The 288,358-nt window shown below is 40.2% G+C and overlaps 7 protein-coding genes and 1 long non-coding RNA gene across 13 annotated transcripts in view; 5 read left to right on the top strand and 3 right to left on the bottom strand.

Annotated features, from left to right (window-relative positions):
• The window catches only part of MLF1 (myeloid leukemia factor 1), a 919,514-nt gene extending 888,864 nt beyond the window's left edge, over positions 1-30,650 (top strand). The window contains exons 3-8 of one of the 2 annotated variants that reach the window (XM_050779889.1): positions 17,417-17,561; positions 21,895-21,978; positions 23,145-23,273; positions 25,077-25,236; positions 27,741-27,873; positions 30,350-30,650. In XM_050779889.1, the coding sequence (XP_050635846.1) occupies positions 17,417-17,561; positions 21,895-21,978; positions 23,145-23,273; positions 25,077-25,236; positions 27,741-27,873; positions 30,350-30,455 (757 nt within the window). In that variant the 3' untranslated portion in view covers positions 30,456-30,650. Of the gene's footprint in view, positions 1-17,416; positions 17,562-18,351; positions 18,409-21,894; positions 21,979-23,144; positions 23,274-25,076; positions 25,237-27,740; positions 27,874-30,349 lie in introns of those variants that run through there. The other variant, XM_050779890.1, reaches the window with a different exon arrangement.
• A 27,633-nt stretch (positions 30,651-58,283) lies between these two features.
• GFM1 (G elongation factor mitochondrial 1) lies at positions 58,284-103,421 on the top strand. Its single transcript, XM_050779848.1, has 18 exons — positions 58,284-58,575; positions 59,496-59,648; positions 60,355-60,487; positions 60,934-61,138; positions 63,213-63,329; positions 65,928-66,082; positions 67,136-67,289; positions 68,359-68,443; positions 72,409-72,546; positions 74,355-74,456; positions 76,133-76,189; positions 78,819-78,956; positions 79,803-79,885; positions 92,591-92,753; positions 95,432-95,576; positions 101,036-101,196; positions 101,996-102,049; positions 102,186-103,421. Exons 1-18 carry the CDS (start codon positions 58,495-58,497, stop codon positions 102,315-102,317), a joined length of 2,256 nt encoding a protein of 751 aa, XP_050635805.1. The 5' UTR covers positions 58,284-58,494; the 3' UTR covers positions 102,318-103,421.
• Positions 79,913-86,178, bottom strand: LXN (latexin). Its single transcript, XM_050779891.1, has 6 exons — positions 85,838-86,178; positions 84,447-84,509; positions 82,947-83,124; positions 82,507-82,643; positions 80,513-80,575; positions 79,913-80,245 (listed from the first exon to the last, which is right to left on the bottom strand). The coding sequence occupies exons 1-6, from the start codon at positions 85,964-85,966 to the stop codon at positions 80,147-80,149; spliced, it is 669 nt and encodes a 222-aa protein (XP_050635848.1). The 5' UTR covers positions 85,967-86,178; the 3' UTR covers positions 79,913-80,146.
• A 5,061-nt stretch (positions 103,422-108,482) lies between the features above and the next one.
• RARRES1 (retinoic acid receptor responder 1) lies at positions 108,483-145,234 on the bottom strand. 2 transcript variants are annotated; one of them, XM_050779888.1, is made up of 7 exons: positions 144,686-144,998; positions 125,999-126,061; positions 122,955-123,138; positions 116,962-117,098; positions 114,258-114,280; positions 109,277-109,339; positions 108,483-109,195 (listed from the first exon to the last, which is right to left on the bottom strand). In XM_050779888.1, exons 1-7 carry the CDS (start codon positions 144,959-144,961, stop codon positions 109,189-109,191), a joined length of 753 nt encoding a protein of 250 aa, XP_050635845.1. In that variant the 5' UTR covers positions 144,962-144,998; the 3' UTR covers positions 108,483-109,188. The 2 variants fall into 2 exon arrangements, with proteins under 2 accessions (XP_050635845.1, XP_050635844.1); XM_050779887.1 differs by lacking the exon at positions 114,258-114,280 and having other exon boundaries at positions 144,686-145,234.
• LOC126948297 (zinc finger protein 283-like) lies at positions 144,755-155,905 on the top strand. The gene is made up of 5 exons (XM_050779898.1): positions 144,755-144,876; positions 145,419-146,597; positions 152,998-153,070; positions 154,587-155,043; positions 155,350-155,905. The coding sequence occupies exons 4-5, from the start codon at positions 154,925-154,927 to the stop codon at positions 155,450-155,452; spliced, it is 222 nt and encodes a 73-aa protein (XP_050635855.1). The 5' UTR covers positions 144,755-144,876; positions 145,419-146,597; positions 152,998-153,070; positions 154,587-154,924; the 3' UTR covers positions 155,453-155,905.
• Positions 155,906-179,420: 23,515 nt separating this feature from the next.
• LOC126948299 (uncharacterized) lies at positions 179,421-194,014 on the top strand. Of its 3 annotated transcripts, none has more exons than XR_007723388.1 (3): positions 179,421-179,531; positions 181,196-181,399; positions 192,508-194,014. It is a non-coding gene; the product is annotated as an uncharacterized LOC126948299 (long non-coding RNA). The 3 variants fall into 3 exon arrangements; XR_007723390.1 differs by lacking the exon at positions 192,508-194,014 and adding an exon at positions 190,623-190,921; XR_007723389.1 differs by lacking the exon at positions 192,508-194,014 and adding an exon at positions 182,914-184,295.
• Positions 194,015-212,675: 18,661 nt separating this feature from the next.
• On the top strand, positions 212,676-238,783 carry MFSD1 (major facilitator superfamily domain containing 1). Of its 2 annotated transcripts, none has more exons than XM_050779871.1 (16): positions 212,676-213,727; positions 215,721-215,773; positions 216,803-216,915; positions 218,451-218,493; positions 218,807-218,874; positions 220,562-220,670; positions 225,659-225,761; positions 228,847-228,945; positions 229,421-229,532; positions 230,780-230,836; positions 231,167-231,323; positions 232,609-232,706; positions 233,292-233,404; positions 235,195-235,242; positions 236,448-236,505; positions 238,050-238,783. In XM_050779871.1, the coding sequence occupies exons 1-16, from the start codon at positions 213,418-213,420 to the stop codon at positions 238,051-238,053; spliced, it is 1,545 nt and encodes a 514-aa protein (XP_050635828.1). In that variant the 5' UTR covers positions 212,676-213,417; the 3' UTR covers positions 238,054-238,783. The 2 variants fall into 2 exon arrangements, with proteins under 2 accessions (XP_050635828.1, XP_050635829.1); XM_050779872.1 differs by having other exon boundaries at positions 213,641-214,023.
• An 11,553-nt stretch (positions 238,784-250,336) lies between these two features.
• LOC126948938 (P2Y purinoceptor 3-like) lies at positions 250,337-251,456 on the bottom strand. Its single transcript, XM_050781375.1, is given in 4 exon segments — positions 250,337-250,402; positions 250,404-250,473; positions 250,475-250,779; positions 250,782-251,456. Coding segments are annotated over 4 exon segments (1,116 nt in total).
• Positions 251,457-288,358: the final 36,902 nt, after the last annotated feature.

A 288,358-nucleotide genomic window follows, 5' to 3' on the forward strand; every position in this document is an offset into this window, starting at 1 on the left:
TGGAAGTAGTTGGATTTATTAAAGGACATTGCTTTGTCCTATCCACTGGTGGAGTTCAAAGTGAATGTATTCTGTGTACAAGATGTGGATTAACTTTTTTATTGATGGAAAACATTCTCATTGTAGGAAATAAAACCACCTTGTTAAGCTTTTGGAAACAGTATTCAAGGTTACTACTTAAATACTTAAATATTTGTTTCAGACATACAGTCTGAGGTAGAGTCTTCGCGAAATTGTCACAACTTGACTAGTTAATATTCTGCCACGTATACCTCTCATTCTAAACATATTGTTAATAAAAGTAGCTTGAGAATACTCAGCTAAAATTTAAGTTACTGATTTTTCAAGGTCCCACTTTATTCTAAGACCCTGAATACCTACTGTGAAATTACCTACTGTAATTGTTCTTAGGAATATTTTAATATATAAATTTCTTATAAATGAACTTTGCAAATTATAAGATCATATTTGAAAGAATGACACTGTAAGCCTTGAGCTGAAAGGATTACTAAGGTATACTATTCATTTGGGGCATTCTTTGGTTCATGAGGTAAACACCACTGAATTAGGAGCCAGGGAACACAACATGATTAGGACATGGTTGCTTGGTCAAAAATGCTGTACAGTAGCATGTACCCACAAGATAATGCCTACTTGTGCCAATTAATATTGTAAATATCCACGTAAAAGGAGCGAAATATTTATAAAATATCAGGGGAGCATAATCATTTCCACAATTCTTTTGATATCAAAGGCTTCTGCCACACCAACACAACACTTTGAACTTCAAGACAATGGAAAAATAGAATTGCTTAATAGAAATGTAATTCATTCTTTAAGTATTTCTTCAGTTTCTACTATAGGCCCAACCCTGTGGGTTCTCGTTTAAATTTTTAGATGTCTTGGCCCCTACCCTCAAGAGACTTCTTTAAATGTTACATGCATTATTTCTAGTATCAAAACTTGGATCTTCTGGTCTATTTTCCTTATAGACCTCATTGAAACTAGGGAACATTTCTTTACGATCAAGAGAACCATAACCATCTGCTGGCTAAAGCTTTTGCCACTACCATGTATAATGGAAGGGAGGAATTTCCCTTAATGAATGAACCTGCCATGTCAGTTATCTGAGAACCTTATGTCATAGGTAATGCTTTTTACTTAGAAGCACAAGTATCTTTATTCTTACATAGATGAAAGAGAAGTGTAACTTAGGCAGAATAAGTGTGTGTGTGTCTGTGTGTGTGAGAGAGAGAGAGAGAGAAAGAGAAAGAGTTTTAAAAACATTATTCTAAAGGGAGACATTACCAGCCCTTAAACACACGTACGTACGTACATACACTACGTTGAAATCATTCCCAAGTGACCTGGAATCAATCTAAGAGTTAAGACATAAACACTTTTGAAGGGGAAGTAGGCAACAATTTATTTTTCCTAGCTCGTGATATATGCTACAGGTAAATAATGTAGAATAGAAAAAGTATGTTTGAGACCAAAGTTTATTCAGTTTGGCTGTGGTTTGTGTCAGCAATTCTAAAAGAGGTAGTAATAGTCATTATCATAGTAAGTAAAAGTACATTTTTCTTGACCTAAATGAAAATACATCCTCATGGAAAATCTGAAAAGTATAGAAAGTTTGGTAGCAGAAATAATACAACCCATTATTTTGATGTATTTTGTTTCAGATGTCCACATGTGGATTTTTATTTTCCAAAATTAGGACCACACTTTATGGTTAATTATTCAGTGCTTTTCTGCAACATATACCATGAACGTTTTCCTAGTCTTCAGATATTCACTAAAGCGTGACTTTAGAGTCTGCAAAATATTGCATCCTATGAACATACAAAGCATATTTCTCACATAAATATTTAACAACATTTTCAAATTATTACCTTAGACTCTTTCGTGTACATGAAATGACTAGCTTGTATAGTATGGGCTTTTTAAAACCTATTTCCAATTTATTTTCCTAGAAGAATGAAATGTTTATTTTCAAAAGAGAACATTATGAATGGGCTAAAATTTTTCATTTGAGAAGAAAAGCCTAGGTTAATTTTAAAAATGTTAAAACAACTCTGTGCTACCATAGAAGTTTTTTTAGCTTTGATCAAAGTGAATTCAAACTTGGACAAAAGAAACATTAAAGCCATATCTCCAAGCATCTGCTGTTCTGGGTAGACATGAATTAAACTCACTAGAAGTCTCAGCCAGATTTATTCCTGAATGGTTCAGACAGGTGCAAACACCAAACTATAGGCTCACTTTTGTTTAATGCATCTTCCAACAGGCAGTCATTTGTTCATGTCACTCAAATAAAATTTTTAGCATTTGCTGAACATATGCATATTCAAGTAAACATTTAAATATTCCCCTACCTCTATAAGAAAGAAAGAAAAACCTGGGCAAATTTTAAATGAGCCATATTTAGTTGATTAATTTTTAGCCCAATTATAATGCAATGAGAAAAATTGATTTACTAAATTTTGTTTCTGTAGAAAAGTAATAGCTGTTTAGCACTTCCTTATTCAAAGAACAAATTTAGTATTTCTTGAAATACTTTTCTTCATTGTAGTCAAATCACATCCACATATCTAAAGAAAAAGTTGACTTAAGTAAGTGTATATTAATGGAAACAAGCATTTTAGTCTGCATACTTTAACCATACTCTAAGCTGTAAATGTCCAGTGAGTTTGGAGCTCTAAGCAAAAGGACCTCCTTTTGAAATGCCTATTTTAAAACATCAGATCGTATGAAATCCTTTAACCTCATGCAGTTATATTTATTATGAAATATTTCAAACATACTGTAAAGGTGTAACAAATACTTTAGAATAATCTGTTTTTTTGAGGTAGGAGTTAGAAAATGTTGCATAGGTAACTCATTTATGCATCTTAGAACTACTTGAAACTCTGTATCTTCAAATAGAAAGTAGAGTGGGGAAGAGGGAGGGAGAGCATTAGGAAAAATGGCTAATGCATACTAGACTTAATACCTAGATGATGGGTTGATAGGTGTAGCAAACCACCGTGGCACATGTTCACCTATGTAACAAACCTGCACATCCTGCATATGTACCCTGGAACTTAAAAAAAAAAAAAAAAAGGAAAAAGAAAAGATTTTGTGAGGTGGAAAAAAAAAGTAAAGTGATACATACACCAAATTTTGAATTCTTAATTTTAAAGTAACTTTTGTTCTTCATGATTTGATTTTGGAAAACACATAACAACTCCCTTTCTGCCTTCTAGTGTGTTAAAACATGAGCTGCTCAGTGTGTACTATTGATCTGTACACACCGAGATTATAAATCAAAATTAATTTTTAAATTGTCACAACTTCTTCATAGTGCTCATTGCATATAATTCTGCTAGAATAGTGATTCTCAAACTTTTAACAAGTAGGAAATCTAGGAATGATAGTCTTAAATTTCCTTTGCCCCTCAAGACAAAAATTCATATTAAAAATCCTACAAGAGTCTGGTATGTGGCTGGGCACAGTTGCTCACATCTGTAATCCCAGCACTTTGGGAGGCTGAAATGGGCAGATTGCTTGAGCCCAGGAGTTCAAGACCAACGTGAGCAACATGTCAAAATCCTGTCTCTACAAAAAAAAAAAAAAAAAAATTTCCAGGAATGGCTGTGCATGCCTGTAGTCCCAGCTAAGGAGGCTGAAGTGGGAGGATCGATTGAGCTTGGGAGGTCAAGGCTGCAGTGAGCCATGAACATGCCACTGCACTCCAGCTGACAGAATGAAACTCTGTCTCAAAATAATAATAATAATAATATTCAATGTAAGAAGCTTAAGGTTACCACTTCATGCTAGTAACAAATTAAAAACTGAACAACCTGAGAAAACAACAACTTTTCTTATATCTAGCAGAGAAATGAAGTCACTGGGCAAATCTCTGCCCCCATAATTGAAGATAGGCAGATCCAGAGAATCACAACTTAACTGATGCAGAAACCTCCTCAGGAACCAGTGTGAGGGTAGTAGGAAAACCTGACCTGTAGTTGACAAATTACTGGAGACTCAGAGTGGACAAGTGTCAGAGTTAAAAACTCCATGGTCCCTCATAATTTTGTGGGTTTTACCTGCAGGAGCTCTACCACGTTCTCACAGTGAATATTGGAGAATATCTTCTCATGCTTCCAGCAGAACAGAGGGGGATGGAAAGTAACCATTAAATATGCCAGAGCGTTCTGTTTTTCTTAGCAAGGCCTGCAGTCAAGAGAAACTTTTTTACCAAAGCCCAGTCTACCTGAGGGAAGGGAAATACCCAACTCCAGCTCCTCCAGCCATCTGATCACACTGGAGGAGGACTAAGGCATACTGCTGAGGTTTACCACCCAAGGTCAGGCTAAGCAAAAGACTGTGAGTTAATCTTATGCCTACAGAACACTTTGCCTCCCCCAGCACCTTATCACTACATTACTAAAGGTCTATTTACTGCAGTTCCCTTTACCCAGTAACTATGTACTACTTCCAACAAAAAATTACGAGGCATACTAAAAGGCAAAAAAAAACAGTTTGAAGAAACTGAACAAGTATCCAAACCATATTTCTAGCAAGGAATATTGGAATTATCAGACCAGGAATGTTTTTAAACTATGATTAATATGCTAAGGGCTTTAATGGGAAAAGCAGACAACATGCCAGAACAGATATAAGCAGAGAAATGGAAATTGTAAAAATAAAATAAAATGCTAGAGACTAAAAACATTGTAACAGAAGTGCAGTGTGTGGTGACTCTCGGCTGTAATCCCAACACTTTGGGAGGCCAAGGCAGATGGATCACCTGAGGTCAGGAGTTCAAGACCAGCCTGATCAACATGGCAAAATCCTGTCTCTACTAAAAATACAAAAATTAGCCAGGTGTGGTGGCGCATGCCTGTAATCCCAGCTACTCGGGAGGCTGAAGCAGGAGAATCGCTTGAACCCAGGAGGCAGAGGTTGCAGTGAGCCGAGATCGTGCCATTGCACTCCAGCCTGGGCAACAGAGGGAAACTCTGTGTCCAAAAAAAAAGGGTAAAAGAAATGAAGGATTCCTTTTATGGGCTTATCAGTGGACTATGAACAGCTTAGGAGAGAATCTCTGAGCTTGGGCATATGACAGTAGAAACTTCCAAAACTGAAAATCAGAGAGAAAAAAAGACTGAAAAAAACCCCCACAGTATCCAAGAACTGTAAGGCAACCACGAAAGGTGTAACAGGTGTAATGGGAGTACCAGAGTACAAAGGAACAGGAGCAATATCTGAAGAAATGAAGACTAAGAATTAGCGCCAAATTAATATCATACACCAAACCACAGATCTCAGAAGTTTAGAGAACACCAAGCAGAATAAATGCAAAACAAACAAAAAACAACTAAGCCTAGGCATGTCATATTTAAACTGTAGAAAATCAAAATTAAAGAAGAAATCTTGAAAGAAGCTGGGGGGGAGGCGGTGGAAAAACCTGTAGAAGAGCAAAGAAAATAATTATGTCTGACTTCTCTTCAGAAACCATGCAAGCAAGAGGAGAATGGCATGAAATATATAAAGTGTTGAGAGGGGAAAAAAAAAAACTCACTAACCTAGAATTCTGTACCCTGCCAAATTATCCTTTAAAAGTCAAGAAGAAATAGACTTTCTCAGACAAACAAAAATTTGGTGAATTTGTTGACAGTAGACCTACCTTGCAAGAAATGTTAAAAGAAGTTCTTCAGAGAGAAGGAAAATCATACGAGTCAGAAACTCTGATGTACATAAAGAAAGCAAGAGCATCAGAGAATAAGTTAAGGTAAAATGAACACATTTATTTTTCTTATTCCTAATGGATCTAATAGAGAACAGTTTGTTCAAATAATAATAGGCACACACACATTTAATGGATGGAATGCCAATCTACGTCTTATAGTCTTCTTCCCTTTCCCCCAACTGTATCTCCCTTCCGGCCTTAAGTCTGCTCAGTAATTTCCAGCAGCAAAATGTTCTTTTCTCCTTTGTGTTGCTAGTTTAAAGCAGTAGTTGAAAATGACTGTATATGACAGGGGAAGAACTAATTTGCAGTCACTCCACTCTTCCCCTCACTTCCCTTTTGGATGATAGATTATTGCCCCCCGGTGCTATTTTGCTGCAGGGAATCTGAGAAATGAAGGAATCAACAGAAAGGATAATGTGAGGACACATGGAGATGGTCACCATCTGCAGGTCAAGGAGAGAAGAGGCCTCAAGAGAAACCAACTCTGCTGACACTTTGATCTCAGACTTCCAGCCTCCAGAACTGTGAGACAATAAATGTTGTTTAAAAAAAAATAAAGGGAAAGAAACAAAGGGAAAAACAAGAAAATTAGCTAGAGAAGCTAATTTGATAGAAAAAAGATGTAAGTCTATTCGCCCTTATAATATAAGAGTTTGGGAAGCATGTAAAAGCAGGAAAGCTACTTAAAAAAAAAAAAAGGGCAATGCAAGGTCTGAGAGACAGAGATGGAAAATGGAAGTCTCAGATACTGAAGCAAACTGTAGGACCAAGTACACATACAGCTACTCCCCCCAGTTCATATCTATGGAAGTAGCTTTACTTTTATTCATTTCCTAACATTCATTAATTTATTTTATTCTAAATATATTATTTCAGACATTTTATAAAAACTGACACCATGAAAGACAGAAGCTATGCTAACCAAACAGAAGAACCAACACTTAAGGAATCAAAGTTAATGAAAAAAAGAAGATTATAGAAAACAGTGTAATTAAAATCTTGAGGAGACTTTTCATTTCTACTGTGACCAACAGAGCTCCAACTGGACCAGCTGTCTTGCAGTTAACTTTATAAGCCCAGGATGAAATACAAAAACAACTTACTGGAGAAGACACTAGAGAATGACCAAAAAGCAGATACTTGCTGGAGAGGTCTCAACAGTTGAACAAAAGGAAAGTTACAAGTCTAGCCTAAAGGCAGGCCCCGTCTCTTACATGTAGAGTGACTAGAACTGTTTGAAGACCTTTAAAGTCTTTTTGACCTAACAACCAAAGACAGAGTTCAGTATAACCACAGTCACTGGAAAGGGAGGGAGAGGAGTCCCCAAAAGGAGAAAGCCAGAGAAGATTAAGCACCAAATACTGTGAATAAATTCTGTACAAATTTCTGTCTAAGGCTTAACCACATACGCATAAGACAGACTCAGAGCAGTTCAGCTAATAAGGATAAATGAACTAAATGGAGATTTGAGCTACCACACGAGAGACAGAATTTGACCTTTAAGGACAACCAGATTAATTACCTACTTTAAAAAAAACAACACTCTGGGCCGGGCGCGGTGGCTCAAGCCTGTAATCCCAGCACTTCGGGAGGCCGAGACGGGCGGATCACGAGGTCAGGAGATTGAGACCAACCTGGCTAACACGGTGAAACCCTGTCTCTACTAAAAAATACAAAAAATTAGCCGGGCGTGGTGGCGGGCGCCTGTAGTCCCAGTCACTTAGGAGGCTGAGGCAGGAGAATGGCATAAACCCGGGAGGCAGAGGTTGCAGAGAGCTGAGATCCGGCCATTGCACTCCAGCCCGGGCGACAGAGCAAGACTCCGTCTCAAAAAAAAAAAAAAAAAAAAAAAACAAACAAAACCACTCTGGAGGAATATATCAAAATCCAGACCCTATACAACATAATATCCACAATGTATGGGTACAACCCAAAATTACTTAAGAGGAAAATGTCACCCATTCTCCAGATTAAAAAATAAGACACTTATCCTAAAAAGACCCATATGTTAGAATTAAAAGACAAGAATTTTAAAGCAGTTGTTATAATTTTGCCCAGTGAAGTAAAGGAAAATATGCTTGCAAGGAATGAAAGGATATGGAATCTCCATAGAGAAAGAGAAAGTGTGTGTGTGTGTGTGTGTGTGTGTGTGTGTTTATGTATACTTTTTTAGGTATATACCCCCCCACCCATAGAAAGTCTAACAGGAATGTCCAGTCTTTTGGCTTCTCTGGACCACATTGGAAGAACTGTCTTGGGCCACACAGAAAATACACTTAATACTAATGATAGCTAATGAGCTGAAAAACAAAATCTCATAAAGTTTTAAGAAAGTTTATGAATTTGGCTTGGGCCGTATTCAAAGCTGTCCTGGGCTGCATGTGACCCACAGGCCACAGATTAGACAAGCTTGGTCTAGAATAATACAATATTTGAAAGAGAAAATTCACTGGATAGGCTTAACAGCAAAATGGAGATGACAGGTGAGTCATTAAAATTGAAGACAGATAAATGAAAGTTAATCTGAAAACCAGAAAAAAATTGGGGGAAAACTCTTTAGAAATCTATATGAAAATAATTGAAATGTCTAATGTTTGGTGTAATTGGAGAAGAGGGAGAGAAATGGCATAAAATTAGTTGAAAAATAATAATGGAAATTACCCAGTATGGTAAAAGATAAAACTCTGAAGAATTAAGAAGGTGTAAGTAAACCTAAGCTGAATAAATATGAAGAAAACCATGCTTAAGTTCATCATAGTCAAACCTCTGAAAGCAAATGATAAAAAGAACAATCTTGGAAACAGTCAGATAATATGATACATTGACTGGATACAAGACGAAAACATTTGAATTACCTTTGACTTATCACCAAAAGCAAGAGGCCAGTAGATAAAGCAATAACATCTGCAGAAAGAAAAACAAACAAACAAAAAAAACTGTCAACCTGGGTTTATCTCGTGAAAATTTCCTTTAAGAATTATGAATGAAATAAAATATTTTCAGGTAAAAGAAAACAGAGAATTTATTGCAATCATATCTACAGAACAAGAAATGTTAAAGTTGTTCTTCAGTGAAGGGAAATTAGATAGCAATTTGGACATTAAAGAAGGAAAGAACAACCTTGAAAATGTTAAATATGTGAATATATATGAAATATCTTGCCCGGTGTGGTGGCTCACACCTGTAATCCCAGCTCTTTGGGAGGCCAAGATGGATGAATTGCTTGAGCCCAAGAGTTCAAGACCAGCCTAAGCAACATAGTGGTACCCATCTCTACAAAAAATACAAAAATTAGCCAGGCACCGTCATGTACATCTGTAGTTTCAGCTACTCAGGAGGCTGAGGTGGGAGGATCACTCGAGCCTGGGTGTTTAAGGTTGCAGTGAGTCGAGATCATGCCACTGCTCTCCATCCTGGGCGACAGAGCAAGACTCTGCCTCAAAAAAAAGAAAAAAAGAAAAAAGAAAAGATCTTGCTGTAGCTCAGATGTTTGACCCTCAAAATGTCATGTTGGAATCTGATCCCTAATGTTGGTAGTGGGAGCAAATGAGAGGTGTTTGGGACATGGGAGGGTGGATCCTTCATTAATAGATTAATACCTTCCCTGGGGGCTAGGGTGAGGTAATAAGTGAGTTCTCACTTAATTGCTTCCCCAGAGAGCTGGTTGTTAAAAAGAGCCTTTTACCTCTCCAACCCTCTCTTGCTTCCACTCTTACCATGTGATCTCTGCACATACTGGCTCCCCTTCACCTTCCTCCATAAGTGGAAGCATCCTGAAGCTCTCATCAGAAGATGATGCTGGCTCCATGCTTCTTCTCAGTCTTCAGAACCAGGACCCAAATAAACCTCTTTTCTTTGTAAATTACGCAGCCTCAGGTATTCCTCTATAACAACACAAAAATTAACTAAGACATATCTTCAGAGTTGGGAGACGATATTATCTTTAGAGATGTCAGAGGGTAGTGCAGCCATTTAACGAAGAACCAGAGATACAGAAAATTAAATTTGTTTAGCAAATGAGTTAAGCAGAATGTTCACAAGCAACGAGTAAATTAATAAGCTTGGAAATTGAGCCAAGGTATTTCTTCCAACATTCAACACAGAATCACAGAGGATGAGAAAAATATGCTTTAAGAAAAGTTTGACAAGGAAGGCAAACAGATAGAAACAAGGTAATAGTAAATACCCAAGGAAGTAATTTAAGAACAATTTCTAGAATTAATGAAAGACTGAACTGTTTTGGAACTCAGATTGAAAAAAGCAATTTAAGCCAGGCGTGGTGGCTCATGCCTGTAATCCCAACACTTTGGGATGCTGAGGTGGGTGGATTGCCTAAGGTCAAGAGTTAGAGACCAGCCAGGCCAACATAGTAAAACCCATCTCTACTAAAAATACAAAAAAAATTTGTATGGCATGGTGGCAGATGCCTGTAATCCCAGCTACTAGGGAGGCTGAGGCAGGAGAATTGCTTAAACCTGGGAGGCGGAGTTTGCAGTGAGCCAAGATTGTGCCATTGTACTCCAGCCTGAGCAGCAAGAGTGAAACTTCGTCTCAAAAAAAAAAAAAAAAAAAAAAGAAAGAAAGAAAAAAGGGCAATTTGGTGGTTGTTGGGATAATTTTTTTTAATCTACACTTGGCGCATGAAAATGCAATTTTGATACATTTAAATATATATAAACAAAATAACCATAAAGCATCCAGAGAGTAGATGTCTTAGAAAGAATGAGAACCAGATTGTCATCAGACTTCTGTTTAGCTACACTAGATGTAGGAGGATGATGGAGCAATATTATCAAAATACTGAGAGAAAATAATGGAGATTTATATACCCAAGCAAGCCATTGTTTAAGTTTGAGTATGAAATGAATTTAGACGTAAGATACTAATTTGTGTACAAATTACTAGATGTTAGAATCCAGGAAGGAAATAATAAGATACAAGAAGCAGTGGTAATTCAGAAGTAAACCATCCTCAACTTTTCTTGATGGAAAGAGACTGAACTCTAGAGCGCTATCTCTTCCCCTATTCTTTCAATGGAATTGTTTTTTCACCATTTTTCCATTCCTTGGAGCTAGCACAGGACAGATTAAAAACCCCAAATAGCTCATACCTGAAGTTTTGAACCTGAATGACTTGGAGTATAATGGTTGTGCCTTTAATAGAAATAGAGACATGAAAAGGAAAAGCTGACTAAGGAAAAAATGTGGAAATATAATAAGGTTTCGAGTTACTAGAATGTAAAAAGGCAAATATTTAATCATAGCTTTATCATTATTTGTAATTTATATTCTGAGTACTTTGGAAAGTATGTCAACTTCTTGGCCAATAGGACATTGAAAATTAGCTTTAGACCTCCAAAGTTCAGGGCTTTATCCCCACTACCTGGAACTGTGCCTTTTATATATGTGTTCATTAAGTATTTGTTAAATAAAGGAGACAGTTTGCATTAAAACAAGAAGAAATTGAATGCAGATTCCTGACAATATTGTTGAATAGATTGAATGCTTGCTAAAATGGAGATTAATGGGCCATGCTTAGTGTATACTGAATCAAAATTCCAGGTGTATGTCTCAGAAATCTGTAATTTTAATAAGTACCTCTAGTGATTTTTTAAGCATGTTCAAGTTGAAGTAGTCCTTAGAGGACAGGGAAGAGAAGAGAAGAGATAACGGATTAAAACTGGAGAAAGCATGTCTTTAGGGGGCAGTACTTTCAACATTTTAATGTCATTCATTTTTAAAAGATGTTTGCCCATGTACTTGGGGTTCAAGAAGGGACAGACACTGATGGGAGCTTAAGTAACCAGCTCCAGGGCTCAGTCCTCACTGGCTACCCCAAGATGAGAGTATCAACATTTTGAGACACCAGACACCTATCTGTAACACTCAGAAGCTCTGTAAAGGGCAGGAAGGAAAAGGAACGATTAAGAAGTTTATCAGTCAGAGTTCAAAGTTAGAGATACATCAAAGTTAGAGATACATGCTGCTGAAATTCAAGGAGGAAGAGGAATGACCTTTGGGTTTCAGTAGTTGGAAGGTCAAGGGAATCCTTGCAGTTTTAATGCACAGGTGAAGGGAAGGAAAAAGGCATCATCACGTCATTCTGACTCATGCCTCTTTCTTCCAGATTTAAAGGATCTTTAATTAAAGGAGCCCTCTTGGATAATCAAGGCTAATCAAAGTTACCAGAACAACAATCTTAATTACATCTGTAATGTTAATTCCCCCTTACCATGTAATGTAACATATTCACAGGTTCTGGGGGTTAGGACATAGACATCTTTAGGGGAACCATTCTGCTTACCACAGATATGTTCCTTAAAAATAACAGTATTTAAAGCAATTTCTAGAAAAACCATCCAGCTCTTACTGCCCAGTCTACATAGTTTCAGAAGTTGGAAGTGCTGTTAAAATACAGCTTTTTATTAACCTGGCACTATTATGTTGAATGGTATGTCTATGAATGATGATTAAGAGTGATAGCGTGAAGAATACAAGCTTGAATTAGGACAAGTCAAAAAAAGATATTGAAAGCATCAGCACTTGAAGAAGTATCCACCCCAGTGGCAGCATTCTCTCTATACTAATGGGCTGATTTGTAACTATTATTTCCTGTTGTAATTCAAGGAAATGTTTGAGTTTTTTTCTGAGACTATTGAAAGATTACAAAATTAAATAAATAATCAGAATTTATGACATCTATGCCAAGGAGAACTGTTTTAATCTAGTGAAGAAAGGCTTCTCATATACATTCCCTCCCTCTTCCCAAAACTTTCCTGTTACGCAAGCTATTATCTTTTTCCCTTTAGCACTGAAAAATCTTCAAATAGTCATCTGTATGTGTCTTTTACTTCCTTGTAGCTCATTCACTTATTTCTTTACAAATTTTAAAATAATTATGTTGATTATTCTAATGTACCTTCTGAATTTCCTGTCTGAAAGTTTGTTATCTTAATATCATCTGATATCAGTATTTGTTTATGGCATGTTGCAAAATATACTGATATTGTTGAACTTAATTTTAATTAAGAATATTATAAACTTGATTATATGTGTCTCTGGTAAGCTAATGAACCCACAAATTTATGTGTGGTAAACAGCTACTAAGATAGCTTCCAGTGATCCCCACTCCCTGGTATTCATGCCTTTGTGTAATCTCCCCTTGAACATGGGCTAGGACTTACTAATTTGTTTCTAATAAACAGAATACAGAAGAAGAGATAAGATGTCACTCCCAAAATTACATTTTTAAAAGAGCATGGCTTGGCCAGGCACGGTGGCTCATGCCTGTAATCCCAACACTTTGGGAGGTCGAGGCGGGCAGATCACGAGGTCAGAAGATCGAGACCATCCTGGCTAACACAGTGAAACCCCGTCTCTACTAAAAATACAAAAAAATTAGCCAGGCGTGGCGGCGTGTGCCTGTAGTCCCAGATGCTGGGGACGCTGAGTCAGGAGAATGGCGTGAATCTGGGAGGCAGAGCTTGCAGTGAGCTGAGATCGCGCCACTGCACTCCGGCCTGGGTGACAGAGCAAGACTCTGTCTCTAAATAAATAAATAAATAAAGCGCATGACTTCTGTCTTAGGTGTTCTCTCACACATGGTGGCTTACGCTGGAGAAAGCAGTTACTATAATGTAAAGCAGCACTGTGGAGAGGCCCACCTGAATGAGCTTAGAAGCACATTTTTGACACTAGCCAACAGCCATGTGAAGGAACTTGGAAGTAGATTCTCCACCAGTCAAGACTTGAGATGACTAAAGCCTCAACTGATAACTTCATTGCAGCCTACAGAGAGGCCCTGAGTCAGAACTACCCACTTAAACTGCTCCTGATTCCTAATCAATAGAAATTGTGATATAACAAATGTTATTTTAAGCTAAGTTACAACAGCAATAGATAACTAATACAAGGATAACACATTTAAAACTGCCCTCATTCTAAGTCATCAGTTTTGATGGTTTCATCTAAAGACAGGAAAATGAACTACAAATCTACAAAAAGTTTATACATCTGTTTCTGCATCATAAGAAACAGATATTTATAGATATTTGCAAAATTTTGAGACCACATTCAGGATGGCCTCAATTAAGACATAAGCTTCTATGGCATAAACCTCATTTGAAGGTGTAGTTTCTCAGACATACAGGTGGTCTTACTCTGCAGCAGCTGAAACTGAAGCACAAGAAGCCCTTGGAACTATTGTCAGGACATGTAAGTCCCATGTACTAAAATACTTGGGCCAGAGAAAACCAAGTATAGTTTAAATAGGAGTTTCCCCTCCCCTGAAATCAAAAGCCACTAAGGAAGAACTTCAAGACTGCAGGTATTGGTTGCAGTGGAGATTTTTCTCTGTAGAAAGCACCAAGGTGAGCCTTTAATTAAGAATAGTTAGTAATTTTGCCAAGAAATGGTAGGGGGGACCCTCTGATATATAGGATGGTTCAAATTCCATAAACATTATTTATTTATTTATTTTTAATGTTTTTTGTTTTTTGAGATGGAGTCTCACCCTATTGCCCAGGCTGGAGTGCAGTGGTGCGATCTTGGCTCATCACAACCTCTGCCTCCTGGGTTCAAGTGATTTTCCTGCCTCAGCCTCCCAAGTAGCTAGGATTACAGGCACCTGCCACCACACCTAGCTAATTTTTGTACTTTTAGTAGAGACGGGGTTTCACCATGTTGGCCAGGCTGGTCTCAAACTCTTGACCTCGTGATCCGTCCATCTCGGCCTCCCAAAGTGCTGAGATTATAGGCGTGAGTCACCGCACCCAGCCCTCCATAAACATTTATAACGTATACTGTGTGTCAAGCACAGAGGTTGGTAATATGAATGAAGATACAGTTCCTAGTCTAGAAGAACTTATACTCTAAAAGAGGAGTGAGACTTTTGTATATTTTAAAATTAAAATTTAAGAACTTGCATTAGTTTCCTATTGCTGCTATAACAAATTACCACATCTTTAGAGACTTAAAACAACAAATTGTCTTATGGTGAAGATCAGAAGTCCAAAATGGGTTTCCCTGGGCTAAAATCAAAGTGTTGGCAGGGCTACATTCCTTCTGGAGTTTCTAGGGGTGAATCTGTTTCCTTGTCTTTTCTAGCGTCTAGAGACTGCTGTGTTCCTTGGCTTTTGGCCTCTTCCTCCATTTTAAAAGCCAGCAGTGTAACATCTTCTGATTATGACACTACTATCTCCTTCTCATAAGGATCCTTGTGATTACCTTGGGTCCATTGGGATAATCCAGGATAATCTTCCCGTCTCAAAATCCTTAATCACATTAGCAAAATGTGGTAAAAACTGAAGGCCTAACAAAGATTCATGGTTGTTTGGCTGAATACATTCATGTTAAGAGAATGAAAAAGGCAAGTCCAAGACTGGGAAAAATTTAAAACCTGTATCTGATAAAAGTCTGTGTCCAGAATATATAAAGAAGTCTTATAACGTGATTTTTAAAAATGGGGAAAGTATTTGAAAAGACAGTTCTATCAAAGAACATATATGAATGACAAATAATACAAAATAAAACCACAATGAGATGTTATGACACTACGACTCAAATGGCTACAGTTAAACATCTGACTATCCCACATTTCAGCAAGAATGCAGTGCAACTGTAACTCTCAGTTCACAGTTTTTATAAAATTTACATACTCTTCTAATACAGGCCAGCAGTCCTTGCTCTTAGGTGTTTACTTAAGACAAATTAAATATACACAAAGACTAGTACATAAATATTCATAGTAGCTTTATTCATAGTAGCCAAAAACTAAAGACAGTTTTGTGATTATGATATTGATATATGTATGAACTTAGCAATAAAACTGAATGAACTGAAATAGGGAACAACATGGATGAATTACAGAAGCATTATGCTAAGGGAAAGAAGCTAGACACAAAAGATGACATACTATGTGATTCCATTTTATGAATTCTGGAAAAGACCAAACTATAATGACAGAAAGCCTATTCGTGGTAACTGGGGCTCGGAGCAGGTAATTATCTGCAAAGAGACGAGGGAACTTTTTGGAATGATGGAAATGTTCTACATCTTAATTATGGTGGAGGTTATGACTGCACTTTTTAAAATTCATCAAACTGTACAACTAAAATTGGTAAATTTCATTGAATGTAATGAAACAAGGCTGAATGAAAACATCTGTCTATACACACAAGCACAAATCCAGTTAAGCAGTTTGCTAATCTTAAACTCACACTTGGAACAATTATACTTTTTTTAACCTCCAAGGTAATGTATGAGTAAATCTGAGGTCTTTTGGAATAGGTTTATGTATATAAATACTATGAAATTCAGAGGAAAAGCTCTTTCTACTTGGACTTACGAGCAGAAGACAGAATTTTTAAGCTTCGTCTGAGCTGGAGCTACAAGGAAAATTCCTTTTTTTTTTTTTTTTTTTTGAGACAGAGTCTGGCTCTGTCACCCAGGCTGGAGTGCAGTGGTGTGATCTTGGCTCACTGCAACTTTTGCCTCCCAGGTTCGAGCGATTCTCCTGCCTCAGCCTCCCGAGTAGCTGGGATTATGGGTGTATGCTACCACGCCCAGCTAATTTTTGTGTTTTTAGTAGAGACGGGGTTTTACCATGTTGGCCAGGCTGGTCTTGAACTCCTGACCTCAAGCAGTCCACTTGCCTCAGCCTCCCAAAGTGCTGAGATTACAAGCATGAGGCACCATGCCTGGCCAAGAAAATTTTTTAAAAAACTTTCTAGCTGCTTTATGATGACATCAGAGGATTGAAATTAGAAGGGGGAAGGGTGACCTAAGAAGAATGTAACTGAAGTGGAGAATCTAAAAGGAGGCCAGACTATTGGAGAGGGGATTCCATTGGACTGCAGGAAAGCATAAGATTGCCTTGGTAAAGTGAGCTTCAATCATGGTGTACCTTAAGTTCTAGAATAAGGAATAAGGAATTGATGAGTGGGTCAGTAACTGTCCAACTGGAACAAAGTTGGAAAACCATTGTGATAAAGTAAAAAAAAAAAAAAAAAATAGGTTCTTGAATGAGACTTGTGACAAAAGGGTAAACATCAGATTATAGAGTGTTGATATTTATTTTTATGCAGTATGGGATAAAGGTGTAGTTTTTATTATGCTTTAAATGAATTATATTGGATAAAAACAGGTTTTCATTAATTTTATTTATAACTACAGATGTTTCTCAACTTATGAGAAGATTACATTCCAATGAACCCATCGCAAATTGAAAATATTATACATCAAAATGCATTTAATACACTTAACCTACCGAGTATCATCAGAACATATACATTAGTTTACAGTTGGGCAACATCATCTAACATAAAGCCTACTTTATTATAAAGTGTTGAATATCTCATGTAATTTATTGAGTACTATACTGAAAGTGAAAACCAGCATGGCTGTATGGATCCTTGAAGTGCTGTTTCTACTGAATGTGTAGTGCTTTCATACCACAGTAAAGTCAAAAAACCTTAACTTGAACCATTGTAAGTAGGGAACCATCTAATAGTGGATCTTTATGAGATAATTCTATTTTTGTATAAAATAGAATTCTCTTCTACTCTTCTTGTATCTAACAAACATGTTAGCCCAAAATAATTCTTTGTAGTATTTAACTGCCTGCTTACTATTTAAATTCCAACACTGAATCTTTCATGATTATGTATATTTTCAACAGTGAGTCCATTCTTGCACACCGAGAAAATATGCCACAGATGATGAGAAGTTTATCTGAACCCTTTGGAAGAGACTTGCTCAGTATCCCTGATGGTAGAGGGAGAGCTCGTAATCATAGAGGACATAATGATGAAGATTCTTTGACTGTAAGTTCTTTTTTTTAAGACAGTTAGTGAGAAGACCCTGTAGGAATTTGAAGAAAATTATTACAGAAGTATATATGTATAATGATAGGATATGACTAATATTCTTGTTGTAGAAATCACTATTATATTAAAGGGGGGAACTTTGGAAAGGTGAATTCTTGAACAGTGACTTGTCAGCTATATAGAATTCCACTGTGCTAACCAAAACTTTTAGGTCCATAGGGTTATATATTAGAAGCAAAACTTAAACCATTATTTTTTATATTTATGTGTATGTTTCTCACCTTATAATTTCCTCCAATATCTGAAATGAGAACAGGCAAGGAAATATCCTTTCTCTCCCATACTCATTGTTTTAATACTTGAAAATCGTATCAAAAGCTACAAAGGATTGTCTTTATTGGACCAGGAAACACTAATCTTCTATAATCTTACCTCTGGACCTTCAAAGCTTAGATTAACCTTTAATTGTTTCTCGAAAGCCTTACAACTGAAATATATTTTCATATGTCTTGCCTTAGAGCAAAGCTAGAGGTTACAAACATACTCAACTAAAATTTTTTAAAAAACAGGATATTTATATATCATAACCATATTCTTTTTTCCCTTTTTTTTTTCTGTTGCTTTTTCAGCCTCAGGAATAATAGTTCTAAGATAACAAGCCTTCAGGGGTTTCTATAAAGATGAATCTCAGCAATTGAAATGTAGATATTTGAAACTCAGTAAACATTTAATTGGTAAATTGAGAAACTTCTGTATAGTAAATGTCATAATCAAAATGAATTGGATATTATTTTTCCAGGCAATGAGTTGTTCTCTTGTACCTTTTGGCAGTTTTGGTGGTATGGTTCGTATCCTAAGACACAAATCATTTTAGCAATATTTTCTGACAAATATTTATTTTTCATTAACTCAAGCAGACTAAATTGGCCTGCAGCCTCACTTTCATAATGGCTTTTTAATATTTGTACTGAAAACCTCTGTTTCAAGTATCAAACTTACCTTAAAAAGTTTAAGCACATGTTTCCTGAAGTAAGTCATTTCAACATATATAAAATTCATCTTCAAAAATAAGAAGTAGATTTTATTGGATGAATATTTGCTTGATTTACAAAAGGGATCCTCATAGTTGTGTTTGAAAGTTGAGGACTTCCACATGCTTATGATTACTTTCCAAAAGATTTTTTAAAAAGTACTAAACTGTAGATAGATAAGCACAACATTTGGAAAAACACAGATTGACTGCTTTCTCTAGGATTTTGTTGCCACCTTGCCCGTGCAGCTTTTTCTTGTCTGTATTTAAGAATGGCTGCTGTGCAACCAGCATTTCTATCACCTGTTTCTTAGGGTTTTTGTGCTGTGTCTGTGATGCTAGCTTCCAACACACTAAAAGCATTCTGGGGAGTAGCAGAAAATAACATGAATTTGGAACATTTGTATCTACAGTCTCATGAAACGAGTTTTTTTTTTTTTAATTATTATTTTGTGCTACAATTGAATCATTTGTTTCCTTGAAGTTTGACATAAAGGTATAACATTCGTCCCTCCTGACCAGTGTACTTAGTAAGACAAATGACAAAAAAAGCAGTTATAACACAGAGTTATGAATAAAATGATCAGGAAGTTCAGCATGCTATGGGAGCACAGATGGAAAAAAGCACCTTTTGAGGTAGGGTGGGTCAGTCCAAGCAGACTTCCTGAACTTTAAGGATTAGTAAAAGTTAGCCTGAAAAGGAGGGAGGGGAAAGGAATACTGTTCAACAGAGAGGAAACAGCATTTGCAAAGACCTGGAGGCTAGGGAGCTAAAACATGTTTAGTGTCACTTAACCCTAGAGTATGAGTTGAACAGTAGATATTGATGAGGAAGAAGAGGTATCCAGAGACTTCTTTGGGCCATAGTAAGTAGAGTAAACAGTATCTTAAGAGCAGAGGAAGCAGTGATGACTTATGTCAAAGGGGTAATAGAGTTCAGATTCTTGAAAGATTAGAAGAGACCGTAGTGGAGGCAGGGAAGCCAGAAGGCTGTTGAAGCATTCTTGGTAAAGTATTAGTGATGGCTTACTTCTACTAGGTAATGTCTGTGGTGATAAAAATGAATTACTTCATTTGAGACAGTTAAAAGGGTAAATTGATAGAATTTGGTGATTGATAGGGTTGAAGGAGCAGTAGAGAGGGAGAAGGGGAGTATCACACCCATTTTTCTGGCATGAAGAATAAGGTAGATGGGAATGCCACTGAGATAAGGCATTGATTCAGTACAGATATAGGAGTGGGGTGGTCAAAACGATCATTTTAGTTTTGGGTGTTTGGCATTTGAGCCATCTGTGGGTTTTCCAGGTAGATTTATCTGGTAAACTGTTGGATATATGGATTTGAGCTGAGCTAGAGATAATTTGTTCATTCATTCATTCCACAAATATTTATTAAACCCTCTTAAGTGCCAGGAATTATTATATATGTATTGGGGATATTGTAGTGAATAAAATAGACAAAATTGCCCTGCCCTCAGAGAGATTACTTACATAAAGTGGGAAGACAGACAGTAGTAAACAACAAAATAATTTCAGATAGTCACAGTACCCTGAAGGAGATGAAACAGGGTAATGATATAGAGATGGGGGAAAGTGAAGTAAGGATTAGACAGGTGACCAGCAGTGGCCTTTCTCAGGTGGTGATACTTGAATCATGAGAAGGAACTAACTAGGCTAAAAGTCAGGAAGAAACATTTAAGGCAGAAAGAGGAGAACGTGTACAAAATTTTTGAAGGCCTTAAGGGCCCACTGAAGTCTCAACTCCATTTTGTACCCAAACTTTTTGTCACTCCAGTGTGTTGGGTCACCCCAGAGCAAGTGCAGATACATCTTTTGATGGTTGATTTGAACGTGAATTGAGAAGAGGACAGAAATACCCAAATGCCTAATCTTTTCCTCTCTCTCTTTTTTTCCTTCTTTGGGTTAACCCTTCCATATCTCATGATAATAAGAATGGATTCTCAATCTAGTGTTAAAGCAAATATTCAGAATATTTCCTGGATTGCGTTTGCCTCTCTGAAATGCAGAATTAATTCTACTTCGGTCCTTTTTGTACCCAAATATATATTAGTGTTTCCTAAATGTGCCTTTGTTGTTCCCTACTATATTAAGTGCAGGTTCTAAGGAGGAATTTGGTTTTCCCACCTATTTTACATTATTAATATCTGTAAAAATCCAATAGCAATAAAAGACAGAGACACAAACAGAACTTAGAGGATTCAGAGCTCTGCTTGCTTGAACAGAGAAGTTCATTAAACCAAGCAACTCATTCTGTTTTATAACAGGTGATTTACTGGGTAATACATTGGAATGTGTGCTTGACTTTTATTTTCTGGTGAGTCTTCCAGTGATAAAACCTAAAATCAATGGTAGATTTTAAGACCTAAAATCAGTGGTAGATTTTCCTAGAGCAAAGTTTCTCAACCTCAGCACTATTGTCATTTTGGGCTGGGTAATTCTTTGTTCTGGGAGACTGTCCTATCCGTTGTAGGTTGTTAAGCAGCATCCCTGACCTCCACCCACTAGATGCTAGTTATAGGCTCTCCTCATCTGTGACAGCCAAAAATGAGTATAGTTATTGCCAAATGTCCCCTGAGAATCAAAATCAATCTTGGTTGAGAAACTACTGTTTACAGGAATTCTTAACTGTTTTTCTGAAGACACATACCTCGTGCTTCAAGGGTATAGCCTACTGACCCTTCAGTAGGCAGCAAATTGAAGGCCTATTAGTAAAGTGAATTGGCTTCTGTCACCTGGATCCTACTATGATGAGAGGAAGGCTGGCTACTTACTTGAGGGGCAACTTCTATCAGCCATGTGGTACTGCTGGAGGTGACACTGGCATCTTATACCCAAGTTTTATTTATTTGTATGGTGGAGTATTGAGAGATAAAAAGGAGAATTATGAAAATGATCATATGCTGAAGAATATATCACTTAGTATTTAACATATACCAAATTGTGTTTTGAAAAAGTGAGTAATGAGTGATTAGATGTGTAGTGTATGTGTATTTATGCATGCACATGTATGTGTATATATATACACGTGTGTATATGTTTATAATGTTACAATTCCCTAATTATTTGTATGCTGTCTTTTTGGGATTTTGTGTATGCTTCAATTTTCTCCTTAACTAATCACTGTTATTATATCCTCTTTAAGTTATCTTTGTCTGGTTGATTACTGCATGAGATTTCACTAAATAAATTGGAAAAAAATGTTTTAGCTGTTTTGGAAGATGTATTTGCATCTTTTGTGTTGTTACTTATAGTTAATAACATACTTTCTGATATTCTGTAGCATACAGATGTCAGCCCTTTTCAGACAGTGGACCAAATGGTGTCAAATATGAGAAACTATATGCAGAAATTAGAAAGAAACTTTGTAAGTACTGAAAACAAAGCATTGAGAACATTGTGTATACTTTGGTATATTCTATTTCATAGTGGCTTTCAAACACTTTTTTAACCATAGTGGTTAAAAAAGATATCTTACATGATTAACCCAGTAAGCAATATTTGTATACTTTATAAATATATTTGAAGCACAAGTTTCATGAAAAAATGACTATACTATTTACAGTATATACGGTTATTTTCTAGTCTATTTCATGTTTTAAAAATTCTGGTTACAACACACTAAATTGAGTTCATAACCTCCAAGTTTGAAAAATAATAAATTGAGTTCATAACCTCCAAGTTTGAAAAATAATGTTAACTTTCAAAATTTTTTTAAAAATTGGAAAAAAATTGACCTCAAAAACATTGATTCTATTGAAAGTCACTATTGTAAATGAACATTTTATTTGAATTTGCATAATTTTATTAATAACCTGTCTACTTAAAAGGATTTGTAACATCTAAAGAGTTTTAGGGTTTTATAAACAACTCTGAAAACAGAAATTTTAGGAATGATGTTTAGGTATAGATCCCTAATAGTCCAAATACTTATAAACTAGTACTATAACAGTACTCTCTATATTAACATCAAAACCAGTCACTTGATTTGATCTGAAGAAGACCCATAACATTCTAGTCATCCAGTTTGAATTCTATGGATCATTTCAGAATGCCCAAATAATCTAGGGCATTATTGGTTTTAGTAATGTAGCAATCTGGTACCTACAGGAGGAAACTTGATATATAACTAACTGATTGGCTTGACGTTGGCAAGATTACGCACAAGGGTCAACCACTGACTATAGAAGTATCACAGGTTTGGGGGCATAGCATCTTCATTGAAATCTAAGCCACAAGCACCCAAAGACTTAAGGATCTCTGAATTAGTCACTTACTAGTCTTTGTAATGAGAGTGGGATGATGGTACCTAAAATGGACGACCATCAGGACCCTCTAGGGGTACCTTTTTTTTGGGTGGAGGTAATTTTTCAAGTCACTTCTCACTTGAGAACCTGGGTGTGCCCTTTGACTATACCATATTGGTAGTTTAGTATCCTTAGTAGAACTTACAGCTAGTGTTACTTATTTGAACTCTCTGGCAATAATTATTTATATTTGACTCGACCGAATTTACAATTTGTTTACCTTTAGGGTCAACTTTCACTGGATCCAAATGGACATTCATTTTGTTCTTCCTCAGTTATGACTTATTCCAAAATAGGAGATGAACCACCAAAGGTTTTTCAGGCCTCAACTCAAACCCGTAGAGCTCCAGGAGGAGTAAGTTTTCTATAAGCATTCCTAGAGCTTTATAAAGTTAGGGGATGATAGACTGTCTAGATCAAATTATAACTATTAAAATTTAATCTGGTACATGATGGCGGGGGGACAGGAGGGCGGTGTGGGGGTCGGGTGTAAGGTAGTCCTCACTGTGGAAACCATTAAAACTCAACTGTATTTACTCAGTTTGTGGCGATTTTTCGTGCCCCCACCCCCGTGAGGGTGCCTTTTTTCATGTAAATATCTATGGATGTTTATTACCTTTACATGTTGACAAGGTAAACAAAAACACGAAAAGCCTTTGTTTCGTGAAATAATGTCTATTTTTAAGTTTACATTTGAAGTGAATTAATTTTTTAACTCATGAAATATTTGAAATGTACAGAGAGGATATAGAGAATAACATAATAAGTGCCCATATTCGTGCCACCCAGTTTAATCATATCATAACATTTTTCTCTATTTGCCTCAAATTATCTCTTGCTTTGTTTTCTTTTTAAGCAAAAATGTACAGAGGCAGTTAAAGCTTCTAATACATTCCTCTGAGGTCTGTTTCCCCTTTCTCCCCTTCTCAGAGATTACCATTTTCCTGTATCTGGAGTTTATCATTTTCATGCATGTTTTTACAATTTTATTACTTATCTTTCTATCTTAAAAAAATGGATTATTTTCCAGATTTCCCAACATTACATAAAGGGTATCATATTGCATGTGTCCTCTGCAACTTGTCTTTGCTGAGTAATATACTTCTGAGATTTATTCAACTTGATACATGTGGCCCTGGTTTCTTTAACTTGTATATAGTATCCAAAATACGAATATATTATGATTAATACGCTTCTGAGATTTATTCTAGTTGATACATGTGGCCCTGTTTTCTTTAACTTCTACGTAGTATCCAAAATATGAATGTACCATTATTTTTAAATCATTTTCTGTCGATAGATATGTAGGTGAGTCTAATCTTTCACTAATTCATCTTTATACACGGCTCCTTATACAAAGAGTCTAGGAGTGGTATTGCTGAGTTGTAGGGTATGTGTACTTTCCTCTTTACCTAGCATTTCCAAGCTACTATCCCAGTGATTGAAATTGTTGGCTTCCACAAACTGTGGCTTGTGAGTTTCCATTTGACTACTTCCTTGTTAGTACTTACAGTAAAAATTTAGGTTTACCCATCTAATGAGTGTGAAGTAGTACATTTTTTAGTTCTTACATATGAAGATGAACCTTTTAATGATGCTCTTGCCATAGTTCTGCTAATTAATCTCAGACATTTTAATTTTAACTTTCTAAAAGTGACAATCTTAAATGTAAACAATATAATTGTAGATGTCCCCCAGTAAATCATGTTAGTAGCTATCATAAATATTCTAGTAACACTTCCATAGAGTTGATAGGCGGGAATGATGAGATTCAAGCCAATCAACATGAAAAATAATTAGTTGCCCTTACTTGTAGGAATGCTACGATAAACTTCCTTCTATTACATTGTCTAAAACAGTCTTGAAGGCATTAAACTATAATTGCTACTTTTGTTTTAATATTTGATTATAATTTGGAAACAGGTTAAATTGTATGGGTTCTGTTTGTTCTAGACATTTTCATTTTAAGGAGTTCAGGAAATATCAGAGACTTATCACCACAGTTTTACCACAAGTTAATAGTGGAACTGAGTACACATTATTTTTAGAGTGGTAGATCTATGGCCATACCTCAGTAGGTAAGCTGGCCCTGAGAATTTTAGAGTTATATACATTCTATATATATTTAAATAATAACAAAATTTCTTTATTTTTACAGATAAAGGAAACCAGGAAAGCAATGAGAGATTCTGACAGTGGACTAGAAAAAATGGCTATTGGTCATCATATCCATGACCGAGCTCATGTCATTAAAAAGTCAAAGAACAGGAAGACTGGAGATGAAGAGGTCAACCAGGAGTTCATCAATATGAATGAAAGTAAGTTATCACAAAAAAATAATATTCTTTCTCATAAAGTTAAAATAACAGTTAAAGTTGACTAATATTTTTTGTAGAAACATGTTATAAGAGGTAGTTTTTGAATAATATGTGTAGAGAATACCTTGTCAAAGAAATAGGATTGTGGTTTCATCCTTTCATAGGAGAGCTCTTTTTTGTAGTGATTTTTGGCAATATGGGATATTACTTATTTTTATTTTATCCTTGGAAAGTGGAATCTTTTGAATTGTTATTTAGTAATATTATCAGTAGGCAAAATGCTTCTTTAAATATTTTTTCTGATTATCAAGAACGTACATTTGAAAAGTGTAAAGACAAAAATCATCCATAATCCAAAATCAAAATACTAGTAATATTTTAATGTATTCCTTCCTAATCATTTTATATATATAAACATGCTTTTTCCTCAAATTATTATTTTACTTTTATATAGTTTATATTGTGCTTATTTTAATTTACCATTATAATTGTAAAGTCACTTATGATGCATTTTTCAAAAACATTTTAAGTGGTTACCTAAAATTTTTATAGTAAATAAGCCATAATTTTTACTTAAATCATTCTGTACTGTTCAGTACTTAGGCTTTTGTATAGATAAGATTTTAATTTCTGTTGTATGTTGAATTACATGTATGTCTCTCTCTCTCAAGTAAATCTTCCTTTTCTAGGTTTTATATTTATTCTTCAGTGCATTTATGTCCTTCTAGTGTCCTTTCTCCCTGTAGTTTTTAATAATATTATAATTTATTAACAAATTTAATCATTAAATTTATTTTTATTAATTTTTAAATCAGTATTAAGCTTTTATATTTAATTAATTGTATTAATTCAATAATGAAATTATATTAAAATTTAGTTGGATTCATCTCCTAGTTTCAGAAACTAGTTTGAATAATGTTTTTCCATAATAAAGTGTTTAAATTTTAAATTGTTGTATTAAAAAAGAAATTCTGGCCAGGCATGGTGGCTCACGCCTGTAGTCCCGGCACTTTGGGAAGCCAAGGCGGGCAGATCACAAGGTTAGGAGTTCAAGACCAGCCTGACCAGCATGGTGAAACCCCGTCTCTACTAAAAATACAAAAATTAGCCGGGCGTGGTGGCTCACGTGCCTGTAATCCCAGCTACTCATGGGGTTGAGACAGGAGAATCGCTTGAACCAGGAGGTGGAGGTTGCAGTGAGCCGAGATCGAGTCATTACACTCCAGTCTGGGTGACAGAGTGAGACTCTATCTCAAAAAAAATAAATAAAAGTAAAAATAAAAATGCAAAACTCAGCCGGGCATGGTGGCCCACACCTGTAATCTCAGCTACTGGGAAGGCTGAGGCGGGAGAATCTCTTGAACCTGGGAGGCAGAGGTTGCAGTGAGCCAAGATCACACCATTGCACTCCTGCCTGGGCAGCAGAGCAAGACTCCGTTTTGGGTTGGGGGGAAGAAGAAATTCTGTTAACATTGGGATTTGATAAAATTATTCCTTTTTGTTTTTTTTTTTTTTTTTTTGAGATGGAGTCTCGCTCTGTTGTCCAGGCTGGAGTGTAGTGGTGCAGTGGTGCGATCTCAGCCCACTACAAGCTCTGCCTCCCGGGTTCATGCCATTCTCCTGCCTCAGCCTCCCGAGTAGCTGGGACTACAGGCAGCCGCCACCATGCCCGGCTAATTTTTTGTATTTTTAGTAGAGACGAGGTTTCGCCATGTTAGCCAGGATGGTCTCGATCTCCTCTTGTGATCCGCACGCCTCGACCTCCCAAAGTGCTGGGATTACAGGCGTGAGCCATCACGCCCGGCCGGGGTTTGATAAAATTATTCTTATGCAATAAGATAGAAGCCATGATATTGTGACCTGTGTTTAATTGTAACCTCTGTAATTTTATCACATTTATATATATACTGAGTATTTCACAATAATCAACATTTTAATGAAAAATTTAGTGAAGGAACATAATATTTTAAAGCAGTCTTAAAGAAGAAGTACTATCATTCTCTATTGTTGCTACTATGGAAGTTAGATTACTTACTTCATAACAACATGAATTGACATTCTAGCTGAGTAACCTGTCTTAGGAAATTGACAACAGAAACTTGTGAGGTCAAGTTACATAGAAAGATGGTTAGGTGAATAGAAGTGCTAGTCACAGAAGTATACAGTATACAGGAAGAACATATTCATTGTGAGATGACCCAGGAAGAAAAACTGTTAGTTATTATAATTGGGTCAGCTGTTCCATTGGGTAAAATAATATGATATCCAGGCAGGTGAAAAAATAGATCATCAATAACTAGGTCATCAGTAGGAATAGGAGAGCAACAGACAGGAAAAGAAATACTACTCTCATCAAAGACCCTTATATTTGAAGCAGCTTCCTGCCTCTATATTGAGGTTACACTAATGAAAACACCAGACTAGACTGAAATATGTGGGAGCAAGGCAATTACTGACAGTTGATACCTTAATACTTATTCCCATTATTTTTCTATTTAACATAGATGATGCTCATGCTTTTGATGAGGAATGGCAAAGTGAGGTTTTGAAGTACAAACCAGGACGACACAATCTAGAAAACACTAGAATGAGAAGTGTTGGTCATGAGAATCCTGGCTCCCAAGAACTTAAAAGAAGGTAAAAGTTGTTTCTAAAATAGTTTGGTTTTTAAAGAAGAATTTGAAGTAAAGTTACATAATTTTATTTCTGTTATCAGAAAGTTTTGATGATCATCCAAGTTGTATCCACAGTATCTTTTGTGAAAGATGTTATAATTTTTTCTTTTTTTTTTTTTTTGAGACGGAGTCTTGCTCTGTCACCCAGGCTGGAGTGCAGTGGCCGGATCTCAGCTCACTGCAAGCTCCGCCTCCCGGGTTTACGCCATTCTCCTGCCTCAGCCTCCCGAGTAGCTGGGACTACAGGCGCCCGCCACCTCGCCCGGCTAGTTTTTTTGTATTTTTTAGTAGAGACGGGGTTTCACCGTGTTAGCCGGGATGGTCTCTCGATCTCCTGACCTCGTGATCCGCCCGTCTCGGCCTCCCAAAGTGCTGGGATTACAGGCTTGAGCCACCGCGCCCGGCCAAGATGTTATAATTTTATACTAAAACTGAGTATTCCGCACAAATTTAAATTTATATCTAAAAATCAATAATAGTTTAGGATTGTATGGTTAGTAATTCACTAGTAAATTATGCCTCAGAAGACAGAGACCAAAATCCTCTTCAGGAAAACTGATTTGCTACGGAGTAGTTATTCTTGTAAAACAGATTCTAATATGGTTATAGAGTCATACATTTCACACTGGTAAAGATACCTAGAGATATGTTAAGGGGAGAGGGGCTGTATTTGGAAGACTTAACAACTTCCTTAACAAATCACAATTTATCATGTAATCGTAAATGAAATTTCAGACACGGGTACAATATGTAACAGTACATGCAATACCATATTTGATGTGTTTTAGGTGTTTTGGAAGAATTTTGCAAGAACATTAGCTTATTTTACAATTCCCTTTTAGTATAGCTGAGAAAAATAAATTTGCTGAAACCACATATTAAGGATTATAGAGATTTCTGGCTGGGCATGGTGACTCATGCCTGTAATCCCAGCACTTCGGGAGGCCGAGGCAGGTGGATCACTTGAGGTCAGGAGTTTGACACCAGCCTGGCCAACATGGTGAAACCCCGTCTCTACTAAAAATACGAATTAGCTAGGTATGGTAGCATACACCTATAATCCCAGCTACTTGGGAGGCTAAGGCAAGAGAATCGCTTGAACCCAGGAGGCGGAGGTTGTGGTGAGCCAAAATCACACCGGTGCACTACAGCCTGAGTGACAGACTGAGACTCTGTCTCAAAAATGAATAAATAAATATTATAGAGATTTTAAAATACATTTTGTACATACCCTGGAGCTACCGTTTAATGTGGTTCTCTGCTGGGGGGGGGGAAAGTGAATAATAATATCTATTTCCTATGAAGTTACACTAAAGAGAAAGGCCTCACCAGACCTTAAATAGAAATCTGTTCTAAGCTATAAGAGAGTGGAGAATTGCTGCAGAAGATAGAAGGCTTCACAGAACTAGCGGTGGACAAGTGAGTATCAAGTAAATCAGAAGCCTTATGGAGAATTTCATATGCTAGGATCTTTTCTTCTAAAACACTTGTTTAGGAATTTAGAGCCCTGGTATTTTCTATTGAATTGCTTGAAAACTTGCTCCTATATTAATTACAGATATTTTTCTCATTTGAAAAATGTACTGATTAAAAACCTAGCAGTGCCAAGTTTGAATAGGAAATCCAGGTCCCACTTAGAGAAGGCATACTCTTTATGGATGACCTATAAATTTCTGGCCCTAACAGTGGCATTTTCTCTTAACCAGCACTGTCCAATGGCATTTCCTGAAACGACTTCAGTAATGACAAAAATGCTATATATCTATTCTGTCCTGTGTAGTAATTACTAGCCACATGTGGCTGTTGATTCACATTTGAACCATTGCTGGTAAAACTGAAGTATTGAATTATTTTAGTTTAATTCAAATATAAATGTGGTTAGTGGCTACCATACCGTTAACATTAAACAGTGTTTAAACTATAAACAGTTAAATCTATCTCAGGAAAACAGCTGTTGCTGTTTTAAATTCACTGAAATAGTCTGCCTTGTTTTTCCCATTTGTTTGTTTGTTTTTGTTTTTTTGGAGGGGGAGACAGTCTGGCTCTGTCACCAGGCTGGAGTGCAGTGGCGCAATCTCGACTCACTGCAACCTCCACCTCCCAGGGTCAGGCAGTCCTCCTGCTTCAGCCTCCTGAGTAGCTGGGACTATAGGTGCACATCACCACGCCCAGCTAATTTTTTGTACAGATGGGGTTTCACCATGTTCGCCAGAATGGTCTCGATCTCTTGACCTCGTGATCTGCCCACCTCGACCTCACAAAGTGGTGGGATTACAGGCGTAAGCCACCACACCTGGCCAGCCTTGTTTTTCAAAGCTATTAAGGAACTTTTAAGATAAAAGTTTTCTTATGTTACAGTGGTTTTTAACATGTTTATTGATTTATAAACCATTGGCCATTTTATAAATCATATTAATATTCACATGTATATTTCTCAGGGAGAAACCTCAACAAAGTCCAGCCATTGAACGTGGAAGAAGATCAAATGTTTTGGGGGATAAACTCCACATCAAAGGCTCATCTGTGAAAAGCAACAAAAAATAAATAGCCATGCATTTGATTTGCTTAGTTTTGGTTGTTTTAACAGTTAGTAATGGTGCTGGGTAATAAGCATAAGACCAATCTCTTGCTGTTAAATCAGTTCTGTCCTTGGCAACTTTCTTCTGATACCTGAATGTTCATGAAGGTCCTAGCTTTATATTGTCCCTCTTTTAGGAATAAAATTTTGATTTTCAACAATGTGAGTAAATTGTGAAACAGTCTATTTAATATAAAACTCTTTAAAACATACTGATTTTTTAAAGCTTATATGCTGATTTCGCTTCCCCAGTTGTTTTTGTGTTGGCTAGGTATTCTTTTATATTATTTATCAAGATTGATTGCAGAGCAGTTCTGTCACTTATAATTAGTTATAAGACATTATAATGTTAAAAATTTCTCAGTTTTTACTAACACTGTACTCGGGTGATATTAATAAAGGTTTAAATAATTTATCTCTAATTTTATAATGTGTTGTACAGCCAGCTAGATTAAAACTTTAAAAATAATAAAGCAAAACTACACTGGTACTCTTTTATGAGAAAATAGTTATTATTTTGATAAAGGACAAGAATAATCAAATGGTTCATTTTCGGAGAAAAATATTTTAAATTGCTAATGTACATGATTGTTTTGGTTATAATTTCTTTATAGAATGTATCTTTTCTATATTACATTCTTAATATTCATCAGATATCATATTGACCATTCTCTTTAACTTCTTAATGTGGCATATTTCTGCTCTCCTTTCCCACAGACAGCTTCATCTATCTCCAAGACTAACATTCTAAAGCTGGAGAGTCCTTGGAGAAAACTCTGCTCAGCTTTTTTGGGACATTTAGAAAAATACATTTAGTATTCTCCAAACCAGAATGATACATTGTCTCAGAATTTGTTAGACAGCTGATGGGTGTTTTTGAGCAACATCTTAATAATTCAGTTGTTTCTGTTTTAATTGTACCATTAAAAATCAGCTTTAGCATTTTTATTCTAGAATTTAAACATTAATCTGTTTTTATAAAAGTTAGGTTTAAAGTTTATAAGAATATAAAATCTTAACTCACATCTGTTGTTTGATATTTCTTTTTTTTTTTTTTTTTTTTTTTTTTGAGACGGAGTCTCGCTCTGTCACCCAGGCTGGAGTGCAGTGGCCGGATCTCAGCTCACTGCAAGCTCCGCCTCCCGGGTTTACGCCATTCTCCTGCCTCAGCCTCCCGAGTAGCTGGGACTGCAGGCGCCCGCCACCTCGCCCGGCTAGGCTAGTTTTTTGTATTTTTTAGTAGAGACGGGGTTTCACCGGGTTAGCCAGGATGGTCTCGATCTCCTGATCTTGTGATCCGCCCGTCTCGGCCTCCCAAAGTGCTGGGATTACAGGCTTGAGCCACCGCGCCCGGCTGTTGTTTGATATTTCTATCAAGGAAAAAAGCCCCCAAAATTTGCTATCACTCTATAATCCTAAATATTTTTCTTTTCAGTTTCATAAGTAAAATTATGACTATGCTCATACTTCTCTAATTTCTTATATAATATTTTTGTTAATTTTAGTAGTTTATGTTTTATGCCTTTAGTCATTAAAATGCAAATGTGTTCATTCATTGTTAAAATTGAGCATGTATTAGTTAAAAATTTCCTTTTAGGCATACTTTAGTATACTACTAACATACCATAACACATTGGGAAATTGTCATACAGCACAAATTTTAAATAACATCTTTATATAAATTAACCTAATAGAGCAAAGTCTTAATAAAGTACATACTTTATTTTCGTTTTACCTAAATCATTACACTGATGATAAGTTGAATCATTGTAGTCAAATCTAAAAACACCCTTTAATAAATAATTGTGTTTAACAGTATAATTCCTGTACATCAGATTACAGTTAAGAGATTGTGGTGAGGCAAAATTTGAGACGGTAGTACTGAGAAAAGTTCTGTTTCTTTCTTAAAAGTCAACTCTGTCTTTGTACCATAAAAAAAATAACTATCACTATCTATATCCCAGAGTGATATTTGTTTGCAACAACTTCTTACGATGGGTGTTTAATACTGTTAGTCTGTAAACTTAAACTATTTAAAACTATATACATGCCGGGCACAGTGGCTCATGCCTATAATCCCAGCACTTTGGGAGGCCGAGGCAGGTGGATTGCCTGAGGTCAGTTCAAGATCAGCCTGACCAACATGGCGAAACCCTGTCTGTACTAAATACACAAAAATTAGGCAGGCGTGGTGGTGGGCACCTGTAATCCCAGCTACTCAGGAGGCTGAGGCAGGAGAATTGCTGGAACCTGGGAGGGGGAGGTTGCAGTGAGCTGAGGTCGCACCACTGCACTCCAGCCTGGGCAACAGAGCAGGACTCCATCTCAAAAAAAAAAAAAAAAAAAATCTATACACATACAAGGTAGGATGGTTTATTTTTAAGATTAATATTTTATTTCCACTCCTTTTATGAGCCAATGATTTACATGAGTTTACGAGGTTTTTTAATAAAATAAATAAAAATTAGAAGCTTGTTTTTCGTCTGTGTATTCATTATTGTTAATTTCATGAGAATGCCATTTGTTTTATTCTTGGAAGTCTTCTACAGGAAGAACTATGTTTTTTTTTTCACTGTGCTCTGTTACAGAGTGTTTTAAAGTGATTTACCTTGTGCCTACTTAAAAGAGTCTGCAGGCTGGGTGCAGTGGCTCAGGCCTGTAATCCCAGCACTGTAATCCCAGGAGGCCGAGTCAGGCAGATTGTCTGAGGTCAAGAGTTCAAGACCAGCCTGGCCAACATGGTGAAACCCCATCTCTACCAAAAATACAAAAATTAGTTGGGTGTGTTGGTGGGCACCTGTAATCCCAGCTACTCAGGAGGCTGAGGCATGAGAATCTCTTGAACCCGAGAGGCAGAGATTGCAGTGAGCCGAGATCACGCCATTGCACTCCACCCCGGATGAAAAGAGCGAAACTCCCATCTCAAAAAAAAAAGAGTCTGAAAAGTTAATGTGTTTAGATCTATGAAATTACTTTCCATGTAATTTGCTAATTGTAAAAAAAAATAATCCAGACTTATAAAACATGAATGGCTAATCTTTTGGGAAATGTTAATCCTAGTATTAAAATAAGGAGCAATAGATATAAATTGGAAGAAGATCATCAGAATTAAAATTTTCTAAGGTCCTTGTAGTCTTAAGGTTCAAGGTAAAAATAAATGATTAACTGATGACTGTGTTAAGAATGCTTGTCAAAATAGGGTAGCCACTGAAAGAATAGACTAGCGATAGAGTGTATGCCTTTGAAGGAGATAAAATGAATTCAATCTCAAGGCAAGAAAGGAGGAAAAGGTAAATACAAAACAAAAAATTGATGAGAAATAAATGTAAATATATAATTTGTGGCAAAACATTAAAAAGCAAAAATTGTCAGTTCAAATTTTTAAAAAATCTAGCACCATACTGTTTCCAAAGTCGTATTCAAAAGACATTAAAAGGTTGACAGATGGAAAAGATACAATGGCAAATATTAGCCATAAGAAAATTGGTATGTCTATATTATAATGAAACATTTAAGGCAAAAAGTGACTACTAGATAATAAAGGGGGACCCTGCTAAATAATAAAAGATTTGACCGATCAGGAAGATACACCAATTCTAAGCCTATGTATACCTAATAACATAGCATTAAAATATATGAAGCGATATTTGAGAGAAGTGACTTCTGGTTCTAAACAAATGGAGCATACATATTTTTTCGTATTCTTCCCATTAAGTACAGCTAAAAACTCTGGTAATAATTCTTAAACATTAGAGCAGAGAGAAAAATACTAGCTAGGGACTTTGGTACTTGAAGAATGATACGGTGTGAAAGGAGTGGAAATAATCTGAAAAAAAAGTTACGTTGTGTATATAGTCTTAAAATAGTTTATAGACTATCATATATACAAATATGATTGTGGGATATAGACATTAATAATCCTCTTTCTATGGTGCATAGAGTTAATTTTTAAGAAAAAAACAACTTTTCATAATACTCCAGCCTCAAATTTTGCCTCACCAGAATCTGTGTGTTTTCAAGAACTGGAACTTTCTCAGGTTGTTTTCATTCTTTAAAATGATCGACTTTACTATTTGATTACATTTGTTATGGAAAATGTAAAGTTGCAGAAGAATGCTAAAATAGAAAATACCCGTTATCGCATTATCCCCCAAACAACGAAAGATTTGTGTATTCATTTCTAGTCCTTTTATGTGGATATATAGAACTTTAAAAACAAAATACTGTAAAATTATATCCTGATTTTTCACATTTTGGAGTAACCATTTCTTGAGGACAGTAAGTATTCTTTGAAAACATGATCTTCAGTTTCATTGTTTACATCAGAGTCTAATTATAGCTGTACCATACTTTATCTCCAAATATTTGTTATTTCAGATTGTTTTAAATTTTTGCGATTGTAAATTTTTATGACTATAATTTTTATACATAACTATTGCTAATAATTCAAGATAATTATGGGAAAAGAGTTACCAATTCAAAGAGTATAGCTATTTTTAAATTTTTGATACATTTTAGTAAATTACAGAAAGATTGTACTTATTTATAGTCATACCAATGAATGTCCCAGAAATGTCCATTTTTTTCATATCCCTTGCCCAAAGAGAATAGTAGATGTTACTTCTCAAACTTTTATTATTACAAATTTTAATAGAGGTAAAATATTATCTCCTTATCTTAATTTTGGACTTTTTCTCTGATAATTAATGAAGTATGATCTTTTTCCATATGTTTACAGCTGATTTGCTTTGCTTTTCTGTACATTTTAAGCAGTGCAGATCTTGTAGGAGCTTCCAACATAAGCAATTTCTTGTCATATCATTAGTTCTTCCTAAATGAGCAAGACATGAAACTGTGTGTGTTTATCACATTATTTCAAGTTAAGTATCCCAATGTGACTGAAATTATAATATTTTCTCCTGGGCAGCCATGTTATTTTAGTCTTGTAATCTAACAAAATTAGCTCTTATTCTTCACATAATAAAGAGGTTTTGAATATTCCATGAACCCTATATGTGATATGATAGTGAAGAGTAAATTTAAGATCTTACTTGCATTTTCTATCAGGGTCTTCAAAACTCTATTAACTGCATATTCATGCTCCTTATAGCAATCCCTAGCTGTAGCCATGGTGATGTTGGTATAGTAAATTCCAGCTTATCACTTTTAGAATTCCACCTCTGGAATTGTAGTCATATAATATCCACCCCTTCAGTATAGAACAAGAATATTTCTGCTCAGGAGCTAAAACAGAGGCCTGCATTTGTGTCCATTGTCCCCTTTGAGTGACATCACAGTCCTAGCTTCTTGGCAGTTGTAGAGAACCTCTTTAGTTTGGGGGCAGCTTTGTTTAGTCATTGGAATATGTCATAGGAATGGCTCCTGTCATAGAAGATCTGAGAACTTATGATTGTCCTGTCAATGAACTGATCAATAATGATATCACCAGGCTGAAATTTCTTCTTTTACATATGTATAGAAATCTCCTCCTTCAAAGCCCAGATGTTTGCTTGGATGGTAACCAGGAGACTACACCTGGCTGGCCAACTACAGGGGATTTTAGTTGACAAAGGGGTTGACCGGCTGTGGTCTGATCCATCTCTGCATTTTCTCTGAGAATGGTCTTTCCATGGGCCACTCCCAGTCAATGACTAAGTCCTGCAGGGATATAGGTCTGTTCCTGAGAGTCGTCAGACTTTGATATCTGACTTTGGCTCAAGAACTCCCCAGTGGCCTTGCCAAAACTTCTGGAGAGTGAAAGGCAGTATAGGATGCTTTCACCAACTCTTCTTTCCCTCTCTCTTTCACTCAGGATCAAACTTGTATGACTGGTGGCCCTCTCAACCTTACCTAGCTACCTCCATTTTCTCTCTCAGGTGTTTCTCCTAATAAAATCTTTGGTCGTTTAATCCTTTCTTGGCATCTGCTTCTCAGAGAAACCAGACTAATGCAAGTTAGTAGTTGACTTTGAAAAACAAAATGGTTTTCTGCCTCCCATACTTTGCAAGAAGAACGTAATCAACATTTTATATTTTCTCTAAAATTAAGGCACTGAATGGCTTGCCATATGGATGGCCACATATTTTTCAGTTCTTTCTCTAAAGTTTCTGGATCGTCCAGGCCCATTCTACCAATTATTTTAATCCAGGGTCATGGTAGTAACATCTAAGTTACATACAAGAGACAGTAGCTGGGACTAGAGGTGCCACCATGCCTGTTTTTACTATGCACATGGAAGCTGACACTGGGAGAAGGCTGTGGTCAGAGCACAGGGAAAAATGTGCAAAAAAGTAGACAGCAGTTGAAAATGCAGTGTGGAGGTGAGAAAGGCAAAGTCTAAAGGAGCAAACTTCTTGTGCCCTGGAATAGTTGGATTGTTTGGTTGCATTCAAGTTCATTTTTAAATTTTGACAGTGTGATGTTTTGATACATGTATACATTGTGTAATGATCAAGACAGGATAATTAGTATACTTATTACCTCAGATACTTATCAATTCTTTGTGGTGAGAACATTCAAAATCCTCTCTTCTAGTTATTTTGAAATATACAATCCGTTATTGTTAACTATAATCACCATACTGTGCAATAAATAGAACTTCTAACTGTAATTTTGTACATTAACCAACCTCTCCCCATTTTCCCATCTTCCCTACTGTCCCTAGCTTCTGGTAACCCCACTATTCTACTCTTTTTTTTATATTTGAGATGGAGTCTTATGCAGTGGCACAATCCTGGCTCACTGCAACCTCTGCCTCCAGGGTTCAAGTGATTCTCCTGCCTCAGCCTCTCAAGTAGCTGGGATTACAGGCACCCACCACCATGCCCAGCTAATTTTTATATTTTTGGTAGACACGGGGTTTCACCATGTTGGCCAGGCTGGTCTCGAACTCCTGACCTCAGGTGATCTGCCCACTTCAACCCCCAAAGTGCTGGGATTACAAGCGTGAGCTACTGTGCCTGGCCTGTAATTTTTTTCTATGAACTCATTTATTTTTTTCCCTTGGACTTTTATCTGTGGGAATCCTTTTTTTTTAAAATTTTTTGTCACCCAGGCTGGAGTGCAACGATTCAACCTCTGCTCACTGCAACCTCTACCTCCTGGATTTAAGTGATTCTCCTGCCTCAGCCTCCTAGTAGCTGGGACTAGAGGTGCCACCATGCCTGCATTTTTTTTTTTTTTTTTTTTTGCATTTTTTGTAAAGACAAGGTTTTGCCATGTTGCCCAGACTGGTCTTGAACTCCTGGGCTCAACTGTTCCACCTGCCTCAGCCTCCCAAAGTGCTAGGATTACAGGCGTGAGCCACCGCGCCCAGCCAATAATTCTTTAGTCCTGTGTTGAAGGTTGTTTTTTTTTTCTCTCTCTCTCTCTCAAAAAGGATTTCTATGTTGTTCTTCTAGCTGCAGTTGCTTGGGGATAGCAGTTGGTCAAAATGGATAATCTTAAATTCAATTATCTGCATCCTCTCCAGCATTTGTTACTGTTTGTCTTTTTAATAATAGTCCTCTTAACAGGAGTGAGATGATACTTTATTGTGGTTTTGATTTGCATTTCCCTCATGATGGGTGATGTTGAACATTTTTTTTTTCAAATATTTTTTGGCCATTTGCATGTTTTTTTTGAGAAATGTTTGCTCATATTATTTGTCCATTTAAAAATCAGATTGTTTGGGTTTTTTGCTGTTAAAATGTTTGGTGCCTTATGTATTCTGGATGTTAATCCCTTGTCAGATAAGCAGTTTGCAAACATCTTCTCCTATCCCATACATTTTCTTTTCACTCTCTGTTTCATTTGTTGTGCAGAAAATTTTTAGTTAGATATAATCCCATTTGTTTACTTTTGTTTTTGTTGTTTGTGCTTTTAATGTTTTATTCATAAAATCTTTTCCCATACCAATGTCCTGAAATGTTTCCCCTATTTTTTTTCTATTAATAATAGTTTTATCATTTAGGGTCTTACATTTAAGTCTTTCATCTGTTTTGAGTTGATTTTTAAGGTGAGAGGTAGGGGTCTAGTTTCATGCTTCTGCATATGGATATCTGGTTTTCACAGTACCATTTATTGAAAAGACTGTTCTTTTCCCAATGACTCTTCTTGGCAGCTTTGTCAAAAATCAGCTGGCTGTGGGTATGTGGATTAATTTCTGGATTCTCTATTCTGTTTCACTAGTCTATATTTCTATTTTTATGCCAGTGTCATGCTGTTTTTGTTACTATATCTTGTAGCAAAATTTGAGATCTGGTAGTTTGGCACCTCCAGTTTTATTCTTTTTTCCTCAGAATTGCTTTGGCTGTTCAGGGTCTTTTCTAGTTCATAATGAATTTTAGAATTTTTTTTTCTATTTCTGTTAAGAATGTCATTGGTATTTTAATAAGAATTGCATTGAATCTGTAGGTTACTTTGGGTAGTATTGTCATTTGAACAATATTAATAATTCCAATCCATAAGCATGGGATGTTTTTTCATTTGTTTGTACCCTCTAATTTTTTTCATCATTGTTTTACAGTTTTTCTTATAGAGGTCTATTATTCCCTTGGTTAAATTTATTCCTAGGCATTTTATCTTATTTTTATAGCTAAATGGGGTTGCCTTCTTAATTTATTTTCAGCTTGCTCACTGTTTGTGAATAGAAATGCTACTGATTTTTATATATTAACTTTGTATCCTACAAGTTTACCAAATTCCTTTATTAGTTTTAAGAGTTTTTTTGGTAGAGTCTTTAGGTTTTTCTGTATATATAAGATTATGTCATCTGCAAACAGGGACAATTTAATGCCCTCCTTTCCAATTTGCATGCCATTTATTTCTTCCTCTTGCCTAATTGCTCCAGCTGGGACATCCAGTACTATGTTGAGTGAAAGTGGTAAGGCTGGGAATCCTTGTTTTTGTTTCAGTTCTTGGAGGAAAAGCTTTGAGGTTTTCCTCATTCGGTAAGATGCTAGCTATGGGTTTGTTGTATATAGCTATTATTACATTAAAGTTATTTCCTTCTATACCCAATTTATTAAAAGTTTTTATCATGCAGGGATGTTGAAGTTTTCATCAAAAGCTTTTTCTGCATCTATTTAGATGATCAAATGGTTTTTGTCCTTCATTCTGTTGAAGTGATATATGGCATTTATTAATTTGCAAATGTTGAATCATTCTTGCCTCCCAGTTCAAAGTGATTCTTCTTCCTCAGCCTCCCAAGTAACTGGGATTACAGGCATGCACCACCATGCCTGGCTAATTTTGTATTTTTAGCGGAGACAGGGTTTCTCCATGTTGGTCAAGCTGGTATCGAACTCCCAACCTCAGGTGATCCATCCGTCTCAGCCTCCCAAAGTGCTGGAATTATAGGCGTGAGCCACTGCACCTGGCCCTACTTTTTTTCTTAAAAGGAAGAACTGAGCTGTGGCTTAGGGTTTTCTTGTTGTTGTTGTTTTGAGATGGAGTTTCATTCTTGTTGCCCAGGCTGGAGTGCAATGGCGCAATCTCAGCTCACCGCAACCTCTGCCTCCTGGGTTCAAGCAATTCTCCTGCCTCAGCCTCCTGAGTAGCTGGGATTACAGGTATGCACCATCATGCCCGGCTAATTTTGTATTTTTAGTACAGACGGGGTTTCTCCATGTTTGTCAGGCTGGTCTTGAACTCCTGACCTCAGGTGATTCACCTGCTTTGGCCTCCCAAAGTGCTGGGATTACAGGTGTGAACCACCGTGCCTGGCCCTGGATTACAGTTTTTGTATGGTGGATCAATGTATGCTGCTTATGGGCAGGACTCCGCAGTGTGTCACCACTGAGTTGTTTCTACCCCTTATATGTCTCAGTTTCTCTCTCCCGAGGTGAGGGCTCAAAATGTTGGGTGATCAGTCCTTACATGCTTTTCCTGGACAAGTCTTTTTTTGTCTCTGTCACCCAGGCTGGAGTGCAATGGCATGATCTCAGCTCACTGCAACCTCTGCCTCCCAGGTTCAAGTGATTCCTCTGCCTTATCCTTCCAAATAGCTGGGACTACAGGTGCATGCCACAATGCCTGACTAATTTTTGGATTTGTTGTTGTTGTTGTTGTTGTTTTTAGTATACAAGGAGTTTCACCATATTGGCCAAGCTGATCTCAAACTCCTGACCTCGTGATCCACCCACCTCAGCCTCCCAAATTGCTGGGATTACAGGTGTGAGCCGTTGCACCTGGCTGCCTTTTTTAAAATTAATTTTTGTTGTGGATTTCCCTATAGGGCCACTGCATGTTGTGAGGGGCTGCCGCGGACCCTGGTGGACTGAACAAAGGAGGACAAATGCAGGAATAAAGACAAAGACAAAAGTGTATATTTGGAAGAAAGGGTCAGGGGGTTCCTTGCTTCTAGTGAATAGGGCCCTGAGCTTCTAGAGCCCTTCATATTTATTGAGTAAAGCAGATAGGGAGAAGGGGGTGGTTGTCAGTCAGCTGCTTTACTTAGGGCAGGCCTGCATGACTGCATTCTTTGAACGGTAGGCTCCAGATATCCCAGTAGATAACCTCAAGGAGCGTGGTGCCAGGGAGTGATTGCCCTCAGCATACCTTCTGGCGGCAGGTGCAGATGTGAGTTTGCCCACATCCTGCATTCATGATAAACAGTTTGCTGTTTGATCATATAGCCTCCAGTAGAATGCTGAGCTGGTCACGACCCTCAGGCTTTCAGCTCCCAACAAGGGGCCAACCCCCTAGACACTCCCAGGAGGCCCCCAGTCACCCAGGGGTGCCTTTTGGCTGGGAGAAGCAAAATGCCCTTTCTCTTCTGAGCTGAGAAAACTCAGTGTCTCATTTACCTATGAATTGAACAATAGTTCAGTTACTCATGCAAATGTACACCTACAAGCCAAATCAAGATTAATTTTCAGAGAAAAAGCAATAGAGAAGACCCTTTAGAATGCATCTCTGAACTAGAATTAGGATTGTTAAACAACAACTTCCTAGGAGGAAACAAAAAACAGCCAAGACCACTTCCTGTAAACTGTGCACAGCCACCCCAACATTGTAGTTCTCATCTGCCATTACACATGCCAAGGTCAAATCCTCTCACAGTACAAGGTCATCTCTGGTACACCCAAAGCCAAAGAGGTCAGGTCATTCAATACAGGAAAAAAGAGCTTTGGACCCAAGAAGAGTCTGCCCATGACTCTTGAAACTCCACAAAGAAAACAGAACACACCAAAAAGGGTTAGTGGTGGCTTTGTTCTGAATTCTTTAAAGGGGTTCAAGTTATTAGAAGCCTTCTCTAGATTTTTTTCGGTACTGCAGATGGCAAAGGGGGAAGGAGGTATAGGGTGGAAGAAAAGTAAATGAAAGAAGATTTGGTTTTTAGGACAGGAAGCAAACATGGAAATCAAGTGCATCGTATTTTTTGTTTTGTTTTGTTGTGTGTTTTTCTTCCCTCTATTGCAGCTGCAAGGAATTCTAGCCAAATTAGAGAGGCTTTGTTATCCATAATTTGGAATTCTCACTCGGATTTAACCAAGTCAGGTAGAGTTGGACAAATCTGATGGGAGAAAGACCAGAATAAACCACAACCAAAAACCCAACAATATGATCACTAAGCACTCTAATGGTAAAGGGAAATTAAGACCAAGTGCTTTTTAAATTTAGCCAGGACAAAACCCCAATTCAGCTATTTACCTAGGGATGGGTCTCAGGCTGAAGACTGCTTTACCATCCTACAAGCAGGAAAAAACTCAAATTTGTCTTTCTTGTTAGGAGCAAGCTCAAACTCCAGTAAAGGAGTTACCTGCCTTCCATCATCATGGAAGCAGAAAATCTTTCTTTCCTTGATGGAAGCAAGTAAAACTCCAAAAATGGGAGCTGCACAGCAAAATAAACTTTAGATCTTCACCAAATTTTGGGAGATTAGGGATTCTCTGGAGGGGGTGCTCCCAGACCTCAGCAAATTGTCATATTGGTTTCAGCCATAAAATTAGCTCATGCTGGTACCAAGCACTGATAAAAGATTTGTCAGAGATCTGTTGGATATAAAATGCTTGGTGCAGTGAAGTAAAAACAGCACCCAGGCAAAAGTTTAATGCTCTCAGCAAGGCAATTTACTTTTGCAAAAGGGTGCCACTCACGTCAATCAAGATCACAAGTGCACAGAGAACAAAGGAGACCAGAGGGTTTTTATCCTTAATGCAGTCCCTATCTCTGTGTCACTCCCCCATGGGCTGGAGTTGTACTGCACAATCTGAGCTGACCCAATTGGCTACTTGTACATATTTTCCTAAATAGAGAAGGGAAGGGGGACGTGAGGTACAGAGGTGGAGCATGTGAGACGTGCAGTTTCAGGGGAACAGTGGGTACAGGTAACCAAAAGAACAGATGTTAGTTATTGATTAGAACTGATGGGAAGTGGGTAGGCTGTTTACGGTAACAAACAAGGGGCAAGGAAGAACGAGAAAGTTGAGTTTGAGAACAAAGGATAAGGAAGTTAACAGGCTAATTCCTTTGAAGAGAAACTCAAAGATTTATCGTATCTTACAATTCCTCCCTTTTAATTTTCTTATGATTCTTTCTCTTCAAACTTTTATAACATGTCTTGGATTTGCTGTTTGATTTGATCTTCTAAAAGGAAAAGCTTACTTGAATAAGGTGGAGGAGAACTAAGGGAGGCTTTAGTAAGTGCTGCTTGTACAATTCTTTGTATTAGCCCATGGATGCATGGTATGACACAACACCTGACGGGAATGAGTACACCTATTACAACTGCAAGGGAAATAAGAATTGGGACCACGATTCCTTTCTGTTTACCGAACTACTTTCCTAGCCATCCTGAAATAGGGTCATTGACTCCAGAATTTTTAGCTAATTCATTGGATAAAACAGTAAGTCCCTGCAAGTCCTTTGTCATGCTCCCATCGGGGGCAGTGTTGTTTGGGATGAATTTACAACGTTGGGTTTTAATCATAACACAAACTCTACTTTTTTTGGCTAATAACATATCTAGAGCTATTCTGTTTTCCTAAGCCATTTGGCTAGTAGGCCTTAATTGGTCAGCTATTCCTTTGATAGCATCCCTGGTGTAATTAATAAACTGCTGCTGATTATAATAGATGTAATCTCTCCAAGCTATATTTTTATTAATAGTTATTCATGGAAACATGGATTCAAATCCTGCAGCTATTTGGTCTCAGGCTTTGAACCTGTTGGGCACTCTCCGGGGGATTCCAATGGCATCTATGTAAACTTGAGAGTCAAAAGACCCATAAGGGACTTCTCTTATTTTTTGGTGTTGTGGTTTTTCTTTTTCTGGTTGATGAAATGCCAGGGTGAAAGGGATAGCCAACTGGACAAGAGCACAAGTGCTGCTCCAGTTACTTGGCAGGGTATTCAGTAAGGGTGCACCGCAACACCACCATACATACGCTTGAAGATGACTAAGGGGAGACTGATGGGTAAGCTCTTGGAAGGGCTTAAGCTCACTGCATCCTATTAAGCTTCTAAGGAACGCCAAATTTTCCCCATTGTGAGAGACATGAGGTGAAATTGATGTTGGGAACCGGAAGCTGGATGGCCCTCAGGGACTGACCTGCAGGGTGTTGGACTTCAGGATATAGCAGAAAGAGAGAGCTTGGCATGATTTGTTGCCCCAGGCTGTATTATCCTGGAAAAGAGCTACTATACAGCCTATGCCTGGTTGATTGAATGACCATCCTAGTGGAAATGGGACAATCTGTGCCTCTGGGCTGCCATGCGCGGAAGCATAACAACTGCTTTTGTTTAACGTGTGGTGGGAATATTGAATCCATTTCAACCAGGCATTTAAATCTTGATATCCTGTTTCAATGTTAGGATTTGTCTTAAATCTTTTACTTCTAAAATATATACTTTAACGTTGTTAGGTAGGGTAGAAGGTTCAGATGGAGAAGAAGAAGGGGGGGGGGTCAATAAAGCAAATTTTAAAGAAGCCTATATAGTCATATCCATTGACTTCTGCTCCTAAGCCATACAAGCGTTCTAAAGGGGGCACAGGGTTGGTGGAGGTAGGGGCATTAATAGAGATAGTTACTGGGTTACAATGGTCAAATTGACGATTAGAGGGGGTAGTTCCTTTCGTAAGGCAGAGGTAAGATTTTAGGTCAGTAGAGCCTTATGGGGAGGTCCCGCTGTGTGCTCTGGTAGTTAGGATGACATCTGCCCATTGAGAACTTATCTCCTAACTTGGGGTACCTTGGTACCCCCGCCACGAGCAAAGTGGGGGGGGTGGTCAGTGGCTTCTCTGAAGGGGCAGAGGTATTTTTCTTAAGTAGAGACATATCTTTGCCAGTATTCATCCGTTTGACAAGGCATGACAAGGCAAGCATCGAAAGTAATGATTTGGAATGAGTCTGACCTAGTTACATTCATAACAAGGACAGCAATATAATGAGGAAAAAAGAAAGGGTAATAGAATAGATAAAAGAGAGTTAAACTTTTCTTAACCTTAGTTTGAGGAGGTTTTTCTCTTGGATAATGACCAATGACTTCGGAGATGGCAGTGCTTTCTTGACTCGGGTATGATAGGTCCATTTTTCTTCCTATTTGGACTATGGTTTCAGTGTGTTAGAAGCACTAGGCTGGCTCCTCAGGCTGGTGTCAATGTCCTGGAAACTCTAGGGGCAGCCTGTACTGGAAAATCATGAGTTCTGAAGGAAGAGAAAGTGGAAGATAAACCAAGTACGTAGGAATGTTGGATTGCTTTGAGAGGTAGTTTGGATTCTTACTAGGGTAATAGGAAGTCAGAAGATATTTGATTTTTGGCAACCAAGTCTCCAGACTTGTTTGGCTAAGGGTATAAATTCCTATACAGGTATAAACTTTGACTATACTATACATGGCTTGGGGTCTTTAATGAGTCCTCTAATGTAGGTGGGATAGGACTTTCTTTATAAAAGGTTTGAATAACATTTCTCTGAGTTCCCAGGAGAAACGGCAGCTGGTCCAGCTTATCTGATTTGCTAGGTTATTTTCTTGACTTTTGAAAGACAGGCTTTTTGGTGCCTGGGTACATGGACAATAGCTATTTTTTCTTTTCTGGTAACTGAAGGCTGTTCAACACTTGGGTGATTAACTCCTCATGAACAAGGCTTTGACTTTTACTATTAATTCAGTCTGAATTTTTCTAAATGTATGAGCCACCATAAAGGCATATTTAGAATTAGTATAGATGGTTCTCTCCTGATCTTGCAGATACTCTAAAGCTTAACTAAGTGCAGACAGCTTATAAATGTGGATAGAGGCCGGGCGCGGTGGCTCAAGCCTGTAATCCCAGCACTTTGGGAGGCCGAGACGGGCGGATCACGAGGTCAGGAAATCGAGACCATCCTGGCTAACCCGGTGAAACCCCGTCTCTACTAAAAAATACAAAAAACTAGCCGGGCAAGGTGGCAGGCGCCTGTAGTCCCAGCTACTCGGGAGGCTGAGGCAGGAGAATGGCGTAAACCCGGGAGGCGGAGCTTGCAGTGAGCAGAGATGGCGCCACCGCACTCCAGCCTGGGCGACAGAGCGAGACTCCCTCTCAAAAAAAAAAAAAAAAAAAAAAAGTGGATAGACTACTTATTAAACACTTTGATTTTATCTCTCTAGGAACTTTTATTAATCACTGAACACTTGTTGTGTTCTTTTTCCCTTAATCACTTTTGAAGGGGGTTTATTTTAAGTTTGGCCAGATGTTTGTGTGGTAATCTATTAAATCTAAACATGTGTGCTTTCTTTTTAGATTTGGATATATCATTAAGAAACTTGCTAGGTTAAGTGAATTGTCAGTAATTAATGTTAAACCATCCTTTTTAACAGAATAGCCTCATACTTATACACATGTAATTCTTTTCTGGTGGCGCATTTTAATATAAAATATAAAACCTTAATATATAATATAAAACTTTAAAGAATCAGAGTTCTTTTCAGGTGGATATTTTCACTTTTAACACTGGCCTGACCATAATAAATGCTAGTGGATATATCAGCTGAAAGATTATCTACTACCTCCTCAGGAGACTTAGCTGCAGAGATGCCTGGCTGCTAGGAGCTGCGGCTGAGGCCTGGTATTACTTGGCCCTGCCAAAAGCAAGGCAGATGTCCCATAATGTAGTCTGCTCAGGGCATAGGCTGGGGCCTGGCCTGTGTGTCTTGCAGAGCTGCCATCAATATGGTGCCGGGACCTTGGACCACCCAGCAGGCAGGAGCATGGGCTTTGCCCTCGCTGGGGTGTACTATGGGCTGGATGATGCCAACAACATGTTGTGGCAGATCCTTGATGTTGCCAACCCGGCAAAAGCCACCTGGCGAATTAGGAGCTTGGAATTCTTTTGGGGAGGGGGACTTAGGCTAGGCCTAAGGGGAAGGGTTGGGTGTATTAGGTGGGGGACTATGGGTGTTAGGTGGAGGATGGCCTAGGGGATACCGTGTGCTGTTCTTTTTGCCAGGATCCCCTGAGCCTCTTCCCTCACTGGTTCTAAAGTAGGGGCAGGTGCATAAGGGAAAAGGGAGGACAGGTCTTTGCTTCCAACAAAGAGCATAGACCAGTTCTTCTTGAGAAACAGGGCTTTTATTATTTGCATGTTGAATTAAAAGTTGACATAGTATATCATCAGTTGACCCAAACTTTGGCCAGAAGATTGAGGGATGGAGGATAGGTCTTTGAGTCCAAATAGAACAGCAATATTTTATCATTTATTGCTTTTTCTTACGTTTAGTTCTTTCATTATCTTCCCAACCTTTTAGCATGAGACCTAGAGGGCTATCAGGTGGTATATCTTTGAGACCTAGGGGACTATCAAGGGGGATATCTTTGTTGCTAACTTCATCTTTTTTGCTTGTAATATTTCCCATACTGGGTCCTGGCTAGGCTCAATCCCTCTTATTAGGAATCTCTTGCCTAGCGGGGTCTTGCTGTGGCTCATCCTCTCATATTAGGGATCTCTTGCCTATTAGGGGAGTTCCTTGTGGCTCAACCCCTCATATTAGCAGTGCCTTGCCTATCCTTCAGTGGAAGCTTTGCTAAGGCTTAATTCGCCTATCTCCGCCTGCTGGAGGTCCCTTGCACCCTTGTTTTGCTTCGTCGGCTCTGGTCACTTCCCTCACGGGAATGTTTCAGTTCCCTCTTAGCATTGATGGCGGGTCAGTATAAATCCCTGATGGGACCCCCAAAGGGTCGCCCTAAGCCATATAAGGTGACCACGGAACCGCAGATTGGACTCACTCACTGCGCACAGCAGTAGTGCTTGTTACCATTCAAGCACTTTCAACCTCCGGAATGCCCCGACCACCCCCTCCGACCACCAAAGAAGTACTTTGTCGCCCCTGCGACGTTTCCTACCTTGGTCTGTGCACAGAGTTTACCTGTTCGCCGCAGTATTGGCAAGCCTCTCCTCCCCACGTTGCTGAGAGTCTGGGTTTATTCGTCACAACGGGTGGGTCTCGATCTCCCGTCCCTGAGGCCACCGCAATGGGGCAGTGGGACACGTCTCGCCTTGGTAAGGAAGTTCACAGGCTAAACACTTTGAAGAGAACTCAGAAAGATTTATTTTATCTTACAGATCAGCGGTACCTCCACTCAGATTCCCTTCATGGTTACCAAAATGTGAACCCTGAAAATCTGAGACAGGTCTCAGTTAATTTACAAGGTTTGTTTTGCCAAAGTTGAGGGCACATGCCTGTGACACAGCCTCAGGAGGTCCTAATAATATGTGCCCAAGGTGGTCAGAGCACGGCTTGGTTTTATACAGTCGGAGACATAAGACATCAGTCAACATATGTAAGGTGAACATTGGTTCTGTCTGGAAAGGTGGGACAACTCAAAGCAAAAGCAGGACAGCTCAAAGTGGGGAGGGGGCTTCTAGGTCATAGGTAGGCAAGAGACAAATGGTTGTATTCTTTTGAGTTTCTCATTAGCCTCTCCAAATGAGGCAATCAGATATGCATTTATCTCAGTGAGCAGAGGAGTGACTTTGAGTAGAAGGGGAGGTAGGCTTTGCCCTAAGCAGTTCCCAGCTTGACTCTTCCCATTAGCTAAGTGATTTTGGGTCCTCAAGATTTGTTTTTCTTTGACGAAAATATGTACTCATAAAAATTTAGCTAGACATTTCATAGATTTCTGTCTTCTATTTTTCTCTTTGGAGAAAGTAAAAGTGGATTACTTTGATTAAAAGTGGTGATTAATAACAATAAAAATATACTTGGTATAATCATGGAACAAATGAATATATATATATATACACACACACAAAATAATGAATATAAATCGTTACTAAGGAAACAATTAAAGTGGTAATTTCAATATAGTAGATATACAATCTTATTTAAGATTAGTCTTCTGTATACTAAATTAAATATAAAATTAAAAATTAAAAACCTTTATTTTATATTTACATAATTATGTGTTTTAAAATAATACTTATAAAGGTATATAAAGACTAAATTTTTAGAAGTCTAAATAAAAAAGTTTATTTAAAGTATTTGATGTAGTTTGCTGTGTCCCCACCCAAATCTCGTCTTGAATTGTAGCTCCTGTAATTCCCATATGTTGTCAGAGGGACTTGGTGGGAGGTAATTGAATCATGGGGGTGGGTCTTTCCCACGCTGTTCTCACAATAGTCAATAAATCTCACCAGATCTGATGGTTTTATAAAGAGGAGTTCCCCTGCACAAACTCTCTTTTTGCTGGCCGCCATGTAAGATATCCCTTTGCTCTTCCTTCATCTTCCACCATGATTGTGAGGCTTCCCCAACCATGTGGAACTGTGAGTCAATTAAAACTCTCTCCTTTCTAAATTACCCAGTCTCAAGTATGTCTTTATCAGCAGCATGAAAACAAACTAATACAGTATTTTTTAAATGTTAATGGATTCACTCATTAAAGTGGCTTAGAAATCCTTTATTGCAAATTACTACATGGATGATATACAAAAAATAAGTTTGAAATTCATCATTGAAACTTTCATTTTCCTTTTCTTGTCCCTTGTACTGATTTCAATTTACTTGATCTTATTTATTCATTCATTTAACAAATATTTATTAGACATCTCAAACATGTATGGAGACACAGTAATGAACAAACAAAACTGTTGTCTTTATGAAACTTACATTCTCACATGGAGACTCAGACAATACACAGATATGTATGCAAAATGTCTGAATTTATCTAAGAAGAACTCTGAAGAAAAATGAATCAGAGTGAGAAGACAGAAAGGGAGGGACGGAGGCCGGGTGTGGTGGCTCACGCCTGTAATCCCAGCAGTTTGGGTGGCTGAGGCGGGTGCATCACGAGGTCAGGAGTTCAAGACCAGCCTGGCCAACATGGTGAAATCCCGTCTCTACTAAAAATACAAAAATTAGCTGGGCATGGTGGCAGGCACCTGTAATCCCAGCTACTCGGGAGGCTGAGGCAGGAGAACTGCTTGAACCTGGGATGCAGAGGTTGCAGTGAGCTGAGATCATGCCATTGCACTCCAGCCTGGGTGACAGGACTAGACTCCATCTCAAAAAAAAAAAAAAAAAAAAAAAAAAAAAAGAGGGAAAGAACCATGCTGCTCTCTGGGGAAGAGCAAAGGCTCTAGCCACATGAGGATCAGCAAGGAGGGTGTATTAGTCAGGGTTCTCTAGAGGGACAGGACTAATAGGATAGATGTAGGTATGCAAGGAAGTTTATTAAGGAGTACTGACTCACACAATCACAAGGTGAAGTCCCACAATAGGCCATCTGCAAGCTGAGGAGCAAGGAAGCCGGTCCGAGTCCCAAAACCTCAAAAGTAGGGAAGCCAACAGTACAGCCTTCAGTCTGTGGTCAAAGGCCCAAGAGCCCTGGCAAACCACTGGTGTAGGTTTGTGAAAGGAAATTAAATTTTGGGACCCCAAACTCATTTAGCCAAAGAGAAAAGTCAAGCTGGGAACTGGGTCACACAAACCTGCCTCCTGCTTTTGGTTCCCAAATAAGGTGGCTACAAGATGAAAAGCTGCATGCCTCCCCCATATTTTTCCCACAGGGAAATTCCTGGTGAGCTGTTAAAATTTCTCCATGCAATGCAAGTTGATAGCTTATCTTTACAGGTGCAGTCAACCTGGCCTGCCAGACACAAATGTGTATGTGATTGTTCCCCTACCCCATTTTGGCTGTGTTATCTTAGGTAAAATGCAGATTCCCCACATTTTTCCTCTCCCCCTTTTGTTTATGTGAAAACTGTATGCTTCTCAATATCCTGCCCTTTCCCCTTTAAATTTGAAACCCTCAAAATCATCTTTGAAGAAAGGCATAGACTGTCTCTCGGGCATGTTGTTAACTTTGGCAAATAAATCTCCTAAAATGACTGATACTTGTCATTTTCCTCGATTGATAGTTTCGAAGAAAAGACTCGAACTCTGTAAAATATTTGGAGAGATTTATTGAGCCAAATATGAGTGACTGTGACCCATGACACAGGAGGTCTTGAGAACATGTTCCCAAGGTGGTTGGGGCGCAGCTTGGTTTTATACATTTAAGAGAGGCACAAGACATCAATCAAATACACTTAAGAAAGACATTGGTGTGGCCCAGAAAGGCGGGACAACTCAAAGCGGGGGTAGGGGTGGGGTGCTTCCAGGCTGTAGGTGAATTTAAACATTTTCTAGTTGACAATTGGTTGAATTTGTCTGAAGACCTGAGATTGATAGAAAGGGAATGTTCGGGTTAAGATAAAGATTGTGGAGACCAAAGTTCTTTTGAAGTCTTTAGTGGCTGCACTTAGAGAAAATAGATGACAAATGTTTCTTATTCAGATCTTAGTTAATCTCTTTAGGCTTGGGAGGGTCTGGAAGAAAAAGATCTAGCTATTTAACAGAGATTCTTTACAGATGCAAATTTTCCCCCACAAAGAACAGCTTTGCAGGGCTATTTCAAAATGCAGCAAATAAACATGTTGTGGGGTAAAATATTTTTATTTTCTTCCTTGTCTCATAATGTCATGCCAGGATCAGGTTGGAAAATAAGTCATAATATACAGGGTTAAATAAAACCCACCTGATGAGAATTTATGGTTTGTAGGGCATAGGGCATTACGCCCCAGACCCCTTAGATAGGAATTTGGGCAAGATAAAAAAAAAATCAGAGTTTAGTCCTCAACAGGTTCAAGAGTCCAAAACCTGAAGAACTTGGAATCCTATGCTTGAAGGCAGGAAGCATCCAGGATGGGAGAAAAAGATGGAGGCCAGAAGACTTAGCCAGTCTAGTCCTCCTACATTCTTCTGCCTGCTTTTATTCTAGCCACCATGGCAACTGATTAGATGGTGCCCACCCAGATTGACGGTGGGTCTGCCTTTCCAAGTCCACTGACTCAAATGTTAATCTCCTTTGGTAATACCCTCACAGACACACCCAGGAACAATACTTTGCATCCTTCAATACAATCAAGTTGACACTCAATACTAACCATTCCAGAGGCCAATGTGGCTTGAGCAAAAGGGGCAGGGAAGTAGGAATTCCGTGAGATAACTGTTTTAATTAATTTAGGGGAGCTTTAATTAATTTAGGGGAGTTAAATAAGTTTAACACGAGACCAAATTAAGTAAGAAAGTGGCAGGTTTTAATTGCAAATATGCAGCAACTCTCAGGCGAGGTTCTCCGGTCCTCAGGTATGGGGCCGGGGAAGTCGCGCCGGCCTCTGCCCGCGGTGGACTTTTATACATTGGTACTGGAAGGGGGAGGGCAGTGGGCGAGATAAGGGCTGATAGGGGCGTCTCCGTAGGCCTGGCCGGGTAAGTTTCGATCTCTTCGGATTGACGTCAACTGGTGCATGCTGGGTTGTCCTGCACTTTCCCGGGCACGGGAAAGTTGGTGATGAAGAACCCAGAAGCAATCGGGACTGTGCCATCTTGTTCACCTTCCTCCATTTTGGTCCCTTCTCCCTCACCCAAACAATAACAGCAACAATGAATTCAGTGGATGGAGTGTCTTTAGCAAAGGACCTGGTCTGACTTAAAAGTATCCCTTTAGTTACTGTGTTGTGAATTTGAGGCAGAATAAATAAGCTTAGGAGGCCATGCTAAGAAGTTGTACAGGATACCAGCCCGCTTCCCAATGGTTACAAGTTCCTGACACCCAGTACAGCCGGGAAAGAGAACAAAAGCCTTTATTCATATTGTAGCTTCCCCAATTTCCAGCCAATTAGCATCAAAACCCAAGAAGCTATTAGCTACAAATTCCTGCCTTGAGTGAGGGGCAGGGGGAGGGCGACTGGGTGGCTAGAAATTTTTCAGGTTCTGCATGTGTAGCTAGGCTCAAGGTTTAGCTTTTAATAGTTTTTTCCTTATTTTGATAGTAAAAAACACACCACCAGGAAGAGATTTTGTATGCTAATGATACATGCAATACCTGTTACAGCAGTGGTCACCAACCTTTCTGGCACAAAGGACTGGTTTCATGGAAGACAATTTTTCTACTGGCAGAGAGTTGGGGGATGGTTTCAAGATGATTCAAGTACATTTATTGTGTACTTTATTTCTACAATTTTATCATTTTCATTATATATTAAATTGTAATATATAATGAAATAAGTATACAACTCACCATAATGTAGAATCAGTGGGAGCCCTGAGCTTGTCTTCCTGCAATTAGACAGTCCCATCTAGGGGTGATAGGAGACAGTGACACTCAAAGTGTGTTGCTTATGTCCAGTCTACTCCATAACTCATTTTGGTTGCTGTCACTGCAGAAAACCCTACTTCACAAAGATAGGGTGTTGGAAATGAAAGCAGGCTTTTCCATGCTTTTTAGGCAATCTCAGGATATTCTGCCTTGACTTTAATCCAGAATGTATGGAGATTTTGAAGTTGTCTCAAACATACTTTTAAGGCCACCATTATTTGTGATCTCAAACTAAGGGAGGAGATCACCCCTCATATTGTCTTATGCCAAAGTTCTGCCTCCAAAGAAAGAAGAAGTAAAAACTAAAAGACAGAAATGAAATCCACAAGCAGACAGCCTGGCACCACACCCTGGGCCTGGTAGTTAAAGATCGACCCCTGACCTAATTGGTTATTTCCATTAAAAAGGCACTGTGAAGATCCCTGTCCTGTTCGGTTCCTTTCTAATTACCTGTGTATGCACCCCCAGTCACGTACCCCCTGCTTGCTCAATTGAGCATGGCCCTCTCACGTGGGCCCCTTTAGAGTTGTGAGCCCTTAAAAGGGACAGGAATTGCTCACTCTGGGAGCTTGGCTGTTGAGACAGGAGTCTTGCCGATGCTCCCGGATGAATAAACCCCTTCCTTCTTTAACTCAGTGTCTGAGGGGTTTTGTCTATGGCTCTTCCTGCTACAAAACTATTGATCCTCTTCTAGCACAGACAATGTTGATTTACAAATAATTTATTCACAAATGGGTCATGGATCAATTCCTTCCCAGTTCAGGGATCTTTTGTGGTTGGGAAGTAATGCTCAAACTCTTCTGAAAGCTAAGATAGGTGATCATGCACCAGCTGGGAGAGAGAAAGCCCTGGCTTAGTCTCTTTCAAAATCTCTGTTAATGTCTGAACATGTTAAAAATCCCAGTGTTAACTCATCACCCCATAATTCCATTTTGGTTTTGAATGCAGCCACTTTATCTGCCAACTTGAACACAGTTGTCCTTCTCCCCTGAAGTGACAGATTGAGTTCATTGAGCAGGTTAAATATGTCATATGACTAAGCAAGTTCTGTGACCCATTCTGTGTCACTGAAATGTGCTGCCAGTGGTGACTGTTTTTCTAAAAGAAATCTGTGGAATGACTCTCATAACTCAAAAACTCTGGCCAGTGATCCACCTTTAAAAATCCATCTCATTTCTTGTGCATAAGAAGGTGGGTGTGCTCTGTGTGCATCTCCTCACAGAGCTGTGTGAACAGACGTGAGTTAAGGGCATGTACTTTAATGTGGTTGATAATTTTAATCACATCCTGCAAAACGTTAAGTTCAGGTGATACTTTTCGGCTAGCTAGCATTTCTCTATGGACGACTCAGTGTGTAGACTCACATTCAGAAGCAACCTCTTTGACCCTAGTAGTGAAACAAGAAAGCTGTCCAGTCATGGCAGCTGCTCTGTCTGTGCAATACTGACACAAAATAACCAATTCAGTTTTGCTATGTAATCATTCAAAGACTTGATTAGTTATGCCGCTGTGGTGTTTGTAGGCAACAAACGTGCACATAACATATCCTCCTGCACATCCTCCTGAAAAATCATACAAAAACAAGCATTGTTGCTTTGTTGTGAACCTCGGTAAATTCGTCAACCTGGATTTTCTACCAGAGTGATCCTTTCTTTCTTTCTCTCTTTCTCTTTCTTTCTTTCTTTCTTTCTTTCTTTCTTTCTTTCTTTCTTTCTTTCTTTCTTTCTTTCTTTCTTTCTCTCTTTCTCTCTCTCTGTCTCTCTCTCTTTCTTTCTTTCTTTCTTTCTTTCTTTCTTTCTTTCTTTCTTTCTTTCTTTCTTTCTTTCTTTCTTTCTTTCTTTCTTTCTTTCTTTCTTTCTTTCTTTCTTTTCTTTTTTCTTTCTTTCTTTCTTTGAAATGGAATCTCACTCTGTCACCCAGGCTGGAGTGCAGGGGCATGATCTCGGCTCACTGCAACCTCTGCCTCCCGGGTTCAAGAGATTCTCCTGCCTCAGCCTCCTGAGTAGCTGGGATTACAGGCACACACCACCATGCCTGGCAAATTTTTGTATTTTTAGTAGAGATGGGGTTTTACCATTTTGGTCAGGCTGGTCTTGGAACTCCTGACCTTGTGATGCGCCTGCCTTGGCCTCTCAAAGTGCTGGGATTATAGGCATGAGCCACTGCGCCCAGCTCCATTAATCCTTTCTAACAATTGTGCCTTGATATCCTCTGCTATTTCATCATTTCCTCTAATTATGGTGCTAGCCCAAAGAGGCACACGTACCACCTTTTGAACTGCAGCATCTCCTAAAAGTTCACGACAAATGTCCTTAGCAGCAGGCAGGTTCAATTCTTCTCCAATAGTAAAGGGCTTCTTAGCTTTAGCAATGCTGTTAGCCACCAAGAATGATGCTGTCAGTGCAGGTACATTTGATGGAAGTGGTGGCCTTCAATAATTGCTTCTTTCTTCGTGTTCATATTTTTTCTTTTGAAAAACTCCAAAGGCTTCTCTTTTAATGTAGGGTGCTTGGTCTCCATGTGGTGAAGCAGTTTTGAAGGTTTTCATGGGTTTGTTGGATAGTCTCTTGCCACATATTTACAAAGCAGGCTTGGAGAATGTGAATCACCTGTTGCAATGAACCTGCAACTTAAGTAGGGCTCTAGGTATTTTCTTTTAAATGCAATTTTCCTTTTATTGTCAGTCTTACAGCTTTCTATTGTCTCATCATTGGGTCTGTCCCCATTTTCAAAGAAGTTCTCCAGTGACATTTGTTTTTTACTCATTTGGCTAGGGTTGGCTTGTGGGCTTACCAAAACTGTGACTGAGACAAGTGCTCAGTGTGGGAAGGAAGCGTGGACAGATTTGGTAAATAAAATAATAGGCGGGTCACGCATGATTTTAAAGTCTGCCATCAGATGCAGCTGTAAAATTAAAGTACATCAACTCACTTGCCACTATAAAGCTTGCCACCAGTGCAGCTTTTGTCACTTGCCACTCACTGATATGGTTTTGATATGAATCTGCAAGCAATTGATTTATTATGGTCTTTGTGCAGTCAAACCTCTTTGCTAATGTTAATCTGTATTTGCAGCTGTTCCCCAACACTAGCAGCCCCACCTTAGCTCCACCTCAGGTCATCAGGTATTAGATTCTCATAAGGAGTGTGTAACCTAGATCCCTTGAATGTGTAGTTCACAATAGGGTTCACACTCCCATGAGAATCTAATGCCACTGCTGATCTGACAGGAAGCAGAGCTCAGGTGGTAAAACAAGTGATAAAGAGAGGGTGTAAATACAGATGAAGCTTCACTTGCTTGCCCACTGTTACCTCCTACCGTGTGGCCTGGTTCCTAACAGGCCATGGACTGGTACTGGTCCCTGTTCCAGAGGTTGGGTACCCCTGTGTTAGAACATGTAGATCCTGAGTACATGTGCCAACCACAGGTCCAGCTTTGCATACTTGAACTTACCAATATTTTATTAATATGGATGTGCATCTCCCATGTTACCAGTGAAGGGTCTTGACTATGAGTCATACAGGTTCTTGGTGTTTGAACAAAGAATTGAACAAAACACACAAGCAAAGCAATGAAAGAATGGAGCAATGAAGGCACAGATGTGTTGAAACAAAAGTACACTCCACAGCTCAAGAGCATCTGTTATTCCGGAACTTAAATACCCACTAGAGGGTTTCCATTGGTTACTTGGTTACATCCTGTGTAAATGAAGGAGTGGCCCACAACCAGCCTGGTTGGTTGCAGGAGATGATCAATCAGAGGCTGAAGTGAAGTTACAAAGTTACACATGAGGACTTCGCCTGCAACCAGTCTGAGTGTTTGCCATAGGGGACCAGTCAGAGGTACTTTCCATTTTTTTATCTGCAATGCAATGCATTTGGGAGTAGCCTCTGATCCTTTTGTTACTTGGGCATGGAGAGGTGGGGTTTTCCTTTTGATTCAGCTCTAGGAAGTCAGCAGGGCCTTCGGTTCCCTGCCTCCAGACCCTGTTCTCCTGCCTCACCCATAAAGGGAATTCCCTAAAGATACTAAAGGCTGTCTATCTCTCTGTCTCTGAGCAGCCCACTCTGCCTCTTAGAGTGTACTTTTGGTAAACCAAATAAATTTTTTCGCCTACTCTTACTTTGTACTTGCTTTCAAATTCTTGTGGCGAAGTCAAGCACCTGAACCGGCCCACCGACAACAGCAAGGATAGAAGCAGTGCGATCGGTTACGAGGCTATTACCATAGTTCCTTCCAGAAATGGCAGTACTGAGAGGTGCGGAGAAGTAAGTTCTGGATTTTTTTTTTTTTTTTTTTTTTAATACAGAGTCTAGCTCTGTCGCCCAGGTTGGAGTGCAGTGGCACGATCTCGGTTCACTGCAAGCTCCGCCTCCCGAGTTCATGACATTCTCCTGCCTCAGCCTCCCAAGTAGCTGGGACTACAGGGGCCCGCCACCACGCCAGGCTAATTTTTTTTGTATTTTTAGTAAAGACGGGGTTTCACCGTGTTAGCCAGATGGTCTCTATCTCCTGACCTCGTCATCCGCCCACCTCAGTCTCCCAAAGTTCTGGGATTACAGGCGTGAGCCACCGCGCCCGGCCAAGTTCTGGATATTTTTCTGAAAGTAGAGCTTACAGGATATGCTGACTGATTAGACCAGAGATGTCACAGCGTGGTGTCAAAGTAACTAACATTTTTGGCTAGAGTCACTAAAGCTTACATTTATGAGTTGGAGAATACTGTAGAAGGTTTGGGGAAGAAGATCCGAAGCTCAATTTTGGACCTGTTAAGTTCAACATGCCTCTAACACACCCAAGCAGAATAGTCAAGGATGCAGTCTTCCATATGGACTAGATATTAATATCTGACATCGAACAATAACAAATAACATTTTGAAATGTTTGTAGTTGTAATTGATAGTTCATTCACTATATTTTTTCCACTTTCTTTTTCAGGCCATGTCATATATATACACATATATATATATTTGTAATAGATAATTTTGCCTTTTACTTACTTAAATTCTGTTATATACACTTCTCCACATTGCTTTACAGGCCTAACAACTATGTTTAAAGGCTGTATTTTAATACAGAGGTAATATTTGAAAAAGAAGATGAAGACCAAAGAAGGACTCCCTTCCCCCACCCATACACCTGTGTCGTCTTACTGGGAGCAAACGCAAAGCGATTGCACTTTCTCTTCCAAGTCGGTAGAAGGCGCGCGAGCAGCGTAGGCGCTGCTCCTCCTGCAGTCCAGTTGCTTCTCTTTCATTTCCTCACTCTCTTTTTCCTTGCGTCCTTTGCCCCGGAAGTGCTCTTACAACATTGGCCGCCGGCGTGACTTTGACCGCTTCCCGGTGCCTTACCGGCAGCTGAACCGACCCGGAGCCACGGGAGTTGTCGCGTGCTCTGTGCTTGCGATGAGACTGCTGGGAGCCGCAGCTGTCACGGCTCTGGGGCGCGGAAGGGCCCCCGCCTCCCTAGGATGGCAGAGGAAGCAGGTACTGGAGCACAGAGAGACTGAATCGGGACGATTCCCGAGACCTTGTGGTCTCTTCTGGGCCATGGAAGGCAGTGACACCCCTGAGTCCTCCTGACTGGCAGCTCCGAATACTGGCGGTCGCGCGTCAGTGCTGAAAAGCCCCTCCGTGCCTGCACATTAGCTCGTTAACTTATTTGTTTTGCTCTCTGGTATCCCTGGGGTTTAATCAGCTAAAAGTACCTGTCACTCAAATACTTTCATATTGTATCCACCTTTTCTGAGGTTGTTTTTTGTTTGTTTGTTTTGTTTTGTTTTTTTTTTTTTTTTGCCTCTCTTTTCCCATAAATAGTTGTACATAGTGGAAGTGCAGTCCTATAGGGAAAGGTTTATATTGTATCTTAATTCCATCTAATAGGGATCCCCATCCCCTGCCCCTAGAGTAAAGTTAAAACAAACTTCATGAATTGTTTTTGTTTCGAGGGAATTGTAAATCTTTTGGAGCCATTAGCACCACTGCATAGAGCATATAAGTTCTCAAACATATTTGTCATCTGTGAACTACAATAAAGGAGAAAGGGAAAACAATTAAGTTAAATTTAAGCTAAAATTTGTATTTTCTATTAAAGGTTTTTGGAGCTGTCTTTGTGATTTTTTCTGCCCCAGTGTGTATTTTCAAGTCTGTAGTAAAAATTATCTCCCATTTTAATTAAATTTGATTTATTCGTTAATTAATTTAAAAGAATACGCCTTTTCTGTCGTTTGTAGTCTCTCCTCTGATTACAAGAGTTCCAGGCTTAAACGTTTCCCCTGGTGCCTTTCTCAAGCTATCTCATATCCAGTGAGATTTCTTGGAGGAATAATGTCCACCATACTCCTTTAATTCTCTGTTGTTCTCTCTTATAAAAGGTGCGTAGAATTGAGCTCTCGTATTTTTTTCAGGTGAATTGGAATGCCTGCCGATGGTCTTCATCAGGGGTGATTCCTAATGAAAAAATACGAAATATTGGAATCTCAGCTCACATTGATTCTGGGAAAACAACATTAACAGAACGAGTCCTTTACTACACTGGCAGAATTGCACAGATGCATGAGGTATATATTCATGGTTGATTCCGGATGAATTAGAACCTGATTTTAATTGTTTTGTTGCCATTATTTAATAAAGCTTATAAACCTGAAAGATTAAAACAGTGGTAACAGCGGACCTTTTTTTTTTTTTTTTTTTTTTTTTTTTTGAGACGGAGTTTCGCTCTGTCGCCCAGGCTGGAGTGCAGTGGCCGGATCTCAGCTCACTGCAAGCTCCGCCTCCCGGGTTCACGCCATTCTCCTGCCTCAGCCTCCCGAGTAGCTGGGACTACAGGCGCCCACCACCTCGCCCGGCTAGTTTTTTTTTTTTTTTGTATTTTTTTAGTAGAGACGGGGTTTCACCGTGTTAGCCAGGATGGTCTCGATCTCCCGACCTCGTGATCCGCCCGTCTCGGCCTCCCAAAGTGCTGGGATTACAGGCTTGAGCCACCCCGCCCGGCCAACAGTGGACCTTTGACAGGCCTATCTGAAAGTTGCTTAAGTATCTGTGTTCTGGTGTTCTTTTAAGTTTTTATAGACAGGGTCTCACTTTGTTGCTCAGGCTGGTCTCAAACTCCTGGGCTCAAATTATCCTCCTGCCTCAGTCTCCCACAGTACTGGGATTATAGGCATGAGCCCCTGCACCTGGCAACTGTTTCCATTTCAGTTAAGTTTTCTTTCCTTCTTGGAATGCAGGAACAGAGAAAGTCTGAATTGCTGTGCTTGTGTTTAGGTGAAAGGTAAAGATGGAGTTGGTGCTGTCATGGATTCCATGGAACTAGAGAGACAAAGAGGAATCACTATTCAGTCAGCGGCCACTTACACCATGTGGAAAGATGTCAATATTAACATTATAGATACTCCTGGTAAGTTGGATTCTTGGTTTTATTGCAGCTTCTTTTGGCAAAAGCACATTTGGTTCTTTCTGTTACTATGACCCAATTAATTTTTGAGTGTCAAATACTCAAAAGTATAACACTGAATTCCTATTAAAGAAGCCTAACTTGGTACCTAGAGCACTTCATCCTTACGTAGTTTTCTTGAATATTTTGTGCAAGTAATTGTGAGTAGGCAGATTCTTGCCTTCTACATATTCTAGCTGATTCTAAAGGTGCCTGTGCCCTAGTATCTTCTTGAAGTGGTCTTGCCGGGCCCTCCACTTAAGGGTTGGTGAATAGTATTGGTGAGCTCAGGAATCTACATTCTAATTAGAAGACTTTTGTGACGAGCAGAGATACAAAAACTTTTAATAGTGCATGTGTTAAAAATTCAGATTGCTCTTTAAGACCCTCTCATACTTCATCTTATTCAGGGCATGTGGACTTCACAATAGAAGTTGAAAGGGCCCTGAGAGTGTTGGATGGTGCAGTCCTTGTTCTCTGTGCTGTTGGAGGGGTACAGTGCCAGACCATGACTGTCAGTCGTCAGATGAAACGCTACAACGTTCCATTTCTAACTTTTATTAACAAATTGGACCGACTGGGCTCCAACCCAGCCAGGGCCCTGCAGCAAATGAGGTAATGAGCCTTAGAATGGACAAAGAGGATGTGATGCTCTAGACAGCAAACCTTATATCCAGAAGGATGATTAATTCACTGTCATTAAACTTTATTCTTAAATTTAGCTTTTTAAATGTATTTATGTGAGTTAGTAAGTGGAACACTGATTTTAGTAAATTGACTTGTGGTATGTTCTCATCAGCTACCTTCTCTGTAAAATGGGGACAATATTACTTAAATTCTAGAGAATTTGAAGATGGATTCAGAAAACAGTCTGTTTATACTGTTTTGCTATTATTAGAGAAGTTATAATCTAGATTGTAAAAATGCCTTGTGTTTTATTTAGACGAAAGATCATCTTTGGTTTTACTTTTTCCTTGAAGCATTTTAATTAATGCCCTTAAATAGCTTGCCATAGAGATGAGATTTTCTTGTTTTCAGATGGAAACATATTTTCTAGGACAACAGTAACACTTCCTTTCTGTACCAGATAGAACCAGTAGTATTTATAGCATTTTAAATTTTACACAATACTGTATATTTCACAAAGCCTTTAAAAAGGTCAGAATTTCACTTTTCACCTTTTGTAGATGTGCAAGTGTAGCTGTAGAGTTCATACTTATGTTTCACATGGCACAGTTGATGGATATATAGGTGTAAAGTTTATGGTAGTGGACAGGCTGAGAATGGTGTGTCTGATGACAAAAAATCTGATGAAAGTGATATATTTGATATGAAAGTGAACATTTTCTTTGTTGGGTATTTATAACTTTTGGTAAAATGTTTTTACTTTTTGTCCTTATTTTACTTGTGCTTGGCAATAGATGGACTTTTTTCACCGAATCTTCTGAATTCCAAGGAAACACTGTTTTAGCATTTATTTGATTGCTTCGGTTTATTCTTTTCTCCACTCCCATTTATTTGTTTTCCATTTTGTAACTTCTATAAAGCAGATAAAAATCTGGAACTTCTAGATCTGACCTTCATGTCTTACCTTTTCTATCATACTTATTCTTTCTGTCTCCTTCTCATTTTGCATTGCGCTTATGAGAGAATTCTTGAGGTTGATCTTCCAGCTCACTAATTTGATATTCATTTGTGTCTCTTCAGTTATTTAGCTTGCCTTAAAACTTTTTTTCCGGCAATTATGTACTTAATTTTCGTAAACTTTCTCTTTTATTGCAACATTTTTATCAGTAGAGGTAATCGTTTCTCAAATCTTTACATTTTATTTTCTTTGCTCTAGTAACTCTCTTCTTGGAGATAAGTTTTATTAAGTTCACATTCTCTTTCAAGCTTTTGGTTTCCTTCAAATATTTGGTGATTCTTAGATCTTTAACCATAGTTATAGATGGGAGTTTAGAGTCTAGACTAAACAGTGGTAGCTAGAGCATATTCTTTTCCAATGAGAATTTTTGCCAGTGAATGCAGTTTCTATTCAGTTTTGAGCCTGGGCCGGGCGCGGTGGCTCACGCCTGTAATCCCAGCACTTTGGGAGGCCGAGGCGGGTGGATCACAAGGTCAGGAGTTCAAGACCAGCCTGGCCAACATAGTGAAACCCTGTCTCTACTAAAAATACAAAAAATTAGCCGGGCATGGTGGCAGGCGCCTGTAATCCCAGCTACTCGGGAGGCTGAGGCAGGAGAATCGCTTGAACCCGGCAGGCAGAGGTTGCAGTGAACGAAAATTGTGCTATTACACTTCAGCCTTGGCAACAGAGGGAGACTCTCTAAAAAAAAATAAAAATAAATAAATAAATAAAAGGTGGGCTCAGCTATCCTACTGTTTAATTTCCCGGCTAGCCCCCCATTATCTATTCTTCCCCCTTTTGCTTTTGATCCAGTGTATCTGGGGATCTGATGGTAAAACAGTTATTCTGGAGTTCTTTTTGTTGCCTGAATGGGGTTGTGGCTTCCTGAGCTCCTTGAGTTACATTGTCAGTCTGTTCCCAACAGATTTATATTTTCTGTTCTGACCTGATGGTAACACCCTTCTCAGTTCTCCAGTGTCTGCCATTGATTTTTTAAAATACTCATTTCAAAGGGACTAGGGGAAAAGAAAAAAGGTAAACAAGTGTACTTTTATTTTTCAGGTCTAAACTAAATCATAATGCAGCGTTTATGCAGATACCCATTGGTTTGGAGGGTAATTTTAAAGGTATTATAGATCTTATTGAGGAACGAGCCATCTATTTTGATGGAGACTTTGGGTAAGTGCTAAAAATACATTATTAAAATTTTAAATTTTAAAAAGCATTAAAAAGAAGGAAAGGATAAGTTCATCAAACCCAGAGTAACTATCTTTTTGAAATGTGGCTGGAAGAATACTCTGAGATGGTTTTGTTTTAACGCCTTTAATCCTTGTTGCTCCCCATTTTATTTAGTATTTATTCTGAGAGAGACTGTGTTACTTTTTGAGTAATAAACTCATATCACATTATGGCACGCGTGGTGTGGTGGAAGGAGGCCTTCAGTTTGGGTTAGTAAATTTGGGTTAGTAAATGTATTATATCTTTTTGCACTTGTTCATTTATTCATTCATTCTGTGGACTTTTATAGAGCAGCTGCCAGGTCTGGGGTATTGGGATAAAAATTAGGAAGAAAATAGGGATCATAAGTATTTGCTCCTCCTGCTTTATAATTACATGGACAAAAAAGATTGATAAGTTAAAACAGTTAAAATTGTACAAATGTAGTTTGGGAAATGCAAGAAATAAATTGGTAACTTTTTGATGTGGTATTTGGTTCATCAGCTTTTGAGCGACCTTTACCTACAAAGTACTGCAATTGCCTGGTGGTTACCAAACCTCAGCATTCATAACAGTCTCCTGGAGACTTTGTTAAAAGACATAGTCCTGGCTCTGCCTCCAGAGATGCTGATCAGTCCATTGGGGTAGGGCCCGTAGTTTGCATTTCTGGAAGGTTTCCAGTTGATGCTGCTCTTACAGGTCTGCAGACCATACTTTGAGTGACATTGATCTAGACAATGTGAGGAGTCATAAATGATCCTTTGTTCTGAGGAGTGACCTCTGCAGCCTGGTAGTTTCTCCACAGGCACTTCCTGAGGGATTTCCTTCCTCTGCTATGGAATTGGGATTGCAGGTCTGGCAGGTGGGTGAATGGCATTGTGATCAGTGAACTGTAGAATTTATCTTCATCAGCCATCTTGTAAGCAGGAAAAGGATGGAGTCTGTCCAGGGGATAAGGTGTTTCTCTCACTTTTTATGTGACAACTGAGTAACGACAGCAAAGTTTACCTTCTACTCCTTATGATATAAGGCCCAGAAAGGCAGAATTTTTCATTTTATTTTTTCCTACTTTATTCACTGCTATGTCCCAGCCCCTGCAACTGCCTGGTACATAATAGGGACTCAAAAATATTTGTAAATGAATGAATAAATCCACTTTCCCAGAATTACCAAGGCACATATTTCTGTTGTCAGAAGTAGAGACTCTTAACCTTTGTTGTACATCAGAACCACAGATGCAGCTTCTTAATGTACATGTACCCTTCTCCAGCCCTAGTTTACTGTATGTATATTTGGAAAGGAATCCACAGATGATTCTGACACGTGAACGGCTAAGAAGCAGGGAGCTTGCCAGGAAGGTTGAAACTAAGATCTGAGGCTGTGGGGAGTCTTAGAATATTAAGAGTTACTTTTTGTTTCCTTGGAAATGGCTTCTTTTGTCTTTATTAAAGTTAGGAATGTATTTTCTGAAACGCTTAATTTTTTATATTAATTTCCATTTTAAAAGAAATACCTTGAAAAGTTTTCAGACTGCTTTTAAATATCATATCAAGTATATCCATTTTAGCTTTGAACATTTGATTTGTAATTTTACCTGTTCAGCCTCTGGAGGAATGGAGAGCTGATGTCACAGATTGAAGAGTCTGCCATATTTAGTCACCCTTTTTTTTAAACTACAAATTGGGATATTCTTTGTTAAAAAGTGTATGATCAGGTCTGTTATTAATGGAAAGGAATAGAGTAAAGTCTTCCTAGTGCTGCTCGCTAGAGATTGTTATGTTGTGATTAATAAGAATGTGATTAATAAGAATATGATTAATAGAATTTTCAAGAACTCAGATGGGCCCCAGACAGGTTGGCTTTGAATCTTACCTCTTCTGTTTACTAGTAGGACAGCGTTGGGCAAATTACTTTGCCTATGTAAGTTAGTTGATCTGAAAATGCAGATAATAAAAGCTACTTCATATGTGAAGATCAAATAAATAGCTTGTCAGATATTTAGTTTAGTGCTTACTGCATTATAAGTATTCAGTAAATGGATACTGTTATTACTTTGCATGCTTGCCAGTTTTAAAATAATTAGAATACAGTAAAAACTACACTGAAGAGTTTAAACTTTGATTTAGTTGATACTTTGTCAAGTCATTGTTTTGAACTTGTGTTTTACTGTATATTGAGTAAGGATAAAACCAGGTTGCATTACATTGGGAAGATTTTGTGTTATATATTTTATCATTATCTTCTGTAAAACTTGATATGCAGAAAAGTAGAATGTGATGTCTATTATAAAACCAGAGATTTTTTTTCTTATGATAGTGGACTGTTTTAGCTCTTCAGTTACTGGTAGTGCAACCTTGTCTTTAAACTTGCCTGTTACAGTATATTTATCTATTATTCTGTGTGCATTTTAAAGGTATGCATTAGTCTTGTTTGCCATTTGAATGCAAATGTATCAAAGCTCTGTCTTACCTAAAAAAATGTTTTAATCATATCTTTTTCATTAGTCCTTCATATATCAAGTTGGATATCCTTAAAGCACCAAAATACTTGTTTTCTTAGTCAGATTGTTCGATATGGTGAGATTCCAGCTGAATTAAGGGCGGCGGCCACTGACCACCGGCAGGAGCTAATTGAATGTGTTGCCAATTCAGATGAACAGCTTGGTGAGATGTTTCTGGAAGAAAAAATCCCCTCGATTTCTGATTTAAAGGCAAGTGCTTTCAAAATAAGTCTTATATTAACAACAAAAAGAAGTTGTTTGATTTTTGTAGGGAGGGGACATGATGCTTTTATGTATGGGCTTTATTAATGAAATCTCAGTACATTTATTTAACATAATTGGCTTCCTCAAAAAATACTTGACATGGTATATTACTTTTTTTAAGTGAGTTATATAATATCTTCAAATGAGAAAAGTTATTGAGGACCCTTAAATTATTGGGGACTTGATTTTAGTTTCTGTTAGAGCCAGCACTCCAAAGAGTGTCAGGTCATTTTATTCATTTGTTGGTTGAGGCCACAGCACTATTGTTGGCTTCTTCCAGCTGCTAGAGCTAAAGCTCCACTACGTATTCTCTAAGGCCTGCTCAGCCAGCAGACACATTGATGGTGTTTCACTAAGGGTTGGGGCAGGACCTGGAGGCTGCTACTGTCATGACCTGTAATTTATGAGAGATTTGTACTGTTTGGTTTCCTGTATGTATGCTCTTTACAAAGAGAAAAAGATAAATGTTCCTTAATCGAGCATATGTTCATATGGTTTAAATATTTAAAAGGTATACAAAGGTAAACAGTAAACACCCTTTTATTTTATTTCCGTCTTCCCAGTTCTCTTCCCCGTCCCTGAAACAGGTTACCAGTTAATAGTTTCTGGTATATCTTTCCATAGGCTTTTGGTTTTGCATATATATTACTTTTTCCTCCATTTTACACAATTGTAGCATACTCTTTGCAGTGTTCTATTAGTGTGTTTATTTTCTATGTGTATATGTATTTTTTTTTAGCAAATTGAAAATTAGTAACAATTAGTGATTCCAAGAGTGTCGAAAGCAGTTGTATAGTAAATCACTTCCCCACCCTGAAGGAGAAAGTGATTTTTTTCTTTGTATTTTGACCTTAAGTTCATTGGGGACCTGATTTTAGTCTCTATTAGAGTCAGCACTCCAAAGAGTGGAGTATCAGTTCATTTTATTATTTTGTAATTGACTTGAAGCACAACATATAATTTTAACATTAACTACCATTAAATTGTTTTCTTTTGTAGATAGCAATTCGAAGAGCTACTCTGAAAAGATCATTTACTCCTGTGTTTTTGGGAAGCGCCCTGAAGAACAAAGGAGTTCAGCCTCTTTTAGATGCTGTTTTAGAATACCTCCCAAATCCATCTGAAGTCCAGAACTATGCTATTCTCAATCAGGAGGAGTAAGTCTTGAAAACTGAATCTTAGTTTATGCAGAAATACTTTCATATTTGTGCACTGTGAAGGAATTTAAGGATGGTTCTTCTAGTTATGTCTGTGATTTTTTTTCATAATTTACAAACATTAATCATGGTTTTTATTTGGGTAACAGTTTTGACATAGAAAAATATTATATCAGTTCCCATATCATATTCTGTTTTGAGTTAAAAGTATGATTTGTTTTACTATCTCTCAAGGTTTACATCATTAGAAAATTTTTTCATTTGGGACTAGATGTTTTCAGACATACCTGTTAAAAAAAAAAAACTTTAAGAAACAAACTTCTGCCGGGCGCAGTGGCTCACGCCTGTAATCCCAGCACTTTGGGAGGCCGAGGCGGGCGGATCACCTGAGGTCAGGAGTTCGAGACCAGCCTGACCAACATGTAGAAATCCCATCTCTACTAAAAAGACAAAAATTAGCTGGGCGTGGTGGTGTGCGCCTGTAATCCCAGCTGAGGCTGAGGCAGGAGAACCGCTGGAACCCGGAGGGCGGAGGCTGCAGGGAGCCGAGATTGCGCCACTGCACTCCAGCCTGCCTAGGTGACAGAGCAAGACTGTGTCTCAGAAAAAAAAAAAAAAAAAAAAAACCTAAAAAAAAAAAACTCATTGATTATTTTCTTTTCTTTCCCTATGAGACCATTTCTGTGTTTTTTAGTCTACTCTTGTCCTATCACTGTGTAGTAACTAAGCTAAGCTCTGAAGACCTTTTTTTTTTTTTTTTGAGACAAAGTCTTACTCAGTTGTCTAGGCTGGAGTGCAGTGGTGTAGTAATACCTCACCACAACCTCAAACTCCTGAGCTCAAGTGATCCTCTCACTTTGGTCTCCCAAAGTGTGGGGATTACAGGCATAAGCCACTATGCCCAGCTGAGAACTTATTTCTATTGATCTCTTTCAGTGAAATTTTACTTATGTATGACACCAGTAATATCCCACACACGTGCTTTTTCTCAGATAATACTTCCTGATGAAATAAAGTGATAGAAATATCAATATTACATCTCATAGATTTATATTTCTTTTATTTTAAGTGACTCAAAAGAGAAAACCAAAATCCTAATGAACTCCAGTAGAGACAATTCCCACCCGTTTGTAGGCCTGGCTTTTAAACTGGAGGTAAGTTGCTTTTTAATGTATTTAACTGTTATCTGTAGAATGTTTTTACTTCTAGGCTTTATTCCTATTACAGAATGACTCTGACCTTTATGAAAGATGCGTAAAGTAGGAAAAGTAGAAGGAGCAGATAGAGAATTTCCAAAGCTCTGACATGATAGTTCTTTTGTTATTAGGTGCATTTCTTTCTAGTCTCTTCTCTTTGCCTGAAGAGCGTACATTTTTACTGAACTCATACTACCTGTATAGTTTTGTCTTGCTCTTTTTATTTAATGTCACAATAGATAATGGTCCATGTTTCTATAAATAGTTTAAACATTTTAAGTAGTAGCGTAACAGTGCATCAAGTAGATGCACCAAAATTTGCTTAAAATTTCCTAATTGTTAGACGTTCATATTGTTTCCAGGTTTCTGCTATTATAAATAACATTGGATCCATTTCTAGAAATATGTCCTAAGGAACTAATGAAGGGTAGCAAATTAATGTTAGCTTCAGCTCACCTTATAAAACCAAAATCTCATAAACAATTGAAAATGCCCAGGCAGTCGCGGTGGTTCACACCTGTAATCCCAGCACTTTGGGAGGCCGAGGCGGGCAGATCACAAGGTCAGGAGTGGGAGGCTGAGGCGGGCGGATCACAAGGTCAGGAGTTTGAGACCAGTCTGGTCAACATGGTGAAACCCCGTCTCTACTAAAAATACAAAAATTAGCCAGGTATGGTGGCGGGCACCTGTAATCCCAGCTACTCAGGAGGCTGAGGCAGGAGAATTGCTTGAACCCGGGAGGCATAGGTTGCAGTGAGCCGAGATCGCACCACTGCACTCCAGCCTGGGCGGCAGAGCAAGACTCCATCTCGAAAAAAAATAAATAAATAAAAATAAAATGCCCAGTAATTACAATTTGATAAATAAACTGAGGTACATTCTTATAGTGCAACATTATTCAGACTTTAAAAGTTATGTTGAAATGCTTATTTTTTGACATGAAAAGATGTTTGTGATTTAAAAAGAAACAAACTTACTTATTTTAGAATATTTTAAAGAAAAGTTATGAAGATAGTCCACAGAATTCCTGTATATCCTGCACCCAGTTTCCTCTATTGTTAATGTACACTGTCCCAACTAATGGACCAATATTGGTATATTATTATTAACTAAAATCCATACTTCACTTGAATTTCTTTAGTTTTTGTCTAGGTCCTTTTTCCATCTCACTAGACAGAAGGACTACAGAAGGTCCATCCAGAGGACCATGTTATATTTGATTGTCGTGTCTCCTCATGCTCTCCTAGGCTGTAACAGTTTCTTAGACTTTCTTGTTTCTCACGAGATTGACATTTTTGAGAATTATTGGTCAGCTCTTTTGTAGAGTGTCGCTCAATTTGGGTTTATTATTTGATGTTTTTCACATGATTAGATTGGAGTCATGTTTTTAGGAGGACTACCATCGAGGTAAAGTGTTATTCTTGTTGCATCATATCCAAGGTACAGACTTGCGGCATGATTTATCATTGTTAATGCTAACCTCAATCACCACACCTGGCTGAGATAGTGTTTGACAGGTTTCTCCGCTATAAAGTTACTGTACTTTTTTTATTCCCCTTTTCATAGTGTACTTTTTAAAAGGAAGTCACTTGACTCAGCCAACACTTAAGGGGTGGGGAATTATGTTCCACCCCCTTGAGGGGGCAGTATCTACATAAGTTATTTGGAATTCTTCTGAATGGGAGATTGGTCTTTCTTCCGTGCTCATTTGTTTATTTGGACAATCGCTTATTTAATATCAGTATGGACTCATGTATACGTATTTTGAACTTTGAGTTATAATCATGACTATGACTTTGAGTATGTGATTTGTCGGTCAGAGTGAGTGGGTTTGGCGATTGGGAACTCTCAGTTGACTCCTGTGTTCCTTTAACATCTTCCAGTGTTTTGCCTTTTTGAGAATACTTCCTTACTTGCCAGCACTACAAGACGCTCCAGGCTTATCTTGTATATTCCGTGTCCTAGCCCTAGAGTCAGCCATTCTACAAGGAGCACTGGTTCCTTTTTAAGTAAAATGGCATTAGAAACCAAGATTTGGGGACTGGATGGGCTTTTTGTGGAAATGCTGTTGCTTCTGTTAGTAATATTTTAAGTGGGGAAAAGTGGTAGATAAGTTGGAAGTGTTAAGAGTGGTTATTTCTGGGATGGGATTATATTTTGGGGGCTTTTTCCTACTTTAAAAATATTTTACAGTATATTTATTACCTCCAAAATTAGGGGAAAATTTTTTTAATTAAAAAGTAGAAACATTACAGTAAAATTTTTTACACGTAAAGCTTTTAAAAATACATCTATAAGAATATTTTCTTAGGATTCCCAGAATAGTGATTATTGAGTTAAAGGCATAGAATGTTTTCATATTTAATGGTTTATATTGCCAGATTGCGTTCGTACTCTCCAAATTAATGTATTGGATTATTTCAACGAATATCATCATTGAGTATTATTTAAAAATCATTACTGATTTAACAAATGAAAAATTTTATTGTAATCTTTCATCTTGATGAAATACATTTTGATTTTTAAAAGCAATCAGTGCTTTAAAGTTCATATACTCAAATATGTCAGTCTTTTTCGTTTAGTCATTCTTTAATTTTTAACCTTAGAAACCTTTTATTTGTATATATTTTGTTAATATTTAGTTTTGTTCCTTCTACTTTTTTTACGTTTTTTTTTCTTTCCCCATTATTAATTCAACTGGTATTTGGTTTGGTGGGTAGGATCTAAATGTATTTCCTCTGCCTCCAAATAGAGTATCATTTGTCCAGTTAGTACTTTATGCACAATCCTTTTTTCCTTTTCCATTGATTTGTCATGTTTCCTTACCATCTATTGACAAATATATTTTATACTTTAGATTTTTATACTATACTGTATGGGGTGGTTAGTTTAATTTGTGCTGTTTCTGAACTTTGTGAGTTTCAAGCATTTTAATATGTTTTTATATATGTCAGGGTTAGTTTTATGTCATTACCATAGATTTTGAAAAATTTCTGTTTTTACCTATTTATTCCTCTGAATGAATTTAAAATCACTAATCACATATTTAAAATTTCCTGTTGGGATTTCTATTGCTATTTTGTTAAGCGTACAATTAACATGGTAAGAACTGGGAACTTTTAAATATATGTTAATTGGTCACTGCTAGTATATTCAATCACTTCACAGAACTCTTTTTTTTTTGGAGACAGAGTCTCACCTACTCTGTCACCCAGGTTGGAGTGCAATGGTGCGTTCTTGGCTCACTGCAACCTCCGCCTCCCGGGTTTAAGCAATTTTCCTGCCTCAGCTTCCCGAGTAGCTGGGATTATAGGTGCGACACCACCCCCGGCTGATTTTTATGTTTTTAGTAGAGATGGGGTTTTGCCATGTTGGCCCGGTTGGTCTTGAACTCCTGACCTCAGGTGATCTACCTGCTTCTGCCTCCCAAAGTGCTGGGATTACAGGCCTGAGCGACCAGCCCAGCCACAGAACTCTTACTTGCATAATTTTCCACATGATTATCAGAGATTGTATTTTAGATGTATAGCACACACCTACTGTTTCTAATGGTATCTTTGTTGTTTTTCCAATTATACCTTGTTTTGTCTGATATCTTATTGTATTAAACTTACGAAATAATGTTAGAAGGCAAAAGATACTTCTGTATTATGTAAAAAATTTAAAAATTTTGTTCTAATACTAATAGCTTATTTCAAAGGAAACAGAAATAACTTAGATTGTGATACCAAAAAGATTGATGAATAACAGCCATTTATCTGTGTTCAAAGCTAGTATTAGTTTATGACAATAAACTGAAGTATGTAAGATAGTTTACTAAAATTGGTAGAGAATACTCGGAGGGACTTATGAAGCTTTCCTCAGTACTTTGATTATTATGTTTCTTTTTATTCTTCTTGCCCCTACCCGATCTTGACTTCTAGGTAGGTCGATTTGGACAATTAACTTACGTTCGCATTTACCAGGGAGAGCTAAAGAAGGGTGACACCATCTATAACACAAGGACAAGAAAGAAAGTACGATTGCAACGGCTGACTCGCATGCATGCCGACATGATGGAGGCAAGTACAGGGTCATCGTGAGATTAGAAATTCCTCTAATATGGGTGAAATAGACCTTTCTTGGTATCCTGAGCCCCACTAGAAAATTAATTCTGGTTAAATGTATGTTCCTAGTTTCTTCCTTTTTACTTAAATGTGTTGCAGCTCTGATCTAGCACTTTGCTATAGGCTAAATTAGCAGATGTTAACAACTCAGTTTTTTTAAATACCACTAGTTGTGAATTAGTTATATTTTCTCAAGAGCCTGGGTTAAGGAAAAGAGATAGTTTCCTAACTATCTTTTATCAGAATAAAAGATTCAGTACTTTCCTCAAGAACTATCATTACAAAGAATGTAATAGGCATTTAAGACTGTGGAACTGTGATTCTTAAAGATAAGAGAATCATAAATTTACACACTTTTCCACATTGTTTTATTTACTTTCTGAAATACAGCAGGCACAAAAGCCCTGTTTAACCCCGGAGCTTTTATTCCTATTGTAGAACCCACTACAGGACCATATTGGGGCCAGAATCCACCTGAAGATTTAAAGCTTCAGGGGCTGATCTGGGAGATAAACTTTGACTTACGCCTTGAATTCTTGAGTTGGCTTGGAGTCTGCTATAGCCTTCTGTAGTCCTTATGGTTAGTTCTTGGAAGGAATACTGAGTGCATGAGTTTGTCCCCTACTCCCACCCTCTCCCAATCCAGCTATATATTCCTGGAGAAATGTATCAGTCTAAGCAAAATCTTATGAATTTTTTGGTAGCTATAACTTTTGTTTCTTCTAGAGGAGGAATTGTCAGTCTCAAAACCCAACAGCATTGCTGTTTTGTGAGATAGGCAGCAGGGGGCAGGCTAAATGATTGTCATAGCTGTTTCATGGACCAGGAGCTGGAAGATTTGTGTAGCTGTGTCACCATTAAAGAAAGACATGTTTACTCACAGCCACAGTTGTTGTGAATGAACTGTAAATGTAAAAGGACAAAAACTAGGAAGCTTGGAGGCAACAATGCTTTGTTCTTAGATTTCCTGTGTTTTCTTGACTGCTTGCATCTGTGAGAAATTAAAATTATTTTTAGTACAGTGGGCTCCATTCTCCTTTGTTTTCAAAACTTCCTTTACAGGTTTCCTGGTATATCTCTGTCATACACAATCTCATTGTCTAACTGCGGCAACATATATAGTACATGCCTTTTTTTTTTTTTTTTTTTTTTTGAGATGGAGTTTTGCTCTTGTCTCCCACGCTGGAGTGCAGTGGCGCGATCTTGGCTCACTGCAACCTCAGCCTCCCAGTTTTAAGTGTTTCTCCTACCTCAGCCTCCCGAGTAGCTGGGATTACAGGCACCCGCCACCATGCCTGGCTAATTTTTTGTATTTTTAGTAGAGACAAGGTTTCACCATGTTGGGCAGGCTGGTCTCAAACTCCTCATCTCAGGTGATTCACTCGCCTCGACCTCCCAAAGTGCTGGTATTACAGACGTGAGCCACCATGCCCCGCCAGTACATGCCTTTTAATTCCATAGAAATAACTTTAGAACTTTGAGGCACTGTGTTGTTGGTACTGCAGATCCTTCAAGTAATGAGTTTTCTGTTTAAAATCTTGTCTGTTGACATATGGTTTAAATGAAGGCCTTTTAAAAATACATCTTAGCATGGTTGATTGTTGTTGTATTGGTTCTAGCTAATTCACTATAGAATTCAAGCTGAGAGATTCTGCCATGCTTATTTATATACAATGTGTGTACTGTACAGTTACTTTTTAGTTACCACGTCTTTATTTGTATTACTTATATCAAATATCATTTTGTTTTATTTGTTTTTTTAGGATGTTGAGGAAGTATATGCTGGAGACATCTGTGCATTGTTTGGCATTGACTGTGCTAGTGGAGACACGTTCACAAACAAAGCCAACAGTGACCTTTCCATGGTAAGCCATTTAATTTCAAAGCTACTTATCACTAGAATTTTAAAAGTCTGTTTTTTCATGTAGTGCATTTAATACTTCAGAAAAACAACCACAGAAGTTTTCGTTGAGTACCACAGTCATCAAGTTAGTGGTGGCTCTTTGAATGTTGGTTATAGCTCTTTGAATGTCAATTAGACAACTGCTGTGTAAGCTAATTCACTTGGTTTTTTCATAGTAAAAAGTAGGAAGAGTTTTGACTATAGTAAAAAGGAAAACTTGGAGGATCCACAATCCTCCCAAGTTTAGCAAGAAGGAAAAATCTCCACCAGATGGTACCTGGACAGTGTGGCTCTGATTCCTCCACCCTGAGACCTGCATCCACACTCGGGGTGCATTTCTAATTGTTACCACTAGCGTCAAGCTAGTTTCAGTGGAGTGCTACTTCCTTACTAACTCAGTAGCAGGAAAGTGTACTGTTCCCTCAATCCCTTGTGAGACCAGACTGTAACATTTAGACTAGACTTGGGATAACAGAACATAACCAGGCTCAGAAGGCAATATGCAACTACACAGTCTGATTTATAGAAACAGCCTGCCGTTTGGAACTCAGAAGTCCCTTTTTATCATTGAGGGATTCTGAGGGAGGAGCATGCACAGGTAGTTCCTGCCTTTGAATTCCCTTCACTCACTCACCTTTTTTGCTTCTGTAGTAGAGCAAATTCTGTTACATTATGGCCATTTGTTCATAAGAGTGATCTCTTTCATGAATTCAGTAAAGAAAGAGTATGATGAGTACATAGGTAATTTGCAGTGGGTCATTTACCTAAGTACTGACCCAACTCTAACAGATTAGCACTGTAATACTTCCTGCTATCTAATGATGAATTCATGATTTTATAGTTTAGTTTTTTTGTCTATAATATTCTCTAATGTGTGTAGTATTACCTGTTGATTTAGGACACTACAAAAAAGCATAAATCTATACAATTTTTGTTTGAGATCCAGATAAAAGGAATGTTTTCTAAGTATTATTGATAAGACCTTCTCTAAGTACTTCTCATTAGCAACATGAAGTGATTGGTGGTTGTGGGAAGTGCTTACTAAGGCTTTGAAACAAATAGGCCTTGGTTAGAGTCTCACCTTTGCCCTATACTACCTCCTGGCCCTTAGCCAATTTGTTTTACCTTATTTCCAAGGCTTTAGTGACTTTATTTGTAAAATTGGGATAATGCCTGCTTCTCAGAGTTGTAGTTGATTAAATGAGGTATCATGGGTATGAAGAATGTGGTGCCCTTTCTCTGTTTGCCTTATCAGTAATTGTAGTATATTTTGATTAAATAAAGTAACTTAGAAGATTGCAACAGCCACCAAGCAATAAGAATTTCACATCTCAGTATTTGGATTAGTTGTAGTGATTATGGTAAATAAATACATTCATTTAAACAGGTAAATAAATACATTCATTAATTTTATTTTGGGAAGGGGGAACTTATATAAGTAGATAGCTTTATTTATTTATTAATATGTTGTATTAATATATGTATTTAATGCAAAACACATCAAGATATATATTGTCTAGCCTAAAGACAATGGCTAGTATTTATCCTTTGTTCTGTTGTGAAGTGGCACATTAATCTATCCCTGACCCATGTGGGTCTGTTTTTGAATTCTTCTGTTTTCTTTTAAAAATATTTTAGGAGTCAATTCATGTTCCTGATCCTGTCATTTCAATAGCAATGAAGCCTTCTAACAAGGTAGGAGTTTGATTTAAAGCTCAGTATATCACAATTAAAACTTGAGCTCTTTTTCATCTCTCTCTACCATGCACTCGATATCTTGTAATAACCAGCAGTCTTATGGTCTCTGTTTCCTCTGTTGGTATTGAGATCTTCTTTTTAAATTTACCAGTCTGTTCCTAATGATAACTTCTCAGTATATTTGAAGAAATGGATGGTGTTAAAATATTCACATTACTGTACTTTATAACTCTTTAGTATATTGTTGGCTTCAGAGTGGTAAGTGTAACTTCCCGGATTCAAATCATAAATAACTGAAAATGGGGAGTCAGGGGCATTTCTCGTAAGTTGTAGTAAAACCCCACTATAAAGTACTTTAGAATGTTGAACTGATTAATCGACTCGTAGGTTATAATATAGCTCTAGGTTTTGTGGTATTTCTGAGGTAAGTGTCTGAGTATTGCATGGAAAGCCTGAAAATAAGACTTTTTTTCACTTTGAAATATAATTTTTAAGATAATTTTATGCTTTATAGTTTTATAATTGGGTTGATGTAATTTAACTTTTAATAAATCCAAAATTGCCTGGTTAGGTTTTGCATTTTCATTCTTTGCCATAGGAATTAGTCTGATCTTAAACCATAATTTTTTAGTTCTTAAGTTGCCTTGGCATTCATAACAATCATGTTAATGTGGTATATTGAAATTCACTTATTCATACATTGAGTGAACATTTTGTGATTTGTTATACAGAACTTATTACAAAACATACTCTGATGAATTGTCATGTGTGATATATCACTAACAGCTACTACTACATCTATTTTGAGGAATCTTGAGGTTTACCAGACCTTTCCTCAATATAGAAAAGAGAAAATTGAGGTGGCAAGACATATTAAATTACTGCATTTTCTCAGGAACTTGAGGAAAGGTGAACCTTACATCTTAACCTCAGTAGGATACCGTAGTTTATTCCAAGTATGTTGTTAAAATTGCTTGCTTTTCTCTTTGGAAGTATGCAAGGTTAGAACTTATGTATTATGCTTTTTCATTCCTAAATTCAGAGTTTATTTAAGACACTTAACTGTTGATAATTTACAATAATGGAGGGAAATCAATGCTTCAATATCCAGAAGGTTTTTTGGTGTTTTGGGGTTGTGTATGCATTAAAAAGTTTAAAGATGTTTGCTTGCTGGAATAAGTTAATTTAAATCAAATAATGAAGTCTCCATGAGTCTCAATAGTAGGGGCAGGCATGATGTTTCTAAGTTGAGAGTATCTGGCTTGTGCAGGAAAAAGGCAAAAGACCTAGAAAGACTAAACTGGGATTCAGTCCCAGCTTTGCCATGCAATAGCTGTGTGGCCTTGAACAAGTCACTTAAACTCTCTGTACCTCATTTCCTCACCTATAAAATGTGGATAATTCTGCCTTGCAGCATTGTGGTTGGGATTTGAGAAAACGTATGCAAAACACATACCACAGCTCCGGGTGTGTGGTAAATGATAGCTGTTAATATTGGTGGTACTGGGCATATAAGTTTTCTATTGCTGACATAGGAAGTTACCACATGTGGCTTAAAACAACACAAATATATTATTTTATAGTTCTGTGGATCATAGACTGATAACTGTTCTCAAAGGGCTAAATTAATCAAGATATTGGCAATGCTGTTTTCCTTTCTGAAGGCTCTATGGGATCATTTCTCTCCTTACTCAGGTTATTGGCAGTATTCAATTCCTTGTGGTTGTAGGATGGGGGTCCCCATTTCTTTGATGATTGTTACCTGAGGGCTGTTCCTAGCTTCTAGAGGCTACCCACCTTCCTTGGCTTGTGGCCCGCTTCCTCCATCTTTAGTGCCGGCAACAGCTGGTTAAGTCCCTTTCATGCTTCAGATATCTCCTGCCACTTCTTCCTTCATGGAATCCCTCTGATCCACCCTTCTGGCTTCCTCCATGTTTTAAAGGCACACATGATTTTGTTGTACCCACCTAGATAATTGATAACAATCTCCCCATCTCCAGGTCTGTAACCTTAATTACATTTGCAAAGTCCCCTTTACTATGTAAGGCAGCATATTGACAGATTTGGGAGGATTAGGGTATCTTTGGAGGGCCATCACTTTGCTTACCACATGGGATTACATGTCATCTAACGAGAAAAAAGGTGCATCATACCACATCCAAGCAGACTGTTTTGAAAGGGACAAGTCTCATTGTGGTATTTGCCTATTTGTTGGTCTGAACTATCCTGCTTGGATCTACAATAGTGTCTTGGTAAACATGCTGATTCCTTTGATTATGTATAGGATTTCTAAAATGTAACACAGATTCCAATTTCTGCTTTATGGGCAATTTTCACAAAACGACAGTTTGTCAGTGTAAGAGGAAAGGGCATAGAGTGAAGTCTTGGACTCTTGTTTTCTATCTTGGTATGGAAAGAAAATTCTTTTCAGTGAGCTATTCCCTGCTCTCTTGGCTGTGCGGTATCCAAGCTCACATTGTTTTTAAAAATGGAGTAGAACTAGATGTGTATCATTTTTATTTCTTAACTGCTGATGTATTTTATTTCATTCAGTAAAGTTTTCTCTAAAATCCCATTGCTTATCATGCGCAGTAAAACATATAGTGATTTTCTTCTTCTTTTGAAGAACGATCTGGAAAAGTTTTCAAAAGGTATTGGCAGGTTTACAAGAGAAGATCCCACATTTAAAGTACACTTTGACACTGAGAACAAAGAGACAATTGTATCTGGAATGGGAGAATTACACCTGGAAATCTATGCTCAGGTAATGAATAATAAGGAAGTTAAGTTAAAATCAATTTATTACTATCTGTTTTGTTAAAAGTCAATAATTCTCAATCTGATGTCTCTAACTAACTGGTTTTTCATCTAATGTCTCAATCTAATGTCTCTAACTTCACTCTGGTTTGTATGCAGATGTGGTCTACTGCTTCCGCTACTATGTGTTACAAAATAATTATTTTTGATCTCTAAACCTTTTTATTTGTAAAATGTTCTAGACCCCTAGAATCAAGGCTCAGGGGATTTGCAACAAGAATATCTGTCCATCTCCAGGTCATGGTTAACTGGGTCAGGTAAATCCTGGTTCAAGCCTTAGGGAGACAACCTGCGGTTGTACCAACTCTTCAGGCCATTTCTTCTCAAGTCAATAATTGAAGATCATTATAATATAGATAAAAGGAAGGTGGGGCCTATACCTTCCCAGGAAAGGTCTTGTATATATGGATATATAAGTAAAAAACAAGGTATGTGATTAGAAATTTTGATGAGATCATATCTTTGAAGTTGAGATAGAAAATCCTGACAACAGATTTATATATTATTCAAATGAATATATAATAATATGGAACAATGGTGACGTTTTAGTGGGTAGATTAATTGGAGGTAAATATAAATTAACCAATGTAACTTAGAATTCATTTATATAAAATCTGTAAAAGCAGTTTGTATTAAGTATCACATACCTAATCCTTATAAAATACTAAAATGATTTAAGATTTGTTTATCTATTATATTTAAATGAATGCTACTAAGATATATAAGATGCTCAGGAGTTTTTCTTTCAGTTTATTTTTTTAAATTTGAATAATATTTTCCCCACTCTTTTTAGAGGATGGAAAGAGAATATGGCTGTCCTTGTATCACAGGAAAGCCAAAAGTTGCCTTTCGAGAGACCATTACTGCCCCTGTCCCGTAAGTATGCAACGTAATTAAACATTATGAGGCTGAAATTGAAGCTTTTTATTTTGGATATACATACCACTATTACTGTCTTAAAGACATTTTTATATAGGGATACTTTGTATTATGAATCTATAAAGTTCTATACCATAATCAAGACATTTATATAAAGTGACACTTTGGGATTATTTGACCTCATAAGCTAGATGCCAGTGAAATTGGCATATACATCATTAATAGACATGTTTACACTTCCAGTGTTAGGGTTTTTGTTTATTCCAGTTGTACTTCCTTTGGCAGACGGCTGTTATGTTTTACTTTAGTGCCATATTGTGGATGCCAGAGAACTTGCATTTGCCAGGGAATAATCTCCTGCAAGTGAAGAAAATTAATGCCATGATAAAATTCAGAAAACATTTAGGAAAATGTAGTTGGGTTTATATTTTGTTAGAGATAAAACAGTCTTCGCAAAGAATAGTACTTTTGTTAAATTGCTACAGCTATAATATACTGAAATATGGTGCCTATCTGGATTTACATGAATTCTGATTTAGAGTCAAAATTAATAAAGCATACTTTGGCAATACAGGGAGTCTCAGTTTTCAGAATGGCATCAAATAAAGGTAAATTATACTTTACCTGAGATCCTATATCATGAAGTAGAATGGTGTAGTCTAATTCAATAAAGTCATCATTTCTTTGCTGTGACAAAAAATAAAAACCTGTTGTTTAAAACTTAATATCATTGGCAAAAAATTACATTTAATTTTGAAAATCATCTTTGATTAGTAGATGAATATAATATTTATATTTAGGTAAAAATAAAAATTGAATGTCAGAATTTCAGTTTAATGTGACAGAAAATCTATTCTCTTACACTAAATAAAGTGTTCTTTCAAGATTCATTTTAAAATCATGATTTTATATTTGTTCCCCAAAAAATGTTTACCTGTTTTTAGTTTCCAAGTTGTGGTAGCTACTTAAGAGAATTACCAAGTGTAGCTTGTTATTTAAGAACCCTTCGTGTTTCCATTGTACAGAAAAGCATAATTTATGGGATAAACTGTAGCAATGGGTGTTTACATTGAAATAATACAATTTTACAATAGAAATTTTCTTTTTGAAAACTGAAAAATAAGGCCAGGCACAGTGACTCACACCTGTAATCCCGCACTTCGGGGGCGCCGAGGTAGGCAACTTGCCTGAGCCTAGGAGTTTAAGAACAGTCTGGGAAACACAGTGAAACCACGTCTCTATGAGAAGAAACAAAAAATTAGCCAGGCATGGCTGTGTGCGCCTGTACTCCCAGCCACTTGGGAGGCTGAGGCGGAAGGACCGCCTGAACCTGGGAAGTTGAGACTGCAGCGAGCCATGATCACACTAGTACACTCCAGCCTGGGCAACAGAGTGAAACCCTGTCTCAAAAACAGGCAAACAAACAAACAAACAAATGAAACCAGAACACCTGAGAATAATAAAATGTAGTGAGTATAGTTATGTGATTGTGTAATTAAGCTTTTTTCTGTACTGTACAGTAGAGGGAAAAAAAAGTTTCAGTATGGCATGACTATAGTAAGTTGAACACAAAACTTAGATTGCTAAGGGAAATAGTCTGTATTAAGCTGAGCATAAAAGCTAAATGTCGGATTATAACTCAAGACTTTCCTCTTCTGAAAGCACAGCTTTGCTTGTGACTGCCATAAAAAGTGGCCCTGAGGATCTTTATAGAGCAGATTAAAGGTGAGGAGAGTCATTACAATTGTCCCTTAGTATCCATGGAGCACTGGTTCCAGGATTCCCCTCAGATACCAAAATCCACTGATGCTTAAGTCTCTGACATAAAACAGTGTAGTATTTCCATATAACCTATGCATACCCTTTCATATACTTTAAATCATCTCTAGATTACTTATAATACCGAATACAATCTAAATGTTATGTAAATAGTTGTTATATTAGGGAATCATGACAAGCAAAAAACCTGTGCATGTTCAGTACAGATGCTACCATCCATTTTTTACCCCAAATATTTTTGATTCTCAGTTGTTTGTATCCATGGATGCAGAACCCATGGACAGAGAGACCTGACTGTATATTGTATACCTGGGATTCTATCTTGCTGCTACTAATAAAACTCTCTAAACCTTTTTGTTCTAGAAGAGGGTTTGAGTAAAGTATCATAGTTAAATCTGACTTGACTAACCTGAAAGATTAAAAGCTACAATTACCATGATGCTTTTGCAAAGTGCAGTCTAGATACTGTGTGTTAATAGAAAGTGTTTCATTGAAATCCTTGGCTTTGCCTTGCTATTGTTATGCTTCCTAGTCAGTATGTTCCCAGAGAATGCAACTAACCAAGCACAGTTATTAGGCAAGTTTGAGGCACAGGAGGCCTGTGGTTTGCATCTCTCAGCCAAATCAAACAACTTTTTAGACCAGTTACTGTTGCTTTGGACTCTTGCTACAATTCTTCACCTTCTCTAATCTTGATTGTAACTGACCTCCCCTTTGAAATCCCAGGTTTGCTATTAAATACAAAATGACTATAGGGATACTGTTTATCGAATTATGAATTACAATACTTTTGATAAATATTAACCCCATTAATAGTGTATTTTATAGAAACTACTTACCACTTGCTTGACAGTTTGAATTTTTACCATTTTATACCATGTGTCTTCGGTAGAATTTTGCCATATTATATAACCACAGGCAACCCAGGCTAAATGTAGAAGGAGCGTCATTTCTGGAGATACATTTCCAAAATTGTCTGGTAGGAGAAACATTTATATGATAATTATATATGTAGTATTAACCTTTTAAAACAAAATGTAAATTCTAAATCATGTCTTAGTTTCCTTCAAATGTGTGCAGAAAATAATTTAATTAAGCTATGGATCTATGAAATTTCTGAGGCCTCTTTTTTGTTGGATTAGATTGGAGATGAGTATTTTTGCAAAAGCCTGCATGTTTCTAACATACTTAGCAACTAACAATTTTAAGCATAGATAATTGAGATTGATTTTAAAGTTGAAACAAACAAATGATTTTCATGCCATATTTATGTATATACCTGGAATATTTTGTGCTTCTAGTGGTTCCTTCATCGACTTGAGTCTTTGATAAAATGTGTTGTCTTCTTCATCTGGATTCTTTCCAGTTTCTCCTTCAAATGTGAAGTTGACTTCTGGTGCAGTTTCTTGTCCCATTAAAGGGTAAAGTACTTCAGCTGTGCAGTTCACCTTAACTTGCTGTTTGAAATTTAGCAAAAGATCCTTATATACAGGAGGCTATTCATTATTAATTATCATCTTTGAGATATGATTTAAAGCATAGGCCCCTAATGGTGTTGTTTTAGACTAGACTTCAGAGTGCATGTTTTCAGAGGTATCTAACTGGGCCTGGCCTATTAATATTCTATACTTATCATGTGAGTACCCTAAAATAGGTAACTTACCTTATAAATGATCTTGTAAAGTCTAGTCTTAAAACTGAATATATCTCAGTATTAATGGGGTGTCCACTTGCAAGGCCAGATTTTAGTCTGACTTTATATACCAACTCAAGACTCTGGTTACTTTTAAAGTTTTTCCATTACTCTTACTCCTTGCTCCTGAAATAACATAATTTTTTTCAAATGCAGATGCAGCAGTCTGTGTCTGGATATAAAATTAGAAGATTATAGCATTGGGTTATGCTTTGTAAAGATGGCTGTCTAGCAGCTCAGATGCCTTTTAATGAATCTCCTTATGAATTATGCTCAACAGAAAGGCAAGCTTTTTAAAATTTCAAGATGGCTGTGGTACAGATTGCCATTGCTTTCTTTGAAGTTTGTCTCATTACTAATTTGACAGTTGTGTATAATCTTTAAAATTTCCCTTCCTTATTACTGGAGGATCTTTATATGAATGGTGGTATCAGCTGGCATTCTATTGCTTGTGAATATCTAAGAACACATTATTTCTCTAAAAACCCAATGAAAAACAGAATGAGAAAAGCAGACGTAAGAAAGTGATTGATTGGGGAGTAAATTACTTCACTCATTTATATTAGGCATAAGTGCTGATTGCCCTAAGAGTAAGGAAATTCATTTGAACTGAAGTATATAGTCTTTTTCTGTGTAGGTTGGTAGAAATAATTCACATACCTAGGAATACCCAACGATAGTAAAGAACTGATCCTTGTAAACTTTGCCCATATGGTAATTTTTAGAGGCAGGGATTTCACAACAACTTTTTAAAAAGAGGTAAAACTAATCAGTGTTATGGATTTGATCAGCAAAAATGATCTGGAATATTTAGAATTAAATTTGATTTAATAAGAACATTTTGGCTGGGCATGGTAGCTCATGCCTGTAATCCTGGCACTTTGGGAAGCAGAGGCAGGAGGATCACAAAAATTAGCCAAGTGTGGTGGCATGCACCTGTGGTCCCAGCTACTGGGGGTGGCTGAGGTAGGAGGATGGCCTGAGCCCACGAAGTTGAGGCTGCAGTGAGCCATGTTCCACCACTGCACTTCAGCCTGGGTGATAGAGACCCTGTCTCAAAGAAAAAAGAAAAAAAAATTGACGTACTTTTTGTATAATTTCTTCAACAGCAAATTTAAGGCGATACTTATGTCCTCTTCCTGGAATATCCTAAAATTAAACAAATGTAATGGAGACAAGAAAATATTATAACAACATTATACTTGCATTGTTAGAAGCATCCATCTCATTTGGTTGGAGGGGCTGGCTGAAGGGGAATGGTGAAAGCCTTAGATCTTGAAAAAGGCATGTCACCATGAATGTAACATCTAATCTAGCAAGTCCCCTGTCAGGTTTATTTTGGATGAAAACAAAAGGGTAGGATAAAAGCATACAAATTGGGCACAGCTCACTTTCAATCATCAAAAGACTTTAACCTCTGGATCTGTGATCTTAAAGTCTCTACATAAATTTTGAAACAGTGTTTAATTCTAAAGATGACAAATAGTGTCATCTTTGAAAAGATTTTTCATAAAGCTCAGTGTACCCTCCAAATAATGTTCAATGAACGTGAATTTCATTTTGAGGCAGATTACTGCAAAGCAATTGGAGACTTAATACAATTAAGTATTGTTTTTACTTGTATATTAGTGGAACTGCAAAATGATTAACAAATTTTATAAGACTAAGAAATGAGTTTCACTTTTAAATCAAAATACTGGTTGAAAATTTATACCTAATTATGTTATCTGGTCCAGTTTCAAAATAAGATCTACGGTCTGTCAGCTCTTAAAGACTGTTAGCAGTTAAAATTCTGTCAGATAAATAAGGGATAATCTGAAATCCAGTGGATTTTAGTAAAATGAAAACAAACGTCGTTAGTGATTGCTGAGGCCTTAAACATTTAACTCAAGCCTTTAGCAGAGGGCGCACATCTTTTAAGGCAGTCATGTGGTAGTGGTGTTTGGGTGGCTAAAGGCCAGCGTCAGCCCACAGTGCTTTTATTCTTTGACTTTGTCGGTTTCTCTTGCTATTTGTTTCCTCCTTCATTTTGGTCAAAGGGTCTAATAAGGATTTGTCTTAAAATGTAGGCAATAGAGAGTCATTTGGAAGATGGGAGCTTTTGTTGGTCCAGATCAGAGTAGCAGATGAGAAACGTGGCAGCCTTAAGAGTCTTTCGAATGGTTCCTACAGGTTACACTTAAGGAAAGTGCTGCCCCATTACTTAGAGCGTTTTCCCATTTTCCTGTAACTGTGCGTGTAAAAACTTTGTCTCTGCCTTAAGATGAAAACAGTCCCGGGCTGTCTGCAGAGACTGTAGTATAGACATTCCCCCAGAAACCTTAATATCTCAAGACCAGATACCAGCAGTGTGTCCTAAAACAGAAGGTGGGTAGGGGGTGGCGTGGAGTATCTGCACACAAAGGCTGAGACCTCGGGTCAGTGGAGGGAGCGCAATCCTGAAGCCCCCGCTGCGCGCCACCCCCTGCTAAACTCACCTCCATGCTGGCTTGTTTGACCTTCTGCACCTCAAACACCCTGTGGGGGGTCCCCTGCTGGTAGTTGATGTAGTTCTGTGCCACCAAGGCTGCCCTGGAGGCTGGGTAGTTGGTCGGCGGGATTTCCATTCTGTTAGAGCAGTGACTTCAGGGCTTGGGCTGCTGAGGCTTAACGGGACCAGTAGAAGAGCGCCACCCGTCCTGCTTGCTGCTGGGTCCGGTTGCCGAGGCGAAAAAGTCGCAAGCTCCTTCAGTCTGTCTTCTTTCTCAGCAACTTCCGACTCCGGAAGCTGCTGCTTGGGCTCAGGCTCTCTCCGTCCCAGCTCCCTGGGCTGGCTGCTTCTGAGGCCCCGCCCCGCTACTGCCAGCAGCGGCCTTCCTTACTCCGCCTGCCGGTTCCTACTGGAAGAGAGGCCAGCATGCTGTCAGGCACCAGCAGTTGGAGGTGTGGGGAGGGAGTCAGTGGGCTAGGTTCTCTGGGATTGCGTCTTTCCTTTCATTAACCTTTATAGAAGTGCAGGGTGGGGCTTTTTGGCCTTCGCTTATGTAGGACGTCTCTGAAGCCTCCAGTTTCCTGTCCATGGAAAAAAAGTCTGGTTGCTTCGCTTGCATACTGGAATGCAACTTCCGTATACATCGCACGCAGTGTCCCTGACAGGGCAAGGTGCACAGGCACTCCAGGTAGTGATTCGATTCCTTCATTTCCCTTCCCCTTGTGAGAGTCCAGGAAGAGGCTTTCTCGTCCTTAGCTCTTTGTGGGTTTTGGACCAGTTCTGCCCAAATCAAAGTATGAGAATCTGCAAACTATAATATTAAATTGGGGGATTATGTAATTTGGATCAGGAGAAAAAAAATGCGCCTGTACCCCTCTCCTTTACTAATCTTAAAATGATGAAGTTTTAATGTAATACCATGCTTCCAATTTGAGTCATTTTGAATATTTTACTTCAAGGATTAAAATAAACTTAAAAACTAAACTTATACAAATTACTCTCTCTGGTATGTGGTCTCCCTCATTGAAATGGGTCTATAAACCTGACTTTGTAGAAGTACAGGTTTATCCTTGGTGGTCTTAGGCTAATTGGGCTAGGATAACTTGGAGATTCTACCAAGGTTTGGCCAAGGTCTTCGCTGCCTGGATTGGGACCTTTTTTTTTTGAGTCAGAGTTTCGCTCTGGTTGCCCAGGCTGGAGTGCAATGGTGCGATCTCAGCTCACTGCAACCTTTGCTCCTGGGTTCAAGCAGTTCTTCTGCCTCAGCCTCCCAAGTAGCTGAAGATTACAGTCATGTGGCACCATGCCCAGCTCATTTTGTATTTTTAGTAGAGACAGGGTTTCTCCATGTTGGTCAGGCTGGTCTCGAACTCCCGACCTCAGGTGATCCACCCGCCTCAGTCTCCCAAAGTGCTGAGATTACAGGCGTGAGCCACCACACCCGGCCTTTTTTTTCCCTTGTGTATTAGCTGTTTTAACAGCTGTTTTTTTGTTTTGTTTTGTTTTTGTGAGACGGAGTTTCACTCTTGTTGCCTAGGCTGGAATGCAATGGTGCAATCTCAGCTCCCTGCAACCTCCGCCTCCTGAGTTCAAGCGATTCTCCTGTCTCAGCCTCCAGAGTAGCTGGGATTACAGGTGCCCACCACAATGCCTGGCTAGTTTTTTGTATTTTTAGCAGAGACAGGGTTTCACCATGTTGGCTAGGCTGGTCTCGAACTCCTGACCTCAGGTGATCCACCTGCCTTGGCCTCCCAAAGGGCTGGGATTATAGGCATGAGCCTCCGCGCCTGGCCAGGACCTTTAACTTGGTAGTAACACACACACCCGAGACTCTTGAGGTCTCTTTTTTTCCAATTATGTAGATTCCGCAGTAAATCTGGATTCTGGACTTGGGCCCCAGTTTCATGTTTATTATTGTCTCCTGGGATTTGGGGGTTCTGATTGACTTTGCCTTTAAATACCATCTGTCTGCTTGCCTATCATCTTATATCAAATGTCTCTCTCTCTGTCAAAGCTTAATCCAGAGCAAGGCTCTAACTCTGTTCAATTTTATGAAGGCTGAGAGAGGTGAGAAAGTTGCAGAAGAAAAGTGTGAAGCTAGCGGATGCTGGTTCATGAGGTTTAAGGAAAGAAGCCATCTCTGTAATGTAAAAGTGAAAGGTGAAGCAGCAAGTGCTGATGTGGAAGCTGCGGTAGTGATCAGTGATCTCCTAGGATCGTTGATGATGTTGGCTACACGAAACAACAGATTTTCTTTTTTTCTTTTCTTTTTTTTTTTTTTTAGATGGAGTTTCACTGTTGCCCAGGATGGATTGCAGTGGCATGATCTCAGCTCACTGTAGTGAGCCTCTGCCTCCTGGGTTCAAGCCGTTCTCCTGCCTTAGCCTCCCGAGTAGCTGGGATTACAGGCATCCGCCACCATGCCTGACTAAGTTTTGTATTTTTAGTAGAGACAGAATTTCACATATTGGTCAGGCTGGTCTCAAATTCCTGACCTCGTGATCCACCTACCTCAGCCTCCCAAAGTGCTGGAATTACAGGCATGAGCCACACGCCCAGTCAAACAACAGTAATTTTCAATGTAGATGAAACATCCTTCTTTTGGAAGAAGATACCATCTTTGACTTTCATAGCTGTAGGGAAGTTGGTGCCTGGCTTCAAATCTTCAAAGGACAGGCTGTGACTCTCTTCTTAGGGGCTAATGCAGCTGGTGACTAAGTTTGAAGATAGTGCCCCTTTCCAATTGTCAAAATCCTAGGGCCCATAATAATTATGCTAAATCTACTCTGCCTATATTCTACAAATGGAATAACAAAGCCTGGGTGACAGCACATCTGTTTACAGCATGGCTTACTGAATGTTTAAAATCCATTGCTTAGAAAAAAAACGATTCTTTCAAAAGATTACTGCTCATTGACAATTCACCTGTCACACAAGAGCTCTGATGGAGATGTACAAAGAGATTAATATTGTTTCCGTGCCCGCTAATACAACATTCATTCTGCAACCCCTGGATCAAAGAGTAATTTTGACTTTCAAGTCTTACTATTTAAGAAATACATTTTGTAAGGTGATCGCTGCCATAGGTTGATTCCTCTGATGGATCTGGACAAAGTAAATTGAAAACCTGGAAAGGGTTCACCATTCTAGGTGACATTAAGAACATTTGTGAGTCCTGGGAGGAGGTCAAAATAACATTACCAGGAGTTTGGAATAAGTTGATTCCAACCTTCATGGATGACTTTGAGAGGTTTAAGACTTCAGTGGGTGAAGTAACAGTGAATGTATTGGAAATAGCAGGAGAACTAGAATTAGAAGTGGAGCCTGAAGATGTGACTGAAGTCCTACAATTTCATGTTCAAACTTGAGCAGATGAGGAGTTCCTTCTTCTATGGATGAGCAAAGAAAGTAGTTTCTTGAGATGGGATCTACTCCTGTTGAAGACACTGCGAACATTGTTAAAATTATAACAAGAGGTAAACCTGGTTGATAAAGCAGTGGCAAGGTTTGAGATGATTGACTCCAGTTTTGAAAGAAACTCTGCTATGGATATAATCCTTTCAAACAGCATCACATGCTACAGAGAAGTCTTGTGAAAGGGAAAGTCAATCAGTGGGGCCAACTTCATTGTTGTCTTGTCTTAAGAAATTGTCATGTGACTGGGTGAAGTGGTTCACACCTTTAATTCCAGCTACTTGGGAGGCTGAGGCAGGAAGATCACTTGAGGCCAGGACTTTGAGACCAGCCCTGGGCAACTAGGGCAATAGAGAGACTCATCTCTAAAAAACATTTTAAAAGAAATTGCCACAGCCACCTCAACCTTCAGCAGCCACCACCTTGATCAGTTAGTAGCCATCAGCATCAAGCTAAGACCCTCTAGGCTCCTAGACCTTCAGTGTCTACTCCTAATTCTGATGCTGAAGTTTCAGATGATTGTTAACATTTTTTAGCAATAAAGTATTTTTTAATTAAGATATGTGTGGTGGGATTTTTGTTTAGACATAATGCTATTGCATACTTAATAGACTACAGTATCGTGTAAACATACAGCTTTTGTAATCACTAGGAACACAATTTGTGTGACTTGCTTTATTGTGATATTAGCTTCATTGCAGTGGTCTGTTACTGAACCCACAATGCCTCCAAGATATGCCTGTATGTTGTGATGCTTTGAAAAAGAAAGTGAACAAAAATGTATTTGTAATGTACTGTCTTCCTCATAAACTGTTTTAATTTATAAATACAGTGTTTCTTTGGACTATGTAGCTTTTAAAAAAATTAATAGCAATATAGCATTTCTCATCTTTTCTAGTTATATTAGCCAGCAACTATAAAGTAACTAAAGGATGAAATGGTTAGTTCTTCTCTTAAGGCCTTTTCTAAGAAGTTGGAGGAATTTTTTTCTCCTATTTTTTTTTCCTTTTGATGAGTCATGTATCTGTAAGCCAGCCTCTTAGGTTGTCGTTGTGTGTGTGAGGTTTTTGAATAGGTCCTCTGCTGATAGTGTCCAGGAAAGTGGCTGAGTACATTCTGATAACTCAGAGCTTTTTGCTGATAATGAAATTTTAGATTTCACGCTAGTTAATATCTCGTGTGTTGCCACCAGTAGTGAGAAATACAATATGTGAGCTTCCTCAAGTCACCATTTTGAAGCCTTATGAATGCAGTCACCATCTCTGTATATCAAAGCTAGTAACACTGGTTGTGAGATAATAGGCATTTAAAAGTATACATACCAATTTAGGCTCTCTTAAAAACATAATTACTAGAAATGCCCATTGCTTGCAACTTTGTTATGACTCTGAAGTCAAAACAAATCTGCAAATTTGAGGTAAACAACAAAGCCAACACAATTCTTACATATATATATATTTTTTGTTGTTGAAAACAATGTGGCCCTGACGTAATTTTTTTTTTTTTTTTTTTTTTTTTTTTTGATTAAAAAAATAGATTGAGTGGGTACAGGTGTAGTTTTGTTACATGGATATATTGGGTAGTGGTGAAGTCTGGGGCTTTTGGTGTAACCATCTGCCAGATAATATTCATTGTACCCAATCGGTAATTTCTCTTCCCTCAATCCCCCCCCACCCAACAATTCTAATCAACATTCATTTTAATGTGACAGATGATGTTTTGCCAAAATGAAATTGTCTTTCATAATGTGACATTTCTTTCACCTTCAGCATTTCTGTTTAGCTGCCTGTCACGCAGTCTTAGTTCTTCTACCGTTACTTTTTCTAAACTACTGCAAAATCTGTCTTCTTGTAGCACCGTCTGTTAGCTTTTGAAGTGAATAAACTAACCCCAGCGTTTGTAAGTTAGTTTATATCTTTTTTGTATTAGCCTTCTAGAAGAATGTTTAAGATCCTTGGTTTTAGAGCAAATCCTGACTCTGCCACTTAATGCTCTGTCACATTGGGCAAGTTACTTAGTCTCTCTGTCCCTCAGGTTTCTCATCTGTAAAATGGTGATAAAAATAATACCTACTTCATGGGTTTGTGGTAAAGAACAAGTAAGACAATCCATATAAGGTACTTAACATAAGCCTGGCACAGAAGTATTCTGTTGTTTGACACTCTCTTGATTATAAATTCAGATATGGTTCCTGAAACTGTGTGGAGTTACTTGTTTGTGATTTGGTCCTTTAGAGCAGTGCTGCCCAGTAGAACTTGGGGCAGTGATGGAAATCTTTTAATTTAAATGTAAACAGCCATGGTTAGTTATTACCATATAGACATCACAGATCTAGAGTACGCTTGTATAGATGTTATATTGTTGACAAATTGAAAACATGATTTAAAATGTCTCATAGAAACCGTTGTGTATACTTGAGAATATGAGAGCGTTCCACAGTTTTGGAAATTTGCCTGTTGTAAGCTGGCATCTCCTAACAGCTTAGAACAGGCAAATATTGATATTTCCTTTTTCCAAACCACTCTCAGATTTGTATGCAGGAATGCACACTCATTAATGTCCATTTTCTTACCTGCTAATAATTTTGAAAGCAGCTGGCCTCTTCCATCTTGTAGTCTTGAGGAAGATTTCAATTTAAAGGAAGAAATGCCTTGCAAACAGTAGACACTCATGAAATGATTTTTCCAGTGAAACAGTAGCCTGTGTTTACATATCTTTAGTATGTATGTAAAGTGCTTATTCTGTCATATTAATGTTGCCATTAGTGGTTTGAAGTAAACACTGACCTGTGTTTAAGTATCTTTTTGTGTCTTTTGAATGACTGACTTATGTTAGTCTCTATCATTTTGCCACCGATCATTTTCAGGTATTAATTATTTCACTTGGAAATCCCTTTTCTTGTATTGCCTGAGTCTATGATGCCCAAGGAATAACATCAAATAGGAACTATCTGAATAAATTAACTTAGCCATCAAAGGTCCTATTTTCAAGTCTTTGGTTACAGAGATTTAAAGAAAGAACACTGTGTTCCAGGGAAATGGGCAAGGTCTTCGGAATGTAGGTTATTAGAACAAGAACCGTAGACTGACCTTTTTCTTTTAATTACTCGACTTTTACTTTTTTATTTGTGAAATTCATCTGTGTATTACCTTGGGTAGTATATCCCACCCTCACTTTAAGTAAAAACAGAAAAGAGAGGGTTCTTTTTAAAATCTACAGTAAACTTTTATAAAAAGACCATGATAATAAATAAATAATCAAATGTGTTCTTTTAAATTAATAGGGGTTACTTATTTTGTAATTACATAATGCTCCTTTTTTTTTTTTTCTCCTAAATCACTTTCAGGTTTGAGTTTACACATAAAAAACAATCAGGTGGTGCAGGCCAGTATGGAAAAGTAATAGGTGTCCTGGAGCCTCTGGACCCAGAGGACTACACTAAATTGGAGTTTTCAGATGAAACATTCGGATCAAATATTCCAAAGCAGTTTGTGCCTGCTGTAGAAAAGGTAAATTTTTTAAAAAGCGTTTTTGCATTTTTACTTACTAAAAACAGTTTATCAGGTATTAAATCATACTTTATCTTCCATCATGTTGTCTATCACGGTTTGTTTTAGTTACATTCCTGTTTCTCTGATTGTTAGGCTTTCCATCTGATTTAGAATGTCTAGTTCATTAAGGAGAAGAGCTATAAATCCATGCTGTGACAATGATGGGAAATTATTATGTTTCTGAATCATAGTTGTATTTTTCTTAATAAATTGAAACTACTGTATTGTAATCAGCAATTAAAATTTGTAGTAGTTCTTAGTGATTTGTAAGAGTTTTATGTGTACTATTGTAGCTGAATGATCATTCTTTAGATTCCCAACACCTGGGTGCTACTGTCTCATTTCTGCTACTGATTAATATGCTTTGGTAAATCAGTATTGAGAACAGTTTCTTCATTTGTAAACTGAGAGAAAATACTTAAACCTGCACCCCTCACAAAATTGAGGATCAGATAAGACTATGTGACATTTCCTTGGAGAAATGCTTTGCACGTGTGAGGGGTGTTTTGTTCACTTTCCAGGTCATTTGCTTTATGACTGTTGTAGGCTGGGCACGATGGTTCACGCCTGTAATCCTAACATTTTGGGATGCTGAGGTGGGCAGAACACTTGAGCCCAGGAGTTTGAGACCAGCCTGGGCAACATGCTGAAACTCCATCTCTACAGAAAAATGAAAATAGAAAAAAAAATTAGCCTGGTGTAGTGGCACACACCTGTAGTCCCAGCTGCTCTGGAGGCTGAGGTGGGAGGGGAGAATTGCTTGAGCCCAGAAGATAGAGACTGTGGTGAACTGTGCACCACTGTACTCCAGCCTGGGTGACAGTAAGACCCTGTCTCCAAAACGGAAAAAAGAAAAAAGAAAAAAAAAAAATGTTGTAAACCCTTAATTAATTCACATAGACTGTGTTTTGTTTTTTTTTTTGAGACCGAGTCTCGCTCTGTCACCGAGGCTGGAGTACAGTGACGCAATGTCGGCTCACTGCAAGCTCCACCTCCCGGGTTCACGCCATTCTCCTGCCTCAGCCTCCCTAGTAGCTGGGACTACAGGCACGTGCCACTACGCCCGGCTAATCTTTTGTATTTTTTTAGTAGAGACGGGGTTTCACCGTGTTAGCCAAGATGGTCTCGATCTCCTGACCTCATGATCCGCCTGCATTGGCCTCCCAAAGTGCTAGGATTATAGGCGTGAGCCGGTGTGCCTGGCCAGTTTTTGTTTTTAACCTTTTGACTTAGAAGATCTTATTAACAGGTTATAGTTTTGATTTCAGTGGTGGAGCATTTTTTTTTGTGATTAATGTATTCTATTTCAAGACAATATTTTGTCATTCACACACTTTAAATTCTTACATCTACTAAGATGAATGTAGATGAAGGAGAACTTAGATATTTTACAGCAAATATAACTTACAGTTTTGAAATGTCAAGAAATATTTTGTGCTATCTGTGCAGCCATGTTATTGTGTTGCCGAGAAAAACTAACTTAAGTGGTAGGAGCTCTACAAGTATTTGTTAAGTGACTGAATTAATAAAAATTGCAAGCTCATCAAATGGTACTCTTTAAATATGTGTAGTTTATTGTATATCAGTTATACTTCAACGAAGCTATTTTTAAAAAAATAATTAGATTTGAAAAAATGGTGAATTACTCTTTAATTCTAGTTCTTACTGACATTTTGTAACACCAGAGCTATAATGTAGTGATCTACCAATGAGGCAAAGCAGTTAGAGGTATGCAGTATGGGGCTCAAGACACAGCTAGTGAATAAACACCAATTTTGGTGGGGGTTTTCTTTTAGGGAGTTTCTTAGTTTTGCCTTTCCACTGTTTCCTCATTGTTAAATTAAGATCATGCTGTCTCTATGATGTGTTATGAATAATTGAGTTGAGTAATTCCTGCAGATGAGGTTATGAGAAAGTGACTGTTAGCACTCTAAGCCTTGCTTTCAAACCAGCTTATGCCCTTAACTAATATGCTTTTCCAAGGAATTGTTCATCTAAATGCCACAGTAATAAAACTTAAATAGTAAAGTTATACTGTTTACAATAGCAAAGACATGGAATCAGCCTAAATGCTCATCAATGATAGACTGGATAAAGAAAATGTGGTACATACACACCAATACTATGCAGCCATAAAAAAGAACAATATCATGTCCTTTGCAGGGAGGGGCATGGATGGAGCTAGAGGCCATTATCTTTAGCAAACTAACTCAGGAGTAAAAAACCAAATACCACATGTTCTTGCTTATAAAAGAGCTAAATGATGAGAACACATGGATACATAGAGGGGAACAACACACACTGGGGCCTATTAGAGGGTGAAGGGTGAGAAGGAGAGGATCAGGAAAAAATAACTAATGGGTACCAGGCTTAATACCTGAAAGATGAAAAAATCTATACAACAAACCTCATTGCTCAAGTTTACTTATGTAACAAACCTATACATGTACCCCTGAACTTAAAAGTTAAAAAACAATAGTAAAGTTGTTAAACATTTTTAAAAAATTCTCCTTTGAGGGGTGAAATACAGCACACATAAAAACGTACACTTCTGAACACAAATATTTTGGGGTTCTTGATAATGTATCTGCAAGTAAAATCCATTCTCTCCAGAAGTTGTGTTCATTCATTAACAGGGGTTTTTAGATGCCTGCGAGAAGGGCCCTCTTTCTGGTCACAAGCTCTCTGGGCTCCGGTTTGTCCTGCAAGATGGAGCACACCACATGGTTGATTCTAATGAAATCTCTTTCATCCGAGCAGGAGAAGGTGCTCTTAAACAAGGTATGCTGTGCCCGGGTACCTTAGTGTATCTGTTTTCCTGATAGATCATCATAGCCTCAGAAGGCAACACTATTTTTAGTCTTCTTCACCCAGAGCCCTAGGCACCACAGGGAATATTGTAGGTAGTGGGCAAATCTTTATGGAATTGAGATCAAGGTAGATTATTACATTCTCTTTCTCGCAAAACTAAAAGACTACCGTATTCTCCTACATTCTCTGGGGTTTTCTTTCAGGTATTTGAATTCATAGATAATTTATAAGTTCTGTTTTTAATAGAGAAGACTGAAATGTTCAGAATTCTAAGAAATTTTTAAAAGATGTCTTAACTACAGTCTTGTTATTTCTAGTGACTTATTCAAATGTCAAGAAATCCATAAATTTGTAAGTAATTTCTTCATTATGACATTGTATGCTTTTAGGCATTTTGAGAATGGCAAAGTATTTTGAAAGAATTTGGTAAACCTCATTCACAATGCAGATTTCTTGCAAAACTGCTAAAATTGTCAACATTTCTCACAGAATAATATTTGTATTTAAATGCTGATGAACTAGAACCTATGCAGTTGCAAACATATCTGATTCTTTGCTTTTAAGAGAAAAAAAGCTAGTGACAACATAGCAGTTTCACATCAGGATTATTCAAGAAAGGAACTTCAAAGCCATTTCCTGAAGCCAGAAAATTCCATTCTCTTTGTCATCTTTTCCATGTCCTTTATGTGAAAATACATTAGTAATGTCCACAAGTGTCTTCACACAGTAGAATTATAATTCACAAAATATTTCCAGAATACCTTTATCAAAGAGGATTAAAGTGGACAGTAGAAACTTTAATCATAGTATTTCCTAAACATTCTGTAGATCAGGATTTATTGATTCTGTATGAATTTGAACTTTGTGGTATTTTTGGTCACACTTTGCATCTGTGATCAGGTGTGGGGGGCAGTGGTTGGGGAGAGTTGCTGATTCCTCATTTATGTTTCAGTTTCTCAGCTGTGAAAGAGAGGTTTCCTTTATATCAGCTCTCTATTAAAAATGCAGTTGAAATTTATGATGTAGAAATCTTGTCACAGTCTGAAGGTTGTGTAAATAGGAAACAGGTAAATAAAATGACAAAGAAAATGAGACTTTATTAGGTATGACTCACATTAAAATACTTGTGTTTTTACCTCTGTATGTTTACCACTTTAGTATGCCTTAAACTGACAAATTAGTTATAATCACTTTATATACTTTTTAAAAGTACAGTTAAAACAAATTAGAAAGTACTGATTGTTCTATGGTGGTTCTTTACTGGAAATTGGTAGCTTTCCTGGAAATAGAGGTTACATAAAGCCAGATAATTGATATGGTTATCAATCAACAAGGAGCCTCATCCTTTTTAACTGCTCCTACATTTAAATATAAGTAAATACAGATGCATGTGGCCATATATATACATATATAAATAAAGTGGCCATATACGTTTTCCTACAGGATATATATGTTATATATTATATATGTATATATATTTGTAGATGTGTTTATATACAATACATGTATAAATTATATATGCATATATACTATATATAAAGTGTATAATATGTAACAAAGTATAAAATATATGTAAACTATATAAAGTATATATAAATATATAATATGTATAATATACTGTGGGAAAAAGATATATAAAAAATACAAATAACATATATAAATATATCCTGTGGAAAAAAATGTATATGGCCACTTTAAAAAATATAAAATATGTATATATATAATATTACTTTCAGGACTTGGATGCAATGCACCATCCAAAAATGGCAGGGTGAGTTAAGTTTGGAGCTTTGTTTGTCTCATGGTCTAGGGTTAGAGGAAGGCATGTGTAAGGGTAAGATTCATTTGGAGCTAATATATTAATATATGTATATATATTTCCTGTGGAAAAAATGTATATGAATATTAACTAAACAGTTGAATATGTACCATTTAGTTTTTTGTTATTTAGGTATAGTATATATATTATTAAGTATGATTAATTGCCTATTAGATGTACAGGGGGAAAACATTAGATTATAATTGAATTGAGGTTTTTTTTTTTTTGAGACAGAGTCTCACTCTGTTACCCAGGCTGGAGCTGGAGTGCAGTGGTATGATCTTGGCTCACTGCAACCTCCACCTCACAGTTTCAAGCAATTCTTATGCCTCAGCCTCCCAAGTAGCTGAGATTATAGGCATGCACCACCACGCCCAGCTAATTTTTGTATTTTTAGTAGAGACAGGGTTTCGCCATGTTGGCCAGGGTGGTCTTGAACTCCTGACCTCAAGTAATCTGCCCACCTTGGCCTTCCAAATTTCTGGGATTACTTTTCTATTTTTGAGACAGGGTCTTGCTCTGTCACCCAGGCTGGAGTGCAGTATCACAATCTTGACTTACTGCAACCTCGAACTCCTGGCCTCAAGTGATTCTCCATCTCAGCCTCCTGAGTAGCTGGGAGTACAAGGGCATGCCACCATGCCTGGCTAATTTTTTTTAATTATTATTTTATGTAGAGATGGGGTATTACTTTGTTTCCCAGGCTGGTCTCATAAACTCCTGGGCTCAAGTGATCCTCCTGCCTCAGCTTCCCAAAGTGTTGGGATTATAGTGTGAGCCACCATGGCTGGCTGAGTAGTTTTATTTTTTACAAGATATACTGTGCAAACAAGCAGGATGCTAGCATGAGAAATAAGTTACCTTACTGTTTCTTCATCTGATTTTTATTTCTCCATGATTGAAAGACAAAAATCTTGAAAACATCACACTGTATCCTCCAAATATGTACAATTATTCTTATTATTATTGTATTATTATCTGTCACCCAGACTGGAGTGCAGTTGTGTGATCTCAGCTCACTGCAACCTCCACCTCCTGGGTTCAAGTGATTCTCCTGCCTCAGCCTCCCAAATAGCTGAGATTACAGGTGCGTGCCACCACACCCAGCTAATTTTTGTAGTTTTAGTAGACAGGGTCTCACCCTGTTGGCCAGGCTGGTCTTGAACTCCTGACCTCAAATGATCCACCTGTCAGTTATAAGCCACTACTGCGCTTGGCCTATACAATTATTATTTGTCAATTAAAAATTAAAACTTTTTTTAAAAACATTAGATTTGAAGTAAAAATAAAAATTAGCTTTTTCTGCCCTGATAAAAAAAGACAAAAATATAAAAGTCAGGTGAAAGGAAGTTCTTGCCACACTCAGTAAGAAAATCAACTTTTTTTTTTTACATACACCTCTGTTGAATGCCGTATTAGAGTTTTACAGTGAAAATGTTGGTAAATGAGTTTAATATAAGAATAGCTTATAAGATATTATAGTTATTATAATAGTATACTATTATTATATGTTTTATCTTATCAAAATTGGAAGAACTGTAGTTCACATTCTCCTGTATTCTTGATTTAAAAAATGAACACTAGAATTCATTTGAACCTAATTTTAAATATTGTTCATGAGACTGATCAGTGATGTAATCTAAAACTGAAAGGTGAAATTGACTTGACTACAGACCTGCTGGAGGAAAAATTTCTTTTAGGACTTGGATGCAATGTGGCTATTGAAAAATGGCAGGCGAATTGGCTTTGGAATCTTATCTCATGGTATAGGATTAGAGGAAGACATGTGTAAAGATAAGATTCATTTGGAACTAAATCGGGGAGTAGATTTAGAGAGTTAAAAGGAAGGGAGCAGGGTAAGGGGATGTGAAATAGAACCAGAAAGGCTGTCCTCAATAATTGAGTGATGGACACCATATACTTGCCTCTTTCCTTTCCTTTACCCTTTCACAATCTAGATGTTTTACATTACTTATCCTGTTGAGAACATTAGATAATGTGTAACTAAATCTAGATACGTCTGCTCACATCTCTCCTTCTGGGTGCTTTTTTTCATATTAATTACATTGCTTTAGAGCCAAGGAAGCCCTGCTGTTGTAAAGAAGTTATGCAAGGAATAGAACTGTTTCTACACTCTAAAATTGTTAGTCTGATTTAGATGTCCATGTAGGTCTCTGCAGGACTTAGCCAGTGAAGCATAGGAGTCTGCAGTACCTCTTTGAGTTCAGTTATTTCTCTTTCAGAACAAAATTCACTCATTAGAACTAATTATTCGAGGGTAGGTGTGAGCTAGGATATGATTTAAATTTAAAAATATTTCTAATTACATTCCTGTTGTCATAAGTATTGCAGTTAAGCTATAACTGTCTCTAGAAGAAGCACTAAGTGAATATATAAGAAAAATTTTTAGTTTTGGTTTATTATAATCAAATTGATGCTTCTGGAAAACCTGTGATTATATTTAAACAAAATACTACCCTTGTCATCATTTCTGTGAAAGCCTTTATTTGGAGATAATTTAACAAACCTGAGACTGAAGTATTTGTCACTATCACAACTTCCAAATTAAGTATAAATGTTTGAAGTTTTATTATATTCTCTCCATATTGTTACATTTAAACATTAGCACTTTAACAGAAAGAAGTGTTTTGGTTATGTATTAAATGGGATAAAAATAAATACAAACGCACTGAGTTTTAGTGTTTAAATGGCCCAATCTAGTCCAGAATCCTTATTTTGTAGATGAAAAAATTTGAGACCTGGACAAACTGTGTTTTTCCAAAAGGCATATAACTTCTTTGAGGTAGAGCAAAAACTAGAAACTTGGTCTTCCCATTCTCAATCAGGTGTTGAAATTGTTCAGACTAGAAAAGGAAAGACATCATAGACGTGGCTTGATTCTTGCTTCTGAGTATAGGAAGGGTACCCTCCACGTCCCCTCCTGCCCTGTGACAAAAGTTATTTTCTTATAATTAAAAATAACTGTCTGCCAGGGACTACAAGAAAGAATGGGTTTATCTAGCCTGACCATGGCAAAAGCCTGTCTCTACTAAAAATACAAAAAATTAGTGGTAGCAGACGCCTATAATCCCGGCTACTCAGAGGCTGAGGCAGGAGAATTGCTTGAACCTGGGAGACAGAGGTTGCAGTGAGCCGAGATTGCCTCATTGCACTCTAGCTTGGGTGACAAAGCAAGACTCAAAAAAAAAAAAAAAAAAGAGAAAGGGTTTACCTTGGTCAAATTTGTAACAGTCATTATCTTTACCCCTGACGATTTTCAGAGAGAATACCTAACTGAGCTGGATCATTTAGATGGTAAAGGACTTGATCAGATGTTGTTTTAAGACCGTTTTGTATTATTCTCTGCTATTTAATGAGTTTTAAGGATAATAATATGATAATGGAAATACCAATATTAAAATTTAATGTTGGAATTTCCATTTAGAAGAGTGACTGTTATTACTACAGGAAAAATGAGTCTAGGTCAAATATTTTAAGCTTGCCATTTGTGTTTGTACCTTTGGGAAAGTAGCATCTTTCTCCCTTTTTTATATCTGGACAGTTGTAGTTTGTATGAAGACTAATGAACTTTTTTTTTTTTTTAACCCAGCCTTGGCAAATGCAACATTATGTATTCTTGAACCTATTATGGCTGTGGAAATTGTAGGTCCAAATGAATTTCAGGGACAAGTAATTGCAGGAATTAACCGACGCCATGGGGTAATCACTGGGCAAGACGGAGTTGAGGACTATTTTACACTGTATGCAGATGTAAGTACTCTTGGTCATTGACAGTCCTGCTTTTATTAACCATAGAAGGAAATCCAGATTAACTTTTGTTTTTGCAAATGGACACATTTCCTTGCTGAATTTGTGGCTTTATACATGTGGCATTTTCTGTAATCTGCTATTAGAGCAACTCTTAAGTGCAGAAGTTAAATATAAGATTTATTTTATCTTGACCTTTTGTAAATGTGTCATTTTCTTAGATGTATATTATCTCTCTTTCTTGGATAAGCACAGACAGACAAATTAAAAAGAAAAGGAAAAATAAGATGTATATTATCTCTCTCATTTTAGCTTTATTTGCATAGTTATCTTTAATTTATCCCTTTTAATTCCCTTGCCTATACCTTTCTTGACTTAAATCTCAAGGGAGAAAGTGTTTATTACATTTCATAAGGCCTCCTGGAAAACACTACTTTCAGTATATCATTAAGGTGTCCAAAGGAAAGTTATATTCACATTTTCTCAGAAGAAACAGTTCTGAGTGCTTAAGCTGGGGCTACAGAGTGGAGTGGGGATGAGGAGGGAAGGCTGTCAATGGTGTTCACTCCATGAAATGGAAAGATTTGGTTTCTGGTCGCGACTGTCAAATGAAATAATTTTCAAATAGGATTTCCACTTGGAATAAAACAAAAATGTTTCTCTTTGGCTTTTAATTATTTTAAACTAAGAGTAGTGAGCAGAAATCTTAATCTAAAGGAATTAAATGGCTAAAGTGCATCTGTATTTTTCTCAAATATTTTCCAATAAGCAATGCTAAAATATCTACTGTGTTTGTTTTCAGGTCCCTCTAAATGATATGTTTGGTTATTCCACTGAACTTCGGTCATGCACAGAGGTAGGCAAGTTTAAACTTTACTGTAGCACCCTTCAGAAGACCACCCTACACAATGATCATATTATAAAATCTTGACCTTGCATGACTTTACTTGATAGTTTAAAAAAAAAAATTCTCTTTTTTAAAAAATCCTTAGGGAAAGGGAGAATACACAATGGAGTACTGCAGGTATCAGCCATGTTTACCATCCACACAAGAAGACATCATTAATAAGTATTTGGAAGCTACAGGTCAACTTCCTGTTAAAAAAGGAAAAGCCAAGAACTAACTTTGCTTACTGTGAGTTGACTGACTTTAACTGAATTTGTGTGGTCTTGATACTTTGATGGATTCCAATGGAATAAATTCAGGCTGCTGAAACAAGAAATTCTGAGCCCAGGAAGCGGGCTCTTCTTTCTTCAAAAGAAGCCCTTCTTATTCATATTCAGGAGCTTCTGTTATATTCAAAGGTAATTCTATGTCTATCTCAATTCTATTGATTGGTCTTATAGTTTATTGAAAATCCTCAAATAAAATATAATTATTACTGAAATATGTTTAATATTTATTTAAGGGGAGAAGAGACTAATTTCAGTTATACTTTTAAGCTTAGAATGTATGTTCATTTCCTTTTCAAATTTTGTATCATAGGAGTTTACAACACAGAGAAAAGCTGAAAAAATGCAAAGAACCACCACATACTTTCCATCTACCCTCTTTTGTTAACAGGTTGTTTATCATATAATGATTTGTTTTGTCATATTTGCTTTCACTATTATCTGTTTAAGTCTCATACCTCTGTATTTTTAGTTTGCTGAAGACTTGAAAGTGAATCGCATACACCATGACACTTCTTGGAGTGTCATTAATGGGCAGGCTTTTCTGTTGACGAGTGGGTTCCATATGATCTTCATAGAGAGAGTTTTTCAGATTCTTCATTGGGATATTAAAATATTAGCCAAATTTCTCTCTGTTTTATATATGTCTGATTATTTCAGTTTGTGGTTTCTGCAAATTTGTAACTGCCTCTGTTTTAGGAGTGTAAGTATTACTTCCTTGTGGTCTATTGTGAAGTGAAAAGTAGACCCTTGCATATACTATTCTTGTTTGTGCTCATCTTAATGTTTTTGTACACTTAAATCAAATGTAAGTTGGTTTCATCAACGTAATGAATGCTAGTTAAATTTGAAATCATTGGAATTTATCATATATTGTATTCACTGAGATTGAGAAGGAACGAATGTTAATCTTTTGTTTCCAGAAAAAGCTAGGCTTTCCCAAGCAGTTCTATTACCCGGTTCAGAATTGCTTCATCCAAAAATCATCTGATGGTGTAGATGGATCCTAGTCCTTTCCATTACCTGATGATAGAAATAAAATAATTGATTTTAAATTCCTTTGCTTTTCTTGACTTACAGACGTGGCTTTATACTTGCAGGTTTCTAGGGAAAAAAGATTTTTAAAAAGTATTGAGCACATGTTTTCAAGGCATTTACTAAATACTTTTTTTTTTTTTAGATTTTTATTTTTTTGTGCGGGGTCTCGCTCTGTCCCCTAGGCTGGAATGCAGAGGGACTATCTCTGCTCACTGCAACCTCTGCTTCCTGGGTTCAAGCAATTATCCCATCTCAGATGCCCAAGTAGCTGAAACTACAGGTGTGTGCCACCACTCCCTGCTAATTTTTGCATTTTTTGAAGAGATGGGATTTTGCCATATTGCCCAGGCTGGTCTCAAACTCCTGGGCTCAAGCTCTCTGCCTGCCCCAGCCTCGGAAAGTGCTGGGATTATGGGTGTGAACCACCGTGGCTGGCTGCTAAATACTTTAAATGCATTGTACCATTTCATTCGCACAACCCTAGGAGTAAGTACTATTATTATGTCCATTTGGTAATAGAGGAAGCACAGATAAGGTAAATAGCTTTAATGAGACCACAAAACCTAAGTTTTTAAATTGATACTTTAATTACAATTATTCACTAAGTGCATTTCCCCCATGAATGTCTGTTGCTACAGTAGCATCAGGTCTGAAAAAATGTGGTTGCTTTGGCATTTCATCAGCATCTTGTGCCATTCACAGTAACTTTGAATATTGTTCCTAATGAGGAAATACATTCTGTGTACCTTCATGGAATTTAGCGTGATTCCTATGGCTATTGAGAATAGTCACAACTACTGGAACTAAACTGGATAAATTTGAATAATAAGTAAAAATTTTACTCATTTTTAATTTGTAAAACATCCTGGTTATAATGTTACAGTGTTAGGAAAGGTCTTAGATATTTAATCCAATACCAGCATTTCATAGGTAATGACTCAGGCCTAGCTGGTGGGAGTAATTAGAATAGGTTCATAAACGGACAGATCAGGACCAGAACCCACATCTCTTTCTAACTCATTAGTTATAGTTGGCAAAGATCACATACCAACCAAAGTCTGTAGCATAGAAAAAAATTAATGAGAATATTTGTAAGTGAGGATTGTTTATATTACTATCAAGAAGGATAATTGTTGGCTAATTCGAATATTACATACTTGTGTTGGAGAATAGTAGCAGCATTAGGTAGTATTGTACTGAATCCCAACCCTCACTGCACTTGAAAAATCACTGGGGGAGCCTTCAAAGTAAATACCAAGGCCTACACCCAGTAATTTAAAGTATTTGACTGGATCAAGATAAAACGTTTTTTGGGTGATTCTAATATGCAGACAAAGTTAAAGACCACTGAAATATTGCCTACACTGCACTTAAGCCCAAGACATGAAATGAAAAATTTGTGACATTCAGAAGTGTCATATTGCATTCTTTTGTGTGATATTAGAGTTTGATTTTTTTGTTTAATAATTGTTTCTTTTTTTTAAGAGATGGGGTCTTCTAAGACAAAAACCGTCTGACTCAGCAATACCATTACTATATACCTAAAGGAATGTAAAATCATTCTGTTATAAAGACACATGCATGCACACATTCATTGCAGAACTATTCACAATAGCAAGACATGGAATCAACCTAAATGCCCATCAGTGATAGACTAGATAAAGAAAATGTGGTACATACACATTGTGGAATACTATGCAGCCGTAAAAAAGAACGAGATCAAGTCCTTTGCAGGGACATAGATGGAGCTGGAAGCCATTATCCTCATCAAACTAACATAGGGAAAGAAAACCAAATACTGCGTGTTCTCACTTATAAGTGGGAGCTAAATAATGAGAACACATGAACACACAGAGGGGAGCAACACACTGGGGCCAATTGGAGGGTGGAGGGTGGATGGAGGGAGAGGATCAGGAAAAACAACTAATGGGTACTAGGCTTAATACCTCGGTGATGAAATAATCTGTACATCAAACCCCCACGACACAAGTTTACCTAGGTAACAGGCCTGCACATGAACCCCTGAACTTAAAGAGATGGGGTCTCGCTGTGTTGCCCAGGCTGCTCACAAATTCATGGGCTCAAGCAATCATCTGGCCTCAGCCTCTGGAGTAGCTGGGACAACAGGCACACACCACCATGCCTTGCTTGATAACTTTACCTAAAAGAAAAAAGCGTTCCTGTTTTTTGTTATTTCTTTCCTCTATTCACTCTTAGATTGTGTGGTTATAAAATCACTAAAATTTAATCAACTCCAAAGTTTAGGATTTTTCATATTTTAATGTTTTTGAAATCTGTGTGAGTCTCAAAATTGACAGTCAACCCAGTAGGAGTAAGTCGTGACATGTTGGAATGTATATTCCTTTGTACGTGATAGCTATTTGCATTGCTAAAACTGTAAATTATTGAACTGGAGCTCTAATTGCCACTGAAAGTATCTTCAAATAACATTGTAGTGCATAATTGAAATAAGTTAATTGTATTCAAGGAAAATTTATTGTAAGCATTCATTCATTTATCCATTCCAGTAGGTCTTAGGCAGCATGTTAGGTGACTATAGTACTTTGAAAACTAGGAAAGATCACAGAACAGGTCAAAATTTTCAAATTTGAGAGAAATTGATGTAATAAACTATGATGTCATGAATGACTAACATTCAGGTGCAAATAGATAAGCTTCCAACTGACTTTCAAAAGAACTTGTTTAACTTCTAAAAATTCATAATTCAGGTAAGAAGAAAATAAAACTATGAATAAAATAAAATGGAATGTAGACAAAAATCCCTGGTATTATTTTATGTGTCTTAAAATTCTGAAAGTTCTAAAGGGATAGGAAAATGAATGTGATGCTGTATGTAATTGTAATTAGCTAAGAGTGATTCAGAATAATTAGACTCTTAATGAAAAGAGGACGTAGGGAATTTAGTTTTTCATTTTATGCCAAGTGATTTTTCTGTTGTTTATTAGCTAGTGAAACCAATATTGGTAAAATTAAGTTAACAATTTTAGAGTTTGTGCTAAAAAAGATGTTCTGAGGCCAGACGTGGTGGCTCACGCCTGTAATCCCAGCACTTTGGGAGGCCGAGGTGGGTGGATCACTTGAGGTCAGGAGTTCGAGACCACCCTGGCCAATACGGTGAAACCCCGTCTCTACTATAAATACAAAAACCATCCGGGCAGGGTGGCACGCGCCTGTAGCCTCAGCTGCTCAGGAGGCTGAGGCAGGAGGGTCGCTTGAACCCGGAAGGCGGAGGCTGTAGTGAGCTGAGATGGTACCACTGCACTCCAGCACTACTCCAGCCTGGGCAACAGAGTGAGACTCTGTCTCAAAAAAAAAAAAAAAGAAAAAAAAGAAAAGAAAAGATGTTCTGATGATGATAGTGGTAACTTTTTAGTTGGTTTAACTTTTGGGGGTTTTGTAAATTAATAAATTAGGTAATTTGTGTTTGTATATTTGTATGTGTAGAATTCCCCTTCATAATCTATTGTATGGTAATAAATCTGCTAAAGGGTTACCTTAGAATCATTACCTGGTTGGATTATGGACACCTTTGTGAGCCTAATCTCACTAATGAAAAATGCCTTTTGTGGCTCATGCCTGTAATCCCAACACTTTGGGAGGCTGAGGTGGGAGGATCCCTTGAGCCTAGGAGTTTGAGACCAGCCTGGGCAACATAGGGAGATAAATAACCAACTGGTGTGGAACATCCGGGAATAGATAACCATTTCTTTCCAAAGTCAAGATAGCTACCCAATGAAGATCAAACAAACAAACAAAAAGAAAAACAAAAAGACAAAAGAAAAATGCATTTATGGGGATGAGGACTTTGAGAAAGCTCCAACTCTAGAAAGCTGAAACAACAAGTTTCTAGTCCTTAATGTGACACTAAAAGATTGATTAAATATCACAGGACATTGAATGTACTATTATAATGCTCTTGGGACTTTTTTTGAAGATCATTTGGGGAACTTCAGTTACAGAAATTTATCACTTGATTTTGGCATAATTTAATCACTGGATTATTTTTGATAAATTTAGAAAAAGTATCTCTTCATTATCACATAGGTGGGAGAGCTGATGTGTCCTTTAAATGATTGTTTGCAGTGCTTCCAAATAATTACAACTCTTTATTTTTTATATATATATATGTATTTTTTAAAATTAAGACTGTATTTCACTATGCTGCCCAGGCTGATCTTGAACTCCTAGGCTTAAGTGATCCTCCTGCCTTTGGCCTCCCAAAATGCTGGGATTACAGGAATGAGCCACCACACCCAGCCACAAATCTTTAAATCATTAAACTTTTTTAAAGAGATGGGGTCTCACTGTGTTGTCCAGGCTAGTCATGAACTCCTGGGCTCAAGTGATCCTCCTACCTCAGCCTCCCAAAGTGCTGAGATTATAGATGTGAGCCATCACGCCCAGCCCGTTTTTTTTTAATTAAAAAAAAATTTTTTTAAATTATAAATCAGCTGGATTTTGGGAAGATAAATGCAAAGCATAGGGTTTTAAGTAGAAAAATATATAAACTAGATCAGCTTATTTTATTTTGTATGAGTTCATGCCTTCTTTAGTATAAACTTTTCTGATTGTCTAAAAGTGCACACTTAAAAGTAATATTTTGGTATATTTTAAGGCTCCTATTTCCTAATCAATTACTGGCTACAGAACCTGGTTTACACACCGACATAAACATTCCATTAAGTGATACTAGTTTTCAGAGGCAAATGATGACAACATTTCCTGGATCAATTCCTCCTGCCTTAAGGAGATACTCTACTGGATTTGATTAGTACATACTGTGTACTATGTATATACTGTGTTTGCTTTTATAAATTACTTAGGCCAACACTCGGTCCAGGTTGTCCTTGTAAATGAAAATGTAAATATTTAATATACTTTCAGTTACATCAGTGTTCGTTTTGATGCATGTTTGCAGACAGCTTTATCTGGTGAGACAGATGTTCTATTATTTGTAAAATTTAAGTTAAGCAATGTTACCATTTCATTTAATTCCAGTTTAAGCACAAGTTTTTCCTTTGTATACAAATCTCCATGAGAACATTTAACACATTTCATTATTTAGAAATGTAAACATTTATGTAAAAGTAGGTGGCAAGTTAAAAAGGAATACTTGCCTGAAATCATAAAATATAATCAAGTTCCTTTTAAACAGTTAATTTTTTTTCTATAATTTACTTTCATCGAAAGTATATTATCTTTGTTTACATGCTAGAAGCAATTTAGCAACATAAAATATATTAGCTATAGTATGTTCAAAAGAATGAGAAATGTAAATTCAGAGATGAGACCATAATTTTTTGCAGTTTAAAAAAAATGCTGATCCCGTTGCAACATACACTAATTATCCAGGTTTTACATTTTTGGGCTGAAACCCTGAGGAGCCTGCTGGTGACTGTTTAGCACAGAGCAGAGTTCAGTGTGCGTGCGCTTCCAGAGTTAAAAGCTAAAGCAGACTGAGAAACAAACAAAAAACCAACATCTTTGAATTTTTGAGTTTTTACTTGTAATCATAGGCTTTCCCAAATTGTTCGAAGATCTATACCTTAGCTATTTTACCAGAAAAATGATTTATGCTAGTATCGTCACTTTTTAAGAAGTTGGAAAATATCATTTTTTCTTTTTAGAAATTACTAAGCTCTGTTGGTACAGCTGATCCTTCTTCAGTTCCAGAGGCTTCTTCTGGTGTCTGTAGCTCTTGACAGTGGTACTTCACTTTAAGTGGTTTGCCAGGGTACCAGACCAAGTGAATATGACAGGGAATTATTTCCTAGGAAATAAGAGTTATAAAATACTATAATCTGCAAAAACTTATGGTAAAAACAATTCTACATACAATTTTATGTTTTACCTGTGTTGATAATTCATGAAGTAGAACAGTATAATCAAAATCAATTGTATCATCATTAGTTTTCTAGAGGGAGAAAAAAGAGTTAGTGTAATAAATATGATGGTATTTAGTGTAATAACTATACAATACATTCTTGTTTTGAATGGGTGCCTTGTGTCTCCTACTGCCTTTTAGATTTCAGCCTCAGGGTTTTTGGTAGTATTTTGCTTCAAGATATGGAAGTCATGGATCCTCATTTTTGTCTTGTCACTGAGTTATATGAAAGTCTGGTTGAATGTCTATCACTTTTTTGATGGAGACTGAAGTCTGTGGGAATAGGGAGATTTTTTTTTAACAACCTTAATGATCTTGATACTGTATATGCACCTCAAGATGATATATTAGCCCTGATATGACAGGCAATAAGACAAGGGGAGGGGCAACCAGTAATTCTAGAAGGCCTACCATGGGCCGGGTTCTGTGCTAGGCACCTTCCACATGTTCTCATCTAATTCTCCTTTACGATCTATGTATTATAAGCCTGGTTTTACAGGAGAGGTAATATGAGGTTACAGCTAGGAAGTGACAAATGGGAATTCCAACCAGATCTACTGACTCCAACATCCACATTCTTCATATATACCAACATGAAGCTATACCACAGTATTTCTAAAACCAGCGCATTGGATATTTTTCAGTAGGCAGGCAGTTGTCTTCACCTCTTTTATTCACATAGTTTCTATACATTTTACTAGTCTCTAAACCAACTCTGTATTTTTTTTTGACATTTCCTCCCCGCCTCCTTTTTTTTTTTTTTTTGCAAGAGTGCTTATCTGTTCACTAGTAAAAATGGAAGAAAGAATATTTTTTAAAAATACCTTAATTTGGATTATAATTTTAGTCTTTTCCTACTATAACTGAGTACTCCATTTTTCTAAGAGAAAGAATGAGTTACTTAAAAAACAATTTTTTTCTTTTCTCTTTCCACCTATTCCCCCTGTTCTCTACTTCCTGCTTAGCTCTTTAGAAATGGAATCATAACCTTTACCTTCCCTTTTACCAGACACTCCCTGCATGGCAAGCTTATGTATGTGCTCACTTCAAAGCTCGAGAGCTGGAACTCTCTCCCACCAGGAGAAGGCCTCATGAGACAACAGTCAATTTACAATCTCAGGCCCACGAGGGAACTCGTCCAAGTATCTTGAGATAATGGCCATTTTACAATCTAGCTCTGCCCACAATGGCACCAGCTCTACCACCCGGTAGATACGGCACCCAAGAGAGTCACACAGACCCTGCAACTGCTCACTCCCTCCCCTGCATGCCATTTATGTCAGCTCCCCCTCTAAAAGCCCTTGTTTTTTGTCCCAAAAGGGAAACAATACCTTAAAGGCAGGAGCCTATACTTCTTCCCCTAAGCTAGCTTTGGAATAAAGTCACCGTCTTTATACCAGACCTCACTCTTGTGAATTGGATTCTGCAAGCAGCAAGTGACTACACTTGCATTTTGGTTACATTACCAGGTTTGTATTAAGACTACTAAAGAATACAAAAAAGCAAATCCCCACCCCCCCCAAAAAAAAGTTTTGTCTCCCCTTTGCCTACATTGATGGAGATTTTTACAAGCCATGAAATTTCCAGTAGGTGAGGAAGTCTGGAGGGAAGATACAGGAGAGGGCCTGGATACATCAGAAATCAACTGCATTTTCTATGGTTTTCTTGGCAGTACTCAGTAGGTTTCCCTCCTGTCTCACAGTGTACCCACAAATGTTCAAAGCAAACATCTGAGGCACAAGCTGCAAAGTCAGAGAATTCATGAGAGAAAATTCAGTGTTTCTTTCATAAGGGAACAGTTACTGGAGGTTCCAGTGATCAGTCTGGCATTGTCGCTTTGAAGGTGTGTTTAGCCTTGTTAGACCTTCATTTGGTGGCTGTCTTGACCTTGGAAGGAAATGGTTATCTATCCCAAGATGTCCCACACCAGCTGAATATTTATCTCAGACTTTTGTGCTGTCTGCACTATTTTTTAAGTCTTGACTGTTTACCATGTATTTTTATGATTTAAAAATTGGTTTTAGGCTGGACATGGGGGCTCATGCCTGTAATTCCAGCACTTTGGGAGGCCAAAATGGGAGGATCACTTGAGCACAGGAGTTTGAGACCAGCCTGGGCAATATAGTGAGACCTCATCTCTATTAACATAATAATAATAATAATAAATATAAAAATTGGTTTTACTTATACACTTAAAATGTTTTATTGAGAACAATGCCTTATTCTGCTTTTGAAAATGGCATTTCGGAAGGAAATCATGGCAGTCTCCAGTGAGGCAAAAAAGAGGCAGAGCTTAAAACAAATGTTAGGATTCCAGCCCCATTTGACAGACTATTTTGGTAAAAGCACAAGAAGAGTGTTACCCATTTTTAAATACAAAAATGTGAGTCGTGATAATGCTGGTAAAACCCTATATCATTTGACTGAGAACTTCCTCAATAAAGTTATTGAAACATCCCCTTACATTTTTGTTTTTATAGATTCCTTCTCCTTTAGGAGGAACCACCTTTAAACCAAACCAAAAGCACAGCTTCTTAAAAAACTGCATAAGAGGACATTGTACATCCCAGCCTGGCAAAGGATGCCAAGATCAGACTGCCCTCCCCATGTCAAGCTCTGCCAAGAAGTCGTTATTTTTAATATTATTCAGAAATTATCTTTTTGGCTTCAATTCAGATCATCACAAGTGCCAAATCTTGTGGCCCAAATGGATGATGATTTGTTGTTACATTTCCTGGTAACTCAGCACTTAATCTTGTTGCAGACAGACTGGAAGTGTTTTGTTTGTTCCCTTTTACTTGGTCATGACCCAGCCCACCCCCTGCCCCTCCACCCTGCTTCCCCCAAAAGGGAGCAAAGGATCTCTAATAGAACCAGGGTGGTTTTAGTAGGAAAAATTAGGCTTAAGTTAGTAATAGAAGTTATCAAAAGTAGATTTCAGCATAATAGATAGGTAGATAGGATGGTTTCTATATGTAGCTTTGGCTAATGGAGACTTCTATGTAACGTGAAGATGAGCTGACTGATAGTGATGTGCTGCAGGTTAGACAGTTTGGGATGCTTACAAATCTGGTACTGATTGATAAGAGTTAGAGCAATACTCAGCTTGACTTTTCTCAATTCATGTTAAAGGCTAAAGGTATGGGCTTATCCATTTTTTCCCTAGCCAGCAAATATCCCTTGTTCTTGGCACAGTCCTCATAGTATTGGGAATGACATCTATTCTTCAGTTCTAAGGAAAGTGTTGTGCCAGTAAGATGGGTCTTACTTTATATTTGTATTTCAGTCCTTTTTTTTTTTTTTTTTGCACACTTCCCTCAGGCCTTATTCATGTGGGGCTGTGAGTTTATAAGCTTGTACTTCTTTACACATTGATTAAAAGGTGAAATTAGCCCTGAGTATCGAGATAGTAATTCCCACCCAGAAAGTTTTTGGAAAAATTATCATCTTTATACTTTTTTTGAGCTACCTTGGGCCAAGAGCACCTCCAGTCACTTCCTGCCTCCGTGCCATACTGGCTTTCTCAGCCCTAGTGTCCTGTTACTAGTCTCTCAGAATGGTATTTAGACCTTCTGCTCATAGTGTCTTTTAAAAAATCATTGCTTGTTGCTTGTGTTGCTTCTTTTGGTGAAGGGTCACAGGAGACTTTAGTGGCCACTCATTGGCAGAATTTGAAAATCTTTGTGCATATGTACATACTTTTCTTTAAGAGAACTCTAAGCTGAAATGCATATCAACCTTGAAACCAAATATCCTAATTGCTCCAGGGATTTAAATTTGTGTTAGTTTCACTTCAATCCTTTGTGAGTCCTCATTTAATAGGCCCTAAGAGAGAAATGATTTGCCTTGGGTGACCCAGCAAGTCAGCTGCATATTCAACTATTATTTATCTAACACCCAGACATCACAGGGGGGAAAAAAGAAAATCTAAAACTCTAACTCAATGAGCATTCTCCCTCTGCATTTCTGTTTTTGTTTGTTTTGTTTTGTTTTTGAGACAGAATCTTGCTCTGTCACCCAGGCTGGAGTGTACTGGCACAATCTCAGCTCACTGCAATCCCTGCCTCCCGGGTTCAAGCAATTCTCTTGCCTCAGCCTCCCAAGTAGCTGGGACTACAGGCGCCCACCACCACACCTGGCTAATTTTTTGTATTTTTAGTAGAGACAGGGTTTCACCGTGTTAGCCAGGGTGGTCTCCATCTCCTGACCTCATGATCTGCCTGCCTCGGCCTCCCACAGTGCTGGGATTACAGGCGTGAGCCACTGCACCCAGCCTGCATTTCTGCTTTTTAACTGTCTAGTTACACATATGTCCTCACTTTCCTACTTGCAATTTGGTTAAGCCTTATTAGTGGACAGATGATGGACATGAAAGACTGGTTAGAATGGGAGAGAAATACACCTGCTATTTTTTGTACCCTAGTATGTCCTAGTGGTAAAAATGTGTCATATGCAACTGCAAAAGAAAGGGAAACATGTTCGTTATCTCAATGTGTTGCTCTATTCCTATTGTTTTCCTCTCACGTTTACTACAATTAGTTCTGTATTATCTTGACACTATTTTCTATGTTTAAAACAACCTCTTCCCCCTAACTTTAAAATCAGGTACAGTAAAAGCCTCTTGTTGAGGGTGTGGTTATCTTGGTAGATAAGAGTGTGTCAGAAATAGATAGAAACTTATGTAGCAAAAGATAGAAACTTATCTAGCAAAAGAACTGGTACCATATCTTGACTTGTTATGTGGCAACAATCAATTAGATGGTAATTTCTATTTAAAAGCGTTCTATATGGGAAAAGACATGTTCATTTTGATAAGTAAAGACAAAATCTAGGTTTCTAGTTGATGTGTGTTGTACATGTGGTCTTTGGAAAGCAAACCAAACTTTATTATTGGCATTAAAAATGATGACTTAATGCTGAGTAAATCCTGTACTCAGAAGATACTCACTGATGATCCATCCATGGGTGAACCTATGAACAAAACAAATTTTTAAAATTGGTGCTTATGATTAGTTCAGCTTGCCTCTCTGATACTCCCAACACCTTCGCTCTTGTCCTGCTCTCAGCTGATTACTTTGCCTCCTTTTTCACTGAGAAGACAGAAGCAGTTAGAATAGAGCTTCCACAAGATCCCACTTTGATATCTGCCCTCCTAGACTGGGCCACTGTTTCCTGCTTTCCCTCTAGGTGAACTCTCCGTGTTTCTAATATCATCTGGATTAATCACATCCTCTCTTGCCTACTCAAAGATAGTAACTCTAACTTTTCCCTCTCTTTCATGCAATTCCTACTTTGCCTCTCTCTGCCGGACTTCTCCTCATCAACATATAAACATGCTGTTACGTCTCCCAACCAAAAAAAATACAAAGAAAAAACCCTTTCAGCCCTATGCCCACCCATTGTCCAGCTATAGTCCTCTTCCTTCCTTTTACTCTCCTTTATTATAGCTAAATTTCTTGAAAGGATGGAATGTCCACTTCCTCTCCTCTCCTCCCATCCTTTCCTGAACCTACCCCAATCAGGCTTTTGTCCCCACTGTGCCAGTGAGAGGGCTTTTGATAAGCTCTCCATTTGTTGACTTCCAGTTGCTCAGTGAAATGGGCAGTTCTCAGTCCTCATCTTACTTGAGTCTCCAGCAGCATTTAATACTACCAGCCAGTCTTCATCCTTGAAATACTTTTTTTCCCCATACCTCCAACTGCTTAAGTCAGAAGTGTTCCATGATCCAATCCTTTACATAACTTACCTTCTTTGTCTACACTCATTACCTGTGATCTCATCCAGTCTTGTGGCTTTAAATACTATATGGTGACAACTACAGCTGAGACCTCTCCTGTGACCTTTAGACTCTTCTGTCCAGATGATTATACAGATTCTCTGGTTATAGAATTTAGAATGCCCCAAATCAAGATAATTCTCCCTCAATTCTGTTCCTGCTATAAGCTTCCTCAATCGGTAAATGAAAACTCTGTCCTCCCAGTCAATTATGCCAAAATCCTAAAAATCATCCTTAATTCCTCTCATTTCTGATATCCATATCCAACCCATGAGCAAATACTGTCAATCTGCCAGAATCCAAACATCTCTCTAGCCCCATTGCTACCACCCTGGTCCAAGCCAGCGCCAGGCCTTGCCTAGAATATTGCAATACTTTTTTCTTTTTTTTTTGAGACAGAGTCTTGCTCTATAGCCCAGGCGGGAGTGCAATGGTGCGATCTCGGCTCACTGCAACCTCCGCCTCCCTGGTTTAAGTGATTATCCTGCCTCAGCCTCCTGAGTAGCTGGGATTACAGGCACCCGCCACCAAGCCCGGCTCATTTTTCTATTTTGAGTAGAGATGGGGTTTCACCGTGTTGGCCAGGCTGGTCTTGAACTCCTGACCTCAAATAATCCGCCCGCCTTGGCCTCCCAAAGTGTTGGGATTCCAGGTGTGAGCCACTGCACCTGTCCGAATATTGCAACACTTCACTGGTTTTTCTGTTCCTTTATCTCCCTGTTGTCTGTTCTTAACATAGCAGCCATAATGATCCTATTGTAAGTCAGATCATGTCACTCCTCTGGTAAAAACCCTCTAATGGGTAAAAGAGTGAAAGACAAGACTCTTTGAATGGTCTGCAAAGTCTTCCATGAACTGATGCTGTCCACTTGCCCCCCTCCATTTGATCTGTCTCTTGGCATGCTCCCCTCATCACTCAGTTCCAGCCACACCAGCCTCACTGCTATTTCTCCTGCTCTCAGCTAATGACTTTGCCTCCTGTTTCACTGAGAAGACAAAGCAGTTAGAATACAACTTCCACAAACTCCCACCCTGATATCCGTCTGTCCTTTTACCAGTATCTGCACCGCTGTTTCCCTCCAGGTGAACCCTCTGTGTTCCTGAGATCATCTGGATTGATCATATCCTTTCCTGCTTACTCAAAGACGTGAATCTTGCAGCCTCAGCTCCTTCCGTCTGACATTCTCTTTCCTTACGGGAGCAGGGCTCAGCTCACCCTCACTTCCCTTTGGCCTCTACTCCAAAGTCACCTCTGCTCAAATTAGCCTTACTTCAGACTAAGTAGTAATTCTGTCAATACCCTGCATTCCCTGTTCCCCACCTCATTTTTTGGGTTTTCTTAGAGACAGCATCTCACTCTGTTGCCCAGGATGGAGTACAGTAGCGCAATCATAGCTTATTGCAACCTCCAACTCCTGGATCAAGCAATTCTCCCAACTCTGTGTCCCGAGTAGCTGGGACTACAGGCATGTGCCACTACATCTGGCTAATTTTTATTTTCTTTGCAGAGATGAGGCCTTGCTGTGCTGCCCAGGCTGGTCTCAAACTCCTGACCTCAAATGATCCTTCCACCTTGGCTACTTAATTTTTTTTTCATAGCATTTACCATCCTATGATACATATTTATTTATTAGTTCACTGTCTCTTCTCTCACTAGAATTAATCTCAATGAGGGCAGCAACGTTGTGTCTTTGTTTGCAACTGTATCCCCAGCCCCTGAAACAATACTTGGCCCATTGCATGAACTCAAATATTTATTGAAATAAATGTGATTAAAACTCCTGATATGAAATTAGAAGTTCACATGAATTCAGTCTAAGGAGACTGCATTGATTGTAACTCTTGCGGCATAAGTTAATTTTCAGGTTTTTCTTACCCACTGCCTCACACTAGTGAGCTGTGCCAAGTAGTAGTGTGAAACCTGTGTTGTCATCTCCCACATCACGTAAGAGCTTCCAAGGAAAGCCAAATCCCAGATGGGTCTCAGATAGGGGTCAATATGTCCATGATTATCTGAAAGAGACAAAAAAGCACATTTGTATTAATGCATTTTTAAGACAAAATCTCAGAAATTACAGAAATGAAATAGGGTTTAAACTTAGTCATAGCAGTCATCTCTCTCACAGCAAGACCTTGAGCCAGATATGTGATTTGTTTGTATCTGTTTCTATGTTAGTATGTAGATTTATATTCTTCAACTTGCCAAACTGAGTAAATCTATTATAAATCAATGGCCATTTGCTGTACTGTATACATGCAAAAATAAGAGCTACGAAGCCTACATTCTATCAAGCCTATGTCCACAAAGTATCTTGGACCTATCATGTCTTCTCCAAACCCACTGCTACCACCCTTCAGGCCTGGGCTGCTTCTCCCTGAGACCACGGCCACAGTCTGCTACCAAATCTCTCAGATTTCAGTCTTCTCCTTCCAACTGTCTCGCACCTAGCAGCTAAAGTGACTTTTGCATACTCATTACTGAATACTCAAAGATGACATTCAATTTAACTTAAGTCTTGTTAGTTAAGAAGCTTTTTTTTTTAAGAGATAGGGTCTTGCTCTGTTACGCAGGCTAGAATGCAGTGCCACAATTATACTTCACAGTAGCCTTGAATTCCTGGGCTCAAGCGATCCTCCTGCCATGGCCTCCCAAAGTGTTGAGATTACAGGTGAGGGCCACTGTGCTGGCCAAGAAGCATTTTTAGTTAGGTTGAAAAATCTATCACTGATATTCACTGATACAAACCTTACCTTCTGATTTAGGTCTACAGTGAATGTGATGGTGGTCTTTGCTTCCTAGTCTACCAAAATATCTTTGTGCTTCTCTGGTCATTCGCTTTAAAGCTAATCAATGTGTTGGCAGCAACTCTGTCACTCTTGTTTAACACGTGAAGAAATCAGGTGGATTTTTTCTGTGGCATTGTTTTCGGACCTAAAATCTTTCAAATTTGGCAAACATCTTTATTAAAACTTACACAATATTAGACACCGTGAGAGGTTAGGGATACAGTGACTAATAAATTACTGTTTGTGACTTTTAGGAGCTCAAATTTTATGAGATGACTATTCATGAACCATCGTTTTACGCAGTTTTGCAGGGATACTATATTAAGGCCTAATAATAGCACAATACATGAGGAATACTAACAAGCTTATTAGGAAACTAATCCTTCTGGGTAAAGTAATCCTTAGCATAAATTCTCTTCTGTATTGGTAGAACTTGGCTGGTTTGTACTCGGAGGTAATTCAAACAGCATTCATTGATTTCTTGGGATCTGTGAAGGATACCAAGATGGGTCCCCACCCTCCACATGTTGACATGGTGGGGTTATAGTTGATACATTCCTTAAGAGAGGGAGGATCAGAAAGCTGAGGGACAGCAGGGAAGGGACAGGTTTCTTTGGGCTGGAGAGGGTTGGGGGAAACTTCACAGAGATGAGATTTTGGCTGGGCCTTGAATTGCTGTCATGTGTGTGGGGTCTGAGTGAGAAAGCAAGCATGTGAAGGTAGGAAGGCACCAGGCAGGGGCAGCCTAAGTGGCTGGTCTTGATAGAATATACAGTATACTGGCAGGAGATTTTGAAAGGCCTTGTTTGCAGAGATGCCAGAGTGGGTATGAACTGCAGTTGAGTAGTAAGTGTGGAAGATGACTTTGACTGCCGGGTGCGGTGGTTTCAGGGAGAAGCCCAGGCATGAAGGATGGTGACAGTGGATTTGGAGATGACAAGATTAGTCCAAAATACTTTGTGAATGCAGGCTTGATAGGAAATGGCAAGTTATTAAATGTTAGGAGATTAGTTGATAATGACCAAAATTTCTGGATAACTCTAGGAGAATAGTAATACCATTAAATAAATGTAGGACAGAAAGTGGGAACATTTTGGGTGAAAACAAGTTGAGTTTGTTATTAGGTGTATTAAATACAGTGTCAAGAAAGTCATGAAGGTGGATGATGTAAAGTGCTACAGATAGGCCGGGCATGGTGGCTCACGCCTGTAATCCCAGCACTTTGGGAGGCTGAGGTGGGTGGATCACCTGAGGTCAGGAGTTGGAGACCAGCCTTGTGAACAACAACATGGTGAAGCCCCAACTCTATTAAAAATATAAAAATTAGCTGGGCATGGTGGCACACACCTGTAATCTCAGATACTTGGGAGGCTGAAGCAGGAGAATTGCTTGAACCCAGGAGACAGGGGTTGCAGTGAACCAAGATTGCGCCACCACACACTGGACAGAGGGAGACTCTGTCTAAAAAAAAAAAAAAAAAAGTTCTACAGATAAATCAAGAAGGATAAGAAGCAAGATCTGGTGGTTAGGCTTTTTGGTGATCTGGGTGGTCCCTTTATGTACATAGGGTAGAAGCCAAATAGGAAGAGTTTGAGGATGTGGCAATGTGTATAGAATCTACTTTTGACAAGTGGACAGAATAAAGAAAAAGAGGGGGTGATGGGTCAATGAAGAAACTGGTCAACAGAACTCTGATCTTGACGATCTTTATAGGACAAGAGAAGGAACTGGTTGATGAAGGTTCTAAAGGTGGGAAGGATACTGATGGGGCAAAATTATGAAAGAACCAGATAAACTAGAACCAAGGGTATAAATAAAAGGAGTCTTAGAATTAAAGAGAGGGTTGGGGAAGATGTAGCAACTTTGTGAGGTGGGAAGAAATGACAGAATCAAATGTCTCAATCTCAGTAAAGCAGGAGGCAAGACTATCTCTTGAAAGTGCATGAGGCTGGGGTATGGGCCTTGACAAAATGGAAAAGCTTCAACACAGCTGTCTTGTGGAGTGCAGTAAGATGTTAGAAATAAATAGCAGCATTGAGGGCTCAGCACTTGGAGAAATCTTTTAGGAGAAAATACCTGTTGAGAATAAAGCAAAAGGTATTTGTTGCCCTTCATTGTCATCATATCACCCTTACGTGACATGTAAGTTTTTTGGTTCCATAATGCTTTCCTGTTAATATCGAAGTGCCTTCATACTTGGAACTAAGGACTTTTCAGTACTCTTCACTGGCTTTTCTGTGTAATTTATTTAACCTGGTAATGTCATTTTTGCCTGTCACCATACGATAAGTAATCAGTAGGGAGCTGTGACTATTTTTACAGATGTTATTGTAGAAAGTGTGTTTTGGACTTCTACTTCCTGACAAGAATATCAGCATTTCACGAATGAATTTGTTTTTCCTCACTGCTATGAGGAGCTGAACCATTAGAACTTCAGAACATTATGTAATACAAGACTCTGAATTCAACATCTTGGATATAAACTCTTTTGCTTATTTTGCTGTTAAGAGGTTTCCCATCATTCCTGTCTTCATTGACTGAAAACTTCCTTGATCCAACTCATCATCACATGTTCTATCTTATGGTGCTGCTGTGAGTTCAGATTTGTGAAATCAAAACCCATGACCCTAGAAGATAAATCAATTATACTAAATACTGTTAATAGTGAGAACATTTGAAAGGATAAGTGCTGGCAACACTGCTGTAGAATCACTTTGACAGACACAACTTCAGCTGGTTATTCCTAGGTCTTCAGTCTTGCACTCTGTATGTAGTATACTTGGATTCATCACTAGGAAGTTTGCAAATTCATTAGAAGTGAAACTTTTACTCATAAAAAGCAGACAACTCAAGGGGGGAAAAATGTGGAGCAAGGATATTCCAAAATGGATTAGATCTTCTCACTTACACTTATCCATTGTACTACAACAGTCCAATGCCTTGGATTGATTAAATACTGAATAGGAATCTGCTGAGATTTTTTTTTTTTTTTTTTTTTTTTTTTTTTTAATTTGAGACAGAGTCTCACTCTGTTGCCCAGGCTGGAGTGCAGTGGTGCAATCTCAGCTCACTGCAACCTCCGCCTCCTGGGTTCAAGCGAGTCTTCTGCCTCAGCCTCCCAAGTAGCTGGGACTACAGGTGCCCGCCACCATGCCCGGCTAATTTTTTGTGTTTTTAGTAGAGACAGGGTTTCACCGTGTTAGCCAGGATAGTCTCAATCTCCTGACCTCGTGATCCACCTGCCTCAGCCTCCCAAAGTGCTGGGATTACAGGCGTGAGCCACCACGCCCGGCCCCCCTGAGATTTGAACTTGGGAAAATTTACCTTATCTAAAACCAAACCTTTTTGGTTTTAAGTAATTTTACATACACAGACAAGCTATAGATAGCACCATTAAATGTCTCTGCCAAATTTACTATGACAGCAAAACTTACAAGTTTTTTGATGAAAAGTTGCCCCCTATTAAAAAGTTTTTTGAAGTTTCACAGTAGCTACATTAAGTTAGATTATTATAGAATGGCCCCTATGGATATACAGGACTTATTAACTAAACATAATTCAGTTAACCTGCGCTGTTAAAGAGTGTCTAAAATCTCATGATCCTGTGGCAAATATTCAAAGAAAAGATCCAATACAATTTCTAAAATTTGTGTATGAAGGAGTATAGATAAGCCCTATTTTCCCAACTAAAGGAAAACAATCCCTAAATAAGTATAGATTTATAAGTATCAGTCATCAGCTCATTTATTTCAAGCAATACTAAATATAAACAAATTCTGCTACAACGTGAGATTTTAATTGCTCCCCTTGATTCCTAAGCACAGGATTTGATCCGAGTTGTCAGATAACTATCATGTGAGAATCATTCAGAGTTCAGAATTTTAGAAATGCAAGAAGCAGTATTCCACTTGGAAGTTTTTAAGGACATTTCATCTCAGTAAATCGATGGGGAACAGAGACATTCAGGAATGGAGACTGCAGAGCCTCCAGTATTGACATGGGTTTGCCACAGAATCTGGGCAAATGAGTGAACTGTGGGAGAGGGTGGGGTGATGAATGCTGCTGCGGTCAGACATCAAGCTTAATACCCAAGAGCAAGGCCAGAGATGACTTCTGTGGTTTTGAAAATTGGATTTGCCAGTAAAAGTGCTGAGTCTCAACTGCTGCCCACACATTCTGGTGAGGGCAGGAACAAATGAGCTCTGCTTCAGTTCAGCTGAGTCACTTCAGAGGGCAGGGCTCCTTTGTTAGAGACAGCACCACTGCCCGTTAACTACTGACCTGAAATGAGATAAACGTGACTCCCCTGCAGCATCCCAGAGAGCGCTCACCCGGCCCTAGGGCACAAGGCTGTGATGAGCAGAGTGGAGGCTCTGGAGGCTGTCGTCTAAAGTTTCCAAAGCCACTGCCAAGAACAGAGATGTCATCTCAGCTCCTGGACTCAACCCAGAGAACAGCACCCCTATATGCATATCCTATTTCAAAATCCTGTACCTCTTACCTGGGGGTTCAGTTCTTACTGTACCCCTCATTCTGGGATGGAAAATGAGGAGGTTTTTTTTTTTTTTTTTGGAGGTGGAGTTTTGCTCTTGTTGCCCAGGCTGGAGTGCAGTGGCACAGTCTCAGCTCCCTGCAACCTCCACCTCCTGGGTTCAAGGGATTCTCCTGCCTCAGCCTCCTGAGTTGCTGGGATTACAGCTGTGGGCCACCACGCCTGGCTAATTTTTGTATTTTTAGTAGAGTCGGGGTTTCACCATGTTGGTCAAGCTGGCCTCGAACTCCTGACCTCGTGATCTGCCTGCCTTGGCCTCCCAGAGTGCTGGGATTACAGGTGTGAGCCACCATGCCTGACTCGAAAATGAGGAGATTAAAGGGATACATACTGTTGGTGGAGTTACTGCATTGGACTAGAGATGAAGAACAGAAAGATGATACCTCTGAGTTTTGTTTAAATTATGAGGGATACCACAATCTTCAGTTGAATGAAAGTGCCACTTTAGGGATAAAAACTTAAATGATCTATTAAAGATTTAGTTATTACATACATTCCTGAATATAGAAATTCCAAATGCCAATTCATACCAGGTATGCTGACTATCTCCAAGGGGTTTTTCAGTTGCTTCATTTGCTTGTAAAGCAGGTAATCCTCCTGTTGTCTTTTCTTTTTCTCGATGAGCCGTGTACAAGTTACATTGATGGCTGGTCTGGGTTTCTGATTCTTGAAAACCACTCGAGCAGAACATTTCCCCAAACGTCCCTCACCTTCCTGAAGTAAAGACTTTGGAATTAAACAGGATACTTTCTTATCACCTCCCACTCACCCCAATACACACAAGCACACACAAGATTGAGAAGAGTTCATTGTACAAAGTGGGCAGGCTCTGGCATCAATAGATGGTAGTGAGTTTTACTTTATAGAAAGTGGTTTTTGTACTCACAGCTGAATACAACAGTCCTTCTCTTTGCTATCATTTAAACTCTTGTCTTCTGATTGTGACTTTATCAAATGATGCGGGGCATATTTCCAAAGAAATATCATCGACATCCATTGAGCGCTGCTTGGCTGAAACCTCTAGGGTAGTGGCCACTTTACTGTCTAATGTGGACCAACATAATGCTTAGGTGGACCTCAAAGTTACTAACGATCTAGATGAAGCTGTCTCCTATTTACAAAAATAACAACAACGTCTTCGTGCTGCCTTATGAATTAGGTCCTCTTATTCCACTTTGGAAGATTAAGATACTGAAGTTTCAGAAGGAACCTACTCCATGTCTCACAGCTAATAAGCCAGGGCTTTACCTCACCTCTGTCTAACACTGAAACCCAGGCTCTCTGTACTAACTTCATCTCTCAATGCCAAGATCTAATCCAGAAGAAATGGGGGCACCGATCATCCACATGGGATTCATTCAACTACCTGAGTAATGTTTATTTGCACTCATGTTTTTTTTTTTTTTTTTTTTTTTTTTTTGAGATGGAGTCCCACCTGGGTGGGAGTGCAATGGCGCGATCTCGGCTTACTGCAACCTCTGCCTCCTGGGTTCACGTGATTCTGCCTCAGCCTCCTGAGTAGCTGGGATTACAGGTGCCCACCACCATGCCCGGCTAATCGTTTGTATTTTTAATAGAGACGGGGTTTCACTATGTTGGCCAGACTGGTCTCGAACTCCTGTCCTTGTGATCCTCCCCGCTTGGCCTCCCAAAGTGCTGGGATTACAGGCATGAGCCACTGCCCCCAGCCTTGCATTCATGTTTAAATGTAGATGTTCTGGATATTCTGGGCTCTCCCTCACTTATTTTACAATCCAGAAACATCTGGAGCTTCAACTAGACATCAGATGTATGACTCATTTCTCGCATAGTGGTTCTTCCCCCTTTTAAGGAATTCCCCAGTTTCCTCAATCAGATAATAAAAGCCAGGGAACCTATTCCCTGAAAAATGCACATATCAACACTGTGCCTAGAATTTGAGGAAGTTCATGGGCCACTAGTCTTGGCCCTCCTCAAATCCAACTCTCGTTGGCTGGTTGTGTAGTTGAGGCAATAATCTTCTTTTTACTTTTGTGATTGTTTAAACTGGGTGAAGTCCCAGTGAAAACAACCACCAAAAAGAAAAAGAAAAAAGTCCATGAGGAAACAAATTGTAATGAAAATGCTATCTGCACTTGAGCCCAGAAGTCAAGGTTGCCGTGAGCCATGATCGTGCCACTTCACTCCAGAGCAAGACCCTGTCTCAAAAAGAATAAATAAAAATTAAAAATTAAAAAATTGGATCTGCTTAATAAGCGTATTTCTAAAACTACTTCAAAAAACTGAGAAACACTTTCCAGTGGGCAACTTTTCCTCCTGCGAGTGCTGGTTTTGAGTGAGAGGGAATTTCAGCACTGCTTTAAGATGTTAATTATTGGTGCAACATAGGAAAACAGTGAAGGAAGCATTCAGGAAGGGGCAGAAGGAGGCTAGTACATGGCCTCCTCTGTTGTCGAAGCCATTTCCAGAGAAGAGAAAAGGAACCAGGTACTGCCCCCTTTCATTTTCCTTTCCATTTCCCTCTCAAAACATCTCCATGGAATCAAAGCCGTTGCCGGAGGATAAAAGAGCTGCCCTTCACCCCCTGAAATGAAACGTTTCAATTAGCTGGCTGTGCTCTTAATGCATCTACAGGATCAAATCCAGGGAAGCATATTGTTGGTGAAAATAATCTAGTAATTGTATTCTCTCTAGCGTTAACACTTTCAGTTTGCAACACTAACAATCAAAGACATCTTTCGTATGCTTTAAGGAAATTTTAATTCGTAGGTTAATAAAGTCAGAACATACTGCTGTCATGTTGGAACTTGGGTACTGGTGAGCATTCTTCCAGAAGCATGGGGTTGGGGAGTCATGCCTTCACTCCCGAAACTCTGCCACCCTGGAACACTTTAATCCTGGATGCTGCCTGCTCCAGGCTGCTTCTCAGCACAAGACAAAGAGCCATTTGGGCTGGTCTCCTCTCCGCCCATGCTCTGATTGCCGCCTTTCAGCTTGACCCAGCACAAGGAAACTCATCTGGCTCTAATTTATGAGTTTTCTCTTTACTGTCTTCTGAAAACAGGGAAAAGGAAACTTGGCAAAGCATGGTCTGCTTGGCCAAAGCTGTAGTGAGGCTAATAACGGCTGGAGCACATGCTGGTGTTTTACAGAGTGCCTCTGTGTATGTTAGCTCAGGGGGTTGGTCTCACGCTATGCTGGCAAGAAATGTCACCATCTGACAGGAAGAGAATAAGTTGGCATTTGAGAGTGAGTCATTCTCAGGACTCTGAGGAGCTAGGAGGGATACCAGAGGGAGCATGAAATTCTCTTCCAGGGGTCCCAAGGAAGAGGAAGGTGATGGCTTATATGGATTGTTTTAAATGCAACCCTGCGTAAGACCATGAAGTTGAAGTAGTTAAACATTGAGCTCTTGCCTAGTTCTGTTCTTTAGTTCTTGATGACAAATAGCAACCAAATCAGGAAGAAACAGAACCAAATCAGGAAGAAACAAAACCAAACCTCCTGATCACTATATATTAAGATTCTCACTGTTTTACAAAGCCATATTTATAGCAGTTGCTAATAGGATACTTTGCCAGTTGTGGCAGCTTACCTCTGGTTTGTAGCGCTCTGTGCTGAAGACCACGTCAACTTTACATCCCTCTTTTGGATTAATCTGGAACACAGAAGCTGAATCTTAGTCTAGTAGAAGCTCCCTTAAACATCTTCATATCCAGGAATCACACTCTTAGGATAACATGGCACGCAAATGGTAGCTGTAGCATTTATACCTGAATAAAATTGGTGATTGCTTGGAAGAAAGATCTCAAATTTTATTCTGATTGTGCCACTCTGCTTGCTTGTTTGATGCCTTTTCACAAAGAGGGAGGTTGAGAAAGGGAAACGGTTGCGTTCCGACTGGAGTGGCTTTGTGAGAAATGAACAGGTGTGTGCAGGGAGCTGGAGGGAATTCCTTCATCCCCAACTCCTCAGTGCCTGCTCCACGCCCCGTCCTGGTGCCACATGAGCGAGCAGGACGGACGAGGACTTGCTCTTCTGCCACCCACAGCCCAATGGGGGATGCTGGCAACAAACACATAACAAATAATTTAGATGCTTTCAGGGGCTGATGAGTGAAGAAAGAGAGCAGTGGTGTAGGAAGGTGCTTGGCATGAGGTGATCTCAAAGAGGAGACCGGCAGGACAGGAAGGAAGCAGCCACGCCAGATCTAGGTGGCGGATGCCCGGTACAGGCAGAGGGGACCCACAAGCGCAGGCGTGAGGTGGAACTTCAGTCTGCGACAGGATGAATCACCAACACTGAAGAAGTCTTCCAATGCTATACTCTTTCTTCCCTTTGCAGTTTTTACAGGCAAGCATAGTTTTAAACTTCTGAAATGTTAATGTGTAGCCTTTTAAAACTGTTGAATTGATTCCAATGCATATTTTGGAATATGCATATCTATGTCATTATGGCAATTTAAACTGTTTAGAAGAAGTTTATATTATTTGCCATCTTTTTTTTAAGAGAGCAAAATGATAAATCAGTAAAAGAAATATTTCCTAGAGAGGAAAGGGAACTTGCTGTTGTATAGAGCTGAAGTTACTTCAATAGCATTGATTAAGGTTAGACTCTGGAAACACTAGTTTCCTTTGAATCTTAGCATAGCAATGCAATAACCAAACAACATTATTTTATTTTAAATAGACCGGATAGCATCCATTCCTATTATAGATTCTTAAAAAATGCTGGGAAACTGGAGAAGGGAAGGAAAGGATTCCTTGGCAATTATTTATGTAGGGAATATTTAAACTTGTACATGTATAGATGTTGCTGGGGAAGGGAGGGAATTCCTGAGAGCACTGCACACAGAGCAGTTTGCTGAGGGCTTCTTGTCAGTCTTCAAATGAGTTCGGTTGTAAGCTGAAGCACTGATTTTGGTTTACACAATGCACACACACGAGTCTGTCTATTCACTCATTTCACTGTTCACCAACTACTATGCCAGGCCTTGGGGAGATATAAGGAAATATGACATCCAGCCCCGCCTTTCCTTCTATCTTGGAAACAGGTTTGTAGTGTAGCTGATCAGTGCGGCTGAGCACAGCCTGTGTGAGGGTGCTGAGTTTAGGAGGCTTTCTAGAGTGGGTGAGGCCTAAGCTAACTCTTTGAGGAGCCAGTGTTAGCCAGACAAAGGTGTGGGAGTGGGATGTAGGAGCTGGAATTCCAGGGGGACAGTGAAGCTGGAGAAAAGGTGTCTGGGGAGGTGGGTGCAAGGGCATGGAAAGCCACACTTTGTTGAAGATGACTTGGAACTTGATCCCAAAGTCTGGAAGAGCAACATTAAACATATCCACAGTACACAGGGTGTTGTGAACAGTAGGATACGGCATAAACAGAGCTTAGGACAGTGCCTGGGTCAGGGTAAAATTCAATGTCTGTTCACTATTTTTATTATTACTAAAATAAACAGGCATGAGAGAGCAGAAGAACTGGGCTAAACACAAGAGACTGACCCAAGTTGAAGGATAGGGGACGTTATATAACATGTTCTCCCATCAAGGTTGCTCCTGAAACACCCAATGAGTAGTGAAAGACTGTAGACAAGGCTCCCATGCCCTCCATCTCAAAGATTCCTCAAGTTCAGCATCTTTAGTACCTGCCAATGTGGGAGGAACACAAGGCTGAGGCTTCCTGCCTCTCACGCTCCCAGCCACATGGGCACCTGCAAACAACTAACACTCAGAAGGCAACACTTCTGCTTGCCAGTGGGTTCTAAGCCTTGAATGGGTCAGTGCACCAGCCCTGCCCCTGCTACGTGCACCGCAGCACCTGGGAGTCTGCCTGTCCTGTTGAGTAGGGGTACAGCTTCCTGCAGAGGAGTCAGCGACGCCCTCAGGTTTCTAGCTGTGAGGTGGGCAGGGGTGGGCACGGAGGCCATTCACGAGATGAGGAGGAAGCTGAGTTGGGTGGGTTCAATCTCTGGCACAGGGGGACATTTGAGATGTCTCGGAAAATGCTGAGGGTTATAGAAGTAGGATCAGCAGAGGTGGTGGTGAAAGCCATGGAATTTGATGCAACCCCCCAGGGAAGATGTGTAGAATAAGAATCCTGAGGAACATCAGCTTTCACATCAGTGATACATTGGGGCATGGTTATATGCTATGCAAAAAGATTCACTCAAGTCTTCCTTATTCTTGATATAATTGTGCATATTTTAAATACAGGACTTAAGGTATGATTTGACGCAACAGTGTTCTGGAAACACATGGAGGCAAAGTGAGAAGGGCTTTGAGCTTGTGTGGAGTCTGTGCTTTTAAAGAGTTATTTTCTTTGCTGATTTGATTTCTTTATTTTGTTTTAAGGAGGCACTTTTTTATTTATTTTATTTTATTATTATTTTTTTTTGTGGAGGCAGAGTCTCGCTCTGTCACTCAGGCTGGAGTACAAGTGGCATGATCTCAGCTCACTGCAACCTCCGCCTCCTGGGTTCAAGCAATTCTCCTGCCTCAGCCTGCTGAGTAGCTGGGACTACAGGTGCACACTGCCACACCCGGCTAATTTTTGGTATTTTAGTAGAGACGGGTTTTCACCGTGTTGCCCAGGCTGGTCTCGAACTCCTCACCTCAGGCAATCTGCCTGCCTTGGCCTCCCAAAGTGCTAGGATTATAGGCGTGACTCACTGCACCCAGTGAACAAGGCCTCTTAAAAGTGTCCACATTTCATCCAAAATAAAATTTTTATATTTTTGGTTGTACTTATCATGTATCAAGACACAGTGCTTTTATCTCTCACAGAGGCCTCTCTCTTCTCCTTTCCTCTGAGTCACAAGCGCCCCGTGCTGCTTTGCTCTGGTGAGATGAGCCACGCACAGCCACAGGCCTGTGTGTGAGGTGGGTGGGAGCCAGGGCCACCTTCCTCTGGATGCGGTGTCTCGCACTTGCTCTCCAGTGGTTTTAGGATTGTGTTGGACTTTGGCTCTCCTTGATTTAAAATGTTCTGTGATAAACGGGTCCTTGTTGTTCAACATCACTCCATGATTTCAGCTTCTACCTTATTCCAAGTACTGTGCTGGGTGCAGGAACGAGAGCAAAACAGCAGCAGCTGCTCTCAGGGCAGCCTATCGGAGAGGGCCTTAAGTAGAGCATTGTAGGAGTGATTATTTGATTGTGGCTGACTTAAGAGCTATGAAAGGATAGCTGGAGAATTAATCTAGTCTAGAGATCAGGGAAGCGACATTTGAGCTGAACTCCAAAGATGAAGAAGGAATTGGTCTTGGTTGGGGGAGGAGAGCTGGCAAGGGTCTGAGGAGCAGCCATGGGGCTTCAGGGCAGAAAGACTGGAGCTGGAGCTGGGACGTAAGCGGCTGACTGGGTGGCAAGAGCCACACCTGCAGGCCACAGAGAGGATTTTGTCCTGAGAGAAATGGAAAGCTAGGGACGAGAAGGAGGGATTTTGAAAAGATCCCTCTAGCTGGAGTGTGGAGAATGATGCTGGAGTGAGGAGTTGTGCAGAATGAATGCAGAGAGAGCAGGAGGCTGGCTGAGGGGGCGGGGGAGAGGTGAGGACAGTGGAAATGGAGAGAAGCATATGGTGGATCAAGTATACCAGGTTGCCCCCCAGCCAGGCTGCAGCAGGCCACCCTCACACCAGCTGTGTGAGAGTAGTCATAAACCATCAAACCCCAAGTCCTATCAGAAAGTAAAAAATAAGCAGGTAATTCAAGATCAGAAATCATCACTAGAATACAACATTTTACATTAAGACAATTTTTTTTTTTTTTTTTTTTTTTTTTTTTGAGACAGAGTCTCGCTCTGTCACCCAGGTTGGAGCACAGTTGTGTCATCTCAGCTCACTGCAACCTCTGCCTCCTGGGTTCAAGAGATTCTGCTGCCTCAGTCTCCCAAGTAGCTGGGACTACAGGCACATGCCACCATGCCTGGCTGACTTTTTGTATTTTCAGTAGAGACGGAGTTTCACCGTGTTAGCCAGGATGGTCTTGATCTCCTAACCTCGTGATCTGCCTGCCTCAGCCTCCCAAAGTGCTGGGATTACAGGCGTGAGCCACTGCGCGCGGCCTTAAAACATTTTTAACATTGTGTCATTTAAAAGATGCTTGTGTGTACAGAATAATGCAAGTAGCCCAATAATTGGGCCAGTTGCCTGCTACTGTTCTAAGCACCCTACATGTATTAAGTACGCTAACAAAGCTCTGAAGGCCTACTCAAACTCATTAGTAATTACAGGAACATAGAAATGTAAATTAAATAAGCAATGAGTTAGTACAGTACCATTAGTAGACTGGCACTCAGAAAGTGGACAGGGCCCATTGCTGGGTGGGGTCTGGGCTTTACGACTGCAGTCTGGCCTATGCAATCTGGCATATGTGGTCAAATCAAGTTTATGTGTGAATGCCCTATGACCTAGACATACTACTCTGGGCAAGTATCCCAGAGAAATTGTGATGGAGGTCTGTGAAGAAACTGACTCATACAAGGATGTTCACTGAGGCATCATGTGGGGAGGTGAGGCTTTGGAGGCACCCACCTCATAAAGACCTCTGGTCTTGCCCAGGGATGCTCCCTCTGGGACTTACACAACAGGTTGTTACAGCCAGATGGTGTAAAGCTAATCCATTCAATTCAAAGCCATGAGAAAAGTAAGTAGACATTTTTGAAACAGCCAAATCTGACATGAGGCAAAGGTGACCAACAATTCTAGCTTTCCTGAGGAAAGGAGGATTCCTGTAATGTAGATTACAGTGATTTCATTCCTTTCCCCCACATACTGCCAGAACTGTCCATCTGTGAAACAGATCAGGAAACTTGAATCCCTCTCTTTATAGACAGCCAAAGGCAGAGCATATTGTTCCAATATTTTTCAGAAAAGGGCTATTTAATAAGAAAAAGCAAGCAAATGACCATATGACTGTATAACCTGAAGAACTCAATTAGTAGCTCTTCACTGAAGGTTTTTTAAAAAATATGTATAAAAGGGGTCTTGTATACTACAGCCTGGAACTAAATTCTTCGTAATCATGGGCCAATAATAACATGGTTTATGCTCTAATCTTTTTTATTTTTATTTTATTTTAATTAATTAATTAATTAATTAATTAATTTTGAGACAGAGTCTCACTCTCTCACCCAGGCTGGAGTGCAATGGTGCAGTCTTGGCTCACTGCAACCTCCACCTCCCAGGTTCAAGCAGTTGTCTTGCCTCAGCCTCCCAAGAAGCTGGGATTACAGGCGTTTGCCACCATACCACCATACCCGGCTAATCTTTCTATTTTTAGCAGATACAGGGTTTTACCATGTTGGCCAGGCTGGTCTCAAACTCCTAACCTCAGGTGATCCATCTGCCTCGGCCTCCCAAAGTGCTGGGATTACAGGTGTGAGCCACTGCACCTGGCCATTACTTTTTGTATGTTTATTTAACAGGTGATTTTTGGCCCCACTGGTCAGTGAGAAGTGGCAGTCCCATCCCCCGCCCCATATACCTTCCACCTCCTGTTCCTGGTATGCCATACCACCATGTACTCTTTTTTCTTTGTTTGTTTGTTTTTTTTGAGACGGAGTCTCTGTCACCCAGGCTGGAGTGCAGTGGTGCGATCTCAGCTCACTGCAAGCTCCGCCTCCCGGGTTCACACCATTCTCCTGCCTCTGCCTCCCAAGTAGCTGGGACTACAGGCGCCCGCCACCACGCCTGGCTAATTTTTTGTATTTTTAGTAGAGACGGGGTTTCACCGTGTTAGCAAGGATGGTCTCGATCTCCTGACCTCATGATCCACCCGCCTCTGCCTCCCAAAGTGCTGGGATTACAGGTGTGAGCCACTGCGCCCGGCCTCCACCATGTACTCTTCAGGGACTGATCAACACTTTGAGTTTGGTTTGATTTACAATCAGTTTGGAGGGAAAAAGGCCACTTTCAAAGACGTATTTGAGAGAGAGTACAATGGAATGCCTTCAAAGACCTGAACTCATCACCCTAGATTTTATTTATTTTTTGGTAAATGTTCCTCAAATCCTTAGCAAATCAATATTAAGCATTCATTCAGTGCTTACATATGAAGCATCCTGCCACCATCAGAGGGAATCATGATAAAAGCGATTGTTATACTCTTACTATGTGCCTCACCTGACCCAACATGGTACCTGTGTACTAACTTATTATTCACTAAAGCCCTTTAGTAGGTATGATTGTCATCACCATTTTAAAGATGAAGAAATGGAGCCACTTGACCAAAGTTAAGGAATTGGCCAAAGTCACAACACAGGAAGCAGGAAAACTGGCCTGCAGAGCCCCTGTTCTTCCTGAATACTACACAGAACTGCCCAGAAAAACAGAGCCCAGCAACCTCTCTAAGAAAAGGAAGAATAAAAGCTGGCTGCTGGAATGTGTGTGTGAGAAAGAGAGAGAGTGCAAGCACACTGTGATGCTCTTGGACTGTGCTTGTAACCAAGGTCCCTGTGGACAGGAACCCCTCCAAACCTTCCTCTGGAAGGGAGACTGCCAGGCATGGTGTGTGTATTAGTGTGCTAGGGCTGCTATAACAAAGTACCACAAACTAGGTGGCTTAAAACTATGGATATTTATTCTCATACAGTTCTGGAGGCAAGAAGGCCAATCTCAAGGTGTCAGTAGGGCGATGCTTCCTCTGAGACTCTGGATAGAATCCCTCCTTGCCTCTTTCTAGTTTCAGATGGTGGCTTTCAATCTTGGTTCTTTGTTTTGCAACTGAGTCACTCCAATCTCTGTCTCTATTATTGTTTGTTTGTTTGTTTTTGAGGTGGGTCTTGCTCTGTTCACCCAGGCTGGAGTGCAGTGGTGCAATCATAGCTCACTGCAGCCTCAAACTCCTGGGCTCAAGGGATCCTCCAGGCTGCCTTTATCTTTAAATGATGGTCTTCCCCTGAGTCTGTTTGCATATCCACATGGCCTTAATATTATATAAGGACACCAGCCATTGGATTTAGGGCCCATTCTAATCCAGTATGACTTCATCTTAACTTGATTACATCTTCAAAGACTCTGTTTACAACTAAGGTCACATTCCTAGTCACTGAGGGTTAGAACTTTTTGGATATAACATTTCTTTTTAGAAGACACACCTCAACCCATAACAGATGGAAGTAAAGGTGATCTGAGACTTTAGAAGGAGCCCCTGGATGCAGACCCTTTCAGACAAGGTATAAATGAAAGCATGACCCAGTGCAGGTGGGGACATCTCCAGGAAAGACTAGGATTAGAAAAGCCAAGAGAGAGGGAGAGGGTGCTCTGGAAAGGTAGCTTGTGTGCCAGGGCATGGAAGCGAGCAGCCCAGCCTAGGGCAGTCAGCACATTAAGTCAGGGTAGACTTGGGGCTGAGGTTACAATGGTGGGTGCAGGCCAGATTAGAGATGGTCTCTTATAGGGACTTCATTCTAAAGCGGTGAGTCTCAAACCTGAGTGTGCCACGCTAATCCCCTACAGGACTTGCTAAGACCCAGCATGCTGGGTCCACACCCAGAGTTTTGATTCAGGAGGTGTGGGGTGGGGCCTGAGAAGTTGCATTTTAACAAGTTCCACATGATGCTGATCCTGTTGGTCCAGGGACCACACTTCGAGAACTCTTTAGCTGCTGAGCGGAACCACTGAAGGTCTGAGGGGTGCAGGTAGGAAGTGACATGTAGATCAGATGACAATCACTAGGATACAGCTGACCACTAAATAGGAGATTGATGGCGGGACCATCAATTCTCTCTGAATGCCTGAGAGTCTCATCAGGACCAGATGAAATGGAGGAGTGTTCTTTTGAAGTGTGCTGACTTCAGGAGCCTGGAGTTTCTGGTGAATCAGGTTATGATACCTCAGAGAGTGCAGGCGGCAGGTCTACCCTCTGCTTCAGCAGGTGCAACTGATAAACTCCATGGTGACACAGTATGTGCTGTTCTTCAAGAAGGAACACTTGGGCTGGGCGTGGTGGCTCATGCCTGTAATCCCAGCACTCTGGGAGGCCAAGGTGGGCGGATCACCTGAGGTCGGGAGTTCAAGACCAGCCTGACCAACAAGGAGAAACCTCGTCTCTACTAAAAATACAAAATTAGCTGGGCGTGGTGGCGCACACCTGTAAGTCCAGCTACTCGGGAGGCTAAGGCAGGAGAATCGCTTGAATCCAGGAGGTGGAGGTTGCAGTGAGCTGAGATCGTGTCATTGCACTCCAGCCTGGGCAACAAGAACGAAACTCAAAAAAAAAAAAAAAAAAAAAAAGAGTATCCAGAAGGAACACTTGAAGAAGGCACTTTGGACTAAAATAATTTTTAAAGAAAATTCCTTCCTTGCTTCCTGTTACATGGATAACTACTTTATTTTATAATGACATTTATATATGCACCAAGAAGTTAAAACTGCTCATTCTAATACAACTCTACAATGTCACGTCCTGTTTTCGTGAAAGCTGTTTATAGTAAACAACAAAGCTTTGTTTTCATGTTAATGGATCAAAGATTTTTCTTCCAGTAGGTGTCTGTACTATCTTTACATTAGGCACTACCCACTTTTTTTGAAGATTGCATAAAATCACCAAAATTGCATAAAGTCAATTTGAAATATTAAAATATTTAAATGTTTTCCAGTATTTGAAAGATTGGGTAAAGTCATTGAAATATTAGGTGTGTTAGAAATGAACCCGAGGAACTTGATGAGGGATAGAGAATAGGTATTTATGTGTTCTAAGAGCACATGTAAAACATCAAACATCCTGGCCGGGCACAGTGGTTCATGCCTGTAATCCCAGCACTTTGGGAGGCTGAGGCGGGTGGATCACGAGGTCGGGAGATCGAGACTGTCCTGGCCAATATGGTGAAACCCTGTCTCTACTAAAAATACAAAAAATTAGCTGGGTGTGGTGGCGGGCGCCTGTAGTCCTAGCTACTTGGGAGGCTGAGGCAGGAGAATGGCGTGAACCCAGGAGGCGGAGCTTGCAGTGAGCAGAGATCGCGCCACTGGGCTCCAGCCTGGGTGACAGAGGGAGACTGCGTCTCAAAAAAAAAAAAAAAAAAAAAAAAGATCTAACATCCCCTTTAAACTCTCTCAAAACACCACAAAAACGTGGAGCAAATAAAAGAGCAGGGATGGTATCGTGGAGAAACCTTGCTGTGCACCACCACATGGAGGAGTCTCCACAGACATGATTCTGCCCAAAGCTCCTCTACAGAAAACACTTCCCATTTATCTTCCTCTCTGTGGTGTCTGTCATTGGTTGCTAAGTGCTGGTCCTTCCTGTTGCGTTAGTGCCGACTGTGACAAGGTTAAATTTCCTGTTCTCAGGCTGGCAGTGCAGGTAGGTGGGGACGAGCTCACAGGTAATTCCAGTCTCCCTCCATGCATCTTGGGACTCACTGGTCTAACAGCTCCTAAATGTTGCCTCCAGCATTCACATTTGGTAAGAAAACATAAATGTCAGACTATTCCAGTAAAAGCAAACTTCTTCATTTTATAAGGTTACTTTTATGAGTCAGGCTTGCTTGGAGACAAGTAAACAACTCATTTGTGAATAGAAATTGCTGTGCTATCTTATGTTCCAGACGGAGACGGCATCAATATATTGTATTATACCCTGGAATCATCTTATTGCATTTTCCTTCTCTCGAGCAAGGCCAGATAAAGCAAATACAGTTTATGGAACAGAAGTCAGTTACCTTCCGATCAGGCCCAGGCATTGGGGCCCAAGGAGCCCTTTGCGTGCGAATGCTTTGCTTTCTCAGGCTAAGTAGCAGTGGAGAGGACAGCCAGAATACTGTGTGTCCTCTCTCTCAGCCAACCCTGGGTCCCACATTCTTGATTTGGGGTAGGAAGTGAGAGGAAGTGGCCAGAGGCAGCTGCCCCCTCCAGATCCCCTCTGGCCTCAGGGGGGGATAATCAGAAAAGGCTGGTTGAGAGCGGGACATGAGGCTTCAGGTCTCCTTTTCTCCTGCCTGAAGCAATGGGAATGGGCTAGGTCCTGGCCTGTCTCCCTGTTCCAGGTGCCTCAATGATTTCAGCATCCTTCCAGCTACCTTCATTTAATTTAACAAATATCTAATATTTGTCTCTAGCAGGCCGTGTGCTAGTACCATGAAGAGAGAGAGACCTTGCGCCCTGTAGAAGCCGACCATCTCATTTGGGATAGGCAAGCACATGGGCACAGTGGAAAGAAAATTGGCTGTTCAAAAGCTTTGACAAAGCTGCCTATGGTCGAGTACTGAGATCGACAGGAGAGGGCAGGTGGGTTCACATGTGAGATTAGCAAGGCTGCAGAGGCCAGCAAGACAGGAGGTGGGAGCAAGAGCTGCATTTTCTGGGTACCGGCATATGTCGGGCAGAGTGGTAAATACTTGCAGGAGCTCACAGCCAGCCTGGACACTGGCTGTGGTAGGCTGAGTAATGTCCCCCACACACACCCCATGCCCAAAGATGTCCACTTCCTAATCCCTGGCATCTGTGAATATGTTATTTTACATGGCAAAAAGGATTTTGCCAATGTGATTAAGGATCTTGAGATGGGGGGATTATCCTGGATTATTCCTGTGGGCATAACGTAATCACAAGGTCCTGTGAGAAGCAGACAGTAGTGCCATAATCAGAAGATTCTATGCTGCTTGCTTTGATAGAGGATGCAGTCATGAGCCAAGGAGCACAGGTGGTCTCTAGAAGCTGGAAATGGATTCTCCCCTAGAGCCTCCAGCAGGCACAAAGCCCTGCAGACACCTTAATTTGAGCCCAGGGAGACCCATTTCACGCTTCTACCCTCCAGAACCATAAGTGAGTAAGTTTGTGTTGTTTTAACTCACTAAATCTGAGGTCATTTGTTATAGCAGCAGTAGGACACAATAATGATACAGAATTACTGTGATCCTTAATGTCACGTTCTGTGTGGGCATGTGCCCTTGGGATGACCATGGATCGCATACATCCCATACACGGCCATGGTACAAGACTCCCTTTCTTTTTTTTCAGACAGGGTCTCACTCTGTTAGCCCAGCCTGGAAGGCAGTGGTGCAATCAGGGCTCACTGCAGCCTCAACTTTCCTGAGGTCAGGTGATCCTCCCATCTCAACCTTCCAAGTAGCTGGGACTACAAGTATGTGCCACCACACGCAGTTAATTTATTCTTTGTAGAGATGGGGTCTCATCACGGCAGGCTGGTCTTGAACTCTTGGGCTCAAGCAGTCCTCCAACCTCGGCCTCCCAAAGTGCTGGGAATATAGGCGTGAGCCAACATGCCCGGCCAAGATTTCCTTTCGTAATTTGACTTTTCTGGCTAGAGACATCCTGAACAACCATGGCAAGTCAGCCAGAGTGGACTTGTTATGGCTACTGTCTCCAACCACTGTGGGACCGTCTCTGTGAAACATTCTTCAACTGAGGCACCATCCAAAAAGGCAAATAAATGCTGAGGTCACATAAGTGTCATACATCTCTGGGGTGATATACTGCTTAACAGCAAGTGAGATCAAGGGTCAGGCTGGATTTGGGCAAGTGTGTGTGTGTATGTGTAACCTTCCACACCTCATAATGTCAGTCGTTGTGCGCGGATTATTTACATGCAGTCTCCAGCAGAACAACCTAGGTCCTTAAAGGATGAGTCTGCAGCCAAGCCAGACTTCCGGCAGTTAACAATCATGACCCACCACCGCCAGTCCTGATGTGGGACATTACTAATGCTCTGTGATTACATGCATCCTTGGCTATGACTCCACATGTGGAAAGCCAAGTGGAAAATGTTGTGGGCTGTTAAAAAAAATTGTGGTTTAAAAACAATTTATTATAAAAAAGGGTAAAACAACATTCCTACTGGCTAGCTCATCCGGGTGCAGTTAGCTTAGGAGATTGGGGCAAAGTGCCAAGGAGGTCAAAGTCAAAGCTTTAACCCCAGGCCCAAGTGGCCTTTCCCACCCCATGCTAGACCCAGACTCTGCAATCAGAGTCTGCGGACCGGGTGGGTGCTGTGGTGGGTGGTGGGGTGGAGACTGTAGGCACATCTGTGCCATTTCAGCATGAACATTGCCTGGAAGGAGAGATTCCTGCCTGTCCTGTGCTTTCAGAATTGTTCTGTTTCATCCTTAGGGCAGTGTGAGGGCACTGAAGAGATCCGAGCATAATCTTGCAAATATCCCCCTCCCTGCCATTCTTTCCTAATGCCTATAAAAGCCCTTGGGAGCTTTCCTTACAGGAAAATTAAGACTAGTTCACTTGAGTATTTTATTACTTATCTTCTCCCTCTATGTTCATTGCAGCCTTTTTAGTTCTCCAGTTTTTGTTTCTATAGACTATTTAATGTCTTGCTTTCCTAGTCTTCTGAATGATCACCTCTGAATTATTGACATTAATGGAGAGAGAGAGACCTCAAGAGCAGTACTTAGATAAATTATGTTGTAGTAACGTGCTTTATAGATTGAGAAGTCACAAAGGAATAAAGTTTTTCTTAGTAGAGTAAGTGCTCTCCTAACTGCCTTGTGGCCTAGAGGACAGGGCTCCATGCTTGCTGTCAGACCCACGGTGGCCTGAACCCCAGAGCATGGGCTCCTGCCTAGTGGCCTGTATGGGCCCAGCCTGACGCTTACCCAAAGCCAGCTGCTTTGCTCCCAAACTTGCATATATTAGATGTACTTAGTACCTAATTACATAAGTAAATATTATGTAAACTGGTGAAGAGCGGGTACAAACAAAGACGTCATGTCCATGAAGTCAAGTTAAATGCTTTAGAAATTTAGCTGTTGAATTGGTGTCAATAAGCTGAGATTAGGCAAGAAAAAGCAAAAGCAGAGGATTGTTCAGCGTATTCTTTGCACGCTCATTCCACTATAACAAAAATGCAAACCACAAACGATTCCTCATGGGTGTGTTTTCTTGCTAGAAAGACTGTGATATGGTTTGGATGTCTGTCCTCTTCAAATCTCATGTTGAAATGTGCTTCCCAATTTGTAGATGAGGGGGCCCTGGTGGGAGGTGACTGGATTATGGAGGTGGGTCCCTTATGAAGGGTTTAACACCATCCCCTGGTGATACGTGAATGCTTGCTCTGAGATCTGGTTGTTCAAGTATGTGGCAGCTCCCCGCTTGCTCTCTTGCTCCCGTTCTTGCTATGTGACATGCTGGCTCCCTGTTGCCCTCCGCCATGATTGTAAGCTCCTTGAGGCCTCACCAGAAGCAGATGCCAGCACCACACTTCCTGTGGAGCCTGCAAAACCATGAGCCAATCAAAGCTCTTTTCTTTATAAATTACCCAACCTCAGATATTCCTTTATAAGAATGGAAGAAATGACTAATGCAGACTGCAAGGAGCTCCAATTAAATGGCCTTGGCCCTATATCAAAAGATAGATGATAAATGTACACTTTCAGATTTTATTTTAAATCGAAGCAATTAAGGTATGGGCATAACTCCCCTCTCCCCATACGCTTCGATCAACTGTTTAAAGTATGTTTCCAACAACTGGTCTTGACCTGGTCAGAGGGTGTTTTGTTTAAGTGGCCAACTCCTAAACAGCAGTGGATTCCAGAATGGGTTGACTTTCTTATGGAGTGTGTGCACTTGAAGATTTCGGCTAGTCTCTCAAAATGTTAGTAAAAGGCCGACCTCTCACCAAATGCTGCATGCAGAGCCAGTGGTCCCAGAACTTGCTGAGTGGCAAGAGGAGACTTGTCTCCAAGTAAGGGACAGCCTCGAATAGTCAGGAGCAGGGCAAACATTGTGGGGATGATCCAGGCATCCCTGGGAAGCATAAGATCGCTCAGCACAATCCAAAATCTCCCACCACTCCAACTGTGGGTCCTGAGCCTATGCCATGTAATATTAGAAAAGTAAAAGCCTCTGGTTATGGAAAGGTAGTGTAAGGCCAGGTAAGAGAGGCATCAGGTGGGGTCAGTGAGGGAACACAAATCCTGGTCTGTGATTTCGCCTACAATTAGCAACAAAACAAAACACTTACTCCACTCCACTCCACCCGACTCCAGCTAGCATTTAGTTCTTCCTTGAATTTACTACCGTAGCTATTGCTGCATTTCACCACCAGAGGGCAACAGTGTTTTTAAAATGAAAGATGACGTGCCAACAGCTCACGGAATCAAAGAATTTCAGAGCGAGAAGAGGTCTTAAACATCATTTAGTCTAAAGGCTTTCAAAACTTTTTAAAGCTGCAACCCACAGCAAGAACTGCGTTTTTCATTATGACCTAGGTCATACATATATATCTGAAACACATTTGGAGACACTACTTACCCTTGCTTTTGCAATGCATTCTAATCGTTTGTAGTCTATACCATTTCGTTTAAAAAACAAAAAACGGATCCCACACTAAATTGACTTTATAACCCTAGTGAGCTCTTAGTTTGAAAAACCCTGACTTCATCTCAGCCTCTCATCTTACAAAGGAATGCAGTGACCCCTAGAATGGGGAGGGATACCCATGAGCTACACTTCTCTCCCCTACCTGGCTACCTGCTCGCCCCTCAGGGTCAGTTCTGGATGGATGATAGACATTGTGCAGCAGCTGAATACTCAGTCCAACAATGCTCTGGTTGGGTAGAGTGCAAACCTGAGTTTGGAGATCAGTCGTGGTTCACTTTTTTTCTTTTTTTTTTTTTGAGACAGATTCTCGCTCTGTCACCCAGGCTGGAGTGCAGTGGCATGATCTTTGCTCACTGCAACCTCTGCCTCCCAGGTTCAAGCGATTCTCATGCCTCAGCCTCCTGCGTAGCTGGGATTATAGACACGCACCACCATGCATGGCTAATTTTTGTATTTTTAGTAGAGATGGGGTTTCACCATGTTGGCCAGGCTAGTCTCAAACTCCTGACCTCAAGTGATCTGCTTGCCTCAATCTCCCAAAGTGCTGAATTACAGGCGTGAGCCACCGCACCTGGCCCATGTTTTATTTCTCCCCAATGCTATGACTGCTCTTATAATGGAGGCAGGAATTTCTTATGACTACACTGAAAGTTCCATGTAGGTGTGTCTGCACTCTTCACTCAGGCAGCGGAGTGCTTCAAAACTGAAGGAATCTCAAAGAGGCCTTCCTAATGACCCTATGTTAAATGTGAATCAGGCCTCACTAACTAGCCCAGTTCCTGGCACAGAGTAAGCATTCAATACATAGCTAATGGATGAACAGACTACCCCGAACTCATGTTTTTATACTTTCTAATTGGCACTCATATCATCTTATATGACTCTTCAGACCACCTGACATCGTTGGCAGAACATGAATCATTTCCATTCCAAACAGGGAAATAGGCAGAAAAGACTTAAATAACCTTCCCCAAAGCCACTGGACTAAATGATGTTTAAGACCTCTTTAAGATTTATATAATTTATATAAAATTCCCAGCCCTTGCATCCTCATTGGAGCAATGCAGGGGCTGAGAATTTTTACTTTATTCACTCAGGTTTTGAGAGCTAGTTTGATTATTTTATGAAGGATGTCAAGTATCTTATTTTATTTTCAAGGGGTGACTAAGTGCATGATAATGCAAGTTATTTTTATTTATTTATTTATTTTTTTGAGATGGAGTCTCGCTCTGTCGCCCAGGCTGGAGTGCAGTGGCGCCATCTTGGCTCACTGCAACCTCTGCCTCCGGGGTTCAAGCATTCTCTATCTCAACCTCCCGAGTAGCTGGGATTACAGGCGCCTGCCACCATGCCCGGCTAATTTTTTTTTTTTTTTTGTATTTTTAGTAGAGAAGGGGTTTCACCATCTTGGCCAGGCTGTTTCTGAACTCCTGACCTTGTAATCTGCTCACCTCAGCCTCCCAAAGTCTGAGATTACAGGCGTGAGCCACCGCGCTCGGCCTATTATTCCTTTTTAAAATGGGTTTGGAAGGGGAAAAAGAAATATCTGGGATTGAAAACTGGTGTACATTAGAAATCGGAGTGAGCTTGGTTTTCTATAGGGAATCCTGCCCTGGTAACCAGGGAGCAAATCCTCAGAGGCCCCTTTTTTAGGCTCTGGGCATTGGCTACTCTCCTACCTTCATAGAAAGTTCTCAAGCTCCATTATCTCACTGCTCTGCTCTGGGCATTGGCTACTCTCCTACCTTGATAGAAAGTTCTCAAGCTCCATTATCTCACTGCTCTGTTGGACAAAGAAAACTGAACTTTTTTGTATCTCAGCAAGGATCGTTAAGACAGATGACAAGATGGCCGGGCGCGGTGGTTCATGCCTGTAATCCCAGCACTTTGGGAGGCCCAGGCGGGCAGATCACGAGGTCAGGAGTTCGAGAACAGCCTGACCAACATGGTGAAACCCCGTTTCTAGTAAAAATAGAAAAATTAGCCGGGCATGGTGGCAAGTGCCTGTAGTCTCAGCTACTCAGGAGGCTGAGGCAGGAGAATCGGTTGAACCAGTGAGCCGAGATCGTGCCACTGCGCTCCAGCTCGGGGCAACAGAGCGAGACTCTGTCTCAAAAAAAATAAAAATAAAAATAAAAAAATTTAAAAAGTGACAAGAATAAGTTGCCCGCCCGTCCCTCCCTCCCTCCCTCCCTCCCTCCCTCCCTCCCTCCCTCCCTCCCTCCCTTCCTTCCTTCCTTCCTTCCTTCCTTTCTTCCTTCCCTCCCTCCCTCCTTCCTTCCTCTCTCTTTTTCTTTCTCTCTCTCTCTCTTTTTTTCCCCATAGGGTCTCACTCTGTTGCCTAGGCTGGAGGGCAGTGGTGCATTCTCTGCTCACTGCAACCTCCAGGTCCTGAGGTCCTGGGCTCAAGCGATCCTCCCATCCCAGTCTCCTGAGTAGCTGGGACCACAGGCCCACGCCACCACATCGGCTAATTTTTTAAAAATTTTGAAATTTTTTTATTTTTGGCAGAGACAGTGTTTTGCCATGTTACCCAGACTGGTCTACAACTCCTGAGTTCAAGCGATTTGCCCACCTTGGCCTCCCAAAGTGCTGGGAGTACAGGCATGAGCTACCATGCCCCGCCAGGTTGCCTTTTTCTTTATTATTTTATTTTATTTATTTTATTTTGAGAAGGAGTTTTGTTCTTGTTACCCAGGCTGGAGTGCAATGGCACAATCTCGGCTCACCACAACCTCCACCTCCCAGGTTGAAGCGATTCCCCTGCCTCAGCCTCCCAAGTAGCTGGGATTACAGGCATGCACCACCACACCCAGCTAATTTTGTATTTTTAGTAGAGACAGGGTTTCTCCATGTTGGTCAGGCTGGTCTCGAACTCCCGACCTCAGGTGATCCATCCGCCTCAGCCTCCCAAAGTGCTGGGATTACAGGCGTGAGCCACCGCGCCTGGCCAGCTTGCCTTTTTCTAGGAACAATTTGATTTAATCATTCAATAAATATAGGCGTGCTGGGTGCAGGAATAAGTTTTGAAGAACCGAGGCTGAGCTTCTTGAAGAACTTTCCAATGGTGTTTGGCACTGTTAAATGAAAATCCTGCTGCTATGCTTTAAAACTCCACCTATTTATTAAGTACACGCGATACTCAGTTCCAGATTCTTTGAGGCCGTGTGTCTGCAGGCCTTGTGGAATATCTGGGGGTTGTAGAAGGAGCAACTTTGCTTTTGGGACAGACTTAACGTAGTTCTGTAACTTTTGTAATCTATATGATGAAGAACGCAAAGTAGCTGCACACACACAAGACAATACCTACAGTCAATGCCTTGAAATCAGCAACCAACCAAAGGGTTGCAAAGTTCTCATTCATTCGGTTCATATAGAACACTGACCCCTGATTAACTCACTTCTATTAGATCAAAGCAGACGCTAGCATTAGCAGGTTTCTGCCCAGGCCTACGTGTACATTCCAACCACATTACCCTGAAGCCCTAGCGTGGTGGCCTGCAATTAACAAGAGACAGCCATCCGCGGTATGGTATGGCTACTGGCTTAGATTTTGGAAATCCCGCCCAAAACTTTGGCAGCAGTCACTAGCAGGGCGCGTGCACAATAAGCGCCCCCATAGCAACCAACTCTGGGTACCTCCATACAAAATTAAATTTTGCCCTTTCAGCCTGTTCCTCAATTTCCTAAAGCATCACTCTCCCAGGTATAGAAGCAATCAAGAGCGCTGCCCTATGAAAAACCTATGGCCTCATAAATGCTGGGAGAAGCGAGCCAGATTTCTGCGGACGCTGTGCACCGAAGGGCCCCTTCCACGCCCTGGGACACTTCCGGGGCGCCGCCCAGCTGGGATCTCCCCTGGCGTCGTGCGCACTGCACCTTCCCCGGCAGATCAGCCGTTGGACGGGCAGGCGCGCGCACCCAGGTGTCACCGTCCAGCGCCGTGCGCGGACAGTCAGGCGCGTGCCCCGGCGCGTCGCTCCGCACTCACCCACGCGCGGCCCTCCTGCACCTCGGCCAGCACTCGCAGCGCGCTGGGCGAGCCGGCCCGGAAGTTGAAGAAGTGAAGCGCGGCGCGCGCCGCCTGCTGCAAGAGCCTGCGCGGGACTCCCGCATCCTGAGGCTGTGCAGGGTTCTCGGCGCCACTGGACCCCGCGGGCGCCACCACTGGGGCTAGCAACAGTAGCAGCGCGAGCAGCGGGGCGGTGGGGCGCGGGTTCCCGGGCCCAGACCGGGGAGCGGGCGGCGGTTGCCGGCGGGGCTGCATGGACGCGGGAAAGTTGGCGCGGCACCCGACAGACCCGGGCTCGGAGCGGGCGGTGCCGGCGCTCGCGGAAATAAGGCCGTGGTGGGCCCCTCCCCTCCGCCCCCGGGGCGAATATCTGGAGCGAGCTCGGGTCCCGGTGGGGCCACTCCCTTTCCACGGTTCCTGCAGCCTTTGGGCTCTCTCTGCCCCTCCGCATTGCCGCGGCTTGGTGCCAGGATGCGACGTCGCCTCCGCGGCGCGGGGCCGGGTGTTTCTGGCCCAGGCCACGAGGGGAGAGGGACGGGGTTGCAGGGACAGTGGGGACGCCTCCCTCGAGGGATCGCGGCCCGCCCATGCTACCTCGCGCTGCGCCCCTAGCCCAGCTCAGGGATTCGGCGTTTCCCCTGCGGTTTCGCAACCCTGGGGTTTTAAGGGAAACTGCTTGGGTTCTCCAAGCCTTAGGGCTGTGATTTCCCAGCAGGTGAAAGGGGACCAGCGCAGAAAGGGGCAGGTCGCAGCGGGCATTGATGGGGCTCCTCATGGCATAGCCACTGTGGAAGTGGGAGAAGTCGCCAGAGGGCTGGGGCTGGAGAGGAGGCTGAAGGTGGACACCAGCAGGGAGCCCGGGACTACGGAGCCAGTGGCTGGGGACGGGCCTGAGCACCTGCAGGTCCTGCCCAGGAGGAGAGGCGCTGAGGAGGGAGGAGTGGGCAGCAAGGCAGGGTAAGATAAGGCCTGAGAGTCCCATTGGTCTCAGAAGCAAGTAGGTCATTGATACATTGATAACCCCGGTGCGAGACAGATTTAAAGGCCGGGGGTGGAGGTCGGATTCCAGCGGGGTGAGGCATGCATGGGGCTTCCGGGAATGGAGGCAGCAAGTGTTGGCAACTCTTTTTTTTTTTTGAGACCGAGTCTTGCTCTGTCGCCCAGGCTGGAGTGCAGTGGCGCGATCTTGGCTCACTGCAACCTCCGCCTCCCAGGTTCAAGCAATTCTCCTACCTCAGCCTCCCGAGTAGCTGGGATTACGGGCGCCCGCCACCATGCCCGGCTAATTTTTGTATATTTAGTAAAGACGGGGTTTCACCATGTTGGTCAGGCTGGTCTCAAACTCCTGACCTCGTGATCCCCACGCCTGGGCCTCCCAAAGTGCTGGGATTACAGGCGTGAGCCACCATGCCTGGCGGCAACTCTTTTTAGACAGTTGGCAGTGAAGGGCTGAGATAGCCATTGTTTTTAAACCACAGACAAGAGAAAAAGCCCTGGAGAAGTAGGGCTCAGAGAGGAGAACTGGTACTGCTAGGCACTCCCAACATCCATTTCTCCATCCTGCATTTTGTTCAGCGGTCTACCCCTGCTCCAAACCTGGACCCCAGTGCTGTTGTGGGACTAAAGGAAATCCCTTCTTGCCAGTGGGTGGTTGAGACTGGGCATGTGCCAGTTCTGCATGGTGAGCAACGCCTGTGACTTGATGGACGTGGTGCCATCTCTGGCAAGATCCTGTCTCACTGCACTTCTTCCTCTGGCTGTTGTCTGTCCCTTGTCTGTCTTTCCTTCCTTCTGCAGATAATTGTAAAACACCTACTCTGCCAGACCCTGGGGAAATGAGGGTGAACAATCTTAAACATCTCTGCCTTCCTGGAGCACACCTTCTAGGCAAGTGGGGCCCAGACAGTCAATGAGGCCGAGGGAATGTGCCCTATGTTGGACGCAGTTACATGCCAGGGAGAAAAATTAAGCCAGAAAAAGAAGTGGGGAGTTGGGAGGTGGTTAATCATAAAAGGTGTGGTCAGGGCAGGCCTCTCTGGGGAGGTGATACTTGGGTGAGGACGTGAAGGAGGTGAGGGAGCCAGGTGGACATGTATGCAAAAGCACTGTAGGCAGAGGGAACACAAATGCAGAGGCTGGGGCAGGAGTCTACCTGGCATGTTTGAAGAAAAGCAAGAAAGTCCAACTGGAGGGAGAAGCCAAGAGGGAGAGTGCAGGCCCTTGATAGGCTCCAGTTAGGTCTGGCTGTGCTGCCCAGAAGCATGCCCCCGTCTTGCTGGCTGCCTGAGAATGAAGCCCATTTCAAGAGTGGCAGAGCAGAGAGAGGGGAGGGCCCTGGGTTCCTGATGGCATTGTTGGACACAGGAATCAGCTGATCCTGGAGTCTATTTCTTATTATTTCACTTCTTTGAAGCTGGAGTTGCTGTTTCTTGCCCTCAGAGGCAGCCTAGCACAGGTAATCACCTCCCAGAACCCAGTCATCTCCCCATAGTTTGTTTTGTGCTATGATAATAGAATACCTGAGACTGGGTAATTTATAAGGAACAGATATCTATTTCTCACATTTCTGGAGGTTGGAAGTCCAAGATCCAGGCACCACCAGATTTGGGGTCTGGTGAGGGCTCAGCTCTGTCTCCCCTTCCAAAGTGGGGCTTTGCATGCTTCATCCTCTGAAGGGGAGGAACGCTGTATCCTCACATGCTGGAAGAGCAGGAGAGAACCCACTCTTATGACCTAAACACCTCACTCTAGGCCCCACCTCCCAACACTCTTGCATTGGGAATTGAGTTTCATCATGAATTTTGGAGGGTACAAAAACACCCAAACTATAACACCCTCCAAGAGGTTATAGTAGCAGACTTGAGAATGATCACCTCCAGGTTTTATAAAGATTAAATTTTCCTCATTTTACTTCAGTGCTTTGTCCCCCATGAGTATGTTAGGTTGCTTTTAACTGTATGTAATGGAAAACCCGATAAACAATGTGGACTATTTATTGGTCTGGAGTGGGAGATCTCAGTGAGTTTCTGAAAGACCCAGGCTCTCTCCATCCTTCTGCACAGCCATCCTCAGCTGGCTGGCTTTTTGTCCATGGACTTGTAGTTTCATGGTTATAGAATGGCTGCCACAGCTCCAGACAGCACATCTTCACATGCTGCAGCCAAAAGCAGGTAGCAGGGAATAGATTGCCAGAGTAGAAAGAGTGGAAAGAGAGCTGGACATTATGCACCTGTTTGTTTTTTGCATCAGTAAGAAATATCTTTTCCAGAACCTCCTGCCTACACCTTTCTTCCCCTGAGACCTTCCTTTATACCAAATCTGCCAGATCTGGGTTACACTGGCAAAGCCTAGCTGCAAGGGAGGCTGGCAAACAGTATCTGTCATTTTTCAGAGTCAATGGTCTGGTCTGTAAACTAGGATTAAATTTAACTGTATGGAACAAACACCCGAATGACATTGGCTTAAACAGGAGAGGAACTTATCTCTCACATAAAGGAAGTTGTAGGGTAAAAGTGGGGTAGTAGACAATCTGTGGTTGGTATTGGCAGATCCATGAGGTTGTTAGAGGTCCAGACCTTTTCCAGATCTCTGCTCCCACATCCTAAGGGTGTACTCCTTGCCCTCAGGGTCCAAGATGGTCACTAGCCATCAGCAGGGCTCCCTTTATGGATTTCCTAGAAGTCTCACAGGGCACTTGTGCCCTGTATCTTATTGGCAAGAACCTGGTTGCAAAGGAAGCTGGGAAATGTAGTTTTTATTCACGGTGGCCCTATGCCAAAATAAAACTCAGGATTTTGTTACTAAGGAAGAAGATTGTGTCTTACGTTGGGTATCCTAGAAGCAGGCCCGGAAACAAAGATTGTTCGCAGAAGAAATGCTCCTAGAAGAATTCAGTAAGGAGCTAGAAGAAGGATAGCCATGCAAGGATGTCAGATAGTTATATGACTTATATGACAGGTAGGTTCAGCCTGACCTGAAGGGGAGCTCTCAACTGTAAACGATGCCTCTGAGATGTCCCTGCCCCAGGCAGGGTATCTGGGCTTCCATTCTTCTATGCCTGTCAGCCACTGGCTAAGAGCCATCCTTGTTGATAACTCAGGTACTTCAGTCTTTCTGTAGGTGGACATAAAAGGGCAGTAGTACAAGAACAGCCCTCCCAGAAGAGCTGCAGGAGCCTCAGGTCAGAAGCAAAAGTATGCCAAGTGGAAGGGGCAGACTCAGAGAAAGGGATCCAGGAATCTCTGCAGAGCCCCAGTGGGGTCCCTGCAGGGATAATGCCTAGTGGGAAGGAAGTAGCCACCTCTGTCACTGAGGCGAGGAGGGGAAGGGTGGGAATGGCTGATAGTGTCCAACAGGCAGCCTGTGCAGCATGTGTGCAGTTCCTGCCTATGAGATAGTGAGAATCATGGAAAGTCATAAGCAAGAGGGAAGACAGAAAAGACAAGGAGACCAAGTGCTGCTGTGTGAGCTCTGGGTGCTCTTCCGAGGTTAGGTATTTTAAATAGTGACCACAGTTACAATGGGGGCAAATTGATGCTGATCAGGAACACATGTAGACATTTAATTATAGTATTTATTTTATAAACAGGGATTTTCTGGAACACAGAGTATTTCCTTTGCAAGAACTGTCCATGTTCTTTGCCCACTTACCTGTGGGGTTGTTGGATTACTGGTTGATTTGTAGAAGCTCTTTCAATACGAGGGAAATCAGGCCTTGGTCTGTCATGGGTATCCCTGTTTTTTCTCAATTCATAGACAGATTTTGTGTGTTCACAGATTGTTCTTCCTTGCCACGTACTGTGTCGGGAGTGATGTTGCTAACTGTTCACCACGTTCTCCAAAAGACCCGTCATCATATCCCACCCCCAGCCTGGGGCCGCTGGGAGACTGTGCCACATGGGAGGGGAGGAGAGTATCAGCCAGCGGGTCTGCTGTAGCCTCTGCACAGAAGCAGATGTGTCCCCACAAGGGTGTCCTGATATATCATGTTCCCTAGTTCCTTAGTCATTGCTCAGTTTATCATGAGCATTTTAGAGAACTTACTTTGTGTTTAAGAAACCTAGTGGTATATAAAGCTATAATGACTTTTAATCATATGAAAAGATAGTACAGACTGTGAGAGGGGAAATTGACATGACCTGTTTGGTGGACTATTTGCAATATCTATTGAAATTAGAAATGCACATGGCTTTGACCCAGCAATTCCACCTTGAGAGTTTATACTAACAACACATTCACACATGTAAATGAAGAAGTATGTGCAAGGATGTTCATTTCCACATATGGATTGTAAACTCCTCCATGGCAGTGACACTGAATGTCTCATTTTCTTCTCTATCTTCCCTAGAACAGTGACTGGCACACAATAGGCGCCAATACAGATTTTTTTTTTTTTTTTTTTTTTTTTTTTTAGTAATGAAGAGTTAAGGGCTGGAAAAACACCTGTGTTTCATGGTTGAATAATTATGGTACCTCCATAGAATGGAATATTGTACAGTCATGAAGAAGAGGTATATTGAGGTGTGTGTGATACTGAACCATCTCTAAGGTATAATGTTAACAGCAAGGTGTAGAGTAGGGCAAGTAGTATGCTGCTATTTGTTTAAAAAGAAAAAAATAACATACATAGATGTGGAAATATGCAAAAACAGTCTCTGTGGAGGTTTACAAGAATTGCCAATAGGGATTGAGAGAGAAACTCTTCACCATAGGCTGTCTTTTGTGGTGGTTGCTTTTTTCATGTGTGTATAATGTATGTTACCTGTTCTAAATAAGTAAATAAATGAGGTGCAGTTTCCGAGTGCACTTCAATCAGTTTCTCCTCTGGTAGGGAAGACCACCACAGGAGCTTTCCAGTTCTGTGGTTCCGCGTAGCCAGAGCAAGCCTGCTTTGCTTGTTGTGTAGTTCCAGCTTATCTCCCTTTCTCTGAGTCTTGCCTTGCCACACTCTTTCTTGCTTCGGACCTAGTCATGTTTCCTCACATTGAAACTTCCAGGGAAGGAGCTGCTGAGCAGATGCATACTGTAGTGTCAGTGGCTATCATGGCTCACTGCATGGCTCATCTCGGAAGTATTGTTATTTAAATAGGGATCAGGTCTTGAGCCAAGATACCTAAGTTCTGACTGAGCATATTGCAGCACTGGCTCCTGTGCCCTATGCTAGGTAGAGGTATCCAGCAGCCCCTGAACAGCTGTACTTGCACCCCTCCTATCCTCTTGACTACATAAAGAGTCCAGAGAGCAGAGAGAAAGGGCTCTGAGAGGCATTGGCTGTTTATTTTCCTTGTCTTAACCAACTCGGGCTGCCATAACAAAATACCTCAGACTAGGTGGCTTAAACAACAGAAATGTGTTTTCTTATGAATCGGAAGCTGGGACGTCCAAGATCAAGATGCCGGCTGATTCACTTCCTGCTGAGGCCCCTCTTCCTGACGTGGCCTGGAACGGTGTACTCACACAGCAGAGAGGGAAGCAGCAAGCCTCCATGTGTCTTCTTACAAGGATGCTAATCCCATCATGGGATTAGGAATTATGGTTAGACTTCATCTAACCCTGATCGCCTCCCAAAGGCCCCACCTCCAAATATCATCACATTGGAGGTTAGGGCTTCAACAAATGAACTGGGGGGGACGCAATTCAGTCTATAGCAAAGCCCTCCCAGAGGGCCTGGGATGTGTCTTTCTGGCAAATGAGAGGACTGGGCATGAGGAGACTGGGTGGTTGGCTGTGGAGGAAGAAGGGTATGGTGGCACTGCCATCCTGGCTACCTTTGGCCACCCCAGCTTGTGGAATGTAAGAAGGCCCAGGAACCAGTTCCCATGCACCTCAGGCCCCAGGTTTTCTTAGCCAAGCCCTGAGAATACATCAAGAACAGGTGAGGGCATGTGGACACAGGTGTGCGGGGGGCCTCCCAGCAGCTGTCCCCGCTTCCTGCTAATGCTGCTCTGATTTTCGCCTTTGCTCACCTCTCTCCAGTGCTGCTGAACGCACCCCGTTCTGGCGATCTGACTGGAGAGAGACAGTGTCACTGTGGTGGGCTCAGGGATAGACTCAGGACCCTATTTGGGCAAGTAAGTCAGGAGAAGCGGTTGGTGGAGTCTCGGAGGGAAGTTGTCTTGCTCTTCTGAGAGCGTGTGCACTCCCGTTCTCTGCCGTGCGTGTGAGAGGAAGCCTGTGCCCCAGAAGCTGGTGGTGCCATCTTGCCTCCTCAGGAAAGAGGGCTCAGGATGGTGTCGACTCAGTGGAAGGCAGAGATGAAGCTCGGAAAGAAACCAGGCCCTTGGGGGTGTTACTGACCCACTGGACTGTGACCCATTTGAAGCCTGCCCTGTCTCTAGACTTTTTATTGTAAGAACCAGTAAGTCTGTTTCATGGTTAAAGCCAGCACGAGTGTGGTTTTGTAACTTTGGTTGAAAATTCCTAATGGATTGCTGAGGCAGTTAGTATTGGCAGGAAACACAGAGATCTAAGGCTGCCTCGCAGTTGGGGTGGGAGGTGGGAGGCAGTGGGGAGACTGTGCCGGGTGTGGTGGAAGCCAGACACAATCTGGGAACACCACAGCTGCTACCTGCATTGGGACTACCATATCTTCAGAGTCCACCAATTTTGGGATGACCTAGCTGGAGAAGGGACATTTCCCTTCACCAGCAACTCCCAGCCATGGCAGTAGTGCCTTGTCAGCCACAGGGGCCAGGCCAAGCCTTGGCCCCAGGTCAGAAGTGACTGCTCCCAGGCTAGACAACTGTCTGTTCCCATTTGAGCATCATCTCTCAGCTCCACAAGCCCTGCTGCCCTCTCTAAGGCTGTGAGGCAGAGCAGGGTCGGGGGGAGAGAGGAAAAAAGACCCTGGGGAAGGAGAAGGAATCCCTGAGATAGAGGCTTTAACCTACATCGTGGCTAAGAGTCACATCAGAGAAGACAGCAGAGTCAGTGGGGTGGATGGAGTATTTTGCAAAGGTACCCTTAGTTGAGACTGTTTTCTCCTCTCTCCTTGCCCCTGCACTCACCAGTGTAAGCACTCACACAGGCGCTTGGAAAGCAAAGTTGATATCAGTTATTAGAAAAGATAAAAACATCTCCTGTTTGTGCATGAGTGTGACTGCCCAAGGTGATACCAGAAGCTTCTTCCTTCTAGATATGCATTTAGAAAGGTGTGCACACAGACCGTCTCTGGAAGGACAAATCAGAAATGACTAACAATGGTTAGGGGAAGAGAGAGGATGCTTGGGGTCAGAGGGGCTTTCTCTAACTGTTAAGTCTTTGGGTTATTTTCTGTTATCATTTGTAGGTAGCACAGTGGCTCAGAGAGTGGACTTGGAGCCAGGCTGCCCGGTTTGTAGCCCAGCTTGACCTGTGTGATCCGAGGTGAGTTATTTCATCTCTCTATGTTTTGTGGTACTTCCTACCTCATTGAGTTGTTTGTGAGGTGCAAACAACTCACTATCTGTGTATACATAAAGCATTTAGGACAATGCCTGGCACAAAGTAATGGCTTTGTAAGTGACTGCTATTATTATTATTATTATTATTATTGCCATTAACTTAAAAATTAGATACAATCTCGAAAAATATGCAGTCACCTGTGGATTTCATTTCACAAAGGATGAGAAGGGATGGCAGGGACTGAAACCTACTAGGCCACTAAATAAAATCTCAGCTATTACTTGTAGCCCCTGTAACCTAATCTTTCATTAGAACTATTTGCAGTTAAGAAAATAAGAATCTGTAATCATTTTTGGTCTTCCCCTTGCAGAGGTAAGGGTGGGTGAGGTTGGCAAGAAGAATATGGAAATCCAGCCTTAACTATTGAAATCTGATTAACCAAAGCTAGAGTGTGGCCAAGATGATTCTTAGAGCTTTGGAACCAGAATGCTGGTGGAGAAAAGGGAGCTCTCCTGGTTCCTTGGGCCTGCATCTTGCATGCTCTGAGGGGAACTCAGCTTTTGTTTAGGTGAAGCCCTGTAAACCTACACATTTACCGTGCTGTGTTCCTGGGCCCATAATGCCTGTCCTGAAGCCCTTGTAGGAAGGCACTTAGCTATCCACAGAAAGAACAGAGCCCCTGATCAATGGAGCGAGCTGCGTTCCTAGGGCATTTGGCTTACTGGTCTCTCCTGTGAAGGTGCTTGGGACTCATATGGGGAATTCACAATGTCCTAAATATTGTGCCTGTAAGCTACCTGAGGTTTATGTGGCTGTGTTGAGTCCCCAGCGATGGTATTTTGCTTTAGGAGCAAGACCCAGGACTTGGAGCCTTCATTATGCCCATATCCCATCAGACTCTCAGCAGGAAGGCAAAGGCCGCAGTGCAGAGAACCCTAGAATCTGCATCTGGGCTGCAATGGAACAGCTAACTAGAGTTTTCTGAATCCATGAGGTTAAAGAAGAAGCCTTTCCAGCTTGAATCTAGTGAGACTGAATTCTTTGGGGATGCGGAACTGGAGATGAGGTTCTTTCTAAAAGAGATGCCACAGAAAACAGTGGTTGCATTTATTCCTGTCACCAAGGAAAGATTTCACATGACATAGTTTAGGTAGAGACTGACATGGATGTATTTGGAAGTGTCAACACCCAAGGGGATAAGGTAATCAGCCCTGTCCAAGAGAGCTTTCTGATGACAATGATCCGTATCTGCACTGGCTACGTGTGGCTACCAAGTGCTTGAATTATGGCCAGTGCAGTGTAAGAACAGAATTTTTAATTGTATTTAATTTGTTGATTTAAATATACATAGCCACATATATTTACATGGTGTCTGATGATAACTATATCATACAGCACAGTTGTAGACAACCGACTTTTCCCTATGGCACTTCGTTTGGGAAGAGAATATTTTGGGGAGCTGTGTTTCAGACATGATGCTATGTGCTTTCTCTTACAGAATAATCTTGTTTAATCTCCACGAGTTTGAGGACTAAACTGGGTGCCAGAGAGAAGTTAAGTAACTTGCTGAGGTTGTGTCAGTAACAAGGGAGCAGGGAAGAGATTCAAGCTCAGGTATGGCCCACCCAAGTACTGCTTGTGCATTCCACAACTGGGGAGACTCTAATTTACTTAAGGGTTTAGATTATGGCGGCAAAGTGAATTAAGGGCCAGGAAATGTGGCTTTGTGATTAGGTAAGTTGAGATATTTCACTTCAAGAGAAGAATACTGAAGAAGTCACTCGATATTTAGAACTATATTCAAAGATCATTTCCTTTTCTTTTTTTTTTCTTTAGATGGAGTCTCGCACTCCATCTAAAGTCGCCCGGGCTAGAGTGCAGTGGTGTGATCTTGGCTCACGTCCCAGGTTCAAGCAATTCTCCTGCTTCAGCCTCCTGAGTAGCTGGGATTCTAGGTGCCCACCACTACACCCAGCTAATTTTTTGTATTTTCAGTAGAGATGGGGTTTCACTATGTTGGCCGGGCTGGTCTCAAACTCCTGACCTCAGGTAATCCACCTGCCTGCCTTGGCCTCCCAAAGTGTTGGGATTACAGGCGTGAGCCATCATGCCTGGCCTCAAAGATCATTTCTTAGAGAAGAACAGCTGGCTGTCTCTGTCACCATTAATGAAAGCTTCACTTTATTCTGGTTTACGTAGGGGCTATGGAAGAATGTGATAAAGTCTTGTTTCTGACATGGGCATTTCTCTTCACATCTCAGGGAGCCTGGTTGGACTTCAGGCCCCTGTGAGGCTGACTCTGTAGTCCTGGAGAAACTCAACAGCCAGGAACTTAGGACCATTTGTGTGTGGCATTTGGGCTAACCAGATTGGTGGCTTCTAAAGAAGATGGAAAGCATCAAGTTTCCTATATTTAAATTATTTGGTGATCTCAATACTGGTTGTTAGCCAAAGTACACAATGGAGACAGCCTATTTGCTCTACTACTTTTGATGTAGAAATATTACTAAGCTTGAGCTGATTAATAGAACTGTTACACATTTCTGTGCTCCCCTTACCGGTAGCATGAAACAATTCTTTTAAAACCTGCCATGTGTTCACATTTAAAACTAAAAGTAATTTAGATTACATGGATTTGAGAAGCGCATGTTGACACATAATTGCCAACAGATGGGTTTTCAAATGTAATGAAGTAAAAATGGTCAGTACCCCATGTGTTGGATTTTGCAATTTTCCAAAGTAAGCCCTCAGTTTTGGCATGTCATGCTAGTTAAGAACACAATGTATTTATAGCTCAATTATACATTTTCTGATGAATTTGGCATGGTATTTTGTTTTTCCATCAGTCACTTAAGACAGGACATTTGCCATTCCAAGAATGAATTAACACTCTTCTAAGTGATCTATAAACTGAGATGTAAAATAAATTACAAATTGGGACTGTTTTAGTTTTCCAAGCAAAGGGTATTTAAATAAAGCTTGAAATCATAAACCTTATTTCCTGTTTGAGAAGATGCTATATTCATTACAGAGTGAAATAAATGATTTTAACTTTTTTTTCCAGCAATAATAGAATCTTATGTTCTTCAAAGAAAATTCATAATACTTGTTAATATTTGTATGCCATGAACTTTCTGGAGTGATTGATTTATGCAATTCTGTTTATGACACTGGCGTTCGTCAGTCAAATTTGCATAGAGTATGTTATCAAGGCAAACCACAACCAACTCTTCATACCACAGAGGAAGGCATCTGCCCACATGTGGCAGCCTAGATAACAGGACAGTGTGTTAGAAAGCCCTCATTCTATTTTCCCCTCTTCACCATTATTTCTACAGGGTGCACAGCAGGGCATATGTATACTAGTGAGAGCAAACAGAAGTACTGAGAAATAAATCACCTGACTAATAAATAGACAGCACAATCACCCAGACGACTTAGAATACATGAATACATACAGACAGAGGTTGGTTGATTCCTTGGAATGTTCTTATGACAGTGCTGATTTGTGTGTGTGGTTAGTTGTTAAAATTTGGTGCTCCTGCAGGGAGGATGATTGGTGCAGGCTTCTATTCAGCCATCCTGCCCCTAGTTCCTTGGAATGTAATGTGCGGTAGGTGGATCTTCAAGTCCAGAAGCAGAAAAGCTGGATCTGTGGGCATTCAGAAGAGTCAGCAAGTTGCGAGAACAGCAAGGGGCAGACTAGTCTAGGCAGATGGTGTGGGCTGAGTGAATGAATTGTAGGGAAGACCAAACAGAACAGCAGTGAAGCTGGCTGGAATCATGCCAGTGGCTACTTGGCAATAAAGGAAAATGGAAGAAAACCTTGAAGCCCAGCAATGGGCATTTGCTCTTAGAGGCTTCTCTAAAGTCCCAGCACACCTAGCCTTGAAAAGAGCCTACTGTGCGCAGGGTGAGTTGGTTGGATTTTTTTTTTTGAAACAAATACTAGTGTAAACATGTTTTTCTCTTCGGTGGTAAATATCAGAATTATGATGAGGCTTTAGGATAAGGAGATACTATTGTTGGCTAAAATGAAATTCCATTTTTTGATTCTTAAAGAACTAAGAAGGATAGTACAGGGCAAAGAGCTCTTGTCTGGGAGTCAGAAGGCATGGGGTCTAGTCCCAGCTCAACCGCTCAAACTGGCTCAGTCTCTTCTGTGTAAAGTGCTGGGTGTAGGAAGAATTACATGGTAATCAGAGGGAACTGCCAGTTTGAAACACTGTAGTTTTATTCTCTTTTTCCTGTGCCTACCTGGTGCAGAGAACCTTGCTAAGCTGTCCTTTCTTTGGGCTAATCTCAGTAGCATCTTCCCACCTTCTGAAAGAAGGCTTATGCCTTCTTACCATCATGCATGTATCATGCATGGCCTTATTACCAGATATTTTAAGTTAAAAAAAATCCAAACCACCAAAGATCAGAGTTTAATTGATATGCTTATTGTTCTGAGCTAAACGAAACAAATGAATGTCTGGAATTTGGTAAATGAGATGACTCCTATTGTGAATTGTAAGTAAACTAATGTGGTAGTCAGGGTAGTCTAGGATATGCTGCAATAACAAACGATGCCTACATCTCAGGGCCTAAGATGAAAAAGGTTTATTTGTTGCTCTCATCACAAGTCCATTATGGCTTGGCTGGGGGTTTTACCATAGCATTGTCAGTGTTCTTATTCCACAGGGCAGGCTGGTGGAGCAGCTGCTTCTGGAGCATTTCTTGTTGCTACAACTGAGGAAAAAGAGAACAGGGTGAATTATGCTTAGGCCCTTAGAGTTTCTGTTCAGGAGTGATATATGTTACTTCTGCTCACCTTTTATTGACAAAAGCATGTCATAGGTGGTGCTTAACTTCTTCAGGGGGTGGGAAAGTACAATATCATCATCTTCTCCAGGAGGTGGAGAGCTGGAGGTATGTGGAACAGCACAAATGCTTACCACAGCAGTGACTGCTGGGCGACACCCAAACTCATCACGAGCAGAGTCTTTCGTATATTGTATTAGTTTGCTGAGCTGCCATAACTGAATACCACAGACTGGGCAAATCAGACAGCATTTATTTTCTCCCAATTCTGGAGGCTAGAAGTCCAGTGTCATGGTGTAGGCAGGGTTGGTTTCTTCTGAGACCTCTCCCCTTGGCTTCCCTTTCTCTGTGTGTCTTCACATCATCTTCCCTCTGTGTGTGCCTGTGTCCTTGTCTCCTTATAAGGGCACCAGTCATGTTGGACTACAGCCCACTCCAATGACCTTACTTTAACAAATTACCTCATTAAAGAGTCTGTTTCCAAATGCTGTAATATTCTGAGGCGCTGGGGGTTAGGGCTTCAACATATGTATGAACTTTGGGGGGACACAATGGAGCCCATAACAGATATCATATTAACATTAGAACCGGGGCTATAAAAATGGTAATTGTTAATAGCAATTAGTAATTAGCAAAACTTTTTGATACATATTTTCCCTATCCGTATACTTGGTACCAAAAACTCTTAAGATTTTTTTTTTTTTGTAGGGTCTTGCTGTGTCACCCAGACTGGAGTGCAGTGGCGTGATCTTGGCTCACTGCAACCTCCACCTCCTGGGCTCGGGTGATCCCCCCATCAGCCTTCTGAGTAGCTGGGACTACAGGCATGTGCCACCATGCCTGGCTAATTTTTGTGTTTTTAGTAAAGATGGGGTTTTGCCATGTTGCCCAGGCTGATCTTGAACTCCTGGCTCAAGCAGTCCACCTGCCTTAGCCTCCCAAAGTGCTGGGATTCCACGCATGAGCCAGCACGCCAGGCCACAAAATTTATTTGTGCAAATAAATTATTTCTTGCTATAACATTCATGACAGCTCTAAGATGCTGTGATTAGAGTTTAAAAATTGTAGATTTAATTGCAGACCTATAGAAGGTTTTCCTAATATACCTCATACCCTAAACTCTCTTTAAACACATTAAGATACTACAGAATCCAGAAGACTGACTGAACTTTTTAGTGGTTTTATTTTATTTATTTTTTTTTTGAGACGGAGTCTCGCTATGTCGCCCAGGGTGGAGTGCAGTGGCCGGATCTCAGCTCACTGCAAGCTCCGCCTCCCAGGTTTTTACGCCATTCTCCTGCCTCAGCCTCCCGAGTAGCCGGGACTACAGGCGCCCACCACCTCGCCCGGCTAGTTTTTTGTATTTTTTAGTAGAGACGGGGTTTCACCGTGTTAGCCAGGATGGTCTCGAACTCCTGACCTCGTGATCCGCCCGTCTCGGCCTCCCAAAGTGCTGGGATTACAGGCTTGAGCCACCGCGCCCGGCCTAGTGGTTTTAATATTTCTCCTGTGATATGTGTTAGAAAACCATTGACCTGTTACTTTTACTGAGTATTTTCCTGCTATTAGACATGATTGGCTGGGCACGGTGGTTCACGCCTATAATCCCAGTGCTTTGGGAGGCTGAGGTAGGCAGATCACCTAAGGTCAGGAGTTTGAGACCAGCCTGACCAACATGGTGAAACCCCGTCTCTACTAAAAATACAAAAGTTAGCCAGGCGTGGTGGCGTACGCCTGTAATCCCAGCTACTTGGGAGGTTGAGGCAAGAGAATCACTTGAACCAGGAGCGGAGGTTGCAGTGAGCTGAGATCGCGCTGGTGCACTCCAGCCTGGGTGACAGAGTGAGACTCCCTCTCAAAGGAAAAAAAAAAAAAAAAGATATGATCTAGCCTGGTGGTTCTGAGACTTGAGCATGAATCAGCATCCCCAAGAGGGTTTGTTGAGACAGACGACTGAGCCTCTCCCCCAGAGATTCTCATTCCGTAGTTCTGGGATAGATCTAAGATTCTGCATTTCTGACATGTACCCAGGTTGTGCTGATGCTGCCAGTCAGACCAGACTGCAAGAAGCGCTGGTTTAGGAAGTTGCAGGTGAGGTGATGGAAAAACCGTCTTTCTGTGTTTCCTCATCTCTGGGGCTTGAGGTCCTGGAAGGCAACCAGGCTAATGTGGGTACATCACTGATACCTTCCAGTCACTGGGAGACAGGGAGTCGGAATTGTCAGAATGGTGAATGAGGCACTGTGTAACCAGGACCAACTCTTTTGTATTTCTTAATCCTTACACAAACCATGTAGTGTTACCCACTCTGTGTAAGGCCTGCTTCCTCTTGAACCATTCTTCAGTCATTTTGTTTCTGTTTTTAGAACAGAGGGGCTGGTACAACATTCTTTTTAACAGTTATGCCAATTGCACCAAAATCTTGAGAAAAAACACCCAGTCATTTTCTGTTTCCAACTGTGCTGCTTTTCATACACACACATTTCTGGGGCCCAGTGCTAACTGTAACCACTTTTGCTTTGGGAGTCCCAGAGCTCCTTGCCAAGGCTCAGCCTCGTGGCCCACACTCACCTCTCTTCCTGATGGCCTTAGCCTCCTATTTGAGACTGCACACTCAGACCATGCTGTTAGGACTGATGGATTTTTAGTCCCCCAAGTAACAGTGAAAACTGGAGAAGTGACAAGTGGATGTGTCCAGAGAAGGAGGCCGAGGCGGACTCTGCTCTCTGCTTCTGCAGTATCTGTTCTCCATTTCTTCCTTACTGTGATGGTCTGAGTTTTGTGTTCCTCCTGAATTAACATGTTTCAGTCCTAACACTCAAGGTGATGTACCCACATTAGCCTGGTTGCCTTCCAGGACCTCAAGCCCCAGAGATGAGGAAACACAGAAAGACAGTTTTTCCATCACCTCACCTGCAACTTCCTAAACCAGCGCTTCTTGCAGTCTGGTCTGACTGGCAGCATCAGCACAACCTGGGTACATGTCAGAAATGCAGAATCTTAGATCTATCCCAGAACTACGGAATGAGAATCTCTGGGGGAGAGGCTCAGTCGTCTGTCTCAACAAACCCTCCTGGGGATGCTGATTCATGCTCAAGTCTCAGAACCACCAGCCTAGATCATTTATTTTTTTTTCTTTGAGAGGGAGTCTCACTCTGTCACCCAGGCTGGAGTGCACCGGCGCGATCTCAGCTCACTGCAAACTCCGCTCCTGGGTTCAAGTGATTCTCTTGCTTCAACCTCCCAAGTAGCTGAGATTACAGGCGTATGCCACCACGCCTGGCTAACTTTTGTATTTTTAGTAGAGACGGGGTTTCACCATGTTGGTCAGGCTGGTCTCAAACTCCTGACACTCAAGGTAGGGCCTTTGAGAGGTGACCAGTGGCTGTATGAAAGAGGCCCGAGAGTGACACGTCATCTTTTGCATCATGTGAGGACACAGCAAAAAGGCATTGTGAACCATGAAGTGGGTCCTCACCAGAACCTGAATCTGCGGGCACCTTGATCTTGGACTTCCAGCCACCAGAACCATGAGTGATAAATTTCTGTTGTATAAGCCACTCAAGTCTATGGTATTCTGTTATAGCAGCCCAGATGGACTAAGATACTTACTGACCAGATCCAAGGGTCATGTAGGGTGGTGATGTGCCCAGCTAAATACTGTGCCAGTGACACAGTATCCAGGGGCAGCTGCTGGTTCATGCATGCAAGAGTTCTGTGTGGGGCTTCTGAGAAAACCTTTAAAAGGAGGTGTGGCTCAGCTGGGGTGCTCTTATTGTCCTCTGCCCTTCACCCTTCCCCTTCTTCCTTCCTGGAATGCAGATGCTAGGCTTGGAGGTGCAGCAGCCATGGTGCTACAAGGCAGGCTCCATGCTGAGCAAGTTGGAGCAGGAGGAGAGCAGGAGCCTGCCTCTCCAGTGGCAACCCCAGCAGCTGCTGAACTCCAGACTTCCTCTGATGTGAGAAAAACAAACCCCTACTAGACTCTGCCTGTTTGTTAGATTTTTCTGTTACTTGCAAGGGCTCTGCCTCCATCAGCATGGAGTCTGAGAAAGAAGAGAAGTGACTGGGAAGTGACATGTGAGTGTCCCACCACTGATGACGGTGATGAGAATCAGCAGACTAGCAGCCACGCGAACAAACATTTCCTGAGTACTGACTCCAGATCAGGCACAATGCCAAGCCTTTGGCGTGACATTTTACAGATGAGGAATCTAAGGTTCAGAGGGTTTTAGTAACATGCCCAAGTCACGCAGCCAGGAAGGGTAGAGCTTGGATTCACACCCAGGCCTGTCCAACCTCCCTGGCCCTCATCAGGACTCTTAACCTCTCTAGCTCTGATTCCCAGGCCTGTCTTTGGTGTCTAGAGTCAGGCCTTAGGCACCTGTCCACTTTCAAGGCCCTGGCTCTCATGGCTTGTATCTCCACCAACCTCCCTGATCCCTTCCCTGCAAACACAGCTGCTCCTCCAGGGCTGGGCTGGGGTTGAAGCCCCTCTTCCCCTGCTGTGCCCACCCTCTTCTGTCTGGTGACTCCTGCAGGATGGGGCTCCTCTGCCTACTATTCCCTGTGTTCTCCTCCTTTGCTTTCCTTATCAGAATGAGAACAGGCATGGCGCCTCTTCTTAGAGTTTTGATTTTTCAGAGTAGCAAATACGTGTGCTCTTCACATTGTATCTTTATCATTTTGATTGATGTCAGTTTCTAGAACACTTCAGCACTGGAAACAAGTACCAGAGGAAAACAACATACATTATAAAGAAAAATATGTGTAGTATTGATAAATGATAGAATCACAGAGTTGAAAGGAATCTTGGGGCACCGTTCAGCCTCACCATTTCCCCTGAGGCTGAAAACTCAAAAGGTGAACTGGGTGGGTAGCGGGCTCAGAGTGCTTGCAAGGGAACTGAGGCCTGAGCATTCCGTACAGAAAGAATAAATCCCATGTCTCCCACATAATGTGTTCAAGCACTTTCAAATGTACGAAGACACTGTTGTGATTGATAGAATATGGATTCCTTTAAAAGCATCCCTGAACGTAGAGGTTTTGACCATGATGCATTTTCTGGTGTATGTGTGTGTTTAAGGGGTCTTCGTACTCAGGGAGTCATGAACTCCTTCGCAGGCAGACCTGGCGCGTGCTGCTCACTCATCCACGACAGCTCCTTGGGAGCCTCAAAGCCAGCCTTATCTTGCATCCAGCTCTGCCTCTGGGTCACTTCTACAGTTGCCCTGGTCCTGTGTAGTGTGACTGAAAATAAGCCCCTCCAACCTTTGGAAATCAGAGTCTGTGTCCTGGTCCAAATGTGTCCTGGCACCTCTTACTCATTCTCATCTTGACCTACGGTGGCCAGCTTCTCCTGGTCTGCCAGACAGTATCCTGGATTTAAAACTAAAAGTTCTGGGTCTGGAAACTCCCTCAGTCCCAGGAAAACTGGAATGGTTGGTCACCACTGTCTACTCTCTTTCAGGCTGAATAATGCCATTTCCTAAATTGTTTATGGTAGACAAGGTATCTATATCCCACCATTCTGGTACCCCTCTGGGCTCATGCTCCAGTTCATCACCGCCACTCTGAACATGCTGCATCTTGAGCTGAAGGAGATCCTCCGTGTTGAGACTGTGGATCTGTCCATCAAAGCATTCAACTTTTAACCAACTGGTCCACAACACTGGCTTATAATGCATGTGTGACCAATTAAAACCACAGGGCGTTCTCCATAAGCTTCTGTCAGGTCAGGTTTCCCACCTCCACCCTGTACATGGCAGTTGGTCTTTTGAGCTAATGGCAATTTATTTTAAATTTAGTTTAATTCATTGGCTTGGGCCTAGCCAATGTCCCTTTTCAGGTGATGTGAAATGTGAGCCCGTGGCCCATCTTATTGGTCATCTCACCCAGGTGTTGTGGCCTCTGCTTATTTGATAAACACACCTTCTGTGCCCTCCTCCAAATTGTCAGTACAAATGTTTGGCACAGATCCCTGGGGCACATCACCTGAGACATCCATTGAGATTCACATCAAGCTGTCAGTTGATAATCTCTATTTTCTTGTTCAGCTACCAGGGAATAGATCTAATTGGATTTTGACTTTTGATCCTTAGGGGTAACCCCAGAGGCTTTGGACACATGCTGATGAAAAATCAAAATCTCTTGGTGGCTGAAGCATATTCCAGAAAGACTATGATGCCACCAGGTCAATACCACTCTGAATAAGCACAGGTAATTGAGGCATTGACCCTATAATTATGTGGGTGGTTTACTCCCAGCAAAGGACTAATTCTCAATTGGCTTCTCTTTGCCACTCAGAGATCTCTAAGTCACTTCCTTTCACCATTTTTAGTAAACTCCTGGGAAGTTCGGATCAATTTGCTAAATATTTCAAGATTTTATTCCATCACATAAAGAAATAGAGTCGTAGGATGTACCTTCAACTATAACCTCTTAGAATTTGTGTTTTAACTTTTGTCCCTGTACCTGTGACCTTTTTAAAAAATTGAATTAATACCTACAGAGAAATGCCCAGATCTTAAACATGCAGTTCCATGAGTTTAAGCAATTGTATAATCCATGCCATCAGCACCCCAGTCAAGATACACATCCCACCCGTCACCCCAGAAATGCTTCAGTGCCTCCTTCCAGTCAGTTTCCCCCTCGCCCTTCATATGGCCTAAGACTGTACCATTCTTAACACGTCTTAGACACCAGGCAAATATAACCAAAGGTGATTAGAAACAAATACCCTATGAAAATAAAATAAGACTGATATACATGGTTTGAAAATAAATACAGTTTATCATTTTCCATCTCCGTCTATGTTACAGGTAACTAAGTGTTTACTACATTGTTTTCTTACATTTTCTATTGCATAATTTTCTTTGAATAGTTCAGTGTCATACCAATTAAAATGTTTATTCTGTGTTGCAACTTGTAGTATCTTAAAAAAAATATGTAAAATTGAACTTAAAAGGGGGGACATTCTGCTGGAACATGAGAGTCATTAGGTGTATAACAACCAATGTCATCATTCCTGACTGGTAGAATTGTCTCATGAGGCCTGCAGCCAGCAGGGGTGCTCATAGGTGGAGGAGTGGATACTGGCTGGCCTCTACCTGGTGGTTTGTGTTGGCTGCTGTTTGTGGAGACCTGCATTTGTAAGAGCATCCCTGACTTCTGTGGACACATCTGCAAGTGTCTGTGGAATGTAATTAGTGCAGCCCAGGCTTGCAAATAATTTCTCTATATATCCTCTTGGCCTGTTTCTCTGGAGAACCCTAACTAATACGGCATTTTGCCTAACTATGGTAAGGTGCTACTCAGACCCCTGCATAGCAATGAAGAAATAGTAGTAGTAACAGCAATAACAAAAACCACCATGACAATAATAGCAACCATTTACTATTGCTCACCATGCTGGCAGCTGTGCTGAGGAGCTTGTATAGATCATCAAAATTAATTCCCACAGCTGTACCATTTATAGATCAACTAATTGAAGTAAAACAGGTGAAGTAACTTTTCTAAAGGGGTAAACAACATTAAAAGTAGAATTTGTACCAGGTGTACCTGTCAGTGTCCCAGGAGAAAATGGCTGGTATATTTAAATTGAGCGATCAGAGGCAAGTATGATAAATAAATAATGGAGTTTTCATGTGTGTGAGGAACTGCACCTAGATGTGTTCTTTGGTCTGTCTGTCTGGACCATTCCATGCTATGATGTCCTTTTAATATCTCTAGCTTTCATAGTAAGTCATATTATCTGGAAGAGTGAGTCTCTGGCTCTCCCTGCTGCTCCTCGTCCTCTTTCTTCTTCAATTTTTTTTTTCTTAGCTCTTCTTTTCTGTTTATTCCTTGCATTAATTTGAGGATGTACTTGAAAAGTTTCATGAAAAAAGTATCTGGGTGGGGTGCATTGGCTTACACCTGTAATCCCAGCACTTTGGAAGACTGAGGCTGGCAGAGCATTTGAGGCCAGGACTTTGAGAACAGCTTAGGCAACATAAGTGCCACCTTATTTCTACAAAAAAGGAAAAGAAAATTAGCTGGGCATGGTGGCTTATGCCTGTAGTCCCAGCTACTCGGGAGGCTGAGGTGGGAGGATCACTTAAGCCCGGGGGTTGAGTCTGCAGGCAGCTGTGATTGCACCACTGTACTCCAGCTTTGGAGTCTACAAGGCTTCATTCTGTCACACAGGCTGGAGTGCAGTGGCCTGATCACAGCTCACTGTAGCCTTGACCTCCCAGGCTCAAGCAATCCTCCCACCTCAGCCTCCCAAGTAGCTGGGACTATGGGCACGAGCCACCACACCCCGCTAATTTTTTATTTTTTTGTAGAGATGAGGGTCTCACTATATTGCTCAGGCTGATCTCAAACTCTTGAGGTAAGGCAGTCCTCCCACCTCGGTTTTCCAAAGTGCTGGGATTACAGGCATGAGCCATTGCACCTGGCCAAACTATCATCTTACAATAGTTTTTAACACTCTCCTGGATTTTCTGTACTAAGGTAGTCAAAATTCTAAGGCCCCCAAGATTTTCACCTCTTGAGGTACATACCCCATATAATTCCTTTCCCTTGAGTGTCAGTAGAACCTGTGACTATGATGGGATAGTCACTCCCATTATTATGCTGTACCATTTAAGATAGTTCTAGGTGACTGAAGGGAGAGATTCTCCGATGGCTTTGAATAAGTAAGCTGTCACAGTGTAGGCCAAGTGGGAAGGGACTGCAGGCGGCTTCTGGGGGCTGAGAGCAGGCCCCAAGCAACAACCATCAGAAAATGGAAGCTTCAGTGCTATCATCCCAGGGAACTGAATTCTGCCAACCACATGAGTTTAGAAGAGGATCATGAGCTCCAGCTGAGAGCAGAAGTAGGACCCCTGCCTTGATTTCAGCCCAACCTTGATTTCAGCCTGCTGATACCCTGTGTAGTGGTACTGACTTCTGACCTACAGAACTGTGCCATAATAAATGTGGGTTTTTTTAACTGCTAAATTTGTGGTTGTTACCCAACAACAGAAAGCACTGTAAAAATTAATGGCATTTGCAATTAATGGCAAGATTGTTTCTTCCTTTCCAAACCTTTTACATTCTATATTTATTCCTGGCCTTATTTTCCTGGCTAAAACCTTGAGTTAAATAGAAGGGATGATATTGAAAATCCTTAAATTTTTCTTGATTATAAGGTACTTCTTTTATTTTTATTTATTTTTTTTTTGAGATAGAGTTTCGCTCTTGTTGCCCAGGCTGGAGTGCAATGACTCGATCTCGGCTCACCACAACCTTCGCCTTCCAGGTTCAAGTGATTTTCCTGCCTCAGCCTCCCGAGTAGCTGGAATTACAGGCATGAGCCACCATGCCCGGCTAATTTTCTATTTTTAGTAGAGACAGGGTTTCTCCATGTTGGTCAGCCTGGTCTCGAACTCCTGACCTCAGGTGATCCACCTGCCTTGGCCTCGCAAAGTGCTAGGATTACAGGCGTGAGCCACTGTGCCTGGCCAATTGTAAGGTAATTCTTCTAATGTGTCATCATTAAATATTTTTGTAATCTTTTAGAGAACATCGTTGATGAACTCATGAGCTTTAGCTTCTCTTCCTACTTTGCTACGAGTTTATTTTCCAATTACGAATGGGCTTTAAAGTTGTTAAGTGCGTTTTCTAGATCTGTTGAAATAATTATATATTTTTTCTTTTTTAACATGTTAGGCTAGCTTCTACATTGACAGATATTCTGAAGTTAAGCCATTGTTTCATTCTGGGAATAAATCATAAATTTAAAAATGTAGTACACTGCCAGTTTTAGATTGCTGATGTTTTATTTAAGATCTTTGCTATCTTTCTTCAAAGGATTAGTAAAACAGTTGTAACGTCTTCAAAGATTGTAGCTCTTTTTTTCCCTCTTAAATAGACTTTATTTTTTAGATCAGTTTTAGGTTCATAGCAAAACTAAGCAGAAGGTACAGAAAGTTCTCATATTTCCTCAGCCTCTCCCACTATCAACATCCTGCACCAGAGTGGTACACTTATTACAACTGATGAGCCCACATTGGCACATCATTATCAACAAAAGTACATAGTTTACATTAGAGTTCCCCCTTGGTGTTGTATATTCTATGGGTTTGGACAAATGTGTAATGACATATATTCACCATTGTAGTATCATACATAATAGTTACCCTGTCCCAAAAAGTCTTTGTGCTGTTGAAAATGATGTATTCTTTAACATCTTTCATCCCTTCCTACCAATCCCTGGCAGCCACTGATCCTTTTACTGCCTCCATAGTTATGCCTTTTCCAGAATGTTGCATAGTTGGAATCATATAGTATGTAGTCTTTTAAGATTGACTTCTTTTCATTGAGTAATATGAATTTTGTTTTCTCCATGTCTTTTCATGGCTTGGTAGCTCATGTCTTTTTAGCACTGAGTAACATTTCATCGTCTGGATATGCCACAATTTCTTTATTCGTTGACCTACTGAAGGTCATCTTGGTTGCTTCCAAGTTTTGGCAATTATGATAAATAAAGCTGCTATGAACATTCATGTATGGGTTTTCGTGTGGCTGTAAGTTTTCAACTCATTTGGGTGAACACCAAGAAGCACAATTGCTGAATCATATGATAAGAATATTTTTAGTTTTGTAAGAAGCTGCCAAACTGTTTCTAACATGGGTATATCATTTTGAAAGATTGTTGTTTTTGTTGTTGATTTTTCTTGTACCTTTTATTCAGCTGAATAGAATAGTCTATTTTCATTATGGAACCATGCATTTTAGTCATTTATAATAATTATGTGGATTTAATATACTTATAATGTGGGTTAACATTTGGTAGTGCAAGCCCATCGTTCATCCCAATGTATGCATTATTTTCTTTTTCAAAATTTGTGATGCTGAAGTGTTATTCTATAAACTCCTCTCACCCCTTTGCCCCCAGTTGTTGATTTTTTAAAAAATTGATTAAATTTTTAAATTATTGTCTCTAAATGCTTACAGATCTTTTCAGGTATTTTATTCATCTTGAGTTTTTAAAATATTTCTCTAGAAAATTATGTACTTCATATACATTTTTATTATAATATTGTTATTCATAGTATTCTTTCATGAGGTTCTAAAATTCTCTATGCCAGTATTTATATTGAATTTTTATTTTTTAGTATTGTTGATATGTGCCTTTTCTTATTTATTATTTGCCAGGTTTGTGAAGATTTTATTTATTTTATAAGTCTTTTCAAGAGTCAGCATTTGGTTTTATTAAATCTATTTAATTATCTTTGTTTTCTTATTTCATTCATTTCTGTTCCTGCATTTATTAGCTCCTTACTTCTACTTTGTTTTGTTTATTAGTTATATAGCTTCCTTTTTTTTTTTTTTTTTTTTTTTTTTTTTTTTTGAGACTGGATGTCACTCTCACTCAGGCTGGAGTACAGTGGCATGATCATGGCTCACTGCAGCCTTGACCTCCCAGGCTCAAGCAATCCTCCAGCCTCTCAGCCTCCTGAGTAGCTGGGACTACAGGCACATTGCCACCATGCCCAGCTAACTTTTGTATTTTTGGTAAAGATGGGGTTTTGCCGTGTTGCCCAGGCTGGTCTCAAATGATCCTCCTACCTTTGCCTCCCAAAGTGCTGGGATTACAGGCGTGAGCTACTGTGTCTGTCTGTTAAATCTATTTAGTTACCTTTGTTTTTTATTTCATTCATTTCAGTTCTTATATTTGTTCTTTCCATTTTATTTATTAGTTATATGACTTCTTGAACTGTTAGATCATTAGTTTTTAAATTTTTCTTTTTTTCAAATATATCTGAATTATTTCCTCTAGGTTCTGCATTATCCGCATTCCATATGATATGTAGAGTTTTCTTTGGTATCCATTTCTAAATATAGTATTTTGTTATTTTTAAAATGATTTATTCTTTAACTCATGAAATATTTAGAAAAGTATTTCTTATTTTCCAAATCTGTTGGTTCATTTTTTATTTGTTTTGGATTTTTAATTGTGTTTTATTATGGCTTGGGAACTTGATCTGAATGATACTGAGTTTTTATTTACTGAGATTCCTTTTGATGTTCATTCAGTGTTCAAGCTTTATGAATGTTCAGTTTTTTCAAAAATGCTTCAAATGTGACAAAAATATGTCTCTAATGTGAGGTGCATGATTCCATTATTTTACATTTTTGAGGTCTCACTTTGTTTACAGTGTTCTTACAAGGTGGTTGCCTTTCGTTAGATCACAGGGCTTTCTGGGTCCCTGCCTAGCTCTCAGTTTAATTTTCTGAGTAAGGATTCCTGTAATCTGCGGAAAATGTAAATGTGAATACCATTTCCTTAAGTGGAATAGGTTTGGGGGTTTGATTTTATGTGAAAAACTTACTCTTTTTTATCCTTAGCAGCAGGCAGATTACAAACTCCCTTGACATCCATGGTGTTGAGGGAAAATGTATATTTATGTGTATAATTTTTCTAGCCTCCTTTTCATAGAGGGGGCTTCACAGGGAGTTCCAAAACTTGTGTTGCATTTATTAGAAATTTGAGAGGCTAATCCCTATATGAACACTTGGATTGATGATACAGAGGTACCAATTATAATTACATATACATACAACTATATGTGTATGTTTCTTATATATGCAAACAGATATATTTGCACACTATAACTTAGATTTTCACTGTAATGTGTGAACTAGTGCCTATTTCAAACACTGCTTTTGAACTTGATAGACATTGGTTATATATATTTTTAAATTATATTTAAAAAATTCTATCAAATTATCTGCAATCATTAATTAGGTTATTCAGAGCTGTCTCAGCAAACTTATTCTGTATTTGAGAAAATGGGAACTGAATGGACTTGTTTATCATCAATTTGTGCCATTGTCTACAGAAACTGAGATCAGCTTTGGCTAGTGTTTTCCTTCTGCTTTTTTTCAAAGAAGAAGATTTTTATAGTATGTGGGACAGGGACTTTTAATTTTCTCCACTACAACATTACCACACTCTACTGAGCTGATTGGAATTTTATTTAATCTTCCATCTTAAAGATGGAAGGCCTCCAAAGGCTTTTGTAGGCCCCAATTTGGGAGTATAATCACTCTGAATGAAGAAACAAAAGTAAGTAAACTGTGCGGTATTGGGGGGAATTAGGATTGGGGTGAGGTAAAGTCTTTTTTTAAAATGTACTAAAAACAAGATCTCCTTTGACTTTTGATAAAGTCAAGTTATCCTAAATGCTTAAACCATTTCACTTAATTCTTGGTAAAGATATCCATTAAATGTACTTTCATCCACTGTAGTTCTGAGGGCGGTTGCTTTTTGACTCGTTTATTTTTCTTAGGCATTGAGAGAGGAGGGGTAGGAGCTTTCCACAAAGGAGGCCCAAGGTGGTCCATTCCTCCACGCTGGCTGTCTCCTCACTAGGCCAGCTCATCTTCCTCTAACTCAAAACAACAAATAGTTTCTCTCAAGAAAAGTGGTTTTTGAAACCATTATTTTTGCTATTTGACAGGCAGGAATGTTTGTTTGTACTAACTCCAGCTCCAATCATAATACTGTACACATGGTGCTCAAGAAGCTGGGTGGTTCAGAAAGAAGTAATGCTTCCAATGATGGTGGGCATTTTCCAAGTATTTGATCTGTGCCAGGTGCTGGGCTAAGAGCTATAGGGCTCTTGTTTGATCCACAGGCCAGTTCTGCGAGGAAGGAGCAGATCATTTATTCTGATATTCAGAGCTTGCCAGGGTTTGGATCCTCATTTACTGTTGCTCTGCTGGTGTACACTGCCCAGGTGATATCCGTTATTATTATCCTCTACTCCTCATCCTGATCTTGACCTTGAAGTGTGAGCCAGTGTGATTGCCTGAGAGAATAATTCTTTAATGCATAAAAATAATTTATAAAAGTGCTCTTTGTTGAAAACCTTCCTTGAATGCCATTCTAGGAACATTTTCTTCTCATCATTGGCAGTGTGGGCTGGGCATGGTGGCTCATGCTTATAATCCCAATGCTTTGGGAGGCAGAGACAGGAGGATTGCTTGAGTCCAGGAGTTTGAGACCAGGCTGGCCAACATAGTGAGACCCTATCTCTATTCAAATATTTAAAAATTAAAAGAAATTTGGCAGCATGTTCAGGAAGGGCAAGACCCACTTAGATCATCTTATGACCATGAGACAGGATGGAGAAGGGAAGAAGGTGAGTCCTAAGCTGTAAAGGAAGATTGATTTATGGGATAAGTGAATGAATGACCAGAACTGTAGCTTCTGTTTCACAAAATGCTTTGTAATAGAGAGAACATGAGCTTTGTGATTAGACCAGGTTTGAAATGGCATCCCACTGCTTGCTGATGGCATCCTGGACATGTCATACAGGCTCTCTCAGACTCAGTTTCCCTGAGGAAAGAAAGAGCAAAAAAGTAAAAACGTTATGGTCAATGAAATCTCGTCCTATCAGAAAAGTAGGTTACAACAACTTGGTCTGTTAAATCAGAGCGTTATTGAGAATGCAAATCCTCAAAGACACACCTTCACTCTAGCACCGCTACTGATGCAGGAGAGTAGTGGGGGTGCTTGGCCATTGCTCAGTCTCTTGTGCACCCCCCCTCTGCTCAGAATTTGGTCTCCATAAGGAGCCAGGGCTTCTTGCAGGGAAGCTGATTTCCTGTCTTAGTTGGAGAAAATATCAGGATTGATCTGAAGCAAAATAATGATTTCAAGTGGTTTATGAGCCGTGGTGAAAGGACATAGGCATTGACCTAGAGAGCTTCCGCTTGCCTTTGGAAATGTGAACGTGGCCCTGAAAATGATAATTATAGTTCATTGAAAGACTTGAACTTGTAAAAAGTTCATAATATTTATAACAGAACAACTAAAATAAAGTTCAATAAAAAAGGAAGTCATAATAAGAGAGTAGATGTACTGCTGTGTTTAATTTTGTGTTGATTGTGGTAACAAGAGAAGTGTAATCCATGTGGGGTTTCTCCTTCTTTTGGGCTATGTCTACTTGCCAACGTCGGGTGTGGATGCACACTTGTTTCTGTCTATGTGAGGAGAGAAGGAGAGCACAGCTGTGTTTGGCTCTGGCCGTGTTGGGTGGGCTCTGTGTGTTGGTAGGAAGGTAGGCTTTGGGCTTCCTGCAAGTCATTGGTGGCACTGGCTGGTCCCCCTGCCTTGTTTCACACTCCTGCTTTAGGTCTCAGCTTAACGGCCTGTTTCTCAGTACGCTTCCCACCCAGATTAGTTTACTTCTCTCAGAACCTTTCCCTTGAGAATTTATCACAATAGGCAGTTGTGCAGTTATGTGTATGATTATTTGATTAACGTCTTCCTCTCCCACTGAGCTGTGATCTCCATAAGGGCAAGGCCCACGTCTGTTTTGCTCACTATGCTATTTCCTAATACCTGGCACAGGTACATCACAGGTTCTCAAAATACACTTGACACATGAATAAATGGCATAGTGCTGTACCATCCTTTGTAAATGTAACATTTGGCTTGATTCCCCACCAGTACAGGGTATAATTAACATGCAAATTTTCTACCCCTAACACAATAAAGGTTTACTCTTGAATTTTATTCTCTATAACTTAACAGTAATTTGATTACTTTAGCTTTTGCATCTCTGGCCTCCAGAAAAAGAGAATAATCATAGACTCATGGCACTAAAGGGGACCCTGTTATCTCAACTGGACAATTTAAACATTAGACTAACATTAAGCAATCCAGTCAAGATAAAAGAGCTTCCTAAAATTTCGGCAAGGTAAGGAGGTCGGGAAGGGAGAGCGCCCTGGGTTGAGGGAACAGCATGTGCAGAGCTCTGAGGTGGGAAGGTGCCCATCTGCAATGCTTGAGGAGCTCATAGAAGTCCAGAGTGGCAGGAACAGGACGGGGAAGGTGAAGTGGGCAAGTGGGCAGGAGTCAGATACCCCTCTGATGGGAATGTTCCCCTGCCGGAGTCATATGTTGAAATCGAATCCAAATGCAATGAGTATTAAGAGAAGCTTGCATGAATGGAATTCGTGCCTTATAAAAGGCACCCAGGGAGCTCATTTTTCTCTTCTGCCATGTGAGCTTACAGTGAAAAGACTCCTGCATATGGGGAAGTGGCCCTCACCAGACACCAAATCTGCCAGTGCCTTGATCTTGGACTTCTCAGCTTCGAGAACTGTGACCAATAGTTTTTTTTTCTTTGATGGTTATGCAGTCTAATGTACTTTGTTACTGTGGCTCAAATGGACTAAGACAGATACCAAGTTCCAAAGACAGTATTAGGCATTCGGCCTTTGTTCTAAGCGTGGTGTGGGGCCATTAAAATGTTCAGGTAGAGGTGTGACTTGTTCAGACTGTGTCTTCAGAGGCTCACTGACTGCCCTGCTGTCAATTGTGGACAGGCAGAGTGGATGCAGAGTACCCTCAGTGAGGAGGGTATGACTGCAACACTTAGCACTCACTCAGGATGGAGCTCCTTCTCCTCCATGCCGTCTACCACTTTAGAGCACATCAGGTTACATGATATTTATAAAAATGACCTTTCTTAGCAACCCAGTGCACTGGACCCATGGTGGGGCTTTGAGGGGCTTCTAAGGTTTCAAAAGTACCCCATGAGTGGTTAGTATTGTAATTATTACTGACTCAAGGGGGATGAGGCCTCTGAAATCACAATGACCACATCCTGCTACACCCCTCATATCCTTTTTGAGTTCTCTCCAACCCTAACTCTACTTTGCCTGAGAACATGATCCTCCAGAGCCCAAGGGAGTATGGCCTTAGGCCATATCTTGAGCAATCTTAATACTTTATAAAATTCAATTCTGTTTCCTCCTACTGACCTGCAGAACTTTTACATACATCATTTGAGGATTAATTATGAAATTTAGGAAGATGTCCAGGTAAACAGATATGCTGTCTTTCAGAACCTCAGTAGTGAGAAGTGAAGTAATTTTTCTCTGGTGGAATTATTAGTGGAGCTATTTTTTGTGTGTATGTAGTGTTAATTTTTCATCACGAATAGTAGGGCACCAACCTTCTGGAAATTCAAGCTAGTTTTAAGGAAATGGAGTAAGACTTAGGACTACATGTATCACTACATCTTAGATTCAGCAATTAAAACAGTTTATTTTGGGATACATTGTGTAAGAGAGTACTTTGTTCTTCTCTAATGAAAGAGAGATACTTATTTTATCAAAAGATATCAAATTCATTATTTCTGCCTCTTGGAGCCTGGGGAGGCCCATGAGAACAGGGCTTCTGAAACAGCAAACATGTCTGCAAGGCTGTGCCCTGAGGCCACTTTTGCTAGAAGCGGCATCTCTGAACCAGAGGGAGCACACAACTGTTCTTGAAATTGAAGGTGTTTATGCCCGAGATGAAACTGAATTTTATTTGGGAAAGAGATGTACTTATATGTGCAAAGAACAACACAGTGGCCCTGGCCGCAAATCAAACAAAACCAGAGTCATCTGGGGAAAGGTAACTTGTGCCCAAGGAAAGAACAGCGTGGTTTGTGCCAAGTTCCAAAGTAACCCTCCCGCTAAGGCCATTGGGCACAGAATCCATGTGATGCAGTACCACTGGAGGATTCAAATTCATTGAAAAGTAAATAAATACAATTTTAGGTTTGTTCATTTGAAAAAAACATGTGGGTATCTAATGTCTATGTGTTGGCAGGGCCAAATAGTGAAACAAGGATCTTCAAGGCGAAGGCAGCATGTTGGGCTCCCTCCTTCTGACCTGCCCTTGGCAGCACATAGGCAACCTGTCTACAAGGTCCTTCCACTTGCTGCCTGCTCCACTGTCCCAGGGGGTCATTGATGGGTGTCTTATTTTTTATTTTATTTTATTTTTTTAGACAAGGTCTCACTCTGTAGCCCAGGTTGGAGTGCAGCAGCACGATCAGAGTTAGTATGGGATGAACTGTTGGGGAGGGGGCTGGACAATAGGACTGGACTAAGAGATCTTAGTCCTTACTAAGGAATATAGGCCACAGTGGACATCTGTTGTGCAGCTCAACAAGAAGCAAGGACCAACTCTTAGTTCTCTGAGGTGAGTTTTCAGGAGTGACGGGGGAGATGTTTTGAGGACATCCTGAACCCACACCATAGGTGCCTCTGTAACCAAGTGGAGAGAGGCCCTTGGTTATAGAGTTGGGGGAACCTGGATGCCTCTGGTACACAAAGAACTCTGCAGTGGGGGCTTAACTTCCATCCTTGGGAAGGTCCCCACCTACCTTCCTGGTCTTGAGGGATTCTCAGATGGAGGCCTGCCTGTAAGTGGCTCCTCCATTGTGTTCTGTTAGGAGGGAGGGATGGATTGATGGAAACTGAGTGGAAGTGTTGTTGAAAACTTTTGTTTTGGCTAAAAATAAACGATTGAACTTAAATACTGCTTGGAAATAATTCTTTGTTTTACCAGTCAACTTTCCCTCCTATTCTTCATGGTGGTTACCTTAATATTTATTATTCGCCAACCTCCCAATCTAATTCCTTCACCGTCACTTTAAGCAACCACTCATTCCTTTTACCTTTCAGAAAAAATAAAAGCCTCTACCTGCCACCAAACTTACAAACTTACTAGCTCCACCCCATTCTCCTCTTTTTGTTGTGATGGAAGGAGTGTCCCTCCTCCTCTCCAGGGTGAATCCCTACACCTGCACTCTGTGCTCTTTCTCCTCTAGCTTCTCCCTTTCTATAACCTTCTCTTTCTCTAGTTCTCCTGCCCCTTTCTTTCGTTTCATCATGCTTAAGTGTTGCCCATCTTCAACCAGCAAACTAAGCAACCAACCAACCACTTCTTAAATGGAAAAACAGGCATTCTTATTCCTGGTTAGTAGCATGTAAATTGGTGCAACTTTTTGGAAAGCAAATTAGCAACATCTAATGAAATTTAAATGTCCATGCCCTTTGATCCAGCAGCTCCACTTCTATGAATGCATTTTAGAAGTGCATTTGCACACACTGAGACATGGCTGAGAACGTTCACTGTGGCATTGTAACAAACAGCGCAAATATCCATCAGCATGGGTTTGGATTGTCATGTTGCTATGAAATAGAACGTGGTTGAGCTGGATATTACCTGTGTGCGTTATTCAGTGGTATTCAGAGAAACAACCAATAGAGATTCTCTCTCTCTCACACACGCGCACGCACATGCGCATGCACGCACACACATCTATCTATCTAAATTATAAATCCTCCACAGGGGAGGTCACTGGAGGACCAGCAGAGGAAGGGTCATCTCTCCCAGCTGTGTCAGGAGAAAACCAGATGACTTCCAATGTCCTGTGAGTCTAAATTTTTATATCATTAATATAACATTGTCAATAAAGTTTTAAAGCTTAATTTAGAAAAGAAGCATAGAATGTGCTTTATCATTGAGGAGACCCTGGTAGCACTGTCCCCTGGATGACATGAATCCCTCTGGGTTCCTGGCAACAAGTCACTGGGCACAGGGCTTCTACCCTGCCTAAGGAATTTCCATGGCTCGCTTCCTCTAGAACCCTGGAAGGGGGACCTTTGATCAGCTGGCCGGAGATTCATCTCCACTAAGAGGCTTCCTTCCCACAAAAGCCTCCAGTCACATCCTTGGTTAGGTTTTGCCGCCTCCTCTCAGTCTCAAAGTCTATAGCAAAAGGTAGAGCTGCAGGGGTTTCTTCTCCTGGAGCACAAGACGGGCTGCATGCAGGGATGCCTGGTTTAAGCATATTTTTCTTGGGGTGATGAGTGGCTTGGGAAGGACATGCATCATCTTGCTGCCCTCCTCTGCTAATTTAAGCTGCACCGTGCTTGTGGTGTTTGCATCAGCCCTTAATTTTGACAATACAAATAACTCTAGGGCAACACTGTCCAATGGACCTATCTGTGATGATGGAAATGTTCTGTAATATCTATGCTGCCAAATATGGCAGTCAGTAGCCACATGTGGCTATCGAGCACGGGAAAGGTGGCAAGTATGACTGAGGAAGTGAGTTTTAAATTAAATTTAAATTCATTTAAATTTAAGAAAGCACATGCAGCTAGTGGCTGCCGTATTGGGTAGTGCAGCTCTAGGCCCTTAAACAGAGTTAGTGTGGTGTTGGTTAAGCTCTAGCCTTGGAATGTTAAACTGATCTTCTTGAAATGTACTCTGATTCTTCAGCTGGAGAGCTAGTATTAACTATCTGTATTGCCTTTAAACCAACCAATTAATCCATCAGCTAACCAGTTTACACCCCCCTGCCCACTCACTGACTTTCATGGCTTTCACAGCCATCTCTATGCTGATGCCTCCCAAATCCCAGATTCTCTGCTGAGATTCAGACCCAAATGTACAACCATGTGATGGACATCTATCTACACTTGGATGTCTTACAGGTGACTCAGATTCAACCAATTCAAATAAAATCGTTGTCTTCCCGCTTTCTTCAAACCTGCTTTTCTTCTACGAGCTCTAGCTCAGGAATGTCACCTCCATTCTCCCACTTGCTTGTGCTAGAAACCTGCAGCTTGGTCTTGACTTCCCCCCCTCTCTCATCCATCTCATTCAGTTTCCATGATCCATAAATTCTGCCTCCTAAATGATTCTTAAATTCTGCTGCTTCTCATCATCTCCACTGCCACTCCCCTGGTTCAAATCACTATTGGATATTTCTAAAATGCAAATCTGATCATGTCCCTTCCCTGCTTAAATTACTTCAGTGACTCCCAATTTCTCCCAGGATAAAGGCAAACCTTCTAACATGATCCCTATGTGATCTTCCCCTGGCATCTTTTACCTCCCCTTATCTTTGGCTGCTTCCTCCCCTTGCATTCTCTGTTCTAGGTTTACCCCAAATACATCACAGCATCTCTCATCTACGGGCCTTGACACCTGCTGCTTCCCAGCTGAGAACCCTCTCCTTGCCCACCTGCTTTGGCTTAATGATTGCTACCCATCTTTTAGGTGTCAGCATTTAGTGGTTACTTTCTCTGTGGCCGTCTGGGCCACATGTTCCTCTCTGTGCCTCCATAGGACCCTGCAATTTCCAGCTCTTCCACGTGACTGTAGGTTCCTTGAAAGCAGAGCTTTGTCTGTCTTGTCTACCACTGACACATAGTTGATGTTAAGCCTCCATAACAGAATCCTTAAATGGAGCATATTTGGGCCAGGGCTTCTGGGGATCTTCTTCCTGTGACTTCTTCAGCTACTTTCTGCACTCATGGAGATTTTCCTACATGCCAAATCCATGCTAGAGGGCCTGCGTGGTTCATGGAAAATGACAGCTGGAGCCCTGTCCTCCTGGTGCTGATCTCAAGAAGTAGTTCATTTGGAAAGAGCAAGAAGAGAGGCCTTTCTCCCTATACCTGAACATAGAGCCACTTGGTTAATCAGCATACGTTCCCAGGGCAGCCTCAAACAAATTGGTGGAGTCTATGTAAGTTCACAGGATGGACAAGCCCATGTGAACAGACTACCAAATAGAAATTGCCAACACTCTCTCATATTGTGGTAGGATAAGCTTACAGCTCTCAGGTGCAAGGTTTTATTTATTTATTTATTTATTTATTTATTTATTTATTTAGAGACGTAGTCTTGCCCTGTCACCCAGGCTGGAGTGCAGTGGTGTGATCTCTGCTCACTGCAACCTCCACCTCCTGGGTTCAAGTGATTCTTCTGCCTCAGTCTCCCGAGTAGCTGGGACTACAGGTGCGTGCCCACCATGCCCAGCTAATTTTTGTATTTTTAGTAGTATCAGATAGAAGTGCTGGAGCCAAACAGTGTTTCACCATGTTGACCAGGCTGGTTTTGAACTCCTGACCTCGTGATCTTCCCACCTTAGCCTCTCGAAGTGTTGGGATTACAGGCATAAGCCACTGCACCCGGCCTAATTTCTTATTCTTTTAAAAATATTTTTTGAGGGTCTCCTGTGTGCATCTGTTCTAGATGCATGTAGTTAGAGCTGAGCACTCCAAAATGCACACAAGCAGCCATGTCTCTGGAAGTAACCGTCCCACAGAGTGCAGGAGCCTTTTAAAGACTGTGCTCCTCTTATAGTCATCTTATTTCCCAAAGTCAGAGAGGTTGAAGTGCAAAGAGTATACATTTTGCTAAAAAGGAATATTTATAAAACTGAAAGTGTATTGCACCTCCTGATATTTTTATGAGTAAATAAAAGCAAAGTAGCCAGAGCTAAAGAAATGCCTTTAGTGAAGGCTCTACACTTGGAAGTCTGAGCAATTGCAGAGTGAGACCAAGAGTTCTCCTCCATTAGGATACTCCTCCTGCAACTAGGAAGGGGCTGCTCTGATATTAACTAATGGGGCCCACATTGAACCTGGTGGTTTCCTGAGGATACAGGAGAGGAGACACAGAATTCCAGCACTAGAAAACACCAAAAAAAAGGGGTCCAGATCAGGGAACAGTTTCTCAGTTACTGATGGACAATGGTTTAATCATTGTTCCAATGGGAAGAAGTACCCAAGGTTGGTGGTGGGGGTGGGAGTAGGGGAAGTAGGGAATCAATTGACTTCTGTAGTCACTCTGAGTGAGAGGGACAGGCAGCTGGCCAGTGCCCCTCCCACTGCCCTCCTGGCAGAGAAGGAAAGAGAATGACTATTTCTCTGCCTTAGAGTTAAAGCACCAAGAGAAACGTGAGAATGCTTGCGGGAAGCCAACCACATTTGCTCTTTGTTGACTTTTGTTAACAAGTGTCACTTGGTGTCACACTCTCTTCCCATATTCCCATCCTCAGCATGAACACATATGTGGGAAATACTCTAGGATTTGCAGCGATTTTTGGGAAACCTTGTCCATTCCACACCAGGCCCACATTCTGGGGGTGGGTTCCAGGCCCACAATGGCTCCTTCCTCTGCACCCACAATTTGGCTGTCTGTGGTCACTGGTTTAAATTTTCCTTTATTCACATTTTGCCTCCCCAAATGGATTGTAATACCTTTGAAGATGGGGAGTATACCTTGCACATCAGTGGTGCCTGCTTCGTATATAACAACACAGAGGTCATTAAAATGCTGAGTGAATCAGATAGAAGTGCTGGAGCCAAGCAGAGTAGTTCCTAATGTGTGTTAGGCACTCACAGCGCATGAAGAATAATGGGCTTTACTATTGTTCGTTTGTTCACTCTTTCATTCATTCGAACGTGTGGGAAATGCCCAGTCCATTGGGTCAGTAGAGAAGCCACTTGCAGTTCTTCGTGTTGGTTAGAAAGGCTGAAGGGATAGACCCTCTGCACTAACACCCCCACATATCTGCATCTACTCTGTCTCCTTTCTATTTGTTATGACATTTTTGGCTTAGAAAAAGAAAAGATGAAACAAAGTTCAAATGAAATTCATTGTGTGTTTCCTCACAGCTTACACTTGGCAATCCTCTAGGGAGGACTTTGGCTGAACCCAGTGAACCAGGAGGAAAAGAATCACAACGTCTGGAGTTTGTTGACTAGAAAAATTCCCTGTGGTGTGACAGATTACCATTTCCCACCCAACCATTCTCATCAGAGAAACCAGTCCCATTTTCAACTGGCACGGCTAGTTGAAAGTTCTGCATGTTTCCCCAGGTATCTAAATAATATGCTTTTGTATTGATTTTGCAGATTAGGCAGAAACTTTGACTTCCTCCTATGAAAGATGAAGATTGAGCACTTTTGTTCCCCTATTCTTCCAATGTAATTATATTGTATTTTTTTAAATTAAGTAACTACCCAAAATTAACACTGTTATGATTATTATAAATGTTTTCCCCAGTAAGGCACACAGTGTACACTGATAATACTTCCTTGGTTATACAACTTCTTTTTCTCCCTGGAGTTCAAAATTTTCTTGTTTTGATATTTTTCTGTCCCTAATTCTCCTCCAACTCATTGCCAGGAGTGTTAATCTCCTCTTAATAGTTCAAACACATCAGGTAATCAACTGATTTTTTATTTTTAACACATCCCCTCTGGAGCCCACTGGCATCCTGCTCTGATGCGTCGTTCAGTTCTACTTAGTTGGATCCCTCTCTCTCGAATCCTTTGTATGCCTTTTTCCTAATTTGCTCCTTCATTTTGTGGAATATATTCAGTACCTTCCCAGTAAAGTATGTTTGGATTCTATTGGATTTTTTTTCCTGTTTTTGTATTTTTTTAGAACTGAAAGCTCATTTTTGTTGTATGAATAGTTTGTTCTTTTTCATAGATGCAGTTACATTCTCTGAAGATATTAATTATGGTTTTCCTGAAAGTTTATTCTGCTTTTTGTGCTGTCTTGGCTTTCTCTGAATATGTATATTTGATTATAATCCCCAGTAGTCATTGTTTATAAGTCTTTTCTTTGAGGAGCTCAGTTTCTCTCTAGAGAAGAAATTTCTAGCGTGCCGCCCCATGTGTCTAAGCTGAGTCACCAAGATTCTCAGATACAGTGGCGAAAGGCTGCTGGCTGTTTTCACCATTCAGCATGCTGACTGGCCCCTCATCCCCTTCTCTGGTATATCTTCTGTTGGATGAGAGAGGTGCTTGTCTGATGGAGTGGAGAAGTGATCCAAGGATCAAGCTGTATTTAGTATATCCTTTTAACCAACAAGGTTAAGGTCCCTGGGCCTCCAATTCTATGCCTACCAGGGGCTCTGGGGCCAGTCTGTTATCCTCCTGCCTCCTCACTGCAACCTGTGCCTGGTCTCTAAGTTACTCATCATTTACCACCTACTTTCCAGTTTCTGACATCGTGTTTACCTCTCTCTCTCCACACTTGTTCCTTTCTCTTTTAGCTTTGTCCTTGAGATGGTTTGTTTATTTGTTTGTTTTTTGCCTTTAACAAAATCTCGATACTGTAGTGAATTTTGGGGGTGGGAATATAGGCAAAAGACGATGTTCAACCCACTATTGTTATGGGTTAAATGTGTCCCTCAAGTTTCATGTGTTGGAAACTTAATCCTCAATGCAGCAGTGTTGAGAGGTGGCACCTTTAAGAGGTGATGAAGTCATCAGGACAGTCTTAGTGCCATTATTTCGGGAGCGGGTTAGTTATTGTGGGGTTGGATTCCTGATAAAAGGATGAGTTTGACCCTGTTTACTCTCTCTTTCCCTTCCACAAGAAAATGGCATACCCAGAAGGCCCTCACCAGATTCCAGCACCAGCCTCCAGAATGAGAGCCAAATAAATCATTGTTTATAAATTACCCAGTCTTAGGAATTCTGTTTTAGCAACACAGAACAGATCAAAAACAACCATGTTTACTTGGCTGGTTACCCAGTCTTTCTTGAAAGGGGGGAAAAAAAGCACTTGAAATAGTCTGTGGAAATTCTACCCAGTTTGGAAATGTTGCTGAATTCTCATGTCTCTAGATTCAGTTCACAACCCTCACTGAGCTGATGCTGCCGGGTAAAAGGTGAGCGATTACGGTGTGCTGACCATTTGAGTGAATAAATTAGTCAGGTGTTCACTGGTAGCACTGTTGACTCCTCTGAAAGCTAATGGACTCCGAAAACTCAGAAGAGGGGAGAGTATAGCAGCCTCAGTAAACTTGGGAGAAGTGGCTTCCATATCTGACTGCAATTTAGAATCACCCAGGAAGTTTTCAGAATTATAGATTCCTTGGGATGATTCCAGAACTAGTTGAATCCTAAGCTCATGAACTAGGTCCTGTATAAACTGCATTTTTACCAACAAACTACCCACTTGTAGCCTTCTTGTTATGTGAAAAGACACCTGTAGTGTTTAAGGCACTGTTAATCATATCTTTTGTTGCTTAGAGCTGAAAGTGTTCCTAACAGATCTGCAGGGCTCATGAGAGTTCTTTGACATGAGTGGGGAGGGTGTGTCCATTCAGGGGAGTGTGGATATAGAGTCAGGGCTCGGCAAATATCTCTGGGAATATGCAGCCAGCTGAGGGGCTCCTGGGGATGATGGGGGAAGGCTCCAGGTGCTCCCCAGACTTCCAGTGTGGACTTGCTCCTCACCATGTGCTCCTCCCCTCCCTCAGCCCAGCACACCTTCCTCTGGTCTCCCTGGAGGCACTGGGATGGGGCTGTCCATCCCTATCCCTGGTCCACATGTCTCTGTGCTTTGTGCCCCAAGCCTCGCTTTTTTGATTCTCAGATGCCGTTTTAGAGTCACAAATATGAATGTTGACATTTTTGGCTCTTTTCAATCCCTCTTTACCAACTGTACTCTTGTGGGAGGCTGTTTGGTCACTGTACAAGGAAGTGAGCAAAGAAAAACCCACAGATTATTATCTCAAGATAATATCTTGCCACACTTATTAATAACAATCAGCCCATTGTTGCATCCACTCCTACCCTACCTTCAGCAAGATAGCTGGGTTCACTCCCAGAAACCGCTGGAGGCAGATTATGCGGATCCCACAGAGATGGCAGAAAACAGAGAAATCTGGGGAGAGGGCAGTGGCTGGAGCCCAGGAACTAAAGAGTGCAGTGGGGATTTTTTATGTGCTTGGGGGAGGGAGTGTACTCCAGAGCCAAAGTCCCAAGTCAGGGAGGCAATGGGAGACAGCATAGCCCCAGAGGGTTGTGCTCATGGATGGGGAGAGGTAAGGGCTGTGGGTGGGGGTTCCAAGCAACTCTTTTTGTTAAAGAAGTCGCAAAGGTAGCCCAATTTCAAGGGTAAGGGAGATAGATTCTATCTCTTAATGAGGGAGTAGAAAGTTTCTGGATGAGCATGTGGAAACAAACATTTTGTGGCCATTTTTGGAAGATACAGTCTACTACAGCAGAAAGCATCCCACTAAAAGCCTGGTGCCTTGGGAACAGTAGGATAATCAGACTTTCACATAGTGGAGGGAATTCATTTCAATTCTAATGGCTAGCTGAAGGGAAGGGGTCATTTTTGACTAGGGCAAGAAGATACTGGTTTGGGAGCATTCAGGGGGCAGGCCAGGCCACTGGGGAGACAACTTTGTTTAAGACTTGGAGTCTGGGGTGCAGGCCAGAGTGAAGAGGAGGGATGGTTGTAGCCCCCTGACATGAGCCTGCTCATCCCTCGGGGTCAGCATTTCTCACCTGCCCCCATTGGTTTCCGCACAGCAAGCCTCGCACCTCCTGTGAACACTCTGCAGAGAATCCCGCAGTGCTTCTCTCTCTTCCTGTCACCCGCCACCCCTCATTCATTCCCATCCTTCTACCTCTGCACAACGTGCTCCCTTTAGGGGTCCCCCAGTGTCCTATATGTCCCTCTCTTGTTGTGCTTATTAGTCTGAACTGTCACATACTGGTTCTTTGTCCATCTCTAGTATAGGGCTGTGAGCTCATTGCGAGTAGGAACTATAATTTTGACCCCTGTCTTCCAAAATGTCTAACAAAGTGAGAGGCCTCAGTCATGTTCACTGAATGAATGAATGAATGAATGATCCAGCACTCATTAGGCCCTGAGAACACCTATCTCTCCCATCAGAGGCTAGTGGTATTTCTGAGGCTGAAAATGTTCTCCTCTATGCTTTTCCAGCAGCCAGCTCCCTTGGGCTCACCAAGAACCATGTCAACAGCCATACTTGCTGCACTGCTGATATATGCAGCTCCCTTATCACAGCCTCCCAGTTCTTGTCTTCCCTCTCTTCTGTTAGATGCTTGTTTTTCACCATCAGGGTGACAAGGTCCCTCAGATAGAAAGTGGCAAGACCACAGTTTGCACCGGGTCCCTGTCTTTTATTAGCAGCGTGACTGCCGCAGCCGACTCTTCCCAGCTTGTGTTCTAAACATGCACCCTCACCCACATCGGTTCTTCCCTCTCTTCCTTACATTTTCAACTGCTCTCTCTTTCTATTGCTTCCTTCCCCTTAGAATATAATTATGTGCAAACAACTCCTATTTTAACCCATTTCCACCCATTGACCAAAAGTTTCTTTCTAAATATTGCCTGTTTTGCTTTCACACCCAAGTTTCTTAAAAAGCATCCTGTGTCTCTTTCTTATGAACACGGTCCCCTGCTGTCTTCCTTTTCCTCTTTTCCATGCTTCTGCGATGGGCCAATTACTCCCTGGGTGACACATTCTTTCTAGGGGGTTTCACACATTCAAGTTTTCTTGGCTTGAAAATCACCGATCTTTTCAAGGTAACTTTTCGGCATTCTGTTCCCATCTGGCAGGTGTTATTTTTATGAATTGGCAGTGGGGGGAGATAATTTTGCTTATATAGCTGTGGGTTTTTGGCCTCTCATGCTATGTACTCACATACTACCTAAATGGAGTTGATCTGTACAAGGAGAGAAGGTGAAGCTGAGTTACCTGGGAGCTCGAGAAGCAGAACATTTCGATTGAACACTTGGTTGCTATTGTGCCAATAACTTTTCTCTTTTCCACTCTCCTGAGCAGCAGTACCATGGCTTGAACTCCGTGTCATGCTCTTTGCATCAATTCTGGGCAAAGTCAACTTGCTTTCCCGTAAGTAGTAGAACTACGGGAAAGTAAAAAGATTTCTTTCCACCTCACAAGGGAGTGGCTGAAGGCCAGTTTTAATAGAAACGATGCTTTGTTACTCAATATTAACATTATTTGTTTGTACTCTATTATCCGTTCATTATTGTCATGTTCTTCCTTAAAAGAAGGTGGGGCATCTGCTTGTTGGATTCAGGCAGAGCATGATTTTTAATGTGTATATTCTTGGTCTTAAGCCATGAAAGTGTTGTAAATCACCAGCAAGCAGCACTAAGTATTATCATCCTCTAGGCATTGAAAATTTGAAATGAGCTGCTGACCCAGATTCTTTGAAGAGAATACTGAGTCATAAAATGTTATTTCCTGTATTTAAAAATTACTTTTTTTCACTTCAAAGAAAATGAAGTGAAAAAAAATTCAGTCAAAGAAAATTAACTGGTGTTTGTTACCCAGTTATGTGTTTTGGTTGAAAGTTCTTCTAAGGAGTAATGTGATCCTCCTCCACCTTCTCTTTTTCCAGTGTGTTTGCTTCCCCTTTTCATTTTCTAGGTCATGTAAGAAATCTTTAAATTAATTGTACAGTTTTTTTTCCCACGATGCTCAAAATCCTCTAGTTTTTATCATCTGAGTTCAGGCATCCATGCATATGCCAGCAAATATTATTCTTTATAATAAAATTTCCTCCTGTAATCATCAAAGAGATAAATCAGACTTCAAATCCCAACATCAATGCATTCATTTCTCAGAAATACTCTGTGCTCATAACAACTTCCATTTCTGCCCAACCATGTGCATCTCTCCTATGGCTCTGAAACTGCATGAGTGAGGAGTAATCAGGGTTCCTCAAACATGGTGCTGGAAATTTTGTGTGAAATGAGTTAAGAAGCACAACTGTGTGACAAGAACCAAATGGTATACTTTTCCAGGAGGAAGTCTTACTCTCCCATGATGTACTTACTGCAAGATAAAAGTACTGTTTAAACTAAAAATTACTGCTTTTGTCTTCTGAGTATTGTTTTTCTGGGGTCTTGTAATATAGCCTTAACATTTTTTTCTTAAGTTTTTGGAGTATCTTGAAAGGCCTATATTGACTTCTTTGTTTTTGTTTTTGGTTCTTTCTCCAAAAGGTGAGGATGAGTGGGAGACAGTAACACTCAGATTGCTGAAACACACAGTACTATAAAATAAGATGAAACTGAAATGTCAGGGTAGCTCTGGAGAGGGATGAAGAGCCTGGGAAAGGAGAAGCAGTGGAGATAAGAGCAGAAGGAAGGGGAGGACCCAGGGACTGGTGGTGGGATGAGTCTGAGGTCAGGACTGCCAGTAGAAAACCCCCAGGGCTTGGATGGACAAGGACCTTTTAAGAACAATGATTAGCTGTTTTCAATTTCAGGTTGCTATCGGTGAAGGATGTCCAGGTTCTTGGCATCTTGAACAAAGAACTGGGCAAAACACACAAACAAAGCAAGGGAAGAATGAGGCAACAAAAGCAGAGATTTATTGAAAATGAAAATACGCTCCACAGTGTGGGGGCGGGCCCGAGCATAGGGACACAAGGGCCCTGATACAGAATCTTCTGGGGTCCAAATACCTCCTAGAGGTTTCCCACTGGCTACCTGGTGTTTACCCCATTTAAATGAAGTGGTGGCCCCAATCCGTCTGGTTGATTTCCACTCAGAGGCTGAAGTGGTTACAAAGGTCACACTCCTATGCAAACTCCTAAGATTCACTTTAGCATCACAGGCTAAAGTGGAGTTACAAAGTTGCACTTTCAAGCAAAGGAAGACTTGGCTCGCAATCAGTCTGATTGGCTGTGAACAGCAACCAGTCAGAGGCTGAAGTGAAGTTATGAAGTTACACTTCTATGCAAACATCTGATTGGTTGCTTGGCACCAATCAGAGGCACTTTCAGTTTCCCATCTGCCCTGCAGAAAAGGTGGGGGTTTGCAAAGCGAGTAGCCTCTGGTCCTTTTGTTACTTAGGCATGGAAAGTTAGGGTTTTCCTTTTAATTTAGCTCTATGAAGTCAATGTGAAACAGCCTTAGGTTCCCTGCCTTCAGACCCTATTCTATCTCAAGGTTGTTCTGTTTGGTGGCTAGGCTCTGCTCCTCTGTGTTATCCCAAAACCTTCATGGAGAGCCTGCCGTATCTGGCAAATTTGTACAGGTAGATTTGGGGACTGAAGGCAGAAAAGGACCATTTTCACCTGGGAAAGAAGTGACATGAGGGACAAGAGGCAGGGGCATGCTTGGGGCCATAGGCCACAACCACCCCCATGCATCCCAGTACCCTTCAGGGTGGCATTAGGAAGGGCCGTGGGATCTTCCCACACAACTCTGGTGGGTTTGTGTTTGGGTCTGAGAAAAGTTGCACAAGAGGAACACAGGAAGTGGAAGGAGGCCAGGGCTGGGGAGAGGGGCCTGGGGAAGGGTGGGAAGGCTGCATGGCAGGACTGGAGGCTGGAGAGGGAGTTGTGGCTGTCAGGAGGGAGTGTGGATCGTGTAACAGCCTGGGTTCCCTTGAGATATTTGGCGGGGTGGGTGTGAGGGGGAAGAATCTGATAAAATACGTAAAGTTTTTTTGGCCAACTAAGTTGGAGCATTACAGGCTGGGGCTGTGTTACAGACTGGAAGTGGGGCTTGATAAGGAACTGATACATTTCACAACTGGTAAATTACAGTAAGCTAAAGTCCCATGACATTCCAGGGTCCCTCAGCCACCCACAGCACTCATAGAGATAATCGGGAAATCTCAGACTAACCAAACTTGTCCTGTGTATTTTCTTCCTGTGGTACAAATTAGACTACAAAGCTTGCAATAGAAGAAGAAAAGACAATCACTGTGTATTTCTGGGTTGTGGGTTCTGAAGCAAACTTGAAATTGAAGGTTAGAGCTGGGCAAATGTAGCAGAGTGATCTGTTTCTAGAGAAAGTGATTCTAATGCAGAGATTATGGCCTGAGATTTTGAGAGTGGGCAGTGAGTATTGTGGGGGCAGGCACTGGCCTGCTATGCAGACAGGATGGAGAGAGATAAATGGTCCTCTTGAAATAGTAGCTCTTGGGGTAGATATTACTGATGACACAGCAGAACTGAGTGATATGCTCCTTGCTGGGGAGGAAACCAGCATTTTAAAATTCTCTACATATTTATGACCCTTTGGACGGTAATCCTGGAGCACTTTGCTGTTCTAAGTGTCTGATGAGGACTCCTGAGCTGCCAGGTTCTAAGATGCAGCTGCCAGATTATGTTTATTTTTTGACAAAAACAGGAGCTGGTGGATCCCAAATCTGGGACAGGGCCCTGGTGTCCTGCGGACCCTGATTGGAATTCATTTAGAAAAATGCAGATGGGCTGCACTGTTTCTTACTTAAGGATATAATATACCCATAATGCTTTAAATGAAGTGCCGGAGATGTTTTCTAGAGGTCTTACTGAGCAAGAGATCTAGCGGGCCAGACAAAGCTAACCATCAAACTGCTGCCCCTGTTTGAGTCCCTGAGATAACTTCACGCCAATCAGGACTCATACAAGTCTGGAGCTTTGTGATAATGAGTTCAGAATTAGTAGTGTTTCACTCTTCAGACTTATCTTGAATTCTATCAATGACTTCCCTCAGTGGAATTTATTTATTTATTTTTGAGACAGAGTGTCTCTTTGTTGCCCAGGCTGGAGTGCAGTGGCATGACCTTGGCTCACTGCAAACTCCGCCTCCCAGATTCAAGTGATTCTCCTGCTTCAGTCTCCTGAGAAGCTGGGATTATAGGCATGCACCACCAAGCCCAGTTCATATTTTGTAATTTTAGTAGAGATGGGGTTTCACCATGTTGGCCAGGCTGGTCTCAAACTCCTCACCTCAAGTGATATACCTGCTTTGTCCTCCCAACCTCAGTGAAATTTAGATCTGTCAGTTTCTTACTTTTTGTATTTTGAAGCTATGTTATTGGGTGTGTTAAGATTTAGGACTGTGATATCTTTCTGTTGGATTGAGTCCTGGTCATTATAAAGTGCCCCTCTTTATGTTTGGTAACACTTCTTGCATTACAATCCCCTTTGTCTCATATTAGGATAGCTACCCCAGCTCCCTTGTGGTGAATATTTACATGGTGACTCTTTTTCTGTCCTCTCACATTCAATCTGTTTCTTATACTTAAAATGTGGTTGTTGTAAGCAACATATATTTTTGTCCAGTGTTACAGTCTTGGCTTTTTACTTGGGTTATTTAGTTAATTTATACTAAAACTGATACAGTTGAGTTTAGTTCTACTGTCTACTATTGTATTCTATATGTAGACCTGTCTGTTTTATGTTTCCTTCTTTTCTTACCTTTTTTTTGATAAAATATTTTTTATTATTCTATTTTACTCCTTCACTAACTTGCCATAGACTTCATTACTGTCTGCTTCCATTTCTTCAGTGCTAATCTCTGGCTGCCTTCATTTCTGGGTTCCATCAATTGAAGAGGAAAAGTAACAGATTCTCCAAGTGCTCAGGGTGAGCAATAGATGGTTTAAGCTTAGAAATGAATGGGCTGGAAGGATAAATAGAGATAAATAGAGATGGAAAATCACATTCTTTGAAGGGATCCATGAGATACATGGTTTTATAATGGAAGGGGCTGCATTTTCAACAACAGAAAAGAGAAATAATGTCAGTTATTCTAAATATTGTATAGTAAAACTTCCTGGGCTCTAAATGTAGCCATGTTTCCCAATTTTATTACACTTACAGATACGTCTATACTTTGAGAAGAAGTCATGCTATTGACATTCTGAAGTCAAAATTAAGTATCACTTATTATTTAATGGCTTAATTTTCTGTAATCCGTGGTTGAGTTTAGTAAAAGAAACTGGTATTATCTGATACCTGTTCTATCATCTTTCCTCTTCCTGGATTTCTTTTTGATTTTATTTATTTATTTATTGAGACAGGGTCTCACTGTGTCACCCAGACTGGAGTGTAGTGGTGCCATCTTGGCTCATTGCAACCTCTGTCTCCCAGGTTCAAGTGGTTCTTGTGCTTCAGCCTCCTGAGTAGCTGGGGTTATAGGCAAGCACCACCATGCCTGGCTAATTTTTGTATTTTTAGTATAGACGGGGTTTCACCATGTTGGCCAGGCTGATCTCAAACTCCTGACCTCAAATGATCCACCCGCCTTGGCCTCCCAAAGTGCTGGGATTACAAGCGTGAGCCACCCCGCCCAGCCTCTTTTTGATTTTAAAGAAGGAGTTTTTACTTCTGTGTTTCTAAAGCTAATATTCCCAGCTCCTAGCTACCCTTACCCACCTCCTGTGGAATATCACCTTCACGTGTTTTGGCATGTTTACTATCACCCTTTCTGTTTCTCCTCAGAATATATCTTCTGTCTCTCCTGCCATTTCTAGTTACATGCAGTCTCTTGGATCTCTTTTCCAAGAGGTCTGTACCCTCTACTTCCATTTTCTATTTACTCATTTCTTCCTTTCTTTCTTTCTTTCTTTCTTTTTTTTTTTTTTTTTTTTTTTTTTTTTTTTTTTGAGGTGGAGTCTCTCTCTATCGCCCAGGCTGGAGTGCAGTGGCGCTATATCGGCTCACTGCAAGCTCCGCCTCCCGGGTTCACGCCGTGCTCCTCCCTCAGTCTCCCGAGTAGCTGGGACTACAGGCGCCCGCCACCATGCCCGGCTAATTTTTTTTTTTCGTATTTTTAATAGAGACGGGGTTTCACCGTGTTAGCCAGGATGGTCTTGATCTCCTGACCTCATGATCCACCTGCCTCGGCCTCCCAAAGTGCTGGGATTACAGGCGTTAGCCACCGTGCCCGGCCTACTCATTTCTTTTTTAAAAAATTTTTCTCGACAGGTTTAATTTCATCAGGTCATTTAAAAAACTGATGCATATAAACACAAAAAGAGTTCAGATTTTGACTTCCTGCTGGCAGAAACATAAAAAGAAAAAAAAGAGTTCAAATTTGTATATTTAAAAAATGGATCCACAATAGCTGAACGTATTTATAGAGTACAAGTGATATTTTGATACATGCATACAATATGTATAGAGCTCAATTTTTTCTCTTTAATTAAAAATTTTATATTATTATTTACTCATTTATTTGTTGATGTATTAGGATATTTTCAGCTACATGTGACAAGAAATCCAACTATTAATGTAGCTTAAATAATGAGGACATTAGTAATCTCACATGACAAGAGTTCAGAGACAGGGTTGTTTGAGAACTGGTGAAGTGTTCAGTGATGATATTCAAGACCCAAGCTCTTTTCATCTTTTAACACAACCATTCTTGGTATGTTGGTTTTCATCCACAGTCTTATCTTCTCATGGTTGCAAGATGGCTGTCGTAACTCCAGGCGTCACACTTCACACAACTACATTCAAGATGGAAAAAAATAGTTTTCTTCTCACGTATTTTCATCAGAAGGAAGGCATTTCAAAACCTCCTTATCAGACTTCTATGGGGCCATTTCTCAGAATCAGGTCACATGATCTGGCAGCAAGGACTGGGAAAATGAGTAGATGATGGTACTTTAATCCTCTATAGTAAGAGATGGTTTTGATAGCAAGTGATATTTTGGAATGTTATGGTCTGTGGTAAGAAACCAGTGGTGTTTACCACAATTAACTCTTTAAATTTACCTTCTGGTCTTGAGCTCCAGACTCATATAACCAGTTGCTACTGGAAATTTCTATTGGAAGACCCGCTAATATCTCAAATTCAATGTATCTGCCCTTTCTCCCTGTCCTTGGCTCTTCTCCATACTCCATCTCAGGGAACAGCACCACCATCTATGCAGCTGTCAAGCCAAGAACCTCGGTGTCATCTTTGCCTCCTCTCTTTCTTATCCTTTTTCATCACCTTATATGATTGCTTCCATCACCTAAAGGCCCCTCACATCCACCCACTTCTCTCCATCTTTATGTCCTCATTGCCACTATCCTGTGTTGTCCATTTCTGAACTGCAGAACAGTGCTTAACTCAGAGCAGTAAGTCAATCTGTGGGATGAATGTTTCCAAATGGGAAACAAACATTTTAAGATAAACAATGACTACTATCTTGCCTTATCAATTAGCCTCTTTTCACCCATTTTTTGTTGGGTGGGTGGAAGGCCAGATGCAGCAGGATGGGTTATTGACAGAAGAGAATTATAAAGGATATAAAGTATTTTAACTCTCTGTCAGTCCTATACTAGCCTGTGTCTCTCTCCTTGTGCTCTCCTCATATTAAGAAACAGAGGATGTTGTCCGGGAGGTCATAATAACCTAACTGAATAAAATTCTGAAAGCCAATTTTCGATTCCCAAGCGTATTGGCTATCTAGAATTTCCAAGGAACTTGATGTATCAGAGTAATGCAGAAAAGCAGGACCTCAAGCACCAGGGTTTTATAGCACCTATAAAACATGTTTTACAGTTTCTGTTCAATTGTATGCTGTTAAGCTAAATATTTGACATCATATGGCACTTCAAGCACATTGATTTATGGTAAGTCAGCAATTGCATCTGTAATAAAAAGTCCAAAGTATGGGTTTTAAAAGTAATCTACTGTATTTATTATTGACATAAACAGTTACCTGCAGTCCATTTGAACATCATCTTAGGTTTAACTCATGTATTAAAGATATTATGTTTTCCACTCAGCAAGGTCACCTTGAAGGTGAAAACTGTATGTGGTTGAAAATGAAAAAGATTGAATGTATAAAGATAAATATTTTGAAAATAAATGATATATAGTATTTCATTTTTGTATACTCCTAATTAATAATCATATTCTGTTTATTTTTTACACCCACCTTCTTCTCCCAATCTCCAACTCCAGCAACCACTAATCTGTTTTCCATCTCTATAATTTTGTTATTTCAAGAATGCTATGTAAATGGAATCACATAGTCTGTAACCTTTTGAGATGGACTCTTTTTTTTTTCTTTCACTGAGCATAATTCTCTTGAAGTCTGTTTACTTTTATGTGGATTGTCTGTCTCGTGCTTGTTTCACCAGGGTAGTTACAACTAGGGTGGCAAAATTTGACTAATTCAAGAACTACTTCAATATAAATCAAAATAAGAGAGTCTAAATTCTAAGTAATTTTTTAACAGGGAAAGATTATTTATAATTATGAGTCCATGGTAATGAGTGAGGAATGTTTATTTTTAGACAGTGTTAGAGCAAATTTGGACAAAAATACACCTACTTCAACTATGACGTAGTTGGCAGCATGATTAAAAGAACCACCAAATTTCCCTAATGCTAATTTGAGTGTTTTAGTAAACATTTTAGAAAAAAATGTGAAGAATGTTAGAAAATATCCCATATTTATTTTGGACGTGCCAAATGTGTATTAATTTATGAGCATTTATTGTGTTCACCTTGTGTGTGCATGGTAAGCCCAGAAGTCATGGAAAAACAAAATCTGCATGGGCCAAAGGTATAAATTTGTATTGCCTTTCTTTGACTAACTAATGTGTTTCTTGCTACTGTTCTTAAGATATTGTTTGTAGGTTTATATTTGTTTTCAAAAATAAGTGTAAAGTTTGACAAAGACGATTTCTTTTTAAATACCTCAACAGAAGGAGGTCTGCTGTTTGGGGATGGTTTATTTTAGGGAGTATGTTACCAGGCTGTGACACAAGGTCTCCAAGGCCACTCCCAGGTTCAGTGGTTCTCTAGGAGGGCTCACAGGACTCCGCGTAAGTCATACTCATGATTATGATTTATTACTGAGAGGATACACAGCCAAATCAGCAAAGGGAAAAGGCACATGGACTGAAGTCTGGAGGAAACAAGGTATAAGCTTCTAAGGGTCCTTTCCCAGTTGAGTCACACAGGACACCCTTAACTCTCCCAGCAACAAGCTGTGACAACATGTATGAAATGCTGCCAACCAGTGAAGCTCATTAGAGACTCGTGCCTAGGGTTGTCATTGGGGGTGATGACAAAGCACTTTCTATCTAGCACATACCCAAATTCCTGGCTCCTAGAAGGAAAGCAGGTGGTCAGCATAAACCATATTATTTGTACGAATGGTTCAGGCACAATGAGCCACTCTTATCTACTAATGGAGGGAATCCTCCCAAAATCTAAGTTCCCAGATGCCAGACAACAGCCGACTTTGCAAGCTGGTCTTTTCAAGGATAGCAGCTTAGGCCTGCTGTATAAGTCTTTTCTATACATAAGCACATTTAGTGTAATGCCTTAGCCTATCAATTTGATCTCCATCTCTCTGATTCCTGTGTCTTTGAACTCAGATGAATAAGGGAAAAACATTATTTTCTTATTTATTAATTTTTGTTGCCCAGGCTGGAGTGCAATGGTATGATCTCAGCTCACTGCAACCTCTGCTCCCCCGGGTTCAAAAGATTTTCCTGCCTCAGCTTCCCAAGAAGTTGGGATTCCAGGCGTGCACCATGATGCCTGGCTAATTTTTGTACTTTTAGTAGAAATGGGGTTTTGCCGTGTTGGCCAGGCTGGTCTTGAACTCCTGATCTCCAGTGATCTGCCCGCCTTGGCCTCCCAAAGTGCTGGGATTACAGATATGAGCCACTGCACCCAACCAAATGTTACTTATTGACCCTCAGCTAAATATTATGGCAGAGACAAATGAACAAGAGAGTGGTTAGGCAGGTAGGCCTCTTTCTCCAAGCATGAGAATAAAAGAAAACAGCAATAACCCAACAACAAACACCAACATATTAAAACTTTATTATTAAGGATAGTATCTGAAAAATGGATTTGCATTCACTATCCTTATTGACAAAGTCTATGTTGTGGCTTGAGATATTGATATTGATGTATGGAACATCTCAATTAACAAATTTATAATATTGCTTATTTCATTTAAGACTGTCATCCTTTATAATTTTCACATGTGTGTGAATGGGTGTGTATGCGTGCATGTCTGATCATTACTATAAGGTACTGGTACTGTGGTACATGTATACCTTTTGAAACTAAATAAATATACATATTTTAGAGTTGTGTGCCAAAAACTGTTTTACTAATAGGGATTTAGCAGTCATTGTCTTTATGTCATATAATTTCAAAACTGGAAGGAATCTAGAGACCTAATTCAACTCCTTCATTTTACAAATAAAGAAATTGATACCTAGGAAGGTGAAGCAGATTTGTACAAGATGACACAGAAGTTAGTGATAGGGCCAGGCTAGAACTTGGATAATCCTTGAGCCAGGCAGGAACGTTTGACAAAATCTGGGAGGCCTTGGGAGCAACAGTTCTTTTGGGAGAAGAAATGAATGAGTCACCTTTCTCCTTGCCTCTGTTCCTCCTGTGTCATCGTGCTTCTGACATCTTCTTCCTCTTCCTGTTCTTCTCTAGGAGGACTGGGATGCCACAGTTTGCCTCACCTGGAGAGGGATGAGGGAGATTTATGCCCCATTCTGTCTCTGTGGGAGAATTTCACCTTGGAGTGTGCCTGAGACATTGCTAGTTAAATATTGGCTGGGAATATGATTGCTCAAAACTGCCATGAGTGCATTGTTACACGTTTTACTCTTTTTCAAGTATGTAGGCTGAAATTGGAGAGAGCTTAAATTAGTTTGGAGTCTCAGTATTATAATTATCCCTTATGTTTTCACAAGGCTCACCCAGTTGTACAGTGCTTTTCCTCTACATAGTTTCAATTGGTTATTGTTTAAACACACTAAATTTTGGGATCATTTGTAACCAGAAAACAACGAATAAAATAATGAATTATATTATACAGTGGCAGAAATCAAGACTTAGGGACATTAAGTGATGGTATGTCAGAACCAAGTGCCAACAAGGGCTTCAGATTTTTTCCCTCCACTATACCGCAATACTATGATTCTGCATTGTTACTCAGTCCACATACAGAACCTTACATAAATGATGGAGGCTTGATTACAAGTTAATTATTTCAACTACCCCATCTGTAATTTTAGTTTGAATTTAATGCTATTCATATACTGTAAACCTCCTCTGTAGAATTTAAAGAGCTTATTCTAAAAAAATTATATGACATGTCAAAGGATATAGAATAGTCAAAACAGTTTTTGAAGAAGGAGAACCAAGTGGGAGAATTTATATACCTAACTTTAAGATGAACAAAAAAGCTACATTAATCAAACCATGTGGAATTGGTATAAGGATAGACACAAAGACTAGTGGAATACAATAGAGAGTCTAGAAGTAGACCCATAAATATATTTTCAATTAATTTTTTACATATGTACTAAGGTAATTCAGAGGAGGAAAAGATTGTATCTCTAACAAATGGTATAGGAGCAACTGGATGTCTAAAAAAAAGTTAAAGGACCTTGACCCTTAGTCACACCATCTACAGAAGTTAACTGGATCACATAATTAAACATAGAAGCTAAAATCATAAAACAAAGCACAAGGGAAAAGTTTTGTGACCTTAAGTTAGGGAAGACTGTCTTAGATAAGACACAAGAAAACAGAAATAATAAAACAAAAAAATAGGTTAATTGGACTTCATTGAAATTATAAACATAAAATCTTCAAGAATAGAAGATGAGGTTTCTGGAATGGTAGTATGAGTCACTGACAGAAATGAAAGGAGAGATAAATAATTCAACAATGTAATTGGATACTTTAATACTCTACTTGCAATAATGGATAGAAGAGCTAGACATAAAATCAGGAAGGATAGGTTGACATGAAAACCTCGGAAAACTATAAATCAAAGACACCTAACAGATATCTATTCAATACTTTACCCAACAACAGCAAAATACCCATTCTTCTCAAGAATACATGGAACATTTTCTAGGACAGACCGTATGGTAGGCCACAAGGAAAGCCTCAATGAATTGAAAAGGATTTAAATAATAGAAAGTATGTCTTCTGATCAGAAATAACAGAAGAAAATTTAGGAAATTCATAAATATATGGAAATTAAAGAAAACATTTCTAAATAACTAATGGGTCAAATAATAAATCACAAGGGAAATTAGGAAATGTTTTGAAATGAATAAACACAAAATACAGAATACTAACATTTATGTGATACAACTAAAGCAATGTTTGGAGGAAAATTTATAACTCTAAAAGCCTATGTTTAAAAAGGAAAAAATACTATATCAATAACCTAATGTTATAGCTCAGGAAATTAGAAAAAAGAAAAATAAACTAGACACAAAGCAAGAAGAAGGAGAGAAATAATAAAAGTTAGCATGAAAATAGATGGAATAGGGAACAGAAAAACCACAGAGAAAATCTACAAAACCAAAAGTTGGTTCTTGAATCAACAAAATTGACAAAGTTTTATCCATATTGACCACCACCAACAACAACAAAGAGAAGACTCAAATGACTAAAACTCAAGAATAAAAGAGGGGATACAACTACCAATATTATTAGTCATTGGAGAAATACAAAGTAAAACTACCCTGAGATACTACTATATGTCTATTAGAATGGCTAAAATCAAAATTTTAAAAACCTGACAATACAATGTTGATGAGGATATAGAGCAACTGGTGGGAATGCAAAAAGCCAAAGTCAGTTTTCATGGCAGTTTCTTAAAAAGTTAAACATATACTTACAGAAATTGACAAGTTGATCCTAAAGTTCATATGGAAATGTAAGGGACCTCAAATAGCTAAAACAATCCTGAAAAATAATCACACAACTCAGTAATCCTACTCACAGGTATTCACTCAAGAAAAATAAAAACTTAAGTTCTCAAGAAGACTGTACATGAATGTCCTAGCAGCTGCTATAGTCTGAATGTTTGTATCCCTCCTCAAATTCATATGCTGAAACCTATTCCCCAATGCAATAGTATTAAGAAGGGTAGCTTTTAGGAGGTCATTAGGTAATGAGGGTGGAGCACTTATGAATGGGATTAGTGCCTTTATGAAAGAGGATGGAGGGAGCCTGTTCACCCTTTTGTCATGTGAGGACACAAGAAGGTGCCATCTATGAGGCAGACAAGGAGCCCCCACTAGATGTTGAATCTGCTAGTGCTTTGATTTTGAACTTCACAGTCCCCAGAACTCTGAGCAATAAGTTGCTGTTTTATAAGTTACAGTCTAAGGTATTTTATTATAGCAGCCTGAAAGGACTAAGAGAGCAGTTTTATTCATAGTAGCCCAAGCTGGAAGAGACTCAAGTGTTCATCAACAGGTGAATGGACAAATTGCTCTATACCCATTGACTGGAATCCTACTCAACAATAAAAACAAATAAACTATGGATGTACACAAGATTCGTTATGAAATTCATTGATAAATTTCAAATGATTTATGCTAAGCAAAAGAAGACAAACACAAAAGACTACATACTCTATGAATCCACTTATATGAAAATCTAGAGGGAGTAAAACCATAATGAAGAAAACCAGATCAGTAGATGATAATAGTGTTCACTACTACTACCTACGTGCAATTAGTATACAATTATACATATGAAATATATAAAAATATATGAAATATATATAATAATTGCAATGTGGCAGCAGACTATAATGGCAGTGGGTCCTTTAGGAAATCTTAACTGATTTTCAGTTTCAGCTTTTGAAAAATTATCAAAATTCTAGGCAAAATGCTATTCCTCTCAAATAACTATGAGTGATTTATCTGGGCAACTCCTACATTCAAGGTTGCTAGGAAGACTAAGTGAAAAGGAAGGAAATGATGTGGTAACTCTTCCAAGCCTCTACTATCCATACAATTTATTCTTCCCTTTAAAACACTAGTCTAATATTCACAGAGAAAACTTCAAAATCCCTCCCTCTATAACAGAAAGGACAAGGCCAGAAAATTTAAGATGCTCAAGTTAGAAACACACAATGGCCACAGGGCCTCACAAACATAATGCCAAAGGCCAGTCCTATGGTTATAAGTGATTAGAAGCAAACATTTAGTAAGCACAGTGGAAGGAAGAGGAACCTTCCAGGAACTCCCTTGTGAAGACTGCCCTTCAGGTGACCTTAGAAGAGCATAACCAAGAACTCAGGGCCATCTTGCAACTGGAATAAGGGTTGTACAACACAAGCAGGCCTGTGCCGATGGGTGATAACATGTGTCAGAACTTCCACAGCACAGAGAGAAAAATATAGAGTGGATATAATTTCTTAGTCACCCCTGGCTAAGGGTATCATAAGGATAAATTTAACTCTTGATATAATGACTCTATGTGTATCTTTTGTCATCAGTTTTATTAGTCATACTCATGTTTAATAAATATTGAACGTATTCCAGAATAGGAAGTTTGGTTATTCTCAATTAAACTGTTGTGGTTTTTGTCAAGACTCTTAAAAGTTTTTTTGTTGTATCCTAATGTTTTTCTGTTGAGACTCTACTGTTAAAACATCTATTTAAAAATATTATCTATATGATATTTAATTAATTTTAATAACATGAGTGATATTGATGACAAATGACACAGTTGTAATCTGTGAACTTAACCTTTTCTTTCTTTTTGATTTGAAAATTACCTGCTTTTTGAAACAACCTAATGAAAATTAAAGATGTACAGTTTAATACCTTAGATTTTCTGTCCTTTAATCCATGAAGTAATTAATTAAAGAATTCTCTGGGCCTCATATTTTTTGCATCAGTGCATCAGAATTCTTTTAAAGATCATTTTTTTGAAGGTAGTATTAGGAGAAGGACTGCAAGAGCTTAGCTGAAACATTTGCATTTCATGATTGGCGACTGTTCTAAGTGAAGAAGTCATTGCCCTCAGCTAGAGAAGGGTCTGTAGAAGCATAGGTAGAGCCTCTCTCGTTCTCTGGACCTGTGTAGGGCATTTCATCAAAGGATAAAAATGACAAGCTGTTAATATTTACATATATCAAAGAGCCACATGATTATGGTTAGTTCTTATTGCCATGAATTTTTTTCCTAATTTTGATAATTTTAGTTATCAGATCAAAACCACTATACACTTTGTTTAAATCAGAACATGCTGAATTGGTTTTCTTTACCCCTTCAAAAAGCTCTCTCCTGTTAAGCATATATGGGCTTTTTAAAGTGATGGGCTTTTTAAAAAGGACTTTTAGTTTTACAAAGCCAGGTTAGTAAAATAATAAAAAAGGACTCAACCCTAGGAATCTCCTGCCTCATTTATCTAATGAGCACATGGAGTGGATTTTAAAAGAGTTATTGTCCTAAAACATAGGAACAGAGAGATGTACTAAAATTTCTCTCTTAAAGTAGCACTTGAGTGACATCCACTGGCCAGACTACTTTATTGGCAGTGTGAAAGAGATGTTACCTCTGATGAGTCCCAAATAAGAGAACGTCTGAAGATAGATATTCTTAATAGTTGTACATATCTGTCCAAAAAGCAAATTATTTCTGCCTTTAAAAATTTATATCCACTACTGTAGACAGATCTTCATGCTATTTCTGGAAATCTATGCCACATGTCTCAGTTTAAATGGGCAAAAATTCAAAAGCTTAACAATACAATTTCTTGGTCAGACTGTGGGAAAACGGGTTTTTAAATTTTTATTTATTTATTTAGTTTTTATTCTTTTTTTTTTTTTTAAAGACAGGGTGTCATTTTGTCATCCAGGCTACAGTGAAGTGGTGTGATCATGGTGCACTGTAGCTCCAACCTCCCAGGCTCAAGTGATCCTCCTGCCTCAGCCTCCCAAGTAGTTGGGACTTCAGGCTCATACCACCATGCCCAGCTAATTTTAAAATTTTATGTAGTGTAGGGGTCTCACTATGTTGCTCAGGCAGGTCTTGAACTCCTAGGCTCAAGTGATCCTTTAGCCTTGGCCTCCCAAAGTGCTGGGATTATAGGCATGAGCCACTGTGCCTGGCCAAAAATAGGTATTTTTATAATGTGAAATGCTACAACCCTTTAAAAGGAAATTTGGCAATACTTAACAAAACCATATATGCATTTATCCTTTGGTTCAGCAATTCCACTTTAGCCTAAAGACACACTTCCACCAACATAAAAATACATATTTGCAAGATTGCTTATTACATGATTTGCAATCACAAAATATTGGTAACCTACTAAATACGCAAATATAGAAGGGTGATTGAAGAAACTATAGTATTAATACATACACACAATGCAGTACCATGCAGGTGTAAGAAAAAGAACAAGGAAAACCTGTATGAACTGATATGGTGCAATTCTTAGGACATATTGTTAGGCAGACAGAGAGATAACTTTTAACAACTGACACCCATATCTGTGCCGTTTTTTGACCTAATTCAGTTATCATTTAAGTTTTTAGTACTAGAAATTTCTGGTGAATCAGGAATGGTAGAGGTGGGTGGGGAAGGTGTTTTGAGCCAGGTACAACATCTATCTTTGGCTTCCACATGTCAGCTGTTCCTATATACTAATCGTAGTCTATTTGGGGATTTGGGGGGTCAGGTCACTTATCTGAATGTGCATATAGATAGGTGGATAGATAAGAGATCCAAAGCAGATAATAAACACATGTGTGTGGGTTTAGGTGTATGAATTGAACCAGGCACGAACTTTGCCATCTTGCAATATTCACAGACAAGTCATGCTTGAGTCTGGTAATTTCGTTCACTCCAAGATTTCACACTGATCTGTTCACATGGGTGTGTGTTGATTTACATTTCTGCCTTGTTTTCAGTAGTCCCTCATTGACCTGAAAGGCTGAGTTGGTATCATGTGGGAAAACCCTACTACTTTCCAAATTGTAAAATTTGTCCTGCTTCTGTAGAGTAATGCTCACATTTCCTTTACCATTGCTTTTATCCCAAGGGGCTTATTTTTATTTTATTTTTTCTTATCATGTTCTTTTTCCTCTTCTCACTTTGAATTTCAAAGGCATCTTTGTTGCATTTATTTCTTCTATTAAGATGCGGGGCTCATAATAATTTCTATTAAAAAAAAAAAAACAAAAAACCAAAAAACACAGCAGACTGGCACAGAAGCAGCCACCTGTGCTGCAGAACTGGAGGAAAAACCATTTTTTCTGAGACGTCTCTCTGACGCCATCTACTGACAAAGCTGCATATCGTGCCAGCTGGCAAAGGAAAAATATTTTAAACCCTCAGTCTGTGAAAAGAATGAACTTGAATCCGAGACAGTAAATTCATAACCTGCAAGGAAAGTGCTCATATATACTTCCCATGGTGATTCCTTCATCAAGTTAGTTAATTTTTTTCATAAAATATGTTCTCATCTTTTATCTTTCTCCTTCTTAATATGTAATTCAGAAGTATGGTCACCTCATTTATTATTTATTTATTTATTTATTTGAGATGGATTTTCGCTCCTGTTGCCCAGGCTGGAGTGCAATGGCACAATCTCGGCTCGTGGCAACCTCTGCCTCCCTGGTTCAAGAGATTCTTCTGCCTTACCCACCCAAGTAGCTGGGATTACAGGCATGCGCCACCACACCAGGCTAATTTTGTATTTTTTTAGTAGAAACGGGTTTTCACCATGTTGGCCAGGCTGGTCTCAAACTCCTGACTTCGGGTGATCCACCTGCCTCACCCTCCCAAAGTGCTGGGATTACAGGCGTGAGGCACCATCCCCAGCTGCACATTATTTTTTGTTGCTTAATTTATATGTATTTTTTCTTTTACCAAGCTGGAGGGATCCTTTAACATCTTTTTTTGAATTAGAAGAATATACTATCACCTGTTCTCTCCTGACTCCCTTCACTTCTGATGAGGAAGGAAAAATACAGCAAGTATGTTTTTACAATTGAAGACAGATAAATGTATAGATAGGTAGACATATGGATGAATACACAGTTGGATACATACACAAAGAGAAAGAAAATAGATATAAACAGATTAAGAGAAGAATGCATGAACAAACAAAACATAGTAAGAGAGAGGCATATATTTGTTAAAAATTGAATACTGTAGGACATAAATGTATTTATTGGCATTTGAAATATGGGACAATTTAGGATCATTTTTCATCCCAGGCATGGTACCTGTCTTTGTTCCCAAACACGCAAGTCCCTTTCCTCTTGATCCTAACATACCAATTTAGTATCTTTGGGGATAGATCATTTATCTCTATTTAATTAGTTTTCAAAACAGATGATAAGAATGTGCCTGTCTGGAGGTCTGTATAAAAGGAAACTTTTTTTACTGTCTAATCTTTGTTCAGTCATTAATTTGTATTGTGATTCCAGGGAATTATTTATTCTGCTCCTTCGAAACTCAAGTTTGCTATAAACAAATGAGGAAAACAACAAATTATTTCCTTGGAGCTGAATAAAAATAAATTTAAATGATTCCTAGGTATTTTGATGTATAAAAGTAGTCCTGCCTTATCCATGGTTTTGGTTATCTGCAGTCAACCTCAGTTCAGAAGAATGAAATGGAAAATTCCAGAAGTAAAGAATTCATACGTTTTAAATTACATGCCATACTGAGTATTATCATGAAATCCACCCCAGTATGAAATCATCCCTCTGCCCAGTGCATCCACTCTGTCCACACTCCCTGCCAGTGAGACACTTGGTAGCTGTCTCAGTTATCAGATCAACCGTTGCAGTATCATAGTGCTTGTGTTCAAGTAATCCTTATTTTACTAAAAATGACTCCAACGTGCAAGAGTAGAGATGCTGGCAACTCGGATATGCGAAAGGGAAGCCACAAAGTGTTTCCTTTAAGTGAAAAGGTGAAAGTCTTCAACTTAATAAGGAAAGAAAAAAAATCGTATGCTGGGGTTGCTAAGATCTACGATAAGAATGAATCTTCTATTTGTGAAATTGTGAAGAAGGAAAAATAAATTCATGCTAGTTTTGCTGTTGCACCTCAAACTGAAAAAAAATTATGGCCATCCAGTGTGTGCTAAGTGCTAAGTTAAATGGAAAAGGTATTAAATTTGTTGGTGGAAGACATGAAGAGAAATTGTGTTCTGATTGATGGCAATATGTTGGGCCAAAAAGCATTCAGCTACATAAAGACTTCAGCAAGGGATCCCCTAAAACTAGTGACAGCAAGCCATTTACTGCACGTAAGGGATGGTTACATAGATTCAGGAGTACAGAAGGTCAATGGTAGCTTATAACTGTCACAATGACTACATCATTCACCTCACTTCATCTCATCATGTAGGCAGTGTATCATCTTGCATCAACGTAAGAAAATGAGTATGTACAATACAATATTTGGGAAAGAGGCCATATTCACATAACTCTTATTATAGTGTATCATTATAGTTGTTCTATGTTGTTATTAGTTATTATTGTTAATCTCCTACTATGCTTAATATATAAATTAAACTTTATTATAGGTATGTATGTATAGGAAAAAAACATAGTTTACATAGGAGTTCAGTATTCTCCATGGTTTCAGGCATCTACCTGGGGAGTCTTGGAAAGTATTCCCCCAGGATAAGGTGGTGGCTAGTTTGTACAATAAAAAGCAGTATTTATTAAGCACATAAACATTCTTTCAGACCTATTATTCATTTATTTAAATTTGTAAACATTTATAGGGTACAAGTGCAATTCTGTTACATGCACAGATCATGCAGTGGTCAAGTCAGGGCTTTTAAGGGTATTCATCACCCAAATAATGTACATTGTACCCATTAGGTAATTTCTCAGTACAGAATTTCTCACATCCACCCTCCCACCCCTACACTCTTCTGAGTCTCTATCGTCTATCATTCCACTCTCTACTGCCATGTGTTCACATTTTTTTAGCAGTCACTTAGGAGTGAGAACATGAGCTCCCTAGACCTCTCAGTGGATGCTTTCCCACTATCTTGGCCACTAGTTTTGCCAATTCAGCTCTAAACTAAAGGACAGCCTTAAACTCCTAGAGTACATATTTTTCTTTAAAAATTGGTACTTCATTCACATAATAATACACAAACTTTTCATTCCTGTGATCAGATAAATCAGAGAGTATAAACTATTTTTCATGAGTCAATATATGGAAGTAAACTAACGTCTGGTCCCATGATTCAAATTAATGTGGTTATTCTCACCAGACTTCAAAGGTTTTCTTTGCATATCTTCTATGTAGAGTTAGATGAAGCTAATGTAGAAGTTCAGAGAATCTGAATCCCTTTCTAAGGGCTTCGTATATGATGTTGCATTTGCCTGAAATACCCTTACTCTGCCCCTCCAACCCCACTCCCAATCTTCATCCTTCTAGTCAAGCTCATTTTTCACAGCTTCTGGGCTCCCAAGCAGAACCAGACACTCCTTCTCTCTTGTCCCATACTAGCAACCTGCACTATTGGTGGGGAGAGGTGGGGGTGGGGGTAGACCAGGGAGACAAAAGAAGGCACTGAAGAGGTTTACAGCTTGACTTCCAATATGAAGGATGAAGATAAAGAGAATGTTTTGGCTCACATAGCACTCAGGAGGAGTGGTAGGAAGTAAATGCACATGAAGACTGAATCCAGAACTTGGATTTTTGGAAGTAACCCTCTTCTCTTTTCTGTCTGTGTAGCTAACTTTGCTCCAGAGGCTGAAGCTACCCCCACACCTGTGAAACCAGGCTGGTCAATCTAGTGACCTTGTGTCCCAGATGATAAAGCCTATACTTACACCTGAATTGATCTCCAATCACTTTTCCATCAGTTGGTGGTTATAAAATAAGTGCAATTTGTTTGGCCAATAATAGGTCAATGCAGTTAGAATGAGCAAGTTCATTGTTTGGACAGGAATAGGTTTTTCCACAGAGGTAAGCTTCCCTTGTTACACCACTAGGTGGTGCAACGTGCTCCTGATAGAAGGAACTCACTCATTTAAGCAGTTTTCAAGCTGGGTCCTATTCTAGATGTTTGAGACACAAAGGTGCCCAAGACTTTCAGGAGGTCAAAGTGTGGTGGATATAGTTTCAGATTTACAGAAAAGTTGTAAGGCTAATACAAAGAGTTCCCACATGCACTCTTACCCAGACTCCTGAAATGGCAACATTTTACCACATTTGTTTTAGCATTTTACCACATTTGTTTTATTCTTTCTCTGTCCATATACATATATATCTACTATATGTACATATCTTTTGACTTCTAAATATTTCAATATGTGTTTTCTAAAAACAAGTACCTTTTTTTTATAACCACAGTCCAATAGTCAAAATCAGGAAATTAATGCTGATACAGTACAAATTATCTACTTACAGAACTTAGCTTTTGTCAACTGTCCCAATAATGTTCCCTATAGCCAAATAAATCCTGGATCATGTGTTGCATTCAGCTGTTATGTCTCTGCAATCTTCTTTAATCGGCACAGTTCCTTAGTCTGTTATGACACTGAGAAATATGGGCCAGTTATTTTGAATAATATCCTTCAATTTGGGTTTGTTTGATGTTTCCTTATGCTGAGATTTAGGTATGAGCTTTTGTTAGGTAAACCACAGAGTTTTGTGTTTTCATTTTCAATGCATATCTGGGGGCACGTGATGTCACTTTGTCTCAATACTGGTAATATTAACTATGATCACTTGGTTCACGTGTGTGGGCCAGGTTTCTGCACTGTTTTTTCCTTTGTCATTAATAAATCTCTGGTGAGGAGCTACTTTGAGATTATGCATATATCCTTTACTCTTCAAACTTTTATCCACTAATTTTAGCAACCACTGATGATTCCTGTCTGGATCAAATATTATGATGATGCCTAGCAAATAGTGGTTTTCTATTTTCATCATTCCTTCTGCATTTATTGATTGGCTTTCTACTACAAGGAAGAGCGTTCCTTTCTCTTCTGTTTGTTTAATATTTATCCCAGGTCCAAGGGAAGAATGTATACTATCTTCACTGCTATTTAACATTCAACTGGAGATATTCACTACTGCAGTTGGAAAAGAGAAATCAAGTGAAGACAGAAGGACTAGAAAAGAGTAAGTAAAACTCTCTGTCTTTGCAGATGGTATGATAGTATACTTGAAAAATCATAGAAAATTAACAACAAAACTAAGTCAAACAAGAGAAGAATTCAGTAAGTTGGCAGGACATAACATACATAAATCAACAGCCTTCCCATACATAATAAGTAACATGACATAAAGGTAGAGACAACTACATTTACAAAAGCAACAAAGAAAAATAAATTTAACAAGAAATATGTAAAATATTTATGAAGAACACTTTAAAACACTCTCAAAAGACACAAAACAGTTTGAAAAAGTGCAACACCCCCTTTTTTTTGGTATGAGATGACTTAGCTTTTCTCACTTTGAGAAAGTGAAGTCTCCTTAAATTAATTTTTAAAGTTTATTTAAAAAATACTAAATTTTCTTATGGAGCTAGGCAAGCTGATACTAATTTCAGATGGAAAAATATGGAAGAATATCCAGGAAAACAAAAATAAAAGCTATGAAAGGGGACTACCTCTACCAGTCACTAAAACATACTCTAAAGCCTCTAAAATAAAAACTGTGGTCCTAGTGCATGACAAGAAACACCGAGCAGTACAACCAAAAAGAAAGTCCAGAAGTAAACCCAAATACATATGGGAATTTAGTATACAATAAAGGTGGCATCTCAAATCACTTGGACAAAGATGGACTTAACAATTGGTTAGCCATTTAGAAAAAGATAAAAAGTTTGACCCATACCTCATACTAGGCAAAAGAATAAACTCCAAATGGGTCAGGAATCTAAATCTAAATAATGAAACCATACAAGTACTAGAAAAAAAATGGGTGAATTCTTCTTTAACCTGGGTACAAGCAAAGGATTTCTAATTATGTTTCAAAATCTAGATGCAATAAAAGAAAAAATTGATAAATTTGACTATATTCTAAAAAAAGAACCCTTTTCATGACAAAACAAGCGAAAAACTTCATAAAGACAAAAGACAACTGATAAACTGGAAGAAAAAAGATAATATCCCATTAATGTACTGTTAAAATTGAGAGGAAAGACTTCTTTTGTGTTTAGGATATGAAAAGCTGCAATGAGCATCCTTCCTTTCTCAATAAGGAAAAAAACTCAGAACTACAAGGTCACAACCTTAACGGAAACCATCAGATGCAGCTGGGTTGCAAGGTAACCAGGTAGCCTGAACTCCTGGGAAGGGCAAGCCACCAAGAAGTTCTCAGGCATGCACAGGGGAGTTGACACCGTCTAAAAAGCTCTTTCCTGCGTCCTCCTCTGGGTGCTCAGTTTGGTGGGTACATTACCTTTTTACCTTTTTTTTCCCCATAGGTTTCACATTTCTATAATAATTTTTTAAAGCCCTGAGGATTAAAGCAAGTTTCCACACTCCTAGAACGAGTTTTAAACCCATTCAATTAATCAACTGCCTCAATAAACTTGTTTTGAAAAACCCCTCCTTTCTCAAAGTCAGTCAATGACAGATTCACTCCAATAAATTCAGTGGAGAATTAATAACAGTCTTACCAGAATATCTACTCTTCTACAGATGATGGCAAACCCTTTTGCCTCTGAAATTCACCTGTTCCTGAACTCTATATTCTCCAAAGCTCCATAGAGCATCAGCAGCCTGCTCTGCTTGGGGAGATTGTGCCTACTCAGCATAGCTTTTCCTTATTAGTGTATACAGTAAAATCCAGTTTTGTTGCTTTTCTTTTCTTTTCTTTTTTTTTTTTTTTTTGAGGCAGGGTCTTGCTATGTCACACAGGCTGGAGTGCAGTGGTGCAATCACAGCTCACTGCAGCTTCTATTTCCTGGGCTCAAGTGATCCTCCCACCTCAGTTGGGACTACAGGCACATGTCACCACACCAGGCTAATTTTTGTATTTTTGGAGAGATGAGGTTTCACCATGTTGCCCAGGCTGGTCTCCAATTCCTGAGTATAAGCAATGTCCCCACCTCAGCCTCCCAAAGTGTTGGGTTTCCAGGCGTGAACCACTGTGCCCGGCCCAGTTTTGTTTCTTTTAGTTCAGATATTGATGGCTGACTCATAATTCCTTGATAAACCAAAGCTCCAAACTAACTACAAAGATCATTTGGATTGTTGTGTGGGCAACATATCATAGAAATGCAACAACATAAGTAGAGAGACCAATTGAGGCTGTTGAAAATCTTGGGTGAGGAGCAAACCTCTGGAGTTATAAAATAAAAAAAGAGAGAGTTTGGCATTAGAAACTATATGGAAACATTACCATAAACTGAGTGAAAATAAATATATACAGCTCCTATCAGCAACAAAGAGCCTATTTAATCAACAAGAAAAAACCTCAATAATTCATCTGGAAAAATAAGCAAAGGATATGAAGAGAATTCCTAGAACAAGTATAAGTGGCTGTTAATGACATAAAAGAGGTTCAGTATTCCTCAGTATAATAGAAATATAAATTGAGACTACACTATGATAGCAATTTTTCACTAATCATATTTGCAAAGACCAAAAATCTGGTAACAAGATTGATTAGGATGATGTGGCAAACAGGCTGTTTCCAAGATTGTCCTCAAGAATAAGAACAATTTCTAGGCTATACTGCTGGGCTGAAAGGAAGAAAAACAACTGTGTGTAGTAACTCTGGAAGGACGCAAAATAATCTGGTAATGATGATTACTTTCCAAGAGTACTGGGTACAGGGAGGCAGGAAAGACTTGCTTTGAACTTTATTCTCTTTGGTACTGTTTGAATGATATACACCAGATGTATCTCTCATCAAATATAAGCAAAACAAAAAAGTTTAAAGAGTCTGTTGTGATTGTCTGGGAGATATTATTCTGGTAAGAGGAGTAGTGATGGAGAACATGCATAATGAGGGTATATTTTGGAGGAGAGTTGACAAGACATGCTGAGGGAGTAAATGTGGGAGATGAAGTAAGACATCAAGGATAACTGCTAGACTTGTGGACAGCAAATGGTAGAGAGATGTCCCATTTACTTTGCTAAGGAACACTTAGGGAGGAGCAGGTATAGCATGGGTGAGAGAATTCAAGGATTCTGTTTTAGATGTGCTAAGTTTGAGATGCTTATTAGTCATCCACGTCATCCACGTGATGTCAAACAGTTGGAATAGCAGTCTTATGCTGAAGAAAGGAGTCTGGAATGAAGGTATTTTAGAGGCAACAGCATATAAATCCACACTGATAAACAGAAATACAATGTAAGCCACATAGGCAATTTTACATTTTCTAGCAGTCACATAAAAAGTAAAAATGGGTGGAATTAGTTCACATATATACATATATATAAACTAAAGCAAAATTTTATATATATATACATACACATATATATATACATATACATGTATTTTTTTGAGATGGAGTCTCCCTCTGTTGCCAGGCTGGAGTGCACTGGTGCGATCTCAGCTCACTGCAACCTCTGCCTCCCAGGTTCAAGCGATTCTCCTGCCTCAACCTCCCCAGCAGCTGGGACTACAGGCACGTGCCACCACGCCCAGCTAAATTTTGTATTTTTACTAGAGACAGGGTTTCACTATGTTGGCCAGGATGGTCTCGATCTCTTGACCTCAGGTTATCCACCCACCTTGGCCTCTCAAAGTACTGGGATTACAGGTGTGAGCCACTGCGCCCGGCCAGTTTTAATATATACATTTTTAACCCAATGTCTGCAAAATATTATTTAAACATGTAATCAGTATTCAAATTACGAGGTTATTCTGTTTTTCATACAAGTCTTTGAACTCTGGTGTGTATTTTATACATATTGCATATCTCATTTCCAACTATCCACATTACAAATGATCAACAGCCACTCGTGGTTACCTACTGGACAGCAAAGGGAGGGTATTAAAGCTATGGGAATGGATGAGTGGAGGAAAGTGCAGGAATGGCTCTTGCATCATTGAACATCTAGATTTTGAATAGAAGAGGAGGAGCTGACAAATGAGACAGCAAATAAGATAGGCCAGCAAAGTGGGAGGAACACAAGGCAAGCATGGTGCCAAGGAGGCTAGAAAGGAGGGGCTGTCCCCTGCATCAATTGATAGAAGCTGAGTAAGATGATAGAGAAGTGACTAATGTATTTGGAAAGATGGAGTTATTACTCATCTCGGCAAGACAGTTTTATTAGACTGGGAGCTCCTCCACTGGAGTTGAAGAGAGAATGGATGGTGAAAGTGGAGATATGTATAGACATCTCAAAGGCAGCACCTGATCCTTGACACTCTCTCCTACCTCCTTCTCTCCCTAAATTTTGATCTCTACAGGGGGCCCAAGCTAGAAACCTGGGAGGCACTCTCAAGTCCTTCCTCTCTTTCAGATCGCATAGGCTATTATTTACAGTTATTCCCATTTTACCTCCTAAATAATTACCGCTTAATAATTACCGCTTTTTTCTTCTGTGCCATTCCTGCTTTTTATTGCCGACAGGCCCTCACCATTCTAATCGTTACGACTGCAGCATCTTCCTAATAATCCTCAGTTTTCAGCGTCTGGCTTTGACGCCCTCAAAATTCTGTTAGTAAAGCCCGAGTGCCCCCAGAAAGCGACGATGGTGCTGTGCTGGCAGACTGAATGTTTTTTAAACACAAAGCTTGCAGTCGTGCTGCTGTGGTAGAAATCCTTGCATGGCTCTTCTTGAAACAGGTTTAGTGTTTCTACTCTTGAGTTCCTTCTCTCGTTCAATACAAACACGCACACAACCAGTTCTGTTTCATGCTTTTGTCTTTATTATCCCTCGTAACTGCCCCCCCCCGCCACCAACCCACTCAAACAAGCACCCTGACTGGCTCATTCTTACTCATTCTATCCTGGGTTTCAACTTCAAGGAGCTTCAGCGCCCCTCACTCCCTTGCCCCGAAAGCTGGTTAAACTGTGCACCTTTTCTCCCCTTTTCAAATGCCCTTTCCAGATATTTCTGTGAAATTCAGTGCCATTTTCTGCCGCTGTTCTCACCACATTCATTCATCATGTTGAGTTTTAAAAGTACTAGATTCTGTCGATTTCTCTAACTGAACTCTGAAATCTTTGAGGTCAGAGAGCTTGCCTCATTCCATTTTGTATTCCCAGTACGTGACACATGGCTGGACACATCAGAAGTTGTCCAACCAAGTTTGTGGGTATTAAGAGTGGTCAAAGACGCTGGGAAGGGCAGTGCCGGGAGAAGGGCAGCGCGCGTCTTGGCTACCCCAGCGCAGGTCGAACCACTCCGGAGTCTGGTGTGGAGCCGAGAGGGAGGCCCGCACTTTCTCCCCGCGGAGCTGCGCTGAGTCTGAAATAGGTGTACGCGTCAGCGGGGCAGGAAGCGAAAAGACAGTGCGGTAATTAGTGGAAAGCTGGAAGTGGGCACCTCCAGGGCCTCAGTCACACCAACACAATCACCCAGGGAAAGCGAACCGCACCACGCCTTTTCATCGCTCGCTGGGTCCAGGCTCCCAGCGCTCGCGGCCGCCCACATGGGCGTGGCCCTGCGTGACCTGCCGGGGCGTCACGTGAACGCCCGGAGTCATGTGACCGCCGTTTTGGTTGTGCTCTGCGGGCGCTGCTTCCTGCTGGGGCTTGGGGTTGTCACTGCTTTCCTCTCTCCGTCTCCTGCGAGCGCAATGGAGGAGGAAGATGAGGAAGCGCGGGCGCTCTTGGCAGGCGGCCCTGACGAGGCTGACAGGGGTGCCCCCGCCGCCCCCGGGGCCCTGCCGGCCCTCTGCGACCCCAGTCGCCTGGCGCACCGGCTTTTGGTGCTGTTACTGATGTGCTTCCTTGGCTTCGGTGAGCCGGCCGGGTGGGTTGGGGCTGATCTTTAAGGAGTTCCCGACTTTCTCTTCGAGGTAGATCGTCATCGTGGTCACTGGTGCCACGGGGCCTCAGCGCAGCTTCTGCCTTAAGCGCCTGGGCCTCCTCATTTTGCCCTTTGCGATTCCAGCCACACCTGTGGATGTTGCTAGTTACTCCGCGTCCGGAACGTGGAGGTCGAGGGGCTGAGCCTGGCAAGTTTTGTCGCGCTCCTTTGCTCTTCAGTAAGCCCCAGGGGCTAGCGACTCGCCCCTGAGGCCATAGATATGAAGGTAACTCCAGATTTTCAAGGTTCCTCTCTTGGCACACGTGGTCAGAGGAAATTCAGAAAGCTTTAACTGATCCTAAACGACTTTTGTTTGTTTGGTTTTAGGTGAGACGGGCTTGCTCTGTCACCCAGCCCGGAGTGCAGTGCTGTGAACGTGGCTTACTGCAGTCTCCACCTCCTGGGCTCAAGCAATCCTCCCGCCTCAGCCTCCCGAGTAGCTGGGACTGCAGAGCGGGCGCCACCACACCCGGCTTTATTATTATTATTTTTAGACACAGAGTCTTACAATGTTGTCCAGCGTTTAAAAAACATAAATGATTTCGTCGGCAGTCTTTTATATATTTTTAACCCTCTTTGAGAAAATGTATGAGTGTGTCTTGCTGATAGCTTCAGTGAGTGGATGTTATTCTCTTAATCTTCCACTCTGCCACTGTGAAGCAATCATATTGGACTGAACGTGTGGTAGTCTTGACAGTGGTTGGTTTCACTTATGAAATCTGATGATGTCTCTGAAAACAGTTTCTTGATAATTAGAAAACGATTTTCCTTCCTATGTTACGGTTTTTAATTTATTAAGCAAATATTCTAATATTAATTCGGTATGAATGTGTTTTTCAGGAGGCTAGCTGGAGCCCGTGTAATCAGCAGGTTTAAGAACATTATGGTGGATAACTATGCTACTGCTGAACATATAAGTAGACATGAAGGATGCTTTGGGCTTTGGTTTTCTTGCAACTCTTTTTCACCCCCCTCACCTGTTTTTAGAAGATGATGCCCATCCATTAGCTTTAAAGCAGGACATTGAATCCTTAAAAGCGACTAAAGCAGGGTTTAGAAACAACAACAACAACAACAAAGAAAGAACAACAATAAAACATTTAAAAAAATTGTCCCTACTTGAGCAGACAGTTTTTGGTAAATTCTGGTTATCTGTCTAGATTTCAGAAGCCAGATTCATACCTTTCTAATGACAATTTTTTATTGTCATTAGAACCAATAGCCTCGTGTACTTGTAGAGTTAGTGGAGCTATGGAGACAACATTATCTTATAGCCTACCAAGGAATCTCAATTATTTTATCTTTAAAATAAATCTGAATGCATGATCAGATCTCTTCCTACTTCTCTCTTTCCAGTTCCCCCAAAGACATTCTTTAATTTAATCCTTTAGAATTTTCAGTTTCATTTTTTTTTTTTTGCATTCCTGGCCCTGTATTCACTAAATTATTTGATTTGGGGTAGTTTGTAGAATTAGAGAACTTGTTTCAAATATTGGTTTTGTAAGAATGGTTACACTCCATTCCTTTGTCCTTAAGCTAACATTATTAGGAAACTGATGAGGTTGTAAAGTTTTTAGTGTACGTGTGTTTGTAAATAAGGAAATAAAATATAGATGCTTCATGAAGATGTTAATAAAATAGTATGTGTGAAGCATGATGAAAGTAAAATAGAAAAACATTTAATTGTTGATTGTTGACTTATTAATTCAGGTTCCCAATATTTGCTGTGTATGAACACTACTAATTTATGGAAGTTATTTGATATAACTTAGAAAATACTGGTGGATAAGGAAGTGGTTCAGAAATATTTCTGTAGTGTCAACCCATAGTATCACCATTTAAAATTGTAATTTCAGTAGTAACTGCAACTTGAAACCTTTATATGGAAAGTATTATTACTACAAAGTATTTGCTCTTTTCTAGGCAGCTATTTTTGCTATGATAATCCTGCTGCCCTTCAGACTCAAGTTAAACGAGTAAGTTGATTTTTCACCTTTGTTTCTTTTGTTTTCTTTAGAGCAAGTGTAGCGGTGGAGGCATTATCAACCCTCAAGTGGCCTAATCTGAAGTGTCCACTGAATCTATTTTGACATCTGTAGTCACCAGATCCACAGGTTGCAAGGGGTTGAACTTTATTCAGCCCATTTATTCAGATATATATCTGTTGAAACTCAGTTGAAATGAGTTACCACAAATAATTCATTTATAGCACATATGTGACTTGAAATTGTTTCAGACCTTAGATAAATAATTATGTGGTATTTCCACAGTGTTGTCAAAAATACGAGCAGGTTTTTGTTTGCATTTTACTCTCCCAGCACTTAGTCAACTGAATGACAAATGATTTGGTAAGATAGCTTTTTGCCTTCTTAAATAGGTTTTAGTTGTTATTTTGTTTTTTAAATGTGGATACTGATTGCAGAGGATTGTCCATGTCAGGATTTTTAGTCTAGTTTTGTATTGTAAAAACATACTTGATTTACAGTTTTTTAGGTATTTAGATAGTCTCTTTTCTTTGTAGGTTCTTTTTAACCTTTGCACAGGGAAAATGCATAGGTTGGCCCTTTTCATTCTAGAATGAAAGAGAAAGGAAGTAGGAGGAGCATGCTTGAGGGGATAGAGAGGGTGGGGTAGGTAGGGATAGGCTGAGATTATCCTTGTATATGTGGGTGAAGTCCCAATGCAGGTAGTATATAGAAGACATAGACAGAAGTGGCCCCTGTAGCAGTGTGTCTGATCCTAGAATCCAGGAAGCCCCTGAAATGGCATGTGAACTCAAGAAGTTCCCAGGGTTCCCAGGTGTGACTATTTTTCTGGGTCAGGGGCCATAGCTTTCATGAGATTCTCAAGGAAGTTAGTGAGACTTACAAATGGTTAAAAAAAAAACTTGCCCTTTACAGAAAGGAGAATGTAACTGCTTTCCACTTTAGATTGTCATATTTTGATTTGTTAGTTGCTAAACTTAACTATTTGGGAAAAAATGGTTTTATTTTCTTTTCATATAGGATATGCAAGTGAATACCACGAAATTCATGCTGCTGTATGCCTGGTATTCTTGGCCCAATGTAGTTTTGTGTTTCTTTGGTGGCTTTTTGATAGACCGAGTATTTGGAATACGGTAAGCTTGTAAAGAAACTATGGGTAAATCTTACCTGACAGTTAGAAAAATACAGAGCTAGATTAAGGTATTTCTAGAAAGAACTGAATAAAGTTCTGTATTAACTATGATAATTTGCATGAGTTTTTAAAAAACAATTTTTGTATCTCTGGAATTGGTTTTTGAAACTTGGTATTTCAGTTAAGGTCAGGACTAGAAAATGCTGATGGTATAAGGTAACCATCAGTTATCTATAGGAAAATTATACTCACCCTGGGGAATCAGATAAACCAGGTTCTGAATCCCATCATTGCCACTTGGTCATCTTCCTGGCTGTTCTGAGCTGTTTGCAGCTTCCTGAGCTTCGGCTCTCTCATTTTTCCTGCCTTGCAAGGTGGTTATGAGGATTAAGTGAGAGATGGATGTACAGTATCTGGCACATAGATAGTGTGTGCTTCTTCCAGCCCCAGTGAGATTTTCTATTTCTGCTTTCCTTGGGGTATAAAACATTCTGTGACCACTTCTATTAGATGCTGAGGAAGGAATAACACCGTAAGCTTTGCCACTGTTCGTCCTTATTATTGTGTGTATGTTGTTAGTGAAACTGAAGAGGAATATAGACTGGGAATATTTTCAGAAGGCAGAGACCAAGATGATGAAAGGTCTTCAAACCATGTCTAGTGGATAAAAATTAAAGAAACTTTAAGAGTTTACACCTGGGGACTAACCTTTCAAATTTTTGAAGAGTTAGAATATGAAGGAAGAATTAAATTTATTTTGTTTGGTCTCAAGAGAATTAGCTTGAAGCTTCTGGGGAACAGATTCCTTTTAATATGAGGAGTTTGCTTGGTCAGATTGGCAGGAGATGACAAAAATTGTCTTGGGACCATAGTGAGTTTTCCAGTGCTAGAGAACATTCAGTAGAACACGGCATGGCCATTTCACAAGCATCTTGAGAGAGAGTTAAATTTAAGAGGTATGGTTTACCCTGATGGCCTTTAAGGACTCTTCTAATACTGGCCTTTTATTATTCTAGGGCAACATTAATCAGATGTCCAGATTGTGGGATGTTAGATTTGTATAACATGGATGATATTTGTCCTTTTAAATATCGGTTTTAGTTATCAAGAATTATAACCACTTAAAATTACTTACTGTAAAATTCCTTGGAATCAATCCTAAACTCTTAATGGAAATTTTCTAAAGAATTTACATTTTTAAATAGTTTTGACCCTGGGAACTTCTTGAAGATTAGTTGATTAGCTTTATTTAAGCGATGATAATGATTTAAACTAATATATGCCATTGCTGAAGCCTCTGAAATCCCCTTAGAAGTCCAGACTTCTGTAGATTCGCATTTAGCCTGAGAGTTGCTGGCTTCAGAGGGAGATGAGCCCTTTATTTTTCTTTCTTTGGAGGAAATGCAGAGGGGGCAAAGAGAACCAAAATGAATTACTACTAAAGGACTTTGTGATTACGAATACTAATGTAAACAGAAATTAAGATTTTTTTTCTCTTTCTCTTTCTCATTCTCATTCTCATTCTTTCTTTCCCAGATGGGGCACAATCATTTTTAGCTGCTTTGTTTGCATTGGACAGGTAAGGAAGGTCAAAACATTCATTGATGATTGACAGTGACTTATAAATTCTTATCTAATTAATTCAGTTGGCAAAGATGTGTTTAATTAATATCTAGCTTAATTAAGCAGAACCCATAAATGCCCATGTGATATAATCCATAGTCTATTTTAAGCCTTGAAATAAATGAACATTAATATTTGAACTTCACAGATTTATTAAGGAGGAATATTAAAACCATTGTAGAAGTTGAGATTTATCACATTCCTTTTGCTTCTTTTTAATACCTTGAATTTACTTTTTCATTGATTTGACATGAACTTCTACATTATAGGTTGTTTTTGCTCTGGGTGGAATATTTAATGTGTTTTGGCTGATGGAATTTGGAAGATTTGTATTTGGGTAAGTTATGCATAATTTAATTTATCCTAATGTATTACTGTTTTAGTGTTCATCTATGAAAGATCTTTAAAAAACATTGTCTCTTCTGGGGAATTACTTCAAATCCTTGAAACCTAGCTTCATATGCATAAGAATATTTCTTAGTTGTCTTAGTTTTCCTTTAAAATATGCAACAATTTTGAGTGGTCCTAATCAACTCTGTGTGGGGTTTGAGTATTAAATAGTTCTCTAGAAATGACATTTTTCCCAGACATTTTGCCTGTTCTGTTGTATTAAAGACGATGATTTGAAACACATTTAGAAAAGTATAGACCATCGATTTCTAGGTTGGTGACTAATGGACATTTCACTCTTTCTTAGCGAGTGATGTGAGGGTCCTTTCAACCCTGTCCAAGAGCTTTGCTTGAATGATCACAATATGTGTAAGCTGACTATTTTGTGTGAATTCTTATAGACCAGTTGTTCTACCTGAATTGCATTGTCTGTTCAGTAAGCCTATTCTGAGACCAGCCTTGGGCTTGCTGCCCTGAGGGACCCAGATGACAGAACTGACTCAGTCTTAAAAGCATAACTTATTCAAGCTTTGCACAGGTATCAGGAGCACGTAGACATAGATGACATACCACAAGAAGTACCATAAGTGAGAGAGAAGGAAGCAGAATGTATGTAAAGGTATGACAGGGATTCAGAAACAGAAACGTGGTCAGAAATGGCCTTACAGATGAAGTAGGCCTTGATAGAAGTACAGGATTTGGATTAGCAGAAGAGAGGGAAAATATTTTTGGGCTAGGACAGAGTCACAAGAAATAAGAGTATTTCTTAGTTGTCTTAAGACTCTTTCTTAGTCCTTAATACTGAGGTGGCCTCAGTGTAAGGATATGGAGGAAGGAAGCTCCTAACTGAAGGTGCTTGGAGGAGAATCGTAAATATTGAAACTTACTGAAGGAAAATTAAAACCCAGGAAGTAGGAGAGTGTTGAATATGGAAAGTGAATGGGGGGATTGATTGATGGAGAGCTTTGCATATTCTGAAAAGTGTGAGTTTTTATGTTTTCACAAAGCACGGACCACTTTTCCCACATCTGCATTTTATATAATATCGATGGTAATGTCGTAACCAAGATGACTCCTTTTATTGCCTGTCATGGTTGTTATTGCAGTATATCATGTGACTCCAACACTTAGCAGTATAAAACTACCATTTCATTATGCTCACAGACTTTGTGGGCAAGAATTCAGACAAAGTGTAGCAAGGACAGCTTGTCTTTGCCTCCAGTGTCTGGGGCCTCAGCTGGAAAGATTCATGGGAGGGTGGGAGCTGAGATCATCTGAAAGCTTATTGACTCACATGTTTGGCACCTGGACTGGGATGCCTCAAACACTGGGACTGCTGACTGGGGCACTTACATGTGGCCTCTCTTTGTGGGTTGCTGTCTCACAGCATGGGGGTAGTGGCTCAGGGCTCCAAGTGCGAGGGTCGGAGTGAAAGGATGATGTCACCTTTTATAACTGAGCCTTGGGATCACACTGCCTCATTTCCACCATATTCTATTGGTTGAAATAGTCACAAGCCCACTAGGATTCAAGGGGAGGGGACAGAGACCCTATCTCTTGATAGGAGAAGTGCCATGCTAACTGTAGTATTTCTTTAAAGTTGTGACTTCTGTTTTTTTTTTTTCTATTTTTAGGATTGGTGGAGAGTCCTTAGCAGTTGCCCAGAATACATATGCTGTGAGCTGGTTTAAAGGCAAAGAATTAAACCTGGTGTTTGGACTTCAACTTAGCATGGCTAGAATTGTAAGTATAATGAAAAGCCTGATGAAGCCAAATGGGAAGCAAAAGATTAAATCTTATAGTTATCTCTTAAAAATCACAGGATGAAATGGATTTGTGTATGGTAAATTAGATATTAACTTTTATGGATTTCTCTAGAACACAGCATGGCATTTACCTTGAGTAAAGCATTCCTAACCTTATTTCATCTAGCAAACAGTCTAAAATGGCTATGTACATTCATTAGTTCAAAGAATCTGAGCATAGGGAGGGATCCTGTAAGTTTTGTTGTCTAATTTCTTACCCATTTTTGGCATCCCTGCTAGAACCTCTCCACCTATGGCTGTCCAGGTTCTGTTTGCAGTATTTCGAGGGATTGCAAGCTTGCTCTGTGATGAAGCAGCCCACCTACTTCAATGAACTTTATGAAGCATAACCTCACATAGCGATGAAACCTCCCTTTACGAGTAGCTTTTACTGATGGCTCTGACTTTTGCTGTCTGTAGGTAAAGTTTACCTCCTCTGCTGTGCATCAACGCTTTGCTCCTTTGTAGACAGCTCTTAAGTTCTTGGTTATATGTGCTCATTTCTTGTGGTTGTCTGAGCCATATGACGTGGATCTCAGCTCCCTTACTGTGGTGCTCATGCCTCTCTGAACTTATCTCAGTTAGCCAGTACTCCTGTTTATATTTGGAACCTAGAGATAATCATGGTGTTTCAGGTTTGGTCTTAGAGGCTATGTAGGGGGAAAAACATTATGGGTTTTGTTTGTTTGTTTGTTTGATTGAGACAGGGTCTCACTTTGTTGCCCAAGCTAGAGTGCAGTGGTGCTATCTCGGCTCATTGCAGCCTCGACCTCCCAGGCTTAAGTGATTTTCCCACCTCAGCCTACAGAGTAGTGGGGACTGCAGATGTGCACCACCCCGCCCAGCTAATTTTTGTAATTTTTGTAAAGACAACATTATGTTTTTATTAATGCAGACTATAAGGTGTGTTGGCAGTCCCAAATCCCATTAGGTTTTTTTCCCTCATTCCCATGAATAGAGTGTTAAAAAAAATTTTTTTTTTGCCACTAAACATCAAGTTTTCAAGCTTTGACTTTTAGTATATGTGCTGCCAAGGCGAGCAGACTCTTCGACTTTTAATAAGTGTCATGAAAATACAACATAGTCTCAGGGAATAAGAAATTCAATATAAAAATACTTGAATATAATATGTGAGTATTTCTATATTTTTATACATGTAGGTTCTTTCTGATTTTTCACTATTATAAATAGTGCTATAGTCTAACACTCTCGCTGTGAAAGTTCTATGCATCTCTTTTAGTCTCCTTAGGCTAAGTGGCTAGGAATGGAATTATTAAGTCAGAGTATTTGTTAGGTCATCTGAGGACTATTGAGAGATACTTCCACATTATCATTTCAGAGACGTTTACATCCCCATCTGTGAGATATGAGAGGATCCCTTTTATTGTAGCATTGATAGTACAGGCTATTAATTACTTTTAAAAAATTACTTTATCACTTTGATAGGAAACAGCGAAATATTTGAATTTGTAGTTCTTTGGTAAATCTTGTGGTTTTCCAAGTTTTCTAAATTTTACCTATAAGGATATTCCTAAAGCTTCACTACGAGTCTTGTGCAAGTCAATATATGTTTGTGGCAGTTTGTGAATCTAGTTGTCCAATAACGTTTTAAAGAAGGAAGTGAAATCAGTTGAGCAAGACTCAACTGACTTCATTCTGGTTACTAGAACATCAGGTTCTTTTCTGTGTCATTTTAAGTTAGCTATAATTCACTAAGCTGCATTCTGAGGAGCTTTAAGTTTCTCTCTTTCTCTACGTATGTATATTCTTTTGATGAGAGAGCTGATAGGATTGCTAATGGAAAATATGTAGAGTGTGGGGGAAAACGGCGGAGGCAGTCAGGATGAAAGCAGTCAGGATGACTGCACAGTTTTGCCTAAGCAACTGTAAGCACTGTAACCTAGTGCTTGATACTCTGCGCACCATCCCCCAAACCAGCTCCTGCTGTAGTTTTCACATCTTCAGTTAAAGGCAACTGGGTTTTGGTCATGTTAGGTTAGACGTGCCTGCCATTCGTCCAAGTGGAAATGTTGAGTAGGCAGTTGCATATATGGGTGTAGAACTCAGGGAAAAATCTGGACAAGTGATATAAGTTCAGGAGCAAGGAAAATGCTACTTAAAATTGCAAAACTTGGTAAGTAAAATCACCAAGAGTGTGGATGTTGAAAGAAAAGAGATGATGTCAGTTACCAAGCCCTGGGGCACTTCCCACATTTGCAGGTTGAGAAGATCGAGATGGAGCCAACAAAAGCGCTCCACTGGGATGGGCGGAAAGGCAAGGGGGAAACTACAGGCTGTGGTATCCCAAAACCCAAGAAAAGAAATCAAGGTGGAGAGGATGTCAACTGCTTGAAATACTATTGATAGGCCAGACACTATTGAAGACTGTGAAATGTACATGCCTTCAACAATATTCTCATAGCAAATACAGTAGCAAATTTCACTTGGCTGTTTCTTATAAAATACTAGCTAATGGTGTTACTCAAATGAACAAAAAGGTAAACAGAGACCTACTGGAAGCTTTCTTTAATATCATCAAAAATGTAAATTCATGGCTGGGTGTGGTGGCTCACGCCTGTAATCCCAAAACTTTGGGAGGCTGAGGCGGGTGGATCACGAGGTCAGGAGATCGAGACCATCCTGGCTAACACTGAAACCCCGTCTCTACTAAAAATACAAAAAAAATTAGCCGGCATGGTGGCGGGTGCCTGGCGCCTGTAGTCCCAGCTACCGGGAGGCTGAGGCAGGAGAATGGCATGAACCCGGGAGGCAGAGCTTGCAGTGAGCCGAGATCACGCTGCTGCACGCCAGCCTGGGCGACAGAGCGAGACTCCGTCTCACCGAAAAAAAAAAACAAACAAAAAAACATATATATATATGTATGTATATGTAAATTCCTCAAAGACAGGATGTTGAGTTAATAATCCTTTCATTCCAAAATATCTATTAAATTACTCTTTAAAATCTCTATTAACTATTTAAAATATCTATTAAATAAAATAACATGACCTGGCTTATCAAGTGCCCAATAAATGTTTCTTGAAATAATGAGTTTTCAAGTAACAATAGTGAAGGAAAATTAGAAGGGTGCTGGATCTCCAATCCCGAGCTAAGACATGAATACTAGGAAAAATGAGAAGTCCATTGAAGGTATATGGTATATACTAATAGTTCAGGTGTCTAAATGCAATCAAACTCAAAAGCTCAGGCAATAGAAAAATCATGGAGAGGTAAAGTCAGGACCTCTGTGGTCATTCTGGAGGCTACATAGGGAACAAGAGAAGCACAAAAAAGACGGAACCTATGTCACCCCCAGCAGCCCTATAATGGAATAGCTCTTGGCCGTTTTGATCATAAAATCATCTTACATGGATCCTAAATACATAAATCAGATAAAAGTTGAGCAGCATTGGCTGAAACTGAGGTGGCTACCTGAGATCTGGCTCATTTCACCTCAAGATCTTCCTACCACTCTCATAATCCCTAAAGTGCCTCTAAGAAGCCCCTGAGATTCCCTTCTAGAAACTCAGGGTAATTTATATACAAATATATCTATGCTCTGACCACTTCCCACTGTGCCCACTGCTGACCACCTAGTGCTAGGCCCAATCGTCTCTGTTCCGGATTATTGCTATAGCTCCCTAACTGGTGCCTTTGCTTTTGCCTTGTGGTCTGTTCTGAATGTAGGGTGAGTCTGCCAGTATGAGTCTGTCACAGTATCATGCCACTTCTCTACTCAAACCCGAGTGGCTTCCCATCTCACACAGAATAAAAACTGAAAGTCCTCCTGTAACTCCCCTTCCCACTGTTTCCTCTCTGGGAACTCATCTCATCCTCTCCCTTCTCCATTTGCACTGTTCCAGCCTCTGCTCTCCTTGCCATTCCTTGAACTCCCAGGCAAGCTCCTCTTGGGGCCTGTGCAGTGGCTCTTCCTTCTTCCTGGAGTGCTCCTCCCTCAGATATCCCCACAGTTCGTTTCCTGCAAGTTTACACTCCAAAGTCACTTTCAGTTGGGAGGCCTCCACTCCCAATTTTATATTCTCCTTTCCAGCTTTTTTTTTTCTTATTTTTTAAAAGTACTTGTCAATATTTTTATGCTTTCTTCTTCTTCTTCTTTTTTTTTTTTTCAGACGGGGTCTTGCTCTGTTGCCCGGGCTAGAGTGCAATGGCGTGATACTGGCTCACTGCAACCTCTGCCACCCGGGTTCAAGCAATTCTCCTGCCTCAGCCTCCCGAGTAGTTGGGATTATAGGCGTGTGCCACCATGCCCGGCTAATTTTTGTATTTTTAGTAGAGACAGGGTTTCACCATGTTGGCCAGGCTAGTCTCAACTCCTGACCTTGTGATCCACCCGCCTTGGCCTCCCAAAATGCTGGGATTACAGGCATGAGCCACTGTGGCTGGCCACTTTATTCTTTATTATATTCCCAATACCTGAAACAGTGACTGGCATGTAATAGGGGCTCAGTAATTGCTCAGTGAATGAATAAATGAATGAAGAATCATCTATTATAACTTTTACTGTCCTCTTTATGGACATTCAGAGGAAGATGTTTTTCCCCAGATTTCAGTGCCAGGAAAAGTTGGGCTTTTTCTGTTACTGACATATTTTTGTCTTAGATATGCTGGATTTTATAACTCATGTTTCACTTTTGCTTTGGCTGGTAGGAAGTTCTACATGTACTATGTTATTTTTTTATACTAGCAGTTTCTAATAAATTGGCTTTTTTTTTTCCTGTGGTAATTATCTGTGGCTTTATCTTGGTTTGTCAATTTTTTCTTGTAGTATTTTTTAAGGAAATTACCTCCTGTTTAATTTGGATCCTATTATACCTATTTCTGAGCCACCTCAAATCCCTTTTTTTTGAATAAAGCAGAGGTATATATGATTGAAAACACTGTTGATTTTTTTCCCTTTTCATTTAGGGAAGTACCGTAAACATGAACCTCATGGGATGGCTGTATTCTAAGATCGAAGCTTTGTTAGGTTCTGCTGGTCACACAACCCTTGGGATCACACTTATGATTGGTGAGTGAATCCCATGTCCCACATCTCCCTTCTCCCGAAAGCTTGTCATAGGAAGTATCGTAGCAGGGAGGAAGGAACACTGGAATTTGTGTCTACTTTGGTTGTAGTGTTATCTCCATGGTTCTAATGAACTCTTTGACACAACTAGAAGTAGGCTATCATTTACCCCATTTGTATATTAATTTCCACTTTCTAAAAATGGATTTAAAATTTCTTAAAATAGATGGCCTTATTCGTTGTTATCTACTTTATTTTATTTTTATTTTTATTTTTGAAACAGTCTTGCTCTGTTGCTCAGGGTGGAGTACAGTGGCGCGATCTCAGCTCACTGCAACCTCCACCTCCCAGGGTCAAGCAATTCTCCTGCCTCAACCTCCCGAGTAGCTGGGATTACAGGCTCCCGCCATCATGCCTGGCTAATTTTTGTATTTTTAGTGGAGACAGAGTTTCACCATGTTGGCCAGGCTGGTCTTGAACTCCTGACCTCAGGGGATCCGCTCACCTTGGCCTCTCAAAGTGCTGAGATTACAGGCGTGAGCCACTGCTCCCAGCCTGTTGCCTACTTTAATATTGTCATTTGCATCTCATACTTACGAAGAGATTTATGTATGTAAAAACTCTTTGAGAACAACCTGAGAATTTATTCAGGTAAGATGTTAATTAAAAGTTTATAGCAGCGGTGGCTCACACCTATAATCCGAGCACTTTGGGAGGCTAAGGTGGGCAAATCACCTGAGGTTGGGAGTTCGAGACCAGCTTGATGAACACGGAGAAATCCTGTTTCTACTAAAAATACAAAAATTAGCCGGGCATGGTGGTACATGCCTGTAATCCCAGCTACTCGGGAGGCTGAGTCAGGAGAATCGCTTCAACCTGGGAGGCAGAGGTTGAGGTGAGCTGAGATCACGCCATTGCACTCCAGCCTGGGCAACAAGAGCGAAACTCTGTCTCAAAAAAAACAAAAACAAACAAACAAAAAACCAACCAAACCGAAAAAATGTCCATAGCATAAGGGAGAATTGTTTTCTTTAATCAAATACTGACCTTTTCAGTCAGTGTGCCTGGAGAGCTTAGATTTTTTGGAAGTCTGATGTGATACGATATGGTTGAAAAACTACTAAGTTGGGAGTCAGGAGCCCTGGGCTCTAATGCGAGCTCTAACTAGTTCTGTCATCTTGGACAAGGAAGTTAACCTTCTGTGTCTCAGTTTTCTTTTCTGTAAAATTACAATTGTTTCAACAAGATTGTATAGGTCACTACTGTCCCTAAGTTCTCTTGGCCAAGGCTCTGTGGTGCTAGTTGCTGTGTGGGTCACTGGGAAGGACACGAGGCTTTCTAGGTTTACCACTTTTGCTTTTTCTCTGGGCAGGCAGTTTGTCTCATTGAACCCCATGGTGTGCATTTGGCTGTTTGCAGGGCTCTAGAGAGACCTGTGTGATGATAGGGTGAAAGTTCTGTGCCCAAGATGTGCACATCTTTTATTCCTTTTTTCCCCGATTTTTAAATGGACACATAATTATACATATTTATGGGTATAATTTGATGTTTCCATACACAGATACATTGTATAACAATCAAATCGGAGTATATAGCATATCCATCACCTCATGCATCTATCACTTTTTGTAGTGACTACACTCAAAACCCTCTCTTCTAGCTACTTTGTAATGTATAATCCCTTACTGTTAACCATAGTCACCCTACTGTGCAATAGAACACCAGAATTTACTCCTCCTAATTGTAACTTTGTACCCCTTGATTAATCTCTCCCTGTCCTCCTCTTTCCTATTCTCTTTTGAATAATATAATATTTTTTATATATATATTCATTCCACATATGAATAGTATTTGTCTTTCTGTGTTTTATTCCTTATAATTCCTTGATCCATACAGCCTGGTAAAAAGAAGGCAGTGGAGTGGTAATCCTAAACAGGCAAGCATATTTAAAGATTCTTTCAAAGTCTTCCTCTCAAATCCATTGCCTTACTTAAAACCTCCTTTTTACTCTTAAATGTTTCTTAGTATTCCATCTAATTTCCTCCACAATGGGGAATTTTAGAGTAAGACGTTTAGAGCCAGAAAAGACCTGTGCCATCATCAAGTCAAATCCTCTTATTTAAAACTGGGGAAATTGAATCCAAGAGAGCTTATGTTCCATGTCCAAGGTGATTCAGCTCGTTAGAGCTCATGTCTACTGACGCTGATTTCAGCGAATTTTCAACCAGGCTGTAGTAGGACAGCCAATTAAAGATTCATTTATTTTATTAAGCTTCTTTTGGAAATGTATCTTATTCACTCTTTAGAAGACGGAGTCATGCTCTGTCACCCAGGCTGGAGTGCAGTCGTTCATTGCACTCTTCCCGGGTATCGTCCCAAGATTTTCGCCCGGCTAGTTTTTTTTTGTATAGTGAGACGGGGTTTGCCGTGAAGCCTGTATCGCACTTTGGGAGGCCGAGACGGGCGGATCATGAGGTCAGGAGATCGAGACCATCCTGGCTAACACGGTGAAACCCCGTCTCTAGAAAAAATATCGAGAAATTAGAGAGAAATGCTGATCTCACAGGAAAGATCTTGAGAGTACTGCGCTTTGGGAGGATGGGGCACTTGGGCTGCCAGAGGGCGGGAGCGAAGGCCGTGTACTCTGGGAAAACATCGGAAGGAAGAGAGAGTTAAAGAGCCTAACTTGGCTTCATCATTTTTTCCCTGGTGTCCATTGACAATTGATGCTTAGACTGAATGAAGAAATGAGGACTAATTCAGTAGCTGCTCATCAGTTTTCTTCAGTCTGTATTCTGCATTACAGGACTAGACTAGTTTTTTCTAGTCTTTTCCTTCTTATCTTTAACTTTGGACTGTGAAATAATGCAGTAAAAGCTACTGCTGTTTGCTGAGCATTTAAATGTATTCTTCCTCTTTCGTCCTGATTTAGTAATTGCGGATTTTTCTCATGTCTTTATGTGACATCCCTTTCAGTTGCTGTTTTCTTCTATTTATGTAACATACTTCTCTTTAGGAACCTTCTGTTTGGTTCGCTTTTCAAAGTCTGTTTTTCTTTTTTTCTTTTTTTCTTTTTTTTTTAATTTAGGGGGTATAACATGTATTCTTTCACTAATCTGTGCCTTGGCTCTTGCCTACTTGGATCAGAGAGCAGAGAGAATCCTTCACAAAGAACAAGGAAAAACAGGTAAGTCTAAATGAAAGAATGGGACTTCAGGGAATTATGGCCTTTGTGAGACTTTGCAATGAGATAAGTTCCTAATGAAGTGTTGTAAAACCAGGTGGAGTTTAAGACATAATTTTTATTTTTTATTTCCAAATTGATTTCCACTTTTCTAAATTTTTAGATATATTTTCTTTTCCCCTTAAATCTTTTGGCAGAATTTATGTTCTCGATTGTACTTTGTGTGTTTGCAAAATGGTTATTGTTCTTGGAAGGGAGCAGGAAAGGTAGATGCCAGTCTTAGGTTTTGCTTTTTCTTATGTCTTTGTAAGTTTTCCCAGAAATGAAAAGTGTGTGTTTTTTTTTTTTTTTTTTTTTTTTTTTTTTAACTGAATTGCAAAGATTAACCACAGGATTTTAAAAAATAATCTTGACTATAGATGAAAGCTCCTTAGGTATGCAAAATTATGCTGATAGTGTCTTCCTTTTCTTCTCTAAGGTGAAGTTATTAAATTAACTGATGTAAAGGACTTCTCCTTACCCCTGTGGCTCATATTTATCATCTGTGTCTGCTATTATGTTGCTGTGTTCCCTTTTATTGGACTTGGGAAGTGAGTATTCTCTCTGTTTCCATTATTTCTTGTCTAAATTATCATGAGAGTTCAATCACATAAATGTAGTTGTTAAAGCAGTAAATCTTGCTTCTCTGGTTATAGTTTATATTTTCACAGGAATTACTTTATATCCTGGGATATACATACGTTTTCGTTTAGCTTAAGGTTTAGTATTGGTTTTATACTTTTATTATTCTTTTGAAGAAATACCTGTATTACTTCACTGTTCTGCTGCTAATAAAAAACTGCCTGAGATTGGGTAATTTATAAAGGAAAGAGGTTTAATTGACTCACAGTTCCATAGAGCTGGGAAGGCCTCAGGAAACTTATAACCATGGCGGAAAGGGAAGCAAACACGTCCTTCTTGACGTGGTGGCAGGAGAGAGAAATGAGTGCCAGCAGGAGAAATGCCAGATGCTTATAAATTCATGAAGTCTCGTGAGAACTCACTATCACGAGAACAGCTTGGGGGAACCACCACCATGATTCAGTTACCTCCCACAGGGTCCCTTCCATGAAACCTGGGGATTATGGGGATTACAATTCAAGATGAGCTTTGGATGGGGACACAGCCAAACCATTTCAATACCTAATAATTTTTTATTCATAATATTGATTTGTTTTAATAGTTGATTTTAGACTAGTATTCTTTTTTATTCCCTCTTTATTCCTTGGTTAAAAGGCTCTTACTGAGAATGGAGACTGTTTATTGGTGCACTGTGACTGGGAACATCTCCATTTATTAGGACTGTAATTCTGCCAGACTTAAATTCTGGGTCCAAAGCAAATTCTTCTTTGCTTTATCTTCTACTCTCTCCTTTTGCATTGGCATCTGCTTAAGCAGAGCAATGTGAGTGTGTTTGTGCAGGTGTATGGTTTGTACCCTTTAAGGTCAGGCTGTCCTTTTAAATAATTTGAGACAAGAACCCTATTTATTATTTAGCGAAGAATCCATTCAGTACTGCTTTTAAGCAGTAGTATATTTGATTTTCTGAAAATGTGTGTGTATTGCTTGCTGCATACCAGAGAAGGAAAAAAACAAGCATCATATTTTATTTAGTCAGTAAACATTAATGTAAATATTGAAGTTTAGCAGATTGCCTGAAGGTGAATATAAATAAGGTGGGAAAATAATATCAAGAAAAAAGCTAATTAAAATTGAGTTACTTTTATTCAACTCTTTATTTTTTGACAACAGAGTATTTCTCTCTAATGTGCTAATTTCTCTGTCTTTTTAATTTTAGAGTTTTCTTTACAGAGAAATTTGGATTTTCTTCCCAGGCAGCAAGTGCAATTAACAGGTATTTTAAAATTAATTTTTAAAGTGCCTATTGCATGTGAAGTGTGGGTCTTTATAACCAAATGTTATAAGAAGCAAAAAAGATGTATGTGACCTAATATTGTTTAAGTGTGAAACTAGGACTACATTGGGACTTGAATCCTGAGTGGCCATGTTTAAATTAGTGGAAAACCAAAGAAGTCTTGGACTGCTTTTTATAATTTTTGATGAGCATTTTATAAGAATGTTAAATAAGTTAGGATTTGCTTTGCCTGATATTTTCAGGACTTTCTTGAAACTGATATTTGGCTGTGTTGCATTTCATGAAATGTCTTATGTGTTCTCTGGGCAGTGTTGTATATGTCATATCAGCTCCCATGTCCCCAGTATTTGGGCTCCTGGTGGATAAAACAGGGAAGAACATCCTCTGGGTTCTTTGCGCAGTAGCAGCCACTCTTGTGTCCCACATGATGCTGGCCTTTACGATGTGGAATCCTTGGATTGCTATGGTAACGTCTGTGTTAGCACGTGGTGGGGTCAGGGCTTCAGCAAGGAGTCTGTCACGATCATCTAAGTAGGCATGCTCAGCAAATTCAGATGACAAGGCCTATAATAGTGGGGAAATGACGACTTGATGCCAATTCCTACAAAATAATTATTTTTTAAGATATAATTATGAATTATTAACATATAAAGTGTCTTTTAATTTCATTTGGTTTATTTAACCAGTTAACTTCAGTGCTGAAAGAGAATTTGAAATAAAGTAGCCTTATAAAAGCCAGAATGCTTATTAGTCCCATTTGTTTTTCTAAAATAAGTGACTTAAAAGAAAACATTCCATCATAGATGGCAAAAAACCAAAAATCTGTTGGACCAGTAACTCTTCTTTTTCTTTGACTTGCTTAGTAGGTTAAAAATGATAATGAATTCAAGTTTTTGTTATTGTTCCTCAAAATGTCATTTTTAACACCCGAGGCTCTAGTGCTGTGTTTCCTACCTGTTAATAAAGGAACATCTGGCACATAAATATTTGTGCAGTGGGTGGGAATTCTGTAGAAGTGTTCAACAGATACAGTACAGACTCCTAGAAGTAGAGATGCTACAGCAGGGGGTTTGCATATTTAACATCTTGGTAAAGATTGTGAAACTTTCTCCAATAACTTTCTACCCATTTATAACTTTAGTAATATACAAATGTGACTTTTTTTAGTATTCTTTCTAGTATTGGGCATTGTCATTGTTTTAATCTTTGCCAATCTGATAGGTGTAAGTGATACTTATTTAAGTTTAAATCACAATATTTCTTTTTTAATGGAAGGAACAATCAGCATAAGGTGAGGTTTACCAAGCATTGTTGGTGATTACTGGGTATTGGTGACTCAGAGGCAGGATGATGGACTGTTAGCATAATATTGCCTTGACTGCCTAATCTGTAACTCCTGATAAATACTGGAAAATTAGCTTGCCTGAAACATTGGTAAAAACTTTTTAAAAATTACCTTTATTTTCTTACTTAGTCCTTGACTGCATCTTGGGCCCCAGCCAGTTATATATGCATATAATATGATGACAAATGAAAGTGGTTAAGACAGCGTGTATCTTGTCACTAGAGGGATACTCTTAGGGCAGAGACTTTTTTGTATATTTTGAATATGAATTTTAGCCTAATCACAACAAAATTTGCTTGAGTATTTATATGTTAACTACTCTGTCACTTTTGCTAATCTGCATTAAAAGAAAATCACCTTTTGGTTAATGTAAGACCGTGACCTTTTTCTGCATTGCTTTCTATAGTGTCTTCTGGGACTCTCCTATTCATTGCTTGCCTGTGCATTGTGGCCAATGGTGGCATTTGTAGTTCCTGAACATCAGCTGGGAACTGCATATGGCTTGTAAGTATTTACACTGTGGATCGTGTATGTCTCTCTCTGCTGTGTCAATTTAATTATCATATAAAACTCCAGATCTGAATCTAGTCGTCATCCAGCTTCTGGGATAGCTCTGAACCTGGAGATAACTGGAAAAGTCAGTAAATCTATTTAAGATACTGTTGTGGCCACAAAAGAGCCTCCAGCAAGAGGAGTGGAGTAAGCTAACCCAGAAGAGGTCCTTGCTGACGTTACAATCTCCCTGCCTGTTTATGTGAGGCTTCTCAGTGAGAAGCTGAGTCCAGTCCCTGGCACAGAAAGGCAAAAGGGGGAAACCGCACCTGTGGTTGGTATTCGCATGGCCCTTCTTTCATTCAGCACAGAGGTATTGAATCCACATTGCACTTAATGAGGCAAGCTCCCTTACCTTTGAGCAGTCTAGTAGTGGAAAAAAACCAATCCAAAATCTAGTCAAGTCATCCCTGGTGGAAAACATCTCTGAACACAAATAGTATATGGTTCACAGATACTAATATTTATAGTGAAGTGTTAGCCTATGTGTGAAGCCTTTTGAAAATGCAATGTGTCTTTATATTTCTTCCATTGTAGCATGCAGTCCATTCAGAATCTTGGGTTGGCCATCATTTCCATCATTGCTGGTATGATACTGGATTCTCGGGGGTATTTGTTTTTAGAAGTGTTCTTCATTGCCTGTGTTTCTTGTGAGTATTCCATGTGACAACGTTTTGTTTCTTTTACTACATAACAGAATGTTCTTATTTTTACTTAGGCATATCTCCCAGATTTGCCTAATTCTCGCCTGTGTATTAGAATTTCATAGCTGGTGACTTTCTAGCCCTCTGAAGATTCACAGGCATTTTTCAGGAGATTCCTATCCTGAAAGGCAGTGATGGAGTTGGTTTCATATTCTCTTTTAACTATTTACAGTTTAAAAAAAAAACAAAACATTTTCCCACTTAAAGTGGAACAATTTGAAGAGTCCTGAGTATATCCCTAGTGTAACTATGTGGAAACATTGGTGTGATTTAGGTGTGAGTGCTCATGGTTATTCATTAGGCAGTTTTAAGTGACTTTTATTTTTACTCCGTAATTTAGTTTTTACCTATAATTTCATTGGTTTGAAATATGAAGCATTAGGAAACTTGAAAGAAATATAAAAATAAATTAGCGTTTGTCCATAATCTTTAGAATACATATAAATTGTGTTTATCTGAAAAGAAAATTCTCCTTAACACATCAAGATGTCTTTTATACTTCAATATTGTGCTTAAAATGACAAACCACAGTGATGATTTTATCAAACTTTGTTTTTATTTACAGGGAGTAAAGACTATCCATACCTGAAGTGTGGTATTTGCAGATAATTGCTTATGAGTTGCCTTGAGTGCATTTTGTTATCTCATAAATAAATGTGCTTGTTTTAGAAACAAGGACATCAAGTTTTAAAAATAAATGTTTAAAAAAGTGGGTCATATAAGAATTTCAAACATTAGGTCATAAAATGTTTTTTGTCTATTTTTGATGCTGCAGCATGTGGTTAAATGTCAGTCCACAGTTCAACATGTATTCGGGTCTCAAAGCAAGCACTGTACCATTTGATTATGTTTTTCCGTTATTTTATTTTATTATCATTACTTTTTTAGAGACAGGATTTGTCTCTGTGGTCCAGGCTGGAATGCAGTAGAGCAATCACAGCTCACTGTAACTTTGAACTGTGGGGTTCAAGTGATCCTCCCACCTCAGCCTCCATACTAGCTAAGACTACAGGTGTGCACCACCATGCTTGGCTTATTTTTAAATTTTCTGTGAAGATGCTGTCTCACTGTGTTGCCCAGACTGGACTTGAACTCCTGGCCTCAAGTGCTCCTCCTGCCTTTGGGATTACAGGCATGAGCCAAAATAATAAAACACTAGGCCTGCCCTATTATTGTAAAGTAAATTAAACAGTGTTCTTCACTTATTAAGGGAAAAAGCCAAGGGAAAACATGAATTTTGAGGTCTTGATTGGCTATGGGCTTCTGGGAGTCTAATGATCACATTTTAATGTTTGGTTACTTAAAATTTGTAAAATGGACCTGGCATTTTTGGACTGAAAGCCCCCAGAAGACTACTGTTTGGCTTCCTCTAAAATGATAAACAATCAGGGGCTGGCAGGAGTTTTTGGTAGGTCCATGAAAGAACCAGCACTGAGAAAGGGAGAGGAAGGAGGGGCAGGGCTGGGCTGTGGCTGGATCGGCTCCCTTTTTTGTAGGGGCCTCAACTTCCTTGTTTCTGGCCCTGCCACTCCTGGGCTGAGTAGCCCTTGGAGAAAATGGTGTGTAACTTATTTTTTGTGTTTTTGGAAAATAAAATAATGGGAATAATATTTTTATTTTAAATACCAATTGATAAAGGTTTGGTTGTGTCTAAGCTTTACTTTGTGATTATGATTACATAGGAATCATTGAGAAGAAATACTTATTTTAAGGGCCGTATGTTTTTTCACTCCTAGTGTCACTTTTATCTGTGGTCTTACTCTATTTGGTGAATCGTGCCCAGGGTAAGTAGAAGATCTGATATTTGCTTCTTAAACTGCAGTGGGTCATCTTGTGGGGTCTCTGGGTTGTCTGCCTCTTTGGGGGCCAGTGCTTTAGTTCATGCGGTAGTGACTTTCTGTTTATAATGATGGAAACACATTTGATTATATAATATATAATTATGTTTTCTGGGCCTTCATATTTATTAAAATTGCTGTCATTTTGTTAATCTTCTAGCCAGATCAGTTTCTTATAATATAAAATCTTAGATGTTATTTTTATATTAATATAAAGAAATATAGCATTTAAAAAGTAACCTAAAGCCCCTCTGTGTTATTGTCTTACATTAAAAAAAATCAGAATAAGCACATTTATAGCTATAATTTACATTTTAAGGTTCAAGATGTTTGGTTTAGAATTAGAAATTGCAGATTTTTTTTTCTTTTGCTAATTCATACTGTATGTATTAGTGCATTTTGTTGTTGTTGTTCTTTATAAGATTTTGATGCTGTCCTTAGTAATTTTTCTAACTGCTTGCCCCTAAAGAGTGTTATGTGTTTAGTAGAATATAATATACATTCTGTGTAAATAATTTTAGGTCATTTCCTTTTTTTAAAAAAATCGTTTTTTTTTTTCATTTCTTTCTTTTTTTTTGACAGAGCCTCACTCTGTCACCCAGGCTGGAGTGCAGTGGTACGATCACAGCTCACTGCAGCCTCAACCTCCCAGGCTCAAGTGATCCTCCCACTTTTGCCTCCCAAATAGCTGGGACTATAGGTGTGTGCCACCACACCCAGTTACTTTTAAAATTTTTTGTAGATATGGGGTCCCTCTATGTTCCCCAGGCTGGTTTCAAACTCCTGAGCTCAAGCAGTCCTCCTGCCTCAGCCTGGGATTTACAGGCGTGAGCCACCACACCTGTTCATTTCCTTTAATTTCTCTTAATTTTCACTATTATTGAATATTAATACAGTGTCCTGAAGCAATACACAAGTCCAAACTCAAAAAAAATGCTTAAATTAAGGGGTGATTATTTATATCACACAAGAATTTCATTTTTTCCCTTTGGGAAAGTTCTAGTAGTTAAACCATTTCTTTTTCATTGTCGATAACTTTTTCTGTTACTTAAAATACAGTGTATCTATGCAAATGGTTGCATGTATGTGTGTATGGTTGAAATTTACTTATAATACGTACATGGAAAAGATTGTGTTTATTTGTATTTTAGGTGGGAACCTCAATTATTCTGCAAGACAAAGGGAAGAAATAAAATTTTCCCATACTGAGTAAGTATTAAAAGGGTGAAAAGTTGTCTTTATTTTTGAAATCTTAAATTTGAGCATTTCATTTCAAGGTTTGGGTTTTGAAGTTTTTTTTGATTCTCACGCCTGTTGTCCAGGCTGGAGTGTAGTGGCATTATCACAGTTCACTGAATCCTCAACTTCCTAGGCTCAGGCAATCCTCCCATCTCAGCCTCCCAAGTAGCTGGGACTGCAGGTATGTGCCACCATGTCGGGCTAATTTTTTGTATTTTTAGTAGAGATGGGGTTTTGCCATGTTGCCCAGGCTGGTCTAGAACTCCTGGGCTCAAGCAATCTGCCTACATCGGCCTCCCAAAGTGCTGGGATTACAGATGTGAGCCACCGCGCCTGGCCTGGGGTTTGAACTTCTAAGAGATTAGTCTTTCTTGAGTTTTGAGAGCTAACTATTATGTGTGGAACTACTATAACAATATTCTTGTTTTCTTCAGAAAGTTTAAAAATGGATATTAAGGCTTAAAATGAAGGAAAAAAATAATTGGGTTTAAGTTGCTCTCTGTGAGACAGAGAGAGAGAGAGAGATTGATCGATTGATCGATCGATCTATAGTACTTGTAATTTATTGGAGGAAAGTCCATCATCCTAAGGTCCTGGACTGGGCTTACCCTTCCATTCTCTCAGATATTTTCTTTTTCTTAAGCAGTTGATAATTTTTCATCTTCTTCTGGTACCAATATGTGGTTCTGTGTTCTCTGACTCATTCGGAAGAGATTTAAGTATATAGTGTGGTGTTTAAGTTAACTTCTTTTTCTAAAAGTGTATACTGAAACATAATAGTGATTCTGTTTCCTGTTATTTCTAATATTTTTAGACATTGAAGTTTTTATTATTTTAAATATTTGTGAATATGTATACCGTGTGATTGTAAGTTTTGTGACTTTTGACTAGGTTAAAATCTGGTAGAATAGTCTGTTTTTTTGAGATGGGGTGGTTTTGGCCATATTAAATTCACTTTTAACAAATACATCTTAAAATAATCAGAAGTATGAGTTTTGAATATCTTCATGATAGTCATGTTAAAAGTTTGGAAACAACATAAATGTCTTAGAGTAGGGAAAATGGTTAAATATATCATGACACATCCAGGTAATATGTTGTTAAAATCATGTTTTAGAAGGATTTTTAATGTCTTAGATACTTAACATGCTGTATGTTAAGTAAACAAAAGATAAAAAGACAAATATAATATCCTAATTTTATTCAAGAAAAAGTATGCTGTCACATGCTTATTTTAAACCCAAATACTTATGTATAACAGAGAAGATACCGCTAGAAATAACCTTATATTAATTGAAACCTCAATATTAATTAAAAGCAGAATATTTTTCAGATTTTCTACATTGATCTTTTGTGACTTTTAGAATCAAGAAGAGTTAAAAAATTATTCAGAAAAAAATGTGTAGCTTAGTATATGCTATTACGTGTCTTGTAATGCTTGGTTTTCATTTTATAAGGCAGATGAGTTTCATGTTTTTTCTTCTTTTTATAATTTATTGCATTATGTTTTGCAGATAAGAAGTTTAAATGAATATGTCATGAGAATGGGCTTAACACGTCGTTGGTTTGAAAACCTCCATTTTTAAAAATTTACGGTTTAGTTACTAGAAAAAATAGTGGACTAGAAAGTTATATTTATATCCAAATATACCTATTTCAAAGTGTATTCGTGAGGCCTGTTTTAGCCTGTGTCTTTTGTATTGTGTGTTGCTGAAGAATTCTACTTTTAGTGGGCTCATCAACAATGAAAGGGTTAGAAAATTGCTGTGGAACATCCAGGTGAACTTCAGGAAGGACAGTGAAAAATGGAAAACATCGGAGCTTCTGTTGAGATAATCTTCATTAGGTATATATCTTAGGCATACAGCCTTGTTTTTATCTTATAGCAGGAAAAAATCTTTTGAGGGGAATAGAAGGACTGTGTTACACAAAATAAACAATGGCATTGTCATAGGCCTTCCTTTTAGTGGTAGGGCATAATGCTGGGGAATATGTGAAGATGTTTGTATGAAGTTTCTTTCCGATCATGACCAGTAGCTTGCGCTGTACTCTGTAGTTATGTGGATTGCTGAGCAATGACCCTTTTCAATTGCTTATTTCTGTGTTACTGAGCACGACGTAATTAGGGACGTAATTTTATAGCATAAACTTTCTGTACAGTTTTTCTTATAGTCTAATAACTAAAAAGTGACCTTCAAATTGTGATAATTGCCTATGTACATGGATAAATTAAAACACTGCACACGGAGTACTTGATGTCTTCTTTTGATTTTAAAAAATACAAAAACACTGATTTTAACTTTTATTCATGCAGAAGATTGCCTAGAAGAATACCCAAGTTAGAATAAAGAGAACTTGCCCAATTACAGTCATTGAAGGATTATGGGGGTAGCTTTTTCTCCAGAGTAGAACTTTAAGTAACATTTGTGGTTTTTCTATATTAAATAAAATGTGAGTATGAAGCTTCTCTGACAAACTTTAAATACTTTTTAATGTTTTTCAGCCTTAACCTATTGTTTGTTAAAGTCAAGGAATGCAGATATTTTAGACAAAATATTAAACCAATGTATTTAGCTGATTATATTGTTTAAAGTACATGGCATGACATTGTAAGTGTAAATGTTTGGGAACAGATTGAAAGTACGTTCCTCATGCAAGGTAGCTTGGCAGCTTTATTTACATCTGTTTACATCTGTTTTTCTGACTTACAGTTTATTGTGTTGATATGGCTTGTCTCTGTGTCCGCACCCAAATCCTCATCTCGAATTGTAATCCCTGTGTGTTCAAGGGAGGGACCTGGTGGGAGGTGACTGGATCATGGGGGCAGTTTCTCCCATGCTGTTCTCATGATAGTGAGGGAATTCTCATGAGAGTTGATGGTTTAAAAGTGTGGCACTTCCCCTTCACGCTCTCTGTCTCTCCTACCACCATGTAAGATGTGCCTTGCTTCCCCTTTGCCTTCTTCTATGATTTTAAGTTTCCTGAGGCCTCCCAGCCATGTGGAAGTGTGAGTCAATTGAACCACTTTAATTTACAAATTACCTAGTCTCAGGTAGTATCTTTATGGCAGTGAGAAGTGACTAACACATGTGTCATTATTGAGTTGTTAGTTCTTTAGGCTCTGACTGCCATATGACTGTTTTAGCACATGGGTGTTGAATATTGACCTCACAAGTGCGGGAGAGTGCAGGAAGTCCACACTACTTCTGCTGGAAGGCCCATGTGGCCTGGCCTCTTGCCTTGTCTCTCCACTGCCTCTGTGCCCCAGCCACAGTGAGCTGCTTACATGTTTTCAAATGGGTTGTGTTCCTTTCCCTCCCAGCGGGTTTGTCCACGCTGCTCCCTTTGCTTAGAATGTTTTCTCCAAGGCTCTCTAGAACCTGTTTTTGCCTGATTTACACTAGAAAACCTTAGCCCCCAGCCCAGAACCATTCTTTCTCATGGAAGCTCTTCCAGATCCTTCAAGCTGTACTGGGTTCTTCTAAATTGCTGTGATCTTGCAGTTTTCCTTTTTAGCTTATTATCTGTGATAATGTGGATGTGGGTGTCTCTGTCTTCCTTAGATTGTAAGCTCTTTGAGGGCAGGGACTGCATCTGTTTTGTTATTGATGATTGTATCGATAGTGCCTAGCAAATGTAGGCACAAAATAAATATTTTTTTGAATGATAATAAAAAGAGTAAATTAGAATAACTCTTTTGGAGGATGAATTGGCAATATGAATAAAAAGTCATAAAAGGGGGATGGTGGTGGACTGCCTGCATTTTGGCTTAGCAATTCCATTGCTGATAACTTGTCCTAAAGAAACCATCAGATAAATATACATGTAAATATATTTTAAGAAAGTGTCTTCACTGCCGGATTTTATAATAGCCTAAAGTATAATAGAAAGCCACTCTAATTTACAATAATAGGGGATTTGTTAAGTACATCATATTACATACCTAAAGTGAAATATTAAGTAGTCATTAAATGGTTTTGTTAGAGAACATATTAACATGGAATAATGTTGATGGCATTTTTACACAGAAGATTCATAGTGGTGCCATTTTTATAAAAACAAATGTATCTGCACAATATGTACACCAGTGTCTCTGAATGATGAGTTTCTATTGGCTTATTTATATTTTCTGATTTTTTCACAATAACTCTTTATTGTGTAATGAAGGTTTTAAAAACCCCACCAAGAATATAATTCAATGCAAGTTTGAGTTCTGCTCTTTTAAAAAAGTGATAATGTTCAGAAGGGAGGAAAGTAACAGGTAGTGTTTTTCAAAGAACTCTGGGGGTGAAGATGTGGGAGTTCAACAGTGCCATGAGTTAGAAATCAAATTTGCATTGCCAGGAATAAAATTGCATGTAAAGGGAATTTTCAGAGACAAAACGGAAGATAATGGCATCAAGGATAAATAAAACAATGCCTTTATTTTTTAGTCCTGGTATTCACTGATAGCAAACAACAGCCCCAGCTTGTGTGCATGCTGCTTATGATATCTGGAAGGCCTCAACTCCAGCCTCATATCCTTTGCCCTCTTCCATCTGAGTGTTCCTGAGTGCCCCAGTGGGGATTTGGTTGTAGGCCTTCAGTGGTGATTTGCTGCCAAAATGTTCATGGAAGAAAGCTTTGAGTTTTGGTAAGAAATACTAAAAAGCCCTGACATCATGTAGGCCAGACAGCCAAACTTACCATAACTTACTAGCAGCATTCATTTCTTTCAAGTATGTTAGTGTACATGATCATGTACTCCTGTGCACATGTCTTTTCTTCAGTGGATCTGTATCAGTTCCAGGTTTTGGCAGCTGCCTGCTGCAGTGATCTACTGTGTTCCCTAAACTAGAACATAGAAAGTTCTAGTTTATTTTTCAGCACTTAGATTTTTAAAATGCCCTCGTAGATTTGGCAGGTTTATTGTGTGATGAAAATCAGTGGACCTACAGGGCATTTCATTTCACATTATCATGTACTTATAGGCATTTGTCATTTTGTCTTTTTGAAGAGGATCACCCTTGGTGATCCTGGGGCACTCAGGAACACTCAAATGGAAGAGGGCAAAGGATATGAGGCTGGAGTTGAGGCCTTCCAGATATCATGAGCAGCAAGCACACAAGTTGGAGCTGTTGTTTGCTACCAGTGAATACTAGGACTAAAAAATAAAGGCATTGTTTCATTTATCCTTGATGCCATTATCTTCCGTTTTGTCTCTGAAAATCACCCTTGGAGACTTGGTGCATGTCTCCCAAGTTTTACCACGTAGTAGCTTTTGTGTTTCCATTTTCTTATTAGTGAAATAGAAGATCACTAGAGTTCCTTCTGTAGTACTCTCATTCTTAATTTATGAAACATAAGGGTATGGCTAATATATGTTAGATGTGTATTGGTGGATGACCTAAAACATCTATAGATGTATCTCTCCATACCTTGTGTAGTTGATGGGTTGGGCAAGCTGGACCCTCCAGGATTGCATTCACATTACTGTGGTAAGTAAATGAAGCACCCTGGAGGGGCAACAGAATGCCCTCTGGAATTTCTAAGAGTCCATGACTTATCCCAAACAGCTGAATGTATGGGCTAAGTTCTTGCAGGTCTTGCTCCCTTCCCCCAATATTGAGGCTTGTTTAGTTTTCCAAGGAAAATCTGATTATTGTAGGGGTTCTATGTCTTACCATGTTTAGATAGTTTTTTTTTTTTTTTTTTTTTTTTTTTTTTTTTTTTTTTTTTTTTTTTTTTGAGACGGAGTCTCGCTCTGTCGCCCAGGCTGGGGTGCAGTGGCCAGATCTCAGCTCACTGCAAGCTCTGCCTCCCGGGTTTATGCCATTCTCCTGCCTCAGCCTCCCGAGTAGCTGGGACTACAGGCGCCTGCCACCTCGCCCGGCTAGTTTTTTGTATTTTTTAGTAGAGATGGGGTTTCACCGTGTTAGCCAGGATGGTCTTGATTTCCTGACCTCGTGATCCACACGTCTCGGCCTCCCAAAGTGTTGGGATTACAGGCTTGAGCCGCCGCGCCCAGCTGTTTAGATAGTTTTTAACCTTTGGAAGCCAACTCTGTCTGCCCTGGGGAAGAAGTAAAAAATTTCAGGACCAAAGGGAACCCCCCTACCTCTAGCCCAGTAGAGCCCAGATTTCACAGGGTAAAGTGAACAAGAGATGGACAGTGGATAGAGTGGTTGGGAGGAGGATGAGAGAGAGGCTGTGCTGGAGCTGGAAACAACAGGGCTCAAGAACTGGGAAGAGAAAAGTGGCTGGAGGTAGTAGGAAAGTGGGCCTGGCAGCAGGTCATCCCAGGATTTTAGAGTCATGCCCATGATGTGGAGTGAGTGTTAGAGGGAAGGTAAGAGTCCTCTTCTGGCTCTGGCAGGGTCCATGGAGGTAGAGACCAGACTTAGTGGACGGGAGGGTGCAGGGAATGGGCCTGAAGGCAGTCATATTATCTCTTAAAATGTTTTCCATGACTTCCATTTTTTTTTTAGAATTCTGTGAATTTTAATAGAGATTTGTGCTATGACACCACAATTAGGATGCAGAACAAATAGTTCCTTAATGTTTCAAAGGAAAAACATTAAAATTGCCTTTTAAGATAACATGTATGTGTTCTCTTCATGTGGAAATATTTGAGTTACCTTAGGAAGTTCTAGTTTATCTTTCAGCACTTAGATTTTTAAAATGCTTTTCGAGTCTAATGGCTAAGTACATACATTTTTATGATCATGCTACTTAATGTTTCGTAGACAATTTTTCACCTTTTGACATTTCTGAAATTGGGATGTGTCTTATCTTTGTTAGCATCTCATGATTCAAAGGAGTACAGTAGTGGGGAAGACCAAGCATGATGCTTGTGGCGATGTCATGTTGCTTGCTGAGTAAGACATGCATGGGCTTCTGGGTCTTCGCTTCTGGCATCATTGACTCCAAGGCTCTTTGCTAGACCTGGCAACTCAGAGATGTGGAAGGCATGGACCACCTTGCTCAAGGGTCTTATGAATGAGTGGGGAAATGGACAGAGGATCAGTGATTCAGTGACTCTCATACAGCGTGATGAGGGCTGTCAGAGCAATGACAAGACTTAATAAGGTTCAGAGAACCTAGGACACCTGCATGATTTGAAGAGGAAGTGGTCTTTGAGCTGTATTGTAAAGGGTGAGTAGGCTAGTTCATCTAAAGGACAGAAGGAGCAGGAGGGGAGGGAGGAGGAGAAGATGTCCCAGAGCTAATCCTGAGAGAGGCTGCTGGTTAATGGAAATGAAGTGAAAGTGGCATGTGGGGCGCTCAGCTGTGCAAGGCAGATCACTGAAGTCTGTCTTCATGTTCAGGATTGTGATCGTAATCTTTTGAGCTTCTGGAAGATATTTATGCTGGTGATTCTCGAGATAGGATTTGAATTTTAGAAAGATGACCCTTTAAGTAGTAGGAAGGGAATGGATTGGGGGTTGAGGGGAACAAGTTTGGAGGCAGGAAAATGGTTAATAGGTTGGAGCATTGAAGCTAGAGACATGATGGGCCTTGAAGTAAGGCAGTGGCAGTGAAGATGGAAAGGAGGGACCAGTGCTCATAATGCTTGGAAGGCTGAACTGACAGGTGATCATTTGCTGGATGTGAGGTGAGGGAGAGGCCAGAGTTAAGGACAACACCCAGATTCCTGCCTAGGGTGGACAGTGGTGCCATTCGGCCATCAAGACCACAGGCGAGAAGGTGCAGGGTTGGGAGGAAAATGAGTTTAGTTTTGGCATTGCGGAGCTTGTGGTGCCCGAGATTTGTATGAACAGGAACATGGGTTCAAAATGTGAGAGAGGATTGCTCTGAGGAGTGATTTGGGAGCCATCGGGGAGTCAATGAGATTGCCCAGAAAGAATGTGGGATGAGGTGATAAGAGGGCCAAGGACAGTCCTGGGTCACATCCACTCACTGGGTGGGAGCAGGGAGAGATGCAGTCTATGGAAGCTAAAGAGGGTTTAAGAGGGAGTGAGTGGGCTGGGCACGGTGGCTCATGCCTGTAATCCCAGCACTTTGGGAGGCCGAGGTGAGTGGATCACCTGAGGTCAGGAGTTCAGGACCAGCCTGGCCAATATAGTGAAACCCCGTCTCTACTAAAAATACAAAAATTAGCTGGGCGTGGTGGTGAGTGTCTGTCATCCCAGCTACTTGGGAGGCTGAGGCAGGAGAATTGCTTGAACCCAGGAGGCGGAGGTCGCAGTGAGCCAAGATGCCAAGATTGTGCCGTTGCACTCCACGCTGGGTGACAATAGTGAAACTCCGTCTCAAAAAAAAAAAAAAAAAAAAGGGAGTGAGTGACAGTGTCAAATGCCAAGAAAGGTAGAGAGGATAGGGGCTGACAGTGTTCATTTAACTTGCAACTGGCAAGTCATTAGTTTGTTTTTGAGAGGAATTTCAGTGGACTGGAGTGGTGGGGTAGGCAGCAGCCACGGTGTAATGATTTGGAGTGTGAATTCCAGGTAGAAATTACAGTAAAAATTGTAGCCTGCCCTTGCAAGAAACTAGACTATAAAAGAAGAGAGTGTAAGATCTTCAGAGGCAGCTTCTTTGATTGTCGGGTTAATGCTTTATAAAGGCCTCTTTATTAATGTGTTTTTCTACTTGCAGAGTGGAACATTCTCAGACTCTGTGATTCTTTAATTTTCTTGACGTGGCACTCTTTGCTTTTTGTTCATGATTTAACCACTATAAAAATGCCCAGCTACAGCTTGCTGCAAGAACATACATTTGGCTTTTTATCATGGAATTCTTTTTGAGGCCATTACCTTTGAAGTTGTTTGATACATTTAAAAAAGTCCTCAACAAAACAAACGTTGGGAAGTACAAATACTAAAGAGATTTTACTTGTTTATAGGAAAGTAAAATAATGAGAATACATAACTTTATCAGCTCAGGTTATGCTTAATTGCAAGCAATTAAAAACTATCTGCTTTTTATTGCCTTTGAAATATGGGATAAAAAGAAAAAGTGAGAATGCTTGCAGGTTGTGTGTCCTGGAACTGCTTTGAATTGAAGTTGGTGGGTGTTGGAACAAATAAATCCCAAACAACTTGTGATTTAGTTTTATAGGCACACATTCATAAATTGGATTTTTCAGTAATTCCAGAAAAGCACACACAGGAGAAGCATTTGCTATGTATTCATTTATTCCACGATGATTTAGTGAGCACCCATATGCTCAAGCCTCTGCTAGATCTGGGGGTGAGGGAGATAAGAGGATTTAAATAATGCTTCTCATACTTTGCGGAAAGGGAGATGTGCTAAGAGGGGTGTGGAGGATGGTCAGAGAAGGGAAGGCCTTCTGTTGGGTGATCACAGGAGGCTTCTTGGAAGAGGTGGCATTTGAGCTGTTTGCTGAGAGACAGACAACTGTTACAACTGTTCATTCTCTTTGACTAGTTTGTTTCATGTTAACACCCTTGACTTCTCTGTGTCTTGACACTGTTTACTTATGTGATTTTCTGATGCTTTGTTATCTGAGAGCAACTCCTCTCCTCTGCTCTGTCAGCACTTTCTGTGATTCCTGTGTATCCTAGGTCTTTTGTTCTTTTTCTTCACTTCTCTCTCAGAGATACCCTTTTCTGATTCAGCTCTGAATATTTGCCTACCCAGTTGGCCCCAAACCCAGAGCTTGAGATTCAGTTGTCTCTCAACCTCCACCCTGCATTTCCAACTTGAGGTCTCACTAGCAGCTCACAGTAGCTTGTGTGAATCTGAGGTCTCCCTAACAGCACACAGTCCCCTCCCTCCCTTCCTCCCTTGTCCACCCACTGAGTACTAGGTGCTAGTTGATCATTCTTCTGATTCCTGTGGCTCAGAGTCTCAGAGTAGTTTTTGTTATGTCTCCCTACCAGTCGTGTTTAAATAATCATTTTATTTCTGTTTTTTTCAATATGTTTAAAAATTTTAGTTCTCCTTATGCCACCTTAGTCCTGTCTGTTATCTGCATTCTTGGATCCCTGCAGTGGTCTTCTAAATATCAATCATCTTTCCTTTCATGATTGACATCACCAGTGCTCACTGCCTGCCACACTTGCAATGTTGCTGGGATACCATGTTCTATGGGTTGACAAATGGAGTTGTGAGGGAGATAAAACAGACCTGAAATGATAAAGGAGTCCATGTCAACTTCAAGGGAATAAGCCCCGTGGGAGAGTCAGCAGTGCAGAGATCTGAGGCAATTGGAGGATGCTGAGTCCATGGCCTGTGGAAGTTGGGAACGTAGGCATTTGGAGAAGGCTTTGTCAGGGATTGTAGAGATGTAGACGGCAGGCCCGTGGCAAAATGTGGGAGAGGTTGGAAGCCACGGGGTGTGGTGGGAAAGCCGTGAATTGAAGAGTTCAGCTGGGACTAGACTGTGACAGGGCTAGCATGTCAGTGTGAGGGAGCTGGGCTTTATTCTGTAGAAGTGAAGATATGGGGGAGAGTGGACAGTTGGGGAAGGTGGGATGTATGGAACTGAAAGAAAATCTGGAGATGCCGTGAAGGGAAAGGAGATGCTGTGAAGGGAAGGGAGGCCAGTGTGGAGACTTTGCAGGAGTCTAAGCTGTGATGTTTTCTTTAATTCGTTCAAAACATGGGGGCTGCCAGATTAAGTTTCTAAATCATGACTTTGATCCTACTACACTTCTGCTGAAATGCCGTTGGTGATTCCTCCTGGTGTGAGAAGTGGTTCTTTCACTGGCATGAGGGGGCTTCATCATCACATGTCAGCCTGCTCTTCCAGCATTGTCTCCAACTCCTTGCCTTCAGGAACCAACCAGTGACTTTCACACAATTAAATTTGCTCACAGTGATCTCTCTTTCCATTTTTTCCACTGCTTGGGACATTCTCCTGGTTGAAGTTTCTCCCAGCCTTCAGGTACTCTTAGGCTCTTCATGGCCCTCTCAGCCTGAGTGTTCACAGTCCCCTTTTAAACTCCTCTAATGCTTACTGCCTGTATTATTCATTTTGATAATCAACAACTGACATAATTTCTTCTGTAGCTGCTTAAGCTGTTAGTTAGTAGCCATATTGTTGTTTGTATGTTTTTATATTTTGCTTCTCCAACAGTCTGTACCTTCCTTAAGGGTTGGGATTGTGTTTGGCACTTTTGTCCCTTGCTATAGCTATCATATTTTCATCCAATATGAAAATAGCCCCAGTCACTGTATTTTGAACATCATAGTATTTGCTGACCTTTGGTTTTGTTTTAACCTGTCCAAACAATCAGGAAGATTATAGAAGATTCTAAGGGCCCAGGGGGATAACAGATTTGAGGATCCCAGCTTTCCCCAGGATGGAGGGCATTGAATGGGTAAATTCAGAAAGGACTTTTGTTTTGTTTTGTTTTTCTGGTTTTCTTATCCGCTTCTATAGGTGAGTTTTCTGTTATCACAAAGGAAGTGACGAATTTCTTCTTGCCTCAGGTTTGACAGTGGATTCTTGGTTCTACTTACAATGGGGTCCTTTTCCCGAAGGGATAGCCTAGTTTGATCCTAGTCTCTTGAGATAATTGTCCCTGAAAACTCAGGATATGATGTCAACTAAGTTAAACTTTTTTGATCCTAACTGTCCAGAAATAAGTTAAAAATGGATGTTTATACTTTGCTGTTAAGTAGGTCAAAAAACTGCAGAAGCAATTTAGCCTTATATGGATCGGAGAAATAATTGCAAGCACATAGGTTAACAAGAACTTAAAGACAGGAAATCTTTGGCTAGGAGTGTAATGTATTTGCCTTTTAGACAAAGACAGTGCATCCTGAGGAGTCTACATTAGTTTTCTTTCCACCTCCAGGGTTGAAAGGCTGGTGGGCATAGAGGTAGTGGCTTTATGGCATGTGGGCTGGCTCCAAACCTTTCTTGGGGGAGCCTGGTGTACCAGTTCTCCAGTAATGTGAAACCTTATTAATTTGTAAGGGTGATAATTGGGACTGTAACTCAGCTGAAACTTGCCTATGTGTTATGCAAAGAAAGGACCAGAAATTAATGATATAAGCGAGAGAGCTGAGAGAATGTTCAAAAGAGCAAACATTTTAAGCTCTCTCAGCTCCTATAGAAACATTTATTTATGTGGAAACAGCTGACCTGCTAATTAGAAAACATCCTTGCCTATTCATTAAACCAATTATCCTGAGGAATTCTGCTAAGCAACACTTAGTCCAGTTCTAATTATTGTGTGTCCTTGAAGGGAAAAAACTGTACTTTTAGAATAAAATGTTATAATGTAGGCATACGGATGGTTTACTCAGACATTTCCCATAATTGGAGTGAGATAGTAATGAGGGGTTATGCTGGTTTCTTTTAAAAAGAATTTAACCACCTTCTCTTCATAGGGAGATTAGTGAATTATTAGATAATGTATTTTTAAGTGTTTTGCTCTTGTCTCCCAGGCTGGAGTGCAGTGGCGTAGTTTGGGCTCACTGCAACCTGCACCTCCTGGGTTCGAGCAATTCTCCTGCCTCAGCCTCCCAAGTAGCTGGGACTATAGGCACCCACCACCGTGCCCAGCTAATTTTTGTATTTTTAGTAAAGATGGGATTTCCCCATGTTGGCCAGGCTGGTCTTGAACTCCTGACCTCAGGTGATCTGCCCGCCTTGGCCTCCCAAAGCACTGGGATTACGGGCATGAGCCACTGCTCTTGGCCTAGATAATGTTATGTGTAGACCTGAGAAATCCTTGGAAATCATTATTGTTAAAAATAAGAAGTTTTTTTTAAGGGTTATCTTTTTGGATTACCTTGAGTCTTAACTAAAAAAAATCTTTTTAGGGAATAAACATCATTATGACTTAAGACATTGATGAAGTTTTTTTTTTTTTTTTCGTAAACTCCGACATCATGTTTAAATTTAAATAAAAATGAAGTGAATCAGTTTTCTTGCAGCCGCTTTACTCTGTATCTCCCATTTTATCCCGCAGAGCTTTTCCTAACAAGAACACTGGTTAAGCAATGTAGTGCAAGAACACACAAGTTCTCCTCAGTGTTCTGCAGATAACAGCAATTGTATGAACAAGCGAGCTGGCCTAAAATGAGGAGTCGGTGCTGTCAAGGAGAACTTGGGCCGGCTCTAGGCTGGTGTTTGGATGGGGGCATACCTTTCAGTTTTAGGAGCGTGTGCCTCGGAGGCCACTGCCTGACTTTGAAAGCTCCATTCAACCCTGTCATCTGGGCATTCTCCCACTGGGTAAGCTTGGAAAGTTACTTCACACTGTGTGTGTCAATTTCCTTCTCTGTAAATGGAGGAAACAATGGCCTCCACCACAAGGGGCTACTGTGAGGATTAAATGAGTTCCGCCATGCAAAGGTGCTCCTTCATAGTAAGGTTTCATTTTGCAGGTCCATTTGCTCACTCATTCATTCAGCCCCTATCTATTGTGCCCTTACTATGTGCCAGGCCCTGCTATGGAGGCTGGGGGATCAGCCATCAGAGGAGATCTCTGTCCTATTGGAGCCTATACTTCAGTGGAAAGAGATCATAAATAAGTAAATGAATCAATAAGTCCAGGTAGTAATAAATGTTGCAAAGACAATATATAAGGAAATAGAGTGATTGGGTTATGAGGAGAGAGGTCAACATTAGCTATGGTGGGCAGGAGTGGCCTCTGAGAAGGTGACATTTGAGCTGAGACCTGAATGACAAGAGACCAATGAGAGCTCTCTTTAAAATAAGAAAGTTTTCTTTCCTTTGTTTTGGTGGCTCTCTCCATACTCTTATTTTAAACTCACTTAACATCAGTATAAAAGTGTCCTTTGCACTTTTAGGAGGTCTTGACCCCCTCTCCCACCAGCACTCATCTGTGTTCAAACAAGTTGTTGCTAGTGGTGTTAGGGCTCATTTTCCCCAAGCTTCACCTTGGCAGTATCCAGATCTGTTCACCCCTGGGAATTTCTTCCTTCCCCACAGCTGGATGCTTGCCCACCTTGTTCTGCCTCAGTTTCTGGAGGAGCCTGACTCTATTGTTGCCCCCCAAAAGAAAGTACAGGACTGGGTTGAGGCAGCTGCTGACACTCACCAGCGGCCTCCATATCTTGTGGGCCACACTGGCTGCCCTCAAGAGCTGGCAGTCCTGAGAAAGCAGAAAGCGGATGGTGAGGTAGAAGGAGCGAGTGACATGGAAGGGCACAAAACAGAGGGTGAAGAGGCCACACACCAGTAGGATGGTCCGGATGGACTTGGCTCGGGCTGCGTTGCCTGTCCTCATGTGGTTTTCCTCTGGCTTGGTCAGGCTCCTGACCATCAGTGAATAGCACACCAAAATGACCAAGGTGGGAAAGACAAAGCCAGACAACGTCAGAACTACGCCATAGGCAAAATACCGGTCAAAATTCTCTGGGTTGGTCGTGTCATAGCAGATCATCTGGCCATTGATGTAGTCCGTGTGGGAGAAGGCCAGTGTGGGCAGCAGCTGGAGGACCACCAGGGCCCAGGTGGCGCCGGTGCCCAGCCAGGCATGCCTGCGGGTCCGGTAGGGCAGCGAACGCAGCGGGTGGCACACACCTAGGAAGCGGTGCACAGAGATGCAGGTCAGCAGCAGGATGCTGCCGTAAAGGTTGGCATAGAACAGGAAGCGCACCAGCTTGCAGAGCAGCTCCCCGAAGGGCCACCTGTCATCTAGTGAGTAGGTGATGATGAGGAAGGGCAATGTCAGCACATAAAGCAGGTCAGCCACCATCAGGTTCACCAGATAGATGGTGGCACAGCTCCAGCGCTTGGTTTGGCACCAGGAGAGCCACAAGACAGTGCCATTTAGTGGCAGCCCTAGGATAAAGATGATACTGTAGGTCAGGGAGAGGTAGACTTGCTTGTACTTCTCTGACAACTGGCAGAGACCTTGGTCCTGTGACGTGTTAGTGTCCAGCTTCTCCATGTCCTGGGAGGCTTCCTTCAGGGGCAGAGCTCCACAACAGCTCCCGCTTCTGCTTCCCCTGGAAGGAAACAAAATGGACAGCATAGCATCATGACCTCAGCCTGGCATTCAACTTTGTCTCCCAAAGTCTAGTCAGAGACCTTGTTTGAAAGAGACCAATCCCAGGAAAATAGAGGAATTTTTTTTTTTTTTTTTTTTTTTTTTTTTTTTTTTTTTTTTTTTTGACGGCGTCTCGCTCTGTCACCCAGGCTGGAGTGCAGTGGCCAGATCTCAGCTCACTGCAAGCTCTGCCTCCCGGGTTTATGCCATTCTCCTGCCTCAGCCTCCTGAGTAGCTGGGACTACAGGAGGCCGCCACCTCTCCCGGCTAGTTTTTTGTATTTTTTAGTAGAGATGGGGTTTCACCGTGTTAGCCAGGATGGTCTTGATTTCCTGACCTCGTGATCTGCCCGTCTCGGCCTCCCAAAGTGCTGGGATTACAGGCTTGAGCCACGGAAAATAGAGTATTAAACGAGGGCCAAACAATCTTCCAAAGCTGGGCTTCCAGACTTACCAGGTCCAAAGGGCTGGCCTTACATTGACTTGTACGCTGTCTACTCTAGGCTGGGTTGTGATGGAAATGGTGGTGGGATGACACTGTCATTTAAACAGGGTACTCAGAACCTCCAGCTCTGTGGCTCCTCCTCCTGCTAGAATCCTTTGCATAGAGTCAGGAAATCTCCAAGGGGAGGTATTCTAGCCAGAGAAGCAGATATATTTCCAGGGGCTGAAACTGCCTACAATTTGATCCTAACCACACAGACCATAGTAGAGTAGAAAGTGACCCTTGGGGATTAGAGAGGATTAGGGAAAGTGCAGGTTTTGCCTACAGGCTCTGCTGGAGGATTTTGATTTGTATCTCTTTCAGGATTTCTTAACTGAGAATTTGAATACTGGGGCTGATTTGCTTATTAACCACCTTAGCATCCGAGCATCCAAGAAAACAAATCTAAGCCATGAAGCCAGGTGCAGCTTCTTCCTTACTCCTTCCTTGCTGACAAAGTAGATGCAATAGGTGGGCCTAAGTAGCTAAGGAAGCCATGTGTGGAGCGTGAAGGGGAGCCAGTGTGTGGGCCAGCCAATCAGCATGGAGCCCACAGGAACTGAAAGATGTTTAACTCTGGGGCTTCATATTAGAGGCTTAATATTTAGAAAGATAGGTTAAAACAAGGGAAGAGAGAAAAGCATAAGTTAGGTAATTTGGGGATAAGTTGAGTGTTGCCTGCAAACTTCCATATAGAGAGAACCAAAGAAACAGACACTTCATTCACTCCGTCAATCAACAAACGTTTATTGAGCATTTGTTGAGTCAGGCACTGGGGATACGAACATGAGTAAGATACAGCTCTTGCTTTCCAGGAACTCACAGTCTAGTGGGGGAAGACATAAATGGATACAGCTGATTGTAATATGATGTGAAAAATGGTCAACAAAGTGTGTGAAAATCAGCAGGATACAGTGAATTCTCCCCTGAGGGAATTGAGGGCAGTCTTCTTAGAATAGGCAGCATTTGAACTGCTTGGGAGAAGAAACATGAGCTTGTTAGCAGAGATGGGTGAGAGGCATTGGGTAGGGGGAACTGCACAACCAAGGGAATGGAAGCTGAAAGGGTACAGTGTGTCCAGGGAGGGCAGGAGAGTCAGCTGCTGGAAGGAGGTTGTCTTAACAGTGATGGGATACGGCTACTGTGATGGTCAGTTTCAGGTACCAACTTGACTGGGTTAAGGGTATGCCTTTGAAGGTGTTTCTGACAGAGATTAGCGTGTGAGTCCGTGGACTGAGGAAGATCTACCCTCACCCAGTGTGAGCGGGCCCCATCCAATCAGGTTGAGGGCCTGGACAGAAGAAAAAATGGCAGAGGAAAAGCGTATTCACTGTTTGTACTGGAGCTGGGACACTCTTTTCCTGCCCTTGGACATCAGAACTCCAGGTTCGCTGGCATTTGGACTCTGGGACTTGCACCGTCCGCCCTCTGGGTTCTCAGGCCTTCAGCTTCAGACAGTTACACCATTGGCTTCCCCGATTCTGAGGCCTTTTGACTCAGAATGTGCCACACAGCTGGCATCCCTGCTTCCCCTGCTGGCAGACGGCATATTGTCCGACTTCTTGGCCCCATAACTGCTCAAGCCAGCTCCTATAGCAAATCCCCTCTCCTGTATCTGTATAGGAGATATAGATGGCAACATGGACCTGGGCCTGAAACAGAGGGAGTTACTGGTCACCAGTGCAGGGCTGTTGAAGTGCACGCAGGTGAGAGATGATCAGTATCCTAAGCAAGGCCAATGCAGGGTGGAGGCAGAGAAGGAGACGCTGCTGAGGCAGGAGTGATGGGCCTCATTGCATGTGAGGCATGAGCCAGATGAGTTGAGGGTGTTTGAGCTCTACAGTGTTGAGGACTGTGTGGGTGGTGAGTGTCTGAGGTGAGCACGAGGCTGAGGACGGGCGTTCTGAAGTTGGTGGCGGGGGACGGTGGCTCTTCATGCCTCAGCCTGCTGAAGGGCTCACCACCCTGCTCCCTGGCTTTAAAATCTGGAGAGCAAAGCTTTTATGACTGGGCGAGTAAAAAGGCCATTGTCATTCATTTTGTACCCTATGATTTGTTCATGCTGGGGGGCTGGAAAATGCTTAGGCATTTCTAGTGAAGTTGCCTTCCCATCTCAGTGTCAGCTCTTGGAGGGAAGCCGAGGAGGGAATCCACCATTATTTAGCACTGACTTGGGTCTGGCAGTCCACCCACGTGATCTTACTTAATCCTCAGAACAACCTTGTGAGCAAAACATTATTACCTCTGTTTCATGATGAGGAAATTGAGAGTCAGAGAACCCTCTAGGGCCCATTAAGATCCTTAGTCTAGTAGGCAGTACTCTGATCTGGCCCCTGGGCTAATGCCCTTCAAAGGACTGTTTTGGTGTAGTGAGAAGTGCTCAAATCCCACCTCTGCCAGGGGCGAGTATGCCTTCTCAAGCACTCACCGTATCTCTGAGCCACGATTTCCTCAGCTCTTGTAAAATGAGACAATCCCTTTCTGGGGAGACTGCTGTGAGAATTACCTAGAAGAGAGGCAAGTGCCCCACAGGGCAGCCACAAGGGAGAGAACCATCTTCCCATCTCTTCCCTCTCCCTCTTTTAGAGACAGTGGTACCCTGGAGACCTGAGCTCTTTGGTTTATGTGGCTGGGTGAGAGGCCAGGTGTGGCTTTGCTACCCCAGGATGGACAGGGTCACTTTATTCCTGTCTGTTACTGTCTGTGAACCCAATTTTGTCTACCACCAATTCATATATTGAAGCCCTAACCCCAGAGTGACTGAATTTGGAGTAAGAAAGTAATTACGGTTAAATGAGGTCATAAGGATGGGGCCTAGTCTGATATGATTAGTGTTCTTATTAAAAGGGACACTGGCTGGGCACGGTGGCTCACGCCTGTAATCCCAGCACTTTGGGAGGCAGAGGTGGGAGGATCATTTCAGGTCAGGAATTTGAGACCAGCCTGGCCAACATGATGAAACCCCATCGCTACTAGAAATACAAAAATTAGCTGGGCATGGCTGTGTGCGCCTGTAATCCCAGCTACTCGAGAGGCTGAGGCAGGAGAATTGCTTGAACCTGGGAGGCGGAGGTTGCAGTGAGCCCGGATTGTGCCACTGGACTCCAGCCTGGGTGACAGAGTGGGACTCCATCTCAGGAAAAAAAAAAAAAGGACACCAAAAAGCTTGCTGTCTCTGCCATGTGAACACATGGAATTAAATCTGTGAATTGACTTTAGCATTTAATATTTTATCTCCATCTGGAGAATGTCTTGAACAAGTGAAACCATTTGATGGAGTCTCATAAATGCCTTCAGACAGTAGAAGTTTGTTTTTACAAGTTTTTAAAAATAGTAACTTGATTCATATGTATAATTCTTAATTTGCAAAGACGAACTAGGGACTTATTTACATCACAGCATAATTATTTGATTTTTTAACAGATTCATATAAGGGGGGCGCCCTGGGTACAATTAATTAGGTGGTGGATTAAAGTAGCAGGTGGTTTGTTTGGAATTAATTTTCTAATGCGTTTCAAATCCACTAGATAACTTGATGTTATTTGGCCACTTGACCACTAGGTGGCAATAAAGACCAACAGGCTACAATCCCTTCCCCTACCCATCGGCCCCGCTTCAACCCCAAAAATGGAAGCCAGAATTAGGGTTGGGCTTTTGTCCAGGTATAGCAGCTGTGAAAGAGATATAATTCATTGAAGACATGTAAAAAAATCCCACCGATGGAAGAATCTCGTATTGGTCTGTTGTCTGCTGTTACTATGTTAGGTTCACACAAAGAAATGGAATGTAGCCAGCTGAAAGCTGCCTGTTGGGATGATTCTTCAGACCATCCCGTGAGATAGGCATGGCAGGCACTGTTCCCCCACTTTACAGCTGAGGAAACTGAGGTTCAGAGAGGTTAAGTAGAAGTCATGTCTATGGTGATTTGGGGAAAGCCTGGACTTTTTACAAAGCAGAGATTAAGCAAGTTTCCAGATTCCTAGGGACTGTTTTCTTACCTACTTGTCCCTCCAGTGCCTGTCACCACCACCTGGAAGAAAAAGACGTGGAAATAAAATAGCAAGTCATCTCTGGAGTCACTAGATACAGCACCTCTGTCATAGATGACAGAACCCTAGCTCAAAAAGCGTGATCTGGAGATAATAATAGAAAGATAACAATATATAGCATTAAAATAAAAACTGTCAAAAGTGAGACCCCTCTCCCATCCAAGTACTAACCAGGCCCAACCCTGCTTGACTTCTGATCAGATCAGACGCATTTAAAGTGGTATGGCTGTAGACACATCGCAACCCTATACTCAGTTTAACATATACCTTGAGTCTGATCATAAATGGCCCTGACGTTAGCTTTTTAATGATTTTGTATTATATTTTAACAATGTGGGCTTACACCTTCTCTGTACCAGGGCCCCTCTTCCATGTTTGAATTGTCCTGAAATATAGGAATCTAAGGGCTTTTATTTTTTCACAATGAAAGCAAATCGGGCTCTTTAAATAATTTAGAAGACTTTCTAGAGACAGTGAGTACTTAATTTCAATAATTAATCTGTACAACAGCTTGCACATTTTTGTTTTCTATTTACAAGGATCTGACACAATTGGCATCTTCAACTTTGTGTAAACAGGGGGAGTGATTGGGAAACTTGTCACAGCAGAGAAGGTGGCTGTTCTGAAATCAATGTTACTCTGTCTGGAAAAATAATTGCTACCTTTCTCTTTTTAATCCATATGTACATTTGTGTGATACCCCAAATTGACTCTGAAATCAGAATTTTTAACCTCAATTACTGATGTGGTAAAAATAGCTGTAGCTATATTGTCCTGTAGCTGTGAAAGCCCATCACTGCCTCTAGGCTCAGGACCCTCAAAGGGGATCTTGAAAAAATCTTTTTTTCTTTTACTTTCATTTAGCACCAAAGTTCTTTAAATGCATCATGACTGAGTCTTTCCTGTGTGCTGTATATGAAGAAATGCAGAAAGCTGGTTTCATCTGGGGCAAGATAAGATATCAGTCACAGAGCCTGGGGCTCCAGGAGTCGTGGCAAAGTTGCCTAAGGCATCTGCAGATACAGTCCTGGGGGCTGTATCCCAGGACCCCTCCTTTGATCTGGTCTTACCCTCAGGCAGCAAGTTCCCCTGACAGCCTGCCTGGAAAATGCTACTTACAGTGCTAACACCCTGGTGTGCTGCCCACCATCAGAGCTTTCTTGTTGCTATAGGATTTCTGGGGTGGGAGGGTGGTGCTGGTGGGGGAAGAATCTACAGCAGCTCTGGACACTCAACATGTTGGGGAGGAGGGAGAATGAGGCTGGCTTAGCCTGAGTCACCCAGAAAGCAGAGCCAAGGCTGAATGGGCTACTGTTTTATTGGAGAGTGCAATCCCAGGGAGCAGGAGTGAAGGACAGGGGAACGACCTGTTGAAGGAGGGAGAACCAAATGCGAGGATTTGAAGATGTGTTATTGAGTTGGACCACACCCAAGGCAACTGAGTGCCCAGTCCCAAGGGACTGTCCTCTGAGAATCTGAAACCTGAATCTCCTGTGTCTCAGGAATCGATTGTGCCTCATACCCTAGGCACAGGAGAGGGAAGCGTTTATCTGGCAGCTCCTGTCTCCTACTGGCCAGGCCAATGCTCCCTGGATGAGCTTCAGGGCTGTTCTTCCTGCAGGGGCTTTGAGAAAGACAGTTCTCCTCCAAAGGGGGCTGTAACAGCGGGTGCATGGCACGTCCTGTGAGAACAGAAGAGGATCAGAAAGACAAGACGCACTGAAAGAGATGATTTCCTTTGTCACGGAGCCCTAGTTTACTTTTGCCCTTTAAAGTATTAACCCCTCCCTCCCCACATACGCCTGGGTACCTCTTCATGGGAGAAGAAGGGTTCGTGCTGTATCTGGCCCTGGATACTTTCATGGGAAGTGATTTTTCCAGTTTCTTTTTACTATTTTTTTTTCTATTGAGTTGTCTATCTTTTGGTTATTGATTTCTAGGAGTTTTAAATATATATTTTGGGTAAAAGTCTTTTCAGTTACATGTTACAATAATTTATTTCCTACTCTGTGCCTTACCTTTTCTCTGGCTTAATGGTATATACATATAATTTTTTTTTGAGGAATAGAAGTTCTTAATTTTAATATAGTCCAAATTATTGATTTTTCTTTTATGGTCCTACTTTTTGTACCTGGTTTAAGAATATTTCTCTACCTTGGGGTTATAAAGATATTCTGTGTTACCATAGGAAAGCCTTTCCCCTTTAGATCAAATTGATTTGGCCCACTAAAGGGTTTAGTGTTTGTGTGTGTGTCTCACCAGCTCTGTGTGTGTGTGTAAGAAAACGGAGAAACCTGCTCAAATTTGCATATTGAAAAAATATCACTCTGCTGTTTGGAGAGCAAGGAACACTGGGAGATGAATTAGGAGGCTATTGCTCTAGTCTGGAAGATAGATGAGGAATAGGTGGGTATGTAGGGGGCTAATGAATATGACTTGGTGATGAATTAAATAGGTGGGTGAGGGAGGGCTTAAGGACTACCCCTAGCGACTCTTCTGCTGCTGCCAACCAATGCCTTCACCTTTCTTCTGTCTATTATTTCATTGCCTTTTTCTAATCACTTCCTATTTCTTCCATGCCTCTCCTGACTCTACCTTCTTTGTGAGCATCCTTTGGCTTCTGCTCCTGTTGCAAATTACTAACTCTGCGGGCAGAGCCAAAGAAATTCTCCCAAGACACTGACTGGCCCAGGTAGTCAGCATTATTTCTGTTTGGGTAGGACAGCACAGCCAGAGCTCTCATAGGCAGTAGGTCAGCACACATGTTAGCTTGCTGGGTGGCCCCTTCATTATGGCCAGGGGCTGGTGTCATGGGGCTCATGGAGTTAATGAGCAGTGCACACTTGATGGAGATGAACATTTAGGGTTACTCTGTCTTTAGGGTCTTTCAGAAACACAGTCCCCCTCAGAAGGGGGCTGTGAGTAACAGGTACATGGCATGTCCTATGAGTATGGAAGAGCAGCAGAAGACATACTCAAGAGGGCAAATTTTCTTTTTCACTTCATGTTTTAAAATGTCTAAATTATGAACTTGCTTTCTGAAACACATACTTAGAAATTTCTCATGACTCTAAAACAAATGTGAATAGCAAATGTAATATTTGAAGCTGGCCTCCAACACAGAGAGTTTCATTTATTAATAGTATGCCAGTCAGAGCCTTGGCTCTGAGATATTTTGTTCATGCATAAACCATACATTTGAACTGACAGTACTATTAATGATGGAATGCAGTTATGTATGTTCATGGTAAAAGAGCAAAGTATGTATTTTTGAACCTGATTATATACAAAACAGATTAAAAACAGTAGTTTTAGAAAACAAATATAACCCTTGATTTCCTGTTCAGTAAAACATGTCCATGGGGAGGTCTCTGAAAGCCTTACAGTGAAATATGAGGGGAAGGTGTGGAGTTGCAAGGGGTTTCATTTAAATACAAGGCTCATGTATTAATATTTTCATTGATTTATTTCCCTGCCAATATGTTCTGACATAAATATGGTGATCTATAATGTATCGACCATAAAAGTCAACATTATTTTTAAAGCTGACTCAGGGAAATAAAACCTTATTGTTAGTGCTGATATATACGGTATGTTATCCTGTTGAAAAATTAACCCGTCTTGTCCTGCTCCCGACTGAACTAAATAAGAGGTAAGCACTTGGATGGCTGCTGACCTTTTGTGCATGTTTTGCTCTCTGGCCAGTGTCTGGTTTGCAACGGGATTGGCCCATGATGTGAAGTAAAGGGCAGCACATATTCAACACTCTTCAGAGAAGACTCTGCCAAGAATGACAGCTGATCAGCAGAACTCTTTGCATTTTAGAGGATCAAAAGGCCTGTGAAACTTTTCTGGACACATACCATGGAGCCCATAACCTGTATCGTTGGTGAACAGTGACAAGAGGAGAAGTGGCACAGAGGCCCCAGCTCAGAGGGGAGATGTGGAAAGCATCAGCCGTGGGTGCTCACAGAGAAGAGCCTGAGTCTGGGATGCTAAAGGCAAAGGCTGCGCACCGTGTCTTCTGCACAAACCAACCGCAACAGTGGTGTGGGCTTCAACAAAATAATCACTGTGGAATGAATGAAAATCGAGCCAAGGAGAATTTAATTTAGCGACATAGGAAAGAATGCTAGTGAGACCTGGGGGGATCTGGATGACCTCTCCTCCTACTTGGTTTCAGGACAGTATAAGTTTGGTGAAAATAGCAAAATACTGAGAATTTTTAAGCAAAAGGGAACCCCAGGTGCCAGGCAGGTGTAGTCACTTGACAGATGAAGAGACTGTTAAACCCAATAGGTTAAGTAAATGATTTATCCGTGGTCAAATAGCTGATGAGTGGCTGAGCTGTGTTGAATCCAGATCTCTGGTTCTCTGTCTAGGGCTCTTTCTACTCCACATTATCACTTAGAGCCATGGTTGTACAGCCATGACTGTACACATACATGGAGGATGCACACAGGACCACTTGAATCTGGGTTCTAATCCACCCCTGCACTGCAACTGATCTTGTCAACGCTCCCCATAGCCTCCATGTTGTCAAATTCCATGGAAACTTTCCTGACTCATCTAAACCTCTAATCAGTGTATGCCACAGTTGAGCACTCCTTGAAGCAGTCTCTTCTCTTGCTTTTTTCCATTAGTTAGGACTTTCTTGCTGGTGAGAAAAACCCAGGCCAAAGACAGTCAGGCAAAATGATAATCCACTGGCTTATGTCCTGGTGAGGGTGGCTGTAGGTATGGTCTGATGCCAGAGCTCTGATGGTGCTGCCAGGACTACTTTTTGTCTATTTCTCGGCTCCACTTTCTCCAGGTTGGTTCCATTCTCATACGTGCTCTACTCTCCCCTCAACGTGACAAGATGGCTGCCTTGGATTCTGCTCTCATTTACTTATGTGCCAACCCAGCAAGAAAAATTATACCTCAGCCAGGAAGTCCTGAGATTAGTACAGATTGGGCCTATTATCTTGTCTTAAGCTCTGTGTTCATCCCTGAAGCAACCGCTGTGGCCAGAGTGATGGAATACATTGATTGGCAAAGTCCTTAGTAAAATTCTTCATCCCTAGGACCTATGGGAGAATTAGTCTCACCCAACTCTCATGTATTTAGAGTGAGAGAAAGGCAGTTCCCCTAAAGCATATTTGGGTTTCTGTTACCACAAGAAAGGGACTGAATACTGGGAAGTAAAAACAACAAATGCCCATAACTTCTCTGACATCACACTTTCCTATTATGCCTCCTTTCTCACTCTCTCAGTCTTGCTCATGGTATCACCCTCCTCAACTGGCCTCTGACGTTGGAATTCCTCCGGGTTCGATTGCAAGCCTTCTTCCCTCCTGTGTCTATACTTGCCCCCAAGGCGATTTCATCCAGTGCATTGTGAGAGGAGAAGATTATTGTAGCCCAAGGCACTTTGAGTCAACCTTGGTTGAGGTTGTAGTTGAAATTGTAGGCCATATAATTTAATGAGAAATAATATTTAGTGGGAAATCGTGAGAGGAAGAAAGACTGTTGACACAAGTGTATTTGAGAATGTGAAGCACTGAGCTACTCCTTATCTTTTGCTCTAAAGATAAGGAACACAGTTGAGGGATATTTACAAATAGTTACCATAAAGGAACAAAGAATAAAGTATATTAGCTAGATGGGCTAAAAGTCCTGTTAGATCTCTGTATACTTGCTCTTCTCATTGTGAAATTGAATTTCTGGCTGATTTATTTGCTGGAAAGGTAAAGAGATTTTCTGGAATATTTCCCTTCTTTCTTACAGAGGTTTATTGTAATCATCTGTGGAATATAATCTTTGACCATGAGGCTATGGTTACTGCAAAGTTTGTTTTACATATTTGTTGTGGGGAATTGCATTTATTCACTTTGCGTGTGTTATAAGACATTGTATTTATTAGAGTATGTCCAGGATAGGAGATTGGATTCATGTACTTAGGCTGCTATGTGCCCACCAGCACTGCGAATGACATCACTGACTTTATTCCTCAACTCCTTTTCCATGTAAATTCATAAACCCAATTTCTAGTCAGAAACCATGAAGCCACTTTGTCTTGGTTTTTCTCATTATAGGTTTATTTGAGAAAAAATAAGCTTGTGATCCTAGAAAAACAGTTTCTAAATAGTATAGGAAACTTCCTTTCTTCACACCATTTATGTCTTGACAAACCCCTAATTCATATCTATAGCTCTGTTCTGTGCTCTGAGCGCCAGACTCATATATAAAATTGCCTGCTTAGCACCACCTGGATACTTTACAGATTTCATTGACTTAATGTGGTCACAAGTGAACTCCTAATTTCCTCTATTTTTCCTCCCACCAAATTTGCCCCTCTACTCAACATTCTTCGTCATTTTAGTAAATGGCACTCTTACGTATCCAGTCATTCAAGCAAAAATCCTAGAAATCATTCTCTATTTTTCTCTTCTTCCTTCTCTCACATCAGTCCATCACAAAGTCCTTTCAAATATCTGTTAAACCATCCACTTCTGTTCACTCACTGCATCACCTTGGTCTTTGCCACTGTGACCTCTTGCATGGCCCACTTCAATTCTACTCCTCACTGGCCACCATGCCCGCTTCTATCGTATTTCGTGCACAGCAGCAAGGTTCATAGAAATGAAGCACAAGTCAGATCATATGCCCTTCTAAGCTTCCTATTGTTCTTTGGAATAAAATGCAAATGTCTTCCCATAGACTACAAGGTTCTGTGTCATCTTTTTCTTGCCACATTCCAACCTTGTCTTGTCTACTTTACTTTTCAGTTGTGGGGACACACCCACACCGGCTGCCTGCAGTATATGAGGTGAGGTATGAGTTGGAAATAGAACACATAGACACACAGACACACACACAGACACACACAAACCCCACCCTTATTGGTATAGTCAAGGCCCAGAAACTTCTGAGAAAAAGGATGGCCACAGAGGATGGGAGCAGATGCAGCATATTTTCATAGAGCTTTTTTCTCATTGCTAATTCCTCATTGAGATGTCTGTGCTGAGCAAAATGGGTCTTGCTGGTTCTAAGAAACAGCCAGATTTTTGCTGTACCCCAAGTCTTTTATATGTAAGACACACATCAAGACTTAGCTTAACATTCTGTGTACTGTCCTCTTACACTTACCTGATTTGAACCAAATTCAGCATCAGCCAAATGACATCCTTGTTGGAAGAGAGTCAATATTCAATTATGTAGGAAAAATATTTCTGCCTCTAGCTTTCCAGAATTTATTTTATTTTATTTTTATTAATTTTAAAAATTTTTAGTAGCTTTTGGGGGTACAAGTGGTTGTTGGTTACATGGATGAATTGTATAGTGGTGAAGTCTGACATTTTAGTGACTCCATCACCTTAGTAGTGTACATTGTACCCAATATGCAGTTTTGTTATCCCTCCCCTCCCATTTCCCTTCTGAGTTTCCAAAGTCCCTTGTCACTCTGTATGCCTTTGTGTACTCATAGTTTATGGGTAAACTCACTTATAAGTGAGAGCATACAGTACTTAGTTTTCCATTCCTGAGTTACTTAAGTTGAAATAATGCCTCCAGCTCCTTCCAAGTTGCTGCAAAAGATACTATTTCTTTCCTTTTTATGGCTTAATAGTATTCCATGGTGTATATATATCACATTTTCTTTAACCACTCATTGGTCAATGGGCACTTAGGTTGGTTCCATATCTTTGCAGTTACGAATTGTGCTGCAATAAATGTACATGTGCAGGTATACTTTTGAAATATTTGCTTCTTTTCCTTTGGGTAGGTACCCAGTAGTGGGATTGCTGGATCGAAAGGTAAACTTACTTTTAGTTGTTTAGGAAATCTCCATACTGTTTTTCATGGAGATTGTACTAATTTACACTCCCACTAGCAGCATATAAGTGTTCCTTTTCACCACAACCATGCCCACATCTACTATTTTTTGGCTTTTTAATATTTTTTTGACTTTTTACTCTTCCAGGAGTAATGTGGTTTTAATTTACATTTCCCTGATGAATAGTGATGTTTAACATTTTTTCATACATTTGTTGATCATTTGTATATATATCTATCTTCTTTTGAGAAATATCCATTCATGTCCTTTGTCCACTTTTTTGGTGGGATTATTTATTTATTTCTTGCAGATTTGTTTGTGTTTCTTGTAGCTTCTGGATATTAGTCCTTTGTCGGATACAGTTTGCAAATATTTTCTCCCATTCTGTGGGTTGTCTGTTTACTCTCATGATTATTTCTTTTGCTGTACGAAAGCTTTTTAGTTTAATCAGGTCCCATTTACATATTTTTGTTTTTGTTGCATTTGCTTTTGGGGTCTTAGTTATGACTTCTTTGCCTAGGGCAATGTCCAGAAGAGTTTCTCCTATGTTAGTTTCTAGAATTTTTATGATTTCTGTTCTTAAAGTCTTTGATCCATCTTGACTTGATTTTTGTATAGGTGAGAAATAGGGATCCAGCTTTATTCTTCTATGTGTGGCTAGCCAGTTTTCCAAGCACCATTTATTAAATAGGCTATCCTTTCCCCAATTTATATTTCAGTATGCTCTGTTGAAGAAATATTTAGTTTACTTCCAGGTTCTCAATTATGTTCTATTGGTCTATGTGTCTACTTTTATGCCAGTACCATGCTGTTTTGGTGATTATAGCCTTGTAGTATAATTTGAAGTCTGATAATGTGGTACATCCAGATTTATTTTTTTTCTTAGCATTGCCTTGGCTACTTGGGCTCCTTTTTGGTTTCATATGAATTTAAGGATTTTTTTTTTTCTGTGAAAAATGATATTGGTAGTTTAATAGGAATTGCATTAAATCTGTAGATTGGTTTGGGCAGTGTGGTCATTTTTTACAATATTGATTCTTCCAATCCATGAGCATGGAATGTATTTCCATTTGTTTGTGTCCTCTATGATTTATTTCAGCAGTGTTTTGTAGGTTCTCCTTGTAGAGATCTTTCATCTCCTAGGTTAAGTATATTCCTAGGTATTTTATTTTATTGTTTGCATATGTTGTAAAAGGGATTGAGTTCTTGATTTGATTCTTAGCTTGGTCATTGTTGGTGTATAGCAGTGATACTGATTTGTGTACATGGATTTTCTAACCTGAGACTTTACTGAATTTGTTTATCAAATCTAGGAGTCTTTTGGAGGAGACTTTAGGGTTTTCTGGGTATACAATCATACTATCAATGAACAGTGTTAGTTTGACTTCCTCTTTTTCAATTTAGATGCCCTTTATTTCCTTCTCTTGTCTAATTGCCCTGACTAGGTCTTCCAGTACTATGTTGAATATAAATGGTGAAAGTGGGCATCCTTGTCTTGTTCCAGTTCTCAAGGGGAATTCTTTCAACTTTTCCCCATTCCATATGGTGTTGGCTGTGGGTTTGTCATATATGGCTTTTATTATTTTGAGGTAAGTCGCTTCTATGCCTAGTTTGTTGGGGGTTTTTATCATAAAGGAATGCTGGAGTTTAATGAATGCTTTCTCTGCATCGGTTGAGATGATCACATGGTTTTGGTTTTTAATTCTGGTTATGTGATGTATCACATCACATAATGTATACACATTGACTTGTGTATGTTAAATTATCCGTGCATCCCTGGGAAGAAACTCAATTGATCATGGTGTATTATAATTTTGATATGCTGTTGGATTTGGTTAGCCAGTATTTTGTTGAGGGTTTTTGCATCTATATTCATCAGGGATATTGGTCTGTAGTTTTCTTTTTTGTTATGTCCTTTCCTGGTTTTGGTATCAGGATGATACTAGCTTCATAGAATGAATTAGGGAGAATTCCCTCTTTCTTAATCTTTTGGAATAGTTTTAGTAGGATTGGTACCAGTTCTTCTTTGAATGTTTGGTGGAATTCAGCTATGAATCTATCTGGTCCTGCATTTTTTTTTGTTGTTGGCAGTTTTTTATATATTATTATTACCAATTCAATCCTACAAGTTGTTATTCATCTGTTCAGGGTTTCTATTTCTTCCTGATTTATTCTAGGAGGGTTGCATGTTTTCAGGATTTATCCATTTCCTCTAGATTTTCTAGTTTGTGTGCATAAACCTATTTATGGTAGTCTGAAATGATCTTTTGTATTTCTGTGGCATCAGTTGTAATGTCTCCAGTTTTATTTCTGATTGATTTTATTTGAATCTTCTCTCTTCTTTTATTGGTTAATCTAGCTAATGGCCTATCAATTTTGTTTATTCTTTCAAAAAATCAACTTTTTGTTTCACTGATCTTTTGTATTTTTCTTGTTTCAAGTTCATTTATTTCTGCATTTCTTGTAGGGCTGATCTGGTAGTGACAAATTCCCTCAGCATTTGTTTGTTTGAAAATGCCTTTATTTCTCCTTCATCTATGAAACTTATTTTTGCTGGATGCAAAATTTGTGGCTGACAGTTATTCTGTTTAAGGAGACTAAAGATGGGATCTCAGTCCCTTCTGGCTTGTAAGATTTCTGCTAAGAAGTTTGCTGTTATTCCAATAGGTTTTTCTTTATAGGTTACCTGATTATTTTGGCTCACTGCTCTTAGAATTCTTTTCTTCACGTTACTTTAGATAGCTTGATGATAGCATGCCTTTGTGATGTCCTTTTTGAAATTTATCTCCCCGTTCTTTGGGCTTCTTGTATTTGGATATCTGAATTTCTATCTAGCAAGGCCAGGAAAGTTTTTTTCAATTATTCTTTCAAATAAGTTTTCGAAACTTTTTGTTTTCTCTTCTCCCTCAGGAGCACCAATCATTCTTAGGTCTGGTCTTTTTACAAAGTCCCATATTTCTTGGAGACTTCATTCGTGTCTTTTTTCTTTATTTTCATCTGATTGGGTTAATTTGAAGGCCTTGTCTTCTAGCTCTGACTTTCTTTCCTCTCCTTGTTTTAGTCTATTTTTAACACTTTCCCCTGCATTTTGTAATTTCCTAAATATGTCTTTCATTTCCAGAAGTTCTGATTGATTTATCTATAAAATGTCTGTCCTTTTAGAAAAATTTTCATTCATATCTTGAATTGTTTTAAAAATTTCTTTAGGTTGGTTTTCACCTTTCTCTGATATCTCCTTGAGTAGCTTAATAATTAACCTTTTGATTCTTCATCTGGTATTTCAAAGACTTCATCTTGTTTTGGATCCATTGCTTTAGAGCTGGTGTGATCTTCTGTGGGTGTTATAGAACCCTGTTTTGTCATCATAACAGAATCATTTTTCTAGTTCCTTCTCATATGGGTAGACTATTTCTTTTAATTATTATGAATTTATGTTTGATTTTACTTTTTAAAAAAAATTTCTTTTTTCCCTCTTAAGGAGGCGACTTTAATATTTATAGTTTATTGTAGCCTAATTTGGCTCTTGGTGCTTTCATGGGTGAAGACTTTTTATGCGTTCCTTGATTATAGACATTCGATGGCTTTCTCAGATGCTGGTTGTAGCAGCATTGTGCTCGGTGTGTGAGTAAGCTCATTGTCTCCTATAGGGTTGGAATGGCAGAGGTCTGTTGAAGCTTATCTTATCCCTCCATGGTGGGCACGTATTTATGGTTTTTTTCCCCAGTATTTTATTTACTCTTTTTATTTACTGGGTTGAATAGTTCAGGCTTCAGGCCAGTAAGGGAGGTGTACCTGGGTAGAAACCTGTTGTGGCTAAAGTAGGTGAGTGAATGCAATACTCAGTGGTGGGCAGAGGTCCTAGCCTTGACACAGGTGACTTGGGGAGCTCTTAGTGAAATACACTGAGGTCTTATCATGGGGAAGGGTGGGAACCACCTCAGATCCTCTGCCAGTCCAGTAGGAAAGCAGTCTGCCTTTCAGACACACTCCCGTCCCAGTGTTAATGCTATTCAGAGCACAGATACGTCTTTTCATTTGTGGTAATGTTGATGTTCCAAGTAGAGAGAAGTTGTGACCCTAACTCTCATGCAAGCTCCACCTGTGGAACACCCTGAAAAGTGTTCCAGAAAGGCTGTCTATAGCCGCACCCATACCAAACTCCCATGGGAGAAGCCCTAGCTATGTCTGCAGTGGTGGATGAGGGGAAAGAAGTCCCCTTCTCCAAGACCCGTCATGAGCACCAGGGTTGCCTGACTGTTGGGGTAGAGCTGTAGACTTCTGAGCCCAGAGCCCAGCACTGCAGCTGTGCCTCTGATCAAAGAAACTTTCCAGTAGCAGACAGATCTGAGACTCAAGGCCTGCTGTCCAGATTCTTTTGTCCCATGGGGTATTCACTTGTTGTGGCACACTCCCTCTTCCCCTAGGAGTAGGAGTCCCTGAGAGTCACATTACTGTTAATGCTGCTGCTCCTCTGGGTCTAGCCGCCCAGTGCGGCTGCCTCACTCTAGGCTGGTGCTGGGGAATGTCTGCAAGGGATCTTGTGATGTGACCTGCCTCAAGTCTCCCAGTAGTGGGTACCAGCACCAGGTCTGATGGGGGTGGCAGGGGAGTGACATAGACTCTGTGAGAGTCCTTGGTTATAAATAGCCTCAGGGCATTGGTTTTCTCAAGTGCCAGTTGTAGCAGTAATGAACTGATCATCTGAGCAGACTCAGGACCTCCTGATTATCCAGGGTATTGCAGGCAATGGTCATAGCTGAGGTCACACACAAGTTTTCTCCTTCCTGGCTGCGGGGTTATTCTAGCTGGAGATACTCTCATGAACTGTGTCTATTAGCCTCCAGCCAGGAGGTGGCACTTGCAAAAGAACACCAACTGTAGTAGTAGCAGTAGGATTTGTGTTTGCCTTATGTTACCCAGGGGAGATATTCTGGTGTCTCAGGTGATGGATGGGGCTATAGTGCTCCTAAAAGTTTTTATCCCTAAAAATTTTTGTCCTTTGTATTAAGCTACTAGGATGGGTAGAAGGGCAAAGCCAGGTGGGGACTGGGTCAGGCAGGTCTGTCCTCTGGTTCCCTAAGTGCAGGTCAAGCAGCAGCCCATGGGGGGGTTAGGACAGGGGTTCTCTGGTCACTGGGGGTAATGTTCTAGGAAGGAGCATAGTTGCCTGTGCTGTACAGAAGAGCTTGTGCAGGGAGTAGTGAGTAGCAGAAGGAGTAAGCCCATCCAACTCCACACACTTGGGAAGGCAGGTCTCTCACTTGCAGTGTTCCATTAGCAGCCGCTAGCTAAGTTCCAAGTAATCTACACTCAAAACTCAAAAGTGCCCCAGGCCATAAGCCTTCAGGAGAGACAGTAACAGACTTTCAGGCCATACCAATGGCCCTCCCAGTCTGTCTGCAAAGCTGGGGCACCCAGCTTCTGCACTCATGACTGTAGCACACTTCCCACTTTCCACCTGGTTCTGGCCAAGGGAGTTTGTCCCCACTTGAGATTATACTGTGAATTTTAATTGGGAGCTTCTCTTAACCTGTGACTGCCGCCTGAGTTAGCCAGCAGACTTCTGTGAGGTCTTCCGTGTTTAGAATCAGAAATGGCTTCCCCTAGTCCATGCTGGAGACTGGAGATGCCCACAAGGCTCTTCCCACTGCTGTTCCTACTTTTACATTATCTACTGCTCCCTAAATCAGTACTGAGTAGGGTTAAGGCCTTCCCCTGTGGATTGCATTGCCAGGTTTCTCAGTAGGGGTGTGTATCCTGGAGGCAGTTTTCCCCCTTCTCACACTCTGGGGACTTATGGCTTTGCCTGAAGCCTGCCATGTGTTTCAAAGGGTGTGTGTGTGTTTTTTTTTTTTTTTTCAGTTTTCCTGTTCCTTCATTGTTTCTTTGAATAAAGTTCACAATGTGAATCTCTACATACTATTTTGTCTTTCCAAGTGGGAGAGGCATGCTAACACTTAGTTCTAAGTTTGGGCCACTCCTTTGGGGGTTAAGACTTCTCTGAGGCCCTACATGTAGGACACCAATTATGTTGATGAAAAGAGCCAAAATCTGCCACTCTCTGTACCACATGCTGCTCCATGCCCAAGGACTCTGAGGTGGCATTGTCTACAATGGCCCCACAGAGCACAAGTGTACAGGCCTGAGCAGTCTTGATGGGGGTGACAACCTTGGCATCTCCAGGCTCCCCATGGGCATGTGACCCCCACATCTAGCTTAGGCACCAGGGGGAGGAAGGCGTGCCTCTTGCGTCTGTGGGAGGAGGTGGGCACTTTACTTAGGCTGACAGGGGTGCAAGTGGAAGTGGCCTAGCTATTGCTCCTCCATTTCTCTGACTCCCAGCTGCCCCCACCTCTCCACCCAGGGCTCCCTGCATGTCTGACACCACCACCTCCTTCCAACCATGGTACTGGTCCCCTCTTCCCTCCCTGGCTGCTGTAGAGCCCTCCAGGCAGTGGTGGCAAACTTTACATAACAGGAAGCCGCTAGCAGCCTGTTGCAGGGAACACTGAAGGATCCAAGCCTGCTGGGTGCCCCAGCCCCTCCGCAGCCTGCCCCATGTGCCACCTAACCAGTCCCTGCGTCCTGATGCCCACAAGTGTACCTATGCAACCCAGCAGGACCGCATGGTGACAGCTAGCTTTCTAGCATTTTAGACAGTCTGTTTCTCCATAGTTTACTCCATGACTCTGATTCAGTCTTGGTTATTCTGATGCTGAGTTTGGTCTTAGGACCCCAATCACAAGTTCATTTTCCTAAAAGCCTATCTGTTCCCTGAATATGTAATGCTCTTTCATGCCCAGAGTCTCTGCAATTTCTGTCCCCACTGCTTGGAACATACTTTTTCCAGCTCTTTCTCTACATGGCAGAATTCTTCTTATCCTTCAGATCTTAGCTAAAATGTCATGCTCTGAGAGAGCTTTTTACTGTCTAAAAAACAATTTGTGCTGTAATTTCTTACTAAAGAAACTTCTTCACTTTACATTTTTCACAAAATCTATGTTTAGGTATTATTTTGCTTGATTTTTATCTGTCTCACCCACTAGAATATAAATTGAGACCAGGGACCCTGTCTGTCTTATTGTATATGTCCTTGGCCCTAACAGTACCTTGCACATATGGGCACTTAGCTGAATGAGAGACTGTCCTGTTTACCATCTAGGAAGGGAGGGAGACAAGTGGCCTGCTCTGCTGGGAGTCCTGCTGCCTCTCCCACCCAGCAGGATTGCTGGATTTATGCAGACAATGACCACTGACTTCTGAAGCAGTGATTATTGGTGACTACCATCATGGATGGGCATAAAGAAAAATAGCTTGAGCCTTCCGCCCACGAGGTCTTGGCTTTTGGTGTGTTTGCCTTCTCTATTTCTCCAACTCTCTAGCTTCCTTTCCAGAAGCAAGGTATATCTATGAGCAGATGTTGAGACAGAACATCTGAATTGCATGTTCACAGATCTTGATTCCTTTGAAATGAGATGTGTGTTCTTGAGGAGGATAAGGGAAAAACACCTATTAGTGATCTTGCAGCCAACTTTTCACACAATGGTTAGAAGGAAAGTTCTGTGTGATGTGGAAGTTAAGACATCAAATAAAAAAATGAGTGAATTATGGCTTGTCTTCATCTTAAAAAACACTGTGTTGGATTGGTCTCTTTACTCACAATTTTATAGGAGTTGCTTTGTGATGACTAATCAAGTATTTTTGCTGTTATTGCAGTTCACTGGGAACTGTAGCAGTCAGCTTTTACTAGGTATTGCTGTAATAACAAAGAACCCTAAAATCTTAATGGCTCACAACAGCAAAGGTTTCTTTCTCATTTACAATATGCCACCTGTGAGTCCGTCTCAACTCTTTTCCATGTTTCTTCTTTATCCTGGGATCCAGGTTGAAGGAACAGTCCCTATTTGGGACATATTAATCTTATAGCAGAGGGAGAAAAGAGAGATAAAGGAAACATAAATGGCTTTAAAAGCTTTTGCTTATAAGTGACATGCTTCAATTCCACTCACATCATTGGCCAAAGCAAGTCACATCTTCAAACCTGACATCAGTGGGGCAGTGTACTCTTCTCACACAGAGGCAGAGCACAGGATTGAGAATGTTAATATAATCTTCCACAGGACCTTTCTAATGAAGACCCAAGGTACAGCTGCTGAAAAATTTTGGCAACTTTTTTTTTTTTTTGGAGACAGAATTTTGGTCTTTTTGCCTAGGCTGGAGTGCAATGGCATGATCTTGGCTCACCACAACCTCTGCCTCCTGAGTTCAAACCATTCTCCTGCCTCAGCCTCCCGAGTAGCTGGGATTATAGGCATGCACCACCACACCCAGCTAATTTTGTATTTTTAGTAGAGCTGGTCTTGAACTCCTGACCTCAGGTGATCCACCTGCCTTGGCCTCCCAAAGTGCTGGGATTACAGGCATGAGCCACCATGCCTGACCTGGCAACTTCAATGCATAAAAATTAAAGAAAAAAATAATGAATATCTTTAATTATGATGTATTGGCTTTATGCATAAGCCATATAATGCAGGACAAAGAGCATGAAATGGAGAATTTGGAGTCTTTGTATGCCAAAATAGTTCACTGTGTGAGCTGGGTCAAGACATTTATTATAGCTAGGCTCCCATTTCTGCGAAACAGGTAGGTTATATGAGATGATCTCCAAGTTCCTTACAAATAGAAGATGTCTATGTTCCTCTGATTCTAAGTGCTTGCTGTGCTGGTAAGTCTAAGTGACAATGTTGAGGGCTCAATTTGCAGAGCCTCTTAGGGCTTCTAGAAGGTTTGTAGGCAGGCAGTGAGATCTAAGACCTTTACCCTTAGTTGGCATTGGATGGGATGGATCCTGTACTTAATTTCTTCCCACTGAAGCCTTGCCACTTGCTCACATGGGGCTGCTGTTCAGTTTAGAAGGATTTTTCATTCTCAGTTCTCTTAGCCGAAGGGCAAGTTCTGACAAGGTAGCTGTTTCAGTATTGTCAATGAGTGATAATTTTAAAAAGCAGCGGTAAGACGTGAATGAAAATCTTGACTCCAGCCTGGCCCTAAATTGTTAGTTTTTGAAAAGATTTTTTTTTTTTTTAATTAGATGTTGAAAATCTCATCCATCTGCAGCTAATTCTGTATAACTCTTGATGCTGGATGAGCCTCAGGGGTTTGGGAAACTTGTTCAGTGAGATGCTAACCTGAACCTGTCAAGATTTTCTTTTGTCAGTACATCTATTCTCATTTTCCCTTGCTATTTAGGTCTACTTGACATGTATCTTAAATTAGAAACACTCAGCTCTTTCAACCAGATTTTCAGCTTAAATCAGACCCTGCAGAACTTCAGCCACTAAATAAAAAACTGGACCAACTTCTGGTAGATTTCTACATGCCCATTTTTCTTCATCTCAACTTACATGATTTCATATATAATCATGTGCTGCATAATGATGTTTCGATTAATGACAGACTGCATATGTGACAGTGGGGCCATAAGATTAAAATGGAGCTGAAAAACCACTGTCTCCTGTGATGTCTTGATGATCCTGATCCTGTGTAGGCCTAGGCTAATGTGTGTGTTTTTGTTGTAGCTTTTAACAAAAATGTTTTAAAAATTAAAAAACAAACAAACAAACAAAAAAACGAGCCAGGCATGGTGGCCCATGACTGTAATCCCAGCACTTTGGGAGGCCGAGATGGGTGGATCTCTTGAGTCCAGGAGTTTTGCAACATGGCAAAACCCTGTCTCTACAAAAAATGAAAAAAAAATCATGGTGGTGTACATCTGTAGTCCCAGCTACTTGAGAGACTGAGGTGTGAGGATTGCTTGAGTCTGGGAGGCAGAGGTTGCAGTGAGCCGAGATCACGCCACTGTACACCAGCCTGGGCCACGGAGCAGGACTCTGTCTCAAAAAAAAAAAAAAAAAAAAAAAAAAAAAGACACTTATAGAATGAGAATATAAAGGAAGAAAATGGTTTTTGCACAGCTGAAGAGTGTTGCTTGTGTTTTAAGCTGTGTTATTATGAAAGTCACAAAATTTAAAGCATTTAAAAGTTTATAAAGCAAAAAGTTACAGTAAAGCTAAGGTTAATTTATCATTACAGAAAAAAATTTACAAATGAATATAAAAATAAATAAATACATATTGTAGCCTAAGTGTATGGTGTTTATGAAGTCTACAGTAGTGTACAGTTATGTCCTGGGTTTTTATATTCACTCACCACTCACTCACTGACCCACCCAGGACTACTTCCAGTCCTGCAAGCTCCAGTCATAGTAACAGCCCTAAAGAGGTGTACCATATTTTGTCTTTTATTCTGTATTTTTACTAGACCTTTTTAATGTTTAGATACGGTTAGACCCACAAACTTACCGCTGTGTTAAAATTGCCTACAGTATTCGGTACCGTAACATGCCGTACAGGTTTTCAGCGCAGGAGCAATAGAATATTACGTGTAGCCTAGATGTGGAGTAGGCTACATGGAATACCATTTGAGTTTGTGTAAGTACAATCTATGATGTTTGCACAATGACACAATCACCTAATGATATGTTTCTTAGAACATGTTCCTGTCATTAAGTGACATATATCTGTGTTCTCAAATGTGTGTCCTGAAAGTGCTGCTATTCTCTGTGACGTGAAAATATCATTGTCATTGTTGTTATGATTAGCAATTAGAATACTAATTTAATTTAATAGACTACTTTCCTCCAATATGTTAAAACATTTTCCATAAATATTATCCCTTGGGGAAGCTCTCACACTTGTGCATCAGGAGATAGATAAACACAAGGGTATTTACTGCAGTATTGTTTGTAATCAGAGAAAAGGTGGGGGATACCCTAATATTCAACAATAGGAGAGTTGATAAATATATTGTGCTATAACCATACAATACTGCTACAGCATTTAAATGAAATGAAATAGAACTACATGTATTAATATGAATATATCTCAAAAACATGTTGAGTGAAAAAAGCAAGTTGCAGAATTATACATACAATATGAAACCAATTACATACTACATAAAACACAGAGACTACATGTTAACATATAGATACACACTTTTTAAATAAAAGTAAAAATAAAATATGCAGGAAGGATACACAACAATTTTGGTATAATGGTTACCTCTAGGGAAGGAGGGGAAAAATGCACAGGAAATCGATTGATGTCTGTCATGTTTTATTTCTCAAAAAAAGAAGAGAAAGGAAAGAGAACCATGGTAAATGTTAATCTTGGCTTAATCTTGGTGGTGAGCATGAGGATATTTGTTATCGTTACTTACTTATTTTTGCCATATGGGCAATCTTTAATAAGGAAACAGTCAATTTCTCTTTCCCATACCCCACTTTTTCTCATAACCTCAGAGAGATATAGTAGTATTGCATGTGAAAAACAACCTATCAGACTGGTTTTACTTCATGTGGTTGTGGGAAGGTGACCTCTTCTTTCTTTTTAATTCAAAAACATCACCTCAAATTCAGATTTGAGTAGGTTTCAAACAAGAGTGGAATCTAAGGGCCTTTCATTTATAATGACTTTTTTTTTCAGAATTTCCGGGTCCCTTTCCCTGCTCCAGCTACCTCCGTTCTTAAAACCCTCTGCAAGCTTCCTGTTGTTGTCAGAATAAAAACCCCAGGCTGCTCTGAGGCCTGCAGCCCTGAAGCATCCAGCCCCAGCCTCCTCCTCTGCCTGTTGGACTTTCTACCACATTCCCTGCTCTTTCCGTGGAGGCAGGAAGGAGGGGAGTTAGGGTCTTCACAGGTTGGTGGCCTCTGCCAGGCTTGCTGTCACCCCTAGTCCCTCTTCAGCTCTAAGCTCTAGGTGACTCTTCCAGTACATCTGTGTTAGTTTCCCTCTCTGCTGGCTCCCAGTGTCAGGCATGGTTCCTAGAACATATAATCAATATGTATTTGTTAACTCTCACTAACTAACCTGAAATTAGAATTATACAGATTAAATGGAACCAGATGACACTTTAACACCCACCAACCCTTCTATGAATGGTGACATGTTTATTTATCCTTGCTCTATTTTTGCTATACATGACAATGATAGGTATAAAGTTAACTGCCTTATCTGATTCACAGAAATTTCTACTATGTGTCTTTGGACATATCTAAATTTAATATTACTTCATATCAGTGGTTCCTAATGTAAAGAGCCTATTGCCTCATGAAGTACTATTAGTTATTTTTAAGTAAGTTGTCTGTAAAATAGACAATCTGTTCTCCAGGTCAGGAGCATGCATTGATAACAGAAATTCCCAAGAATTTTCACTGAGTTTAATGTCAGTATTGGCAAGCACTGCATGGGAAGGAAATCACAACAACATATTCTGATAAAGTAGAAGCTGGTCTGAAGCAGGCTTGTATTAAACCAAGGAGTTTAAAGTTAAGTATAATTTTTTGATAGCTTCATTGTACCAGGCAGCTTCTTGGAATGGATTCATAAGGTGGTATTAGAATCAGAATCTTCTGGCTGGGCATGGTGGCTCATGCCTGTAATCCCAACATTTTGGGAAGCTGAGGCGGGAGAATCACCTAAGGTCAGGAGTTTTGAGACCAGCCTGGCCAACGTGGTGAAACCCCGTCTCTACCAAAGATACAAAAATTAGCTGGGTGTAGTGGTGCATGCCTGTATTCGCAGCTACTCAGGAGGCTGAGGCACGAGAATCACTTGAACCCGGGAGGTGTAGATTGCAGTGAGCCAAGATCGCACCACCACACTTTAGCCTGGGTTTAGGAGTGAGACTCTGTCTCAAAAAAAAAAAAAAAAAAAAAAAAAAAAAATCTAATCTTCTAAGCTTAATAATGCAAGTGAAAATTTATGTAGTATCTCTCTTGCTTTTGTATGAGAGGTTGAAAGTCTGCACATCTTAATAAGGTTTACCTAATAACATGTTAATAACTCACATATTGTCTGCTTTGGACTACAGACCTTAAATGAAAGGGCCTTCATAAATTATACATGTCTGACAAATAGGTGATACATTTTTCAAATCACATAAGCTTTTCAGAATCAAGTCTGCTTTGTGGAGATAATTAAAGAAAATCAATGTGTTTTGATTGATAGATATTTGACTTGAAAACACATTCTCCCCTCGACTCAGACAATGGGGCGCCTGAGCTTCAAGACCAGTGTTCTCTGAAGACAGAGTGAGGGATGGGAGTGGAAGGCTTGAGTGTTCTGGGTGTAGGACTTATGACTCCAGACACCAGGTTCTCCCTGCGGTACTCATCCTGACCCTAACTTCCCACCGAGCTGAGGGCAATTGAGTTGAACTCCTGATCTCTGTTTCTTTCCCTGGGTCAAGGAGTATGATTCTTTTTGTCTCACTGGGACCATGGGAGGCTTAATTCATCAATGTTGGTAAAGTGCTAGGAAGATGAGAAGTGCTGTGTCCATTCTAAGCCACAATATTGATTCAGTTTTTCCTTGTGGTTAATATAAAATTCTCCACATATCAGATAATGGCTCAGCATTGCATAAACAGCCAAGAATCGCTGGTGGGAGAGATGTGGCCTGTTTTCTCTTAGGAATATTGATGTCTGTAAAATGCCTTCAGTTTCTCAGAAAAAAACATTATTACATGATTTAAACTGATTATATTATTATTGTATTTTTGTTTGCATATCAGAGTCTTTTTTTATTTGTTTGTATTGTTTTGTTTTTCAGTAATGATCTGAAATAATGTTGAGCCCAGTAAATCTTTTATGTTAAGGAAGGCCTAGATTGGTAAAAATTTTGCTTATTTATTTTGGGTTAACCTGTCTATCTAAATAATAGGGGGATACACACACACACACACACACACACATATACACAGAGAAAACTCTGTGTGTATTTAGCATATGTATATAGTGTGTATGTATATGCATATATAATGCTAATGTGCATTACCCATAATTCATAATCTTGTTCATTAAATCACAGGATGTGTGTGTATATGCATATATATGTGCACATATATACACACATGTATAAAAACATATATCATGTTAATATGCTTACCTATATATTTACCATTATTCTGAAATAACATCATAAGTAACTATTAATTGTGGCACTCAGCTAATTCACCATTCTTGGAAAGATTTTAGGAATTGCATTCCTGAAATTGCTTTCAACAGGAATTTTATAAGCATATATCAAAACTCCATCAGTTACTTTATTGTTATACCTTTAAAAAACTTGAATTAGAATGATATAGCTTGATCATCTACCTTATAGTTCATCAGACTTGGTTCTGTATCACTTCTTCCTGTTTCCAAATTCTAAACACATCCTCAGGAAATGGAAAACTCAACCCCACTGGTTATCGTAAAAATGGATGTTCAGGCCGGGCGCGGTGGCTCACGCCTGTACTCCCAGCACTTTGGGAGGCCGAGGCGGGCAGATCACGAGGTCAGGAGATCGAGACAATCCTGGCTAACATGGTGAAACCTCGTCTCTACTAAAAATACAAAAAATTAGCCAGGCATGGTGGCGGGTGCCTGGTGCCTGTGGTCCCAGCTGCTAGGGAGGCTGAGGCAGGAGAATGGCGTGAACCCGGGAGGTGGAGCTTGCAGTGAGCGGAGATCAGGCCACTGCACTCCAGCCTGGGCGACAGAGCGTGACTCCGTCTCAAAAAAAAAAAAAAAAAAAAAAAAGAAAAAAAAGACGGCTGTTCAGTGGACTGTTGCAATGAAGGTGAAAATTCCCTTTTAAGTATATAAAGGTCTCGTTTGTTAAAATGAACAGACAAACCTGTTTCTAACAGTATTATGGTGATGAATTTTTGAAAGTTCTTATCTTCCCATGGTACATATTGGAACAATAAGTCAGTTTCATTATCCTTTGGTTTCCATGTTTCTGCTAGACGGGATTGCTATGCCAACACACCCCATGGAACTGTGTCTCGGTTCCTGCCCTCAGCTTTACTCAGATGTCCTCCTTGCACTTTCCTCCCTCCAGTCCCTTGGACTGGTGGCACTGTCACCCAGGCGTCCAGGCAGCTGACATGGGTAGAAGGGTGGTAGAAGCAGGCATTATTCTGTTGTCTCAGTTGGGCTTGTACAGGGACTCCTGCTTGGTCTTTGGGAGTTCAGGCACTAAAAAATCCCCTGTCAAGAATAATGAGGGCCTTAACAATGAAGGGATGAGGCAGATTTTGCTCCAGATGGTCTTTGGAAAAAGGAATTAGTACAGCCAGATTGGAAAGCTTTAGTGATTGAGAAAGAAGGACTGATTTTGATGAATCATTTTTACAGTCCCTGCCCTATTTCTTGGTCTTGTCTCTGTTTGGAGGACTGAGTGAACATGTCCATCCAGCTTCCTCCCATTGGTGCTAACAAACCGCACTGGCTGGATTTTGGTACTACATTCCCACAGTAGTATGTCTTAGGTTTCAGGCCAGCATCCATACAGACCATATATTGTTTCAATTGACTATTTTATTGAGACCCTTTTAATCATACCTACTTCACCCAATGAAGCAATTCTTGCTTTCTTATTCACAAATTTTTCTGGATAGTAGGTGATTACAATATGGTCCCTTATCTAAGCCTCCACCTATGATTTCCAAGGAGTAAAGTTCCCCAGCTGAATATTAGTTATCCCTCTTTTTTTTTTAAAGTGGCATTAGAAAATGGCTAAAAATTTTATTGCCTTCTTATTGTGATCTGCTTTCTCTCCACCCAACTCCTGGGTAGGTACAACAGAGCTTACAATATGGCATTGGTAGAATGGCATGTGGCCCATAGACTTGTTTCTTTTGGCTTGTAGAGAACTTAACATTTGAGGGGGGATTACTTCCTAGTTAATAAGTGGGAGACTTCAACTCACATAAAGCCTAGATTCCCAACTTTTAAAAAGTCAGTTTCCACTTGACAGGCAGCTGGTACTGGGCAATGGTTGCCTCTCTTAACCAAGGCATTTGCTCAGCAGTTCACCATCACCGGCCCACATTTGTCTAGCATTTTCATTATCTGCTTAGCCCAGAGGGCATTTGGTTTGAGACCTTGACACAGCCCCCTTCTCCAGCTCCCACACTTTTCAGTGTCTCCTTTGCTACTCCTGCTGTCTCAGATACTCCCTCCAATGGGCCTTTTCCTCACCAATCCCAGCTGTAACAAATCCTGTACAGCAGCCCTATGCACTCTTCCTGGGGAAGAGCTCTATGCTTTATTTCCCCACAGACTTAGTTGCAGTTGGGAAGCTGAGTGCTGACCTCTAGGTAAATATTGGAGAGCTGTGGGCAGATCCCAGCCTGCTGGCTGGAGGTGCTAGTTCTGGTGCCATGGACATATGAGTCTGACCCTGCAGTCTTTTGCCTCGCTCCTGAACTCCCAGTTTTGAGCTTGACTGCAGCCTACAATTAGGGACAGAGCAGTATGGGGAGTTGTTTTTATCCTTTTGGAGAACTGTGGGACTTCCCCATAATAAATACTATAATATAATGATAACCACACAGTTGCTTTATAGTTTTTTCATTAAGTTCCTTCTTATAAATCATTCCTTTACATGGCTCCATGACCTGATGAAGTAGGTGTTATTATGGCTCCTGTTTTGCAGATGAGCCCTAGAGGAGGCTCAGAGCACCTGCCCAAGATCTCATGGTCACAGCCCATCAGGGTCTCAAGCGCCCATGATTTTTTATTAAAAAAAAACTTTTTTAAACTATCATTCTGCTCAGTGTGTGGCCCCAATTTTAGGCTTGAATGTTTCTCCAAATCTGTAAATGCCTATAGATACAGCTTAGCATACAGGAGCATCAGGGTTACTAGTTATATTCAGCCTATCACTGAATAGGCCATCAACAGAACCCAAAGAGAAAAAAATCCCCAGTACTGTTAATATGTCAGTGAATTTCTCAATTTAAACTGTCTGAATCCTGAGCTATAAATGTTAGAAATAGATACATTTTTAGTAACAAAAATGGCTTTGGCATTTCTAAATATTCAGAAATTTGCAAACCATTACCTTCTTTATCATATCTACATACCTTTATATTCTTGTTTAAAATTCAAATTTAAATTAACAGATCTTAAAAAACTTGGTTACATTTTAACTAATAATAATCATATGGGTTTGATATGCTAGTTATGTTTCTTAAATGTCCATGGAAATAAATATATAAGTATGAATTTTGTTTTAAAGTTTTTCCATGGTTTTAAAGTTATGGTACATTTTCCACCCCTTGGGGAAATACTGCTTCCGATGGAAAAAACCATGCAAATTGCAGCTCTTTATTTTTGTGTCACTGGTGAGCTTCCCTGGCTCAGTGTTGTAAATGCATGATGTATAGTGTGACAGGCATGGAACTGTAAATGAAAATAAAATTTCAGGGCCCTCTAAATTTATTATGCCAAGGGAAGTTAAGCCCTGGAGACTGAACCACATAGCATGCTTGCAGTTCTGCTTCTGAGATTATAGATTAGCTCTCTTCTTTATTGTTCTTGTTCTAAAATGACTAGGAGAGACCAGAGACCAGACCTTCTACCCCTTCTAATCACTGATCCTTGTTCCAGTTTAACTGCCTCTTTTATTGTCCTATACCTAACTCAGACCATATGGTGCCCAAGAACCGATGATTGTACCCATCTTCATACAGAATGTTTAATATACCTCTTCTGAAAGAAAAAAAGACCACCTTGACTAATCAGATCATTGAAACTATGCATTAAGCCTGACATAGAAGGGTATTGAAATTCTGTCAAGCTTCCCTATACTTTATATAAGCAATTGCAAACTTCTACACTTCACAATACTGACTTCTTTGGGATCTGTGCTTCCCAGGAGGCTCATCCTCAATCTTTCCATTTGAATAAACTCTTTTAAAATGAGATTCTGACCATTTTGATCATTTTAGGTTGACAGAACAGATACACTGGGGGGACCTGGCAACATCTGTGCTGTTGTCACTATCTGCCTGTTGTGCCTTCCTAAGGTTTTGTGTGGTCATGAACAGAGCTGGTGTTTTGGAAGATACTGGGTGTGCTGAGCACATACAATGACCCGTGTTCTTTGGTGGTGGTTCTTTCTCAAAGCTGGGAACTTGCATTCTTCACTAGGCTTTGTGGAGAATTAAGATTTATCCCTGGTTGAAAACCTCCACCTCTAAGAGCTTACAGTGAGAACTTTGAGCCTTTTGAACTCAATTAAGCAAATTTATGCACATTATAAGCTAGTTATTAATTTGAAGAAAAGGTCCTGATCCTTTTTTAAAAACATGGATTTCTACTACTAAAGAAAAAATGAGAAAATTTTTATATATTTATTTTTAAAAATCACTACACTGAAAGCAACATTAAGACCAACAGGAATTCTTTTGGTTTGTGTGCTAGGAATTCATGTTTCCTGGATCCCAGTTTCTTCCCAGGCACTGAGTTTATTGATTGAGTTATCCATGTGGTTCATATTGGTAGGGGAGGGCATAACCAGCTTATAGGATTCAGATCTGGGGAAATAAGAACTTGGCAGATGCCCGCTGGACTAGCTGGAGAGAAAAAGAATCTGATAGCTCAACCTGTTGTATATATCAGCTTGGCCCATTGACCCACAGAACAATCACTGTATAACATTTCTTTATACATTTTAAAAAAGCATATATTGTTGTTTAGAAATGTTTATCCATTCTAATAGCCATAGTGTTCTTCTGAAAAATAATTTGTAATTTGAAAGGGATTATATATTTTTAAATGTATGCATTTGGTCTGGAATAGCCCTCAGAGGATATCCACATATATAAGTAGCAGGCTACAAACAGGACTTGGATTAATAGACCACAGGGGGCTATTTATATGGAGAGTTTAAGTACATATTATTATTTCTAAATTGTGTTAATAATAATACCCAACACATGTCCAGCATGCGTATGAGATTTTGCTGTTCTACAGAGTGCTGTCGTATATATCATCTCATTTGTTCCCCAGAACAACTGTGGGAGGGAAGCTGGGATATTTTTAAGTGTTGACACTGAAGTTCTTTGCTTGAGATAAAAAGTTCCAGTAATTTTTGGGAAGGAGAAGATGCAAAGGAGACACAAACATTATTTTCACTGTATTTTTGACTAGTGTCGTTGCAAATGTTCAGATTGGTTTTGGGTATTTTAGTCCCCTGGGAGAGACCGTATCTCATTATTTCTTCCACCTGGTAGGTGGAGTACGCTCTCAGAGGAAAAGCTGCAAGGTTAAGGGAGAATGCTATCTTGCACTTCACAATGCTTAATAGCAAACTTTTGGATTCCTTACTGAATACTTATCTATATCCTTTTTGTTTCAATACGTGCCATTTCTGGTAAGATCTGGAAAATCAAATAAGCATGTAGAGATTGTCAGAGGAAACACTATATTTTGTTATTATAGGCAGTAGTGATCAAATTGTGACTTACATATTTTAGGTGGAATATTTTGGGCTTTTGTGAAACATGGGAAACCAGAGACAAGCTGCATAGTACGTTGATAGCCAAGCTGGAATAGTGAAACTATGACTCTGGAATCCTGGAACCTGTACTGAGAAATATTTAAATAATTTATTATGATTATTTCCACAGAATACAACTCTAGGATGAAATGCTAATTTTATTTGACTTACATAAAGGGAAATTATTACTGCAGTTACTTTTAAAGAGCTCCCTGGGTTTGCTGGGAGTATCTGAATTAACAGTAAATTGAGCTCCATTACATATTAATGGGTCCAGCTGATTTATTGGTGGTATATCTGGCAATTAGCCATTCTGCGTAGTGTCTTCTGTTTGGCCATTACTTTTCACTATTGAGCACAAGCTCAGGGATGAGCACCTTGAACCAATCGGGAAGTCTGCCTGTCAACCTAATAGGGCCTTGCATCATTTTAATGGTGAGTTATGATCTGTCTTGAAGGATATTTGGACACACTTAATATCTTTTGGATGACAACCATTGGAGGCATACGTGAAAGTACATGTTGTCATTGAACCACTAAAAATCTTTACTCAGTCACCAGATAGCCATTATGTTATATGAATCTCTTTGGATATTTCCTTTATTTTAAAAAATTATACAGTTGCTTTTAGCTTCTGTGGCACTTACAGAATGAATTGCTGTGAGTTCAGTGTAGCACAGCAAGTTATGGCCAACAGAGTTTATTTGCAAGAGTTACTTTGGGGTTCCTAATTTTTCCTCAAGAGAAATATTTTTTGCTCAGCCTGCAAAATGTTGTAATAAAAATTGGTGATTGATGTTGATTATAAGATTAAATGGCTAGGCTGCAGTGGCCAATGTTGTAAATCAAAGCAGCCCAAAGTTGCGATTGGCCACTAGAGAAGGTTCTAACTGTGTTTTCTTTAGTCGATATATTTCAAGTCTTTATAGTATTGACTCCTAAAGTTTATTGAAACTGTATTTAAAGCATCTTTCTACACTGTTTTAAGTTAGTTTCTAATACAATTTAACTTTGCCTATCTAAACATTCAGTACTAGAAGAACATACATGAAAATTCTCTTCTTAGAGGGAAAGCAGTTTAAGAGTTGGTGAGGGCATGGATGCTGTGAAACCTAAGTTAATTGTCTGAGTTTGTATTGGATAATTTTTGTATTTGGCTGTTCAGAATTAATTTAGTCTTCCTAAAAAGTTCTTTGGGGAAGGAACCCCTTCCCCATTGTTTACAGTTTGGTACCATCCTTCTTTGTCTGAGGGGCTAGCCCCTGATCCAACACAGTCAAACGAATGTCCCTTTCTGAAGTTTGACTGTTGAGTAGAAGAACAAATACTGAAAAAGTATGGAGTTCCTAATTTCCAGTCTGATCAGATTGTTCCTATCACTTTCATTGTCTGGCCATCTGAGTGACAATTGTTTTTCAAGTCTGTTTCTCCTACATTTGACAATTCCGGGAGCCCCATGGTAACATCTTAATAAATTCTACTTTGCTAACCAAGCCAGAGGTGGTTTCTCTTGATTGAAACAAAAGACCTTAATATATAAATTGGGCATTTGTGAACCCACAAGAAACCGAGGCTTCCTGATTGGACTGTGAATATTTATTCATTAATTTATTCACCAAACGTTTATGGAGCACCTCTTGTGTTAGGTACTCTTCTCAACACTTGGGAAACAGAAGCGAATAAAACAAACAAAAAGATGTGCCTTCATGAAAGATGCATTCTAATTAAGGGGGATAGATGATAAGCAAGATAAATATATGTATTTATTTTATATGTAAATATGTGATATCCAAGTTAAGGAGTGATAAGTTAAGGAGTGATAAGTGCTATACATATTCATGTAAAATATTTTTCATATTGGTTCTTTCCTTTTAAAGTCCCCTGGATCAGATAAGCCTGTTTGGGGGTGGGTGATGGCTGATGAGATGGAATGACTGGGACTGAGGCTCTGCCACTCTCTTGTACCTTGCTCCATCAGCATAGCTCCCAAAGGGCTTTGAGCCAGGATTTAAGCCAAGGGAGAACTATCCGGCTGAGTGAGGATGAGTGTCTGCTGAAAGCAGAGACCTGGAGAATAGGGGACTTGGGTCAGACATGGAAGTGGCAGGAGTTGAGCAAGGGTTATAGTCTTGGAGAAGGGGAGATTCTTCCCTTTGTGGCCCTGCCTTCAATGGGCCCCAAAGGGCTCAGGTAGGTAGAAAGATGACAATAATATTGACTCAGGAAAGTCAGACTGGGACTTGAGCAAGTGATCAAGGATACAAACTGATCTGTGGTAGGGAAGGGAAGTCCACGTCAGAAAGAGAAGGAAGCATCATGGGATTGTGTGAGACAGAGCTGAGTAGCAGCTGTCAGAATTGGTTAGGGATAGTTGAAGGGAAGAGAGCTTGCCACCACTAACCAAGGGGATCTCATGAGGGATGAAAACTTAGAAAAGGGCTCAGACTCCCTTGAGAAGAATAGAGGTTGAGGGGATCAAAAGGAGTATTTGTCTTCTTGCTTGAAATGAAATCTAGTATTGAGGACACTCCCTAACCTGATGTCTACTTGAGGTCAAAATGAAGAGGTTTGGTGAGAAGTGCTAGGAGGTGGTTATGCTAAGGTGGGAAGAATCCACACCAGTACCCGTTGGTCTGGAAACAGAAGATGTGACAGAGAAGATAACTTTCTACCACTCCTGGAGATTCCTGATTGGTGTGTTGGTGACCCACAGAGAGGGGCTGGGTATATGGAAGAAAAGCACATGCCAACAAGGAAGAATCCCAGTCATTTGTCAGCTACCTGCCACTGGCCTGGAATGAAGAGAAAAGTTATATTTATTGATTTCCTGGTAATGTGGACAGGCAGGAACAGAGTAGGCTGAACAAATACTTGACAGGTTCAGCTGGGAAATGAGCACCAAATTTTCTGGAACATACTCATTTCTGATGATTTTCTTTAGGAAAAAATGACATTTTCGGAAGAGAACTTTGAAATGAACCTTGAAATACCTTTAAGGTTTATGGAAACGTGGGCATCTAATGTAAGTACACAAAACTTTGTTTTTGTTATGTATTGCTGCACAAGGCACCCCAAAACTTAGTAGCTTAAAACAACAGTTTTTTATGGTATGATACAGTTCTAGATTCAGCTTGTGGTCCTTACTTGCAGTCAGATGGTGGTTGGGGTGGTAGCCATCTGGAGACTCACCAGGGCTAGAAGATCTACCTCCAAGAGGGTTTATTTTCTCATACATCTCGCATATGGGCTGGGGTATCTGGAATAGCTTCAGCCTGGCCAGGTTCCATCTTTTTTCCACACAGTCTCTCTGCATCATTATCTTGATATTCCTCATAGAATAAGGGTCTCGGTATAATTGGATTTTTTTTTTAACATAGTGGCAGATTTTTCTCAGAGCAAGTGTTCTATGAGAGCAAGGCAGAAGCAGTGAGCCTTCTTATGACCTAGCCCCAGAAGGCATCATGAATTATTCCTATCTCATTCTATTGGCTATAAAGACTAGTCCAAAATCATCTTGGGAATGGACTACACAAGAATGTGTGTAACTAAAGGCCTGTTCACTGTGTGTGTGTGTATGTGTGTGTGTGCACATGCATGCATGATATATATTGGAAACTTCTACCACAAGCATGGTGTTATCTTCTCCTTGGCATATGTTATGACTTTAGAAGAGAAAGGAGATCTTTGATGAATCATTGGCCTTGAATTTCTACAGTAGGATTCAAGATGCCTTAGTGACAGGCTCTTACAAAAGTATCAAGGTCACCACTAAATGAAGAACCTGTTTTTCTCAGAAGTATTCCCAAGACTTACTGAAATAGAACTCAATTTTAGGACCTAGGGGAAAAGCGAATCACATTTATGCTGTTCAGAGGAGAGTTTGAATAATATCAGTATGTTTTATATCTATATAGATATGAATATACTTAAAGTTAGATGATGTTTTTAAGAAAGCAAATGAATGAGCATAATTTTTTTTAGACTTCATGACAAAAAACATTTATTAAGTAGCCACAACCTAACAAGCCCTGCTCACCTGACTTCCCCTTCCTGCCTGGGAGGGGGCTTCTTGGTGTGGCCTGGGAGGGGGCTCCTTGGTGTGGCCTGGGAGGGGGCTCCTTGGTGTGCAGAGCCACAAAGTGGGGGTCCAAATTGGGGAGCTCCCAGGTCCTCCACACAGGCCTTGTTGTCAGCCATGGGTCCAATGTCGAAGATGATGAAGACAATGATAGCAATGATGAAGAAGAAGAAGAACTAGAAGTTTGTCTTGGACCCTGATGGAGCATGGAGAATGCACACTTGAGGGAGCTCAGAGCTGGCTGCCCTGAGGCCTAGCACAGTGTCTGACAGGTTTAGTTGAGAAATGTGCTATTCCGGAGTGTGCAACAGATTGTTTTATAAAATATGCTCATTATGTTCACCCACTTCTCGTGACTTTTTGTCAGTACTAGTTTAGACATGGATACTTTTACAAGTGGATATTCCTTTAAGGTTATGAAAACATCTTGGTTATTATCATAGCCCAAGGCATAGTTGTAAGGGGATCATTGATTCTCTTGGTGTCTTCTAAAGTTACTTTTGGCTAAAAGCAGAGCATCTTCAACATTTTTAACGTGATATTTTTTCTCTACTGAAGAGAAGAGAAAGTCAAAAGGAAACTGCCACTGGTTCTAATTCTAACCATGAAGGGTGTATTCGTTAATGCTACAGGAAGAATAGAGAACAGCAGGAGGAACAGGCTTCCACTGGGAAAGAGTTCATGATTACCAGTGAGGGAAAGCACAATCAGACTGTGCTAAAGGTGTCAAAAAGTTGAGAAATGAAAGACGTGTCATTTCAATGGCATGATACCAAGAGAGGGAAGATGACCCAGGTGGTGGGGGAAGCTCACAAAAATTCAGTTGTAGCTCTGAAAAGGTGGTGCTAAGGCTTGGAAAGCTTTAGCTTTTTCCCCTTACTAATCTCTATTAGCCCTCTACCAAGCCCTAATAATAGGAATGGTAAAAATATATTTTTATTGATATGAATAATAGGTATCTTATTAATCTCATTTAAAGAGTGAAAGCAAACTTATTAATCTATTTTAATTTGTCTGTAACATACATATAACTTAGGCAAAAGATACTTGCTTAATATTATTAC

The sequence above is a fragment of the Macaca thibetana genome, chromosome 2 (genome assembly GCF_024542745.1).
Source record: "Macaca thibetana thibetana isolate TM-01 chromosome 2, ASM2454274v1, whole genome shotgun sequence".
Classification (NCBI taxonomy): Eukaryota; Metazoa; Chordata; class Mammalia; order Primates; family Cercopithecidae; genus Macaca; species Macaca thibetana.

What these genes read in the sequence shown, in the direction of transcription:
- GFM1 (XM_050779848.1), top strand. Translation starts at nt 58,495, where the DNA reads ATGAGACTGCTGGGAGCCGCAGCTGTCACGGCTCTGGGGCGCGGAAGG. An exon ending in CAATGAAGCCTTCTAACAAG is followed by an intron (nt 76,190 to 78,818) that starts GTAGGAGTTTGA and finishes CTTCTTTTGAAG; the next exon opens with AACGATCTGGAAAAGTTTTC. An exon ending in AACTTCGGTCATGCACAGAG is followed by an intron (nt 102,050 to 102,185) that starts GTAGGCAAGTTT and finishes AAAAATCCTTAG; the next exon opens with GGAAAGGGAGAATACACAAT.
- LXN (XM_050779891.1), bottom strand. Translation starts at nt 85,966, where the DNA reads ATGGAAATCCCGCCGACCAACTACCCAGCCTCCAGGGCAGCCTTGGTG. An exon ending in TTGAAGAAATTATACAAAAA is followed by an intron (nt 83,125 to 84,446) that starts GTACGTCAATTT and finishes AATTTCAAACAG; the next exon opens with CAAGTTAAGGTGAACTGCAC. An exon ending in AGAAGCACAAAATATTCCAG is followed by an intron (nt 82,644 to 82,946) that starts GTATATACATAA and finishes TTCTCCTACCAG; the next exon opens with ACAATTTTGGAAATGTATCT.
- RARRES1 (XM_050779887.1), bottom strand. Translation starts at nt 144,961, where the DNA reads ATGCAGCCCCGCCGGCAACCGCCGCCCGCTCCCCGGTCTGGGCCCGGG. An exon ending in TGCAGGAGGGCCGCGCGTGG is followed by an intron (nt 126,062 to 144,685) that starts GTGAGTGCGGAG and finishes TCTGTGTTCCAG; the next exon opens with ATTAATCCAAAAGAGGGATG. An exon ending in GGAGATAGTCAGCATACCTG is followed by an intron (nt 117,099 to 122,954) that starts GTATGAATTGGC and finishes TGTCTCTTTCAG; the next exon opens with ATAATCATGGACATATTGAC.
- LOC126948297 (XM_050779898.1), top strand. Translation starts at nt 154,925, where the DNA reads ATGGAGTCTCGCACTCCATCTAAAGTCGCCCGGGCTAGAGTGCAGTGG. An exon ending in CTGAGTAGCTGGGATTCTAG is followed by an intron (nt 155,044 to 155,349) that starts GTGCCCACCACT and finishes TTCACATCTCAG; the next exon opens with GGAGCCTGGTTGGACTTCAG.
- MFSD1 (XM_050779871.1), top strand. Translation starts at nt 213,418, where the DNA reads ATGGGCGTGGCCCTGCGTGACCTGCCGGGGCGTCACGTGAACGCCCGG. An exon ending in GACCGAGTATTTGGAATACG is followed by an intron (nt 216,916 to 218,450) that starts GTAAGCTTGTAA and finishes TTTCTTTCCCAG; the next exon opens with ATGGGGCACAATCATTTTTA. An exon ending in CTGGGAACTGCATATGGCTT is followed by an intron (nt 232,707 to 233,291) that starts GTAAGTATTTAC and finishes CTTCCATTGTAG; the next exon opens with CATGCAGTCCATTCAGAATC.